This window comes from Lepus europaeus, chromosome 1 (genome assembly GCF_033115175.1).
Source record: "Lepus europaeus isolate LE1 chromosome 1, mLepTim1.pri, whole genome shotgun sequence".
In the NCBI taxonomy this organism is placed as follows: Eukaryota; Metazoa; Chordata; class Mammalia; order Lagomorpha; family Leporidae; genus Lepus; species Lepus europaeus.
The window spans coordinates 93,637,716-93,861,225 of NC_084827.1; the positions used below are offsets into that span (position 1 = coordinate 93,637,716).

Below are 223,510 nucleotides of genomic sequence, written 5' to 3' on the forward strand. Positions count from 1 at the left end.
TTTACCTGGTTCTACGGATTTGTAAATCTATACTTGTAAGAAAAGGAAATAAAGAATGATACTGAAAGGTATGTGCTAGTTGGCTGGGGCTGCTGTAATAAAGTGCCACAGTGACTAGGTGCTAGAACTCGGAATGCTGGCAAGGTTGTTTGCTTGTAGCCATAGAAAGCATGTGTTTGTGCTTTTCTTTCTTGTTTTATGGCTGTTCATTGGTAACTTTTGGCATTTGTGGCATGTAGAAGCTCTGTCCCAGTCTTTGCCTCCATCTTCATTTGGTTTTCTCCCTGTGCACATGTGTGTCTGATTATAAGGATACCATATGCGCCTTGGATTAGGGCACATCCTAATGTCCTTAATCTTGACATTTGTAATGACCCTATTTCCAAAGGAGATCACCTTCTGAAACACTGGGGCAAGATATAACCTGTAACAGAATTTTGTGTGAGTTTTGGCTTGCGTCTAAGCTACAGACATTTTAACCCTTCATAATTAAAGATTGTATGTCAGGTTATTGATCTTTGGGGCCTTAAGGTCCTGTGAGTCTCTGGCAGTGGAGATGCATACTGTTTGCTACGGTACCACCACCACGATGGCGTGGGTCCAAGCAGGTTGCTACAGAGATAAACAGGAAGATACAACTGCCATGTTTATTGACAGTGTTTAAGGTATGTTAAAGCTAATGTATTAAGAGCTCTTTGAGGTGCACACTGAGAGGAAGGAGGTCCTTGCAGTGGGGAGCATACAAGATGAACAATTTGTTCATTTTTGAGGCAGGTTGGTGAGTATAGGAGGATCCTCTACTTTGGTATACAGAAGGAAAGATTTCCATGCTTTTTTCAAAAATCTAGAATTAAAGTGTTTTCCTTCATGATAGCAACTGCAAAATGTGCTTTGGTAGATCTATAAAAACAAATTTTAGAGCTAAACCAATCCATTGAACTCATCAGCATAAGTGTTAGGGTGTTCCCGAAGTTCGGTTGGGTGAGATTGTTGCCTGGCTGAATTTGAATTTCTATCCAGTTTAAAAATTGAAGATTTGGGAATGGTGAAGCAGCCATCTCTCCCACCACTAGAATGCTTGGGCATAGTGTTCAAAGAAAAACCAGACTAAGTTCTGTAAAAACATTGTTTCTCTTGTTCATCACTTAGGCTTAGCATTTATCACAGAGCTGTGCATATTAGGTGTAGCCCTTTGCTAGAGCAGTCGCTCCCTGTGAGTCTCAAACATGTTGAGAAACTTGGATATAGCAGCGCCAACACTATTACAGCTTTAAAATTACTGAGACAGATCTGTAGCTTTTTAGGAAGGGTAGTCTTCAAACAAGCAGAAAACCATTACTGGTTGTCTTTACCCCTTGCCCTTTTAATGCTGTCACCACATACTACCAGCCTACTGGATATAAACGGAGGAAATCAGGTTAGAACTGGGTCCCATGGCTGTTTCTTAAACTTCAGGCTAGCTAGGTGAACAAAACTATGGATGGAGTTTCTAAAATTTTTACTGCATTTTTAAAAATGCATTTTAAAGATTTCACAATGTAGTGAGAAATTTGCTAAAGTCATTGAAAACATTCAACCATGTTTATTGCAGAATTAAAGATTTTTATTAGTTGCCAGCTTATTACAAGTTTTTTCTATTGGCTCTATAACTTTAGAACTGGATTACAAATAAAAGCAGTAGCATTCAGTAAGCAAAGAGTGTGCCATTTTTCGTTAGCGTGTCTGACATGTTCAGTATCCTTATTTTAGAACATTAAACATTTTTATATAAAGACTCTTGAGTTGATGTCATCATGATACAATATTGTAGAAGCTTTCAAAAGGTCTGTTCTGAAATTAGACATTAAAACCCAAAGGAGATATTGATAATGGCAGCTTTTAAATATTATATAGGTTTAATGTCTCAGATTTCATATGCAGTTTCAGAAAGTGAAGTGATTTAGTTTAACTGATAATGACATTTGTTTTACAGGAGAATTACTGAAACCCATATAGTCATAAATTAAGGGATGGTACAATTGTTAAGTAGGTTGACACAAAAAATTTGGGCAATAGTGGAAAGTCTAAACTGAAGTACTGACTACGGAATCTTAAGTCCTACAGACAGGTGTAATACTTGTAAGTGCTAAATAGCTTCAACGTAGTTGGCTGGGAGCATGCCGGTCCTGCCAGTCCTCTGTACTGTGCCGTACATCCAGCCTTCGTCGATAGCTTGAACATTGACGATAGCGTCTCCATCTTTGAAGGACACCTCATCTGCGTCAGCAGCCATGTAATCATACATGGCACGGAAGATTTTCTGTTCGTGAGGATGGAGAAGAGAGAAGACACTAGATAATGGTTTTATAACAAGCGAAACGACTAAGGTCTCTTGTACAATCTAAGTTTATATATTAAATAAAAGAATATACAACCAATCGCCAAGGAAGTAAAAACCCACAGAATAGAAAATACTTGATGATATGTGATAGGGGATTAATAGCCAGAATATGTAAGAAACTACAACTCAAGGAAAGAGCTTTAGAGAAGCTTTATTCTTGAGATAAACTGCCAATAAACATAAAAATATGCTGTACATCAGGGAAATGCAAATGAAAACCAAAAAAACAGCACACACCAGAATGGTAATAGCTGTTGAGACAAGTGTTGGAATGCAAAAAGGCATTGTCACCTTGGAAAACGCCTTGACAATGATTACATTAAATAGTATTGAACAGGCAGTTCTGCTTGCTAGACATGTATTTAAAGACGGCACCCCTCTTATTGTGAATCCTTGGAGCCACACATTAATATTGAAAAGATTTTATGTAATAATCATGCCTTTAAAAACTTCGGTCTGCATCTTACTATAACCAGTTGACTATGGCATGCATATTCCCAAATACTACTGGCATATCATTCTTTGGAAATTTTCGATCATACCAATAAAAGCTATTCAGCACAATGTTAAAAATTGTAAAGGCTGCAATTAAGCCTTATGATTGTGACACCTATATCACATGTAAGTGTCTATGTGTGGCATAGGTTTCTGATGCCAGCTTCCTGCCACTGTGGACCCTGGGAAACAGTGAAAATGGTTCAAGTGATTGGGTTTGGCCACCCTTGTAGGAAACCTGAATTGAGTTCCTGGCTCCTGGCTTAAGCCCCAACCAAGACATTTTCTGGCAGTTGGGGAGTGAACCAGCAGATAGGAGTGCTTTGTCTTCTCTCTGCCTTTCCAAAACAAAACTACTTTGATTCCATATAAAGGTAAATCTCATTCTCTTTGTTGGAAAGAATTTGACATCTTAGTAATACCACAGGATGAAAAATGGAAACGGCCAAGTAATTTTTTTTTTCTTAGATTCTAGTGAATAGGATAGTGTTGGCCTTTGGGCAAACACTTTGAACTGACACTTCACCTTTAAAACTTTCTTCGAACAATAAACATTAATGTACATATAATTTTCCATAAATTATTCATACTCTTCTAAGCCTTTCTTATTTTAAGGGGAGAGGAATGAGTGATTTGTATTTTAGAATGCTCTATACTTTTGAGGTACTGACACTATTATGTATACTGTAAATATTCTAGTCAGATGTTTTGGTTATAGAAGCATTAAAATTTTATGGTCAGATCTATTAAGGTTTATTTGACTCCTCTAACTCTCAAAAGTCTTTTTAAGAAAAAGGGCCATCGCTATGGCACAGTGGGTTAAATCCTTGGCCTGCAGCACCAGCATCCCTTAGGAGTGCCGCTTCAAGTCCCAGCTGCTCCAGTTCTCAACCAGCTCCCTGCTAAAGACCTGGGAAAGCAGTGGAAGATTGCCCAAGTCCTTGGGCCCCTGCACTCCTATGGGAAACCCAGAAGAAGCTCCTGGCTTTGATAGGCCCAGCTCTGGCCATTTGGGGAGATGGAAGCAGCAGATGGAAGTCTCTACCTCTCTTTGTGACTGTCTTTGAAATCAATAAATCTTTAAAAGATTTTTATTTAAGGGTAGAGTTCCAGAGAGAGAGAGAGAGATCGATCTTCCACAGCTTAACCTGCTGTGCCACTGGGCACAGTCTTTCTTGAAAAGAAAAAAAAGATGTATTTGAAAGAGTTAGGATAGGCAGAGAGAGGTCTTCCATCTGCTGGTTCACTCTCCAGCTGGCCACACCAGCAAGAGCTGCACCAATCCGAACCAAGGAGCCAGGAGCTTTCTACTACTTCCCCAGGCTACAGCAGAGAGCTAGATTGGAAGTGGAGCATCTGTGACTTGGAACTGGCGCCCATAAAGGATGCTGGCACTGCAGGTGGCAGCTTTACCTGTTATGCCACAGCGCTGGCCCCTAGTCTTTTTCTTTACACTTAAAAACTTTCCCCAGGGCCAGTAAAATAAAACTAGTGTCCCCTTCTGAGTACCTTAACAGATGTGCCTCTTAGATTGAGATCTTTGGGACTGTTTTTTTTTTCCTGAAGAAATAACTAGTTATCCCAGATTCACAGAAGTATAATTCATTCATTCACTCCTTCCTTTCTGACTTGTTCTTTTGGGCACGTTTCATTACTTCATCTACTTTTATATCTGATGCCATGCCAAATCTATACTTAATTATAATATAGTATTTCATGATTAAGAAGTTTCCTCTTAATAAAAAAAAACTTTAAAAAAAGGGGTTTTTGTTTTTTGACAGGCAGAGTAGACAGAGAAAGGTCTTCCTTTTTCCATTGGTTCACCCCCCAATGGCTGCTGATCTGAAGCCAGGAGCCAGGTGCTTCTGGTCTCCCACGTGGGTACAGGGGCCCAAGGACTTGGGCCATCCTCCACTGCACTCCCGGGCCACAGCAGAGAGCTGGACTGGAAGAGGAGTGACCGGGACTAGAACCCGGGGTGCTGGCACCGCAGGTGGAGGATTAGCCTATTGAGCCACGGTGCCGGCCTTAACCATTTTTTTAAATATATATTTTGAGAGAGCTATAGACAGAGAAAGGTCTTGCTGATTCACTTCCCAAATGGCCACCCGTGCTTCCCCAGGCCACAAGCAGAGAGCTGAATCAGAAGAAGAGCAGCTGGACATGAACCAGTGCCCATATGGGATGCTGGCACCACAGGTGGAGTGTTAGGTTACTACTACATACAACCAGTCCCTCCTCTTAACATTTTTTAACACTTGGTTCTTGCATCTGTTCTTTCAAATAAGTTTAGGATTAGCTTACTAATTTTTTAAAAATAAGTTTATTTGAAAGGCAGAATTAGCTAGAGGGATAGATAGCTCCTTCATCTGCTGGTTTACTCCCCAAATGGCCAGGGCTGGTCCAGGTAGAAACCTGGAACTCCATCCCATCCAGGGACCCAAGCATGTTAGCAGAGAGCCAGGATACAAATTCAGCAGCGGGGACACAAACCAGCACTTACATGGGATACAAGCAACGGCTTAACCTGCTATGCCACAACATGGGCCCAACAAACACATTTTTAAAAATACATATTTTATTTGTAAAGGCAGAGCCACACCAAGAGCTCTATCTGTAGGTTCATTCCCCTAAGTTCCTGAAACAGTACTGGACCAGTCCAAAAGTCAGAAACTCCATGATCTCCCACCTGGATGGCAGAGATTTAAGTACTTGGGCTATCATCTGCTGCCTTCTAGGTGTATTTGCAAGAAGCTCCATCAGAAGCAGAACTTGATTCCAAGCACTCCAGTATGAGCTAGCTGTGGACACCGTAAGTAGCAGCTTAACCTGCTGCACCGCAACGCCTGTCTTGACATATGAGGATTTTTTTTTTTTTTTTTTTTTTTTTTCCATCAGGATTTTGGTGCCTTGGATTTACTGACTTCAGGGAAAAAAATGACTATCATCTTCCTTTCATAAGAAACAGTGGGTCTCAGAAGATAGTTGTAGTCCTACAAAAACATTTTAATCCTATTGTTTCATGACATGAATAAGGATTTTTTAAGAGTTTTTAAGGGGCCTGTGCCATGGTGCAGTAGGTTAATCCTCCGCCTGCGGCACCAGCATTCCATATAGGCGCCGGTTCTAGTCCCGGCTGCTCCGCTTCCAATCCAGCTCTCTGCTGTGACCTGGGAAAGCAGAAGATGGCCCAAGTCCTTGGGCCCCTGCACCCCTGTGGGAGACTGTGTGGCGCAGCTCTGGCCGTTGCCGCCAACTTGGGAGTGAACCAATGGAAGGAAGACCTTTCTCTCTGTTTCTCCCTGTCTGTAACTCTACCTCTCAAATAAATAAATCTTTAAAAATAAAAAGGGGGGGGGGTTAAAAAGCCTGGTGAATGATTAACATGATTTGATTACCTTTTCAGTATATATTAGTAGGGGAGATCTAAGTGATAGCATGTATATACGTGTGTGCATGTATATGTACATACTTGAAAGATTCCAAGAAGCAAATACTTTGCCTTTATTTAAAAAAAATAATTGTATAGGGGCTGGCACTATGGCATAGCAGGTAGAGATACAAACTGCATTGCCAGCATCCCATATGGGCACTAGTTCCGATCCAGCTCTCTGCTATGGCCTGGGAAAGCAATGGGAGTTGGCCTGACTCCTTGAGCCCCTGCACCCACATGGAACAAACTCCAGGCTCCTGGCTTGAGATTAGCCCAGTTGCGGCCATTTGGGGAGTGAACCAGTGGATGGAGACCTCTCTCTGCCTGATTTCAAATCTTTAAAAAACAAATTGTGTAGTACTTTTTATTAACTTGGGTTTGATAATGAAGATTTAACCATTAACATGTAAAAGCATTAATTACTTAAAGTAGAAAAATTCATTAAATAATAAAGACTGAAATACCTATAATCATTTTTACACACATTAGAAAACAAGAATGCATTGAGTAAGTTCTTCATTATTTACTTACCCCAGCAGTAGATGGATGGGATGGGATAGAGGATAATGTCGTCTGTTGGGTTGCAACTGAAGATGATCGCTGTTGTGGGAGCTCTGTGGTTTTTACATGTTTGTAAGCTGAAAAGAAGGAAAAAGCAGTTTGCAAGCAGAAAACAAGGCTAGATGTTATTTAATCTGGGCACTGTTGTCTTTTTCCCCAACTTAAATCATTTCTAGGGGCTGTGAGTTAAATTGCCTCCTGAGATGCCCCATCCCATATGAGCACAGGCTCTAGTCCTGGCTGCTCCATTTCCAATCCAGCTCCCTACTAATGTGCCTAGGAAAGCCAGAGAAGATGGCCCAAGGACTTGGGCAGTTGCCACCCATGTGGGAGACCAGATGGAGTTCCAAACTCTCAGCTTTGGCTTGGCCAATGTGGCCATTTATGGTGCAAATCAGGGGATGGAAGATTCTCCTTAACTCTGCCTTTCAAATAAATAAAAATAATCTTAAATCCCAAAAAGAATCTACTATGATGGGAAATAATCCCAAAGATTTTTATCTTCCAGTTTTTGAAAGTTCTGAATATTAGATATTTTTTTTCCTATGGTGTCAAATGGTACCTAAGTAAATAATTTCAAGTGGAAAAATGGGGGGACAGAAATCAGGTATTGGTGGGCCAGCACTGCCATACATCACATTAAGCTGCTACGTGCGATACAGGCATCCCTTATCTCAACACCAGTTCCTGTGTTGGCTGTTCCTCTTCCGATCTAGCTTCCTGCTAATACACTTGGAAAAGCAGATGGCACAAGTGCTTGGGTCCCTGCCACCCAAATGGGAAACACAGATGGAGTTCCAGGCTCCTGGCTTGGCCTGGCTCAGCCTTGGCTGATGCAGCTATTTGGGGAGTGAACCAGTGGATGGAAGTCTGCTCTCTCTGTAAGTCTACTTTTTAAATAAACTCTTTAATAAATCAAGTATTGGCAATTTTTTTCATTTTCATTTGTGTGTGGATTTGTAATAAATGCTGGCATGTGAAGCATTAATGCAAGTTAAAATGTTACAGTGGACAAGTTTTAGCAGTGCAACTTTATATAAATTATATAAATATAAATTAACCTGTTAACTCTTTTCTGAACCATGCCAGAATTTGAGGATTTTTCTTTTTTAATACAGCAACTAAATGGTGTTACATTTTTATCATATAGTAGATTCCAGCCATTTACTATACTTTTATGAGTTGTGCTGCATGGAAGTACATGTTTTTAATGTGTATCTTTTGTGCTATTCCTATAAGTATGCTATTATAATATGTCAAACTATAATGATTCCAAGAAGGGAGATTCTAATAAAATTAATGACAATGAAACATGTAACTTCATGTAACTCTCCACAATTATAGTCTTTGCTCATTTGAAGAAAGTATCCATTTTTTTTTTCTATGCAGAGAATATCCCTTACAGTACTATCTGTTAGCTGCCTAGCCATGCCTTTACGGTCAGCACCATCCACTTGTACCTGCTGAGGTTGTGGACAAGAAGATGCCCCCGTCGCTGTAGGTGGAGAGGCGATGGTCTACACCTTCTGAATGCTCAGACTTCTCTTCACCCCCACTGATGCTCAGTGCACTGGCAGATCGCGACTGTTCCCGGCTCCGGCGCTGAGCTTGGACTGCGAGAGATGATTAAAAGAGGTGTGTAGCAAAAATGAAATGTCTATGGTAATAATGCTTCACAGTTAGTGAATCTCAGGTGTTAATTTGCAAGCCAGGGTTTTTTTTTTTTTAATTTTTTTTTTTTTTTTTTTGACAGGCAGAGTGGACAGTGAAAGAGAGAGAGACAGAGAGAAAGGTCTTCCTTTTGCCGTTGGTTTACCCTCCAATGGCTGCCGTGGCCGGTGCGCTGCGGCCGGCACACCGCGCTGATCCAATGGCAGGAGCCAGGTGCTAATCCTGGTCTCCCATGGGGTGCAGGGCCCAAGCACTTGGGCCATCCTCCACTGCACTCCCTGGCCACAGCAGAGAGCTGGCCTGGAAGAGGGGCAACCAGGACAGAATCCGGCTCCCCGACCGGGACTAGAACCTGGTGTGCCGGCGCCGCTAGGCGGAGGATTAGCCTATTGAGCCACGGCGCCGGCCACAAGCCAGGGTTTTTAAGTAGCTTTCCAGGGATAATGCCCTCAGAACTCTTGTGATACAAATTGGGAGCTCAAGTAAATGGCCAAGGGTCATATGACAGGAAGTGGTGCAGCCAGATTTCATATCCAATAGTCTGTCCTTAACTACTATTTCTACCCTGCCCATTTTCCTGGTTCACCAAAAAGAACAGACAAGTAACAGTTATATCAAACTCTGTCTTCAGTTTTTCTACAAAGTCCTCCCTAACTACCAAATTAAGTTAGATGCTCTTTTTGGTGTGTTCCCTGTGTGTTCCATGTCAGGGAGTATATTACAGGGTATAACTACAGACTGACTCTCTTCATCTGTAGGCTAGAATTAACTTGTTTGAGAACTGGCACTATGCAGGTACTTCAGAAGTTATGGGAAATTGAATTAAAAAATCAGTTTGGAGGTCAGGTGTTTGGCATAGTGGTTAAATCACTGCTTGAGATGCCTGCCTGCATCCCCTAACAGAATACCCGTGTTCATGTCCTGGCTCCAGATTCCTACAAATGCAATACTCTGGAAGACAGTAGTGACAGCTCAAGTACTTGTGTCCTAACACCTATATAGCAGACTGCATAGAATTCTGGGCTTATCACTTTGGCCTGGCGCACCCCTGGTTGTTGTGGATATTTGAGGTGTAAATCAGCAGATGGAAGATCTTTGTGTCTTTCTTCATTTTAAGTAATTTTTAAAAAGATAATTTTTAGTCTCTCTGTGTAACTATTTCAAATAAATAAATCTTAAAAAAATAAGTTTTAGTATAAAAAATTGAAATCTACGTATAGTTCTTCATCATATGTGTTTTTGTACCGAATGCACATGATAAATTGAAAACCCTGGGAGCTTCAGAGCCTAAGGGTCAATTGCTGGGCCACTATATGGTGCTGCTGACACTGTATACCTTTGCAGCATAACATACCATTAATCATGTGTAAACTGCGGGATTGAATGTTGTCCTCTGCTGGATCATAGTCAAAAACTGAGCCAGGATTAGTACGCCAGACACGTAAACCTGAAAGGAAAACCAGTGATCAGGGAAGATAAGGTATTCTTGGGTACTTCCAAAAACTTGAAAAGCAAGGCATGAATTTAGACAACCTCAGGAGGATGGAATTACTGTTATTCAGTAGAGGTTCCAGTCATGCCTTGACGGAGCACAAAGACAAGGTAGAACAGAAGTCAGCTTTACAAACTGAGATCATGGGGATTTTTTTTTTCTTTTTCTTTTTTTTTTTTTGACAGGCAGAGTGGATAGTGAGAGAGAGAGAGAGAGACAGAGAGAAAGGTCTTCCTTTGCCGTTGGTTCATCCTCCAATGGCCGCTGCAGCCAGCGCACTGAGTCCGGTTCACCGTGCTGATCCAAAGGCAGGAGCCAGGTGCTTCTCCTGGTCTCCCATGGGGTGCAGGGCCCAAGGACTTGGGCCATCCTCCACTGCACTCCCGGACCATAGCAGAGAGCTGGCCTGGAAGAGGGGCAACCGGGACAGAATCTGGTGCCCCGACCAGGGCTAGAACCCGGTGTGCCGGCGCTGCAAGGCGGAGGATTAGCCTAGTGAGCCACGGCACCAGCCGGGATTTTCTTTTAAACATACTCAAAACGGATTGAAATCCTTTATACTTTGACTTGATGTAGGTAATGTCATTTTTGTTCTCGGTTACCTGTAACAGTCTCCTGGTCCTGGTCATTTCGTTTTTGTTCCATTTCTACCACTTTCCTCTGAATACCTCGGTAGTTGATGTCACTGAAGTCCTGCATATTCTTTTTTACTCTCTCAGTGATAGGATCAGTCACAACTGGTGTGAAGCAACCCTTGTGTTTCTCAAAGTCTTCATGATATTTCACCTGAAATGTCACAAATTACCTTTATGAAAATACAATGGTGTCCCCATTTTTCCTTTTTTACGTTTTCCAACAGGCCAGCCACCCAAGGCAAAGAATTTCTGACTCACGGTTGAGATGTGCCGTTGGGTTTCCCTCACCCGTCTCATCTCCGGAGTATCCAACACGTAGGCTGCTTTACCTTGTATTTGTTTCCGGAAGCTATCAGAATAAAGAACCTATCGAAGAGAGACCAGGAATGAGTAAAGATCTTGGTGCTGTCCTAATTCTGAAGCCTCAAAGACTCTAGCAGATGGAGATGAAAGGAGTTGATGAGGAAGAGCTCACCAGCTGAGTCAGCTGGCGACCAACAGTGGGACAGGCTAGGATGAGGATGGGTGGGACTGGCTTCAGCAGAGAAAGGATTTGTTTGGCTTTGAAAATGAAAACTTCATTTTCAAAGGAGAGAGGGGCACAGTATAATTTTAAAGGGAAAAGGAAGAAAGTGGCCTCTTGAATATGCTTGGAATTGTAATACCAGCAGCAGCATATCTGATGGTATTTGGCACCAAATCTGATACTAAGGAAATGGAAAGAACTATCCTTTAAAAGAAATGATAATTTTGCTTAGGCTATGTCCAGGTTGTGTAATCCAACATACTAATACAGAAATCAAAGTTCTCCAGGCACTAAAAACTCAAAATACCAAAGCCAAAAAAGGCATCCATTTCAGAGTGTTACCTGTTTCACAGAATACCCTAAAAATAAAGGAAAGCAGAAGATTGAGAATGTTAGGAAATCAGTTTGTTATAATTGGTTATAGAAAACTACCTCAGAGTATGGTGAAAGGGGAAAGAAAACACTGGGAATTAAATTGTTATGTTTAGTATGATCACTTGGAATTTAAAAGCACAAATATGTTAATTATAATGTCAATTTTCAGTTGAATGAGAAAGTACGCATTTTATGGTGTTAAAACATTACTTTCCAAGATGTTGCATTTCTCTTTTTAAAATATTTTAGTGTGTTTTTCAGTGGAATGAGAAAGGCATGGTTTCATGATGTTAAAGTGTTATTTTCCAACTTGTTGCACTACTGCTTTTTAATCCTAGAAAATACCGAGCTAATATTTTCTTGGTTGCGCTTAGCTCTCTCCATCTCGGGAGTAACAGGTGTCGGAGTTGCTTTTCTCATATTCTCTTTGTACAATACCTAGGGGAGCCAAGAGAGCATCCAGACATCAGAGACCAGAAAACTAGTTCTGAAAAATCATCATTTAGCTGGTGTTATGGCTCAATTATATCACACTGCTATATGAAATGCCTCAGGAAGATAAAGCCATTAAGATGTTATGGTAGGAAGCAAAAGATGAAGAAAGAAGTGAAATCAATATGAGTTGGTGGGGTTGGTTTGTTTTTTTAAGTGGGCAAGGAATTTTAAAAGCTACACAAAGATTTTGGAAACACTGTGAGACAAATTAGTGGCTTGTTAACTTTCAGTGATACATTTTTCCTTGAAATACCGAGCTAAAGTTTTCTTGGTTGCGTTTGACTCTTTCCATCTCAGGAGTAAAGGGTGTGGGGGTTGCCTTCCCCAGGTTTTCTTTGTATAACACCTGTGAGATACAGTCATACCCAAAAGTCACTAGGAGGCAATACTCACTATTACATATGGTACAACTTGGGCAGAGAAGGCAAATGCTAGGATTAATCTACTAATAGAACAGCTCTCATAAAGAAAGCTTAAAAGTAGTTAATGGCAACAGCAAACGTACTATGATATTTAGAGGAGATTCAGGTGTATTTGGCAATTTTGTTTTTAACCTGGGATGGGGTTAGGAGCAGGCCAAACTGCAGAGGTTACTTTGCAAAATTAAAAGCACTTTCGTTTCTCAAGACAATACCGAGCTAATGTTTTCTTGATTGCGTTTGACTCTCTGCATCTCTGGAGTGACAGGGGTTGGGGTGCCTTTCCCCACATTTTCTTTGTACAAGACCTATTTGAGTCCAAAGGATCCACAAAGCCAAAAAGAAAAGAAAAAGAATTACAGTTATCAAAAGAGGAAATGGAATGGATCATTTTTGATGGGACTTAGGGTGCCAAACTATTAAGGCAATAAGGTTAGACGGAAAGCAGTGTATTTTCAAAGGAAGTTGAGTGTAGTTACAGCAACACACATGTTCCAGAGTAGGACCCAGCCCTGAAATCACAGGAGTGCACTGCAGTGCTCCCAGAGGGGATGCAGGACCACCATCATTTTAATGTTAGTCTGAGTGCCAAGCCCCCAACAGATCATATGAAAGGAGCAGTGGACTCAACTCAGCTAGATAAGGTTGAAGTTGTTCCAGTAAAGCAGCTGGTGCCTGAACCTTTTTGTGGCACTTCAACTGTCACAGACCTATCAGTGTCAGTTTTGCAGGCCTTCAGATATGGCCAAGGCTTTCTCTTACTTCTTTCCCTGTGGTGCCCTCTGCCCCTTGTCTTAGTTTAGGACAACATCAATCATATCAGTAAGGAGAAGTGTGTTTTTAGCTGTTATATCACCATCTTGGTAAACCAGTAGGAGACAAAGTGACACATCAAGACAAATCCTCAACCCTGTCATTCTTGGGCACATGGAATAGTGAGTGGTTCTCAAAGTGGAGCCTCTGGACAGCAGGGTCAGTATCACCTGAGAACTTGTTAGAAATGCAAATTCTCTGGTCCCATATTCACACTAGTGGACTAAGCAACTGGGGACACAACCCAGCGATCTGGTTTAACAAACCTCCGAGAGTTTCTGGTGCATATCAGCATTTCATAAACACTGCAGTAAAGGATCGGAGAAAGCTAAGATGGCGTCAGCGCTGAGGGCCATAAGGCAGTTCACTACTGAAAGCTGAGGTTCCCAAGCAAACTGCAATCCCCAGTTTATCAACATACACAATGTCACCAAGAACAAGTTTACTGGGAAGGATTTACTGAAATTATCACTTAAGACAATAAAGACAAAGCAACAAAAACACAAAATCCCTAAAACTGGTCAAATAACCATTCTAGTGACATTTTCCTTTTTAGGTAAACTGATGGTTACTAAACTATGCCTGGATCATAATTAACATCATTATCTTTGAAGGAGGATCAGGGGTTATTTTCCCCAAGGTCTCTTTGTCCACATCTGACAGGAAAAAGTCATCGCCACAACAAGCCAATGAAGCCATTACAGCCATATTCAAGAGAGAGCCCCGTCACACCTACTCTACCCCCTCAAGCCGCCCCCCCCCCCAGACTTCACAGGTGCATAAAACAAAAAGACCTTAGAGGTAGTGGATAGATAATGAGTTTGGGGAGAGGTAAGCAAAGGGATATTTTATATGAAAATCAGTTATTAGAACTTTAAATTGCAGATGACAGCAATCTTGTTATTATGGGGTTAAGGCTAGGAATAGCCTTCTAGGAAAGGATAAATGTGGTCAGGAATTCACAAATTTTTTAAAAAGGATTAATACGTATTATTTTAAACTATAAAAGTAGTTTAATTCATTAAACAAGTAGTTTTATCTTTTCTCGCCAGAGTACCGAGCTAATGTTTTCTTGATTGTGTTTGACTCTCTCCATCTCAGGAGTGACAGGTAAAGGGGTCCCCTTGCCCATGTTTTCTCTGTATAGCACCTGTGCAATGAGAAGGCAACAGAGAAACAGCCGTAAGTGACATTCCGTTTGTTGTGGGGGCATTGTGGGTAAGGCTAGTAGCTTCCTTGTTACAAAATGACACAGGAGTGCAAGGAGCCAGGAGTTAGGCTGACAGATGCCCTGTATGGCTTCTGTACAGCTTTCACAGAAGCTGTTACTGGGATGGGGAACCCACACCCTGCAGGGAGCACACCCCTCAGCTGCTGGGAGAAAGCTGTTGGAGTTATCCGGGTTATTCTCTTCACTTGGATGAGCACGCTGCCTCCTGAACAATCACACCAGGATTTGAAATGGTTAACAAACTTGGTTTTGTTGTTATCCACACCAACTACAGGTTCATTTTAAATGTTTAAAAGCATCAGATGAAGTAAAAATGAAAGGGAACTGTATTAACGAAATGAACCAGTATGTTGTTTTGCAAAATAGGATCCATTAGAAGCAAAGGAAGGGAAGTGGGTATACTTTTAAAAAGGAGTAAGTGTTAAGGTTCAGTTTAATTCTGAGGTTAAGGGGCATCTTCTTCCCCCTGGTTTGCAGAGTACCGAGCTAATGTTTTCTTGATTGTGTTTGACTCTCTCCATCTCAGGAGTGACAGGTAAAGGGGTCCCCTTGCCCATGTTTTCTCTGTATAGCACCTGTGCAATGAGAAGGCAACAGAGGAACAGCTGTAAGTGACATTTCGTTTGTTGTGGGCATTATGGGTAAGGCTCGTAGCTTCCTTGTTACAAAATGACACAGGAGTGCAAGGAGCCAGGAGTTAGGCTGACAGATGCCCTGTATGGCTTCTGTACAGCTTTCACAGAAGCTGTTACTGGGATGGGGAACCCACACCCTGCAGGGAGCAAACCCCTCAGCTGCTGGGAGAAAGCTGTTGGAGTTATCCGGGTTATTCTCTTCACTTGCATCAGCACGCTGCCTCCTAAGTAATCACATGGGAGTTTAAAGTGGTTAACTCTCAGTTTTGTTGTTATCCACGCCAACTAAGGGTCATTATTATTTTAATGTTTAAAAAATATCAGCTGAACTAAAAATCAAAGTAAACTATTTTGAAATTGCAATGTAGGATACAATAGAAGCAAAGGAAAGGAAGACATTTTTTAAAAGGAGTAAGTGTTAAGGTTCAGTTTAATTCTGAGGTTAAGGGGCATCTTCTTCCCCCTGGTTTGCAGAGTACCGAGCTAACGTTTTCTTGATTGTGTTTGACTCTCTCCATCTCAGGAGTGACAGGTAAAGGGGTCCCCTTGCCCATGTTTTCTTTGTATAGCACCTGTGCAATGAGAGGGCATGAAAGAAACAGCTGTAAGTGACATTCCGTTTGTTGTGGGCATTATGGGTAAGGTCAGCGTCCTTGCTGCAAAATGACACAGGAGTGAAAGGAACCAGGAGTTAGTTTGACAGGATGCCATGTACAGCTTTCAGAGAAGCCGTTACTGGGATGGGGAACCCACACCCTGCAGGGAGCACACCCCTCAGCTGCTGGGAGAAAGCTGTTGGAGTTATCCGGGTTATTCTCTTCACTTGGATGAGCACGCTGCCTCCTGAACAATCACACCAGGATTTGAAATGGTTAACAAACTTGGTTTCGTTGTTATCCACACCAACTACAGGTTCATTTTAAATGTTTAAAAGCATCAGATGAAGTAAAAATGAAAGGGAACTGTATTAACGAAATGAGCCAGTATGTTGTTTTGCAAAATAGGATCCATTAGAAGCAAAGGAAGGGAAGTGGGTATACTTTTAAAAAGGAGTAAGTGTTAAGGTTCAGTTTAATTCTGAGGTTAAGGGGCATCTTCTTCCCCCTGGTTTGCAGAGTACCGAGCTAATGTTTTCTTGATTGTGTTTGACTCTCTCCATCTCAGGAGTGACAGGTAAAGGGGTCCCCTTGCCCATGTTTTCTCTGTATAGCACCTGTGCAATGAGAGGGCATCAGAGGAACAGCTGTAAGTGACATTTCGTTTGTTGTGGGTAAGGCTCGTAGCTTCCTTGTTACAAAATGACACAGGAGTGCAAGGAGCCAGGAGTTAGGCTGACAGATGCCCTGTATGGCTTCTGTACAGCTTTCACAGAAGCTGTTACTGGGATGGGGAACCCACACCCTGCAGGGAGCACACCCCTCAGCTGCTGGGAGAAAGCTGTTGGAGTTATCCGGGTTATTCTCTTCACTTGCATCAGCACGCTGCCTCCTAAGTAATCACATGGGAGTTTAAAGTGGTTAACTCTCAGTTTTGTTGTTATCCACGCCAACTAAGGGTCGTTATTGTTTTAAATATGTAAAGATAGAAGATGAAGTAAAAACTAAAATGTACTGTGTTAACAAAATGAGACAGTGTGTCGTTTTGCAGAGTAGGATACATTTAGAAGCAAAGGAAGGGAAGAGGGTTTTAAAAAAAGAGTAAATGTTAAGGGTCAGTTGAAAATTGAGGTTAAGTAGCATCTTCTTCCTCATTTGCAGAGTACCGAGCTAATGTTTTCTTGATTGTGTTTGACTCTCTCCATCTCTGGAGTGATGGGCACTGGAATTCCTGTCCCCAGGTTTTCCTTGTATAGCACCTGTGTGGTAAGAAAGCATCCAGAAGAACAGGAGCAGTCAGGCACTTTCCCCCTCTGGAGACTTGGGAGGAGGGGATTTAGAGGAAAGGGACTAGCAGATCCTAAAGGCAAAGGAATGCAGGAAATAGCAGCAAAAACTAAGAATAGGAAAAGAAAATTTTGTTATTTTTGTTGCTTGAACTAATCTCGGCAGCACCATGGAAAGGCGCAATTAGCCTTCCCCAGCTTGTTATAAGAAGGGAAAAAAAAATAGAAACAGACAAGAGACAAAGAAAATCAAGGAAGTTATTTTTGATTTGGAAATGCTATTAATAAACCACATTGGGATATTTGAGTTTTATAAACGTATATATGAAGATAGATACACACATCTTCTTTTGCTGTCTTTCAAAAGAAGTAAAAAGTATTTAATTTTTAGTTGGACATACCAGGAAGAATTATTTTTAAGGTCAATGGGGGGCAATTGCAAGATGCTAAAAAAAGAAACTTGAAAATATCTGCCATACCAGTAAAGACAGAGAAGGTTAGATAGGAAATAAGGCCAACAGTCAGACCTTTGCAGAATCATGTTTTAAAGCTTTACGTTCAAATAAAACTTGCCAAAGCAGGACACTTAGTCACTGAGAATGTTACGGTTTTACAAACTGGAATAGAATACCAAACACCTTTTAAAAAAAATTTGTTTAAGCCAACTGATTATGTTAATGTTTAACCAAAATGGGGAAACTGATTCACAGGAAGTGGCAGTATTAAATTGGGAAAAAGACGGGTCAGATTTTAATTGGGATAAGTTGATTAGACTTTTAAAAATCTGGTTATTGGTCTCTCTTTAATGTTTTAAAAATAGTTAGGGTTTTTTTTTTTTTTTAAATACCGAGCTAAAGTTTTCTTGATTGTGTTTGACTCTCTCCATCTCTGGAGTGATGGGGATTGGAATTCCTTTTCCAAGGTTTTCTTTATACAACACCTGTGTGACACAAGAAAGCATCCAGAAAAAACAAGAGCAGTCAAAATGGCCCTTCTCATCTACATCCTGGGGAACCTACTTTGAGACTATAGACATCAACCAGGAAGGGCAGATTCACCTAGTGCACCTCTTTGTTCAAGCACAGATTTAGGTGAGAGCATGTTTTGTATTTCCTTAGCTGAACTGCTAGGAATTTTTGATGCTCATTTTTATTGGATCCCATATATAAAAATTGTTTCCTGTTCTAGAATTAAAGAATACAAATAATTTTATCAGAGCCCTGAACTGCTCAATGCACAATAGAAAAATTATTTTTTAAAATAGATTAACATTTATTTGCCCTATGCAGGTTTGTCTTACAGTATAATAGATACTTAAACCAAGACAAAAATCTATGCAATATGGCAAAACTGGTCTTCACTGAGTAAGTTCAAATTGTAGAGATGGTCAGTTATAAAGTCAGTGTTTAATATATTGTATTGTTTATTTCCCACAGAATCTAAAAGGCTTATGCACCACTGGAGAAATCTGCATAAATGTAACTTGTATGAAAATGAGCACAAAAGGTTACCCAAGTTACCCTAGTTGGCTATGACCAAATATAAATAATAGTGTACTTTAATATAGAATGAAATAACTTTAAGATAATTTTGAAAATTGGTGCAAACCTTCCATAAACAGTAATAATAATGAATCCAGAGAAAATAACATTCCAAAAGACACATTAACTTACATTGAAATTTAACACAATTGAAAGGTTGTTAGTAGGTAGTAATTAAAAACAAAAAGAAGGTGGGACCAAAGTTACTGAAAGTTATGTTAAAGAATCAAACTTTTTGAAAATATTTCAGCTGACAATGAAAAACATTTAGATTAATTCCCCTACCTTCAAAAGTAAATTTAGTCATTTTCCTACTGACATTTGTTTCTCCATCTCAAGGACATGAGAATTTACGATCTTTGTGTAGAAGCATCAGACTATTTGGGAATTAGATTTTTTACAGGAAGAACAATAATGATATAAGAGACAATAACGCTGACCATACATTAATGATCTGATCTGTGTGTTTTACAAGAAATCAGAAGGCCTGAATTTTTACTCATGAAATGGCATGTTTAGAGTAAGTCTCAAAATAAGATTCTTTTGTTTCTAATACTGTGAAAAGAGTGATTTTTTTTGGGTGCTAATCTTTATATATATGTGAATAGTATCTAAGTTAAGGTGGCTCCTGTTCTCAAGAGCCACGAATTCTATATGTGGCCTCCAGCCTGGTATCCTTTCTTGCAATGCTAACCCAGAAACATTAGATAAAAAGAGTTACAGGTTCAGCTTTTGTCTGGAAAAAAATTAACTTCAAAAGTCCCAGCATAACATACAGATGAAAGGAGAAGGAATCAAAAGTTTTAATGGACTAGTGTAGAAAATATAAAATACTAGAATCAGATGGTGAGTAACAGATCCAGAAAAGGGAAGGACTCAGTGAGATTTTTAAGAAAGAATTTGTTAAATTGATTATTATAAAGGGACAAACAGAAGTTTGTTTTATAGAAATTATTTTGTTTAATATGGAGTTAAAGGAGCTTTCTTCCAAATACCGAGCTAAAGTTTTCTTGATTGCGTTTGACTCGCTCCATCTCAGGAGTCACAGGTAGGGGTGTCCCTTTGCTCAAGTTCTCTTTGTACAATATCTGTGTGTACAAAACCAACAGTCACATCAGCCTGAAGCCAGCTTTTAGGTAGATTTGAACTTTAAAAAGTTTCAATGTATTTTTTTGTTTTTTATGATAGCATAAAATAAACCTTTAAGAAATGGAGCCACTCTAGGCTGCCCTGGATATTGAGCCATTCACAGCCTGCTCTCTGTCCCTGACTGGCCAGGTCAAAGTGGCTTGATTTATATCTCCTCAAAGACTACAGGATTAAGTCTCAGCAAATAGTATTCAAGTTAACTAAAATTAATATCTATAAGGAAATGTTGGTAGCATTTAATTAGGGAAAGGAAGGAAGGATGAAAAGAAAAAAAGACAGGTAGGCAGATAGTGTTGGGGGAACAAAACAAACATTAATATTAGAAGCTAAATTACTGCTTTCATTGATCTTGAATATATTCCAAAGGAAAGCTCATTTATATCTTGTACAAAAAAATGAGAAAAGTAAATTTGTATTTCTCAGTAACTGAACTGCTGTGTTATCGCTGAATAAAAATGCTTAAGAATCACATTATAAAGAAAAGCTACAAATACAATGCATCAAACAAAAACACAACAAACAAAGAAAATTCCAATTAACATCTTTTTGAAGAGGTGTTAGGTTTTACTTTTGATTTGTGCCATACCAGTTAGAAACACCTATTGTTATTAAAAGAGGACTGGAAAAAGGAAATAATGAGTATGACAGGATTTTAAGGGAAGTGATGAATAGCTATGTTTTAGAGAAATGCAGTTAAAATTTCACACCAGAGCTAAAGTAAATACTACATTAGATTTGTATTGAAAACTGAGATAATATTTTACTTTTCATTATATGAATTTAGTAATTTTACATTTGTAATGTGTTAAAAATATTAAGGTATTTTTTTTTTCATCCCCTAAGAAATACCGAGCTAAAGTTCTCTTGATTGCGTTTGACTCTCTCCATCTCTGGAGTGATAGCTGTTGGGGTTCCTTTCCCCAGATTTTCTTTGTACAAAACCTGTGAGATACAAGAAAGTATCCAGAAGACATTCAAAACAAGCACAAAGGCTAAGGAAAGGAGAAGAACATCGGGTGTGGTAAGGAGCTAATCTTTCATTAGTAAATGGTATTTAGTACGGACAACGCTTTTACTTTTTTAACTTCACAATTTTGAGTAAGAACTCTACAGTGCTAATTCTAAGGCTGGAAAGGGGTAACAGAAAGCATTGAGTTATGAGAAATGAGTATAATGATGAGGAATCCTATGTTAATTCTTCTTATGGTGTTTCAGGTCTAACTACTCACACTGGTCAGTTGGTGAAAATGTTAAAGGAAATCAGAAAAGTGGGTCATTTTGTATTAAGTTGAGATGATTTGGTCAGGTAATACACACAAACACACACAGAATTTGTTAAGATGTTATTTTTTTTTTAAAAAGGGTGATGGTTATTCTGGTAAATTTTTTAAATGGGCAGTAGTTTTTTATTTGATATATTTGTAAATACCGAGCTAAAGTTCTCTTGATTGCGTTTGACTCTCTCAATCTCTGGAGTGACAGTGGTTGGAATGCCTGTTCCCAAGTTTTCTTTGTACATAACCTGTAGAAAATAATTAGAATACCCCAAAAGGTAAAATAACCATAAATCCTTCAGGTTACCGCTACATGGGGGCTATTTGGTGGGAACTCATAAAAACAACCTTTCACATATGACACTCAAGGAATAAGGAAAAGAAATTCCATAAATTTTTATGTTCTTCTAAGTATTTAGTTTACTGTTATAAACACTAAGTACTAAATAATGCATTTTTTGCAGCCAACACATAATGCATTCCTAAAATGCATTAAATAATGACAATACATTTAATAATGAGAAAAATCTAAACATCATTACACTCAGTATTTGTGTCTTGAATAAAGTAGGACTGAGATAGACTTGAACTTAATAAATAGGGTGCTTGGTTTAAAATTTTCCAAAATATAACAATATGTAATCTATAATACTGTTGCTAAGAATTTTCTGCTTTTTATTTTCTAATCATGATTGCTAATTTTTCCTAATAATTCCTAGTTATTCCTATTTTCTAATCATAATTCCTAGCTGGTTCTTAGTCTGCAGGTATCTTTTATAAGAGGAGACTTAGTTTGTCAGGAAAAATCTTTCCCTGAAGTCTGTACTGATGATTGCTTGATCACATATAATGGTGTTTTTTGAATGGGTATTCAAAACAATAGAATAGTATTTTTTGGAGTTAGTTTCAAAGTACTGTAAATTTTAAAAGAGTAAGATACATCTACTTTCTCAGCCTCTTGTCTCCTTCCTTCCACTTCCTTTTTTTTTTTTTTTAAATAAAGATTTATGTATTTGAAAGGCAGATTGACAGAGAGAGAGATCAATCTTCCATCCACTGGTTCACTCTTCAGATGCCTCCAACAGCTGGGGCTGGGCCAGGCCAAAGTCAGGAGCTAGGAGCTCCATCCAGGTCTTTAATGTGGGAAGCAGGAACTCAAGTCCTTAGGCCATCACCTTTCTGGCAGGAAACAAGATGGAAAGTGAAGTAGCCAGAACTTGAACCAGGCACTCTGATAAAAAGTGGCAGCCTATCCTGTGCCACAGTGCCAGGCCCTCCTTCCTTCTTAATGTTCAGAATTTTCAGTCTGTGAACTGAACGCATCAATTCTTTTTAAATGATTTGATTCTATTATGTACTAGTACATGGGGTGGGAAGCAAGACAAAAAACTTAGGAGTTTGTGTCACAGATTATTTCCTAAAATCACTAACAAGCTAGTGGTATCTTTGTTTTGCTCAGAAACTTTTCAGCATCTTTGATAATCTGCTGTCTTGATAACAAGGTTGTGTTTCTTTATCCTTTACCCAAGAAAGCAGCAGGACTGATCACAGACAACAGAAAAAACAAAATTAGGGAAAAGCACGATACTACAAATCAGAGAAACAAACAGGCCATGGCCCCAAAACTCTAATGAAGTTCGTACCACAAGGAATTCAGAACATGTAACCTGCAGAATAAATGATCAAGTATCTTTCAGTGGAAATCAATGAGTGCTCAGTCCTCCAACGACCAGGGGGCTCTCTAAGACCAAGGTGCTCATCTATGTTGGCCAGGAGCTATTCCCTAGAGTTCACATAGTCTTGTAAGTAGCTAGCTACTACTTAGAATCTGGGAAAGAGGAGGAGGGGGTGCAGAGTTAGGGCTCACTTGACAGGTCAGGAGAAGCTTAAGCTACCCTGATGGTTCAGGTCTAGGGGATCCCCCAACCCAATACACACTATGCACAGGTGCCTGATGTTTCTTTTAGAGAGCTGGCTTCCTGTATAAGGTGGATGACAGCCAGTGCCTGAAACAGGTACCGTGCTTACAAGACGCAGAGAGCAGAGAACACAAGGCAAGAAAGCTGGAAAGGGAAAGATGGCTGCACAGACTTCACAAGACTACCTGGAGTACTCCTGGGCACTGAGGAATCCTCTCATTCATAAATATATACAAAACAATCATTTTATAGGATTCTTATGTGTATTATGAGAATATTCAAAAAGTCCGTGGAAAAAGAATGTTAAAAAAGTTTGGTGCAAAAAATTTGAAATCCAGGCATACTTTTCTCATAATGCATATTTTCTATGAAATTTTTAAAGACAACTCACATGTATAGGCTTGGGTTAAGGTCATCTCTGTAACCTTATTACTATCGTTTGCACATTTTACTTTAGAAATGGAAGCATAATGATCAGTAATTCAAGTCCGTTCTGCTCTGTGATTATGCAAAGGCAGGCTTCTGATCTACTTTCTCAGCCTGTACTGCCCCTGCAGGACCAAGGGAGGATTCACAACACCCCCAAGGCGGGAGAGGGTCTTCGTAGAAGGGAACAAGGCCTGAGAGGGAGCTAGGGGAAGAAACCGGGACGCGCCCAGTCACACAAACCGGTGCTGAGGGCGTGGGCCTTTACCGTGCTAATGTGCTTCTGAGTCTCCTTGACCCGTTTCACTTCAGGCAGGTCAGGGATTGGAGTTCCTTGTCCAATTGCTTCCTTATACTTCACCTGCAGATGTGAAAATGGGAAAAGGTATTATTTACACGCATACTAGTTATTCTCCCCAACACATGCATACTTGATTAGCAGACCCACAGTTTTTTTAAGGTGGCAATTTAAATAGCCCAAGCTCTGCACTTAGTATGAATGGGACACATTCTGATCCTGGGTTAGAGGAGAGCACTTCTGAGGGCAGGGATGCTTGGTCTCTGTCTTGACTCTTTGAAAGCAAAGCTAGGGATCTCCACTCAGACTGGTAGCCACTTGGCTTCCTTGTACACAGCAGCCCCTCCCTTATCTTATACATTGTAGGACCCCTGGTGTGTGCCCCAAACTCGGGATATATTATGTTATTTTTCCTGTACATACATACATATATAAGTTGAATGCCTTTTCCATCTTAACTCTTATGCACTGTGGCCATGTTGTATGCAGTCTGAGGTGTGACAACAAAACTAGAGTGGATTTTTCTTTCTTCATAATTTCCTAAATGTATTATAGATCTCAGCAATCTTAACATCTGGTTTTTTTCTTATTGAGAACTTTCACATTTCCACTTAAAGGAAGTACTTTATGGCTTCTCTTTGGTCTATCTGAACTGCCAACATCACTAGTCTGCACTTTGGGGCTACTATTAAGTAAAATAAAGTGACTAATAGGGGATTAGTTTATACAGCATGGATACTCTGGACAAAGGAATGATTCAAGTCTCGAGTGGGACATTGCAAGGTATTGTAATATCTCATCACACTACACAGAATGGCTTGCAATTCAAAACTTATGTATTTTCAGACCCCAATTGATTGTGTAACTAAAATCATGGAAAGTGAAAACACAGATAAGAAGGGACCAGTGAATGCTAGGGTTTTTATACCCAGCAGTTCATTTAACTAGGACAGCTAAATTCATATGCATGTCTCTAGGAAGGTTAATGCCTTGTCTCTAACACTGTCTACTTTCTTAAAACCTCCTTCAATTTCCATCTCTAACCTGACCCTCATGAAATCTACCATGGCATTGCACAGAGTTTGAGATGCCTATGATTGCTATGTGGTGATGGGCCACAAGCACCTATTTAGCCAAATCAGCTATTTCTGTTGACAAAGTTTTTGAATACAGTTAATAATCATTGTAAGTATTCAAAGGGAAGCAGAGATTGTGCCATTACCGAGCTAATGTGGTCCTGGGTTTGCTTCACTCTCATCATCTCCGGTGTCTTTCCAATTGCTGTTCCAGGTGAGACATCCTCTTTATATAAAACCTGGGCATTCAGAACCAAGAGAGTGTTACACAGAAGAAAGGAAAACCCCACGATTCCTGGAGAAAGACTAGGACACTTGGCTTCTGTGAAAACAAAGCACACTAGACAATGTTCTCGGGCAAGTGCCCGAGCACTGCCTGTGATGCCTCCCTGGTCAGCACCAGTGACTCAGTCATGTGTCAACACAAACCACTTTCCAGGTCTTGAGGTTTCTTTTAAGATTATTGCAGGTATTAATACAGGATAAGAAAAAACAGAAAATGTTGATTAACCACGAAAACAAAAACCACTCCCAAGTAACACACAAATGCCATTAAAGAAATGCAGTCAGTCAATTATTTTGGGAAGGGATAAGAAAAGAAATCACAATGTAAAAAAATAAAAAATAAAAAACATCTTCTGGAGCAAGACAACACATGTTACTGTGCTGGGATTAAAAATGTAAAAAGAAAAGTCACTTTGTTAGCAGATTTAAGTTGTTATTTCAAATAGTTTCTGGGGTGATGATTCTGGAGCAAAGTATGGAGAATTTTAACAAACCATTGCTAATATTAACTAGGTGTGTTAGATGTTAATTGTCTGTATCAGTGTGATACAGGCTAGTATTTTTTCTTTTATAGAAGAGAATGGAATTATTAGGTTAGCTTCAATGGAAAATAAATAGTAAATATACCGAGCTGAAATTCTTTTGATTTTCTTTAACACGCAGTATTTCTGGCGTGTCTTGAACAACTGTAATTTTTCCTTTACTGTTTTTAAGGTCACACTGGTATTGCAGCTATGAAGAAAGAGTAAATATCTTGTTAAGATTTCAATATTGTTTTAAATATTTTAACTGTCTTACATTACTTCAAGGCAGTTAAAATCATATATATGTGTGTGCATATATATATATATATATATATATATATATACACACATGTTGAAGCATATGCCACAACAATCATAGCCTGATAGCCATTGGAAGAATTTTGGGGAGACACTCATTTTGTTTTGTTTGTTTGTTTGTTCTTGACAGGCAGAGTGGACAGTGAGAGAGAGAGACAGAGAGAGAGACAGAGAGAAAGGTCTTCCTTTGCCATTGGTTCACCCCCCAATGGCCACTGCGGCCAGCGCGCTGCGGCCGGCGCACCACGCTGATCCGAAGCCAGGAGCCAGGTGCTTCCTCCTGGTCTCCCATGCGGGTGCAGGGCCCAAGCACTTGGGCCATCCTCCACTGCACTCCCGGGCCACAGCAGGGAGCTGGACAGAAAGAGGAGCTACCAGGACAGAATCCGGTGCCCCGACCGGGACTAGAACCTGGTGTGCTGGCACCGCAGGCGGAGGATTAGCCTAGTGAGCCGCGGCGCCAGCTGAGACACTCATTTTTAAAACATTAAAATGTACAAGATTAGGTTTTCAACTGAAAAAAGAGGATGTCACTGCTAATGGAAGATGGTGGTAGTTCATGTTGAGAGACAGGAAGCCACCAATAAACTAAGAGATGGGTCTTTCCTGCTGTGATTTCAGATTGAAATTTAAGGTGAGCTCAGAGAAGAGTCGAGTACATATTTCCTGGAGCATGGATGGAGCTGTTGAGGGCTCCTCATCAGCATCACGGTAGGGGTGGGCTACGCCTTGCATCAAAACAACTTACAAGGCTGAAGTTCTTCTGGTTCTCCCGGACTCTTTGCATTTCCGGAGTGTCCAACACAGTCTCATAATATGACATGCACTTCTCAGCATCTTCCTTGTACTTTTTCTGGAATAGATTCCAAGAAATAAGGAGATGAACGCTATAGGGATTCCAGCTAATGGGACTCCAAATGGCCTCTGGCTTGGCAGAGGAAAAGTGCTTTGCGTCTTCTTGACTGTCACAGATGTTGGGAGGGTGCCAAGCAGCATGCTGTCAGAGAATTCCCTGGCTTTTCTTTCCAGAAAGGCATTTAGGAGGACCCACTGCCAGGTGGTCCACGGGAGGGAGGTTCCAGGCATGGAGGCTCAGGGAGAGCCATACCTTGAGAGGCCGTCCTCCTTGCTGAGCTACAGAGTCAGTTGGCCAGGAACCAGAAACAGAAGTGATAAGAGGCTATCAAAATCCAGTCTTTGCTGGTGATGAGTTTTTGCTAACCTTAAGCAGGTGTGATCAGGGCTTCCGGCTGCAGGACTGAGCCTCCTGGCAAGCCCTGAGGGTGTTTCCAGAACACAATTCTAATGCTGTAGAAAACTGTGGGACTGGCAACTCTGCAAGACAGACAGACCTAGGCAGCTGCCATGGACTCTTCCTTGGGCTTCCTTGACTTGCACCAGCCTTAGGCTCTTTTTGTGGGAAGATGAAAATTATCCATCATGGGAGGAATCGGGGTTAGATTGTGTGGCTAGAGTTGATGGCACAATCTCAATTTTGTTAGCGATGATTGGTCATATGGTCATATGGGCTGTTTTTCAGATTTGCACACAAATTTTACATGCTTGTTATAAGAAACTTTACATATAAAATAGTGATTCATTATGAGTTATTCCATGTCAGAGTCCTTTAGTACCTTAAAATTCTTTTCTATAATCTATTATAAATTTGATAGAGAGATCTCAACTCTGACTCAATACCACATCCTAGACAAACCCCTTTTGCCTTATTGGGAAGAAACTATAATTTGAAGAAACTTCTGCACACGTAAACGTGAAACGGGGAGGCAGTCTGTGGGATTCTGATGTATATCCTTACCTGGCTTGAAAGGTTCTTGACTTGCTGGGCGTGAATAATCTCAGGAGTGTCAACCACAGAAGTGAAATTGGCTTTTTCCATTTCTGCTGATTGCTTGTACTTAATCTGTAAAAGGACATTCAGCATTTGGGTAAATGTCTACAATGTGCAAACATTTGTTGGCTTGGTTTGATTGAGAGGGGATCAGTATTTCTTTTTCCAGAGAGACTAATTCATTTGCCATTCAACAGACATTTCTTCCTATCATGGACATAGCTATACTAAAGTTAGAAACACAAAGAAGGTTCCAGCTAATGGAAGACTTATTATCTAGATGGGTGCAAGGTGGGACATGGGCAAGAGACAGATAAACAACACATATTTAAGCATGGATTGTTTACTTGAGAGCCAGGAGAATGACCCACACCAATTAACATTAGACAATGTAGGATGCCCAAAGACCTTCGAATTTAGGCCTTGAAAGGAAGGGAAACAAAGAATTCCTAAAATACTCTAAGCAAGGAATTCTTGATGCCGAATGTGAAATAGGTGGACTAATAAACAAGGCCAGGATGTCAGAGCCTGCCTCAGCTCAAAGCAGCAGTTAAATTTTCCCAACTTCTGCTCTTTGCTCTGAACATCCCTGTTGTTCATAGACTCAGAGAAGCAGAAAGCTGGGAAAGGCAAGGGGATTGCGGTCTATGATTTAGTCTCATGGGTTTTTGCTTTTTAAAAAATTTTTAAAATTTATTTGAAAGGCAGAGTTATAGAGAGAAGGGGAAAGATACACAGAGATCTTCCATCTGCTGGTTTACTCCCCAAATGACTGCAATGGCTAGGGTTGTGCTAGGCTGAAGCCAGGAGCCTGGAGTTTCTTCTGGGTCTCCCATGCAGGTATAGGGCCATCTTTTGCTGCTTTCCCAGGCTCATTAGCAGGAAGCTGGATTGGAAGTGTAGCAACTGAGTCTCAAACCGGCATCCATGTGGGACGCTGGCATCTCAGGCAATGGTTTAACCTACTATGCCACAACACCAGCCCCAGAGTGTCATGATTAAGATGCTAGTTATGGGGCAGCGCTGTGGCGTAGTGGGTAAAGTCGCTGCCTACAGTGCCAACATCCCATATGGACACTGGTTCGCTGGCTATGGATTGGCCCAGCTCTGGTGGTTGCAGCAGTCTGGGGAGTGAATCAGTGGATGGAAGACGTTCTCTCTCTCTGCCTCTGCCTCTCTGTAACTCTGCCTTTCAAATAACTAAATAAATCTTTAAAAAAAAAAAAAAGATGCTGATTAAGATGCCTGCATACCGCATTGGAGTGCCTGAGTGCAGTTCCTGACTCCTATCCCTGACCCCAACTTCCTGCTAATGCAGACCCTGGGAGAACCGTGTTCCTGCCACACATAGAGGGAATCTAGATTGAGTTCTGGGCTCCTGGCTTAAATTTTGGCTCGCACTCCTGGCTGCTGTGGGCATTTGGGGAATAAACCAGTAGATGGGAGTGCTCTGATAGAGGGCAGTTTTTTATTTTTATTTATTTATTTATTTATTTATTTTGTACTTTAAGAAAAGTAGTGGAGGGGAGGCAAGGAGATGAAAGGAAGACAGACAGATGGAGGGAGCTTGGCAAAGGTTCCCTCATCATTTCGCTGGGATGGATTCTACCAGGCAGATGTTCAAGAATGCCATTATGAAAGCCAAGACTCTGTGGCGAAAAATATCCTACACGAAGGATCTCTGAGACCTCAGTGGAAAGAAGGGGCCATCAAGAAGGATGTACTTTTCTCTGAAGGGAGGAGAGAACTTCCTCTTTGCTTATGGCTGTGTCCAAATACTGATGGAGTCTGTGGTCACGAAAGGCTTCCATAGCCTTGGCAGCCCAGGCAAGAGCCTCGGGAGATCACCGACATCATACATAAGAGTGGTAGTTGTTAAAGGAACAACAGAAGTCACTGTGCACTTACTCCCCATGTAGGACCTCCATTCTTAATGAGTTGTACTATGAGAATTAACTGCAAAACTTGTTTTCAAACTGTACTCTATATGTCGTATGTGTGGGTGCAAACTGTTGAAATCTGTACCTAACATTGATTTTATATACAGAGGACCAACTCTAACTAAAAATGAACCATAATGAAGAAGGGCATGAGAAAGGGAATAGGAGGTAGGGTGGGTATGAGGGAAAGAACGACTATATTCCTAAAGTTGTACCTATGAAAAATGCTTTCCTTAAATAAAAGCGTTAAAAAAAGAATGCCATTGCATGTTTTTGACTGTCCCTGACCAACAGGTAAGGTAACAGAGACACTCTGCTTTCCTGCCTGTGCTACGCTGCCTGTGGCTGCTCCTAAGTGCATGCTTTATTCCACGTGGCTCCCAGCCTGCTCTCTGCCTGTTATGGGTCCAGCCTACTTCTAGACTTCTTTCTCCCCTAAATAAAGCCCCTACTTTCCTGTATATGTCTTTCACTGAATAAATGCTAAAAAAGAAAACAAAAGATAACCGAGAAAATACTACCTCCTCATCATCGCAGCTAGTTTCTGGGGAGATTGACTCAGAATGGAAACCCTCACCTGGCTGGCAATATCAGTAGCATTCCTGGCCCTCATAAAATCTGGAGTTTCATTGGCCATGGCATTCAGGCCTCTTCCTTTGACTTCCAGCTCCAGGTCTCTCTTATATTCTTTCTGTAGTAGCATTTTAAAAAATGAAAAAAGGTTAGCTAATTTCAACTAGTATATAATAAATGCATAGAGTGAATATAAAAGGTCTCCTTTTGAATATTTTCAGCCTTTTCTACTTAAAAAGTTAACATTTAAAGCAAATTTTTAATCTGGTTTGGTGCACAACTAGGATGAAATTTATGTACTTACCACTCCAGTGTAGTGTTTAAATTTAAATGAACACCCCAAATGTATCAAGGTTAAATAAGAATAATAGAGTAATAAGAGGTTATGATAACCACTGTAAAGATAGTACTATAATATGTACTCACCAGAAGTTGGGATATATTTTTGATGGTTAAATATTGTGCTAACTATGGAACTTGAAATTTAAAAACTCTCTCCTCTCTCTTTCTGGCATCACTTGGCAAGGAAGGGATGAAGATGCTGTATGAATTAGACACATGCAGTTGGCTGTGGGCCTACCTCATTGAGGATCTGCGTGGCGTTCTTTGCTCTCAACATGTCAGGTGTATCTTCCATTTCAGTGAGCCCCTTCCCACGGATGCTCTCCTCTAGATCTCTCCTGTATTCTTTCTATGTCACAAAATAAAAGCAACAACACTGACAAGACAGCCTGGGTTGTTCCTCTTAAGTGAAAAGCCAAAAATGTAAAAAGTAAACTCTTCCAATTTTTAAACTCAAGGTTGGGTAAGTAAAGATATGAATAAAGTAAGGGTATAAGATTCATAGGTTAATATTAAATATCAAATAAACAACTAGAAATTAATAGAATGCTAAGGTAAGCATATTTTATTAGGTATTCAATTTAAAAATTAGAAGAATTAACATGGGTAATGGATTAGGTGGTAGTACCAAACAACTTGTGAGCCCAACTTGAAACCCACAGTTAGGTGGGGATGGAGGTGGTAGAAGGAGCACATTGATGGGTGTCATTAGTGCAATTATTTGGGTCAAGAGGGAAAGAAAAGACCAAGTGGGCACTACCTCGCTGGCTATTTTGGTTGCGTATTTGACATGTAATAGAGCAGGTGTGACCTCCAGGCCCGTCAGGTTTCTGCCTTTAATGGACTCTTCATACTCTTTCCTATATTCTTTCTAATATGAGTAGGAAGGAAAGGCAAGTTAAAAAAGAATCTGTTATAATTTATTTCACAATCCTAGGAAGAAAAACTTATATAACATTTATTTCTTTACATGTCTTCTTATGCATAGTTCTAGCAATGATTACACATTTGAAACATGTCTGATTGTTCTAGAAAGATTTTGTCGGGAGCAAATGGCCCCCAGAAAGCTCAGAGGTTGAGAAACTATGATGGGACCCTCCCTCCTCTGTCTAACGTGCCTGGGCTGGCTCTCTGCCACAAGAGTAGCCATTTGCTATGGGCACTGAATCCATGGTCATCTCTCTTGAAATAGTCCACATTTCTCTTAAGGTGACAAAAGACTTTATTTCAAAATTAAAGGTTACTCATGGGAAGAAAATAAACCAAAGTCTAGAGGAAAGGGCCTGAGACACTGTCTACAAACAGCCTTTTTCATAATCATGACCTTCTTAAAAACATCACTGAATAGATCAGGCAGACAACAAGGCATAGTTGAGACAAAGAGCTACTCTCCCAACCCCAACTCTTTCTCTTTTCTAATCCCTGGATAGGTGTTCTCACGGAGAGGCTTGGGTAGATGTTGGAACTCAATTTTTGCATTCTTTCATTTTAACAGAATTTTAAGTTTATAGAAAAACTGTAAGAATAGTGTAAGGAACTCCCACAGATTCTTTACTCCACTAATTGTTTCGAACTATTTTAAACTTTGGGTTGCCTGGCATTATACACCAGAATGTTCCACAAACTTATACCTAGCTTTTATTGAAATCATTTATCTTTATAGTTGGAGATATAACTCATGGAGGACAGGCAAACAGAAATTCCAAATAAATCTGTTTCCCAATAAAAACAGACTAAGATTCAAAATAAGATTTCATTTCTCTCTATTCTTGGTTAAAAATGAAAAACATGTTTTTAAAATGCTTGTGTTGCAATTTTAGAATGGGAAATATGACACCTTGACTTGAGGTTTTCTAGATTCTTGATAAACATCTTGACCATGATCCCTTTGTTTGTTTTGGTTTGAGACATCCTACTGAGAGCAGAGCATCCCAAAGCCAATGGCATGTCTGTGTAGAAGGAGCTTTTCATTCATTAAAAAATTCAATTATATTCAGTATAATTTGTTCCACAGATAGGGATAGTTGGCTTTGTTCTAATTTTATGAAAATGGTTGTTGAAATAAAACATATGATCAATATGTACTACTTGGATTTTTTTTAAATAACTAAACTGTATGGTTTCTAGGATGGAAATGATTTTAGGGACCACATGTTAAGAACTTACACCATATACCCCTTTTGGATGACAGGAGACTGGGTATGTGTGGCTGTGCAAGTCCGTGTGCATTGTTGGCTTGACGATATCGCTGTTGTGCGGTATGTTTTGTAGGACTTACCCCACTCTGCATCTGCTGAGACTCCTTGGCAGTGATGTATGTTGGTGTTTCAAAGTCCAGCATGGGCTTTCCCCGTTCCTTTTCATACTTTTCTTTGTATTTCACCTAGTGATGAAAAGCCTTGTTAGATACACTTCCTCCAGGCAATTCCTAGAGCTAGCCAGAGACCAGTGTAAGGACAGTACTTTATAACTGACCCATTATGTCATCTCCTTGCCACTCAAAACAGATTCCTGTTGTGTTTCAGATCCGGTACCTTTTCGTCATTGCCGCTGGGGGGTGGGGTGGGTAAATACCATTACCATTGGGAAGGTGTAATCAGGATTTGGATTCAGTTCAAGGAGACAAAAGATTCACTGCCAAAAGTCAAAGAAATGCCAGTGCGTGGAAATGCATGGGGGGAACTGTCCATATGTAATGTTGGCCAAGGTTTGATGTATTGACGTGAACGCTTTAACAGCATTAATCATTATTTCTGGTAAAAGTTTTCAGTTTCTCTTTCATAAGAACTCTTATCAGACTCAGGGTCTTGATTGAATAGATAACTCATACAACTTTATTTGTGAGTAGAAAACTCTGGGTCATAACTGGTCATATATTTTTTAAAGGTTTATTTATTTATTTGAAAGTCAGAGTTAAACAGAGAAAGAAGGAGAGGCAAAGAGAAAGAGGTCTTTCATCCAGTGGTTCACTTCCCAGATGGCCACAACAGCCAGAGCTGTGCTGATCCAAAGCCAGGATCCAGGAGCTTCCTCTGAGTCTCCCACGCAGGTGCAGGAGTCCAAGGACTTGGACCATCTTGTACCGCTTTCCTAGGCCATAGCAGAGAACTGAATTGGAAGTAGAGCAGCCAGGACTTGAACTGGCGCCCATGTGGGATGCCAGCACTGCAGATGGCAGCTTTGCCTGCTCTGCCACAGCGCTGGCCATTCATATATTTAATACAAACAATATAAATTGATATAAAAACCAAAAAAATCTAGTTTATATGTTGATTTGGCATTCTCAAAAGATCCCCAAGTCTGTTTAGAAAGATAGTTCCTGGGGCCGGCACTGTGGTACAGTGGATTAAGCCACAACCTGCAGTGCAGGCATCCCAAATGGGTGCCAATTTGAGTCCCGGCTGCTCCACTTCCGATCTAGCTCTGTGCTAATGTGCCTGGGAAAGCAGCAGAAGATGGCCCAGGTCCTTGGGCCCTTGCACCCATCTGGGAGACCTGGAAGAAGCTCCGGGCTCCTGGCTTCAGCCTGGCCCAGCTCAGGTCGTTGTGGCCATTTGGGGAGTTAACCAGCAATGGAAGATCAGTGTCTCCTTCTCTCACTCTGTAACTCTGCTTCCAAATACAAAAATTCATCCTTTGTAAAAAAATAAATAAATAAAGACAATTCTGTCATCTACATAATATGATTAGGAATGGGGAGCCATAAAGCCATTCAGAGACCACAGTGAATAAAGTGAAAGAAAGGTGAAGGACCTGTTTCACACAGGGTTCTATCTGCAGTGTTCCATCTCAGCTGTCGTGAGACACCAGAATAGAGGCCGGGGGACACAGGCTACTTTACAGATGATTTGAGGACATTTCTAGTGAGTTAGCCCTCTTGGTTAATGCCCAAATGGGGTAGTACATAATGCTGAATTTTTTAAACAAAAGATCACATGATAGCAAGTTCTTTCCTCAGAAAATCTTCAGTTATTTCACAAATTCAGCAATTTCTTAAATACCTAGAGACTCTATCAGTGGTAGATCTGATCATGTCACTGTCTATGTAAAATCCTCCTCAGACCGCCTATCATGGTCTGTAGTGTTTCTTGACCTGGGAAGCACCTGTGGGGAACATTGGGATCACTGAGAGGCGTCTGTTCCCCTTGTAAAACAATCTATGCTTCTAGTCCCTGTCAGTACCTGGAATAGCACATAGTGCATGTATAGAATACAATATGCTCTCCATAAAATGTAGTTATATGGGTTATAATTTATAACAGACAAATGTGTTTCAAAATATTACTCAATTCAAATCTCCTTCTATCTTTGTGTATTTTCTCAAGCAATGATAATTAAAAGGATAAGTCCTGGGATTGGCATTGTGGCGTAGCAGATAAAACCACCACCTGCAACACAAACATCCGATTGGGGCACCAGTTCATGTCCCAGTTGCTCCACTTCTAATTCAGCTTCCTGCCTAGGAAAAGCAATGTCAGACGGCAAGGTGGGAGCCCTGGATAAAGGCCCTTGGCTTCGGCCTAGCTCAGTGCTGGGCACTACAGCCATCCAGGGGAATGAACCAGCACATGGGAGATCTGTCTGTCTCTCCTACTAACTCTTTCAAAATAAATAAATCTTAAAAAAAAAAAAAAAAAAAGGATAAGTCCTATCCTGGAGGGAGGGCATGAGGTCTCTTGGCATTGTAGATGAATGTGCTTAGGGGGAAGAAATCAGTCTGGATCAACTTACGATACTCTGTAATTCTGTAGCCTCTTTCAGGTGAAGCTGCTCCAGATTGTCAGGGATTGTGTGGTAGTGGCCTTTACTCTTCTCATAGTTCTTCTTGTACTGGTACTGAGGGGAGGGGCAAACAAGGGACATTGGTGGGAAAGCTGCTCAGCACTCCTGTTTTCCTCTTCAGGGTTAGACAGCATCGTGAAGACCACACTGAGATTAGCAAGGGTTAAGTGGGGGTTAAGGAAAAGTTTCACAAGGTGGAGATCTAATTCCAGTATTGTCAGTTAACAGCAGATGGCTTATTCAGAGTAGGTGCTGTAGGTGAAGGTAGCTCTATGTCCTCAGAAGAAGGGAAAGGAATGGTTAGTGGAAACAAAAGCTTAACATCCTAAAAATGAAAGCATTTTCATATACCAAGAGGTGTTATATCCATAGAGGACTGGGAGATTAATGTAGTGCACAAGACTACGCTGAGACAAGAGAACAGCTTTCCACTGAGTTCAGTGTTATCAGTCGCAGAGGGGTGCGTGTGAGCTCAGAGGAAGAACCGAGATGCGGACGGGAGACACAACTGTCTCTAGAGCAAACGATGCAGCTTACAGAGCTGGCGAGCTGGCTTGTGTTCAGCACGTGATGCATTATCAGAGACTCCTTCATGTCAGTCACAGGCTTGTGCAGTTTCTTCAGGTCAGCCTTGTACTTAACCTGTGTTAACGAAGACAAACAGGAAATCATGCAAACAGAAAATAGAAAGCAGCACTGATGGAACCCATAATCCCATGGCCCTCCAGTGCTCGAGACGGTAACAGGAAACCATACCTCATTCACAGGGACCAAAGATGCAAACAACCTAAGAGGCCATGAGCTGATGAATGGATTAAGACATGTGGTGTATACACGTGATGGAATCTTACTCAGCCACACAATGGAAAAAGGTTTACTACACACTACAATATGGACGAACACAAAAGGACAGATATGGCATGATTTCATTTATGTAAAATCCCTAAAAGAAGCAAATTCATGGAGTCACAAAATAGATTACAAATTATCGGGATGGTGAGAGTAAGGGATGGAGGAGTTATTGCTGAATGGTTATAGATGTTATGTGTCGGTGATGAAAAAGTTTCAGAAATAAGAGTTAAATTAGTTAAATAACATTTGAGTGTAATTAATACTAGTGAATTGTACACTTAAAAATGTTTAAAATGACAAGCATCATGATTATATATATGTTTCCACAGATTTTATTTTTTTAAAAAAGAAAGCATACCTCACTTGCAAGATTATTAGCATCTTTCATGATTTTGTAGAGCTGGCTGTCTTTTGGATTGTATTTTGGCGTCTTTCCCTTCTCTTTGTCGAAATTTTCCCGATATTTAACCTAACAGCAAATGCAAACATTTTGATTATTCTTGAACACCAGTCAATTTGAGAACATAAATACCAAAGAATAGTCATGATTTATAAATTTATTACCCAAATGGGGACATTTTAAGAATTAAAGGGAGCATTATTGATAATAACTATGTGAGGACAACAATTAAGTATATGATCAAGTGACATAGTATAAGTCTTGCTCATTTTTGTATTATCCAGGGTATGAAAATAATCATCTCTTCCTAATGCAAAAAAAAAAAAAAAAAAAAAAAAAGGAGAAAATGCTTCAGGCTGAATTCAGAGAAGTGATCCAATGTATTAATTTAGAGAACAGTGGCCCTTCTAACTAGCAAACCCCAAAACATTGTATGTCTACTGTAACGAATTCAGAGAGGGGTTGTCAGTGATCAAGGCTGAGAAGTTAAGAATCTGTTAAAATTGGGAGAATTCACGGTCACTTAAAAATAGGATTTCTGTGAAACATTTAAAAATTTTTTGGACAAAAATTGATCTTGAATAAAAAAACAGAATATAGTATGAAGATTATTGGCTCTAAGTAGAATTCTAGATTAGAAGAAAAAAATGAGATACTTTAGAATTATGAGGAAAATAAGATTAAAGGTACTTAGGATATGAAAAGGACTAAACTTTGGTCTTAAAATAAGCACAGTGCTTGTCAGTACTAGTTACTTAATAAATGTGTTTTGCTGCAATGAAAGGAAGAGACAGTCATTATGATGAGTTAATATGTAAAGATGATTTACATATATGTAAATATGATTTACGTATATGAGAATCTAACCAATTAACAGACAGTGGCAGAAACATCTTACTGAAAAACTGACTCATGCCTTTATCAGAGTATAGTCCAGAAGTGAATCCTACTAACTAGTCACTCTAGGAAGAATGAGAAATGAGCTATGTCTGAATGTTGACCAATTATACAAGGGCACTATTCGGTTCTAAGGAAGCCTGCAGTTTCTGTCACAGGTGAGAGAGAAGACGCAGTCATCCAAAGTGAGTACTCTGAATCCAGAGAGCTTTACTCTACTGACGTTTAAACCAGGACCCCTCACGCTTTGTGACTGTACTCCACTTTCCCGAACTGGACAAACCCAGCAGCACAGACAACACAAGACCACTCAAATCTGAAAAACAACGAAGTCTGTCACATCAGAGAAAATGCATTCACGGTGCTGAGACATGCCAACCTTGGATACATCCATGGTGGAAATGCAGAGGGGAAAAGAAGCATGCAGAACCGTACGGAGGAAGGCAGGTGCACCGAGACCGATACAGAGGTGGGATCAGAACCAGCACATACTAGGACAGCACAGTGCAGACATCCTACGATGGCTCTTTCCCCAAGGAAATTCACTTTGAAAATAAAGAAATGGAATGGCTGCTAAGGAGAGCCGGAGCCGGAGCCGGAGCTGTGAGCTGCTGTTGGGACTCAAAGACAGCTTTTCCTAAGGGAGGCAGAAACCCCTAAGTCTGGGGATGTTCCCAAGAGCTGTGAAGCACAGAAGAGACAAGTGAGCCAGTTGTGCATTTGGGGTGGGAAGGAAAGCAGCAAAGATCCATCCAGGGTGGGAGAGGAGCAGCTTCCTTTCCAAGTGTGCTCAAAGTCCTCTTTTTTCATTTAGAAAACAACTCGCTTCGGGAGAAGTATTTATTCAAAGAACAGCACGTTCACTGGTTCCATTTCAGTTTCTTTTTCTTCAATTTTGAGTTCACTTAAATTTCCGATGTTAATATTTTTTTAAAACTGTTATGCCTCCCCTCTCCACAGGAAGGCCTCCAGGCCTGTGCAACCCACACAAGTGCTAGAATGAGTGGTGTCAGTGCTTCGGGCCTCCTTTTATCACTGGGTCTTCCTAAAAACTACCAGAGTTTGAAAAATGAGGGCCAGATCAGACTTGGGACTTCAGGAACTCCTAGAGTGGCGTTGGACGAGGAGTGATGTTCTGAGACTACGTGCACGTGGCATTGTGGGATGGTGAAGTCTTTTTCTTGTGAACCGCAGGAGCCTGTGCTGTAGCAACGCCCTCCATCATCAAGTGGCCACAGCAGCAGTCACTGGTTCCAGCCGGCTCAGACGTTGGGCCTGTTATGGATGTCGTGTAGGGAAGTGGATATGAATTAATTCCCCTCTCCAAAGCTTAACTGCATTGAAGGCTCTAACATCTAACTGTTCGGCTCCTTTTTAGGGAATTGAACTGTATACTGGTGCTCCTATAAATGGAAGAACAGGCGTATGGATTAGACAGTTTCCTGCTATGAAGACTGTAAGACAAAGGACGAAGTAAACATTGTAAGAAGCTTATTCTGTTGATTCACGCTGTGATTAACCCAAGAAACTATATTAAACACCGGTCTTAAACGTATTAAATAGCAGCGTGGTAAGTAACTTCAGGAGATGCAGGGTTTGTGTGTGGGTGGTGAGGAGATTCTCCACTGGTCTTCATTTCATCTTTCAATTCCATCCGTGTCAGCAGCCTCAGGAACAAGGGATACCATCTCCACCTGGAATCTGTTTTCCTGTTCCAAGTGGTGTCTCCCAGAGGGAAAGTGTCATGCAGGAAAAGAGGGACAAGTGCAAAAGAATAGCCTTTGACAAACGTCCACAGCAACCTACACGTTCTAACACAAAACAGAAAGACAGCTGCTCAGTCCTCTGACCAAGACCAAGAACGTAGACGAGAAAAAGAGAGAAAGACGGAGATGGGCTTGCTGTGGCCTTACATCGCTGATGAGTACATTAATTTTCTTAAGGTGCCTCATCATAGGGGTGTCATAAGACGCGGCGCCGTGCCTGTGCCCTCTGCTTTGTCCCTTGAGGTATTCTGCCTGGAGTACGTAGCAAGAGAGCAAAGTCAGATGGGGAGAGCCCACACATTGCTGAAGGCCCCCTTGGCCAGGGCCACATCATGAAGTGGTCAATCCTGCGACAAGCCATTCACAAAAATGTGGACTCAGGAAGTCAAGCTCATAAGAGGATCTGGCTGAATCCGCTTCTCCAGATCATAGGAATCTCTGAGGATTAGAAACATGGTCCTCTTGGCCGGCGCTGTGACACAGGGGGTTAAAGCCCTGGCCTGCAGCACCGGCATCCCATACAGGTGCCGGTTCAAGTCCCAGCTGCTCCTCTTCTGATCCATCTCTCTGCCATGGCCTAAGAAAGCAGTGGAAGGTGGCCCAAATCTTTAGGCCCCTGCACCTGTGTAAGAGACCCGGAAGAAACTCCTGGCACCAGACTTCGGTTTGGCTCAGCTCCAGCTGTTACAGCCATTTGGGGAGTGAACCAGCAGATGGAAGACCTCTCTCTCTCTCTCTCTTTGTCTCTACCTCTCTCTGTAACTCTGCTTTTCAAATAGATAAAAATCTTTAAAAAAAAAAAAAGAAAGAAACATGACCCTCTTGATTTCCAAAAGCAATAGTTTTCAAATTTTAAACATCAAAATCATTTATCTGCTTTTAACTTGATATTGGTATGGCTTTGGAAATAAAAAACATAGTAAGCATTTTTATATTAGGAAGTTCTTGCTACATTTCATTACTCAGTCTTTTTTGTGAGTGACTTTTGTAGCTTGGTTCCAAATGTTATATGATTCCGTTAATTTATAATAAAACTACTGTATTGAAATTTTAACTCTAAAATTCATATTTAATTGTCATCTGTCATCTGATCCTTTTCTCTTTCTATAATTCTAACCTGTTTCATCACCTGGAATTATTACTTTATATCTTCTAAAAATATTGGAATTCTAAGTCTGGTATTGCTAAAAGTCAATGCCTACAACAACCAAATATATCCCCAAACTAGTTCTTAAAATAAATATTTGAACAGAACAGGTGAATAAGAAGAAGATGGGATCTCTAAATTGGAGTAGAAAAAAGATAATATTTAGTTCATGTCCTATGGGACCAAAAACTTTCTGTTTCTGGTGGTAGATCATGGAATCTCTAACCCAAGTCTGAAAACCTGTCATAACTGGGGGCATTCTACATAACTGGTCTAACAAGGGAAATTAGGTAATGTGGGACTCTGGTTTGGGCAACACGTTTCCAAATCCATCTTCTCAATACCACTCCTATGACATCAGTTAGCACAGGGCATTTTCACCCCAGCAACCTGTGCATATCTTGATGGAACTTTGTTTTACCAATTGTAATCATTCCTCCACAGGCAAGGGGTCTGAAGACATCTGGTCATCCACAGTTCCTAGCCCAGGCATTCAATATTTATATGTTGAATGAAAGACTAAGATTTCATCTGGTTGGTTCTAGAAGTTAGAATTTCATGACTCTCATATGTTAGCAAGTCTCCCACAGGTGACTCCAGTATGAATCAGACTCTCAGAATGTAACTCTTACTGCCTGGCGAGAGCTTCCAGAGGACCTGAGAAGCAGGTGTTTTTGTCACATAATGATAGTTAAGCAGACAGATGTGTAAATGCATACTCACAGTGGACAAATGGAGACTGAGAAAGACCTAGGAGGATAGTGACAAGGTCCTCAGCACACTTTTCCATGATGTAACTTTTGAAATCTCTACAATGCTACGAAAGACCCAGAGTCTCTTTGATTGATAATATTGTACTTTCATTCTAGGTGTTGCTCCTTCATGCACAGCTGTTTGCTACTTGCCCATCTACATTACCTGGCTGCTCAGCCTGGCTGCCTTCTTGGCCATTTCAATGTCTGGGCGCCCAAGCATGCTTAGCCCATGGCTGCCTTCCTTGCGGTGCTTGGCTCTGTACTCCACCTGAATCACAGGAAACCAAAGTGGGTGACACATTCTTGGTGATGAGTGCCTTGACTACTTATTGGGAGTGACCTTTGGAGACCAGAGATATTGTAGCCACACCCCTACCTCACTGGCCTGTTTGGCTGCCTGTGTGGCCTTCTTGATGTCTGGCCGATCGGCCACTGTGGTGTAATGCAGGTTCTCTTTGGCGTCCTTCTTGTAAGCAACCTTTATTTGGAGAAGAAAACACTTACATGAGATTCATCATCTTTCCAGAAGTTTTCATTAAGCATAAACCATCTTTTTACTTAAAATTAGGGGCCAGTTCCCACCACTATATTTTTTAAACTACCAGCTATAGAATTAGGATGAACACACACTGGAGCAAGAGCATGCGCCAGCCTGGGGTCCATCCTCAAATGGGCCCCTGGGAACGTTGGGAGGGAAACGTACGTCACTCTGTTTCTTGGCCACTTCCATAGCGTGTTTCACTTCTGGTGGCTCCTGCATGATGGAGTAGTTGGATTTCCCTTTCTCCTTGACAAACTTCTTTTTGTAATTGGTCTAAAACAGAGGAGTACGTATGTGAGCAGAGGCAGTTGGAAACAGAGTTGATTCACTTGAACTGTGAGGTGATCCCCAAGGAAATAAGGCTCCCCCTTTAGCATCAGTTTGGGGTTGAGCTCTGTGGCCCATATTCTAGTTCTTGCCCATCATTCTTTCCTGGAACCCAACAGTAGAACCACCTGGTCTTCTTTAGAGAACTGTAAATTTTTTCTACCTTTTTGAAACGTGTGGAACCAAATAAGACTCATAATATAGACTGAGCAGCCCTAATGTGAAAATCTCAAATGCTTCGAAACCTACTGTTTTTGAGCACCAACATGACACCACAGTTAACAAATTCCACACCCAGCTTCCTACGACAAGTTGTAGTCAAAATGCAGTCAGACTCAAAATATTGTATCAAAACAGCCTTCATGATATATGTATAAGGTGTATACGAATTGCATGCTTAGACTTGGGTGCCATCCCCAAGATATCTCATGTGTATATGCAAATGTTCCAAAATTTGGAGAAGCCTGAAATCTCCAATGCTTCTGGTCCCAAGCATTTTGGATAAGGGATACTCTGCCTGTGCCACAATTATTATATTACTGATAAGGATATGGTGGGCAGAGGATACTGAGGCCTCTCTAAAACTGTTTATCAGTTTAATGATAGGAGAGACCAGGCCAGTGCTGTGGCATAGTGGTAAAGCCGCCACCTACTGTGCTGGCATCCCATAGGGGTGCCAGTTCAAGTCCCAGCTGCTCCCCTTCCAATCCAGCTCTCTGCTGTGGCCTGGGAAAGCAGCAGAAGATGGTCTAAGTCCTTGGGCCCCTGAACCTGCATGGAAGACCCGAAGGAAGCTCCTGGCTCCTGGCTTTGGATCGGCACAGCTCTGGCCGTTGCAGCCAACTGGGGTGTGAACCAGCGGAAGACCTCTCTCTTTGCCTCTCCTTCTCTGTGTAACTCTGACTTTCAAGTAAATAAACAAATCTTTAAAAAAAAAAAAAAAAACAAAAAAAACGGAGGGCCACCTTAAGCAAAATGCTTCCTTCCATTAACAGGTTGGTAACAAGTCCTATGGTAGAACCTACGTCAGCTGTAAGGGGAAAGTTGATAAATATTGGATTCTCTTTTGAACCAGAGTTCAAGAGTCACTTGTAGGTTTTCATTCTATCAGGGAAACTACATAAAGGAAAGCATTTGAAAGCAAAAAGGCAGCTTGCAGTCTTTCACCTGCTACTAAGGTTAAATGGTGTTGTTGCTGCCAAGAGTCCCATGAACAGTCACTTACATCACTGACATGCTTGGTCACTTTCTTGACATGAACGGTATCCCGGGTCTCTGGAAGTGTTGTGTACGAGCCCTGGGCCAAATGCTTCTTGACATAGTCCTTGTACTTGTTCTGCAGGAGTCCACAGAGAGCTGGTTAAGGCACCTGCCTGGAGTGCGAGCCAGGACGGGAGCAGAGCGAATAGGCTGCTGGGGGTTACCTCAGACACCAGGTTGCTGACGGTCTTTGCCAGAAGGATCTGAGGGGTGTCAGGCACAGCGTGACAGCTTCCTCTTTCCTTGACATGTTTCTCTTTGTATTTCAACTATAAGAGTGAACAAAATTCTGGCTTTAGCTCCTCTGGTATGCTGCGTATTTTTAGTAAGCTGGGAGAATGGCATCACTGACAAACTAGGATCACTAAGCTCAGTAAAAGGTTTGACTCTTGGAATCTTGCAAACATTCATGGGTTCCCCACCCCTTACTTCTTGAAAGTTGAGGTTTTAACATAAAAATGGCCTTATGATGAGTCTTTTACAGGTAGATTTTAGTTCAGAACTTTCTCAGTTACATCATTGTAAATCCTGGAAGTCACTGTTATTTTTCCTTTACAAACAAGGAAACCACAGTATAAGGCTCACTCAAAAAATTGATGGAAAAATGGAATTAAAAGATTCCAACATCCCTGTTTTTTTCCATAATATGTGTTTTCCATAAGCTTTGATGACCTCTCATATCAGAAGGGTATGAGCCCATGGAAAATGAATGATTAAGTTTCCCAATAGATTCTAGGCAGACTTTCAGATTCCTGGGTGCGGCTGTGTGAACTGTCTGGTGCTGTACATCTCAAGGCCCACCACCTGGATTTAGCGGCCACTGCACAGCTGCTGCCCTGCTGGACCAGGCCACTGGGGTCCCTTGAGGGAGGGCCAGATTTCAGGCCCCACTCCTGAGAACCTGTGGAAGCAGCTCGCCTCTGTCCCTTCCTGGGTGTCCCCGGGGACACAGTCACAGACGGTGGCCCTGAGTAAGGTTAGGCATCATGGAGGGGACCGGATACTTACGTCACTTTCTATTAAAGAATTCTTGAGAGCCAGCACCATGTCTTTGTCATCAGTGACAGAAAGCTTGCAGCCCCTGAGGAACTCTCGGTCGAGCTTATATTCAAACTACAACAGAAGAAAGGAAAGGAAGAGGGACAGTGTCGCAGGCCTAGGAGGAAGCTGGATGCTTGATTATATCAACTTTCTTAAAGGGCCATGAAGGAGAAGAGGGGCTTCCTGGCCCTCACTGCGTGCTGGGCTCCTCCTTTGCAGCCTTGCCTAGCTCCCCAGCCTCAGCCAGAACTCCCGGCCTTTGGGGCCTGGGCCCAGGACGAAGAGAACAGGCTCCAAGGCCAGCATTGCTTCCCGAGCTTGCCTTTCATTCCCCCGCCCCCCTTCTCCTCCTTGGCTCTTCAAGGAGCTGGGGTTAATGCCCACAAAAGGGGCTGTCATGCAGACCCTTGCAGCAGCCTGAGTGTCTCCCACCGTACATCGCTTTGCTGCAGGGATGACTTGGCAGCCTGGATGAAGTCCGGTCGGTCAGGGGTCCACCTCCAGTGGGCTTTGTTGGCTTCATACTGCTTTTTGTAGTCCAGCTGTTTTTAACAACATGGAAAAAAAACGACTTCAATCAGTAGGCTGGATTCATAAACACATACGGCACAGGTCTACTGCATTTTAACACGTCACAAATCAGGGTTCTTAATGCAAAACAGAGGCTCAGTTAAAATTTCTGTACAATTTATGCAGCTAGTCAGTCATTCTGAGGTCATCACTTGGGACCTTTTGGTCCCAAAGTAAGGATTACAATTTTGAAAGCCTCTACATGAAATGATTCTACAATTTCTCCAACTTTTCTGATCTAGCCCAATCACCTTCAGAATCAAGTATTTTTAATTCCTAACTAAATTCAGGAATGCATTAAAAAAAAAAAAAAGAAACCCTGAGGCTATTTTGTGCCAGGTACTTTTCTAAGTGCTTTATAAATTAGACAATTAAATAGATTAAAAAATTTCATGGGCCAGCATTGTGGCCCAGTAGGTAGAGCTGCGACTCAGTGCTGGCATCACATATGGGCACTGGTTTGAGCCCTGGATGCTCTAATTCCAATCCAGCTCTTTGCTATGACCTGGGAAAGCAGTAGAAGATGGCCCAAGTCCTTGGACCCCTGCATCCACGTGGGAGACCCGGAAGAAGCCCTGGCTCCTGGCTTTGGATTGCCACAGCTCTGGCCGTTGTGGCCAATTGGGGAGTGAAGCAGCAGATGGAAGACCGCCCACCCCCCACCCCCACCTCTCTGTAGCTCTGCCTTTCAAATAAATGAATAAATCTTTAAAAAATTGAGGTATAATTTATAACTGATAAGAAACACTCTCAGGGGCATTCTGTAGGAGGTCTTTTCTCACTTTATTGCCAGAATGTTCAAATGTACAAAACAGCTGCAAACATCTTGAAGTGAACATCTACAGAGCCACTGCCTACCTGGATTCCACAATGTACGCTTTCCTGTAGTTGAATGATCTCACATCTATTCTGTCCGTCAACCCATCTCTCAGTCTATCCTCAGGACTCCTGCAAGCTACTTCCCAGCTCCTCCAGGCATCTGTCTCAGTTGGCTGGCTCTAATAAACTTATGTTCTCTCTGCTATTTGTGGGCACCAGTTGGGTTATCATGGTTTCATTATACAACCATTTACATATTTTTAAAAAGATGGAGTTTCTCTAAATTCACAAAACTGTTTCTCCAGCTGAGGCTGTAAGATGTCCCACCCAAAGGAATGAGTCAGTGCAAGGAGTATCTGAGTGGAGGAAGATCTAGGCCAACTCCTGAAGATAACAAGTAGCTCAAACGTGCTCTCGTTCAGAAGAAGCTGGCTCTAGAGTTTGGTGCAAGAGGGGGACACAGAGACACAGAGGAAGAGAATGACAGGCTAAAGCCTTTTTCAAAATGCACCCTTCTTTTCACAATTGACCGTCTGTTTCTCAGCTACCCACCATGGAGGCTGTAGCACCAACAGTGTGGTGGTGAGGCCACCCTTGCTCTACCTCAGGCCCCTCTGTGAGGGCAAAGGCAGTATTTAATTGTAGCCTTATCACTCCTGCTCCTGGGGCCTGACTCACTAGATCTGGGCTACCAAGAGCTCCGTCACCCGAGGGGATGTGCGGAGAGGCCACGTATGCCACAGAAGCTGACAAATCCCCTCTCAGGCTTGCAGAAGTTCCTGAAACTTACATTGGTGTTGACTTTGTAGGCGTCCTTGGCTGCCTTGATATGAACAGCATCTGGCTTAATCGTGCAGTTAGATTTATTTCTTTGGTAAACTTCCTTGTATTTCAGCTGTGGGAGGGAACAGTGACAGGTTAATTTTTTATAGCAGCCTACTAAGTGTCTTCCAAGCCAAGATATTAAAACTACGATTAGAGTGCACAACGCCCTTGAAGATAGAGTTTTAAAAAACCTGTTGTGAATTAAGGATGTAGCTATACAGAGAAGCACGGTCCCATTTCTGATCTTAAGACCTACTCCGGGAAGGCAGTGGAGGATGGCCCAAGTCCTTGGGCCCTGCACCCCATGGGAGACCAGAAGTACCTGGCTCCTGGCTTCGGATCAGCGCGGTACGCAGCGCACCAGCTGCGGCGGCCATTGGAGGGTGAACCAATGGCAAAAAGGAAGACCTTTCTCTCTGTCTCTCTCTCTCTCACTATCCACTCTGTCAAAAAAAAAAAAAAAAAAAACCTACTCCCCCAGGACACACTGACCATGGTCATCAGTGTCACCTTAGAATTTATGTCCCTGAGCCTAAGCATGGAACACTGGACAAATACCCACATAGGTTTTCCAATCAGCAGTGAAGCATTTCCCCAGCAGCTCACTTGGGCACAGTCTTGCCCTCCTTCTATGCTGCACAGTTCTAGCTGTTATGATATCATATTGTAATTATTTGTTTGGCTGCCTTCTTTCCATTAAGCTAAGCCCCCTAAAGGGTCAATGTTGTGTGCCATTCATCATTTCATTCCTAGTGTCAGGTGCATAGAAGCTGAATAAGGATTTGATGAGTGAATGAATGAATGGTTGCAGTCATCACTGTTGTCACTGCTAGAGCCATACCTCACAGGCTGTGGTGTATGTGGGTTTGGGCAGGCAGGAGGGGCACAGGGAAGGCTTAGCCTCTGAAGGTAACTTCCTCATCTGGGCTTCTAGCTCCATCCATTTTCACTCTTCTTAAACTTCAGGGATCTAGGGCCCAATCTGAGCCTTACTCAGCATTATCTTTAGGGGAAAGGCCTTGACCTTCATATTTTTTCATCAATAGCCCATGGTATTCCTATCATCAAAAAGTTTGGGGAAATGGATGTCAAAATGCTTCGTTTTTCTGCAGTGTTGGGAATAGACTGTCCCACAGGAGGGATAAACCTGATGGTAGACAATTGATGCACACAGTGTGTAGTGTCAAACTTATTAAAATTTTTATTTCTAAGATGTTTCATACATTTCTGTCTTCCTAATATAGATACCAGAGAACTGAATATATGCAATTTTTTTTTCATGGAGTCTGAAGGTCAACAGTATGAACATATTCATCTACCAAAGGGTTTCTGACCTCTTGCTATAGTCAAGGCTTTGGGATGGGTTTGGGTCATTCCATAGTTGCCTTGACTATTCCCTTCTGGTACCCAGAAGTTCATGTACCCATGATATATTTTTTTAAACACTGAACTTTGTTGTTGTTGTTAACCACAATGCTGATTGTTTTCAACCACAGAATCAAGCTAGGGGCCAGCTCTGTGGTGTAGCGGGTAAAGCCGCTGCCTGCAGTGCCAGCACCCCATATGGGCGCTGGTTTGAGTCCTGGCTGCTCCACTTCCAATCCACCTCTCTGGTATGGTCTGGGAAAGCAGTATAAGATGGCTCAAGTCTTTGGGCTCCTGCACCCACGTGGGAGACCCAGAAGAAGCTCCTGGCTCTTGGCTTCAGATCGGCCCAGATCCGTTGGTTGTAGCCATCTGGGGAGTGAACCAGTGGATGGAAGATCTCTCTCTCTGCCTCTGCTTCTGCCTATCTGTAACTCTGCCTTTCAAATAAATAAATAAATAAATAAATCTTTTTAAAAAAAGAACAGAGCTAGATATATGAAAATTTATGAGTATAATTTGTAATAGAATACAGCAGCTAGTTTGTGCCTCTTAGTCAAGATAGAAAGTTCATCAGCTCATAACAGGGAAAAGAACATGCAGAATGGAAGAAGCAGAGAGAGGGGTTATATGGAAATTCGTGTACTTTCTGCCAAGTTTTCCTGTAAATCTAAAACTTCTACAGGGAAAACTTACAAGGAATTTCCACAGTATAAGAAGAAATCACGAATGTTAATAAGCAGAAATGATTAGAAGAGATGCAGAAGAGAAGATGATTCATAGAAATTAAGACAAGAGAAGGGGCCAGCGCTGTGGCGCAGTGATTTAACACCCTGGCCTGAAGCGCCAGCATTCCATACAGGTGCCAGTTGTAGTCCTGGCTGCTTCACTTCCGATCCAGCTCTCTGCTATGGCCTGGAAAAACAGTAGAAGATCGCCCACATCCTAGGGCTCCTGCACCCGCATGGGAGACTCGGAGGAAGCTCCTGACTCCTGGCTTCGGATCGGCGCAACTCCAGCTGTTGCGGCCAATTGGGGAGTGAACCATCAGATGTAAGATCTATCTCTCTGCCTCTCCTCTCTCTGTGTAACTCTGACTTTCAAATAAAAGTAAATAAATCTTAAAAAAAAAAAGACAAGAGAAAGCTAAAAAAAAAAGATAGAGAGTTATCAAATATTAATAGCATGTGTGGCACATGGCATTTTTCAGAAGGGCCTCAATAATACCCCCATCTCACATGGTTTTCTGCAACATGCTCTTACTATTTGTTCATCCAGAGGGGATGTATATCTCTTTACCCCTTGAATCAGGATGTGTAAAATATGGTAGACATGATATCAAACCAGTTCTAGAAGTAGCCCTTAATTGATCTGGAAACTTCTACTTTTTCACTTTTGAATCTAGTCACAGTACTGTAAAATGTCCAAGTCAAATGGCATGACTTGTAATTTGAATATGGTTTGTCCCCACCAAACCTCATGTTGAGATTTAACTCTCCAACCTAACAGTATTGAAAGGTGGTGGGACCTTTAAGAGGTGGGCCTAGTGGGAGCTCACTGGGTAAGGACTGCTCTGGTGCAGGGACTGTTGCTGGTCTTGCAGAGTGGGTAGGTTCCAGTGGGAGTGTGTTGTCGTAAAAGAGCAAGCCTGGCCCCTCTGTGGTCTCTTGTTTCCTTTCTTGCCATATGCCATACCTCTTTTTCTCTCTCACCTTCACACTCACTCTCATACACAGAGCACTCTCCTACCATGTGGCACCATGTGCCGTGTTGTGATACATCTGGCCCCCTCACCAGAAGCCATGCTGTTTGGATTTGCCAACCCACAGAATCTTAGGAGCTAAATCAATCTCTTTTCTTTACAGATGCCAACCTACAGGTATGTTGTTATAGCAACACAAAGCAGACTAAGACAGAGGGATTTCTGTTTGTACAGCAGCTGAACCCCCAAGTCCACTGCTGTCATCAACTGCCAGCCTTGTGAGTGAGCCACCTCAGCTTTCTTGGTCCTGCTCAGCCCCAGATGTCCGCCAACAGCATGTGGAGTTGAACTCAGCTGTGCTAAGTCAGCCCACAGAATCCCGACCAAAACAGCTGGTTGTCACTGTAAGCCACGAAGTGTTAAGGTGGCTGTTACACAGGAAGAGGAGGCCAGACCAGGGTTTGCTGTATCTCACTAGGAAGAGGCCACGATGAGAGGCGCTGAGAAACCATGCTGGCACTTACGTCGCTGACTTCATCTTTGACTTTGCGCACGTGCAGCAGCATGGGCGTGTCGTGGATTGTGGTGTAGCCTCGGGGTTTGGCCTTGTTGTATTCCAGCTTATAAAGTATCTGAAGGACATTAAAAAGCAGAAAGACACAGTTATACTTCTCAACTTACAATGCAAAAATATGAACACAAAGGTTGCTTTTGGGTGAATGTAGAGGAGACAGAGTTCTATAAATTCAACAGGTGCTTGCATGCGCCCAGCCGAGGCCTCAATGTTTCCCAACCAGCATATCTGCCAGTTTGGCTGGAACAATTCTTTACTGTGAAAGAAGAGTCCTGTGCATCGGACTTTAAATGTCCCCGGTGCCCTTCCACTTAGTGGCAGCAGTCTTCAGACATTTTCATGATCTAGAATGTCCCCCAGGTTGGAGACTCTGTTCAGTGTTTCTTGTACTTACATCACTGATCTGTTTGTTGACTTTTGTGGTACGCAGGTGTTCTGGAGTATCCACAATTGAGGTGAATTTGTCCTTTGATTTTTCATATTGTTTCCTGTACTTGATCTAAATTTGGGGAGAAAAGAACCAGTTAACTCAAAGGAGAATACAGGCAGTTTAGAAACCTAATTTTGCTCTGGAAACACCAGAATTAAAGTGTCATGGGGCTTTTTATCTAACTGGAAATGTTTAATTTAAGTGTGTACATGACAGCAATAATGTAATGGAGTGAGCAGATAATAAAAATCTTCCAATACATTTTATATATATGGAAACAAACTGAGGCCTCAAGGGCTTACAGGACAGAGCCAGGGGTACAAGTAGAGTGAATCTCAGAGCGACTAGGGCCTTGTTCTCTGGACTCTGATAAGTTTTGTTTCACTCCCAACATATTTCATTGAATATGTATGATCATTTTAGGTATTTTTACATCTCAAAGATGAAAGAGAGATGTAAAATAATAGTGAATATATATAGTTTTGAAGTATTTATCCTTTTAAAAAGTGCATTTACTTTTGTAATTTCCAAGTCACAATTTTTTTTTTCATGCACATAAGCTGTTTCCAGCAGAACGGACACAGAAAGCACAGCAGAATTTCATGCACAACTAGGATGATCACATCAGGACGAAGGAGAAAGTTCAGGCAAACAGGAAGTTTATCGCAAGGGTGCATTCTCTTCATTTCACACGTGTTGCCTTGATGGTAAATTATGAAACAAGTTGCTAGTTTAAAAGACCGATTTAAAAATCAGGCAAAGGGTCTGGGATAATGGTATTTTACTGACATTGAATGCAGTAGTTAACTAATCATTACTGTCATTGCTTCTTCAAATTTGCTATTCATCATGGGGTGGAAAGGTAGTAACATGTGCTACACTTGGCCTTGTAGGAAGGCAGTGTTAACAGCATTTCTGTAAACAAATATGGGTGAGAACAGATAGGCTGGAAGTAACCTAACAATTTAGCCTCAAACTTGAGATGTAGTATAAGAAGGACAATATTCAAAGAGCAGCATGATAGTCCTCATCTCATCTCTTCCAAATTGTACAGCTGCAGTGATAACTGAACAATGAAAAGCTTCAATGAAAACATTACACATTCAGACCTTTTCATGATGTTGAGTCTACTTGGTGTCCTCAATTTCTAAGGAATCTATTTATGAGAGGAAATACTAAAAAGTACAGATGAATGTTACAGCAGTTTGGAAATTGTGTTTGAAGGAGTCTCAGTCACAGCAGAAGTTCCAGAAGTGTCAGAATACATAAGGATGACATCTGTCCCATGGTGACACTTAGCTGCATTCAGAGTTCACTCACAAGGGAAGGAGGATTCGTGAGCTTTATGTGAAATCAGCATGTGCATGGAGCAGGGAGAGGAAATCGATGACGGCACGGAAGGCAATGCCCCAAGACTTCTAAACCTCCTTCATGCCCCACCAGACATTACCTGACTCCACATGTGAGTATTGTAGAGAGCAGTCAACATATCTGGACGCAGAATTTCATTACATCCTTGTTTCAGAAGCATCTTGGCACTAGATTTATATTTTCTCTGTCCATGCAAAGAGCAGTGAAGCACAAAAGAGACTTATGAAGACAGAAAAGAACATGGCTCTATATCCCCATCACCTCTGAGTGAAGAGATGTAGGCAGACACACTTTATGTACTCACACGGATGTGTGGGTGAAGGAAGACACCAAATATGTGATTGTGCCACACAGAGTGACTGTAGCACTTGCAATGGACCACCCAGCAGTCCTTGGGAAAGGGGAATGAGCTAGGCTCACTTATGTTACCACCAAAATGGTTTATAGAGAAAAAGACATCATTCAAATAGAAAAGTATAGTAAGGAGTTCCCTCTTGTCTCCTTTCATTCATTGTTTGCTTCTTTAGCTTTTGCAACTCATTTTGCCATTTACAGGTTCTCCGGGAGAATAAATGGTGGGAAGACCCAGCTTTTCTTTTTTCCCTTCACCACAGCACCAGTGAGTACACAGAGCATGGACTGGCACACTCAAATAGCTCACCGGCTCTTTGGGTGGCTAGACAGATACTTGGAAACAGGACAGCCCAATATCATAGGCAGGACCTATGACATCCTTGCAGCAGACGGGACGACACCTCATGAGAAAAACAGTTCTGCCTGGGCCATGGGCTAGCCCCAGCACAGTACCTGACTGATCTGGTCGCCTGCAGTCTTAGCCAACAGATGTCTAGGCTCATCGACTACCAGCTGGTATTTATCTTTCCGCTGCTCATAGTCAGCTCTGTATTTTTTCTGCTCAAACATCATATCAGATTATAGCAAGAGTACAACTTCAAGACTACACAGAAATGTCCCAAAGTAAATACTCCGGAGTCAAAAGCATATCATTTTCCAGAAGTGGATTCTCCAAGCACCCAGGGCAATCAAACAGGGAGGCAAACAGAGTCAACAGAAGCAAGATGACCCGGAAGAAGCTGGAGCTTGGGATAGATCTGAGTTATGACCCTGAGCATTTTCTATTTGTACATAGGATACTGTTGCCATTGTTAGGTTTGATGGCATCTGCACTGCATTTAAAATGAGGTACTGACAAGTTACAAGATTACTGCTAAGGCTGGGAGAATCCAAAAGCATACCTGATGCTAAAATATTCATAGAAAACTTATAGTCATCTTCTAAAACTCATGAATTTATTTGGTTACACAAGAGAACTGAAAATCCTTTGTGAAATAGAAGCAAAACATATCAAGACTGCCTTCCTAGGAAGCTACTGACAATAATTCTTCAGAGGTGTTCAGCCTAGAAACCTACTGAAAAAGTAAAATCAAATACAAAAATTTTTAAAAGTCATATTTAGTATACCACTGACATTTTCATTTTTATCTAAGTTTTACAAATTTACTACCATTATGTTAGAACTTATAGAAATCCATGGAAAGCCTGAGAATTCAAAATTAAATACAGGTTTAATTATAGAAACATTCAAACAAATAAATTCATAGCTTGTTTATTTCAGTCATCTTGAGATAAATTTAACTGAAATTATTGCAAAGATGGCTACAAGAATGACTAGGTAGAATATAAAGGGAAATTTTGGGTACAAATGATTATTTCTGTGCACTAATATGTGGAAGTAATCCTCGCAATACATGTGAGTACATGAATCACTACTATCTGCAGAGGGGTGGCTCCCCTAACCACTGTCCTTTTGGTATCTTTGTGGGAAAAACTAAATTAACCTTGAACTTCAGGGTCCCCCACCAGCACACAGTATTTTGTTTAAGGGAGGTCACCTGACAGTCAACAAAATCTTTTACCTTCTTGCTCTCAACACTTATGGGGCTGTGCTGCCCTGTGTCAGTGCAAATAGAGCTGCATTTGGCTTTTGGGCCCTCTCACCACTCTTAATACTCCCTTCATTTCTTATTCATAGTTTTGCCAGAGCCTATCTGTTGGTGACATTAGAATCTTTTCAAATCTTCTATTTATTTTGGGTGAACCCTCAGGATGGCTTTCTTGTCCTCTATGCACTGGATTTTAAACAAATAACTCTATGGAATTCCTATGGGAACTAAATAGGTATAAGTGGATTGGTTCATACATACCTCATTCATCAACTGAGTTGCGTACTTGAAATGTCTATTGATTGGACAGTCGGCGACATACTTGAAATCTGACTTTGTCCTTTCAAATACCTCTTTATATTTATACTAGAGAAAATACAACAGATTAGTTGATAACAGGTTGTGATTAAGAATGACACATGCTATTTATCTTATATAATTGTGATTCTTCATTCATAGAGCTAACAAATATTTACTGAGTGTTTACTCTGTTTCCAAGGCAATGAAAGGTAGACTTGCTAGGATACCTTACAAACTAGCCAAAAACATATACTAGAAGACAGCTTCATTGAATATATGTCAAACAGAACTATTTTCCATATTGGACCAAAATCTAAGCAAATTCTCTTTGTTGTTTGCATACTTTATGATTAGTTTACTTGCAAGGTTTTTTTTTTTTTTCTGTAAGTACTTGATGATCAGTTTTAGCCCACTAATTTGAATATAGCTTTCCAGTAATTAATCATGCAATAATCTTTCCAGCAGGCGTGAGCTATGACCCATGCAGCCTACCACCTGTTTTCAAACAGTCCTGTGAATTACAAAGAGCTTTTATAATTTTAAGAGGTTGTAATGAAAAAAAAATAAGAGTATGTTCTAGAATGAATATGCACTAGTGGGCTATAAAGTCTAAAACATGTACTATCTAGGGGCCAGTGCTATGGTGCAGAATAAAGCCCTAGCATGCAGAACTAGCATCCCTTATGGGCGCTGGTTCAAGTCCCGGCTGCTCCACTTCCAATCAAGCTCCCTGCTAATACTCTTGGGAAAGCAGTGGAGGAAGTCCCAAGTTCTTGGGCCCCTGCACCCACATGGGAGACCTGGAAGAAGCTCCTGGCTCCCGGTTTCAGATCAGCTCAGCCACAGCCATTTGAGGAGTGAACCAGCGGATGGAAGACCTCCCTCTCTCTCTGTCTCTACCTCTTGCTGTGACTCTTTCAAATAAATAAAATAAATCTTTTTTAAAAAAGTACTATCTGGCACTTTCCAGAAAAAAGCTGACTAACTCCAGTTTTATAGTTCAAAGGGAAGTGAATTCAACTGCTTTGTTTTGTAAATAGGAAAATGAAGCCATAAAGCTAAGTGGTTTGCCTCAAGTCACACATCATCTGTGCAGTAAAACCACCCCATGTTATATTTGCTACTGTATCAGCTCTAAGAGGGCAAATCACCCAGAGGGACCTAATAGGGAAAGAATTCTAGGAGAGCCATGAGTTGTACTGAGATGACTTATCAAATTCAAATAAGCGACTATAGTCAAGGAGGTGAGTACCAAAGAAATTCCTACAGAATGTGAATAATTCAGTGTGCCTTCCAACTAGACAGTCTAGAGGAAGAATAGGGGGTAAGGAAGGCTATTTCTTCAGTGCTAATTCTCTGTAGGTATGTATTGAATAGATGTAGCCATTCTCCTCAAGCAGATACCTTGCTGTACAGAGTCTTGTTCTTTTCAGCCAGAGTGAAGTCAGGTGTATCATAAGCATAGCAACCAATACCTTTCAGCCAGGTCAAGTCTTCTTTATATTTTATCTAAGGAAGAACATCAAAGAGTTTTAAGAACCTATCTCCAAACAACATTGTGTTAGCATCCATACACATGGGACAAATAGAGACTCTGACCCCAGAGATATGTGGAGAAGTATTAAAACCATTATTTAAACAAGTTTTCAGTAATACTGATTTCTGCTCATTTTATGGTGAATTACGCCATGGTATATGAGAATTTTCATTTTTCATACTAATTGAAAGCAATTCAAATTAACAGGCATAGTTTCCTAGAAAGTATATCATGAACTTGGCAGCTATATTTTCATTTAGAGAGCTGTAATGTCTTTCTAAATGAGCATTGTTATGGGTCTTAATTGCTTCATGATATTGTCTCTCCGATGGATCAAATATAGGCTATTTCCTAGGTGAAAAATAGCACTTCCAGTTATGTATTATGATACCATACATTTAGAAGAAAAATTAGGCTTATAAATTTGAATATATTTTCCCTCTCTTAAATTGCAGTTCACTCACTTAGCAATTGACTTTTATGATTTAAATAGCCCGACTCAAGATCTAGAATCTAGTCAGGGATTTCATCGGCTTAATGCAGTGCTCGACTTCCTAACTACCACGGGAACAGGAATTGGTGAAAATGGAAGATTTCAACACTCACATCGCTGACGGCATCCGTGACTGCCCGGTGGTGGAAATGTTCTGGGCGATCGGGAATGGACCTCCAGATTCCCAAATGTCTCATGTAGTTCTCCTTGTATTTCACCTGTTGTAAAAACACAGAGAGCCATGGAGTCTTACCCAAAAGCAAAATAAAAAGGTCTGTTTCTGTCATTTAGAAAACGGAGAATGATTAAAAATGGGGGCAAGGAGGGAGTGGGCATTTGGCTTAGTGGTTAGGAGCCTGGTAAGCACACTCGCATCTCACGTCAGACTGCCTGAGTTTGCTACCTGGCTCTGGCTCCTGACTGCAGCTTCTTGCTAAAGCAGACCCCGGGGAACAGCAATGACAGCCCAAGTAGTTGATTCTTGCAACCCATGTGGGAGTTCCTAGCTCCTGGCTTCAGCCCGGCCCTGCCTTGGCTGCTATGATGAGCATTTGGGGGAACGAACTCAAGGATGGGAAATCTCTATGTCTGTGTCCCTCTCAAATATATTCATTAATTTTTTAAAATATCTTTTTAATGATGGGGTGTTACAGAGCCCAGCACAAGTAGGATTAATTTATGACATACTTTGCTGATGTCGTCTGTGACTTTGCGATGATAAACAATGTCCAGAGCATCCTTCACAGTGTGGTACTTCCCTTTGGTCTTTTGAAATGTTTCTTTGTAGCGTAGCTGGAAAGAGAAAAAGCCCATTACAGATCACAGGGACTACTCAATGAAATAACTGAGCTCTTTTATGCTTGACTTCTCTTACGTTTTCCCAAGAATAAGTTTAGGAAAATTTAAAAACCTTAAATAAGACAATTAGGGAAAATGAATGAAATCCAAACAAAGTATGCAGATGATTTAGTTCATTTGTAGTGACAAGTATACCATGGTAATGTAAGGTGTTAACATCAGAGAGAGGTGAGTGCGGGATTTATGGAAGCCTCCTCTATTATCTTTGCCAGTTTTATATAAATCTAAGACTGCTTAAAATAACAAGCTCATTTAAATGTAAAAATAAGCCAAAAGTTCGTTTTGGGGGAGGAAGAAGACCAATCTTAGCCCAATATATGAATATGTTTATATGGATGGCAAGGGGAGAAAGATTTTTCTTCTAAATGCTGGTACTGGAATGTCTTCTGCACGAAGCAGTCCTCAAATTTTCTTTCATTATAATCTTTACTTTTGTGATAATTTAAGAGAAATCAGTTCTTGTTCTAACCCAAGAATATCCTAGAAGATTAATTTCATCTACACAAGGTGGGTACTTCTCTGAGCAGCCTTTCAACCTCAAGCAGTTTTCTTTTATGGGCATCTGATTAAATACATAACGGAAGGTGTCTTTTCTTTGACTTTGTAGCTTTCCTTTTTTAGATGGATAATCTCAGAAAATCACTTGGCTCAATATAGGGGGACAACCACTGAATTTAATGCCAGATACCACCGTTGCTATATGGGACTAGTTTAAGATTAGAGTTATCAGAATTAGTACTGCTGAGGCCTTAGGGATGGGGCTGACCAGTGGGGCACCATGAACCCCAGGAGCCAATTTCACTGGGTTGCTACTCCTATAAGATGCAAATTACGCTTGGTTCAAATTGATATTCAACAACAACCTTGAAGTGACAAAGATGGGGAAATGTCACAAGAAGGTGAAAATATTCTAAAGCACAGAATTTGAGGGGAATGTGACTTCCTTAGCTTCTGTTCTAAGCACTAACCGGTATTATCTCTTTGCAACTAGGTCTTAGCTCCAAATGAATACTTATGACATAGATCATCACAACTACCTTAAGATGCCTTGAAATCCTAGGGCTAGATTGTGAACTTGAAGAATTATGAAGCTAGCTTAAGCTTCTAGCTTACATACCAATATTTCAAGTCTACTAGGAGATTCTGATCCTGGTAGTGAGCACAAGGACTTGCAGTTGGCCTCTTAAGACACAAAACTGGTAGATTATGGCTATCTACTCTGGGTTGATTAACTTTGTATCATCATTACTGTGAATAGGCAATCTTGTCCTTGATCACATGATATGGAAAATGAGAGCTGTCCCTCCCATTTCTAACCAATGTGTCATGTGTCATTGGCAAGGTCTAAATATTGGCAACTAAAAGAAGATGGGGGATATTTAGAGTCTCAACTAAAGGTCCAGAAATGTGCCAGAAAATATACATTATCTTGTTTCAACTTATCCCCATTCCATTGTCATCCCCATTCCACTTATAGGATGAGAGATTCTAAAAAATCTGACAAATTATCTAAGAGTCAAACATCAGGCAAACTGCAGCATCCAGAATTGAATCCATATTTAGGTGACACCAAGACTATGATTTTATGGAAAAGTAAATTAATTGTTGAGTATTCCTAGGACATGCTACCGAAGAATTACAAGAAAGAGTCATCTTTTTGCCCTGGAGAGAACTGAGAAGACAAGGGTTCTAGCATCTCTCCACATTATTCTTTGCTACTTTGTATTGTTTTAGTGTTTATGGTTTTTTCCTGGTCTATACTGTGGCCATGATCCTGAACCACAAATGTGACTGAATTATCTTGTTTCTGACATACTTCTACCTCAGCTGTCCCTATCACAACAGAAGAAGGGAGGGGAGGGATACATACATCACTGGCATTCCAATAGGCATTCTTGGCTCTGATGAGGATTGGTGTATCTGGAATTGGGGTGTACTTGTCCTTCATCTTTTCATATTGAATCTTGTACTTTTTCTAAGAAATAAAAGTAGAAGAGAAAGGTAAACTTCAGTTCCGGTGTCTTCCATCCCTACAAATTCACAAGCAAGTCACAACTCCAGCAGAGGGACACAATACATCACACTCTTGAAGAGAACAGCTTTATCCTCTGTGTGTTGATGATGCTGAACACAATCTGTAGTAATGAGCCTCTGATCACAGACAGCAGGTGAAGGGTTTAACAAAGGGTTTTTTCTTTAGCCCGGTGCTTCAAGTGCTGAATCCCCATCTTACCTCGCTCACCATGTCCTTTACATCTCTAGCATGCTTTAAGGCTGTGGTCTGATTTCCAGCATGATGATGGGGTCTTTCTTTGGTGGCAAGTTCAACATACAGATACTGAATAGTAAGAGAATAGGGTAAGATGTTACAGACAAACCACTTAGTATGTAGTATTCAACCCTCTTCATTCACTTCTAAACCTTAAATGGGAAGGCAGCGTACTACTTGTCTGGGTTTGCTTGTTTTTTTACTATATCTATTTCTGTTAATTTGTTTATGGCCCACTTTTGAAAACAAATATATGCTCCAGTTAGGTCCAATCGAAAGCCAGGTGATAAAGAATGCCAGTAGAAGAGTGAGAGGATTCTCATAGACATTTTCCCCCCATTTTTATCTGACTGCATAAAATGTGGTTTCATTTGACTGTGGACAATAGGCAGATCTTGTGGGATGATCAAGCAATCATTTTTATTGCTTGAAGTCCACAGATCACTCATACAATGACAAACGTTACAAAGGAAGACATGGTATCCCTTGCTTACATAAAACATAATTATGATGGTGCAAAAGAAATTTGCTAGGGCTGGTGTTGAGGCAAAGTGGATTAAGCTGCTACCTGTGATGTCAGCATCCCATATTAGAATGGCAGTTCAAGTCCTAGCTACAGTGCTTCTGATCCAATGCTCTCTGTTCATGTGCCCAGGAAAGCACTGGATAATGGCCCAAGTATCTGGGCTACTACCACCCATGTGGGAGACGCAGATGGAGTTCCTGATCCCTGGCTTCAGCCTGGCTTAGCCATGGCCATTTGGGGAGTGAACCAGCTGATGGAAGACTCTTTCTGTCTCTCCATCACTCTGCCTTTCAAATAAATGCAGTGAGTCTTTTAAAAAAGAAAGTTGCTGTTTGAATGGCTATATTAACGAGCATTCAGCTGAAGCAAAGGGCAAAATAACCAAAGGAGAGAATCTGTGACCAGGGAGGAGAGGTCAGGTTCACATAAGTGTCCGTGTGATGTCAGTAGGGCAGATTTAGGAACCTTCACTCTTACCTGACTCTGAAGCTTCTGTCCTCGCTTGGCTCTTAAAAGATCAGGAGTATCAGGAACGGAAGTGAAGATGGACTTCTGCTTCCGGCCGGAAGCTCTGTACACGAGCTGGGCAGAAAACACATCAGCTTTGTTGACATGGTGTGTTCTCTGCATATGGCCTTGGGGCTTCCTCACAGGAGAGGCAGGGGCCCTCCCACCACCACAATCTCAGTTTATTTCTAATAAACCAGCCACTTAGTTTCTTCCTGAGCTCTTTTTCTTTTCCCTTTTGCATCAAAAAATGAGACGTTGAATAGTCTGTTCAAGAGCTGCTGGGTTTGTGGTCCTGTTCTCTCTCGTCCTTTCTTGAACCTGTTCTAACCATTACTCCTGAAGCATGTCATAAGCCGCCCTGCCCTGATTTTCCAGCTCTCCTCCTCCATCTGCAGACTCCACGGCCCCCTTCATTCAGGCTTTTCTGGCCAGAAGCCCATGTCCTTCTCCTCTCCCTTCTCAGCCAAGACGATCGTATGTTTCTTCTTTTCTTCTCTTTTGGTTAATTTCTCAAGTCTGCTTCTGCTCCTATTTTCTTCACTTTGCTAAAGGATTCCTTTATCTGCCAGCCAGGGCAGAAACTTGAAGAGTCTCTTCATTCCCACATCAAAATGGTCCTGAATCCTGGGCTCCCAGCTTTGCAGTAGTCCTGACACCTGGTCCTTCTACTGCTTTCTTACCACCACTGCCCTGATTTGGTTTCTACACAATCTTAACAGCTTCCTAAACCACCTTCCCAACTCCTCTGGCAGCTCCACACGGCCCACCTGTATTTCACAAGACTGAGAGACAGATTTTCATGAGGCTCAGATCTACCATGCTTAGAGATAACTCTCAGTTTTTCAAAAATCTCAAGATCATTAATATAACACCTATGCATCTTTATGATATGGTTTCAACCCATGCTTCTAACCTCATTTCTCCAAATTCTTCCATACTCCTCTTGTGCTATTTGAAATCATGGCCATTTTCACATACTGTCCATCCTGCCTAGAATGTCCTTCTCACTCTTAACTGCGTGGAAAACTCCTAGAATCCATGCTGTCTTGATCATTCCTGTTAAACATCATTTACCACATTGGTATCTGTTTCTTTTCCCATACCAGGGGCCCATGGAATGCAGTAACTCGGTAATATGATCTTTTTGCAACCTAGTGCTTAGGCAAAGGAAAACAGTAGTACCCGAATAAATTCTGAGAGAATTTAATATAATAAGGCAAACTATACAGAATAAATGGGGCACCAGCCCTGTGGCATAGTGGGTTAAGCTGCCGTCTGTGACACCAATCTCATACAGGCACCGATCTGAAACCTGCTGCTCCACTTCAGATATAACTCCCTGCTAATGTGCCTGGGAAAGCAGTGGAGGATGGCCCAGGTGCTTGGGCCACTGTAGCCATGCAGGAGACCTAGAAGAAGTTCCTGGCTCCTGGCTTTGGCCTGATCCAGCCTTGGCTGTTGCGGGCATTGGGTAGTGAATCAGCAGATGGAAGATGACTTTCTCTCTCTCTCTCTCTCTGCACACTCTGCCTTTCAAATAAATCTTTAAAAAAAAGAATACTAAAAAAATTCCAATAAAGGATTAAATACCAGTTGAACATACAAAATATAATGTATATAAAAATCAGTTTTTTAAAATTAAATTGTATACTTCTGCAAATTAAAATGCAGCTCCTATGTTTGGGGCTGTTTTTAATGTTACTATTAAAAGGGAGATAAACTAAATGAAAATTTAGTTTTTTCCAGGTTAAATTTTGAGTAAACCAAATCGATAAACTCAGAATTATGTGGTTAAAAGGAGCCCAAATCATTTAATCCAATTCTTTAGCTGAGGAAGTTGTGGGACTGAAGCTCTGAATTATATAAGGTCATATAACTAATTGGAAATAAAACTGGGACTAAAATCCAATTCTCTCATACCGTTTCTGTAATTCTCTGACTTATGTTTCCCATGTACTTAGATAGACTTTACTTATACTTCTTGGGACAACATCCATGCTTCCAAATGCACATACATATGTTCAGGATCTATACAATTCAAAGAGAACTTAAAAATCAGTTACTTGTATTCTCTTTAGCCATCAAACTTTTAACTAAGTCAGTATATCCCCAAATTTCCTGTTGCAAAAACTTCCCAGGTTCTTTATCAAGAGCAAACTTGTAGGTTGCATCCCTGACCTCCTGAATTCAGGGGGAGAGGCATGGATCAGTATTTTATAGAGCCCAGGTCATTCTTATGGAGAGGCAAATGTGGTGGAAACCACACTACTGGAAAAGATCCATTCTTCCTCTCCAGCATGGATACACTGTACGCACAAAAGACTAACAGGAATTGGGAAGAGGAGAAACTAAAATTTCTGAACCCAGATATCCAGGAGAAGTAAAGATATTGAGGTACCTGTATTCTAAAGCACTTTAAGTTCCCAAACAACATTTTATTATTTGGTGGCTGGACGAGAGATGTGATGCAGTGGTTTGCAGTAAAGGATGCCTACTGGGATTACCTAAGGAGCATCTACAAGCACACCAGTGCCCAGACACAGAGAACCAGTGTGGTGTGGAACCAGGCTCAGAGCCCACTCAGGGATAGTTTTCAAATACTCCAAAGCTGATTCCTGTACTCAGCCAGAGTAGAAAAGCCAAAGTGAAACTTTACTGCGATAAAAGGAACATGAAAGTTCCTGACTGTGTGGGCTCCGGGTGAAATACAAAGAGAAGCTGGTAAGAAAGCAAATGGGTTCAATGCAGTACTTGTGACAGCTGAAGAATGAATCACCTTGTGACTCTGGCTCCCTGAACGTATAGAAGTTGCCTATCTGAGGGCAACATTTGGAGTGCCAGGGCTCTAAATTTAAGAGCATGAAATTCCTAAGCAGCCATCAGTACTATTGAGAATGATGAAGCCACATTTCAGACATGGAAAGCCAAGACTCTGTGGCAAAAAAAAAAAAACATCCTACATGAAGGCTGTCTGTGAGACCTCAGTGGAAAGAAGGGTGTACTTTTCTCTGAAGGGAGGAGAGAACTTCCACTTTGCTTATGGCTGTGTCCAAATACTGATGGAGTCTGTGGTCATGAAAGGCTTCCACAGCCTTGACAGCCCAAGGCAAGAGCCTCGAGTGATCACCGATGTCATACATAAGAGTGTTAATTCTTAAATCAACAACTGAAGTCACTGTGCACTTACTCCCCATGTAGAATCTCCATCCTTAATGAGTAATACTATGAAAATTGACTGAAAATCTTGTTATCAAACTGTAGTCTACATGTTGTGTGTGTGTGGGGGGGTTGAAATCTGTGCTTAACATGGAGTTGGTCCTCTGTATATAAAATCAAACTAAAAATGATGCAAAATGAAGAAGGGGATGGGAGAGGGTGAGAGAGGTGGAATGGGAGTTGGGGAGGGTTCCTGAAGTTGTACCTATTAAAATGCATTCATTAAATAAAAACTTTAGAAAAAAGAGAGAGAATGATGAAGTCACAACACAGACTAATGGAAGAATGAGAATCGCCCACTGACCTATAAAAGGAGCAATCATTTACATTTGTGGAGTGCCCATAACTGTTGCAAAGCACAGTCACTCACTGGCAAACAGGGGCATCTATTATGGCCAGGGCCTTTTGGGAGACATGGATAAATAAGGTGGGGTTCAGTCCTCAAAGACTTGACAAGTAGTCTGTGAGAAAGCCAGAGACAGGTAACTGCAATAATTCCAGAGCCTCACTGTTAGGCAGGCCAATGAAATGAAACTGAATAGTTTGAATGTTACTGAGTGGGCGAAGAGCAGGGAGCTGTCAAAGACCAAACAGCACTGCCATGAACAGTGTTGCTGAGAGAGAAAAAAATATGAAATAAGTCTGATTTGGAGACTATAACAATATCATAAGAAAGAAGGACTTTCTAACCTATAAAATCAAGTAAAACCTCTCATCAGTCCTACTCACAGGAAGGACAAGAATGGATACCCTCATCTTACCTTAAGGGATAAAATAAACAAACTAAAATACTGTGAAGTCAATTGACTTGCTTAGACATGGCGGTCACTCCTCAGTTGAGGGCACAGGGGAAGTGTTCTCGCTGCTGCTGCTGCCTGAAAACGGATCACTAGAGGAACTGAGGACCACTGTGAGTAATTCAGTTCATATCTAGCAATGTGGTTCACCCATAGGGACAGGCAAAGCACACTTACCTCACTCAGGTGGGTCTTCAGCTCCTGCACTTTTCTGTATTCTGGAGTGTCAAGTACCACTTTGTATTTGTCCCGCATCTTCCTGGCATTGTCAGTGTACAGGTAGTTAGACTGAAAAAATAAGAGAAATGCAAGTTGATTAATCATTTAAGGATTTGTGTGTCAACATTGCTTTTTAAATGGCCAGTGTCTGCAAGCTGAGCAGGCCCTTCAGGTATCCTGGGTGTCTTCTCAGGTAAACAAGAAAATAACTGTCATGTAACTAAGCTCATCCTTTTTCCTAGGAGGTATAGGTCATCTTAATCAGGTCATGACCTGGACAAAGGGGGCGAGTAGTAAATTTCCCCTTAAAAATAGCTGAAAGCTAGGATTCCTTGTGCCCAGCTGCTGGATGCTGGGGACAGGGAGTCTGGAAGCTGTGCCAAGGCATCTGTGAAGATGTGCACTCACCCAGAGCTTCCGCAGGTGCCGGGAGCGGACCATGTCAGGAGTGTCATACAAGAAGCAGCCAAGTCCCTTCAGGATCTGCAAGTCCTCTTTGTATTTAATCTGTGGGGCAAACGCAGAATTTAAGTGGTCATGAGCAATTAAAAATAAGGAAAAAAGAAGAGTAGTTGTACTTCTTTACTGATAATAGAGTGGTCCCCCTTTATCTACAATTTCACTTTCCCAGGTTTCCGTTCTATCCATGGTCAACCATAGTCTGAAAATATTAAGTGGAACATTCCAGAAATAAATAATTCATAAGTTTTAAGTACCTTTTATTACACTGTTAAAACTGTTCTTATTATTTTTTAAAATGTCTTACTATACCTAATTATAAATTTAACTTTATCTTAGATATGCATGTATAGGAAAAAACATAGCATATACACAGGGTTTGATCCTATGCAGTTTCAGGCAGCTCCCAAGTCCAAGTCTTGCAAAGTATCCTCTGAAGATAAAGGGTCTCTACTCTTTCATTTTGGTTCAACACATCTACCTTGTGTTATCTGTTACCTGCTTGTACTCAAATAAGTCGAGTTTTCTCATTTAAGTATCTAACTCTGAGCTTAGGGGAAAACATTAACATCATTTTATTATTATACTATCAATGGGAGAAAAGCAGAGATTGAATGGATTGGCCTTTAAAGAGATGGAAACATCCAAGGGGAATTTTAAAAAGTAGTATCAGGAAGTTGCTCAGAGAGGTAGGAATGGGTATGTGCGGAAGAAAGTCATTAACATGATCCAGGACACGGCCACTTAGAGTGGATGGGTGGTAATGACTCAGCATAGAATGTAGAATGGTGGTCACTGGGTGATGGAGAATGGTGGCAACTCTTCTATTTTCCAAATGGTGCTCTTACTACTACTGCCATAGCTGGAGAATTGTGGAGATTTGTGGAGTTCTACCTTCCCACTATTTCATCTCCAACTTGTACAAACAGTTTAGAAATTCTCAGTGGGGAAGGGCATTCAAAAACCACTGGATGTCTGAAATGCTGAAAACAACCCTGCCCTTTGGTAAGACTTCTCCAGAAAGAGCCCCATGAGATGCTTACATCACTGGTGATGTCTCCCACGTAGCGGCAATGGAGCACATGCGGTGTGTACGGCAGGGAGATCATGTGGCCTTGCATCTTGAAGAAGTCCGATTTGTAGATCAGCTAAAGGAAAACAACAGCAACAAGCAGAAACACACAATCAGAGAGTGCAGATGGCTGACATTCATCCCTGGGTTCCGTGGCCTGTCTCTCTCCTAATACTCACCTCACTGACAGCTTCCTGTGTCTTTTTGACTTGGCGAATTTCAGGAGTGTCAGGCGTTGTGTGAATCTTGTCTTTGAGTTTGTGGTACAATTCTCGGTACAGTCTCTACATTAGAGGAAAAGCCATGGCGATGGTTAGGGTAGGATTAATGAGAGCATCAACTGACTAATCAACAATCAAATACTTCACACAAAGAGCCTGGAGAGGCTATGGGAAATGACTGAGATTAAAGAAAAAAGCAGAAGTGATACTAATTCAATGTAGGTGAAGGATCCCAAGTCTTCCACTTTCCATCAGAGGGTTATATAGAAGGATAAGATACACAAATAACTGATGTAGAAAACTGGGGTCATGAGTCAGACTAAAAGGCAATCTTTTTTAAAGATTTCTGAATACAATTGTCAGAAGAAAGAATCTTCTTTAGGAAGATTTTGCATCACAATCTACAGAACTGGATCCCTGTGATGACATTACAAATACAGAATAACACTGCAAAGAGATACTAGTATTAAAACAGTGACACAGGGGCCAGCGCTGTGGCACAACAGGTTAATGCCCTGGCCTGAAGCACCCGCAATCCATATGGGTGCCAGTTCTAGTCCCGGCTATTCCTCTTCTGATCCAGCTTTCTGCTATGGCCTGGGAAAGCAGTAGAAGATGGCTCAAGTCCTTGGGCCCCTACACCTATGTGGGAGACCTGGAAGAAACTCCTGGCTCCTGGCTTCGGATCAGCGCAGCTCCGGCTGTTGTGGCCATCTGGGGAGTGAACCAGCAGATGGAATACCTATCTCTCTCTATCTCTGCCTCTCTCTGTAACTCTGTCTTTCAAATAAATAAAATAGATCTTTTATTTATTTATTTATTTATTTGACAGGCAGAGTGGATAGTGAGAGAGAGAGAGAGAGAGAGAGAAAGGTCTTCCTTTTTGCCGTTGGTTTACCCTCCAATGGCCGCTGCAGCCGGCGCATCTCGCTGATCCAAAGCCAGCAGCCAGGTGCTTCTCCTGCTCTCCCATGTGGGTGCAGGGCCCAAGGACTTGGGCCATCCTCCACTGCCTTCCCGGCCCATAGCAGAGAGCTGGCCTGGAAGAGGGGCAACTGGGATAGAATCCGGTGCCCCGACTGAGACTAGAACCTGGTGTGCCGGCGCCGCAAGGTGGAGGATTAGCCTGTTGAGCCACGGTGCCGGCCAAAATAAATCTTTTAAAATAAAAACCAATAAATGGTGACACAAAGGATTCTGTTACTCCCTGTTGACATGCACATTTACAGCTGAAATACAATTAATTCTTACTGCTTTTCAAACAAAGTCATGGTCTTTGAAACTCAGCGTTTCCCCCAGTGAATCCGTATTCACAGTACCTCACTGGTGACTTTGTTGACTCTTCGGACGTTGACAAATGGAACATCATTGGGGCCCAGAGTGTACCCGTTCGCCTTGATGTGCTCATAAACTTCTTTGTACTTAAACTACAAAAGCAAAGTCAGAATGAGAGTGATGATGGGTAAAGAGAGCAGCATTATATTTCTCAAATAGAAAAGAGATGTCATCTTTATTTGAAAATTGTTCTCTAAGCATTAAGAAAAGCCAGGGACAAAGCCTCAATATTTATTTTAGTCTTGAAAATTGTTTGTTAGAAAATAAAGCCTTGTCCAGAAAGGAATAAATTCCAACCTTCCTTAGGTGAAATCCATTTTGTAGGGTGGTTACACAAAATGCAAGAAAAACGTAATATGACTAGGAAATTAGGAAATACAAAGAAGGAACAGGAGAATATTTTTAAGAATGATGAATGGCTTTCTGGAGTAATTCTTTAAATGACACATTACATTGTTAAGATCTCTGACTGACTGCTTTAGAAACACTATTGGGCCACAGGCTATGGACCCTCTTTGACTAGCACAGGTGATTCCCAGGACCTTGAAGGGTAGTGTGGAAGCAAGAGCTTATTCTTCAAACAATGGCTGGTTCGTGAGCATGGTCAGCAGACCAGAGTCACCAGGGTAGTCAAACTTCTCTAGGCCTTACCCACGGGGTAAATGCATCAAGTTCCAATCCAATCTTTTAAGATGTGGGGAAGGGTAATATCAGAGCCAATACCTGAGCAAGCTGCAGGCAGTGGGAGTTTATGAAGCTTCATTTCCAGTCAGTGATCTGGGATAGTTCAGGATGCTTCTGTACCAAGACCGTGGGCCACAGGCCCTGAGCCAGATCTCCCATGAACATCCTATCCTACCCCATTGGCCAAAGAAGTACCCCGTGGGTACTAGAATAGGGAGATTAAAATACACAGGTAAGGTCCAGGGTCTTTTTCTTCTGAATTCCAACAGAAATTTTCAGCATTAACTCTTACTGTTAGTAGCCTTTTATGATTAAATGCCTTGCTTCTGCCATCCTGATTTTAGGCTTTTTGAAAGAAGAGAGAGTATATTGGCCCTCTTCTTTGTAACTTGTAAATACTACTCCATTGGTCTGCACCACAGTACCGCTGGCTTGTAAAAGCAGCCAACTTTATAGCACTCCTTGAAAGCATGTGAGTGGAAGATGAAATGAAGCTACTGATTAACACTAGTTCCTTCCCTTCCCAACCTCAGACCCCAATCTAACGAGGAGGAGACCACTCACATAACTGCTCATGTATCGGATGTCCTTGTTGTGCTTGAAGTGAGGAGTATCTCCGGGAAGCCGATATCCAGTGGGCAGGGTGCGAAGGCTGGTTTTGTATAGATTCTGCCGGAATGAGGAAGAGTAAGTACAATGGCATCTGGCATCAATAACATCTGAGGTAAACAAATCATACACAGCTCACATTGGGATTTTGATCAGATACCTAACGTACTTGTGCTCAATGAACTGATTCCAAGAAGAAATTAAATAAGTTCCAAGAGTCATGAAAGACTCAGGTAACTCTTACCCTATTGTTTTAGAAAAAGTGAACCATGGTTGAAATGCCATTCTTTTATGCACGGTTGATTGCATGGCATCTACAAGAACTGAAGAAATGCAGCCAAGTAGCATCTGTTGTGAGCCCCACTCAGGCCAACAGCAATCCCTGAGATGTCTTCGTGTGTTGACATCAGGCTATGAAGTGTCTGGGAGGTGCATATTCATTGCGAGGGGGAGGTAGGAGGAGTTTCTGTCTGTCACCTCACTTAGTGTGGCTCTCAGGGGAGCCATGGAATCAAAAACAGTGCTATGCTAACATATTAAAAACCAAATTATTTTTAATATTCAAGAAGGGAAGTAGCATTTAAAGTTGAGATCAAAGCAGTACCTCCTGGGTACTAGAATAGGGAGATTAAAATACACAGGGTGGGGCCCAGGGTCTTTCTCTTCTGAATTCCAACAGAAATTTTCAGCACTAACTCTTACTGTTAGTAGCCTTTTATGATTAAATGCCTTGCTTCTGCCATCCTGATTTTAGGCATTTTAAAGGAGAGAGAGTATATTGGCCCTCTTTGTAACTTGTAAATACTACTCCAAAAATGTCTGTTTACTATTTATTGGATTAGTTGATAAAGAAGATCCTGCCTGCCAGGAGAGAAGTCAGTTGGTTCTCTACTTTTCTTCCTGCTCCTCCATTTCATGTGGCAAGGTCATTTACATTCTAGAAGGTCAGGCCACAGGGTGCCCAAGCTGAGGCTGCTTCACAGCGGCCAGGCTCTGGATTTCTGCTGGGTCCTCCGAGTTCCCAGTGCTCACCTCACTCTGGAGCTTGTACGCATGAAGGGCCCGCTCCAGGTCCACGGTCTTGGTGGTTGGTGCCACTTTGCCTCTGACACTGTGCACGTAATCGTAGTGGTAGACAGCCTGTGTGCAGAGAGAAAGTGAATCTACTTGAACTGCAGCGGCATTGTTAGAAAGAAGCAAGGGAAATGAAAAGCCAGGTTTCCCTTTTTTTTTTTTTTTTAAAAAAGGTAACCTTCTTCCTTCTGTTGAGAGGACTCTATCTGATCTATTACTATGTCTTATCCAATAGGAACAGAGCCAGGGTGTGGCTACCCACACTGAGAAATAAGTGGAAGAAATGGCTCAGGCATAAGAAGAGGTGGCACCAGCATTTCGCCACTAGAAGTTCCAAAATAACAGGTCTCAACATTCCAACTCTGTGTGGGGATCTAATACTGTGGACTTATGGAGCTCATTTTTTCAAAAAGAACAGCTTGGGGTAGGCATTGGGGCACATCCAGTGTCTGGGATAGAGTCCCACCACTGCTTCCAATCAAGCTCCCTGCTAATGGACCTGGAAGGCAACAGGTGATGGCTCAAGTGCTTGGGCCCCTGCTACCTGCATGGAGAACCAGGAGGGAGTTTCAGGCTCCTGGCTCTGCCCTGGCCCACTGCCAGCTGCTGAAGGCATTTGAGGAATAAACACGTGGATGGAGGATCTCTTTGTCTTCCCCTCTCTATCCTTCACTCAGCATTTCAAACAATTTTTTAAAGATTTATTTATTTTTATTTGAAATGCAGAGTTAGAGAGAAAGAAATCTTCCACCAGGGGTTCACTCCCCAAATGGCTGTAAAGGCCAGAGCTGGGCCTATCTGAACCTAGGAGCTTCTTGTGGGTCTCTCATGTGGGTGCAGGGGCCCAAGCACTTGGGCCATCTTCTGCTGCTTCCCCTGGAGCATTAGCAAGGAGCTGGATTGGAAGTGGAGCAACTGGGATTCAAACTGGTGCCCATATGGGATGCCAACACTGCAGGCATGGCTTTTACCCACTATGTCACAGTGCCGGCCCCTCAAACAAATTCTTAAAAACTTTTTTTAAAAATAAGAGCAGCATTATGCCTGCTGCTTCTGTTCTGTGTCAGGCATTGGAGTAGGTCTTTACATAAAGACACTTTCCATTTTACACAGAAGAATGCTGAGGCTTGGAAGGTTAAGTGCTTTTCACAGGCCTCATAGATGGTTTCCGGGAGAGATGGAACTCCAGTGCCTGGATGTAGCTCCTGCCTGCTTCTGATTCTACCACAATTGGCCCTAATTTATGAGAAGGCCTAGACAGTGGAACATAGACCACAGCATGCAACATAGACCACAGTGGAAGCTCTAACACACAAAGTATCCCTAGACACAGACCACTTACAACCTCCCCCAGGAAGCCACTTGAACGCTTCAGGTTTTAGGGCTATAGGCAGCACCTTTAGTGCCTTTTCTATGGTACCTACTCTGGCTTCCCAGTTACAAAAGGCCTGGTAGTGCCCAGCCCTTGGCTGGGGGGCAGCCCCATCTCTATCACTGCTCACAGGAAATTTCCCAGGGAGCACTCACATCACTTAGCTGCTTCCCACTCTTGACGGCCTGCACGTAGACCGGTGTATCTGTGACCAGCTTGTAGTCATTCCTTGTTTTCATCATGTGAGCTTTGTACTTGATCTGCCAGAGGGAAGAAAGCGAGGCTGCATTGGATCTCTCCGTATACTGGACACTGCTGAATTTCATGGAGGCTTGCATTTATCAGCACTTATGTGGAAGACCAGGATACTCTTAACAATCAGCACTACCTTATATTCACATGGGGCTTCTAGAGTCTTCTAGAAGTCTTGATGATTGCTCTTCTGGGAAAGTTAAGCTTTCTTACTGATATGTTCACTATGATATTTATTTGCCTGGCAAGTTCTCTCCTTCCAAAGAGATCCTGTCTTTAGTATCATAAACTCCTAACAAATGAATTTTTTCCTATCATAAGAATTATGTGTTTGTTAATACATCCAGAATAGTCCAGACAGTAGAAAGAGAAGCCAAGGGTCCCTTCTCCATCAAGAACAATGACACAGCTGGAATGCATTGTTTTACAGGACAGTCACATGCCTCCCGAGAAATGGCTGCTCTAATCCCAGCATCTTCATCCAGGTCAGCCATCCTCAACATGAGTTAATCCACAGCTGGTCTGTGACAACATCCCTATGTTACAATCTTGCTCTTGACTCCAGGCTATGTAATAGATGGAAATATGTCAGAAACAAAGCAGAACAAGGCCAACTCACATCATTGCGTAGGTCATAAGCATGTTTGGCATGGAGAATTTCAGGAGTATCCCAGACATAGCAACCAATGCCTTTCAGCCAGTTGAGGTCATCCTTGTACACGATCTAGAGGGTTTCAGCAGATGGAGGGGATGAGCAAAAAAAGTGGCCATGACTTTAACACCAAGAACATAGGCACACTCTGAACCCAGATGACATTGTAGAATAAAAGCAGAAGACATCATGCAAAATGAGGTTGTGGTTGCAACAGAATCAGTCACATGTGCAGCAAGCACCCAGGGACTGCTCCAGAATCAAGACAGACTCACAGATAAACCCAAAGCAGGAGAGAAAGGTAGAGGCAAAGAAGCAGCTGAGTCTGGGATGGGGCAGCAGAGGGACAACCGCATCACAACGGCTTACATCGCTGATCTGGTCTGTGACCTTCCTGACGTGACTGTTGACTTGCAGGTCGGGGTGGCAGATCCACTCGTGGAGGTGCAGACGGTAATCAATCTCACTGACTTTCTTCTGAGTATCCTTGGCAGTCACCATCTCTACCATGTCAGGCACAATGTGGATTTTCATCTTGTTCTTTTCATAAACTGATCTGTAGAGGCGCTGTGAAGTTCAAATTACACACCAGTTATGCAGGAAATTGTGCGAAGGTGTCTACATGTCTTCTGACACACCAGAGAAGTCAGGGTGACCAACCGACAGCTAGCAGTTGGGGGCAGGGTGGGGACAACACTTTCTATACAATAGTATCAGGGACATTTTTTTTTTTTTAAATCAACATGAACTGAAATGATGCTTAGTTTTTTTCACACATCCACAATCAGTGTCATTATCATTGTTTAATGGAGCACTGTTCTGAGTTACAAAGCATGGCTATTTTGCTTGTCCTCAGTTTGAAGCACAGCCTTTGAGATGACTTACATCAATGTTAAGTTTGCCAACTCGGAGGCACCGAGCTGTGTTTGGATCATCTTCAACACTTTTTGGTAAAGTATAAAGAGCTTTGAACTTTTCGTATTCCTCCCGATATTTGATCTGTAGAGGAAAGAAGAAAGAAGAAACATAGTGTGAGAGAGAAAGCTGTTCCTCAGGATCTGCAGAGGACTGGCTCCAGAATCTGTGCCCCAATACCAAAATCCATGGATGCTCAAGTCTCTCATATAAATTGGCACAGCATTTGCACAGTCCTCCTGTACACTTCGAATCATTTCTAGATCACTTATAATACCTAATATGAGTACAGTGTAGATGCTAACTAAATAGTTGTTATACTGTACAACAGTGACACTTTCAGTTATTGTGTTAAAATGCCTATACCAACACCAGTACTGTGACAGCTACCACAATCAACTCAATTTCAAGACTTTGCAATTTTAAAATAATCCACTTTGTGACAATAGCTACTATCATAAGGGAAGAAAATAAAATGTACTCAGGAATCTCTTTGCTTTTGATAACTTGAAAAGCCTGCTGTTTCAGAAATGTCTTTCTTGAATTACAGTTTCTATGAGGCTTTAAAAATATTATGACCAACTTTCTGGAGGAATTTTTTTGTTTTTTGTTTTTAAAAGATTGATTTATTTGAAAGGCAGAGTTACAGAGAGAGAGAGGGAGAGAGAGAGAGAGAGAGACAGACAGACAGACAAACACTCTCCCCAAATGGCCACAATGGCCAGGCTGAAGCCAGGAGCCTCATCCAAGTATCCCATGTGGGTAGCAGGGGCCCAAGCACTTGGGGCATCTTCTGCTGCTTTTAAAACAGGAGCATTAGCAGGGAGCTGGATTGGAAGTGGAGCAGCTGGGACTTGAACAAGCTCCCATATGGGGTGTCAGTATCGTAGGCAATGACTCAATCCACTATGCCACAATGCTGACTCCCCGGGGGCAGGGGGAGGAATTTTTAGTTCTTCAGCTATGTTGCCTTTTAACTAATGGCCTGTGATCATATGAGCCAGGGGATAAGGCAGAGATGGAAAGTCTCTAAACCCAGCACATGAAGGAACAATAACAATCCCCTCGCAGTCAGAGACCCATACTCAGTGAAAAAATGGGAGCTAGGAGAGTTTGGATCAGTATTCCAGCCAAGCTCTTCAATGCATGGAGACCAACCAAAATTTCCACCAGAATCTTCTAGAAAGAAAATTCCAGCTTCTTACATCTAACATATTCTTCAACTACAAAGACAACATTCAGAAAAACTCATTTGTTTTAAGAAAGTATAAGTTTGGAATTCTTGGTCTATGCTTGACCTTGTTCCAAAAACAGCTTGCTGAGAATCTGCCTCTACAACTTTTTTTATGACCAAGGGATAGAGCCTCTGCCGGCCTTTGTAACTCCCATCCACTAAACTCCTCTTTCCAAATGAAAAGTTGGCTCTTCTGGACTACTGCGTTTGCAGTCCTCCAAACAGAATTGTGTCTAGGTAAAGTCATATACCTTAATTTTTCCTTTAAGTCAAAATTAAACTAATTACATTATCTAATGAAGTCTTTTTCTAAACTGGGCACCTCTACATCCATTAGAGATGTGTGAAATTGGTTTACTGGGACACTGGCACTTCAATGAGTAGAACAGATCAGGATTATCAGAGTGCATTGTCCAGCGTAGCAGCAAGCATTCTTTAGTAGGACAGAAGAAACCCACATAATCTCAGGGGTTGTGTGTGTGGACTTGGGATGTAAAATGAACTTCTCACCGTGGGACATGATCAAAACACATTTGAGAAATAATACGTACAGTGTTATATAAACTGTTCACAATTACGAACAAGGATATATCTAATGTTTCTGAAGAGAACTGGGCTCATCAGAGCTGTAACGAAGATAACAGGAAATTTTACAGTAAAAGGTTTACTTGAGAGCTTCGGGGTTAGAGATCACAAGACTTCATCCTGTATTTAAACAACTCATGTGATTTGGGATTTTTAAAAGTAATCATGGCTATACCAGTGAAAACACCGCCTTGTTTAGGTAGGATTTTAGGAGTAGGCGTTTAGCCTCGAGGTTAAGATGCCTGCATCCCAGATCAGAGAGCCTGGGTTTGATTTCTGGCTCTGGCTCCTGACTCCAACTTCCCACCAGTGCAGCCCCTGGAGGCAGCGGGTGATGACTCATGTCACTGGGTTCCTGCCACCCATGTGGGAGACCCAGATAGCATTTGCGCTTCCTGACTCTGGCCTCAGCCTAGGCTGCTGTGGCAGGCATTCAGGGTGTGATCTAACAGGTAAGCTTGCACTCATTCTCATTCTCTTTCTCTCTCTCCTCTCAAAGCCCCCCCCCCCTCCAAATTTAATAAAAGGCAGATTTTCAAATGATTTTGAAAGTTTCATATAATCTGCTGCAAAAATAATTTAATCATTTTTGCAGTTTGAGTCATAATTAGTTATCATATCCGTTGGTTTATTTTTGCCCCAAACCCACATAATTCTGCAGACCAAGAGTCTATTTTGTGTGGAATGTTAGGACTCCTGCCTCTCCTGACTTCTGATGAACACAGACACTCCCGATCCATGGCATCTGCACACAGGCAGCCTCAGAGGTCACAGCTGCATTGCTCACAAGCCCTTCCGATTCTCTCTGGCCTACTGGGCCCTGAGAGGAGGCACTGAGCACGCAGACTCCATGACCACCAAGCATCTGGAATGATTGCATGGCACCCCGAGGTAGTGCTAGGGGTGCCTCTGGCAACAGAGGAACCAGCCTGGAAAGTTCTGGGAGTGGGGAGCAGGCGAGGCAGAGAGGGGAGCCTGTTGTGTTTGTATGTGACTTACATGGCTGGCCAGGTGCTTCTGGTTCTTGGCATGCGTCAGGGACAAGGTGCTGGTTGGCAGGATGTAGCTGGTGGCTTTCACTTTATTCCAGGCCTCCTTGTACAGGTTCTGGAGGGTCAGGAGGTTTTGTGTGAGTAGGGGAGAATGCATTCTGGTTAGCTCCAAGTGCCAAGTTCTTCCTCCCAATCTGTCTTTCCCAGACACTCCCTACCACCCCCAAGTCTTCTCTTGAGCTTGGGACTTAATTAACTGTACACACAATGAGTTCACGCAAGAAAGAAAGAACTTGAAGGTCTGGGGAAAAAAACGGAAAGCCCTACAGGAACAGGGCGCCTTTTATGGTCTCTAAAGGGGAAAAGGTGGCTCAAACACAAGAGGGAAAAAAACTCCACTCACGCTGCTATACAGATCTTTCAGGTTCCTGGTTCTGTCGTAGTCCACTGTTTCAAGAACTGTTGTATATTTGTCCTTGATCTGATGATAATTTTCTTTATATTTCACCTACCGACCAAAAAAAAAAAAAAAAAAGAATAAGTTCTTCACTTCTGCTGTTTGAAACCATGTGAAGATAAAAAAGCTTGTCCCCAAAAAAGCAGCACAGGAAGACGCACCTCACTGGCATTAATGCCGCTTTGGAGAGCAGTCACGTAAAGCGGCGTATCTGTGACCAGATTGTAGTTCTGCAGATTCTCTTTGCCTGCTGCTGTGTATTGTAGCTGTGCAGAGAAACAAGAGTCACTGACAATGGCAAAATTCAGGTCTGTTACCACCTCTGTGCCAACTGAGAAGGGTCTGTATTTCTGGGTTTCTGCTCCAGTCCTAACCAAGAGGTTCTCATTCTGTAGTTCTGACACTTTGTATGGTTGCCAAAACGAACAGTTTGTCTTGACTAAGAGGCTGTGGTGGTGGTGGTGGGGGGGGAGGGAGGTGGCATAGTGGGTTAGGCTGCCCTCTGCAGTGTCAGCATTCCATATGGGTGCCAGTTAAGTCCCAGCTGTTCCCACTTCCAATCCAGCTCCCTGCTAATGCACCCAGGGAAACAGTGGAGGATGCTCCAAGTGCTTGGGCCCCTGCACCCACGTGGGAGACTGGGAGGAAGCTCCTGGCTCCTGGCTTTGGCCTGCCCCAGTATCAGCCATTGCAGCCATTTGGGGAATGAACCAGCAGATGGAAGACCTCTGTCTCTCCCTCCCTCTCTCTCTGTAGCTCTGCCTTTCAATTAAACCAAATAAATCTTAAAAGCAAAAACCAAGAGAAGGATGTGGATCTTTGCCAGGTGCCCTTCTTCCCTGTGCTGCCTTCCCATATCCACCCATCACCCACCCCTGACAACAGCTCCTGAATGTGTCCCATTAGGTCTGCCCTATCAGAGTGGAACCATCTCGTGGGCCATTTTCGAGAGGTCTGTTTTGTGCTTCAAAACACATCTATTTGTGTTCAAATATTATTCCCTGTGAGTTAACCTGATGAGCTAAGGTAACGATGCTGAGAATAGTTTGCTATGAAATACTTGTGGGATGGCTTTCTGTAACAAAAGCGCATGGCCTTATACCACAGGGGACTCCCACTGAGAAGGCCCAGCATCAGAGCAGGCCACCAGGAGAGGTCTGCCTGGGGATAGCAGACTTTTTTTTTTCCTGAGCATCAGACAGCCTGGCAATCAGCACACTGACACCATCATGGGTTCCAATAGCCCAGGAGGAACCAGTCCTTCTGGCCAGATCAGCTCACCTGACTCTGGAGGTCATACGATTTCTTGGCATGGAGGATCTGGGGTGTGTCCCATACGTAGCAACCAATGCCTTTCAACCAATTCAAGTCATCTTTATATACATTCTGCAAGAAAGAAAGAGCAATGAAACGTGACAGGCATTCTGAATTTATAGTCGGCATTTCACTAATTTCCTCTTATCTCTTGGTGGTACTTAGTGCTCAGAGGACATGGGGCGGGCCTCTCACCAGCTAGAAGGTCTTGCACTCCCTGGCCTAAGGAAGATGAGAAGGACAATCTCTGAATCTTTGTCTAGTCCTAAACAGATGAAATGTTTTGCAACTGTGTCAGAGGGGACTCATTCCACGAGGTGGTTATTCATGCCATGTGGTGTTAAAAGCAGCAGAGTTTGGGAACACAGAGCCAACTGGAGCCTGGGGGACCCAGACAGGGCTGGGTAAGCCTATAACTAGATCGAGCTGCAGTCAGGACATCATACATCACTTAAGATCTCCTGGGCGTTTCGGGCAAGTAGCACTTTGGGTTCATCGGGAAGAGAAGTCCACTGGTGAAAGTAGTGTCGATACTCCAGGTCACTGAGGATGTACTGGCACTTTTTAGCCAACACGTGATTCATCATATCGTTGGGGATGTGAACATTTGCTTTGGTGTTTTCATAATCTCTTCTGTAGTTCAACTAAAAAATAACATTTTTTAAAAATTTGAATATTAGAAAGGAATGAAAACAAATTATTCAGATCAAACTCGTTTTGAGCCTTCTTTCCAATATAGGTCAGTATTTCTAGAATAGACTAAGGTTAAAAAATGATACTTTAGTACATTTTTATTCTGCTGAAATTTCCCATCCTTTTCTCCAAAGAGAGCCCTTAGTGTGTTAATAGAGGACAGAGAGAGTGGGAGAAAGCACACATCCTTCAAGGGCCCCCAGAGTGGCAGACAGGAGTGTGGAAAACCTCAAGGATGAGTCTTTCCATACCAATCCATCTCTCAGCTAGTTCTGAACCAAAGAGCAGGTTATAAATAGGCAGACACACTTGTACAACTGAAGGTGCACGAATCCTGTGTTAAAGCAAACAGTGACTTACCACGCTCCTCATTTTTTGGAAATCCAGGCAATGAACCACGCCAGGGAACTCACTGATCACTTTTCCAGCCAGGTAGTGACCTTTCTGCTTCTCATATGTCTCTTTGTATTTAAGCTGTGGAGTGGGTCCAACATTGAGAATTAATGGGGTTTTCTAACAGTCCCTTGTCCCCCAAACCTGGGAGGACTCCCAAACCTGGGAGAAGAAAAGATCATACTAACCTCACTGTTCACAAAATCAGCATGCTTAGCTCCAACGATGGGAATATAGCGCTCATCCAGGGTGTAGCCATAGGCCTTGGTTCCCTCCCATGCCCCTTTATACAGTATCTAGAACCAAGAAACACATGTCAACAAAAGTTTGTACTCAACTTCTTTCAGATATCACTCAAGTGAGAAAAATCAAAGTAAAACATTTATGTTCAAGGCAAGGTTGAAATCTTTATAGCCCTTAGTGTGATGACCTAAAACAGGGGAGTGCCTTGGCTGAACAGAGTTAACTATATTTACAGTTCTATTGAAAACACAATAAATTTGGACATAGGGAGAGAACCATCTGTGATTGCTCCCTATTGGCCATACACATAAATATCTTCTTCACCTTCATCTTCTCCTCCTCATTCTCCTCCTCTTTCCCTTTCTCCCTTTGAATTGGCTGAACTAAATTTTGGAGGACAAGTCTTCTACTTGTTAGCTGGAGATACTTGAATGTGGTTGCTAAAGAGAAAGCATCTTTCATCCATTTGCTCTGTGCTCTGTGCACCCAGGGCCTTTCTAGCACTTGTTACATTATCATCTAGCTCTTTACTTACATGCCTGTCCCTCTGCTTGTGTGGGCTCTTGGAGCCCTGGTCTCATTGAACTTTGTCCCTCAGTGCCTCTTACAGTGCCTGGGATATCAAGAGAGCTCAACTGAATAAACACTATGTACCTTGAATAATATGCTACTTCTAATAAACTAAGTGCAATAAAAATTATTGTTGCTGTTCACAAAATTAGTCAAGAATATGAACACTGACAAAGGCTTAAATTAGGAATTGAGTTATTACATAAAATAGGACTTACAGTGCTGTAGAGTTTTCCCATGTCTTTGGAGTGGGTGATATGTGGCATATCTGGAGAAAATGTATACTTGCCCTTGGCTTTATTAAATGTTTCTTTGTATTTTACCTAAGGAGTCAGAACAAAACAAAACCTTTTGATTACATTTTCTTAGGATCTACCTATAGATCTATCTAACACAATGATTAGTCTACATTTAAAGATCTAGCCAACTTGTTGGATTTTAGTCAATTTATCTAATAGAATAATTTGGAGACACACACACACACACACAAAAAAAAACATATACTTAAAAGTAGGTACAGTATATCACCTGCTAGTGACTCTTAAGAACTTTCCCCTCAAAGATTACTTTATAATATCCCAACTCTGCCTCCCCATTTCTAACATGCAATTATCTATTCGATGACAGACATGAACTCCCCAGCATATACAACACAAACTTACATCACTCTGGTTAACGGCATTAATCTTGGCCAGAACAATCGCAGGAGGATCCACCACACTTGTAAAGTTAGGGTAGTTGTCAAGAGCATCTTTCTTATATTTTATCTGCAAATAAACAGAGATGATTGTGCTGGATCTATCCCCACAGTGTACCTATTCCTGCAGGGGCAGGTTAGAAGAGGAATCAGCTTTGCCTACCTGATTCACCATTTCCTGATTCTTAGTAACCCGTACATGGTCCACAGAATCCAGGGGGATCCACCCAATGCCTCGGAGCCACTCCAGGTCAGCTTTGTAGACATTCTGGAGCAGGAAGAGAAACACGATGGAGAAGTAAATGACACAGGGTTCCAGACAGCAGATTCCAAACATTTTTTTCAGAAGTTTTTAAAGGATTTTGGTGTGGCTCCTGTCTCAATCACTCAATCGTGATTTCAACAGTCTTCAGCCTGTGATTTGGCAGAAGTCACTGTACTTGGTGCTTTGAGGAACTAGTCAAAAGCAGAATAGGAGTAGAGAGAAGTCATTCACGGAGTGGAAAGTGGTTAAGTGCTGTGAGGGCAAGACCACTCAAGTGCTGTGGGAGTCAAGGCCCTAAGAAAAGCTTTGCCAAGGAGGCTGCAGTTTTAGATGGACTTCGTACATTTAGTTATGTACAACGAGGTGGAGGCATCTGGATTAGGAAAAAAAAATTGCGCAAGCAATTGCTTGTGCATCTGTAAGGAAGCCGGAGGCAATTCCTCTGGTCTGGCCAAGTCTATCTCTGCCCACTTCTTCCTAGCTCCTGCAGAGGGGCTGCTAATCTGATTAGTTCCACACCAATCACTCTGCTGCAGCAGCTGGTGAGGTGGGATGTTCAAGCCCAGCATCTACGCTGCAGCTGCCTTTGACTTCCTGTTTCCATTTTGCTAATGAGGAGAAGCCAGGTAAGGTTACCAGCTCTGAGCACCTGAATAACTAAATCAAATGCATCGTGTTTCTGTTCTGCTCCTACAGATGGCTGGAAGCAGGCAGGGATCTTGACTCAGACTTCTGTGGGAGGTGGCCTATGTCATGCTCTGTCCTAGCTTTACCCAGGTTTTGCATGAGGGAGGCTGGGCCCTTGTTGCAGCTTAATCAGTATTTTCCTGTTTTTTCTTTGACTCCTTGCAAGCAATGCCTTCCTAACTGCCTTGAGCAATGAGATGTTTGGCAAAGCATGCATGAGGCATTCCTAAGTCCTTGACTTCTGTCATCTAATAATAAAAACCACAGCTCAATTTTGGTTCCCACTCAAGCCAACTTAAAAGCAGATGTTATTTTCCCATCTGAGGGAGACTGAGGAGATGCTGATAGCAGGAATAGCGTATTTTTTCTAATTAAAAAAACTGACTTTGAAAGTTATTCAGCATTGCAGTCAGTAGGCAAAGCCATCTGTCAACAACGCCCTTGATCTTTCTGTACTTCATATCCAGTCTCAGTTCCCCTTTGGGAGCAAACTAAGTATGTATGGCCCAAAGTTTCAAAGGCTGGTGCTTCGGGAATGCGGCTTACCAGCCTCAGAATGCACCAGCGACTGCTGCATAACGAAGAAAAAAAAAAACCACTTACGTCACTCTGTAGGTCATAGGCCTTCCTTGCCTGAATCACATCATTTTGGTCGGGATGACACGTCCACTGGTGCAGGTAATTACGGTAATCAATATCGCTGACAAGGTTCTGCCCCTCCTTGGCAGCCACAACTGACACCATATCAGCAGGTATGTTGATTTTGGCCTTGGTTTTGTGATAATCCTCTTTGTAAAGCCTGTCGTTCTGAATCTGGCCCGCATGCTCAAACCACACCAGCTTGGGATCATCTCTCATCGTGGGAACACCAACATAGTGACCCCTCTGCTTCACATGTTCAGCTTTGTATTTCAGCTGGTGGAAAGAAGAAAATAGATTCCATCAGCTTTGACAAGCACACAAGGCAAGAGAGGCCCAACCACCTGCTAAAGAACACCAGGAAACTCAACACCTGCTCCCCCAAACTTTCTGTGTGTTCCCCACCCTGGAACCAATAACAAAAAGCATTGAAATAAATAAATATGTGGAGAAACCACCTTGAAATAGAAAAAAAATATATATAGTGTATTTTTCATTCTGGCAATAGTTTTATTTGAAGGCCTACAGATTTTAGGGGAGGGCAGAGAATTTAAGAGATAATAAAAAACTCAAACAACAGCTGTTAAAGAAGCCAAGAAATACGAAGGAAACCCACAGTCCACAGGAAAAGGACTGAAAGAACAGGTATTCCCACCACCACCAAGCCCAGCTCAGTCTGCCAAACTGCAAAGGAACACCCTGTGATGCTATCCATGCCTTAGGATCACTGGAAGGTTTCACGCACAAGGCCTTTGTGAAGTTACACTCATAACCAGGATAGATTACCTCACTCTGAACGTCGCTGGAGTGATGGGCATGAACAAATGGCACAGCGTCTGGAGGCAAGATGTAACCTGTGGCTTTCTGTTTCTCCCAGCTTTCCTTGTAGAGGTACTAAAAGACAGAGAGCCACAGCAAGGGGTTAAAATGAGGAGTCAGAAGGGAGGGATAGGTGGAGCACCTACATCTCCTTCAGGTCTCTGTGGCTCTCCATCATCACCCAAAGCGCCAGCATCCAGGTAAAAATCCATACCTGGTCCAGTATCCGCGCAGCCTCCTGGACAGTGTGCAGCAGTGGGGTTTCTGTGAGGGTGTACTTGGATTTGATGCTATTCCAGTCTTTCCGGTATTTAATCTAAAAGTAAGAGGCAAGGGGGCAAGAGGATGGCTATTAAGAAAACATCATATGGTCCAGGCAATGGCTAGCATTAGCAATTTCAGTGATTAAAATCTCTCAGACTGCGACTGTGTGCTGAGTCTACGTCGTTGGAAAAGCTCTGGAAATGACAAGAACCATATACTCACATCATCAAGGATCTCACCACTTTGTTTCGCTGTCACATAATCAACTCTGTCATCCACCGGGGTAAAGTTGAGCGTTTCTATTTTTGTGCGATACTTTTTCTATGGGAAAGAAAGTATCTTTTAGGTAACTGTCATTCTTGATCCTGATGAGCAAGAAAACTACACTAAACTTAAGGGTCCCTCTGTACTACAAGCACAGAGTGACATATCGAATGGCATTCTCTTGGTAATTTTGCTTTCTTCTTAGCATTGTATTTTTTAAACATGTGTGTTGGTTTCTTGTACCTCCCACAGATTTTAAAGTAGCACATTTTCTTAGCTCCCAAAGCTGCATAATTTATTCTTGTGTGTATTACAACACAGTATGTTTTTTTCAACTGGACAACTTTCTCCCAAGTGTATGACTTTTGCAGATAGAAGATTTTCTCCATTTGTGTGACTCCCCGTACCATTTGGTGTGCTGGATATTATAGGATGGATGTGCTCTCTTAATGTGATGGGGAAAATACAGGATTATTTTGGAAAAATGTCTGGCTTAAATTACAGCAACTAAAATGATTAAAATTGCTGACATGATAGGACTCCATTTTGGTTTATGTGTTTTTGTTCCATTTCTTGGGAAAGTTCCCTGAATGGCAGGTCAAAACCTTGGCATACCTCACTGAAGATATCCGCAGCATGTTTGGCATGATTGACAGACACAGAATCATTGGGCATCCACCCAATTCCACGTAACCATTCCAAGTCAGCCTTGTAGACAGCCTGTGAAAACAAGGCCAGAATGAATCCAGCAACCTTGTTCACCTCATCCTATTTAGCTCATCCACTGGTCTAATGAGGAAAGAAAAATAATGCAAACCCTATGTGAGAGAAGGGTGACATATTCTAGCAGCCTGGAAGATAACTTAAGAAAATTAATTAGGAGGCCACATCATTTAATAAACCGAAGGAAATGAGGGATCTTCGAAAAGTTCCTGGAAAATATATGTCATTAAAAAACCCACAAAAACCACGTGGATTTCAAAAGCTTTTCTACACCAAAGTAAACATTTCATTCTACTTTTTCACTAACTTTGTGAAGTACCTGCATATTTTTTTCTGTTGAAAGAGGGTCAGCCTGAATTCAGTTCAGTTATTATCAGCAAAGGATAAGGCATATTCAGCATTGCACCCTCTGAATCTTCAAGAGAAATAGAAAAATCCTAGATTCATCTACAAAATTTTTCTGATTTAGAAATTGTGGCAACTTACTTAAAAATTTATAAACTCTGTGTCAACAACAACAAAAAATGTCTATGCCTACATCTCCTCCATGGGCTGCCAACATTTTGCTAGACAGAATCCTCAGTTGCCACCTACATTCTACAGCAATCGCATTTTCACAGTTGTCTCTGTCACCCAGATAGACTTCAGATCTGTATTCACACTACCAGTTATGTCTTGATACAAAGCCTAGCTCCTCCTGGCTTTTGTGATTTCGATGCCGTACTAGAAGGTATAACTAGTATCAAATTCCTGGCTGTAGAAGGACGTGACATGGTGACTCAAGGGTGTAATGTCATGAACTTTGTGGGACTCATGGCAAGTGACAGGGAAGTCTACTCACATCACTTTGCAGTTCGTAGGCTTTCTTGGCCTGGATCACGTCATTCTGGTCGGGCATGCAGGTCCACTGGTGCAGGTAATTGCGGTAATCAACGTCGCTGACCAGGGTCTGGCTTTGTTTAGAATGCAAGATGGAGAGCATGTCCGCAGGACTTTGGAACTTGGTCTTCCACTTGGCCCAGTGCATCTTGTACTCTCTCTCATTCTGAAGCTTGCCAGCTATGAGGGCCCACCGGATCTTGTTGTCATCCCTGGCTGTGGCGGTGCCCACGTAGTGTCCCTTCTGCTTCTCGTGGTCAAGCTTGTACTTATACTGGACATGAAGAAACAAAGCAGATGAATCACAGCACGTCCTCTTGATGCACCCCAGGCATTTGCTTAACAAGCTGAGAAGTTAAAAAAAAGGCCACACTCACGTCACTGGCAATCTCCCTGGAGGCCTTGGCAGCCTGGATAGGGATGGCGTCCAGGCGCACATCACAGCTCATCTTCATTTCATCCCAATCCTCACGGTAAATTTTCTGGACGAGAGAAAAAACAAACAAAGTATAATCCCAGATTCAACTTTACCAATAACTCTAAGATCTCAAGTAGAATCAACACCACAGGGCTACCGTTCTGAAATCCCAAAACTTAAGACCAGTTAGAGAAAAGAGAATAGGTTAAAACAATCACTCTGCCCTTTGTACAGGAATAGGAAGTGGTATCTGGAATCCAAAGACCTGGGCTTGCCAAGACTTCTTTCTTTTCCCTTTGAATCATAGCCCGAATGCCTTCCTGATTTCCAAGCTCATGCAGGACGTAAAAGGGTTTTTTTGCCTTTTCCCCCTTGTGTTGACATAATGGTAACGTAGGGATAAGCTCAGACATTAAGAAGTTCCTATTGCAGTTCTTCAATTTTGTGATCTTTAGAATTCTAAGCTTTTCACATTTGTGTGTTTTTTTTTTTCTAATATGGCTTGTTAGCACTTCTTAGATGACTGATGGTGTTCATTGTTTGGGAATATTAGATCTTCTGCTGAAGAAAAGTGGGATGTAACAACTGCCATTTCATTTTTAATGGAAGTTAACTGAAATGGTGATTGAATCCCAGACATTTTAAAATATGGTATATTTTAGTGATACCGTCTATATTGACAATATCAGAAAAAGTCTGAAATGATAATTTAAATGTATGATTCAGAAGTTACAGCATTCAACATAGGGGCTTCTACAGTATAGAAAGAGGTAAAATTCTACTTAATGACAGTTTCATTGCTTTTACATAGCTGAAAAATTAGTGCTTAGATAAATTTTGTCCTTGCAAGGATGGGTCAATTTTTGCATGAATTTTGAATGCGCTTCCCCCTCCCCAAAGATACGTTTTATTTACGGAGTATAAATTTCATAAGTGCAACTTCAGGAATACAGTGATTCTTCCAACCATACCCACCCTCCCACCCCCACCCCCAGCCCACCTCCTCCTGCCTCTCCCATTCTCAGTCCCATTCTCCATTAGAATTAATTTTCAATTAACTTTACACACAGAAGACCAATTCTATACTAAGTAAAGATTTCAACAATTTGCAAACACAAAAAACTGAAAACTAGTTCTACAGTTAACTCTCATAATACAACTCATTGAGGACAGAGGTCCTGCACAGTGACTCCTGTTGTTAATTTAACAATTAACAGTCTTATGTATGACATCAGTGATCACCTAAGGCTCTCAACATGAGCTGCCTAGGCTAGGGAAGCCTTTTGAATCCATCAGTACTTAGACAAGGCTACAAGCAAAGCGGAAGTCCTCTCCTCCCTTCAGAGAAAAGTACATCCTTCTTTGATGGCCACTTCTTTGCACTGGGGTCGAGTGAGCTTATTTTAACTGACTTATTTTCTAAATAAAAGAAAAAGTATTCCTCATATTTAAATATATTATACTAGAGGAAATTTAATGTTGACATATTATGTTACTTTTTAAAATGATTTATTTATTTATTAGAAAGTCAAAAGGGGCCGGGACTGTGGCACAGCAGGTAAAGCCTCCACCTGCAGTGCTGGCATCCCATATGGGTGGCAGCTTGAGTCCCTCCTGCTCCATTTTTTTTCCTAAAGATTTATTTATTCATTTGAAAGGCAGAGTTACAAAGAGAGAGAAAGGCAGAGAGAGCGAGCGAGCGAGATCTCCCATCTGATGGTTCACTGCCCAGATGGCTGCAACGGCAGGAGCTGCCCCGCTGCTCCACTTTTGATCCAGCTCTCTGCTATGCTCTGGGAAAGCAGTGGAAGAGGGCCCAAGTGCTTGGGGCTGCACCCATGAGAGAGACCTGGAAGAAGCTCCTGGCTGTGGCCTGGCCCAGCCCCAGTTGTTGGCAGTCATTTGGGGAGTGAACCAGTAGATGAAGACCTCTCTCTCTACCTCTATCTGTAACTCTACCTTTCAAATAAAAAAAAATTAAAAATAAAAAAAAGAAAGTCAAAGTTAGAGAGAGAGAGGGCGATCGAGATCCTCCAATATCTTATATCTGCTGGTTCACTCCCCAGATGCCTGCAATGGCTAGGGCTGGGCCAGGCTGAAGCCAGGAGTCAGGAGCTTCATCCAGATCTTCCATGTGGGTGCAGGGGCCCAAGTACTTGGGCCATCTTTTGCTGCTTTTCCCAAGCCATTAGCATGGAGCTGGATTGGAAGTGGAACGGCCACGACTCAAACCGGCACCCACACAGGAAGCCATCATTGCAGGTGGCGGTTTAGCCTGCTACACCACAGTGCCAGCCCCTTGCCTTTTCTTTTTACCTGATTTTATTATGTATGTTGTTAGACTGTTTTTTTCTCACATAACAAATCTTTGTTTATGTGGCCAAATATATTTTTCCTTTGTAAAAAAAAGAAAGAAAGTTCCAGGCTTGAAAACAAACTTCTTCACACATTGAGAATGCAGGCAGATTCCTTAAGTTTCTAAAAGTCTCCACTTTCCTATCTGATAAGGCAAAACATCAGTATCTGATTCATGAAGCTAGAGTGAAGATTAAATAAATCAATTTAATGTGAATTTGCTTTCCTGTCCATGAAAACACATAAAGATACTCTGTGAAAGTTATACTTTCCAAACGATGGAAGCAGGGGCCAGCGTTGTGGCACAAGCTAACCTATCGCCTGCGATGCTGGCATCCCACACAAGTGGGATGTGCTCCATTTCCAGTCCAGTTCCCTGCTGATTTGCCTGGGAAAGCAGGGGAAGATGGTCCAAGTGTTAGGCTCCTGCCACTCTCGTAAGAGACCCTGATAAAGTTCCAGGCTCCAGGCTTCAGCATGGCCCAGTCCCAGCCATTGTGGCCATTTGGGGAGTGAACAAGCAGATGGAAGATCTCTCTCTCTCCCTTTCTATCTCTGCCTTTTAAATAAATATGTTTAAAAAATGATGGAATGATGGAAGCAGTTTCAAATACTGTGTTTTCAAGATTATAATAATGGTGATACCATGTGTGTAAAGAAAACGTCTGCAAATTTTGGTTAGCATTCATTTGAGATGTTTGGTCTCTTCGAAAATGCAAGCTATTCTCATGAAAACCTAAACATTTGAAGGTAGCTACTCTTGGCATAGTCTGGAATAGTAGCCTTGCTCACCTCATGACATCAATAGTAGGATTCTTTTCAGCTGAGAAATTTATCAGACAAAGAGAGCGTATAAGGTTTTCCAGAATTCTCCTGCCAACAATGTGTGGATTAAATGGAAGAGAAGTCTATGCTGTAATGGAGAACTGACTGCCTTTCAATTCAGCTACTTAAGAATGCACTACACCATGACACTAATCCTAGTCCCTCCACCACCACCAAAAAAAAAAAAAAATCTATATGTTCTATAGTTGTATTTTCTTCCCAAACACTGAAGGAACTTATTTCCCAAGTGGCTCATTACAGTAGAAAAGTTTGGCCCACGATAAGACTTGTTTGCCCACAAAGATTCATTATTCTGCTGAGAGGATGCTAAGTTGGAGACTCGCACTGAGGCAGAACCATTCCTCAGAGGCCCTGCTTATTCCACACACAAGCAGTCTTGGTGATCCATGACGATGGTGCCTTCCTTGAGCTTTCTTAACATGTGTAGACAGCCACATCACTGAATTCTCTTTATTAACCAACTGATTTTTTTTGGTTGATTCACTTGCTTTGTCCAGGGTTAAAATTATTTCTTTTGCCAAACAAGGCCAGTTGTGTCTCTTTCTTTCCAATATTTATCTCTCCTTGTTAATCTTCTGCAGTCCCAGCATTACCAGCGAGAACTTTCCTCTATCAGCACCTCCCGCAAAGGTTTCCTGGGCACCCTTCTCTCAACCCTGGATCGAATGAGCAGCTTACTGACCAAGGATGAGTGGCCGTTTGAGATGTATGTTTCTGTCATGCCCAGAAAATTTTTATTTTTTTATTGTTTATTATTATTATTATTTTTGACAGGCAGAGTGGATAGTGAGAGAGAGAGAGAGAGAGAGAGAGAAAGGGCTTCCTTTTTGCCGTTGGTTCACCCTCCAGTGGCCACTGCAGCCGGCGCATCTCGCTGATCCGAAGCCAGGAGCCAGGTGCTTCTCCTGGTCTCCCATGTGGGTGCAGGGCCCAAGCACTTGGGCCATCCTCCACTGCCTTCCTGGGCCACAGCAGAGAGCTGGCCTGGAAGAGGGGCAACCGGGACAGGATCGGTGCCCCGACTGAGACTAGAACCTGGTGTGCCGGCGCCGCAAGGCGGAGGATTAGCCTGTTAAGCCATGGTGCCGGCCAATTATTTTTATTAATATTATACTTTACAATAAAATATAAGTATCAGTATGGGACCAGTGCTGTGGCACAGTGGGTAAAGCCACTGCCTGCAGTGCCAGCATCCCATATAGGTTCGGGTTCAAGTCCTGGCTGCACCACTTCCCATCCAGCTCCCTGCTAATGGCTTGGAAAAAACAGAAGATGGTCCAAGTGCTTGAGACCCTGCACCTACATGGGAGACCCAGAAGCAGCTCCTGGCTCCTGGCTTAGTCCTGGCTCAGCCCTGGCCATTGCAGTCATTTGGGGGAGTGAACCAGTGGATAGAAGATCTCCCTCCCTCTCTCTGTAACCCTGCCTTTCAAATAAATAAATAAATCTTTTTAAAAAGGATAAGAATGGGTATTGGGTAAGGTGACACACTTTCTAAATCTGACAAAATGAGCACATGATTTTCCCCTTCTGTCCTATTACATTATTAAGTTTTTGACTGTGGAACCCTTTGCGACTCTGTGTGAGCCCCAGCTGTGTGTGTCATGTTATTTGAATGTACTGCTGAATTCAATTTGTTAATACTTCCAATTTCCCATTATGAGCCTACTGCTTTCATTTATGGCACTATCTTTGACAGGTTTTGGTTACGGCGGTGACTTTCCATCTTTCATTAGTCTCCACAGAGACTTAGCTACTTCTTGAACTTTAAAAAGAATTTTCCCGTGAAATCATCAGGGAGACTTGCATTGGAGTGGAGAAATGAGAGTGTTCAATAACCTTCTTGACTTCCCGCTGTGTGCTTTCAATGTTCTTCTGTGGTCAAATTTGGTAACATAATTTCCTAGAAAATCTGTGAGTACAAGAAACCCCGAGTTCATCTGAATCTTCCACGAATACTCCTGTCTTCTTTTTGCATCTCTTCATTTCTCTTTCATCTTGTTTTTGCTTATGCCCCTTTCCCTGTCATCATTGCTGACTTTGGTTCACTGTAACTGGCCCAGTTCAAGGACACAAGCCAGGGACCTGCTGCTCTTCTCACTCCTGCTCACAGACTAATGACACACCCTCCCCACCCACACTCGGCCAATTTTCTCACGCTTGGCTATGAAAAGTTCCAGGATCATATGAGGCTGGAATTACAGCACCGATCAGATGATTTTTCCAACAAATCAGAGTCTACTGTGATACTTACATTGCTCACATTAAGAGCATTTGCTCTGGCGAGATTAATTTCGGGAGTATCTGGCATTATGTGGATTGAAGTTTTATCTTTGTCCCAAACTTCTCTGTACTTTGGCTGTGGGAAGAACAAATAACAAAATGACTTCACAATTTGTAATTCTGCAAGTCGAGGAGTACAACTTTTAATTTTTCTTTCAGCTCTCACCCAGAATCTTTTCACATGAAGGCAAAGATTTCTAAATTCTTTTCATATAAATTACTCACATTTGTATTAACACTTTTACTAATCCTTTGAGCTTTTGTTTAAACTTCATTAGCAAAAGCAAAACCATGCTGTCTTCAAGATTCATTAAAATTTTTATTATCAATATTATTATCCTAGAAATGGTTGACCAGGTTAATTATTATTTACTTACAGCACTACTTCAAATTTACTAGAGAGGAAAAGTGACTTACAATGCTAATGTTTTCAGCATTGGATTTAGCAAGGACAACTTCAGGTGTGTCGACGATGCTGGTGTACTTGAGATTCACCACAGGTGTCCGGTACACGTTGTCGCTCAGGATCTCCTGGGCGTTTTTGACTCTCAGCACTTCAGGGGAGCCTTCAGGCATCCAGCCAATGCCACGCAACCACTCCAAGTCAGCCTTATAGATGGCCTGGGATGACAGACAAAGCAAGGCAGAATATGGTTGGTGTGTGAGACGAGATGTACGTGAGGAACCAGGTTGTGTGTTCCATACATTATCTTCCTCAGATAATCATTAACAACAGAGCCCTGGCCACACACTCATGCTCGCCCTGGGCCCAGCAGTGTGCTGCTTGGCTTCTTTTTTGGTGGCAGTGGGTCTGTGTTGGGTGCTTACGTCCATCCTGAAAAGCACAGTGATACAGAAGCAGCTCTCCCTCTGGGAGTAGGTATGCTTCGAAGAACTTTTTAAAATAATATTTAGGCAATCATCATATCAGCTGATGTACTTTTAAAGCAGTAACAATGGGCTCCCAAGTAAGTTTGCTACACAACAGGCAGAAGGATATTTCCAAAATTCATAATTCAAATTTGATGTTACAACATTTCCCCTGTCCTATGGCTTCTCATTGTTCTTGAGACAAAGATCAAAATCCTTAACATAGACTAGGGGGGCAGAGGGTTGGCACCAGTCTCCACTGATTGTCCCAGTCTTGTGGCACGTGTGCTTCCTTGGCCTTGCATTCTCTGCTCATGCTGGCTGCCAGTCTGTGGGTCATATCAGACCCTTTGCATATGTTGTTCATCCTGCAAGAACCTCTCTGCTCCCCTCCCCCTTCACATCTCCAAGAAATCCACACTTTTTCTGAAGAATTTTCTTGATCTCTGTTTTCATAGCATCACGAACCACTCTTTTTCAGCCGCTAAAATTGCTCTATATTAAATACTAGTGATTAATTTTATAAAAGTCGTAATGGGAGTGGGCAGTGGGTTCAGGCATAAATCGGGTTGCCTGAACACAATACACGAGTGCTGGTTCAGGACAAGTTCCCCTGCTTCCAATCTAGCTTCCTGTTAATACATCCTGGGAAGCAACAGGAGATGGCTCAAGTGCTTGGCCTCTGCCACTCATGTGGGAGACCTAGATGGAATTCCAGAATCTCAGCTTCAGGCTGGCCCAGCCCTGATGTGGGCATTCGGGGAGGCATTGGGGGAAACTGAGATGGAAAATCTTTGTCTCTCTTCTAATTCTACCTTTCCAATAAATGAAAACAAACACTTTTAAAAAGTTGTCATGTTGCTGAAAAATGGAATTTTAGTATATAGTTTATAGCATACAAATATAAGCATAAAATGGTAGTAGAGTATGAAAAATGTTGGAAAATGTCTACTTTATGAAGAATGACATTATCTGCTTTTGTGTTTAAACTTTGATGGGTACCCAAAATTCAGAGGAAGGTATTCTCAAAGAATATTATATACATACAGATTCCAAAGTTTTCCTTCTTTGTTCTTTAGGATTTTGGTTGGTATGCATGTATGAATGTGGTTCATGTTAACGGACTCCAGTTCTCTAGAAACTGGCCTAAATCCACCATGTGGCAACTTCATTTTAAGTGATGAGTGTACTTTGCTCCAACAAACCCATTCATCATGAAAAAGTGTAAGGAAAGTGTAAGGAAACTAATTCATGTAATTAAAAGAAAGTTTCCATTCTACACAAGAAATAAATAACCTTATGGAGTTCATTATTTCCAAAAGATTGAATGTGCATAAAATATGAATAAATCTAAAAATGCCTTAGATAAATTAATGAAACATCATGTTGTTAGAATCATCTTGAGTGTCTTGTTGTGAAGAACACCAAATTAAGGAGAACAAAGGAATTGGCCATATACTGCTAACCTTTGAGAATAACTCCAATAAAGACAGCCCTGTCTTTCTTCCATACAAACATTCGTATGTTTAATAAAATACAAACCCTGCACATATCAATAAATCTACATAAAAATTCTAGTCGTGTATTTAACAATGAAAATAAACCTTTCTGAACAAATCTGGCAGTAAGGTAGGTGGCTTCATACATTCTGGAAAATGCTGAAATGAAAGGCCTATGTAAGGAGGCGTTGTGCTCTCCAGAGCAGTGAAGTCAAATAGGCCAAGCAATGGCAGACTTCCTTCCCAAGGGGGGGCACTTACATCGCTCTGCAGGTCATAGGCCTTCCTTGCTTGGATAATGTCATTCTGATCAGGGAAGCAGGACCAGTGGTGCAGGTACTGGCGATAGTCCACATTGCTTGCTAATGCCTGGCCTTCTTTGGCAGCATTGATGGACACCATGTCTGCTGGGATGGTGATCTTGGCCTTGTGGTCATTGTAGGTCTTTTTGTACAGCCTGTCGTTCTGCATCTTCAACACATTTGCAGCCCAAACCAGTTTGGGGTCTTCCTTGGCACTGCGACATCCGATGTAGTGGCCTTTCTGTTTCTCATAAGTAGTTTTGTACAGATACTGGTAGAGGTGAAAAGGAGAAAGAAGAGTAGTTTTTCTAAACGTGCTTTTTCCAGAGAGCCTACTCAAGATGATTCTAACTTAGATTTTTTATCCCATTTTCCTTTAAATTTCACACTCTAACTTTTATACTCCTTTACATTTCTGTTTGTCTTCTACATCCCTGTTTATGAAAACATTGTGAGAACTCCCAAGGCCACAACTATGCTTCTGTAGTTTCTCCGGATTTAACCTTGTCCAATGTTTCCCAAACTTTAGTCACTGTGTATCATCCTGAGATGTTTTGGCACAAACAAGTCCTGCCTGTGTTTCATATTACTTTAAATAAAATTAATTCTTTGTTTATATAAATGTATTTTAAGTTGTAAACTTATTTAGCATTTTTAGTTTAAAAATTATAGCCTACCTAAGTAAAGAACTAGTATTTTTTTCTAGCACACATTTAATCCAACCATGTAACTATTTAAAAAAAAAGTTGTCCTTTGTTGCATAAAGTTATCACAAGAACCACCAGCAGCATGCATGCCATGCTTTGAGTAAGAATAGAATTCTCTGTACACATTAAATTTCTCTAAGTACTTGTATATTAACTGGCTTGAGAAGATACTGAGAAGTAAATGAAAAATATGTGCTTATACATAAGAATTGCAGAGAGAAACATAGGTGTATCTTCAAGTTGTAAGAATTGCTTTTGAATCTGGGATCATAAAACACCATACTAAAAACAGTGATCTGCCTTCTATTTGAATATAATTTTGTGGGAATGAAGTTAAACCCAGAGTGTCTACCAGATAGTGGTTATTAAGGCTAGGTAAGGAGGAGCTCTTACATCACTGGCAATATCCCTCGAGGCCTTGGCATGCTGGATCCCAATGGCATCTGCTCGCAAGTCATAACCAGTCATCTTCATGTCTTCCCAAGCTTGCTGGTAGTGTTTCTGCAAAAGGAGGTTGCAATGCCACAGTCACTCTGAAGAGGGAGCTATCAGGTCAGCATTACTAATGTGCTCAAGACTAGATCAGTTACACTAACTACTAATTTTGCTGTAAGATTTATAAAGTAAGCTGAATTCTTGTTGAACTCAGATCCAAATAGATCCTTAACAAATTTTAGCAAAGCCCTCTCCTAATACTTTTTTTTGAAGAAGGAAATTTAGAAGAGAGTAAATCATGTACAAACCAGATTAAAAAACAAACAGATGTTTGGTTTTGAAAGGGAAAAGGCAACACGATATTCACACTAAAAAGGAGAACTAAATATCAACCTCATCCATAAGTTTTTTGCTGTGTTCTTAGAGAAACCATTGCATTTTTCCTTCCAACAAAGATAGAAATACACATCTCAGTATTATAAATACACACACATTTTATGTTTCCCATTAGCTTTAAGATTAGAAATAAAAGGAATGATAGGAAAAGGCTGTCTGCCAGACTCTTTATGGAGTATATTGATAAAAGGTTTGGTTAGGCCCAGAGCACTCTGCAAAGAAAATCAGTGTGTAGTGTCTTACATTGCTGATCTGTATAGCATTGAGTTTGGACTGCAGCATCAGCGGAGTGTCAGCTGGCACATTCACATTAGCCTTCTCTTTGTCCCAGGCATCGCGGTACAATGGCTGGAAAAGTGAAAAACAACGGGATGTGTGATTAGTAGAGAAATCTACTATTATATGAACACAATCATAAGTAAAGTGAAAAGTTCTCCAAGCATGTTCTCTAATATAGATAACATTTGGTCTTCATTGTGTTTCTTTTAAAATGCCAATAATGACTTTAAAGAATACATTCACATGTGATACCATATAAATTTTAAATGTGTCAGAAGCATGGGGATAAGATTAATTCTTTTTTATTCTTTCACAACTAATTATCTGGCAGGTAAATTCACCTTGCAAATAACCTAGTTTTCTTGGACCAAATAATGTCAAAATGTCTAATGTTGGGGTTGCCCTATTTCATGATTGAATAAATGGCAATTTTGTGATTCATGATATGAAGTGTTGGGCCTGAATGACAGTCTGTGTTTCAAAATGAGATCAAAGAGGGTATCCAAATCTGTGGTACATGAAGGTGCCCACCACACCAGTACTGACCAAAGCTGTATCAAAGCAAGTAGTATGCATAGACTACTAACTGACGGACTCAGTGAAGATCGCTGGATACACACATGTTCAGGATCCTGACGCTGATACTACAGTTCACATTGAAAGTTCTTGACTGAGATTTCTTCCACTGGTCTGAAAACACCATCCACTCAGCTTACCTCACTGATCTGTACAGCATTGATTTTTGCCTGGATCACTTCCGGGGTATCAACAATGCTGGTGAATTTGAGAGCCTCAGGCTTTGTACGGTACAGCCTTTCATTCAAGAGATTCTGGGCATTCTTCACTCTCATCACATCCACAGAACCCTCTGCCAACCATCCAATGCCCTTCATCCACTCCAGGTCCGATTTGTATATGTTCTACACGAATGAGAGACACAGTGGGAGAAACTCAAATTTGCCTGCAAGAATGTGATCCCTGCAAACCACACAGCACCCTTATTTAAATCAGCTGGGTAGCCAATCCCACAAAACTCAAGGACAAAATTAAGTGTTAATGTTTGGGTGCTATGTCTCCGGCACACATCTGTGGGAGAAGGTCATGGTATCCTACAGAAATTGGAACAGGGCTCATCGGTGGCACCTGTTGGATCAGCAGAGACTTAGCACATAATTTTGTTTTTTATACTGAGTTGAGCTTCTATGCTCACCACTTGAAGTCTGCCTTCTATGTATCCTTGGGAATAACATCTGTAGGAATTCAGGAGAAAAAGATCCTTAGATGTATATGTAATGAGGGAAAAAATGTGTACCTATACCTCTTTCTTTTTCTGAGTCAGACAGCTTTGAAGTCCAACATTTCCTTATGCTTACAACTATTCCTGAAACTTACATATCTAACCCAAGGTAATGAGTCAGAACATCTGGGGCTGAAGTTTTCTCCCTAATTACACAGAATAACAGACCTGTTTTCATCTTAGTAAGGTTTACTACCATAAGAAGGATGCCTCTGTAAGACAGAAAATGTCTGAGAAAAGCTCTTCTACCACAAATTGTACAGAATATGTTAGGTTCTATTGAGATTACCATTTAAATTATGCCTCCAGGGAACACACTGTGATTAAACATACAACCGCACATCCCCCCAGAGAGACTATACGCACATCGCTCTGTAGTTCGTAGGCTTTCTTAGCCTGGATCACATCATTCTGATCTGGCAGACACGTCCACTGGTGCAGGTAATTGCGATAATCAACGTCGCTAACCAGGACCTGGCATTTCTTGGCTTGAACAATTGACATCATGTCCAATGGTGTATTGTAAATTGACTTAGACTTCTCATAGGCCTTCTTGTATTCTCTGTCACTCTGGATCTTGGCAGCATGTATAGACCACACCAGCTTGGGGTCATCTTGCAGGCTGCGGAAACCCACGTGGTGTCCCAGCTGCTTACGGTAGCCTTCTTTGTATTTGTACTGAGGTTGAGAAAAATCAGATAAAAAGACACATGAAAACAATGCATTAGGAGGTATATTTTTGGAGACAGACAAAAGAGATGCATGTTTCAGGGAGAGAAAGGTTGTAGGCTTGAATCACAAGATGACAACAACACAGTCATCACCTGTGGATGAGAATTTCTCTGTGATAAGTGTCTTATGACCAGAGAAAGACGGTCTGTTTCTTATGTTTGGACAACATAGGAAAGTTAGGTCTGAAGGGAGAGAGACAAAATCGGGTACAAGGTGATACTGTGGGATAAACCATGGTTATTAGATGTAAAACTGGCAACAAAAAGGAAAAATACAGGTGGATACTTGAGATAGAAAATAGAGAAGTACCGGAGAAAGGCAATAAGACAGCTTAAAAGCTGATAGCGGGGCTTGAGGGTGGGCTTGGTAGGATAATTATTTTGGGTGTTTGTATGCTTTAAATTAGTATTACATGAATTTTAAAGGTTTTATAACAGTATTACACATCAGTCTTTGGTATAAAATCTCTTATAGAATGTATGGTTTCAATCTTAAAACTTACATGAAACCATCATCTGACTTACATTTGTAGAGCTTATAAAAATATTTTGGAGACAAAGGACATTGTGTTGGTCCCTGAATTTTTCTCAAGAATTTTGTATTGAATGTTATTGATGTTTGTTTCCACTTAGAACCACTACAAGAGTTATTCACATACATATTTCATCCATGGTAACCTTAATGTTTTTCATCCTATTTTAATATTTTTAAATAAATTCTTTAGCACAAAATATTTGTATACATAGATTTGAAAAAAAATCAAAGTTCTTGAAAAATAGTCCCCCCTCTTTGTGTTATAGAAGAGAAAAATCACAAGAATAAAGAAGGATGTATATACCTCACTGGCAATTTCTCTGGAGGCTTTGGCATGTTTGATTTCAATGGCATCCGCTCGTATGTCGTAGCCTTTCTGCTTGGCCTCATCCCAATCTTTCTGGTAGAGTTTCTATTGAGGGAAAACACATTTGTTTACTAGTGTTGAAAATAAGCAAAACAGTCATAAATAATAGGGCATACTGTAATGAACACAGAATAATTAAAAAGAATTCATTTCTGAGTTCTTTTGATTGTGGGCTGTTTAGAGTACAAGATATTTCTGATAAAAAATTTAAAGTGAAGCATTTAACTGTATCAATGTATAAATACTTACATTCAGCCCAATATATATTTGAAAGTATTCTATCACATAATTCTGGAATTTAAGAGTCGATGGTGAAGCCAGATAAACCTCATCAACATTCAGATAAGACCTGATAAGAATTTTTCCTAATTTTGCCCTTTGACTTTCAGGAGATTTCTGATAAAGAAATGTGACACAGAAATCATACATTTTAGGGCTGGCATTGTGGTATAGTAGGTAAAACTGCCTCCTGCCATGCTGGCATCCCTCATGGGCACTGGTTTGAGTCCCAGTTGCTCCACTTCCAATCCAGTTCTCTGCAAATGTGCCTGGGAAAGCTGTAGATGTCCCACAGTGCTTGGGCCCCTGCCACCCATGTGGGAGACCTGGAAGAAACTCCTGGCTCTTGGCTTTAGCCCAGCCCAACCCTGGCCATTGTGGCCATCTGGGGAGTGAAGATGGAAAATCTGTATATCACCCTCACTCTCCATAAGTTTGATTTTCAAATAAACAAATAAATCTTTTTTTAAAAAAATCATACATTCGGGACCGGCACTGTGGCATGGTGGGCAAAGCCACTACCTGCAGTACCGGCATTCCACATGGGTGCCAGTTTGAATCCTAGCTGCTCCACTTCTGATCCAGCTCTCTGCTGTGGCCTGGAAAGCAGAAGATGGCCCAAGTCCTTAGGCCCCTGCACCATATGGGAGACCCAGAAGAGACTCCTGGCTTTGGATCAGCTCAGCTCCAGCTGTTACAGCCATTTGGGGAGTGAACCAGTGGATAGAAGACCTTTCTCTCTCTCTTTCTGACTCTGCCTTTTTAAAAAATACATTTCTTGTCCTTTGAATGTAATTAAAAATTTTCTTTTGGCTTTTTTATGGCCTTGAAATGTCAATCAAGAGAGTCCTAAGATCAATCAAAAGACCTAAGAAGACAACAGATAACGAACTAGGGCTTCAATGATTTCAAGATTGAAGGAATACCAATAGAATTCAGGTATCCTAACTCCTGCAGTATAGGCACTCAGCATGTATCTGAACTGAAGTTTAAAAGAGAGAATTTGAGTTTATTTACTTTGGGAATGGTAGCTAAATAGAAAATATGTAAAACCAAAAGCTATGAACATTTCAACGGTAGGTGATTTGTCCATGATAACCCATTCCACAAACTGACAGATATTGTCCTATAAAAGCTTTTATATTCCATATTTACGCCTCTTACATTGCTGATTTGCATAGCATTGATTTGGGCCTGCAGCATGACTGGCGTATCTGAAGGAATGCTGATGTTGGTTTTGTCTTTGTTCCAGGCCTCTTGATACAGCCTCTGTGGAAGGAAGGGAAACACTATTTTAATTCAGGGTTGAAGGGGTATCTGAAATAGTAAGCCTCTATTATCTGGACAAATGCTTCTATATATGTTTATGATGGCTAAATTTTGTGTGTCACCTTGGCTAGGCCATGGCACTTAAATCTATGGTCAAACATTGTTCTGAATGTTTCTGTGAATGAATTTTTCAGATGAGATTAACATTTATGTTCCTAAATTTTGAGTAAAGCAAAGTATCCTTGTAATGTGGGTAGGCCTCTCCCAATCAATGGATAGATTGACTTTCTAAGCAAGAAGGAATTCTGCCAGCTCCCTGCCTTTGGGCTGGAACCACAACTGTTTCGTGGCTCTTCAGCCTGCTGGCCTACCCTGCAAATTTTAGGCTTGTCAGCCTGCACACTGACATGAGCCACTTTCTCACTCTCTCTCTCACTCTCACACATGCCCCCCCCCCCAACGAGGGTACTTTAGAAGCTCACATAAAATGTGTGTTATGAAAATATGCCTAGATTGCAGAATTCTTTACACCAAAATATACATCTTTTAATGCCATTTCCCGCAAACTTCTTAAAGTATTTTTGCATGTACATACGTGTGCATTTCTATTTGTATGCATATATGTATCTTGGTTCTGTTTGTCTAGAGAATCCTAATATTTTATGGTCCATTTATCATGAAGCATGATGCTACATGTCTTAGTATCAATAGGAATCAAATATTGATTCTCTGAATTGCCATGGAGGAACACTTTTTACTTTAGGGCTTCCAAGTGAGTGGCACATTGACTGCCGTGGGAGTCCCACTCGCACGCACTTTCACTAAGCCGGGCAAGGGTCCGAGAGTCGCTGCCATCTCTAGAATCCTTTGAAGAGAACAGTCTACCTGCTCAGGCTGAGTGGCACTATCTGAAAAGAGAATCTAGAAAAATGAAAGCTTAGTTGTAAGAGGGTTCTTGCCTCACTCATTTGCAGAGAATTGGCTTTCGCCAGGACAACTTCTGGAGTGTCAACGATGCTAGTGAATTTCAAAGCCTCCGGTCGCGTTCTGTAGCGTCTCTCATTCAGGAGGTCCTGAGCTCCCTTCACTCGGCTCATTTCCACGGAGCCTTCCGGCATCCACCCAATGCCACGCAGCCACTCCAGGTCAGCTTTATACACATTCTACAAAGATATGAGACACAGATATTGTTCCAGATGTTAACCATCCCACCCACTAGCTGACAGATAAAGTACATGGGAGATGGTGCTTCCACAAGAGTTAAGACCTGCAATCTTACACAATTCAGGATCTTTAACATTCATGACAAAAGTGCTTTGTAACAGCATAATTATTAATACTGCCCATGAGTAATAATAGTAATAATGCTGTATTCCATGATAAATTATTTGATATTCCAAAAAAGTTTGTCATGGAAACTGTTTAAGGGAAATTTTATTGAATCTTAACCAGTTTGAATCCTGTCATAAGTGACCCAAAGAAATATTATTGCAGCTTTGGATCTAGCATAACAGTGGGAATGATTTTAAAAATACTCAGATGATAGGGGCCAGCACTGTGGTGCAGCAGGTTAAAGCCCCAGCTCGCAGCACTGGCATCCCATATGGGCTCCAGTTTGAGTCTCAGCTGCTCCACTTCTGATCCAGCTCCCTGCTAATGCTACTGGGAAAGCAGTGGAGGATGGTCAAGTAGGGGATATTGGGAAGAAACTCCTGCCACTTGGCTTCAGATTGGCTCAGCTCTGGCAGTTGCAGCCATTTGGGGAGTGAACCAGCAGATGAAAGACCTCTCTGTCTCAATCTCTTTCAAAGATAGCATTATTACTCTTTCCAATAAATGAATCTTTTAAAAATATTTAGATGATATACATTTATCTGAAATATATTTTCATTGTCAGAAGTTTCAATGAAGAAAATAGTTTGTGGGGCTGGCACTGTGGCATAGCGGGTGAAGCCACCACCTGCAGTGCCCACAACCCATATGGGTGCTGATTTGAGTCCCTGCTGCTCCATTTTCCATCCAGCTCTCTGCTATGGCCTGGGAACACAGTAGAAGATGCCCCAAGTCCCTGGGTCCCTGCACCCTCATGGGAGACCCAGAAGAAGCTCCTGGCTCCTGGATCAGCACAATTCTGCCTGTTGCAGCCATCTGGGGAGTGAACAAGCGGATGGAGGACCTCCTTCCTTCCCTCCCTCTCTCTCTTTGCATCTGCCTCTGCCTCTCTGTAACTCTGCTTTTCAAATGAATAAATAAATAAATCTTTAAAAAAAAAACAGTTTGGAATCTAGTCTTAGGGAACAAAGGATGTGACCTCTATTTTCTGTGTCCGGTGACTTAACTCCTAAATATAGGGTTTGTGTTAAACAATGTGAATGTCCTGCCCCCTTCTAGGGTTGTATAGCATACAACCTGTGGTCTGTCCACAAAGGCACTGACTGAACTCTTAACAGACCTTTGTCTTCCCAACCTCCCCTCCCGAGTTCATGTGACTTACATCGCTTTGCAGTTCGTAGGCCTTCTTTGCTTGGATAATGTCATTCTGATCCGGCAAGCATGTCCAGTTATGCAGGTAGTTGCGGTAATCAACATCACTGACCAGAGTCTGACACGTTTTGGCCAGCACGATGCCTAGCATGTCCACTGGACTAGTGAATTTGGTCTTCCACTTCTGGAATTCCTTCTTGTACTCCCTTTCACTTTGAATCTTCCCCGCATGGATGGCGCACATGATCTTGGGATCATCCTCAATGCTCTGAGCTCCAATGTGGTGGCCCTTCTGTTTCTCGTATGCTTCTTTGTATTTGTACTAAAATGCCATAAATACAGTGTTAGAAATCCAGTTCTAGGACCATGCTTATGCTGATAATTACAGACAACTAGAAGTGAGAAGTTCACACTTTAAACATGACATCTCTGAATACTTTTATATTAGCATTTTATACCATAAAAATAACTGTCATGTAATCATGTATCTACCTTAGAGACACCTTTCCCTGCAGAAATTCTAATTCTAAAGTGTATTTTACTTTTCTGTGACAATCAAGGGGAAGGACTTGGAAGGCAAGAAGCGAGAGTAGGGACATATACATGGAAGCAATCAAAGTGTGGTCTACCAACCACACCACACATTGTTCAGCACGGTGGAGACCAAGAGGCGTTCCATGGAGGGCACTCACATCACTGGCGATGTCCCTGGAGGCCTTGGCACTTTTGATGGGAATAGCATCTGCTTTTAGGTCGTAGTCCTTCATCTTTGACTCATCCCATCCCTTGGTGTAAAGTTTCTAGGTGGATGACAATACACAACAGAAAATAAATGTGTTTTAGAAAGCCAATAGGTCAGTTTCAAAACAGAAATGTTAAGCTGGGAAAAAGCATTTGAACTGTTTCTAAAAAGACTTAAAATGACAATCAGGTAATCTCTTACTTGGCTGATATTGGCAGAATTGCTCTTGGCCAACAAGATTTCCGGGGTGTCTGGCATCACATGGATAGAGGTTTTGTCAGCATCCCAAGCTTCTGTGTATAAATGCTGTGGGAGGAGGGAAGGAGAGGCAGGTATAAAACCTTTTGTTAAGGCCACTAACATTGTGGTTATTATCAAATGTAACTCACATTTAACTATAAAGCAGATCCTCTTTAAGGCTTTTTGGAGGTGAGGGGAGCAAAAAGGTAGAATAAACTATGACAACATCTAAACAGGTGTATGATGGTTTCCTAGCTAATATGAAGCAATAGAAGGATCTCAGTTACTATTTTCTTCCAGTGAATCCCAAGCTTACTTGTAGGACCTCCCAAGACAGAGATTGTTTACAGACTGTAATACTGTAGAAATCCCCAGACTTCAGAATCAATCCCAAGGTCAAACCCAGCTACATTTTTTTCAAAGCTGTATGATCATGAGAAAAGTATACAACTCCTCCCACACCTCATTTCTTAGGGATAATCCTATCTTTTTATTGAGTATTTTTGGAAGATTAACCACAATATATGTACAATGGCTGAGTCATAGTAAGTACTCAAGAATTTCTATACTATACTATTTTCTATTGTTATTAATGTGTTGCTGTGACATGCATGGTATAAAATACAGTTTCTAGAGCTTTCTACTCCATACTCTGGAGTTTTCTGAGAGCCAATTTCATATTCTGAGCTGAACACTTGCTCTCATGACGAATAATTTGAAGGTGTCCAGGTAGGTGCAGGAGAACCCAGTTAAGTTCAATTCAACCTAAAATATGAGGATTTAGGGTGTACCTGCTAGATGAGGCATAAACAGACTGTTAGAACTCTCCAGGAAAGAAGCGATCATCTAATAAAACTGAAAATGGAGATAGCAGCTCACATTTAGAAGTGGATTTCCACAGCCTATGGTGGAAGAGCAAACCAAGCAGCTAATCTGAGCTTGTCCTGGCACTGTATCAAACACTGCATGTTTCCCAGTCTTCAGAATGAAGTAGTAAATGGCTTATGTTCCTTAATGGTTGGACAAAGAAACAGAAGGCGTCTCAGTCTGCTCTGCCAGGGAGAAGGTGCAGGTAACACACTTGTGATGTATTCAGGTCGTAGCTCAGGAGGGTGTGTGCACTACTCCAAGGAAATCAGCCCAGGCTTCCACGTGCATGCAGGAATGGGGGAGCATGTGTGGGGAAGAGCGCAGAGGACACCCGATCCAAGCAGATGTCCTGTTGGATGCCCGCAGGCAGATCAGGTCTTTCTCAGAGCACGTTCCGCTTTATGAGTCAGGCTGTGGAAGGTACTACTGTGGCAACAGGAAACGGCTGGAGACTCACCTTGCTCATTGTCAGGGCATTACTCTTGGCCAGAACAATTTCTGGGGTGTCTGTAATGCTTGTGAATTTGAGCTTGTCTGCAGGCTGGCGGTACTTCCTGTCACTCAGGATTTCTCCGGCTCGTTTCACCTTCTCAACCTCTACAGAGCCAATGGGAACCCAGCCAATGCCTCTGAGCCACTCAAGATCAGCCTTGTAAACAGCCTGAAAATGAGATAATGCCAAATATTTATAGACATTACCTAGACAGCCTGGTACCTAAAGTATACAGATGCCATATAATTCTGAATTTTATCTGTGTAAATTTCTAGGAAGACACACAGGAGTGCCTTATGTTGTCCATAATGGCTACTCAAATGCTTTGCCTTAGAAGGTAGTCAATAGGTGTTGTCTGAAAGACTATAATGTCTTTTTAATAATAAGCAATTTCAATGACATAAAACCACTTTAAGGAATGTCTGTCTCCTGAAACAGTGTTTATTCTCTGATGTGACTGCTTACACCTCCTTGTATGGGAATACCAGCCAGTTGTCCGATGTAAAGAAAGCATAAACACTACTGGCTGACCACTTCTTGAGTTCCTATTTTCTGAAGACAACAAAAATGGTATCTTTGTTTTCCCAATTCTCTGTGACTAGAAGGTACATGTATTTTAATCTTAATTATCTCATCCTCAGTCCCTTTTCTTGTGTTCAAATTCCAGTTTAAAAAAAACATTTTATCCTTTTTTTTGCTTTGAATTAAAAATAATTGGCTATAGGAAAATTTTTCTCATAAGTAAGAATAATAATATTTGTTTTCATGGCTTCTCGGAATTTTTTTTAACAATGCTACTACTTTTATCATTCTTTCTTAAGGGACAATTTAGCCAGAACCTGATCAAAACAAGGAGTTACTATACAAGAAAGGTAGTATTTGAGTCTACAAAAGACAATCAACTGGCTGACAACAAAAATGTCTAACATATTTTTAGGAAGTTATTGTTTTCAGTTTCTTAGAAAAACTTCCAAAATATGTATAGTTAATTCTTAACCTTTCATCTCAAGTTATAATCAATACTTCTGTAAGTTAACTAGCAAAAGGATAATGTAATAATTTATCAGGAAATTTAGGTTGTCTTAAACCAAGTATACTTAACATGGTATCAATGAAGTTGTGTAGAAAAACATCCTTATTTTCATTAACTTCTAACTGAAATACAGTATACACAATAGATTATAGCAGTATTAACACACATGATTTTTTCAGCAATAGAAATTACAAATATCTTCATCTACTATGAGAGTTGTTGCTGATATCTTGAAATATTTATGCTAATCACTCTTGGAAATTAAAGTAGATATTATACCCATAGCAAGTTACTACACTCACATTAAGTATTTTTATCTAATGTGTTGATGAAAAAGCAAAAGCATCACATCACATATTTGGCTTCATATTTTCATCACCATATTTTGACATGGTTAATTTCTTTCTTTCTTTCTTTCTTTCTTTCTTTCTTTCTTTTTTTTTTTTTGACAGGCAGAGTGGACAGTGAGATAGAGAGACAGAGAGAAAGGTCTTCCTTTTCCGTTGGTTCACCTCCCAGTGGCCACTGTGGCCGGTGCGCTGCTGCCGGCGCACTGTGTGGATCCGAAGCCCGGAGCCAGGTGCTTCTCCTGGTCTCCCATGTGGGTGCAGGGCCCAAGCACTTGGGCCATCCTCCACTGCCTTCCCGGGCCACAGCAGAGAGCTGGACTGGAAGAGGAGCGACCGGGACAGAATCCGGTGCCCCGACTAGGACTAGAACCTGGTGTGCCGGCGCCGCAGGCGGAGGATTAGCCTATTGAACCGCGGCGCTGGCCCATGGTTAATTTCTTTAAAACCAATATATTTATTCTATGCATTTCATAACATTGTCTGAGAAGGTATATCTATGAATTCTACTGGCCTGCCAAAAGTTTCAGAGCACAAAAAACTTCGAACTTCCTTTTTTAAGCCTTTAAGAATGTGCCTGAATATTAATAGAGCCACTCACATCGCTCTGCAGGTCGTAGGCCTTCCGGGCATGAATCACGTCATTCTGGTCAGGCAGGCAGATCCATTCGTGAAGGGGATGCTTGTAGTCTATGTCGCTTACAAGGATCTGGCACTTCTTGGCCAGCACCACCCCCAGCATGTCCACTGGGCTGCTGAACTTGGTCTTCCACTTCTCAAAGTCCTTCTTGTACTCCCTGTCACTCTGGATCTTGGCCACGTGCATGGACCACATCATCTTGGGGTCATCCTTGATGTTCCGGGCTCCAATGTGGTGGCCAAGCTGCTTGCGGTAGCCTTCCTTGTACTTATACTAAAGAAAGAAAAGGGAGGTGAGTGTAACGAGAACACACGTTATTTCTCTTTATTTTCCTCACTACTATCATGAGGAAGAAAGGTGAATATTATCAACTCCATTTTATACAGTAGGAACCTGAAGCCTAGAAGGCTAAGTGATTTGTCCGAGGTCACGTCAACAAGAGGTGGCAGTGCTGGGCCTGGAATGGAAGGCTTCTCATTCCCAATATTTTTCCCCTTCTCCAAACTACATCACCTGGTTTACATTTGATTGCTTAATAAGTAAAAAGTAAAACATCTTGTACAGTCTAATGAAGCATCCACTTAAAGACATGATTGTTTTTCTAAAAATTCTGGACATTAAGACTAGACTATTGTTCTTTTTATCAGAACCTACAGCAGATATCTTAGTTGAGGGTACATGTCACATTGAAGTTCATGCATCATCAACGAATATTTCACTCACTGGTGTGTCAAAATCATTGAGCTTCCACCATGAGACAGCCATGCCTTGGGGTTAAGGCTCATTCTACTTTTAATATTCAAGGACAGATCATGGGTTCATTTTACCATAAGATAATCATGGTGTGGGCTCTATGGCTTAACCACTGGAAAAAGTTGTGCTATTTAAGGGATGAAGCCTAAGTCTAAGGTCTTTTGGCCTTTCCAAAAGAAGGAAAGCCTGGATTTGGTGTTAAGGAGATGTGGTACAAGATGAGGGATGCGGACACCCTCAGGTGTTTCTGCTGTAAGAAAAGCAGTGGAAGGAGAGAAGCAAGTGGGTACTGAGAAGCAGCTTTGCTTACTCTGCAATCTGTCACTGTGTCCAGTTATGGGCACCTTGGTGAGATGATGGTAAAAAGGATCAAACAAAACTCTGAAATGCATCTGACACCTAATCTTCTTTTAGAAAGGAGGAGGAAGAGGAAAGCACTCACATTTATCTTGGCCAATTTACATGTATTGTCAGTCTCTTTGATTTCACAAATATCTGCATCAACTGCCTCTCAATTGCTGAAGCTCAAAAATATGAACCCATTTTTAGTGTCCACAGAATACTTATTTTTAAAAACAGTTAAGTTCTGTTTGATGACAGGGATAACAGACACAGTATTTTGTGCTTTTTCTTCAACTTGCAACACTGTATATGGGGAAATCTCTAAACAGAATTGAGACTCGTAGGGACTAAATTTCTGGCAAGAAAAACTATGAAAACTGCTATTCGTCAATATCTTTGAATAAGAAACATCTCTTTTAACAACATCTACTCACATCACTGGCTATGTCTCTCGATGCCTTGGCTGCTTGGATGGGAATGGCATCCACACGCAAGTCATAGCCTTCCTTCTTAGACTCTTCCAAAGCCAGTTTATAGAGTTTCTGTGGAAACAAGAATCACAATCCATTTTTTTTTTCATTAAAAATGGTGTCGTCTATTATTCTATTTTAACTGTCCTCATCTAAACTGCCGAAACAACCAACAAAGTACTAGGATGGGGTGATAGATTGTTTTGATTCACAGATGCTAAAGAATTTTAAGGGATCTGTTCTAAACATTGGGATTTTATTTTACAAAAAATTTTATTTTAAAAAAATAGTGGGGGAAAAAAAATCAACATTTGGTTGCCAAAGATTTGCTAAATAAGCATAGGTTAAAAAAACACATCTATTTACTATTGCCATCATAATATAAAAGAAAGAGCACCCTAATACTAAAGCAAGAGAAAGAATTAGGAGAAGCTTAAAAACGGAATAGATCTGGTTTTGTGGAAAAACTCAGTGCATTATCCGTATGTTTTTCTCATTTTGCAGTGGACTGTCTATCATCATGGCCCATGGTCAAATTGTGGATCTGAGTTTCAGGATCAAAATAAAGGTGCCTAGAAAAATGCTTGAAAGTGACACTAAATGATAACTGAGCACTTGAAGTAGCAGAACAACACAGGGCATGGTAACTTATTGGGTTCCAACCCAGTGACTGTCTACTAAACGTCTGATGAGTAAAATGACTTGATCCCCCACCAACTTCTACATAAAGGCTTTAAAAGTATAATTTGTGTTGGCGATTTCTCCCTGAGCATTACAAATTACCTAATGTCCCATTAATAAAGGCTGAACTACTTTGTGGACCTACCACATAGCCAAAAATTCAATCAAAAAGAACTAACTCCTCCTTTGACTATGTTAGTTGGAGCATGTGTGGTAAATTAATCAAAGCAAGTCATTAAAGAGGCAGTTACAGTAGTTGATTGTTGCCCGTTTACTCCAAGAGCAGTTCACTCACATCACTGTAGTTTATTTTGTTGAGCTTGGCTAACATTATTTCTGGTGTATCAGGCATGACATGGATTGTTTTCTTGTCATTTTCCCAGGCTTCAGTATATAAGCGCTGTTTAAAAAAAGAGTGAGGAAATTATTTTAGTAATCACAGAATTTTTCTTTTGATTACATGCCAGTCACTTCTTCTGTATGAAATGTATGATTAAATTTTTAAATGTAGAAATAAAATTACTAAAGATGCATTAAATTCCTACTTTTGTTGCTTGTTAAAAATTCTTATAAATTGAAGAAAATTCTTTGTTAAAGAATTTAACAGTTCTGAAAAGTCTAACTGGGTTGCAACACTTAATATCTGCCTAGGAGGCACTGGCATTGTGGCACAGTGGGTTAAGCCACTATGCACAATGGTGCCATTCCATATCTGAGTGCCGGTTCAAGTTTACGCTGCTCTGTTTTCAATCTAGCTTCCTGCTAATGTACCTGCCTCCTGAATTTTTACAGAAACATCTGTCTAGGAAAGAATTATGAAATGATTATAGCACCTGTTATTTTAACATTAGCTTAATATTTTGATGTGTCACTAAATAATTATAGTAGTAGAGTAGAAAAGTCATTTTAAAAAGTATAATTCTTATAGCAATTTTTAAAATGTAACAAAGTGTCAAAATTTTTTCTATAGTAACTTCTGATATCCAATGGTGAGGATTTAAGACTCACCTTATTCATGTTTATGGCATTGTTCTTGGCTAGCACCTGCTCCAGAGAGTCCGTTACGCTGGTAAATTTCAACGTGTCTGGTCGTGTCCGGTAGATATTATCACTCAGTATCTCTGTGGCCCTCTTGGCTTTGACAACTTCCAAAGAACCAATGGGAACCCAGCCAATGCCTCTCAACCATTCCAGGTCTGACTTATACAGATTCTATAGGTCAACAGACAAGAAACAATTTATTAGTGTTTCAGATTCATGGTTGCCAAATGGGTCATACTAGAGAAATATAAAAGTACTGATAAACAGTTAAAATTCCCAAAATAGTAAATTACTCACTTATAGCATTACTAAACCATAAGCATATTATTTTCTGGCATTTTTTTTTTTTGAATGGAGGATGGTACCAAGAATGATGAAAGCTTTTTTACTTAAGCAAAAACGTGGTCTTAACCCTTGAGAGTATTACATGGTTTTTACATGAGAGCAGTGCTTCACTAGCCTTGGGAAATGTGCTCGGACCAACGCTGTGTGAGTGCTGCAATAACAAAACCTTTGCCTGTGTGGCCATCCTCAAAAATCACAACCTACCAAATGTATAAAGGAAATGTGTTTGGGGAAGATATATAGGTATTTCCTTAATTATTCATTTTATTTTTCTCTCAATAGGACATGCTAAATGTTAATCAGATTTGGGGTTTACAAGACTCTCAGTATTTTCCGGTCTGTAGATATAACATGTAAGCATTTATTCATATAAGGTAGCATAATATATTTTTCTTCTCATTCCCTCTGCACCACATTCCGTTGACACACACACACATTTCTATGTTTTTAGTCAAAAATTTTCTATGTATTTCTGGAGGCTAAGTTGCATCTGATTAAGACAAAGAAGCCCAAGTCTTCAAGGAAGAGATCTACCTGTTTAGAATTCATAATATTTATTTTCTTTTACATATAAACTCTGAGGGAGAGCAAAAATTGTCAAAAAAAATTATAGTGCTCCCCATTGAAAATGCCTTTTAGACAGTCTGTTGTACATTACTTGAAATATACAAACAAGGTCCAGGCCATTGGCCCTAGGAAGAACACGTTGCAACCTGCTATTGACAGGGATACTCACGTCACTCTGGAGGTCATAAGCTTTCCGGGCCTGAATGACATCATTCTGATCAGGCAGGCAGGTCCACTCATGCAGAAGATTTTTGTAGTCCACATCACTGACCAAGGTCTGACATTTCTTGGCCAAAACAATACCGAGCATGTCCACTGGGCTGCTGTACCTTGTCTTGTACTTCTCAAAATCTTTCTTGTACTCACGATCACTCTGCACTTTGGCAATATGGAGGGACCACATCATCTTGGGGTCATCATGTATAGCTCGGGCACCAATGTGGTGGCCCAACTGCTTACGATAAGCTTCTTTGTATTTGTACTGAAAGAGAGAAGCCAGTAAATAAGAGGCACGAGGGTGGCTCCCTGTTCTTACTGCAGTGATGTTTGTGTTATAAATTCTTGAGATAACAGGCAGTTTTCTGTTATCTGTTGGTGTGGTGCTGCACACTGGGGCAAGCTGACTCCCCAAGAAGAGGGTGCTATACTCTTTGGCCCATCTCTACAGAACTTCACAAATGACTCCTTTATATATGGTAAGGTATCCCATGTTGACAACAACTGATAAAAAGTGAACACGGAAAGGGCAAGCCCATCACAGTGGAAATTATGGCAGTATCTCTGAAGTCCTTCACAATAAGCCTGAGAACACATCTGGAACATGTGTTTAGATAACCTGTTAGACTTTTCTTTCTAGGGCAGCCTAAGAACTAATTTCTTCTCCACAAATCATCTAGCAGTTGTGGTTTCAAAATGGACAATCTCTTTGTTTAATGGGTAGATAGTTTTGGTTTTGCAAGAAGAAAAGGTTCTGGAGAGCTGTTGTACAGCAAGGTGATTAAACTCAACATTGCTTAACTACATAGTTAAAAATGGTGAAGATGGTACAATTTATAGTAGGTGAATTTTTTTCACAATTATGAAAAGTAAAGGCCTATAAAAATAGGCAATTTTACTATGTGGGTTAATTTGAAAGATGGCCAGAAATTTGATGTTTTCATTTGTAGGATAAAGAGATACTGATTGTGAGGCCACTACAGGGAGAAGACTTTCAACTTTTGTGCTATCCATTCTTCAAGTAATGAGGGAGAACACAGTTAAATTTGCTTATTTTCTGGCACCTTTGCTTTGAGTGTATCCTAAGGAGAGTTTGTGAGGTTTTATGAGTAGCTAAACATAAGTTCATCTAATCAGAGTCAAGGTTCCTAGTATAGAAAGACCAAAAGAATCCAAGGAACCACAGTGAGTTTAGGTTTTGCCAACAGGATGCTTGTGATCCTTGGGCAAGTTAGCTACTGCCTCAGGCCTCAATTTATTGGTCTATGCAATGAAGGCAGTTAGGGTGGATGATGGCTAAAGGGATTTCCAGCTGTATTCCAAGAACATGATTCCCCTGCAGGTGAATGGCCTGATGGTACCAAATGTTAGGACTTGATCAGTTCTTACGTCACTGGCAATATCCCGGGAGGCCTTGGCAGCCACAATGGGGATGGCGTCACTTCTCAAGTCATAGCCTTCTTTCTTAGCTTCTTCCATGGCCTGACGATAGAAATTCTGAGGAAAGAAACAGCAGTGTTTAGATTTCAAGCTCTCATTCTCTCTAAACATTTTTTAATTTTGTCAAAGGAAGACAACTTTTAGATACAGAATTACACTAGTGTGTTTAGCCTTAAATACATTTAAAAATTTTTTGCTTTCTATTTATCCAAGCTATTTGGTTAAATGTAAATTTCTTATTCAGAAAACTTTTTTTTTTTTTTTTGACAGGCAGAGTGGACAGTGAGAGAGAGAGACGGAGAGAAAGGTCTTCCTTTGCCATTGGTTCACCCTCCAATGGCCGCCGCGGCCGGCGCGCTGCGGCTGGCGCACCGCGCTGATCCGATGGCAGGAGCCAGGTGCTTCTCCTGGTCTCCCATGGGGTGCAGGGCCCAAGCACTTGGGCCATCCTCCACTGCACTCCCTGGCCATAGCAGAGAGCTGGCCTGGAAGAGGGGCAACTGGGACAGAATCCGGCGCCCCGACCGGGACTAGAACCTGGTGTGCTGGCGCTGCTAGGCCTAGGATTAGCCTGTTGAGGCACAGCGCCGGCCTTTATTCAGAAAACTTTAACATCACAACTTCTCTTTATGAAAATTCTTGCCAATTTTATACACTAAATCAATAGTTTTCAAATGTATTAGATTGTGGGCTGGCACTGTGGTAAAGCTGCTGCCTGCAGTGCCAGAATCTCATATAGATGCTGCTCTGAGTCCCAGCTGCTCCGCTTCCAATCCAGCTCTCTGCTATGGGCTGGGAAAGCAGTAGAAGATGACCCAAGTCCTTGGGCCCCTGCATCCATGATGGGGATCCACAAGAAGCTCCTGGCTCCTGGCTTCAGATCAGTGCAGCTCTGGCCATTGAGGCCATCTGGGGAATGAACCAGTGTTTGAGAGACCCCCCCTCCTCTCTCTTTCTCCCTTCCCCTCTCTACCTCTGCTTCTCTGCCTTTCAAATAAAAAAATCAATCTTAGAAAAAATAAACATTCTGAAATAGCTTAAAAAATGTACTAGATTATTCAACACATGCTCTTTTCATGAGACAGCCATAAAATATTGATTTATTTAACTACAGATTTGAATTCAGAACAATTTTACTAGTAGAGAATGTGATTATAAGATTATATAATAAAACTAACAATACTATCACTATAAGCCTGTGTCTATATCAAAATAGGGCTGAACTAGGATGATCCACTGTTTTGAATCTCTCTGTGTTAATATTGATTTGCCCTCTATGCATTTATTTTGTCAACTCCTGGAAATTACAAGACACGAGGAGAAGTAGGAACCAATGGCTTACAAGCCAAAGAGGGAGAACTGACAAAATTCTATTTATTACTTATTTTTTCTGAGAATTCACAGATACTACTATAGTTGAGTTTCTGTAGCAGGACAGATACACACAAGATAACACACAGGTGTTTCATAAGAGTATAGTTTGAGAATCATGCATTGAACAAACTGTATACAAATAGTCTGTAGCTTTTTGTATTTGTGAACCACCTGCAAGAATTTTGACTGATTCCATATCCTCTTACCACAATATAAGTATTTAAATTTACATTTTTATAAATTTTTAAACATAAAAAGTAAAAATTTACTAAGTGTCTCAGTGAGATCTCTGTGACTTATGGGAGTTCATGATGCCTGCCACCTTCATTTGTGTTGTATGTCATCATTTATCAACATTGCAAGAGGTCATTGAAAAAGATTTTGGTAGACACTCATGAAGTCAATTGTCTGGGAGAGTTCTGTGTTTTAATAATCTTAGACTTGCAGCACAGTAACCATAGGGGCAAGTGTGCTTTTTTTCTTCTTTTAAAAATAAAATCTTTATATAATTAGTCAAATATTTTACCATGTTTTGATATTTTAAAATTTATTTTTGTTATTTTGAAAAATTTCAAACCTACAGAAAAGTTAGAAGAATGATACCAGGAACCCCAAACTATCCAATTTATTAATATATTTTCTACATCTGCCTTGTGTCTTCTTTTCTGTTTTCCCCTTATTTTCAATATTTCAACCAACTAAGAGTAAACTGGAGTTATCATTTTCTTTACCCTTACATGCTTCACCACATGTCTCCTAAGAATAAAGACAGTTTTGTGTAACTGCAATATATTTAGCAAATTTAGGATATTTAATATTGATATAATATTACTGTTTAATCCTATCTTTTATTATCTAATAAATAGTGGTTATTCAATTCTTGCCAATTGCATCAATCATGTCCTTTATAGTAATGTTTTTCTTCCCAGGATTCAAGAGCACAAATGGCATTGAGTTGTCTGGTTTCTTTCCTCACCTTTAAACCGGGCTTTTCTTGTTTTAGAGTAAAATGAAAGTGGCTATGAAAGAGGAAGTGTGGTTGTGTTCTTAGCAGCTAAGCTGGAAGAGAGTATTCATGGCAGTCGAAGCTATGTTAACTGAATTCCTCAAACCTACCTATAACCGCATTCCCCCTGGAAACCCTGAGTTACCTCGAGTGAAGCTGAGGTTTGACGGTGGCTTGTCTCTACACCCTGCTACAGAGACGTAGCGCTTAAGTCACTCCACACCTGAATAATTTTATCTCTAGTTTCAGGTTCTCCCTTTCCTCCATTAAGGGACTCTTAGGGTCTGTTAAAGTAGACGCAAAACCAGTGGTAGATAGGCCTGGATAAGGGTTTAGAAATCACTTGTGGTCTTAAGGGGAAAGCAACGAGGATCTACAGATTTGGAGGGCATTACTGGTCAGAGTACTTGTTAAAGCTACAACTTCAATGAAAGGAAGTTTCTTTAGAAGTGTGACAGAAATAGTAAAGACCTCATCAGTTTGTGCCCACACAGAAACGCAAAGTATAAAAATACTGTTTCAGTACTGTATTTTTATACTTTGCGTTTCTGTGTGGGCACAAACTGATGAGGTCTTTACTAATTATATACTGAAGTGATCTTCTGTATATAAAGAGAATTGGAAATGAAAAAAAAAAAAACAACCTGGTGTTAAAATGGAAATGGCATAGAAAATTAATTAATTTGAAAAAAAAATTATGTAGGATCTCTGTCTTTAATGTGCTGTACATTGCTATTTAATGCTATAATTAGTAATCCAATTTTTTAAAAATATCATCCCATGTGGAATCTGTCCTTAATGTGTTTTCTAATGTGCAGTGATGCTATAACTAGTACTGAAACAGTATATTTACACTTTGTGTTTCTTCGTGGGTACAAATTGATGTGATCTTTACTAATTATATACTGAATCGACCTTCTGTATATAAAGATAATTGGAAATGAAAAAAAAAAACCTGGTGTTAAACTGGAAATGGCATAGAAAATTAATTAATTTTTTTAAAGAAATATTATGTAGGATCTCTGTCTTTAATGTGCTGTACACTCTTATTTAATGCTATAGCTAGTACTCCAACAGTATTTTTTTTCACTTCGTGTTGCTATATGGGGGCAAACTGTTGAAATCATTACTTAATATATACTAAACTGATCTTCTGTATATAAAGAGAATTGAAAATGAATCATGATGTGATTGGAAGGGGGGAGGGAGCGGGAAAGGGGAGGGTTGCGGGTGGGAGGGAAGTTTTGGGAGGGGGAAGCCATTGTAACCCATGAGCTGTACTTTGGAAATTTATATTCATTAAATAAAAGTTTAATTAAAAAAAAATAAAATAAAAGCACAACAGCACGCTAAAAGGAAAAAAAAAAAAGAAGTGTGACAGAAATAATTAAAACTAATTTTCTCATTCTTATGTCCCATTCTCTAATGAGATTAAGGAAGAGTATCTGAAGTATAAATATGACTCACAGACATTACTATTTAAATGACTTAGAAGACCTAGAGCGATGCTATTGTGTGTTTATGGTGAGCAATACTGAGGTGTGGAAGTCTATGTCCTTTTCAAGTTGACATTTACAGGAAAAGCTGAAAAAATGAGGGCAGGAGCAGGCATGTAGACCAGTGGTTAAGATGCCTACATCCCATATTGGAGTGCTGGGTTCATTTCCCAGCTCTTCCCCCGACTCCAGCTTCCTGCCTTTGTGCAACCCTAGGAGCCCGTGGTGACGACTCAAGCAGCTGGGTCCCTGCTACCCATGGGTGAGACTGGATTAAATTCCCAACTCCTGGCTTAAGCCCTAGCCCAGCACCAGCCATTGCAGGCATTTGGAGCGTGAACCAGTATGTGGGAGCTTGCCCTCTCTCTCTCTCTCTTCTCTCTGCCTTTCTCTCTGTCTCTACCCTTCTGATTATCAAACAGAAATTTAAAATGTGAATAAATGTAGTATTTTGAGATAAAACTGAAAGGGTACATTTTTTTCTTAAAAATATCTAGAAATGTTTCTTTTGTAACTGGAGAGTCAAATACTTCATCTGTTGTATTTTTCCTTTGAAGAGAAATGCTCAGAAATATCTTTGTTATATCAATGGAAAAAACTGTATTTCAAGTAAAAAGCTTCCTTTTTTCCCCAACATTTGAAAAAGATTGAGTGCTTCAAAGAAGAGAACACACTTAGTTATCATCAAGGCTACATCTTAAAGCTTGTTGGGTAAGTCACTTATCCCAAAGGACTTGAATAAATGAGAAGCTAAGAGACAAAAATCAGATATATTTGTTGTGCTTTGTTTTTACATTTATGGAATGCACCCACGTGGGAGACCCGGAAGAAGCTCCTGGCTTCGGATTGGTGCAGCTTCAGTCGTTGAGGCTATCTGGGGAGTGAACCAGTGGATGGAAGACCTTTCTCTCTGCCTCTGCTTCTCTGTAACTCTGCCTTTCAAATACATAAATAAATCTTTAAAAAAAAAAAAAAACCACTTTCCTCTCGGCAGTCTGGGAAAAAAAGAAATTGCCTTCACTCACCTCAACTCACCTTGACTCTGCTACAAGGAGAGGTTTAGGAGCTTTCCTACAGTCAGGTAGAAACTACTGCTGCCATAGGAAACATTAGTTTCTTGGAAGAAGTTCCATGGCCAAGAAAAAAACTGCTCATTCAATAAGGACAGAAGCCAAGGCCAGTCAAATAGTCATGATCAGACTTACCCTTGACTTACCCTTGATATATTGATTATCAGAGAAAATCAATATATCAAAATCATATCCACTCCATCATGCTTGTCCTGATTATTTGATATAAGCATGTCTGCTCTTTAGGGCTACATTATTATAGGCAAAAGGAATTAATATAGGTAAAATGATAAATTTGGACAAGTCTTAAAGATCAGTTAAATTTTTCAGTAATCTCAAATTGAAGAAAAATCTTCCCTCCTTTATTTTTAAATGAAGACACATGAATGTGTAAGAAATTAATATTCTTCTTGAATCAACCAGTTAAATTCTTGACTTGGGCAAGAGCAATTGTACAAGAAGCTATTTATACAGCACTATTTCTAGACTGCCAAGATTTATGATGACAAGTTTAAGAAGACTGGAGACAGTTCATAAAAGGATGAGTTTTATTGTCCTCAGGCAATTTTGAAATGAGTGAATTTAGGAACTCTCATTTCAGTTCTCATAAATAAACCCCAAGTTATTTTGGGCATATTAAACAAACTTAGTATTCATGGTGAATTATTAGAGTATAAAGGGAAGAAATTAAAGTGTGTTAAGCAACTATTTTGCATCAGATTCCACATTAGGCAATGTTATATATTTTATCTCATTTATTTATCAAAAACATTATTCAAAAAAGGCATTTTTATCTCGTTTTATACATGAGATAACTGAAGAAAAACTCATTGGAGACATTGAATAAGGATTTGAGAAACCCAATCATTTTTAACTACAATTATATAACTCAGTTATTAGTAGTTGACTTTGAGGGATTTTTTCCCTTCTGATGTGGAGACAATTTTATTTATTTATTTACCTTTCTATCTACCTTTTAGATATATATTAATATGTATACTCAAGCTAAGATAAAAAAAGAAAACTCAGCTAGTTGGCATAATGAGGCTTAAAGTTATAACTCTGACATTTCTGCATCAATAAAAATCAATGTGGCCAGAGAGGAAATAAATGGCCTCACCTCACTGTAATTCATTTTATTTTGTCTTGCCAACGTAATTTCAGGTGTATCAGGCATCATATGGATCTGAGTCTTGTCTTTGTCCCAGGCTTCTGTGTATAAGCGCTATGAAAAATAAAAACATTAATGAATTTAGAAAGCAAAGTTTGTTGTAAACAGGAGTTTGCAATCAAGAGATGATAACAGAGCTGAAAGCCAGTTCCCCTGCTATTTGTGTTATGTGCTCTCTGTTAACACTCTTTTTAGCCACTTTGATTTTATAGGATGTTTGTCATAACTAAATATAAATGTATGGTAATATATAAAAATAAATAATATACAGACAAGCAGAATGTGTCTCTGTGTAAGTAACCAGTCACCTTCAAATTAAATGAAAAGCAAGTATTTCTCAATCATACACACATCCATATCTGTATGTGGCTATGTTAACAAATCCTCCCCATGGTTTTCCTTCTTGGATGTTTGTTGTCTAACTACAAACATACTGGATGTGCCATCTCTAGATTTCTTTTGAATAAAAGTTATAGAGATTTGCATCTTGTTATTTCTATGCTTACCTAGATATGTACCCAACATGAAAGATGCCAAATAATATATAATATACTTTCATAAGTTTTAAACAATTTAAACCCCAAATATAGGTGGCCTATTATAAGACACAAAGCAAAAATTCTGCCATAGATTTTTGTAATTCTCAAGTAACTGAATAAGAACTCAACCAATCACTATTATTTTAGATAGCAATTTAATTGCATAAAGAAAAAAGATTACGTTAATCATAGGCATTTTATCTCCTCCTACATAGGGACTCACCTTGTTCATATTGATGGCATTGTTCTTGGCCAGCACCTGTTCCAGAGAATCAGGCACGCTGGTAAACTTGAGCTTGTCTGGAGGCTGGCGGTAGATGTTGTCACTCAGGATCTCTGCTGCTCTCTTGCACTTGACCAAATCCACAGACCCAATGGGGACCCAACCAATGCCTCTCAACCACTGGAGGTCAGATTTATAAATGTTCTGGTGAAAGCAAACAAAATCAAGTATGACTGAAGACCTTATGACACTGGATTTCAAAAATAATAACAAAAAAAAAAAGACTGGAAAATGTTGCATAAACTTCATAGCCATGTCTTTTGAAATATGAAGGCAAAATTGGATATAGTCTCTTGATGTCACGCTGTCTCTCAAAAAAAAGAGGCTTTAAAAATGGGGAGCAAAGAAAGGAAACATCATCCCTCTGAGGGCTGAGGGGTCTATCTAACCCTAGGCCACTGTCTATGTTTTACCAGAATAAGCATGGACACTGCGGATGTTAGGTACTCACATCGCTCTGCAGGTCGTAGGCCTTCCGGGCATGAATCACGTCATTCTGGTCAGGCAGGCAGATCCATTCGTGAAGGGGATGCTTGTAGTCTATGTCGCTTACAAGGATCTGGCACTTCTTGGCCAGCACCACCCCCAGCATGTCCACTGGGCTGCTGAACTTGGTCTTCCACTTCTCAAAGTCCTTCTTGTACTCCCTGTCACTCTGGATCTTGGCCACGTGCATGGACCACATCATCTTGGGGTCATCCTTGATGTTCCGGGCTCCAATGTGGTGGCCGAGCTGCTTGCGGTAACCATCTTTGTATTTGTACTGAAATGAAAGTGGCCATTTCAAAAATAAAAAGTGGGTAAAAAGAGATCAAAATCTCACTGACTTAAACTGCATGATTTTTAAATTAGTAATGCTTGCAGAGAAATAGAATTATCCAATTATCAGTTCATCTTCTCATCCTAAACTCTGATTAGACTTCACAGCAATAGCCTAACGGGAAGACAGGCCAAACTACAAAGTCCTATGGTTTGCAGACACTCAGTGCCTGGAAAGAAAGGCAGTAATATTTTTCACATCAATCAGTCTGTGTATTGCCTTTTCTTTTGCTTGGACCAGTGAAATCAATCAACCCAGAAATCTTACATACAATATTGAGAATGCTACCCCTGAGTCTGTAGATATCCAATCCCCCACCTAACACACCCATCATCCCTCCCACAACTAGCCCTTCTGACTTTTACTGGGTCACTTGACTCCAAAACGGACAGGATCGTGTTTCCCCCCAGCATGTCCTATCTGTCAGAGATAGGTGCATGGGATTCCTGAAGGGAGAAAATGGGCTGAACACTGATCAGAAAGCATTTTGCAGTTGGTAGCAACAAGAACCAATTCTGGATATTTTCTAATTCAGGCAAGCCACTAATATAAATTTACAGAACTCTGAATTCTCCAAAGGACCCACTTCCTCCAGAGATACCCATTCACCATTTTTCTGAGTTTTTTCCCCCACTTTTTCTTTCTTTTGGCTTAAAAACAATTCAAAAGGAAGCTCTTAAAGTAACTTTTCAGTTAGAAACGTGCCAGGGGATTCCAATTCAATCCCATCAAGATGGCATGTAACAATGCCATCTCCCTAGTCAAAGTGATCAATTTCAATTCACAATTGATCATAATGATAGGTCTAAGAGTCAAAGGGATCACATAAACAAGACTAGTGTCTGCTAATACTAACTGATAGAATAAAAAGGGCGAGAACGATCCAACATGGGAAGCAGGATACACAGCAGACTCATAGAATGGCAGATGTCCTAAACAGCACTCTGGCCTCAGAATCAGCCCTTAAGGCATTTGGATCTGGCTAAAAAGCCCATGAGAGTATTTCAGGCATGGAAAGCCAAGACACAAGACACTCTGGCAAAAAAAAAAAACCAACAACAACCTAAATGAAAGATCTCTGCAAGTGAGATCCCAGTGGAAAGAACAGGTCATCAAAAAAGGAGGCACCATTCTCTAAAGGGAGGAGAGAACTTCCACTTTGACTATGACCTTGTCTAAATATGATCAGAGTCGGTGAACTCAAAAGGCTTCCATAGCCTTGGCAACTCATGACTAGAGCCTAGGGAGATTACTGACGCCATAAACAGGAGTGTCAATTTGTTAAGTCAACAACAGGAGTCACTGTGCACTTACTCCTCATGTAGGATCTCTGTCTTTAATATGCTATACATTGTGATTTAATGCTATAACTAGTACTCACACAGTATTTTACACTTTGTGTTTCTATGTAGGTGCAAACTGTTGAAATCTTTACTTAATCTATACTAAATCGATCTTTGGTGTATAAAAATAATTGAAAATGAATCTTGATGTGAATGGAATGGGAGAGGGAGTGGGGAAGGGGAGGGTTGCAGGTGGGAGGGAGTTATGGGGGGGGTCATTGTAATCCACATGCTGTACTTTGGAAAGTTATGTTCATTAAATAAAAGTTAAAAAAATAACTGTACTCTGACTCAATCTTATCAAAATTTAGGGTACCACTTTACCATAGTACCTTGATATTAAAGTCTTTGGAGTTAAATATATGAGTTTTTTCAAATAAAACACATATCTTTGATTTAGGAAAACTGATCAATAAATGTGCCCTAACTGGCAAGCAGATGGATCTTCCTGTTGCAATAATGATCCTGCCTCCCTGGCTTCTCTACCTACATAAATATCCAGGTTTGTACTCACGTCACTGGCGATATCTCTGGAGGCCTTGGCCGCCACAATGGGGATGGCGTCACTCCTCAAGTCATAGCCTTTCTTCTTTGATTCTTCATTGGCCAGTTTATACAGACTCTACAGAAAGAGAGGCAGAGTTAAAGGAAAAGACCAGGCAGCAACAATCTGAAGATATCAAGTGACACACCATATAATTTTAGAAAGGATAAGAACTAGAAACAGTCTAAATTTCTCACAATAATGGAAACTAAATAAATGCTATTCCTACAAAGAATACTATGCAGCAACAGAACTAAATAGCATATAGCAATGAATATTAATATCGATTGGCATGTTAGTCTATTATGTCATTATGGATTAATATCACTTGCATATTAAGTGAAATACATATCAACACAGACTAATATAATCTAGTAAAACATATCAATAGACAAAACACCAATCTGTATTATGCCACTAAGCAAAAAATGAATGGCAGGACAATATTTAATATAATGTGCACAAATAAAAATATTTTGATTTCATTACCAAAATTTTATGACCACCAGGTAACATGTTCAAAAGCAAAAAAAAAAAAAAATAATAATGAAGTACAACTTAAAACACAATTAACTTGACTATAATCTCCACTTTAAGATTGTAAATTTGAAAGGGACAATGCTGTGGTGCAGGAGGCTAAGCTGCTGTCTGCAGCGCAGGCATCCAGTATCAGTGCCGACTCAATTCCTGGCTGCTCCACTTCCAATCCAGCTCCCTGCTAATGCACCTCAGCAAGCGGCAGCAAATGGCCCAAGTCCTTGGGCCCCTGCACCCATGTGGGAGACCTGGAAGAAGCTCCTGCCTCCTGGCTTTAGGTCAGTCCAACTCTAGTCATTGTGGCTATTTGGAGAGTAAACCAGCAGATGGAAGCTCTTTCTGTCTCTCCCTCTTTCTGTAACTCTGCTTTTCAAGTAAGTAAAAAATAAACCTTTAAAAAAATTCTAAGTTTGAGAGAGCAGGAGTTGTGGTTCAGTAAGTTAAGCCACCAGCTGGGACTCTCAAAGCCATATTGGAGTGCCTGGTTCAAGTCCTACCTTCTATGTACCTCCCATTCAGTTGCCTGCTAATGGGCCTGAGAGGCAACAGATGATGGCCCAGGTATTTGAGTTCCTGTCACCCACATTGGAGACCCAGATGGAGTTCCTGGATCCTAGCTTTGGCCCTTGCCTAACCCTGGCTCTCTCAGGCCTTTGGGAAATGAACCAGTAGATGGAAGATCTCTCTTACTCTCCGCCCTCCCACCCTCTCTGTCAAGTAAACAGATCTTTCAAATAAATCTTTTAAAAATACTCTAAATATTGATTATACCATATTAGTAAAGCACGCATCTGTAAAATTTCATTTTACTATTAAAAAAATCATGATGAGAGAGAACACTTCATCCCTAAGCTCGAGGTTTTCTTTGTATAAAAGAAAGAAGCTTGATTACGTTCCTGGCCTTCCTCTGTCCCTTCAGTCTCTGTGCCCTGGAGAGGTGCACTGATTTACTGATCATCTAATTAGCAGGGATAGAATTAGGGTCGGCCTCTGCTCACCTCCCCATTCTCCCTTTAGGATCAGGCCTGGTGTCCTCTGCCCCTCTGGACTCCAGGAAGCCCCCTCCCTGCCTCGGCTCCAGTCCAGCTCAGCCTGTGCTGGGTGGGGAAACCTAATCCTGAGGTTCGGTTACAGACCCATTTGGCTCTCTTATAATTGCACCCTTTAATCTAACTTTAGTATTAGAAAACACCTGAGATCTTGACTTCTCTTTCTATTCCTTTATTTCCTAATTTTATTCCAGACCCAGGTGGGGAAGAGACACACATGATTTGAGGCCCCTCAGGAAAGGTTGCCAGCTTTTGTGAATACAAATATAGTATATCAAGTTGAACATGAATTTCAGGTAAACAGCAAATACTGTTTTAGTGCAAAGAATGGGCCAGTATTTTATCTGGCAATCCTACCCCTTGAAAATGCCCAAACACTATCCAGTCTCCCTGACCCACACTGGGGTTGGTCACAAACTGGAAAGACAATAGGACTTCAACTTGCCTGAGGAACCCTCTAAAACTAACATTCAACCAGTGCAGAAAGTTTCGATGGACTGCATGCTCATATGAAACAGCCACATGTGCCCTGCGAGGTGAGGCTCGAGGATCTCCATAAAACCAAGTGTAGGAAAACAAACAACATAAGCATAGCACCACAGATTTTCCTCATACCTCACTGTAGTTGATCTTGTTCTGCCTTGCTAGCATGATTTCTGGTGTATCGGGCATTATATGGATTTGAGTTTTATCTTTGTCCCAGGCTTCTGTGTATAAACGCTGTAAAAGAAATAAGTTGATTTAAAACCCTTTGAAATAGGGATTACAAAAAATCTGGAGTTATAATCATAGGGAGTACAAAACTGTGTAGAGATCATATCATCTGGTACAGTTACAAATGCTGCATCACAGAATTATACCACGTACATGACAATATACCCTTCTTTCTCCATGTTATGATCATTGCCATGAATCCCTCTCTTTATGATATTAATATTTCTGTTTAAAAAAATAGCATATATGCATATTTAAATAAAATATTTATTTTATTAATATATGTGAATTAATATAAGTGAATGTGACAAAATGTTAAAATTTTTAAATTTTAAAACTGATAAACAAATGTTAAAAGATAAAAAGGTGAAATAAATTTTAACACTGTATTTTACCCAAAAAAAAAAAAAAGTCATCAGCCACCTAGTTGGAAAAAACAGGCCAGATTTGCATATATATAAGGTATTTCATTGGAAGTTTTAGTCATGTTGTTAGTTATCAAAGTTGAAAGAGCAAATTGCCAATATTATTTAGAAGGTTTCAAGTGTTTGATTTTAAGGTCAACATGACCCCCCGTTGTCATGGATAACTCTGATTCCTGCAAGCATCAATGTGTAATGCCATCTTTGAGCATCTTGGAAAAGCTTGAGGCAGCTGGGGCTCACCTTGTTCATGTTGATGGCATTGTTCTTGGCCAGCACCTGTTCCAGAGAATCAGGCACGCTGGTAAACTTGAACTTGTCTGGAGGCTGGCGATAGATGTTGTCACTCAGGATCTCTGCCGCTCTCTTGCACTTGGCCACCTCCAGAGATCCAATGGGGACCCAACCAATGCCTCTCAGCCACTGGAGGTCGGACTTATAAATATTCTAAGCAGAGAAAAAAGAAACTCTTCATCAAGACCAAGAGATGTAGGTTAAAAATGCAAATAGAATTAAAGTGCAATTCTGTTTTCACAGCAATACAGTTTACTATATTAGGCAGACGGACAGAGGAACAGTGTTCAGAGATGACCCAGAAATGTCTCCTAACCAAATAAAGAATTATCAAACATTTTGGCTTGTTAGGAAAGAAGCGATCCTAGCTAATATCTTATGATTGTTTCAATGATCATTTCCATGTGCACAGGGAAAGAATGCCACTCCAGAGTGGGAGAAACCACACATGGGCCCATACCTGGTCCAACAGTGACCACCAGGAATCAATTTCAGGCCTACACAAATGAAACACTGTGCAGGCATCACAAGCCTCACTTTCTGAAAGCATTGATGCTATGTAGAAATGCCATTAACATCATACTAAATGGAAAAATGGCACACGAAACAATGTGGGTTAATACGTTGGGAGGAGTGGGATTTTCCAGTGATTTGGGTTCTTACTGCAATCTATGTATTTTTTCCTTATATTTCTAAATATTTCTCATGCTCTTTTTAAGGGAACAAAACGAAGCTGACATACACGAATGATGTAGGGCCCCTGTGTCCCCAGGATAGACCTTGGGCAGCTATAACATTGTCCAGGATTCATGGCAATAAGCGACCAAGTCATTGGTCCAGGATCCCAGGCCCTTCCCTACAATTCTCTGGATGGAGGCACAAACTCCTTTCTCGAATCATCCTGCCATGTCTTCATTTCTCACTTTATTTTTAAACATGCTTTTCTGCTAAAGATTTTTATGTGCCCTCAAATATTCACAACTTCCGCAGCAACAGTATTAGACCTCTGCTCAGTTCATTGGTAGAATTTCACCTGTAACAGCTACTAACTGAGAACATCAACTGGCACGTTTCAATCTACATGAAAAGTCTTTTTGGAACTGTCCTGTGTTGACTACTTATTGCCCTCGAAGTCAGAGCAGCAAGAATGAAAGCAATTAACACTTTCCATCTCTGGAATGCTTTTCAACTTTCCAATGCTTCCTACATTATTAAAATCATGTCAGAGTAGAAGGAAGGCAACCAGGAATAGCACCTGACAGACAGATGGCCAGCAGCCCATCAACGTTCTCACTGTTTTTGGGCAGGCCTTTCCTTTTGCAAAACAGAGTCCTGTATGTTGAGAGCAGCTGCTCAGTTTCTAGGAACAGCCACTATTTTATTCTTCAAAGCCCTCTGATACTTAAGAATTCCTTTTAATGTTTACAATATGCATGTTGCAGGAATCATGCTTCTCACTCTCAGATTTCAGATAGAGCATCTGCTCCTGAGTAGCATCAAGCTCTGTCCTTGCCCTACTGCCCCTCCACAAAGAGGACTACATTGCTAAGAGCAAGAAGCATCAACCAAATAGCCAAGTTGCCTGCAGGTACAGCAACATCTTTTGTGTCATAAGAATAACACTTAGTGTTGTGGCAGGCATTAGCATTCAAATAAGTATAACCTTGTTTGTTTGACAAGTAAGTGGAGAAAAAAAAACACACTTCAGAGTAAATTTATTTCAAATAAAATTTGTTGTTTCATTCCTCCTTACAAGGATAAAAGATAATGTCTTTCTCAGGTGGGCCCTGAATTCTAGCATCACTTATTCCAGTTTTTTTTTGTAAGACTAAGTCCAGGTTGTAAACTCCACTTCCTCATAAGGACTCCTAATATATTCAAACTAAAGCAAGAATAGTTCCAATCTCATTTACTGAGCAATAGATCCCAGCATGAATTAGCCAACACGTTGTATATAAAGATTCACTTTTCCTGCTGACGGAGTTTGTAGACTCAAAAGGCTTCCATAGCCTTGGTAGCTCATGACAAGTGCCTCTAGTGATTACTGACACCATAAATCAAAGTGTTAATTAAATCAACGGGAGTCCCTGTGCACTTGCTCCCCATGTAGGACCTCTATCCTTAATGAGTTGTACTATGAGAATTAATGGTAAAACTAGTCTTCAAAGAGTACTTTATACTTTGTGTGTCTTTGTGGGTGCAAACTGTTGAAACCTTTACTTAGTACAGAGTTGATATTCTGTATATAAATATAATTAAAAGTGAATCTGAATGAAGAATGGGGTGGGAGAGGGAGTAGGAGGTGGGATGGGAGCGGGGGTGAGAGGGTGGGTATTGGGGGAAGAACCACTATATTCCTAAAGCTGTACCTATGAAATTGATATTTATTAAATAAAAGCTTTCTAAAAATAAAAAAAAGGAGTTGGCCCATGTTGCTGGCTGAAGGCAGTTGAAGGGGGTTGCGAGCCAAGGAATGCAGCCAGTCTCTAGCGGATATCCCCCGAGGTCTCTCGGAATGTAACTGCTGATATTGTAACTTCAACCTGGTGAGACCTATTTCAGATTCTGACCTCCAGAATTGTAAAACAGTAAAACTGTATGAAGTGATTAAAAAAAAAAAAAAGGAATCACTTTTCCATAGTTAAATGATTTCTGCACACAGCTCCTGTACATTTGCTGTACTCACATCACTCTGCAGGTCGTAGGCCTGCCGGGCGTGTATGACGTCACTCTGGTCAGGCAGGCACGTCCACTGGTGCAGGTAGTTCTTGTAGTCTATGTCACTGACCAACGTCTGGCACTTCTTGGCCAGCACCACCCCCAGCATGTCCACTGGGCTGCTGAACTTGGTCTTCCACTTCTCGAAGTCCTTCTTGTACTCCCTGTCACTCTGGATCTTGGCCACATGCATGGACCACATCATCTTGGGATCATCCTTGATGTCCCGCGCTCCAATGTGGTGGCCGAGCTGCTTGCGGTAACCATCTTTGTATTTGTACTGAAATGAAAATGCACAAATCAGGTTTATATTATAGATCTCTCGGGGCTATAAGTCTGTAAGAATTCTCTCACTTTCATCAAAATTTAATTGGCTTAAGTCCAACTTAAGCCCATATCCTGGCCTTTATCCTAGATGCTTCTAGAGGTGGTAAAATAGATGAAACTAATTTAATTGTGGTATTTATCCCGAATCACCCTTGGCATGATAATAAGGAAGAGTTTGGGAGGTAAGAAGCGCACACAATGGGGAGAGAGATGTCTCCTGTGGCAGTCAGGGAGAGGTCACTTGAACCAAGGAACCTGGTGAATTGGATCTTATAATAAAATCATAAAAGGAAAGGAACATACTTGGTTGTGTGGGTATTTTATAAGCAATACAAGGAGTGACTGGTCCCTACAAGCATGAAGTGCTCTACGGCAAGGACCACTTGTAGCAGCAACAGAGGAGAATTTATTATTTTTATTGGATTAATGCAGTTCAGTGGCAATAGCAAATTTTTTGCATCATTTTGAAAAAGATCATACTAGTAAAGCTTATATAGCAACTCAGATCGTAAGAGCATCCTCCTACTACAGTTATGAGTTCTAGTTTCCCATGGGCCAACAATGCTTTTATTATTCCATGTCCATTGACTTTATCCTGGAATCTGAGCCAAATATGTAAAATCTGTGTTTCCAGTCTCAAAGACTGGAAGTTTATTACCCCTGACCTAAAAAATCTGAAATCTAAAATGCTCCAAAACCTGAAAATTTCTGTGTGCAGACATGGTGCTGCAAGTGGAAACTTCCACACATGACCTCACGAGACAGGTCACAGTCAAACTGCAGGCATGTTAGAAAGGTTATATGTAAAACACCACCGGGCTGTGTGTACAGGGTACATATATGAATTTTATATTTAGACTTGGGTTCCATCACCAAGATATTTCATTATGTACAAGGGATCTTCAAAAAGTTAATGGAAGCAATGGGTGTCGTAGTGCAGCAGGTTAAGTTGCCGCTTGGAATGCCCATATCCCATAATGCAGTGCTGGGTTAAATCTTGGCTCCTCCACTTTCAATCCAGCTTCCTGGTAATGCATCCTGGGAGACAGCAGATAATGGCAGCCCCTGTCACCCATGCGGGAGATCTGAATGGAGTTCTAGGTTCCTGGCTTCTGCCTGCTCCAGCCCTGGTTGCTGGGGGGACATCTGGGGAGTGAGTCAGCTGATGAAAGATCTTACTCTCCCTATTTCAGTCTTTCTCTGTCACCCTTTCATAATGTTTAAAAGACATTTTCATAATGTTTTTTTAAAAGTTCATGGAAAATATGTATTATGAAGAAACTATGAGTGGATTTCAAAACTTTTTTTACATAGAAATAATCTTATCTTTCAATTCCATTTTTCACAAACTATTTGAAGTCCCTTTGTATATGAAAATATTCCAAAATCTGAAAAAATCCAAAGCACTTCTGTGTCCAGCGTTTCAGATATGGGACACTCAACGTGAACAGATGAATCAGCAGGATTCAGTAGGGTACAGAGGAAAGCAATTAGGTCTTCCGGAGTCTCCACTTCCACTATCTGCTGAGTTTAGTTTTGGGCAAATTGCTTAAACAATCCACAACATTTGGGTAATGATGATATGTATATCCAGGGTTATTACAAAGACTAAATGAAATACTGCAATAAACTTTGTAGCACAGAGTTCTCAATGCTGGTTAATATTACTTCATTATATTATTGGCACAAATCTATCTTCTGGAAGAGTCCAAAATATGAGAGTTTTCAAAAACTTTATGGAAATGCATATTTTGCAAAAATTAGGCCATGATTTCAAAAATTTTTGTCCTTAAATTAGTTTATATTTTAATTCCTTTTCTCATGAACTTTCTGAAGTGCCCTCAGACATAATCTAAATCACTACCTTGATAACTAATGTAAGAGAATATATCACCATATTCCGTAAGAGTGGGACTTGATTTTTAAAGCAATAGTCTGTTCCTTAAGACTCCTGGGTCACTAGGAAAAATGATGGTTTAACTCTGAGTGGCATACCCCACACATCCAGGAAATTTGTTAAGGGTGCAGCTTGGGCAGTAGCCATCTCTGGTACTGATCATTGTCTTCATAATCTTACAAGTGAATTGTAATAGCTAATGTCATGTGCACTTTTAATATTGTACATTAAAATGTTCCTAAAAGTCAAGCCATGATTTTCACTGGGAGAACTTTAGTCTATGAGTCACACTTTCTATTAACTTTTCTAACCGCATAGTGATTACTTTTAACATAAGCATCTTCAAAACCTGAGCCCTTCACATAAATGGATCTTTCTCTGTCCTTGATGGACTTTCACTGAAGATGTTCTGTCTTGCAGGTTACAAATCCCTTTTGTAAACACCAAATTTTTCATCTCCCTAAAAACTAGGTTTCTGAAGACTTCCAGACCCGTATATCAGGATAACTTCCACACCAATGCATCAGGTCCCTGAAAGTTCTTTTTAAAGATTTAGTTCAGTGAAAATGTTATATCCCAAGGATCTTGTACAGGGAACAGAACTTACATCACTGGCGATATCTCTGGAGGCCTTGGCCGCGACAATGGGGATGGCGTCACTCCTCAAATCATAGCCTTTCTTCTTTGCTTCTTCATTGGCCAGTTTATACAGACTCTAAATTTGGACCACAAAAATAGTCATATGTTGAAATTAACATCCAAACTAGCAGAATATTGAAATAATTCACTAAATTCCCCACATATAAAGCTGTCTGTGAGAGTCTAACCTCTGAGAATTCTAAGCCTTCTGCATTTTGAGTAAAATGACACTTATGAACAACATTACATCTTTGATTTTTATTTTAGAACTTATGTTGAATTAACTACATATAATATATAGCTATTATATGCTGTTTTTAAATGTTTAGTTAAAATAGTGAATCAAGTTTGAAAAGCACTGGAAAAATTAAGCTGAAACTTATAGACCTATGGTGGGAAAATCCAGAGGAACAGCTGGTCATAGCAATTGATTCAATTCACATTTATTTAGCACTGTATCTGGCACTGTTCTGGGTACTTTGAATCATAGATGAAGATGAGGGGATGGACATTTAGAGCAGTGGTTAAGATGTCACTTGAGATACCTAATCCCATGTCAGGGTGCCTGGATGGGCATACCAGCTCCACTTCCAATTCCAGCCTCCTAATAATGGGTACCCTAGGAGGCAGCAGGCAATTGCTTAAGTACTTAGGTCCCTTCTACCCACATAGGAAATCCCAACTGAGTTCCGGGCTTCCAACTTTAGCCTGATTGAGTTCTACTGTTCCAGATATTTGGGGAGTGAACCATCAGATGGGACATTCTCTCTCTCTCTCTCTCTCTGTCTCTCTGTCTCTCTCTCTGGTCTGTGTGTTTATCTTTCAAATAAATAAAAATAAAAAAAATAAAAGATGAGGATGAGGCCTTTCCCATTTTCAAGGTTTCTAAGAGAACTGATGGAAAAGTTGATAAGCTATGAAATTAACTGCTTAAAAGTCAAACCACAAGAGGTGATTTAAGCCGATTACTAACAAATAGCTCCAGGAAGGAGTAATTTACTCTGAACTGAGAACAAGAGAAGTTCCCGTAGACCGGTGACCTTCTGAGTTGGATTTTCAATGAGGAGTCAGGTTTCCAGAGACTAAGATGGCAGTCAAGGGCAAAGGGAACCACATGGATCAAGGCACCAGGGAGCAAATTCACAGTGGGGAGGCCCAGGGAGAAGCTGGTGCTTAATTTTACAGAAAATGGGGAAACGGCAAAAATCTTTGAAGAAAATAATGACACAGTAAATTTGCACTTTACCTTCCTGTCCTAAATGAGAAGAAAACACAAAATTATTGAACTAAACTGATGGTGAAAAGACAGATAAAGGAGGTCAGGCAGGCTAAATACTCAGGATTTTTCCCAGGGAGTTGAGGAACTAGTAGCTATACAATAGCATCTCTGACCTTTTTCAGCAGACTAAGCTGAGAATTCCAGAAATACTGAGAGGAGGCTTATAGGGGCTCTTTATGTCCTAAAATTCCTGCATATACAGTACATGCTTTTCTGTAATAACTAAGAACCTACAATATGGGTCAAGCTACAAATTTAATCTTTTCTGATTTGAAAGCAGGATTTGATGTTTTTAGTCTGTGGTGACAATTAAGAGCTATATATACAAACATTAAAATTAGAGTCTGCATCTCCAAAATTACTTAAGATAGTGGTTATTCTAACTAAATTCTCTAGGTTATATTCTGCAAAAGACAGATTATAATGCTTACCTAACCGGTGAAATAGTATTTTATGGTTGGCTGGCACAAAGCTGGGAGAAATAACTAATACATCAGCTGAGATAATCTTAGATTTACAAAAATTCCCATAAGCTTAAACCCATAGCTTTAATTGAAAAAGAAACTACATAAACACCCATGTTGGAACTGAGATTTAAATTACCATTTGCATACATTCAGGACAGAGAGAACCTAGCATTAGTCCATGTGCAATGTCTTTAGGTTGACCCCAGTTCCATGTGCACAAGCATTGGCATCACTGCCAGTGAGCCCCGGCAGCACAAGGTATGGAATGTTGGCCAAATGTCCAGAGGAGCAAATATGATAGTCAATGATATTCTATATGGTTTTATAAATACACACACACACACACACACTCTATACCAGTCATTCCTCATGCACAATGTTTTGTTCATTTCTGAGTGTCCTGTTTTCCTGGGGATGGCCAGGAATTGGGGATGTTTGGGCAATCAGAGGAGCTGGCTCTGTCCCTGTAGGTAGGCATAGATATGGACTGCACAACTTCAGAAGTCTATGGATTTGCAGAAAGCATGTCCTGGGTTGGTCCATCTGAAAAGCACTTTCTGATGGAATTCTCCAGAACAAAGGAACTGACTTACGAGATTAGCTCCTTGTCACTGGGAATCCCTAAGCAAAAGCAGTTTAGCAATTTATTGGGTGGACACTCCTGCACTGGAAGGGAGGCTGACTTCCCTAAGCAACTGATTGTGAAATGGGTCGGTGGCCCTTTGTACACTGAAAGGGAAATCGCCTTGCTCACACACACATTGGCAGGCACGTTCATTCTGTCCCTCTTCCTTTCCTTCCTCTCTTTTTCCTTTTTTCTCCCCCTCTCCCTCTGTCATTTTGTGGTACTGTGGTTTCAGTCCTTTACTTTGACCCACTAAATCTCAAGTTTTCAATTCTGCAAATATTTCAACAGCATAATATTTATTTCAATGTCGCCATAAATGGTGTATTTATTGCTCAATTTAAATCCTCATAGGTGGCCTACATATATGATGAAGGGACTAATGAGTAATCTTATATATTAAAAATCTTAAGCCGGCACCGTGGCTCACTTTGCTAATCCTCCACCTGCGTTGCCAGTACCCCGGGGGTTCTAGTCCCGGTTGGGGCTCCGGGTACTAGTCCCGGTTGCTTCTCTTCCAGTCCAGCTCTCTGCTGTGGCCTGGGAAGGCAGTGGAGGATGGCCCAAGTGCTTGGGTCCCTGCACCCACATAGGAGACCGGGAGGAAGTACCCGGCTCCTGGCTTCAGATCGGCGCAGCGCCGGCCATAGCGTCCATTAGAGGAGTGAACCAACGGAAGGAAGAGCTTTCTCTCTGTCTCTCTCTCACTGTCTATAACTCTCTCTCTGTCTCTCTCTCACTGTCTAACTCTGCCTGGAAAAAAAAAATCTTAAATGTTGACCCTACAGTTTGGGAACAATATATCATGTGTGGAAAATGTATTTACCACAGTTAAGCTATAGCATCAAGTGGAGGTACATGTAAAATGCATATTATGGAAAAACTATGCATGAATTTAAAAAATAACTAAGCTTTTAATCCAATTTTTTCATGAATTTTTTGAACTCATTTATTTGGTCTATTGCTAATTTCCTAACTTCAAAAATTAATTTAAAAATGGTATACTTAATTTATGGTTACTGCTTAAATTATTAGTTCTTGTGATTTGTGCTATCTAAACAATAATTCTTACTACTCAAAAGTTTGACATTTATGATGGTGATTGAAATGCAAGAGTTTTTCACATTAGAAAAAACAAAGAACATTCTTTATAAAGCCATTGTTTAAGAGTACATCAGCGGGGCCAGTGCTATGGCATAGTAGGCTAAGCCTTCACCTGCAGCGCCAGCATCCCATAAGGGTACATGCTGGTGCTCTGGATGCTCCTCTTCTGATCTAGCTCTCTGCTGTGCCCTGGGAAAGCAGTAGAGAATGGCCCAAGTGCTTGGGCCACTGCACTCATGTGGGAGACCGAAGAAGCTTCTGGCTCCGGATTGGCCCAGCTCTGGCTGTTGTGGCCATTTGGGAAGTGAACCAGTGGATGAAAGATCTTTCTCTCTGTCTCTCCCTTTCTCTGTCTTTAACTCTACCTCTCAAATAAATAAAAAAATCTTTTACAAAAGTACATCTGTGTGGAATAGATCCTTTGAAATAAGAGAATAATGCAAATGTCAGAGAATTAGCATCTGCTCACCTCACTGTAGTTGATTTTATTCATTTTTGCCAACATAATTTCTGGTGTGTCTGGCATTATATGGATCTGGGTCTTGTCCTTGTCCCATGCTTCTGTATACAAACGCTATCAAAGAAAATATATAAACATTCATCAGGAGAAAGTTTCAGCAAATAAATTAGTAGGCATTTCAGGACCACAAGAATTTGAGAAACAAAGGAAAAGGTTACACATTTTATACACAATAAGTAAAATTTTACACACATCTTTAAGTAATGACTTCACAGTGGAACAGATATGTTCAAGTGCCTACTGATAATCTGAAATGTTAGCAATGTAGAGTAAGAAAAAGCATCTTTTATGCAAAGATAATTTCCCAGTAAACTATGAAACCATGAAACAATACATGAAGTAAATGCTGAAATATGAGTGATACACACACACACACACATCAGATGGAAAGATAGATAGTAACCTTTTTTTTCCTGCCAAGGGCCATTCGGATAACTGTAACATCACTCGTAGGCCATACAAAATTGTCAACTTAAAAATTAACCTGCTATAGATTTAATGAATTGAGTCCCACCTGCAGTTGCCTTGGCAGGGCCAGACCAAATGATTTTGCAGGCCTTCTACGGCCCACAGGCCAGAGTTACCAAGCTGAATGTAAATTGACAATAGACAGAAAGATATGAGGGGTCTTCAAAAACCTCATGGAAAATACACATTATGACAACACTGTGCATGCACAACACTGTGCATGTGTTTAGCTGTCCTCCTATAGGTTCCTATGGACTTTTTCCAGCCACTTCTATTGTATTCAGTACTTTGGGATGGCTCTGTAAACAGATGAAGCCAATAATGTATTAACAGTACCAACTGAGAGAAAGTATGGTTAACTGAGGTTACTAAAAACAAAAAGCAATTCAAATCAATTGGCAATCTACAAAAAGAGTTAAAGATTTTAAAAGCTATTATTAAAATTGCTATATTGGTCTACTATGCTATGTTATATGTGTGTACATATTGTATGTCCACATGGGGAAATTTTATTAAGAGTTTTATTTTAAATGGATTATAGATAAGATTGTCCATAAATTTAAGCTGCTAAAATCAATCAAAGATACATTTTAATTAGTGTGACCTGAATCTGTGTATCATATGTTTTAAACTTGTTGGTAGAAAGAAACTAAAAACATTTTATATGGTTGTGCTTTAGTTTACTGGTTAAACAAACTACACCATGTTAGATATTTAAGAGGTGTTTCCAAATACATGATTCTTAAAATTTATAGAAGGCATTGGACCTTCTGGTAAATGTTTTCTTAAGTTGTTATCTAATGGTTGAAACTGTTTGCTAAGTATTCATGTGATATTGCTATTGTCAGCAAGCGATCTAGGACTTGCTCCCTCATTTCTCTATTCTAAGCCCAACTTGTTCTTTCATTTCTCTATTCTCTTCAAGGTAGGAAACTAATTCTATTATGAAGGAATCTGTAGGATGCACAATTTAATCTTTAGACCTTAAAAAAGAGATGGCTAACATTTTTCTGTAATAGCATAGCCAAAATAAGAACTTAAATAATAATCTCATAGCTAGATTCTCTTTGCCATCAGCAAAGTATACAGTAAGTAGAAAAAAACCTCCCTTTCAGACCAAAGGGAAAGAAAGTTTTAAAGTGAGAATATAATTTTCCTCATGGGCATTGTCTACCTTAGAAAAAAGTACTACAGAACATGCCGGTGACTATAGACTTGTACACTGAAGATTAGAGATGGGACTTGGGCACTCCCTTGACTTGCATCCTCTGGTCTGCTTTAACAAAAACCAGGAGGAAAAGAAAGCTCGGCATCAGAAGCAATGGGTGGCAGGCCTATTAAAGGCTGATCTGTACAGTGATCTGCCCTCAAGGAGACCCAACAGGCCAGTCCACTGCAGTGGCTTTCAATGTGGTAAGCCTGGGCTTCAGCAGAAGTCAGCTTGTGAAGAGCCCTGGCAGCTCTGCCAAGAGGTGGATCACTGGAAATGGACCTGCCCTGGAGTCGAAGGATGCCCAGGTCAGAGCCACAGATCTTATTGGCTCTAAGCTGAAAAGCCCTTCACGCAGCCCAACTTCCAAAGTGACCACTGCAGCTGAGGGGATGGTCAAGTAGGGTCAGCAACATTGCAGGCAGAACTGTAAATTTCTTGTTAGAGATGCCACCTGCCTTTACCTGGCCAGCTCTCCTCCCAGGCCAGCCAAGTAATGAAAGTCAACAGAGTGCCTTCCCCTAGGAGGTTCACACCTCCCTTCGGATATACCCCATGTGAAGAGATAGATAGGTCTGGGCCTCTTAACTTACAAGGCCTAAAGCCCACCAGATTATTATCAAGCCCCTTCTGTCAGGTTCTATTTGCCTCTCAATCAGAAAACTTAATTGTAGCTTAGACAGCACCTTTCTAAGCTCCTCTAATAATGACTCTGTCCTTTGTTCTAGACCCTGTCTAGTGCACTTGGGCCTCATTCCTTTGTAATCATAACCTCTACTCTACCACCAATGGCTCTACTCCAACCTGTGTGTACTGATGGTCCTCTTCCCCACTTAATGCTGTATAATTGTTCAGACCTGGTTAATGCCACTCTTAGGATCACTGGTTACTATCCTCACTCTGTCTTTTAGGACCTTGTCTAAATATGATCAGAGTCGGCAAACTTGGAAGGCTTCCATAGCCTTGGCAACTCATGACGACAGCCTAGGGTGGTTACTGGCGCCATAAACTAGAGTGTCAATTTGTTGGGTCAACAACAGGAGCCACTGTGCACTTGCTCCTCATGTGGGATCTCTGTCCTTAATGTCCTGTACATTTTGATTTAATGCTATAACTAGTACTCAAACAGTATGTTTCACTTTGTGTTTCTATGTGGGTGCAATCTTTATACTAAATTGATCTTCTGTATATAAAGAGAATTGAAAATGAATCTTGATGCAAATGGAAGGGGAGAGGGAGCGGGAGAGGGGAGGGTTGCAGGTGGGAGGGAAGTTATGGGAGGGGGAAGCCATCGTAATCCATAAGCTGTACACTGGAAATTTATATTCATTAAATAAAAGTTAAAAAAAAACCTCATCGAAAATACACATTATGACAACACTGTGCATGAATTTCAAAGCTTTTTGCACCAAAGTGAACTTATTTTTTAGCTGTATTTCTTCATGACTTTTTGAAGTACCCTTGTAGGTAGGTAAATTCTTTTGTTGCTCAATGTCCTATATTTCTCCTCCTAAGGGTAATTCTTGTTTGATTTGATATTAGAAGCCACACACTTCCTTGAATTTTAAAGTCTCACCTTGTTCATGTTGATGGCATTATTCTTAGCCAACACTTGCTCCAGAGAATCAGTCACACTGGTAAATTTGAATTTGTCTGGAGGCTGGCGATAGATTTTATCACTCAAGATTTCAGTTGCCTTTTTGCATTTTTCCACATCTAAAGAGCCAATGGGCACCCAGCCGATGCCTCTCAACCATTGGAGATCTGATTTGTACAAATTCTGTGGACATAAAGAGTCAATACATATTTATTCCCACATTAGAAATGCATTTTCATTTAAAGGATATGAAATCAGGTAAAAGTACTAAAAGTACTCTTGAAAATACAGTTTGGTGAACAGAAAGGGTATCAGACAAGAGTCCAGTTTGGTCTAGAGAGCTAAAGGAACAACATTCACAATGAACGCAGGTACGCTATTTCCATTTGCAACAGTTGTTGAGCTAGTGTTGCCTGTTGTTACCTTCCCCCAGAGGTATTAATTCATTTATTCCCCATCTTTGCATGTCATTATGATCCTCAGTACTCACGTCGCTCTGCAGGTCGTAGGCCTGCCGGGCGTGTATGACGTCACTCTGGTCAGGCAGGCACGTCCACTGGTGCAGGTAGTTCTTGTAGTCTATATCGCTGACCAAGGCCTGGCACTTCTTGGCCAGCACCACTCCCAGCATGTCCACTGGGCTGCTGAACTTGGTCTTCCACTTCTCGAAGTCCTTCTTGTACTCCCTGTCACTCTGGATCTTGGCCACGTGCATGGACCACATCATCTTGGGGTCATCATGTATAGCTCTGGCACCAATGTGATGGCCGAGTTGCTTACGATAGCCTTCTTTGTACTTGAACTAAAAGAAGAAAGAGATTTAGAGTACTAATAACTGAGAATAGAAATTACATATAACTGTAATATGTGTATGTTATTTAGAAAATAAATGAAATATATAATGAAAATAAAATTAGACAATTTTAGCACTCAGAGATGACTTTGTGGCATGTGTCTGAGAAAGAATAAAAATTAAAACAGGAGTTACACTACCAGTGGTTTGCACGTGATCTTTTCCCTTATTATGTATCTCCAGGTCATTAAATATTCTTTATAAACCTGATTTTGATGATACAAGTACTTTAATATATTAGCATAAATTAATACATTTACTCTTTCTCTGATTTTGAATATTTATTTTGATATTATGATGATTACTATCCATATTTTGGAAATATAAGGGAAATATATTTTTTACTTCATCAAAAAGGCAATAAACAATAAAAAGTACTAGGAATATGAGCAAATCCCTTCTTGTGAGGAGAGCAAAGATCTGTAACCAATAACTGAATGCAGAGATAAACATATGGCTCACATAGATGGCTTGAATTTGAATGATGTGCCCTTTTTACTCAGCCCTTGTAGATTCACTGGTTGGGTTTTGAAGGAATCTTACAATGAATATAAAAGAAGTACATCATGTGGAAAGGCCAAAAATGTTATCTGAACAAGGGTCAAGTATCCAGTGCTTTTGTTTAGCAAGAAATGGACCTATTCTGAAATAAATGTTCCTATGGACTCAACCATTACTAGAACTTAGCCTTTGTACTGAAAATTTCATTATCATTATTTTAAACTATTTGCTGAAAAAAACAAACTATTAGGAACAGTTTAAACCTCATAGCTTACCTGCTCTACTACAGATGCAGGGGGAAGAAAAATCTTTGAGCCAAAGCTAAGGCAAAGAGCTTCTCAGGTATACTTACCTCACTTGCAATATCTCTGGAGGCCTTGGCAGCCTTGATAGGAATGGCATCTACACGCATATCATAACCTCTCCTCTTGGTTTCTTCTAGGCCAAGTTTATATAATTTCTGAAATAGACATCAATAATCATGTTTGATTTATAAAGAGCATCATAGGGAAAATCTATCATGCATCACAGACATAATGCTTACCTCACTGCAATTTACTTGGTTTTGTTTAGCTAGTAAAACTTCAGGTGTGTCTGGCATAATGTGGACTGTGGTTTTATCTTTATCCCAAGCTTCTGTATACAGGCGCTAAAATAAATCGGAAGACATTACAATTATAGGCCAATAATGAATACATACAAGAAAATAGTCGGATTCTTAATGAGGAAGATTCTTTCTTGTGAGTTGGTATTTGTGACACTTCTGTTCTAGAAACCTTGTGTCAGTAACACGAGACACAACACTTACTTTAAAAGCACTTTAATAGCAAGCAAAAAAAACTGAAGTTTCTTTTATTAGAATAGATATTAGTTTTCCATAAACAGAAGAAAAATGAATACCTCCTCAAGCAAAGAAAGGACTTACATGGTTCATATTGGTAGCATTGTTTTTTGCCAAAACCATTGGTATGGAGTCCATGAGACTGGAAAACTTGAATTTATCAGGGTGCTGCCGGTAGACATGGTCACTCAAAATCTGGGCTGCTCTTTTGTTCTTCTCATCCTCAACAGAACCAGTAGGTATCCAGCCAATGCCTTTTAGCCAGTGAAGATCAGACTTGTACAAATTCTGAAATTGGAAGTGACAGATCACTGAATGTAAAGAAATAAAAGCTTATATTATATAGATATTATACCTCTTAATGCCTGAATTCTTGGGAAATTTTAAATTTTTGATATGAATTTTAATCAATAAAATATTCAGATTAGAAATATAGAAAACATTTTAAACAGGAGTATACAAAGAACAATTCTTAAACCACCCAGATCAAGAGAGACTTCCACCAAGACAATGGGGGCTTTGCTGGCTCTTTCTTGGTGGGATGATGGTGGCTCCAGATGTCTGGGTAATTGCATAGAGCTTGGGCATTATTCCAGGGGAGAGAAACTCAGTTGTTTAAATTCAGCTCCTCTCACATTAGAGAATTTTATACTAAGGAAAACAGATGCAATCTTTTACTGAGCAAAGAAAAACTTGAGACTGACATCACTCTGAAGATCATAGGCATGTCGAGCATGGGTGACGTCATTCTGGTCAGGCAGGCACGTCCACCGGTGCAGGTAGTTCTTGTAGTCTATATCACTGACCAATGTCTGGCACTTCTTGGCCAGCACCACCCCCAGCATGTCCACTGGGCTGCTGAACTTGGTCTTCCACTTCTCAAAGTCCTTCTTGTACTCCCTGTCACTCTGGATCTTGGCCACGTGCATGGACCACATCATCTTGGGGTCATCCTTGATGTTCCGGGCTCCAATGTGGTGGCCAAGCTGTTTGCGAAAGCCTTCTTTGTACTTGTACTAAAGGGAAAAAAAAGTGTCTTATTTATTCCTTTCAAAAATCAGCTTAGTTTCCCATCTTTGTGGCAAATTACAAACACATTAACTCTAAATATTTTTCTAAGCCTACTGAGAGACATGGATTGATTTTTTGATAAGAAAGATTAAAGGCTAAGGTCAGGTACAAATTCCATACATAACAAATGCATCCTTGATCTTATCCTCATACCATACTGCATGTCTAGGATCACTTCACTCTGTTTTAACTTGCTACCCCTTAGAAGGCTTTATTCAGTTTTAAATGAAATTGAGACTGCTTGGCTGGGATAAATTGCAATCAAATCAATAGCCACAGGGGACAAAGTCTTACTTCACTGGCAATTTCCCGGGATGCTTTGGCTGCTTTAATTGGTATGGCGTCAACTGGAAGATCATAACCTTTTTTCTTCAGCTCCTCATAACCCATTCGGTAGAGTTTCTGTTAAGAGATGAAGAAAATCACTTTGGGGAAACAGTTCTACACAAATAACTGCAGAATAATGAATCCAATGCACTACATATTTTAAGCGTCCATGAGAACAGTAACTGTACTGTACACCACTCAAACATGATTGGAAGTTATGCTCATTGATTGCTAATGGTCCTGTTTTAAATTTTAAGGCTCTTCAATTACCTAGATCTACAAAATTAAATGTCAATGCTTCCCAAATACCTGTGAGAATGAGGCAGAAACATATTGATAGAGAAATGGAATGTCATTTGAGTGCTGTTTTCCAGTTAATGTTATTTCATTAGAAGTTTTGATTAGAAAAAATAATGTCTTCCCATCTAACTCCTCTAGTGGGGACAAATCATGTCTAAGGGGCTGTCTCTGAAATGGAGCTAATACACTGTGAGATAGTGTCTGTCTTATAATATAGGATCATGCAAAGCAGGATCCACATCTTACAGGGAAAATACAGAGTCTTTCATAATTTTTAAAATTTGAAGTTTTTTGAAGAAAGTCCAAATATTAAGAAAGTATAAGTGCAATAATTTATTTCATCACATTTGTTAACATAATAACTGGGAATACTTTTTAAGTGCTTTAAGAGCTGATGTTTTATTATTTTCTAGGTTATTTATTTGAAAGGCAGAGTGACAAAGTGACAGAGAGAGAGAATTAGAGAGAGAGAATGAGAGAGCAAGAGATCTTCCATCCTCTCATTCACTTCCAAAATGACCACTAAAGTTGGGGCTGGGCCAGGCCAAAGCCAGGAGCCTAGAACTCCATCAATGTTTCCCACATTGGTGGCAGGGACTCGGGTACTTGAGCCATCATCTTCTGCTTCCCAGGCATAATGTCAAGCAGCTGGATTAGAAGTGGAGGAGCCAGGAGTCAAACTAGGGCTCCTATCTGGGATGTAGTGTCACCAACAGGGGCTTATCCCACTGTAGCACACCTCCAACCCCAATTGGGAAATATAAGTTACACATATTTTTATGCAGAAATCAGATTATTTAAAATGCCCATTAATCTTGAACTTATATTTTAGTCTTTGTGGCAGTACTCTAATATATTCTTGAATGCTAAGGTCATTCTATTAGTTTACAGTTTGCTTTAAAGATTTAATTTTTACATCTATAAATTTAAGGAGATGTTATTATGATAATAAAAATGAAAATGAAAATTTCCTGTGTGGTTTTATGTGCTCATTCATTCAAAATTTCACTGGGTATCTACTAGAGTCAGGTACAAAACACTGCAGATCCAACAAAAATGGTCTTTTCCTACAAGGTGTACCTATTCACATAGGGGACAGTGCTATAAACCATTGCTTTATGACCATGGGTAGAACAATGATATGCAACAGATGGAGAATACAGAACCTCAACTAACCTGAGGTAAAGAGTACCAACATTCTGATGTTCAATCTAAAAGCCACTAAATAAAGAGTCTAAGCCACATGTATTTTATTATTGAAAATAATTCAGGGATTCAAAAGAACTTCCAAACAACTTTACCAACCTAAAGTAATAAAAATGAATTTTCTTTTCTTTTCTTTCCTTTCCTTTCCTTTTTTTTTTTTTTTTTTTTTTGATAGGTAGAGTTACAGACAGTGAGAAAGACAGAGAGAAAAGTCTCCCTTCCATTGGTTCACTCCCCAAATAGCCACCATGGCCAGCGCTGTGCCAATCTGAAACCAGGAGCCAGGTGCTTCCTCCTGGTCTCCCATGTGGGTGCAGGGCCCAAGCACTTGGGCCATCCTCCACTGCCTTCCCGGGCCACAGCAGAGAGCTGGACTGGAAGAGGAGCAACTGAGACTAGAACCCAGTGCCCATATGGAATGCCTGCGCTGCAGGTGGAGGATTAACCAAGTGAGCCACGGTGCCGGCAGATAAAAATGAATTTTCTAATAACACATGCAGAATTTAGAAACTTACATCACTTGTATTGATTAAGTTTGCTTTAGCCAAAATAATGTCAGGTGTATCAGGCATGATGTGGACTTGAGTCTTGTCCTTGTCCCATGCTTCTCTATAAAGTCTCTAAAAGGAGAAATAAGAATTTTTCAGTGGTGTTGCTAGATGAGTGAATGACATAATTGACTTCAAACAAGATTACTGAATTTATCTGAATTACTCTGAATGAAATACTACAACTGGTAACAGAAGCAGACGACATCATCAGAAAGTAGATGCAGTGTTTGTTGACTTATCTGGGGCATAATTACCTTTTAAGAAAGATTATGGATAACTTTTTCAGAGTTACAGATAATCCTGCCTATATGAAATAAACAAAGGTGATAAGTGCCTTTGCCAATATTTTCAAATGGAAAAGATGCCTTTCCATCTTTGGTGTGGTAAAATTCCCCTTCAATGTTTAATTAGGAGATGGCCCTCAGCTTATCAAAAGATGACATTCAAAGTATGCTTAGAAATCTGGGAGTTTCATTTCCTTTGTATCTTATTTATAGTTGTATCTCATAACTATTTGAAACATTAGGATTTTCAGAAGATTTATGTTTGAGAATTTATAAAAAAATACTTCAAATATCTCCAAATCATCCTTATGTCTGTCAACAAAAGAGACCCCAAACAAAAGAAATCACATTAATTAATAAAATTAAGGGGTGAAAATTCAATGAAAAACAGGATGTTTACAACGAGTCAGATAATCTTCCTGCAAAATATTTATCCATTACAGGAGAGAATATGGTAACTTGACAGTGGAGAATAACAGTTTTTCAGCCTCATAACTATGGGTTGTGCTGGATGGTTTTTTGTTGCGACAGACTACCTTGTGCACTGTGGTATATGTAGCAACATCCCTGGCTTCCATCCACTAGATGCCAGTAGCATGCCACCCTCAAGTTGTGATGACCAAACTGTTTCTAGATGTGACCAAATGTCCCCTCTGGGGGCAGAATTTTCCCTGTCTGAGAATTATAAAGCTAAGTCATTTATTCAATGGCATGTGCCACTTTCATCCAGGGAATGCAGAGAAAATGGAAATATTATTTGTGCTAGGTTAGATGTATTGGTCTAATCAAAAGTAGAGACAGGCTCAAGGCTCCAGATGGCCCAGGTTCTGCCTGGATTCTTGATTTAGGGTTTTTCTTCTGGTCACCTTTTTAAGTCCAAGCTTTTGCTCTTGTTTTATGGAGACAAAAGAAACTCAGATTCCCAAAAGGGTAAGGTATTTTGCATAAATTTGTTGCTTTATTAGGCAGCATATTGAATTCAAACTTTCATAGCAAAACCAAAACAAAATAAACATTTATGATGAAGCTGACAGCCCAGCATTCACTATAAACTTTGGAAAACAGCACTGCAAAAAGTATCTGAGGGTTGATTAGGAAAATAAGCGATCTAATTTATCAATGCTTAGTATAAGTCAATTATGGACTTATTTATTAAAAACTCCCAATATATATGATGTATATAAAAATATAGCATTTTATAAGCAACATACATGTTGAGGTGCTCCAAAGAACCTCATGGCTATTATTACATATATCCATTTAAATTTTCTTACCAGTTTCAGAATCTCAGTGCACATAATTATACTTTGTTTAATATTCAGGAAGTAGGATTAGTCATCCTTCCATTCTTTGCACAGAATCACTCTACATTACCATCTTTTATTTATTTCATTCAATAAATATGTATTGAGTGCCTATTTTATGCCAGGTATTAGAGTCAGTGTTAGAGAAGAACTTAAGTTGAAGATGGAATATTACTTCTTTACTGTGAAATAGTATTATCATGTTATCTTTATTCTGATAAGCTGAATGATTTATCATCATTCAGCAGTAAATACCTTCTTCCTAATATTTCCACTGTGCCTATGTAAAGCATTCGCTATCTCTCCTTCTTACACACTCTACCACAACAAAAAATCTGGGTCTTTAATGTACTCAAATTTTTAAGGAAAAAACTATGCTCCTCAATTTTCTCATCACCCTCTGGCTAAGTAAATGACTAAGTGTTGGGTGACAAAAATGGACACTCATTTTCATATCATTTAGTGTCGGGTAGTTGAAATCCAGATGGAGGAACTCAATGTAAAATATTCTGCTGTGTTGATACAATGCTTTGCCATTCTATCCCTTTATTAAGCACATGTGATTGAGAAGCTACCAGGTAGGTAGCAGGCACTACATGGTTTTTATTAATCTCTAAAGAGTTACTTACATCACTCCTATTTTTGGCATTTGTCTTTGCGAGAACTATGTCCATGGCATCAGGAATGCTGGTGAACTTGTTTGTGTCTGGAGGCTGACGATATTTCTTCTCACTGAGGATTTCTGAAGCCCTCTTGTTCTTTTCTGCTTCCAAAGAACCCAAGGGACTCCATCCTATGCCTCTCAGCCACTCAAGGTCAGACTTATACATATTCTGAGAAAGGACAAAGTAAGCCATCAAAATTCCATTGTAACTTGGACCCTTGACTCTTGATTCTGTGCATTTCAAGAGAGATGTATTTTAAATTTTCAATATAACTTTTTTTAGTTTCTGCTTCTGTGACTAAATGGCTACTCATAGGAAATAAGAAATAATACACAACTATGTAACTTAATAGAAACTGACCTCACTTTGTAGTTCATAAGCTTTTTTAGCATGAATAACGTCACTCTGGTCAGGCAGGCACGTCCACTGGTGCAGGTAGTTCTTGTAGTCTATATCGCTGACCAAGGCCTGGCACTTCTTGGCCAGCACCACTCCCAGCATGTCCACTGGGCTGCTGAACTTGGTCTTCCACTTCTCAAAGTCCTTTTTGTATTCTCTCTCACTCTGCATTTTGGCAACATTCATGGACAACACAAGCTTTGGGTCATCTTGCAAACTCCGGAATCCAACATGGTGGCCAAGTTGCTTCCGGTAGCCTTGTTTATATTTAAACTGAAGTCAGAGGAAACAGAGTTCTTTTATTAACATGAAAAAGTTCAAGTTAAGTTTTCTGTTTGTTTTCCAAAATTGAAATGAGAGAAGGGGTTGTTGATGCTAACTTAGTAAGAAATGTTTACTTTCTTAAACCAGCTAGTCTTGTGGAAATAGAGGCTTCCAATGGAACCTTGAGTCTCAAGAGAGGTTTTGAAGAAAAATTAATTCCTACTAGAGGCAGATATATGTATTTGGATGTGCTATACTTTGTATATGTTGACTTTAGCTTATTTTTAATAAATTTCTTATGCTATCCTTATGAGAGTAATATTTTATGGGAAAAATATGGGCTAAATTAAAAGTTATGAAGACATGATTTGGTGAACAGGCTAATAGTGTAGATTAATTTATTAAACAGCAAAATATTTAGTAGGTTGCCAAAAGGCTATATCAAATGAGGAATCCTCAACAAGTTGGTGGAAAATAAAAAGTTTATTTTTGTCCAAAAAATTTGTAGTCCATGCACCATTTTTTCATAGTATGCCATTTCAATGAATTTTTTGAAGAGCCCTTCAAATTTGTCCTATTAAAATCCTTTTCTTGTACCTCAACATGAATAAAAACAGCTAAGTATTTTAGGTCAGAAAAAGAATTGCACAAGATGACAACGTATTAACAACATGGGTCAAAATGAACTATATTATTTTAAGAGAATAAAATTAAGTTCCAGTATTTAGATTTAATTGGGAAAGGTTATATTATTATATCAAAATCACAAAAGTGATCATAATAATGATAGTAATTAGATGAGAGGTATAGAACACATTATAGCTCATATAAACACACAATATTTAATATTTTTATAATATAATAGCATCTTAGTATAATGGATCTAAGAGGTCTTTTGACCCAACCCATATCCAGGAAGCCTCTTTGTTGACATTTGAACAGTAAGAAAGAGTGAATTCTGGGTCAACTAAGGGGATATGAGAAGAAAGGTAAAATGTACCTATAAAAATAGTTACTAATATTAAGTTATTTGATCCAATAAAAACACATCATTATAGAAGTCAGACTAGTACTTACATCACTAGCAATGTCTCTTGAAGCTTTGGCTAGCTGGACGGAAATTGCATCAACTGGGAGATCATAGCCTTTCTTCAAAGCTTCTTCCCATCCAAGTTTATAGAATTTCTGAGAATTAAAGAAATTCCTTAAATTATTCTGTTTATATTAAAGTTTCTAACAGATTATAAACAAAGGTGTATGTAGAGTAGATATCAGATTCTGACATCATCTACCCTCTCTCCAAAGATATGGGTAAACAAAACTAAACTAAACAACAAAGAAAGGTGTTTAATAGAGTAGAAGAAGCGCTGTTTTAGTATCATATGTCTCAATTTATTTTTCTGACTCACCCTGGATATCTATTTGAGCACAAACTCTATTACTCAGAAAATATACGGTCATATCATGTTTACTGGGCCCCCTTCTTCCTGCTCTTAAGTAGTCTGGGGTTCACTGCTTCAAACACAGGTAATCACATAATTGAGAAAAAAAATCAGGCCACAGAATTTTAACCATCTATGTGTCAAAAGTAGTAGATGATGATATGCCTTTTTCAAATTGCAATAAATGGGCTAAATTTTCAGAGTCAAACTCACTGAATGAATGTAGATGTGTTAAAATTGGGTAATAATAACAGCTAATAGTTGTTCAGTAATTTCTATGTACCAGGCATTGTGCTGAGAACTTTACATAAAATTTCTCATTTGGTCCTCATAGTAATCCAGTGTCTTAGGCAATGTTATAGATAATTCTATAGTCCTACTTTTAAGGATGAAGAAACTGGGGTAAGTGATTTTCCAAATAGCATACAACTAAATGCCAAAGCCATAACTCAGATCAGGTTTGTTTGACATAATTCTTTTCTTTCAACAATTACTGATTGATTTGCTAACTTGTGCCAAGCACAATAAACACAGAGATAAACAAAACAGAGACAGTATCTGCCTCTATTGAGCATACAGAATAGCAGAAACCCTTGCTCTTAACCGATGTATTTTGCAACATCTCTAGGCTGACCAGTCTCAGTCATTCACTTCTATTGCTTCAGCATTTATGTCACTTAATTACTATTACACCATTTTATAAGCTCAATAAATTTCAAGACAAAACATTGGAAATTTTTATACATCCTTACCTGACTAAATAGGGTTTGATTCTGCTTAGCTTGTAAAATATCTGGTGTATCAGGCATCACATGAATCTTTGTTTTATCTTTATTCCAGTCAATGGTGTATAAATGCTAGGAAGTGGGAGAAAAGAGATTTGAAATTTTAATAACTGTTTAGGACAAATAGGAGAGAAGAGGTAATGAGAGACTACTTGAATGCTTTTAATTTGAAGTAGTAAAGAGTGACAAAGTCAGCATATGATTCAGAAAAGATGCTAAAATAAACTCAGATTTTAAAAGATAATCTCTTAAAAGTTTTTAATCACCTAAAATGGATTGAAAGTGCCTAGTATATAGTCATTTAAAATGTAGGTAATTTCTAACACAGAAGAACAAGGGAAATAAAAACATGAAGAAAATATAGTAGGGGAATGTTCTGGAATTGTTTGCCACTGCCAAGGAGTGGTGGAGCTGGATTAAATTTCTCAAACAAGAGCCAGAGCCTGCTAGCCTTTCCTCACTTGGGAGCTGTGTAGGACAACTGTTCTCTCTACCTTGTTCATAGTGTGTGCATTCTGCTTGGCAAGCACCATGTCCATGGAGTCAGTCAACTTCTTAAACTGGAAGTTGCTAGGGTGCTGGCGGTATTTCTGATCACTGGCATATTCAGTTGCTTTCTTGGCCTTCTCCACGTCTAGGGAACCAGCTGGACTCCAGCCAAGTCCTTTGTACCATTCATTATAGTCCTGTTTATATTCATTCTATAAAGAAAAGAGGCAAATTCACCTGATCAATTTAGACACAAAATTATGGAATATAAAGCTGTGCTATCTCTTCCCTTGCAAAGGATCCAATCATCATCCAAACAGAAAACAGCCTTACATCACTCTGGATGCGATTCATATTCCTGCTCAGTTCAAGGCTCATTGCATCTGGGAGAAGGATGTACTTGTGGATCAGGTGCTTGTAGTTAGTGTTTGTGATGTTGGCTTGGGCATCCTTGGCGGCTGTGACACTGAGCATGTCTGCAGGGGTGTGGTAGCTGGTCTTGGTCTTCTCATAGTTTTTCTTGTACTCCCGATCAGATTGCATCTTAGCCACTTGCATGGAATGGACTAATTTGGGATCATCTTCAAGACTGCGGAAGCCAACCATTTTTCCCTTCTGCTTTTCATAATTGTACTTGTATTTATACTGTGCAGAAAAGATGAATGTGAATGAGGAGCAATTCTCTTGGCTCAAAATCATTCTAGTATCAATATTCTACAGTTCAAAAAAACTGTGTAGCACGCTACATTCATAAAACACATTTCCACACTTATCTATGTCACTTGCTACTCACAACTCTATTTTGTGATGAAGATAGCAAAGTTCTTTTTTATGCCCCATTTTTTTCTTTTTGACATGCAGAGTTAGACAGTGAGAGAAAGAGAGAGACAGGGAGAAAGGTCTTCCTTCCATTGGTTCACCCCCCAAATGGCTGCTACAGCCGGCGCGCTGCACCGATCCGGAGCCAGGAGCCAGGTGCTTCCTCCTGGTCTCCAATACGAGTGCAGGGCCCAAGGACTTGGGCCATCCTCCACTGCCTTCCCAGGCCACAGCAGAGAGCTGGACTGGAAGAGGAGCAACGGGGACAGAATCTGGTGCTCCAACTGGGGCTAGAACCCGGGGTGCCTGCACCGCAGGCGAAGGATTAGCCTAGTGAGCCGTACACGCTGGCCTTTTTGCCCAATTTTTATAGATGAGTAGGCTCAGACTTGGAGAAGTGAATGACTTGCTAGAGCCATAAGGATTAGGACCCTGACCTTGTCATGATGCACCACAGTAACTTATACACATATTCTGGTGTTGACATATTAATAAATAATACAGAAAATGAGAAAGAAGCAGAATATTCCAAGCAGTTTATTGCTGCCTTAAGAAATCATCCATCCAGCCATTCACCAATAAGAATTGGTTCGATTATGAAGCACAGAGTATAATGTTTGAGTAGTTTTGTATTTATGGAGCTCTTTTTGAGACTTTCTAAACCAGTCGAATGGGAAAAATGTTTACTATTTATCACCTCAATTTCCATATGGGGAGACCCTGATATGTGTAGAAAGCTTTTTATTCTGTGCATCTCCTTGTGGAGTTCAGTGTATAAGTTAAAGAGCAGGAGCCAGGAGAGCCAAATTACTGCATTATGAAAGAGGGAGACGAATTTGGCATTTTCAGGACAACAGAAGGTGTGAGATGGGGTAGATATGTAGGGAAAATGAAAAACAGAAGAGGAAAGAGAAAGTGCAACTGGGGCTAGCCAAGGAAAGAGTGCTCTAAAATGCGTTCCTCCTCCTACTCTCATTCAATGCTCCTCGCAAATGGATTTCTCGTGAAAATAACTAAATGAAAGAACTGAGTTTCACAGAGGTGAAACGCTTTGACAGTGCTGTGCCGGTACAACAGCTGTGGAGAGGGAGGAAGCCCTAATTTGTAGGGTGTGCCAGTTTCTGTGGTGTAAATACTACTACCATGGCTGATGTCAAGCTACCAATGGTTTAACAACTGCTTTGCAAAACTCTTGATTATTTAGTAATCATCTGTCATCAGCCCAAACGATTGGCCCTTGCAACACACCGATGCTTGGGACAGCCTGTTGGGAAGTCAGGCCCTAAGAGGCAGAAGGCCTGAACACAGCCTTTCACAAGGAAAACTTGATGAAGGGCTTTGGATTTCTGCAAGGCATTATTTTGGTGACAGAGTTCAAAGCACAATCACCCACTCTCCTAACTTGGAGAGCTGACATCTATGAGGATCATAATATGGGTGGCATTCTTCTTTTTTCAGAAATATCAAAGGAAACACACAAATAAGGCTTTAAAAATCCACAGAACAAAGTGAGGCTACTGTTTGCAGATATGCTCCTTCCCACCCCCCATTTTATCCACTACTGTTTCCAGCCTTTTTTATTTCGGTTACATAGAAACCCCAACAGGTGACCTCTCCCCTTTGGACTTACATCACTTGCAATGTCTCTTGAAGCCTTGGCCGCTTTGATGGGAATTGCATCAGTTCGGAGGTCATAGCCTTTCTTTTTCGCCTCTTCCATGGAAAGTTTGTAGAGTTTCTGTAAACAGAAGCAAAGGAAATGATTTGCTTCTAAATAGGAAAACCTAGATTTGTTGTATAGTTTCTCAAAAAAATTATTTGAGAAGGGACTTGAAAGAGGTAAGGAGGGGAAGGGAGAGGGGAGGAGAGACAAGCTCCTAGCCACTGATTCACTCCCCAGAGGTCCACAGGTGATGAAGCCTGGTACTTATACAGGTCTCCCATGCGGATGGCAGCCATTCACCCGAGCTATCTATCTGACCATCAGCACTGACTCCCAGGGTCTGCATTAGCAGGAAGCTAGAATCAAGAGCCTGAACTAGTAGGAAACTCAGGTACTCTGATGTAGGATGCAGGAATCCTAAACAGTGTTCCAATCTACACTGTGACATCATTTTTATCTTTAAGCAAAATGTTGTCTTGGTAGTTCAACAGCTGAATGTTCTCACAAGCAATCTGTGTTTGAAAAAAAAAACTGTTACAAACTCAAACATATTTTCAAGTAATCACCAGAAAAAAAATTATTGATCTTTATTAAGTTGCAAATATGTGTTAAAGATGTGAAAATTCAGCAGGTCCTTATCTGATGCATTTTATCAAATAGGAGTTAAAAGAAGACTACAAAACAGTTACATTGTTACATCAAAAAATACTGTTTTATAATCAACTTTTACTTATATAAGGATTTTACAATTTTTAAGAAATGCCAGCAAATCAAAAAACCTATGGAATTCAAACAATGGAAAGAAGAAACAACTGGTAGGATTAAAGGATTTCCTGCAAGTGTGGTTAGGATGAGAAAGGAAATGAAAAAAAGCATCAGTGTGTTTTCTAACAAGTGTTGCACATTCCTGTGATGGAGCTCACTCCAAATTCTTCAAAATGTTCCTCTTTCCTTTCCACTTAACCCTTCCCTTAGCTTCCCTTAGCTCACAAACATGGTGAAGGGCTCTCTAAGAATGAGGTCCCGGAACTCTCTTCTTCCCTTTTCTCCCTCCCTGGCTCCTAAGCCCTCTCCTCCTGCCACATCTCTTAGTTTGATAAGGAGTACTCATCCCTAGAACAAGATCCAATTACCTTTCAAATTCCCAACTGCTTCACCCAATCCGCGTTAGCAGGCCTGTCCAACTCTTAGCAAAGCAAGATTAGAGAAAGAAAATTCTTGGGGCTGGCGCTGTGGCACACTAGGTTAAGCCTCTGCCTGCAGTTCCAGCATCCCATATGGGCGCTGATTAGAGTCCCAGCTGCTCCACTTCTGATTCGGCTTCCTGCTAATTAATGCACCCATGTGGGAGACACGAAAGAAGCTTCTGCCTCCAGATTGGCCCAGCTGAGGCTGTTGTGGCCTTTTAGAGCATGAACCAATGGACGGAAGATCTCTCCCTCCCTCTCTGTCTATAGCTCTACCTCTCAAATAAATGAATAAATCTTAAAAGAGAAAAAAAGAAAATTCTCTTTTGTAGATTTTTACTATCACTTAAAAAATATTCACTCTCATAATTGAGAGAAACAATTAGTTTACTGGTTTAGATAAGCTGGAAAGAGAGGTAACAGGGCAGCGATACTCACATCACTCATGTTAATTGCATTTGCCTTTGCCAGGACAATCTGGGGGATATCCGGCATGATGTGGACTTTAGTCTTGTCAGCCTCCCATGCTTGTTTGTAGAGGTGCTAGGGAAAAAGTACATGAATTATGTCTAAAAAATCTTAAAATGAGCTCACTGAACACACACAAACATATAAATATAAATATGACTATTACGGGTATTTTAATTAGCTAGACTTTTAAAAATATGAATAGAGAAAGTGTTCATTCAAACAACACAGTGGAGAGGATGTGAGTGAGCTATAAAGATGTTCTCTCCCTCCTATAACTTGGGGAGAGCATCTCCTTCCTCAGTTTTCCCTGCATCTTAAAACACACATAGAAATGATGCCAAATAATGCATCTTGCTTTGTTACTAAATATTTTGGACACTTTTGAACCTTCTCAAAATAATTTACTTTATTCATTTAAAGAGCTGCATTCCATTAGGAGGTATAATCTAAAAGATTTAACCGATTCTACATTGATGGACATTTAATTTGTGGTTTGCAGTCTTTTCCCACTATAGGTAACAATGCTGGGATTTTTATGGGAATGTGGAGATGCCCCACCCACATCCCCATTTAAGGAAGAACTTCTGTCTATCCCAGCTTTTCATAGACAGCTTCTAGCTGTCAACTCCAGGGTTTGCTGTCTCACTCAGGAGGATGCCCTTCCTGGATGGCCACAATCAAAGACTCACCAGCGTGGCGGTACAAAGTTTTGCCCATTTAAGTCCAATGCAGGACACCTCCAACAGGTGACACTCAGGAACCCTCCGTGGGATTGTTCAAGGCTTTGTTGGACCTACATCACAGTACGACCTCTCCCTCTGCCCGGCCCTCCTTCCCATAGGTACTGGTCCCTACAAATGCCCTGATCCCCAAATTCTGTCTAGCATCTCCTTTCAGAGAGTCTAACCTACAAGAGTGCTTTACTCTCGCCAGGTGAAGTAGACCTCAACCATGTTCTATAACTGTGTTAGCAAAACCTGGACATTAAATATTAAGAGACAGCTGGATTCTCTCTGATGCACATGAAACACTACATTGCTGAGACTCACTTCATTCATAATTTTTGCATTATTCTGGGCCAAAACCATGTTCATTGAATCCATCAGTGTGGAATACTTCAAAGTGTCTGGATGCTGGCGGTACTTCTTTTCACTGATAATCTCCATGGCTTTCTTATTTTTCTCAGCTTCCAGAGAGCCCAGAGGGAGCCACCCAATGCCCTTCATGAAGTCAGCATAGTCAGCTTTGTACTGATTCTGCAAAAGAGGAAAACTTCAATAAGAAGAAATCAAGCCTTTCCCAAAAATTACAAGCGTGTGTTTAATATTCCCTAACCCTCACTCTAGGCTTCAACCAATGGCATCTTCAACTTTAACCATTTTTATTCTCCAATTTCTATCTTTTCCACATTTCCTTGCATGAGAAATTAAAAGTATACAAAATATTGTTGTGATTGTGCTTCCTTGATATCTTCATAACAAAAAAGTGCTAAGACATAGATTCATCTGCCATGTGACTATAGCTCCTTGATTATGATGACTTTTCTTACCAAAATTCTCAAATTTCCTTTATTAATAGATGACTTATGGGAATCTCATTTCTCTTTTTCCACTGTCTTTGATCACTCCTCACTGTTAAAACTTCCTCTGACATGCCAGAAACCTCACTAATGCTTTGTGCAAATTTCATTTTTCCCCTTCAGCTTTGGCATCACCACTGTAACTGTGCCATGGCTGTTTTCACTTGGGAACTTGTGTTCTCCTTCGCAGTTAATAGCTGGGCTTCTATGTTCACAAAGAGAATATGATGTAGTTTGCTTTGGGTTTGTAATTTAAATTCAGTTCCTCGGGCCACCAAATTGTTCCTTAGCTGAATTCTTGACTATATCTCTGCCTTCATCTTCCCTATATTCATTCCAAAAGATTCCCCAGCCGTGCCATTCTCAATATCTTCATCCAGACTACAGGGAATTGCAAAGTTGGAAGTAGAGGAAGGAAAGTTGGTTGGGAGTGAGGGAATAGAGCTATCACATCATCTAATTTCCTTTCTTTCTTTTTCATTCCTCTGTCTGGAGCCTTTTATCCTTTTGATCCTCTTTGTCAGATATGTTTCCTTCAACAAATTCTTTCTGCAACCAAATTTCATTTAGTATTGCTGAATTCAGACTTTAATAATGTTCACAGCAACCATCCTGGAATATAAGACTTTAGTGTGTAGAACTGACCTCTTTTAGTTAAAAGAAATGGATTCAATCTAAGTTAAAACATTTCACTGGAAAAATGCACATGAATTTCTTTCAAGATTTGCAAAATGGCATTACTTATTACAATTCGCTCATTCTCCAGAATAAAAGCTCTGTAAAGGGTGTGGCTTTTACATACATCACTTTGAATCTGCATCATATTTTTGGCCAACTCAAAGCCCATGGCATCAGGAAGCATGTTGTAGGTATGGATCACATTCCTGTAGTTGGCGTTGGTGGCCACCTCCTGGGACTTCTTGGCTGCTACCACACTGAGCATGTCCACGGGGGTGTGGAAGGATGTCTTGGATTTCTCATAGGCCTTCTTGTATTCCCGGTCTGACTGCATCTTGGCCACCTGCATGAAGTGCACCAACTTGGGGTCGTCTTCCAGGCTACGGAATCCAATATGCTTTCCTTTGGCTTGCTCATACGCTTGCTTGTATTTGTACTGTGGGCAGAAGAGAAAGCATTGTGATGAAACAGTGAAGGAGAGAGGACAAAGTGTCATCCCCAGGGTGCCCTTAGCTTTGTCACAGGTGAAGGATTTTTAAACTACTCTAGAATTACATAGAAGGGAGCTCATGGGGGGCCCAGAGCAAAGTTGTTTTACTTCAAATTTCTTCCCAGACTGAGACCACGGAAAGAAAGGGACTCAGAGTTCATCAAAGTGATGTGTAGATAAGTTGGTTTGGGATTGTTTAGAAAGCATAGTTTCTCATTCAGCTGTCTAATAAACAGAAAAGGCTGCTGCATGATTTCTCACATGTATTATTATTATTATTATTATTATTTTTTTGACAGGCAAGAGAGAGACAGAGAGAAAGGTCTTCCTTTGCCATTGGTTCACCCTCCAATGGCCACTGTGGCCGGAGCACCGCGCTGATCCGAAGCCAGGAGCCAGGTGCTTATCCTGGTCTCCCATGGGGTTCAGGACCCAAGCACTTGGGCCATCCTCCACTGCCTTCCCAGGCCACAGCAGAGAGCTGGCCTGGAAGAGGGGCAACCGGGACAGAATCCGGCGCCCCAACCGGGACTAGAATCCGGTGTGCCGGCGCCGCTAGGCGGAGGATTAGCCTGTTGAGCCAAGGCGCCGGCCTATCTCACATGTATTTTTAAAGTCAGGAAAGAGCCTGGCCATGGTTTCCTGGGTAAAACATGTAGGTTGCATCCTTATGTCTGCTTAGAATTATCTATAAATGAGTCAGATACTCCAGGAGCTACTTATTTATAACAAGACTCTTTAAAATTTTTAATTTATTTATTTGAGATAGAGAGACCCATCTGCTGGTTCACTCCCCAAATGCCTGTAGTGGTCAAAACTGGGAGCCAGGAACTCAATCCAGATCTCTCATGGGGGTGGTAGGAGCCCAATTGTTTGAGACATCATGACTGCCTTCCAGGGACTACATTAAGCTGCAATCAAGCTTATTGGAGCTAGGAATGCAACTCGGGCACTCTGAAAAAGGACACAGGCATCTTAACCTCTTAGCCAAATGCCTGCCCCATTTTTTATGTTAAATAATGAACAAAAGGGAGGTATCTTGTATGTTACGTGGGATGGTGTTCCCACTGACACTCAATGGAGCTGACTGCAGCTCCTCAGAACACACAAGCTTGGCTCATTCGTTCTCACTTCTTCAGCCTGAAGAAGGCCCCGTGGAAGCACTTACATCACTGGCAATGTCTCTAGAAGCTTTGGCAGCCTTTATGGAGATGGCATCAGGCCTCAGATCGTAGCCCTTCTTCTTCTCCTCTTCCCATCCAGCTCTGTACAGTTTCTAAACGATGAGATACAAACACAACCAACTTGTTGTTATTTGGGTGAGAATGCAGATCCTGATTTCAAAGTGGTTGACAAGCAAATGAATGTTCCCCGAGTCCTACAGAAGCTTCCAGCTTCTCTCTCCACACTTATGGCTGTTATTCTATACTTACATCACTCATGGTGATTTGGTTTACTCTGGAGAGCAGGATATCTGGAGTATCGGGCATGACGTGTATGGTGGTCTTGTCTTTGTTCCATTTCTCAGTGTACAGCCTCTGCAATGAGAAGGTGAGGTACATGATCTTACAGCAGGATAAGAGGGCAAGAAGTGGGCCGGAGTGACCTGAATACACAATGGAAAAAAGTCATCAAAGGAACCCTCATCTACTGAAGCAACAGATGACATCTTGCCCCAGCCTTGTTGGATCCTTAATACGACACTGAGAGATAGCCTAAGGAGCAAAATGACAGTGAGAGAAAGAAAGAGAGGAAGACAGGCAGAGAGGAACAGAGAGAATGGGAGACAGCAACACAGATGGAAGCCTAGACAGAGTTGCTCTCCCACCACCACTACAACCATTAGAAAGAAAACAACTCCTGAATATTGTAGAGGTCCTGCCAGGCTCCATGGCCCGAGGACCATGTGAGTTCTCGGAGGCCAACAGCCAAGCTCTCACCTTGTCCATATTCAGTTTGTTAGTCTTGTTAAGCGCCTGCTCCATGGTGTCCATGGCGTATGTGAACTTCAGCTTCTCAGGGTGCTGGCGGTACCTCTTCTCACTGAGAATCTCTCCTGCTTTCTTTGCCTTCTCCACCTCCAGGGACTGTATTGGGATCCAGCCAATCCCTTTCATCCAGCTGGTGAAGTCAGATTTATAGAGGTTCTTTACAACAAAAAGGAGACATTGTTATTTCAGAAAGAGTCCCTAGCATCGAGAAGCCAAAAGGGGAGGGGGGATAACCTGCTATTTACTCCCACCATCTTTTAGGGAATAAAAGAATTATAAAAATCATTGCATTCATTGTGATTTTTAAGAGGAAATCCCGACTCAACAATTCCTTTAAAAATTTAACTTTCCTGAGGAAAAGAAAGGAAAAGTTTACAGATTTTGCACTGGAAATTATATATCATCTATTTAAGCCTCTTAATTTTTCATAGGTATATCATGTGTTGGGCCTAATATCCAAGGTTTTAAATATAATTATAGGGGCTGGCACCGTGGCTCAGTAGGTTAATCCTCCACCTGCGGCTCTGGAATCCCATATGGGCGCTGGTTCTAGTCCTGGCTGCTCTTCTTCCAATCTGGCTCTCTGCTATGGCCTGGGAGGGCAGTGGAAGATGGCCCAAGTCCTAGGGCCCCTGCACTCACATGGGAGACCCAGAGGAGGCATCTGGTTTCTCGCTCAGATCGGCACAGCTCTGGCCACTACAGCCATTAGGGGAGTGAACCAGTGGATGGAAGACCTTTCTCTCTGTCTCTCCCTCTCACTGTAACTCTACCACTCAAATAAATAAATAAAATCCTTAAAAAAATAAATGTAGTTATAAAAGCATCAGCAAAGCTACCTATATAGTTCAGATGAGTGAACCCTAGAACTCCAGGTTCTGGAGGAGAGCTGTAATTACAGTGAGCCCAGCTAGGGGTAGGATGGAGTGTTTCCTGCTCTTCCTTCCCACCCACAAGAAAGGGATCCCTCACGGTGCTGCCAGCTGCTGCCTGGGACCTACATCGCTCTGGATCTGCATGGCGTTCCTGGAGTGCTCCACAGGCAAGGCATCCGGCAGGAGAGTGTAGTTGTGGAAGGGCTGTTTGTAGTTGGCGTTGGTTGCAACCTCCTGAGACTTCTTGGCAGCGGTCACACTGAGCATATCCAAAGGTGTGTGGTACCTGGTCTTGCTGGCTTCATAGCCCTTTTTGTACTCGCGATCTGACTGTATTTTGGCCACATTCATGTAGTGAACCAGTTTAGGATCATCCTGAAGACTGAGAAATCCAATTTGCTTGCCTTTGGCTTTTTCATAGGCCTCCTTATATTTGTACTATTGGAAAGAAAAGGGTAGATAGACTTTTTAGGGTAGAAGTTTGAGATAGATAATTTATATAACAGAGTGAGCAAAATAAAAAAATTCAGTGTGTGTCTATGCAACATCTAGGCTTTTAAAAACACTTTAAAATAAACAACTAGCAAAATACTTCTGGTGAATGGTCTTTATATCTGCTCTGGTGATAATTAAGAATAGAATAATTTGTAGTTTAAATCTAGATTGTTCATAAGTAGATTCTTTGAATATATTCAAAGGTTACTGAAAAGTTTATTTATTGAGCACCTGATATATTAGCTTTTTTCTATTTTTTATTTACATTATCTAATAAACTTTGCATAATCATGAGTAAATTTTTAACACACTTTAATATAAATTGGTGTATAAGATTTGAAATGAATGAGTTTTTAGTCTGTCAGGTTATTACATCAATTCGGATAGAAAATATATAACTTAATTCATAGAAAAGTAATTAATTATCTACATCCTCTTTTTCAGGGACTGGCATGTTGTGGTAAAAAAGGATAAAGCTACTGCTTATGATGCCCATATTAGAGTGCCAGTTTGAGTCCTGGCTGCTCCACTTCTGATCCAGCTTCCTGTTAATGCACCTGGGAAGGCAGTGGATGATGGCCCCTGCTACCCATGTGGAGACCCAGATGGAATTTCTGGCCTCTGGGTTCAGCCTGGGCCAGCCCTGGCCATTGTGGCCATTTGGGGAGTGAACCAGCAGATAGAAGTGCTCTCTTTCTCTTGGTCTCACTCTCTGTCTCTGTGACTCTGTGCCTTTCAAATAAATAAATCTTTTTTAAAAATTCTCTTCTATGGGGCCAGCATAGTGCTGCAGCAGGTTGAGCTGCCACTTGGGATGCTGCTCTGCTTCTAGTCCAACTCCCTACTAATGTGCCTGAGAAGGCAGCAGAACACAGCCCAAGCATGTGGACTTCTACCACCCACATGAGAGACCTGGTTGGAGCTCCTGACTCCTGGATTCAGCCTGGGCCAGCACTGGCCATTGTGGCCATTTGGGAAGTGAACTAGTGGACAGATGAGCTTATGCTCTCTCCCTCTCTGCCTTTCAAATAAATAAATCTTTAAAGAAAATGTAATGTAAAATTCTTTAATGTAAAATTAATGTAAATTCTTTAATGTAAAATTCTCCCTAGTTTTCCATATTTTACCAGAGCTTTTCTTTGTAGAAGTTATAAAATTTAAACTCTATATATTTTAAAAATACTTGGAGACTTTTGTTTGTTTTTTTATTTTGTTTATTTTTAATTTTTTTTTGTTTTGGAGACTTTTTAATTTAGTGATATTTTTGTATGCCAATACTTTTTTTTGATAAAATCCAAATCAAAAGTAGTTTTTAAGTTCATAGCAATTATACTGAGAGTTCCAAATATTATAGTTTTTAAATGATTTTTTGTACACTGTATTGAGTTTTAAAGGCTTTAAGTGAACTTACATTCAAAAAATCCAGTCTTTTCCTATTATAGTTTATTTTTCTGCTTATGTGGATCATATGGTCCTATGCACCATATACATATTTTAAAAGTATACACAGATGTAGTTCACTGCTTTCAAATTAGACTTACGTCACTAGCAATATTCCTTGAACTCTTCGCAGCAACAATGGGAATGGCATCTGGTCTCAAATCATAGCCCTTAGCAAGGGTTTTCTTCCAGTCTGCTTTATAGTGAGCCTTCAAAAACAGGAAATGTTCTTTTATTATTTGACATCATTAAAAAAGAAGGGGCTGGCATTGTGGCACAGTGGGTAAGGCTGCTGCCTGCAATGCTGGCATCCCATATGGGTGCCGGTACAATTCCCAGTTGTTCCACTTCCAAACCAGCTCCCTGCTAACGTGCCTGGGAAAGCAGTGGAAGATGGCCCAAGTCCTTGGGCCCCCGTACCCACATGGGAGACTCAGAAGACACTCCTGGTTCCTGGCTTCAGTCTGGTCCAGCCCAGACCTTTATGACCATTTTGGGAATGAACCAGTGGCTGGGTGGAAGATCTCTTTCCCACTCTGTCTCCCCCTCTCTAACTCTGCCTTTCAAACAAGTAAAAAATAAATCTTTAAAAAAGAGAAAGGAAAAATGATACAAAAAATGTTTCTTATAGAACATGTCATAACATATCCCTCTCTATTAAAACAATGCATAAAATCAGAACTACTGGCTCATCCCTTTGGTATCTATCAGATTCTTTTTAAAAAATATCAGAAAATTGTATATGCAGTATAATATAAACTGAGTGAAAAATGTATATGATTGCATAACAAAGAAACAGAGAGGTAAAGCTTCAAAAGTGAAATAATAAATTTCATTCTTCATAATTTCCTCATTTTTAACTTTTCTATAATACACATTTCTCTAATACACAATTTTTGAAATTTTTTTGTAATGAACATATCAAACCTATAGAAAGATATGAACACCACAATAAAAAAATTTGGATGTGGTATTTACCACCCAGCTTTATTTATCATAATTCTTAAACATTACTTATAAAATTTTTAAAGTGAAACTAATAGCATAAAAATGAGTACCCAAAAATGTATATGTGGGGTCAAAATAGGACCTAAAAATGTTGGGAAGAATGACTAAGTCATCTTTTAAGAATAAACAATTTGATCCAGATTTGATAATGTTTCAAAATTACAATTTAGTACTTTTTAAGGGAATCAATTCACAATCTTGGATTTAAAAATCATCACCAATCGGGTGTCTACACTACCAAAGAGAGATCATTTATACTTAAAAAAACAAGTTTCTGAAGAAAATTATGCTTTTTTGAGAAGTGTTAAAAAACAACAGAAACAAAAAGTTGTGTAAAGCAATAGTTATCCTTACTACTGACAATATTCTCCTGGATTTTCTGATCTTGTTTATCTCATTTTGTTCCACTTTTTACAAAATATGACACAACCTACTGTGACTACAACCCACTAAAAAGTCAGAGCCCACCAGCTGTTCAAGTTTGCATTAAGCAGAATTTTATGGTGGCCGCTCATTTCACGTTGCATCATGAGGGTCTAACAGGGAGACTCACGGGAGCCATCCTCAGTTTGCTCCACTCACACGGGAAGCTGACAGGTGCATGTACACCGCTACAGGCTGGCACTGGCCGGATACTCACATCACTTATGTTGAGGGCGTTGACTCTGGCTTGAATGAATTGAGGCACTTCAGGGTCCATGGTGTACTTGTGTTTCACTTTCTCCCCCTCCACCTTGTAGTTCAACTGTAAACAAAAGAGGCAGCACACCAGTACCGTTAGCTGGCCTAGTGTGAGCTTCATCAAACACCCAGTCCTAGAATAAGGAGGTAATCACTTGAGTTTTCCATATCCCAGTGACACAGGAGGGGCTTCTAGTAAACACAGCCATGTCCTCACTCCACCAGAGTTTGCTGGGCAGCACTGGGGGCCAGGCAGGCTGCTACATTCTGTGAGTGACAGTGAAAAGGGCAGCTCTACCCTCTTGGAGCTTATAGTCAAGGAGAAAGACAAGAAATGTATATGCTACCCACTATTTGTGATGACATTCACGATGTGTTATAAACAGAATAATTGCAGCAGTGAAATAAGTTTGATCACTAGAGGCTCTCTCGAGGGTAACATTTATGTTCAACCTTGGAGAAGTGGGAGAGGTCCAGGCGGGGGTAGAGCCTTCAGGTCCCTGAGGCTGAAAATGATGAGGCTGCCTTGAGGGACTGGAGAGGTGGGAGGGAGGGGGAGGAGAAGGGAGGCAAAATCACTTCCCAATCCCACCACTGGCTGAGCAGAAGGAAAGCAACCCCCACAGCACAGGAGTCTCACAAGTCATGGCCATCAGAGCGCTCCCCCTGACCTGCTCCAAGCACCCGCATCTCCTGCAGCCCCAGCATGGACGCTGCTGCCAGCACACACCAGCGTCCGCCACCGATTCTGTTTGGAGACCACCTCTATGCCCATCACACATGTGCACACAGCGACCCCTGGGGCACTCCGCCAGTTGGTGCTGAGACACCCTGGTTGCCAGATTAACTTCGAGGATGCCTAGATTACAATTGAAACGTTAATTACACTTTTTAAAGTGAAACCCACAGGTTCTAGGATGTCAACGCTGGGCTTCGGGGGAAGATCAGTTCACAAACTTGTGCCTTCTACATGGGGTCAGACTGTGTATTTAGAGGAGGCTGAGGAGAATACTCCCCAAAACAGATCCTCAGACAGGCACCAGGGTGGGGTGCATGATAGTATTCGCTGAACAAACGAATTGATTAGCCAATCCTAAATGGTTGAACATGTAAGCTGTTGGCAATATTTTGGTCTCATAAAGTACTTGGTAATAAGAAAAAATGGGCCACCAGTCATCCATATGAACACAGAAGCCAGGAGGAACTAGGATTGGCAACAGCTGAAAGAAGCATGCCAACATAGTGACAGAGAGCCAGCTAGCAAGTTGACTCAGCAACGCGCTGCATTTGGGATACACGCAGGGAGGGGTCGCTGCTGGCCGCCAAGTTTGCGACTGGAGAAACTGGGTAGATAACTGGTGGCATTCACCGGGATGAGGAGCACTTAATACAGTGAGCGGGCAGTTTTCCTAGCTAACTGAAAAAATGCCATGAGAAGTAACTCCTACCTCAGCATAAAATAAAAGAATTTTGACCGCTTACTACCACTACAATAGAATTAATCTTTAAGCAGGAGAGAAAGAAACTATCCTGAAAAATAAAATCCAGACAATTCTCAAATCTGAGACTAGCAAAGTGCTCCCGTTCTTCTACAATCGGAGGTGAAAAACAGAGGAAGCCTGCCTTCCTTTGCTGTTCTGCTTATTTCTCTCTCTCTGGCAGAGGCATTTCAGCAGAACTCTGAAGCTACCAAATGAGACGAGGCGCTGAGCATCGTCATCAGCCTCTGACTGCGGAAGAAGGGTCTTGTTCTCAGAAATGAGACCTCAGATGGTTGCAAATAAACCACTCCTCTCCTCCCCAGAGACCTTATTCAAAGAGCGCCTCTCAGAACAGGGGTTAGGGACATTCTGCCCATTCCCTGTATCGCCAGGGAGAACTAATGAAATGCAGAGCACTAAATAGCTTGTTTTGCAGTTCAGACAGATGATAACAGTAATAATGTCATTTCACTTGAACAATGGGTAGAGTGTGCTTACAACTCACATTCAGAAAATACAGCAAATTTGAAACCACCTCTCCCTGTTTTCCCTATGTTCAAGTTCCAAGTTGCTTTGAAAGCACAATTTTCTTATACTGGTGAAAGCAGTTCATTTTCTAACATTGATGCATCCTCACGTATTGAATTAGGAAGGTGAGTGGCGTGATCACAAGGGAGTTCTCATGGACAAATCCATTGGAAGGGAAACCACTTACATCACTCAGTTGCTTTGTGTTATGCTGCGCCAAAACCATGCCCATGGAATCAGGCACACTTGTGAACTTGATGGTGTCTGGATGCTGTCGATATTTCTTCTCATTTAATGCATCGCCTGCCTTCTTGACCTTCTCAACCTCCAGAGAACCAATGGGGATCCATCCAATGCCCTTGAAGAAGTTGTTATACTCATCCTTATACACATTCTGTAAAAGAGTAAACTCAATTGAAGAGGTGTGCAAGAGAATATTCAAGGGCTGTTTCTGAGATCAGCAATTCTGTCCAAGGGAAACAATGGGCAACTCTTTTCAGCATGCTTGCACCTGACTGTCTGCCAGAGTTCATTACCTGGACTTTGGGAATAAGAAAAAGGCAGTTCTGTTGTCAGGTGCATTACACAACACAGAAGGGAATTTAGCTCACACATTTCCACAGGTACTGCTTAAAAAAAAAGTGGACTCTTTTGACAATAAATTGGACTTTCCTTTTGATTTCATTGAAGACTCCAAAACTCTGAATTTCACCCATATTGTTCACTTAAAGCTACTCCTGATCTCAGGGGGAGCGATTTTCATTTAGCACCAAATGAATACCATGTCCTCCCTTCAGAGAGGACAATTCTTAGAGAAACCCAGCTCCTGCAGAAGGAAGTGCCCTGAATGCTAAACATCTCCCAGTGCAGTTCCCCATCAATCAGGCTGTGAGCACCAAACCTTTCCTGAACGTTTTAGACGACACATTACTTAGATTTATATGGGTGACAGTGTGACTTGAAGTCACACTGCAAAAGAAAAAAATAAATAAAAACTTCCTGAATTCAGAAAAAAAGGAGTTCTCCTATTTTGCATATATGTTCACATAACTGTCACCATTAAAGCAGCCCCACAAGCAGCACTTATTTCTCCTTGTTGAGAATCAAGGTAGCTTACACAGTTAGTGGAACACGGTTTAATCTTTCATCCATAAATTAATAAAGACAATGTCAGTGATTATGATAAGTACAGCGAGCTTGCCTACCATGCCTTTTGGCCATCTTTCAATAGTGGATGTTTATTCTAATGCACGTTTTTCAACCATCTCACTGCATTCAGAATTCTCATAACACAGAGAGATGATCATCTTTTAAGGACCAACACCTCGGTGCGTTGTGTTATGTGTACTTACATCACTCTGAATTTGATTCACATTCTTCGCGTGCTCGAGACTCACGGCATCAGGAAGGTATGTGTAGTGATGGATTGGCTGTTTGTAGTTGACATTGGTGGCCACATCCTGGGCCATCTTTGCAGCTGTAATGCTAACCATGTCTCTGGGGGTATGGTAGCTGGTTTTGGTGTTCTCATAGTTCTTTTTGTATTCACGATCGGACTGCATCTTTGCCACATTCATGTAATGGACCAGCTTGGGATCATCCTGGAGGCTTCTGAAACCCACGTGCTTTCCTTTTGCCTTCTCATAAGCTTCCTTGTATTTATACTGCAGAGACAGAATCCTGTGAGCAAAGCCCTCGCCACTGCTAACATTGAGAGCAACAATTCTATTAACGCAGAAAGGTTCTCAGAACTACTGTGACTTTCTAAAAGAGTATACCAGAAATGCAAACCATGTCCCCTTCCAGAAAGCATGGAGTGAAAATATTTATTTCAAACACTGCTGGGTTTCATTGAAGTATCCTAATAAATACTAGGCCAGTTTCTTTTCTTTGCTGAGTCCTACAGATGATTTATTTGTGCAACTTAAAATCAACTAAATTTTACCACTTAATATGAACATAGCACACACCAAATATAAGATCTGTTTTTCTTGGTGTCATAAGGATATGACTTTTCCTAATCCCATGTGTAATTTCCTATCAACTAACTAGCTGAGCCTTCACCCATCCCAGGTTTCAGCAGCTGCTCTCCAAGCTTCCTGCTGGAGCACCTGCAACCAAGTTAAGAAGCAAGAGCAAGGGCAGGGACTGCTCTGGGCTTTCTTGTCAGTAAAAACAGAACCACAAAAGCTCTGCTGTCCAATATCTTGCAGTGCTGGATCAGGAATGAAAAGACTGAGCTACCCTGCAGTAGGCCAATACTTCAGTTTTTATGCAAGAAAATTTAAGTGTACTTAAACCCTGCAAGACACTCAGCTTGCGTAGTTGAAGCATCAATTCATGAACAGGGATTTAACAATTGAAAGGATTATCAATCAATTTCTAGGCACGATAGAAAGAACACTGTGTAAGCGCTTTAAAAAAGGGATTAACTATTCTTTCACTTTCTCCTTAAATGAGTGTTTTGCATAGTAACATACATTACATGCAAACCTCTGAGGAAGACTTCAGTACTATCCCGAGAAGGAAAACTGTAGAATTCTTAACACGCTTATCTCCAATGTGGTCTGAAGACATGGTTAGTTGATTTTTCACTTTTCTCAAACCAAGATTGTAGCCCCCTGGAGTAGTATGTAACTAAGAACTCTGCAAAGCATGCATGCTTTTTCAAATTTTTTTTTCAAAGATAAGAAGTGTAAGTGCACCTTTTTTTTTTTTTAAATCACAGATGAAATGGGCATCAATTTACAGGAATCAAAATTCTATTTTTAACATAGATTTTTCCCACTTGGTTTATAATAATTTGCACACTTTGTAGAACATCTTTCCAATTGTCTTAATATAATTATAACAGAGGCAGTCATTTGAATCTAATGTGTTAGTGTCAGGGTGTTGGCACTGCAAATAAATGTGGGCTGTCAGGGAAATGTGTCAGTGAAGGTAATTTGGGCTATGAATCAAGAGAGAAAGCCGCTGTCAGATTTATGACAGCTCTACCAAGTGGGGTCAACTGAAAAGAATCACAGAAATTTGAAAGAGTGACAGGTTTTCAAAACAATAATGCATGGAGAATTGGAATGCCATTAATTCAATCAGGCATCAATTTGAACAAGCACATATTTGATTACTTTTTAAAAAGGCAATCACCCAGATTTCACCTAAAATGTTTACTCACGTCGCTGGCAATGTTTCTTGATGACTTGGCCGCAGTGATGGGAATAGCATCGCCCAGCACATTGTTGCCCTTGGCTATTAAATCATGCCAGTCCCGTTTGTAGCAGACCTGGGATGGAAAAACCAAAACTGTGTCAGCATGTTGGGTACTGATCAGAAAAAGTGATTCCTCGACTGCTGGGATTAATTCCTTCTTTTCCAGATATAAGCTGAAGAAATCCCCTCTGGCACATGCTATTCTAGGAAATCACATTAGCAAACTCGTACTATGTACATCACATGCAATGACTGGACTCTGCACTGACTGTTCACCCAAATCTGGTTCGGGTACATACTGAAGGTAGATACTGAAGAGGGCCAACTAGAGAAAATAAAGTTATTCAGTCTTGTGAAAGGAAAGTCAGGAGAGAACCTGGTGGTCACCTTTAAATTTTTAGGTCTGTTTAAAAAAGGAAAAATGAAGAGAATTTCATTTATTTTTACTTTTCTGGAGGATAATAACCACCCCCATGTGCAAAACTAGGAAAACTTAGTATAAGTATTAGCAGAAGAGATGGTGAGCTCAACATAAAGAATACTGTTCCTTTTAGAGCTGTCCTATGCTTCAAAGGGCCGAAGAGGTGAAGAACCATCCTCATGGGATACTGGCGATGGGGGGCTATGCAAGAAGTTGAGCACAATAATTGTGAAGGCACCATCCTACTCTAGGCATCCATTCTGTTATGTCACGTCTGGATTCCCCACAGCATCAGAAGACTTACATCACTTAAATTGTAAGCATTGCACTTGGCCTGGAGGAACTGAGGAAGATCAGGACTCATGGTATATTTGTGTTTTACATCTTCTCCTTTAGCTTTGTACAAGATCTGCAACACACAGTCACAAACATAAAGCTCATTACAAAGAGTACAAACAGAAAAATTCATTGATTGCCCGCTTATAGGAATTACTCCTAGCATAATGCCCCACTGTCTCAATTGCTAAAAACCATCAAAGGCATCCCTCCTCTTTTTTTTTTTTTTTTTTAATTAAAGAGCATTTTTCTTATCTTCACTAAGACCTGAGAACTTTGTGTGTTAAAAAAAGAGAGTAAACATCCTTAAGAAAATAGAAATCTTTGACTCCTGGAGATGAACAGAAAGTACCTTCAAAGGTGAAATCCCAATATGAGTAACAGGAGTCACTGAAGCCAGACCAATTCAAGCCTAGAGTTGACCCTGCTAAAAGTTTTAGGCATTTTTGTTTATTTGGTTGGTTGGTTGTACTCCTTTTGTTTTGCTTTTCATTTATTTATTTAGATTATGTGTATAATCTAGTCAGAAATTTCATAGTCAGAAAATAGAATGAGTTTTTAATTTCTACTAAAAACTGCCCAATTATAATTGTATCAGTAAAAGCCTACAATATTTTTATGCCTTATCCATACATTAACCAAGTATATTTAAAACGTTTACCATTTTATGTTGACTTTATTTTCTTATTTTTGACAATTACATTTACTTTTCATTGAACATCAAAGTATATGACATAGAAATCTTATCTTCCTCTTGGTAATGGAAAAATTGCTTAATTTAAAAACTAAGATAGAGGGCCGGCACCGTGGCACAGTGGGTTAAAGTCCTGTTCTGAGGCGCCGGCATCCCATATGGACACCGATTCTAGTCCCAGCTGCTTCTTTTCCAATCCAGCTCTCTGCTGTGGCCTGGGAAAGCAGTAAAAATGGCCCAAGTCCTTAGGCCCCTGCACCAATGTGGGAGACCAGGAAGAAGATCCTGGCTCCTGCCTTTGGATTGGCGCAGCTCTGGCTGTTCCAGCAGATGGAAGACCTCTCTCTCTCTCTCTCTCTCTCTCTCTCTCTCTCTCTACCTCTCTGTAACTCTCTCTTTCAAATAAATAAAATAAATCTTTAAAAAAAATAAAATGGAACCAGAATCACAGACTTTCAATCTGTTAATTATCCATCACATGTATTCTGATTTCCTAAGCATGTCCATGTAGAATATTCTATGTAAAATGTTGTATAGGTTTCACAAGCACAGTATAAAGATCTAGTAACTAATTAATATTTGAATACTAAATAATTTCTGGTAGGAATCCAAGAGTTCTCTTTCATTCCTCAATGACTTTAGAAACCATATCTAAGCATTCACAGAATTTCATGGGTTCTACTTTCTAAATATCTCTTTGTTTTTCATTGCTATTGCTTTAGTTTAAGTTCAGTGGAGCCTTCCTTGGGGTATCTACAACAGTTTTCTGGTTCACTTTCTCGTCTCTTGTCCCTCGCCTCCATACATGGTCTTCATGCTTTTTACCAGAGCTATATTTTACAACACAGACCTGATAATGTGACTCCATGGATTAAAAACCTTCAACATCTCCATTACTTAACCCATAGTGTCCAGACTCTACAAGTTAGCATACAAGACCCTCAACAACTAGGCAAAAACAAAAACAAAAACACTCCTGAACTCATTCTTCTCTGTTGTCACATTGTTCCTTTCGCCAGGAATGTGCCACTCCCTTATTGGCCAGGCAGCTCTCACTCCCTGTGCTCCCTTTCAAATGGCGCATTCTTCTCTCTGGAGAGCAACAGTCTGTCTACATTACATCTTGGTCTTAAGCGCGTGTCCTACACTGTTAATTCTTAGGCCCCTTTATCCTTGTCTATTTCATGTTTATACCACCAACACACCATGTAGTGCCGGGCACATGGGAGCTCTTCAAAAACATCAGTAACTAAATTAATCAGTGCTTTGGATGTTCCTTATACACCCAACTTTCCTTTAGAAACTTTGACTTCAGACAAAGCACAAATGCTGCTCATGGACATGCAGGCAAACAATACTAATTCCCACTAGTCTAAAAGTCTCCTTGTCTGTGCTGAACTCTGTGAGGAAAAACCATATATTCACTTGTATTATTTCTCTGTGTTACTGCTTTACATGTGAAAAATAAATGACAATTTAATATAGAATTTAATATGATTAATTAGCCACAAAAAGTGTCTGAAATTTAAGCTGAAGTTCTGTGGGTATGTTTATGTAATACTAGAATAGAAATTCTTAGACTGTGTCAAATTTATCCAATATCACAGTATATTACAGGCAATTAAAAAAGTTTTAAAAATTAAAAAGCAAGATAAAAGGAAAAGACAATGTTAGTGCTCAAACTAAAAATAACTATAATTTTAAAATTAAATATTCAAACTAATAAAGGTAAAATGAAAAGATATGGGCTCAGAAGAATAAAAATGCTGAGCTGATATTTACTTTAAAAAATTAAAAAAAGCTGCCCTCGCCACCCCCACCCCTTGGGTCGCACTCACATCACTGATTTGCTGTGTGTTCTGTTTTGCCTGGACCATAACTGGGGAGTCCACAATGCTGGTAAATTTGAGGGTGTCCGGATGCTGTCTGTACTTCTTTTCATTCAGGGCATCGCCCGCCTTTTTAACTTTCTCCACATCGAGGCTGCCAATAGGTATCCAGCCGATGCCTTTCATCCAGGTGTTGTAGTCTTCCTTATAGACATTCTACAGCAAGAGCAGAACAGAGGAGTGAGGGCCCCAGGCAGTGCTTTCTTTCATGACAGGCTGAGAACTTACAGGGGGATTTGCTGGGAGGTGACTGGCACTCACATCACTCTGTATATGCATCATGTTTTTGGACAGCTCCAGGTCCATGGCATCAGGCAGGTAGGTGTAATGATGGAGAGAATGCTTATAGTTGACATTGCTGGCAACATCTTGAGCTTTCTTCGCTGCCACGATGTTGAACATATCATGGGGTGTATTGTATTTGGTCTTTGTCTTCTCGTAATCTTTTTTGTACTCCCGGTCTGATTGTATCTTGGCCACATTCATATAATGAACCAGTTTAGGATCATCCTGGAGGCTTTGGAAGCCAACCATTTTCCCCTTAGCTTTCTCATAATCTTTTTTGTATTGAACCTATTGGAAACAAAGGTGGACATCTTTTTAAATGTACTTTTGAAGATTTTACTGAACAAGGGGCCACATTTGAAGTACTTGAATATAGCAGATATTTCTTGACTTCAATAACCAAACAATTAGTTATTCACCTGTAAATACAGTTGCCCCTCAGTATTCATGGGAAATTAATTCCAGGACCTTCCCAGGACACCAAAATCTGTGGATGCTCATGTCTCTTATATAAAATGGCACAGTATTTACAAACAACCTATGTGATCCTCCCACATACTTTACTTCTAGATTCCTTATAATACCTAATACAGTGTAAAAAGCTATTTTAGTTGTGATGCTATACTGTTTAGGGAATAATGACAAAAAAATTTCTGTACATGTTTAGTATAGAGGCAATTTTTAAAAAATGTTTTTTATATTCAGGTGAATTTTCAGAGGCAGAACCAGCAGAAACAAAAGCCAACTGTACATTTAAATATAATCTGGTAAGATAAAATGCTATGTAGAATTCATTTGGATTGTCTGTAGCTGCTTCTGCCCACCCAAGCAAGGTTGAGATGGAGACATTAGCATAGCTCCTAACAGTGACAATATAAAACTCTCTTTTGTTTATTTTCACCTAGACACTGGTGGAAAACGTGGAAATAGAAATGTTTCATAATCTCTGGAAGAGCTCTAAGTAACTGGCTATTTGATTAGTTACAGGATTTTACTACTAGAACTGGGTATTCAAGGGACACTCGGAGCCAGAAATGGGAAAACCTTAATTTGAACTGCATAATAAAATGGGGGTGGGTGGGTGTTGAGCTTCCTTGGTGAGAACAAGAGAGGACCTTGGGAATCAGAAACTGATGTGAAGAAAAGTTTGTGGAGTGTCGGGTGGTAGGTAGCTAGAAGAGAGCACTGAGAAAGGGAGTCCATGAGAAATTCTGGATGGGGGGGCTCTTCAGGACGAGGACATGTGGTATTCAATTGCAGTGTATTTACATTTGTGCAATGTAAACTTCATTTCAGACAACCAGCAAAGTGTTGCTTGGGATTTTCTGGGAGATCAAAAGAAAGGGCTGTGTTTTATATCAGGGTCAGGCAGAGCAGAAAGAAGTAGATCCATAGGAGGAGGGCCCAGGAGAACACAAGGAAAACTACAGTATGCAAACCAGAAACCAGAGGTGGTCAGAGGAAACAAAAAGTTCAGGTACTGGCAGAGGTGGTGGTGGGATTTCACTTCCTACAGGCCAACAAGTGGGAGCTTGAGCCATTGTATTTGAATCTCACAGAGCAAAGTGATTTCAGTGCACATTTAGGTTAATGTGAAATAGAATAAGAAAGAAAATCGTTAACTTGAAAGGAAGCTACTGTCTACTAGTGGCTGTGAAACTTGTGCCAATTCACCAGTCTGTAAAAGTAATCAAGGAAAGTGAAGAAAGGGAAAGGGGAAATTCTCACAGATTCAGGAAGTTCTGAGATGCAATTTCACCATCAGGAGCCGACCGTGACTTTAGTAGGTCATTTCTTTATTTTCACAAGTAATGTGGATTTGTGAGGCCACATAGATGAGAATTTTAAATTAAGGGATATAGTTCGAACTCATCAATGAAAGGTTATAAGAGGGATCTTCACAAGTATATGCAAAAATGCATAATTTGAAAAAACTCTACATGGTCTTAGATTTTTTTTTTTTCACCAAAAATAAACTTCTCTTTTAATTCTGTTTTTCACATACTATCTGAAGTACACTTGCACAAATTCTTTTCCCTGAGGAAAATTCAGATCTGTTTAGGGATCTTTCATTCCTGAATAGTTCTCAACCAGACTTGCTTCCAGTAGGGGACCGCAGTAGATACGGCAACTTTGGAGCAATCCATCAGTCCCCAAGGCCACTCGCCCATGCTTCCTAATCCCCTGGGTGTGATGCCATGGGAGGACTTACATCACTCGCAGCCTGCCTGGCAGCTTTGGCAGCTTTGATGGGAATTGCATCGGTTCTCAGGTCATATCCCTTCTTGCTTAAATCCTTTAAGTCTGCCTTGTATATATTCTGGAAGAAAAACATCATGTAACTGAGAGGCCCGGGGTGGTAAAGGCTGAACATGTACACCAGGGTCGGAGTCTACACACGCACCTCACTGATATTGTAGGCATTGACTTTTGCCTGAATGAATTGTGGCAGGTCCGCTGGCAGATTGTACTTGTGAAGGATTTCCTCCCCTTTGGCTTTGTAAGCGATCTGGAAGAGGGGGGAATACATACATAAAACATTTAATGTCACAGGAACAATATTGGGGTGAGTCATATTGCACACAGGTGGCTTTGGAGAAGACATTGTCGGTACCATCCCCACTCATCTGCAAATATCCACAGCCTTCAAGGCAGTTACATAGGGTCTTGTTGTAGTGCTGGTTCAGTCTCAGTAAAGATCCCTGGGTATGTGGAGTAGGAAGTGCTTGGCCTAAATGAGGGCACCTGGTGGAAACTAACTCAAGGAGGTAAGTCAACCAACATGTTAGCCTGCACACACTTTCCTGAGTACAGGAAAGGCTAAATCAGGTGGAATCCACCAACCACTTTTGCTATATTTTATGGACAATTAAAGGGACTTTGGGTGGTTTTGACTATATATGACTTTTGTCTTAGCTCTGACTTAAACGGTAAATTTTTCATTTGATGTAGTATTTCTATGTATGCATTCTTCCTGGTCTCTCCAAGAAATAGGCTTGTAGCTTTTCTTCTCACTTGGAGAAGTCTCTCTCACATTTTCCATGGAACGTAGTGTCAAATGGCCCAAAGAACAGACAAGTACAATATATGTGACACTCTGAAGACACAAACAAGGTGTGCTGTGTTAATAAACAGCCCAGAAGGATGCAGCTACTCCCGTAATCGAGGCTCTTCAGCTGCACAACAGCTGCAGGTGATCTGTCATTTGAAATACAAATGTATTGGCATGAGTAAGCATTAATCACAATATCACTAGGATTAACACTTACATCACTCCTCTGGGCCTGGTTAATCTTAGACTGCACTATGATCGGGGCGTCTTCGATTGAGGTGAACTTTAGCGTGTCTGGATGTTGGCGGTATTTTTTCTGTTTGGTGAATCAAAAAGAGAAAACACATCAGTTTTTGCTAAAGGCTAGTACGTCAAAATCCTTGCTCTTAATTGAGAAAGATGGATTTTTTTTTCTGATACTAAGATATAAAAATACTAGATTCTTTGCTGGTTTTGGGAAAAATGAATACAAGACATTTTTTTTTAAGGCACTGTTTTAAAAATCAGTTTAACTTTGGATGGTCTGGGGTACAGGGCAATACAACCCAGGAGCCAGACTTCTACTACTCCCTTCAATCTGAGGTTCCAGAGTGCACTAGTGATTGACAAAAGCCGGTAGGGAGATTGGGCTGTCTTTCACGACACCAGCAAGTTCTCAGGAATCTCTTTCTTCCTGTCACTCTGTCAGCGATTGAAGCCTCTAAGACAACAGTTATTGGTTATTATCAAGAGTCAGAGGACATCTGTGTTGTAAGCTGTGAGGTGGGAGTTACACAGACTGCCACTGAAGTGCTGAAGAGGCACAGGAGGGGAGGCACACTGGGGAGGTGTCCCAACATGGAGCCGGCAACTTCTAGCTACTCTTATTCTTACATTCTTCCCTTTCAATTTTCCCTATCCCCTTCCTTTGTGAAATTACACATGCCACTTTTGCAGGTTTTCAACTTCAGACTTCTGAAAACCACCAACCCACAAGAACTTTCCATAAAAGATCTGAATGAATAAGACGGATTTTGTCAAAAATGAGCAGAAGCACCACATAACAACAGAAGCTCGAGGGTGGAAGACAACCTCCACTGACACCTCTGCCCTGGATGGTGTTCACCTAACAACAGGGGCAAATGTCAGCTGTGGGCAGGGGCAGGGCAGACGAACCTGGGGTTTCAGAACCTCAAGACCATCACTGCTTTTTCTTAGATTGAATAATAATGTATACAATACTTTAAAACCGTTAGAATTTGACATAGGATAAAGTTCTCCAAAGAAGATTCTTCTAACTGTTGCATTATTATAACCACTCAAAATTGGAACTAATTTACATTTCCACTAACCAGTAAAGAGATAATCAAAATATGGTCTATCCATATAAAGGAATAATAAAAAGGAATGAACTATAAGCACATGAAGAAAAAACATAGGAAGAAAAAACATGCAAAGTGAAAACAAGTCAGATACAAAAGGAATTTCTAGAAAAGGTAAAAATTTAGAGACAGAAAGCAGATCACTGGTTGCCTGGGGTTCAAGATGGGGACAGGAAATTTGGAAGGAAATTTTGAGTTTTTAGCAGCATTTAAAAATTTAGTTGTGATGATGACTGCAAAATTACATGGATTGATTAAAATGTATCAAGGTATACATTTCATATTTTATGAAATGTGAATTATACCTCCAGAGTGTTTCATGAATGACCAACATAAAGGATTTTGATGAGGGACAAGGGCGTGTTGTTCTACATGGCTCATCCATGCATGTAGTAAGCGTTTTCCCTCAGCAACAGTGATCACAACATGAAGCAGTAAGAGAGGCACTTTGCATGGCACAGGGGTTCTTAGCATGACCCCCATGTGACTCTCTGACACACCCAGCAGCTTTACCTCATTAAGGATGTCTGAAGCTCGCTTTGCCTTTTCCATTTCTAAGGACCCAAAAGGCACCCAGCCACAGCCTTTCATCCAGCTGTTGTAGTCAGCTTTGTATTCAACCTAAAACACCAGGAGAAAGATTACATTGGTCTGCTTGCTGTCATCCTTATTACATGATATCATTAACCTTCTACCCAAAATGATGCATGTTTTTGTATTTTTCTCACCAGCTTTCCTCCTCAATACATGAAGTTTTTAAACATTTCTTTGGTAAGAGTTTAACAGTTTTTGTTTTCTTCTAACTGGCATATGTTCCATTTCATCCTTATTGCCAATTTAATGGAAATATGTGGAAGCCTAATTTCAGTTTGGAAAATATTCAGTTAGATTCCAAATAAAGTGAAATTGTTATGTTTAAATAATTAAATGTGAGATGATTGCTCCCTGGTACCCTAAGTATTATGTTTCTATGGTCAAATTAGGACTTATGGCCACACTGAAGGCTTTGTTCATTTTCTAATGAGACTTCATAGTAGTTATTTGTGCTAAGTGTTCACACACATTGCCCTTTCTGTGTACTGGTCAACTTAAGAGTGTTTCTCTATTGGCTAATGTACAACTTTTAATAGTTTTAACTACTAAATTACTTAAGGGAGCAGTTATTATTTGGAACTAGTCTTATTTGGGAGACAGATCTGTAACACTACTAAGATAATGAGCTACTCTTACTGTCTGGCCATAGGTAGTACCTGACATGTATACTCTAGATAGAAGAAAGCATTTGTCATCATTTTGTGAAGCTTACAATCCCTTTGGGATAAGAAATATAAAAAAATTAAATCAATCACAAATAAGCTAACAATGCATAAAATAGAATTATTAGTGGGGAGATGTAAAACTGTGCAGCTGGGATGTAAAACAGTAGGGTGGTATCTCAAAAAATTAAACTAGAATGGCCATATAATCCAACAATTCAACTTCTGGGATAAAAGAACTGAAAACTAGATCTTGAAGAGGCATTCATAGACCTACGTTCACAGCAGCATTATTTCGCATAGCTAAAATGTAGAAGCAATCCAAATGCCTCCCAGCAGATGGATAAGCAAAATGTAGTATATACACACAATGGAATATTATCCAGCATTGAAAAGGAAGACAATTTTGACACATGCAACAACATGGATAAATCTTGAGGAGATTATGCTAAGTGAAATAAGACAGTCATAAAAGGACAAAAATCATGCATGGTTCCATATATGTGAGCTATCTAAGTAGTTAAAATCAAAGACAGCAGAATAGCAGTCACCATGCTAGGGTAAGGAGGAAATGAGGGATTATTGTTTAATGAATATAGAGAATCAGTTTTGCAAGATGAAAAGGTTTTGGGGATTGGTTGTAGAGCAATGTGAATATATTTAATACTACTAAACTATACCATTAAAAATGATCAAGATGGTAAATTTACGATATGTGTATTTTACTACACTGAAAACACCAGACTTTTTAGTATAAAGTATTCAACAGCGCAGCTCAGCCCGTTTTTCTAAAGTTTAGGTCAGCAGAAGAAGCCATTATAAAGATCTTTGCTTTCGATGATATTTTCCTTTTCATGCAAAATAGAAGTTTTGGTATAAAGCTATTGATAATGATGGCAGTGATAACAACAGTGAAGGTTTATTGAGAATTCAGCAGGGCCTGGTGCCAAATTAAGTATTTTACATGCATTTAAATCCTTGCAATAATTCTTTTTGTTTTCTCCCAGTTGTACAGAGGAGGATTCTAGACTGAGCAGTGCTGGTAACGTTCCCAGAGCGAAACAGTGGTGAGTGCAGGCCAGTCCCGAGTCTTGTAACCTTGAAGGGCATGCTTCTCTAGGACCGCGGGCTTAATATTCCCAACACAGAGGACAAGGCAGAGACCCCCCAGAAGCACTAAAAATATCACCCAGTTGAGGAGTCCTTTTCTGTTGTCACCTTCCAAAGAGGGAAAACCTAGTTACTCACATCACTCTGCAGTGCATAGGCCTTCTTGGCCAGGTCCACATTGACGCTGTCGGGAGGGTAGCTGTAATTGTGTAAGATATGCTTATAGTCCACATCACTGGCAATCTCCTGAGATTTCTTGGCTTGAGTGACTTGGAGCATATCAAGAGGCGCTGTGTAGATGGTTTTTGATTTTTCATAGTCTTTACGATATTCACGCTGTGAATAAGAATGATCACTTATTACCATAAATCCTCAATACATTTCTAGAATCACAGATATCTCTTATAAGCAGCACATACTGGTTAGAGAAACATCTGAATTACAGTTATTCTGCTCCTAAATTTATTCACATGTCATGCCTTGTTGAAATTCCCTGGAAAATTGTATAGGGGCAAATCTCTTTTTAGATCAAAGAGCAACTCTTGAGAGTCACAGCTGACACCTGGAATGGGCCCAGCTTCAGCTTCAGGCAGGAATTATTTTATTCTAAAACAGGATTTCTCAGGGACCACTAACAAGCATTACTCCTATTAATGTAGCCCAAACTTTGAAGAGTTTGCCAGTAAAGAAACATTTTTTTTTAACTAATGAAAAAAAGTCACATGGTAGTCATTTCACTTCATAGCTAGGATTTTATAAAATGATGGCTCTCTAGAGTCAGTTTTAAAGGGAAAGTTGTTGGTTTTCCAACCTATTACATTCCTAACATTTGAGAAACCCCACTGAGAATTGCAAAGGTTTTCTTGTACCAAGTTTAATTTTAGTAACAATTTAAAAGAAGCTTCAGATTGTAGCAGTTAAAAGACCTCAAAGGAGAAAAGGTTGTGAAATTGAGCCATTAAAGTAACCTTGGCCCTTACGGGCAGTGTTCTCTTAAAGCAAATGGCTGCCCAGCCTCAGGAGGCAACTTCATCGGCAGATTTTCTGCATGGTTGGGAGGGCTGCTAATTAGGTCAAATTCCCAGCTTCATCACATCCACTCACCAGTTACCTTAACAGAAAGAAAAATTCTGACCCACTGTCTTAGAATAATTCTACACCCATCCTGTCACTGTACAATCACACATGCACCAAAGACAATGACCCATCTAGCAAGTACTGATGTGATTTACACACCTTCTGTAGCGATTTTCTTAGGGAACTTGATCTTCCTTCTCCTATTTTATAGGCAATTACTTCCACTGAATAAATTTATCACTTCATTGTAAAATCTAGACCTTGGCTTTATGACAATAAAATATGAAAGCTTTCTAAGGATATACAAGACAATTTAAAAACAGTTTGTCTTTATGAGAGAGAAATTGATGAAACAGAACAGTCATTGGTGTGCAGAAATGTTTTTGACTAAATTGGTTCAACTCCTTTGTTCATGTTCATGCCAACTCATGCATACCAGCCCATATAAAATATTGTGGATGATTCAAACAGCTTTAAAAACCATTTTTAAAGTCTATGCATGGGGTTATAACTGTGGTGTAGTGGGATAAGCCTCTGCCTGTGGCATATGGGCACCAATTCATGTCCTGGCTGCTCCACTTCCCATCCAGCTCTCTGCTATGGCCTAGGAAAGCAATTGAAGATGGCCCAAGTGCGTGGGCCCCTGCACCTGTGTGGGAGACCTGGAAGAAACTCCAGCTCCTGGCTCTGGATGTTGCAGCCATCTGGGAAGTGAAGCAGGAGATGGAAGACCTGTTTCTCTGTCTCTCCCTCTCTCTGTAACTCTGCCTTTCAAATAAATAAATAAAATCTTTTTAAAAAAGGTCTATGAATGTTCTATACCTGCAGTTTAGCACTTAGCTTTCATTTGGCTTCTAAAAATCAATCAGCAGAGATTTTTTATTTATTATGTGCCTAGTGTTCTAATGGATTAAGTGATAGGATGAAAAAAATAAAATGACCAAGGCCAAAAAAAGTAAAATGATCTTTACCCACTGTGGCATAGTGGGTAAAGACACCACCTGCAGTGCAAGTATCCCATATGGGCGCTGGTTTGAGTCCCAGCTGCTCCATTTCTCTACTATGGCCTGGGAAAGCAGTAGAGGATGGCCCAAGTCCTTGGGCCCCTGCACCCACGTAGGAGACCAGAAGAAGCTTGTGGCTCCTGGCTTCTAATCTGCGCACTCTGGCCATTGTAGCCATCTGGGCAGTGAACCAGCAAATTGAAGACCTCTCTCTCCCTACCTCTGCCTCTCTGTAACTCTGCCTTTCAAATAATTAAATGAAATTTTTTTTAAAAAGTGGAAACCTAAATTTAAAAAATAAAATAATAAAATGATTAAGATATAGGTATTGTCCATAGGGAGTATAACTTTCTTGAGTTGACAAGGGAAAAGCAAACAAGATAGTATTAAGCATGTGACCACTATTTACTGACATAATTTAATGTGAAGTGATTAAAGAAAAGTACTGAATTGGATGTTTTAAAGTGCTGCAAAACAACATAGTAAATGCAAAATGAGTTTTTAAAAGGCATTACAAATCATATGAACACAGTTAAAAAAAAATTTTTTTTTGGACAGGCAGAGTTAGAGAGAGAGAGAGAGAAAGGTCTTCCTTTGCCGTTGGTTCACCCCCCCAGATGGCCGCTAAGGCCAGCGCGCTGCACCGATCCAAAGCCAGGAGCCAGGTGCTTCCTCCTGGTCTCCCATGCGGGTGCAGGGCCCAAGCACTTGGGCCATCCTCCACTGCACTCCCTGGCCACAGCAGAGAGCTGGACTGGAAGAGGAGCAACTGGGACAGAATCTGGCGCCCCGACCGGACTAGAACCCAGTGTGCCGGCGCTGCAAGGCGGAGGATTAGCCTAGTGAGCCACGGCGCTGGCCCACAGTTAAAATTAAATGATCCAAAAACCCTTCCTCTTTCATCATGAACAATGAATACAAGAGATCTTCAAAAAGTTTTTGGAAGTGCTTATTATGAAAATCTATGCATTGATTTCAAAATGTTCTGCACTAAAATGAACTTAACTCCACTTTTCCAAGGACTTTTTGAAGTAGTCCCATATTTGTACGCTATGTTGAACATTATTACCACTTTTAAGAGATTCTCTAAACATTTTTAAACACAACATATGCTATAATATGCAAAAATAGATGTTGATCTTTCCACAGTGAGAACTGTAACTGGAAGATGATAGATGGCCCGAAGGGAATCCATGAATTCCCTGAAGTTCAGGCAAAAAGCATGTTCACTTTTTAAGATAGATGGTCAGAGGGGCTCATGATCAATGGAATATTTTTCTTGGACTGAGATCAAAATTAAGAAAGTCAATACAGAGCAACAATAAATACACTTTTTTTTTTAATCTGTGACTTGTGATTTTCTTCTAAAATATACAGTTTTAAAATTATTTTAAGTCATTTTTCAATTAGAAGAAAATATGAAAACATCTGGTACAATCTTCCAAGAGGTTTTGAGAACTACAATCAATATTCTATTAAATATTAACTGATATATTTTTCAAGTAAAATGACTGTTAAGTACAAATCAGTTCTTTGTCTCCCCAAGTGTGAGAGGTACAAGAATCTGGGGACTCATTCTGCTTCTAAAGTTCTCCCTAGCAGTCTGCTGTACACATGAGAGAAATGAAAATATGAAATATGAAATTCTGTTGCAGATGGCTACTCTTGGCAATCTCCTGATAACAAGACAGCTTCACCAAGACACTCACGTCACTCTGGTTTTTGGCCGTCTTCAAGGAGTGCAGCATCTTGGGGTCATCATTAATGCTGAGGGCTCCGATCATTTTCCCTTTGCTCTTTTCATAGTCCTTCTTATACAACACCTGCAGGGACAGCACAGTGTAAGACTGCCAGGCACCCCTCACCAGGACACACCCCTGAGGCTGCCCTGCCCAGACCCAGAGGCCACACTCACATCACTGATGTTCCTGCTGTTGGCTTTGGCTGCCAGCAGGGGGATGGCGTCCACTTTAATGTCAAACTTCTTAGCTTTGCTCTTCTCCCAGTCGTGCTTATAGATATTCTGCAGAGGAAAATTTTAACCAAAGAGTCATGGAAACATCAAACACAGATTAATTCAGTATAAACTTTAAAATGGATTAAAAATTTTTAAGTATAGACTTAATTCATCCATAAATATCATAATTACCAAATGCTAGTATAACTACTATTATCATCCAGCTTCTTTCTCCTTACCACTAAGTATAAAATATTCTTTTCGAAGTTCTGTGACACTTGTCAAGCCTACGCTATCCTGATGTATAAAGGATAAGATAAAGCGACAACCACTTCAAGGTGAAACATGACCTTTCCATGGAGAGGTTTTGTAAAACTCTAGACCTTAGCAGAGGGGTAATAGACAGAATGCTTCCCATGGCCTAGACACAGGGAAAAGGAAATCTAGTAGCTAAATAAGAGTAAGAAGAGCATTTGGGTCTTAGAGGCTCTAACTTTCACTCTGGTCACAATCTCAGTAGATGTTCATTTGCACAATTCCCAAGTCAATCTTTTCAAATGCTCTAACATCTGCTCTGTATATGCCCACCAAACAAAGGTTTCTTGCCTTTGGTACTTACATCACTCAGGTTATAGGCATTCACTCTATGTTGGATAAACTCTGGAGCATCTGCCGGGACATGGCACTTGAACTTCTCATCTTTGTGCTTTGCTTTGTAATTCAGCTGAAAAACAAAATAGAGAACATTTAAAAAGTCAGGGCAGGAACTTCCTTGAGCTTATGTAGGGAGAGTTTATATAGCTAAGTGATTGGTACCCTTCTCAGAAAAATTCCTCAAGGAGATATTCAAGTCTCCCATAGGATCTGAACTCTTGCTCCCTCTTCTAGGGACTGTAGTATAATCCATATAATTGTCATTTTGTGAATGCTGGTTTGGTAAATGAGGGCATTTCAAAAAGTTCATGGAAAAATGGAATTAAAGATAATGCTCATTGTCCATGAAATTTTGAAATTCACAGATCTGATTCACACTGCTGTGTCTGGAGGGCAAGAAAACCCAAAAAACTTTATATGAATTCTATGATCAGAGCACTAAAAAAAAAATAATTACAAATGTTAGTACAGCTGAAAAGTTATATAAAATTTTATTAAACATAAGACTTGGAATTTTTAAAAAGGTAACGTCAAATGAAAGGAAGGGAGTGAAAGAATGAACAAGGCTATTGAATTTTCGACCTCCAGGCAAAATGCATAAGATTGAGAAGAACTGTGCAATAAGCACTTCCGAGACAGAGCCTACATGTAGCCTAGCCAGTCCAAAAAGAATGTTGGTGACTGGGTATCACCTATGGCACTGTTTTGGCAGCTTGCTAATGCAGCTGAGTCAGTATTGTTGGTATTTAGCTGTTTTTTTTAAACATTTATTAATTATTTTATTTGAAAGGCAGAGTGACAGAAAAATCTTCCATCTGCTGGTTCACTCCCCAAATGACTGCAACAGCTGTGGCTGGACCAGGCCAAAGAGAGAAACCAGGAACTCCATCCAAATCTCCCACATGGCTGGTAAGAACCCAAGTATTTAAGTCATCAAATGCTGCCTTCCAAATGCATTAGCAGGAAGCTAGATAGAAATTAGAGTCAGAACTTCATCCCAGGCACTCTGATATGGAATGCAGATGTTCCAAGTGATAGGCTAACAATCTGCTGTGCCACAACTCTCTCCCCTGTTTACCTATTCTTTGTTGGTACACACAATATGAACATGCTAAGAAAAGTTGCCTATGAATTGATATCACTTCTAGGTTACAGGGCCACCATTCTCTTCTTTATCAATTTCTTATCAGCTAATTTGTGCTACCAAAACACATTTTATAGGGGCACCAACTATGTCTTTCATTTTGCTATCATGAGAAGGGTATGCTACTCTTCAGGACTTACTTGTGTTAGCTATTCAAAACGTCTATCGATCACAGCATCAGTACCACCTAGCCACTTATTAGAAAATCAGAATGTTGGGTTCCCCCAGATCTACTGAATCAGAATCTGCATTTTAGCAGAGTCACCAGACAATTGCATGAATGGGAATGCTTGAGAAGCACAGCTGCTCTTCCCCTGATCTCCCTGTGGTTGGATCATTCCTGCTCTAGGCTGTCCATGATCATCCATCTCTCTCTGATGTCATCATGTTTTAATTCTGTGGCATCATGCTATATTAGTGTCCTTCTTATTGCCTGATGTATTTCTTTTTACTTTGCTTTATCTTTTTGCAAGATCTTTGTTAGCAAACTTAAGGGTAGGAAATGCTTGACTTGTTACCTAATGATTTTGGTGTCACTGTTAAATTGGCATGAATTTTTAGTGTGTATGTGACAGATTTTAATGAGTAAGGTATTATCATTAATGATTGTGAGTTGTTACTTTTATTGTTTTCTATCCCTACTTTCCTCAGCTCACAATTCAATCTAGCATCTTTATTGCACTTTATTAAACATATCTAGAAAAATGACATCATTGACATGAGATGAGTCCATGAAGAGTAAGAATGCATATGCTCATATTTTAAACAAGCCAAGTACTCTGGGTCACCCACACTTGCACAAATCAGGTCACTTACATCACTAAGTTGTTTTGTGTTGAGCTGGGCTTGCAATAGTACAGGAGTATCCGTGACCGCTGTGAATTTGGTCTTATCTGGATGAACTTTGTAGGTGTGCTGGAAAAGAAGATGTTCTTTAGTGAAGTTTCATAATGTATCTTTATATTCTTGTTCAAATAAACCATAACATATAAAAAGGTTTCAGCATAAAATAGTTTATTTTGTTCTTGAAAGCTTGGTTGGTATGTTTTTACTTCCTGTTTCTCTTTCCTGCCCTCCTCCCTCCTCTTCCTCTGTCTTCTGAGGTTATCTCTGGTCTCCTGTAGCAACTAAGCATCCAGATTCTTCTTCTCCTACTCAGGTCCTGTGCTTGGTATTCAATCTAAACTGTGCTTAGGCTTATGAGCCCTACAGAATCTATCCCTTCCTTTATGTCCTAATATTTCCCCTCTTATGAATATTCCCTTCCCCTATATGGTTCATTCATTTCATCCTTTCAATTCCTTAAACATCAAAGCTTATTCTTTTCTGAGACTCTTCTTCCTGATGCTCTTGCCATCATCTTGGCATGGCTGGACCCTCCTATTTCAGGCCTTCCTTGATCATTCATTCTAAGGTGCCATCTAATCACTCTCTTGCATGTCACTTTTTGTTTATTCTGTATTATCATCCTATAATACTTTTCTTTTTTAAAATCTTTTTAATTTATTTGACAGGTAGAGTTATAGACAGTGAGAGAGAGAGACAGAGAGAAAGGTCTTCCTTCCATTGGTTCACTCCCCAAATGGCCACTACAGCCAGCGCTGTGCTGATCTGAAGCCAGGAGCTTCCTTCTGGTCTCCCATGTGGGTTCAGGGACCTAAGCACTTGGGCCATCCTCCACTGCCCTCCCGGGCCACAGCAGAGAACTGGACTGGAAGAGGAGCAACCAGGAATAGAACCCGGCGCCTATATGGGATGCTGGCACCACAGGTGGAGGATTAACCAAGTGAACCACGGCACCAGCCCCCCTATAGTACTTTTCTTATCATTGCCTCATATATTCTCTGTTTATGTGCTCCCCTTCTTTGCTCTAATGGAGACTCCAGAAGAGACTGTTTACCTCCTCCCTCCACTTTTTCAGCACCAAGGACAGTGCTTGGCACATGCTACCTTCCATATCAATTTGTTGAATGATGATCACCCATCTTTCACAAACCTGTGTTGTCTTCCTTTTGCCCTGAATTCAGGTATATATAAATCAATAAAGATTTATAAAACTTGAAATTATATAATAATGAATAGGCTTCTTCATAGTAATGTCAGTGTCCCCAAAATGCAAAGTCTTAAAATTTAATATCTCCTGCTAACCACTAGACATTAGCTTTTAAATTACTGTGAAATTTACCACTAGATGTCACAAGAATCTCAAACCCAATTTCAAGAATGCAAGGCAGCTGACTTACATCTTTACATTGGTCTAGCTTCTTGATTGCTTCATATTCTTGTGTTATTGTCTGAGGGAAATAGCACTTCCCTTTATCTTCTTCATATTCTGCTTTGTAACTTTTCTATAATGTGGAAGAACAAAGATCATGAAGTTAGTGGTCCCAAGCAATGTCACTGAAAGGCATGAATAATTATCTTCAAACTTACGTCACTGTTTTGAGCTGCAACTTTCATGCAGTGTGTATGATATGGGTCCTCAAAGCTGCCTACATAATGTCCCAAAATATTCTTTACATATAAGTCTTTATATTTAGCCTGAAAAAGAAAATACACATAATTCAAGTTAGCAGTTATGTGTCACACAGAAGGAAGGCTCTCCAATCCCCAAGATAACCCTAGCCTTTCGAACCTCACTGAAGTTCTTCAGCTGAGTGTCCAGTTGGTATTTAGGGGTCTCACAATAGTTCATGCTCTTTGCCTTTGTCTTCTCATAGTTTTCTTTGTACAATCTCTGCCAAAGGAAAGAGAAAATGAAACAAAGAAAATGAGAGAAAAATAAATCTCATGGGATAAAAGCATTTTGTCTATATGAGAAGTTCCTCAAAAAGTTCATAGAAAATGCATAATGTAAAAGCCTATGCATGAATTTCAAAAATTTTTACACTGAAATAAATATTTTTTAATTCAATTTTCCATGAATTTTTTGGCAGTGCCACCATATGTTAACCAAAGGGGCACAATTCATATTTTCCCTATACCTATTTTCTACCCTGCAGAAAAACAGCAGGGATGTGGTTGAGGCTCCTGTCTTATATAATCTTGGCTGCTGACAGTCATAAATATGTTTATGTTATTTGTGCTCATATTTCTCAGAGCAAATTAGAACACACCAGTGTTGTTGTTTAAGAAGTTCCTGTCTTAAAATAATTCTTTCACTTGAATGTATTTGAAGGAAAATGAATTTCTTCAGTACTTGGTGGAAAATCAGGTATAAGGTGGACCTTAGATATCTAGGCACCACTCTAGAGAAGTGGTTATTTCAGTACGAGGTAAAGACATATTTTACAATACCTTTGTACGCTGGCTTTTACCATCAAAGCATACACATTTTCTTAATATATGAAAGATGCTTTTTCTGTTTTATTATACATATATCTAATACCCTCTTTAATTTTGTGAATAGAAAAAAATACACTCAAACACAGGTATACTTCTAACTGATACAGAGCTGATACAGTGATGGGCAATATTTCCTTTCATAAAGGAATTAAAAAAGCAAGTTTGGTAAAGAGTTTTATTGTATCTTTAGTAAGTACTTTATAGTTTTTAAAATGAGTTCAGTATTTTATAAGATTTTTAAACAAAATTCTTTGCTTTTGATCTTAGACTTTATCTAATTTTACCTACTTTATTTCTGTTTAATCTGATTTTTCTCACTTCTTGCTTTTTATTTGCAAACCATCTTAATCAGTTCAGGCATGAATGAATGAATAAATATATTGTATATTGTACATATTATAATATTGAACCCATTTCTAGGGAAAGCAGTAAAGAAAGTCATATTGCAAGTTTGTTTCTCTTCCTAATGAAACAAGGAACATTAAGGAGATGAAGTAACTTCACTGTTGTCCCTGGTAAGAACGAGAGAGCTCATCTTCCTGTACTACCTTTGGTACTACCTGGGCTTTCACAATGGATTTGCCACCTGAACTCTCGGAGTTCAGTCAGGTTTACAGCCATCCAAGATTATATTACACAGCATGCATGGCCACATCTGAAGATAAGGATGGTTCACTAAGACACTCACGTCACTCTGGTTTTTGGCCGTCTTCAAGGAGTGCAGCATCTTGGGGTCATCGTTAATGCTGAGGGCTCCGATCATTTTCCCTTTGCTCTTTTCATAGTCCTTCTTGTACATCACCTGCAGGGACAGCACAGTGTAAGACTGCCAGGCACCCCTCACCAGGACACACCCCTGAGGCTGCCCTGCCCAGACCCAGAGGCCACACTCACATCACTGACGTTCCTGCTGTTGGCTTTGGCTGCCAGCAGGGGGATGGCGTCCACTTTAATGTCAAACTTCTTAGCTTTGCTCTTCTCCCAGTCGTGCTTATAGGCATTCTGGACAGGAAAATTCAATAAAGAAATTGGCAAAGGCGATACACATGTCATCACATTTCAAGACTGAAGAGTAACCAACTACCTTGCCTTGATACAAAATAAATGCATCTTTTCCATTGTCTTGGAAATTATGTGCACTTTAGGTACTTCTCAAATTGGAACTTGTAGTTTTCCAAGATCAGACTTCTCTATTCTCTTTTAGAATTTTTCATCAAATTAACTAACTTCCTAATATCTGATTCCTAACAGAATATTTTTGGAGTTGTAAAAATATTCTGCGGTTAAAAGTAGCTCATTTTTTATGATAGAAAGGCATCATTTTATTTGATCTCTAAGTCCTCTGCAAAGGTTATCTTATGCATCATTACAATACTCAGTGATGCTAGATCAACTGATTAGTCATTTCTAAAGCTTATGAAGAAATTGAGACACCTATTCTCCAGGGTAATTTGACTTTTCTATAAAATTATGTTCAGAAAATGAAAGATAGCAACAAGTGAGTGCTTGGTCTTCTGCCCTTTAAATATGCTATAGATTCATTAGTTCACTTTCTCCTTTGTGTAGAAATAACTATTTGTGAGAAATTGGGATACTACAGGTCTGGAGGATAAATAAAACTAAACTTTAACAAAAGGTCCTGAAAGAAAATTAATTATTGTATGGCATAAATGAATGTATGACTAAAAAACCTAACATTAAGATTTTCAGTTAATCCTATACGACTGGTGGCATTTTGAGTGTTGGTTAACAAGTGTTTAGTTTGTGAAACTATTTAGAAGATGGCTACACACATTTTATAAGGTGAATTCAGAGACATAGGAACTTGATACAAAGGTTAACTGTTCTTCCCATCTTTAACATTGAAATATTCATTGAAATGCAATGACACTATTTCAAGATAAAAGCCAAGTTTGCCAGTGTATGACATGGCCCATTGCAGAAGGCACTTACATCACTCAGATTATAGGCGTTGACTCTGTGCTGGATAAAGGCAGGAGTATCTGGTGGTATATGGCACTTGAACTTTTCACTTTCATGTTTTGCTTTATAATTTAGCTGAGAGAGAGAAACACACACAACAATTAATATAGCAGATGAAGTGCTCCAGAATATACACACTCTTGTGTGGTACATTTTCCAGAAATTTATTTGGGAGAGAGAAATTCCATGTACTACACACTTGCTCTGGGCCAGGGTATATTCTGTGCACATAGCTCCTGTCACTTAATCTTCAAAATAGTTACTAATTAAAAAAGAGAAATGTGAGGCAAACGTAGATAAGCTAATTTGGCTACCAGGTCAAGATTAATTTGAATTCAATGGCTGGAATTTGAACCCAGTTTTGTCTGATACTAGAATTGATGTTCTTCCCAGGACTTTCAGCCACATTTGCTTCCTTCACAGAATCATTTTATTGTTAAGTGTTGTCTACCCAAGAAGATTCAAGGCCACCAAATGGGAAAATACTTTAGATAATTACAAATATATACAAGTCAAACTTGTTAAAGGCTACATGATCTTATTCATAAGTGAGACAAGTCATTGGATGCTGTTTGTAGAGTTATGAAACGTTGTCACTCATAACTGGATTTCCCAAATATTTAGAGAGACTTACATCACTCAGTTGTTTGGAATTGACTTGGGCTTGCAGCATAACAGGAGAGTCCGTAACTTGAGTGAATTTTGTCTTATCTGGGTGGACTTTGTAGGTGTGCTGTGGGGGAGCAAAAAAATTTTTTTTGGTTGTCAATTCCAAGCAAGAGTAAAATCCCATCTCCTTACAAAGAAAAGAAACTCATGGTTAATGAAGCATTCACTGTTTTTTTTTTTTTCCTGACTGCAATTTCTCTGACTGATGTTCTTACATCTGCCTGCGAAACATTCCTGTATCTCCAGAATCCCAATAACTCTTCTTAGGAAAGATGAGCTAGAATTGGCTCTTGAAACATGGGGATGCCAACAGAAACAAACAGCTTATCTACTGCAAAATAGATTCTGTTTCTTGCTATTTCCTAGCATACATTTATTTCTGAAAGAGTCAGAATGTCAAAGCCATCCTGACCACAGGGTGCTCCAGCAGGCAGTTACATTCAAAGTTCATCTTACAGACTCACATCTTTACACTGATCCAGTTTCTTGATTGCTTCGTATTCCTGAGTTATGGTCTGGGGGAAGAAGCCTTTGCCTCTGTCCTCTTCATACTCCGCCTTGTAGTTTTTCTTTGAGGAGAAGGAATCAGACATAAGGACACAATCATTGGATTCATGTTCCCAAAATGTGTTATTGGGAAAGTCCAGCAATTGTCTTAGAACTTACATCACTGTTTTGAGCTGTGACTTTCATGCAGTGTGAATGATAGGGATCCTCAAAGCTGCCTACATAATGTCCCAAAATGTTCTTTAAGTAGGAATCTTTATATTTAGTCTGAAAGACAAAACATTTTCCACTTATTAACTGGTACAATGATGGGTATTTTTTTCTTTCTTTAAAAGCAGTGATGGTAGAATTGCTTACATCACTACTGAAGTTCTGAAGAACTGTATCAAGTTTAAATTTGGGGGTTTCACAGTAATTTATGCTCTTCGCTTTTGTCTTTTCATAGTTTTCCTTGTATAGTTTCTGCCAAAGGAAAAAAAAATCAGTTAAAGTAGATTCCTGTCACTCCCACACTGATTATAACACTCGTATTTTCCGACACTAAACAAAAGAAGAAGAAAAGATATCACCTGTCAACTGTCTGAAAAACCCACAATCAACGTTAGGGCACCATGAGTCATAAGCCTTTTCTGTTAGCAGTTATTGTAAAGCCTAAGTTTTTGACATTCTCAAAAAATTAAAAAACCAATATGCCACCCTTGAGCAAGCCCATTGTTGTGAATTTCTGTATTGTGGCCTCTTCTCTCTCTCAGCGATGGTTTTACAACAAACATGGAGCTTCGGCAACAGCAGGTTGCTTTATTAATAAACCTTCATGAAAAAGTTATCATAACATGAGGGATACATCACATTTCTTCTTCCCTGTACCAAGGGAAGAATCTTTTATGATACAAACAATTAGCATTTAAAAATACAGTGTATGTGAGAACTTGAACTGTAAGTTACCACAAACGTCTCTGTGAGGGTTTATCTTTAGAACAGCCACAGTTGTTTGTTGGTTTTAATCATGGAGGTTTTCAAAACATCAGTGATGCTATTTATTTTTAATATATCTATATTCCTGTTTTCATTAACAAAGTGCACTTGAACCTGAGCTTTGGTAGTTTTGGTAAGGATATCCTTCATTTAGAAGGCAGATGGCAGATCTATCTATTTGGATAGATCCATTTACACCCTCTCACTTGCCACATCACCCCACCCACTCCTTAATCCATGCATTCATTTCCTACAAGACTGCCTGAATTCAAGGGACAAAGAGAAGACAGCTAACCCACACAGAGAGCTACCTACCATCTCTGAGTACTGGGAAGGGTTAACACAAGCCTAAACATAAGGAACAAACTCAAATGATCACATTTCTCGTTATGTGATCTGTCTCATTCTCATAGTCTCACACGTATGTATGTGTAGGTGTGTATATATACATATATACACACACATGGTCTTGGACTATTAGTTTTTCCTTTTTGATCGACATGTAATAATTGTATATATTTATGGGGTAAAATGTGTTGTTTTAAGTCACATATACATTGTATAGTGATGAACTCAAAATAATTAGTACATCTGGGCTGTAAGTCTTTTCATGCCAGGCCAATCTCCTTTTTCTAATCTACTTTAAATTTCATAGCTTGGTCAGGCTTGTAACAATCCCACAAGTATCTTTCAGAGTCTGTCTTTGTCAAGATCACATGGAGGCCCAGGTACCCCAGTCTCCCAAGTAAATGAGGAATCCCTTGTTCAGCAACGAAATCCACAAGCCTGCAGAAATTGAGGCAGATGATGCTCACAGGCACTCATGCCTTCCTGTGTTTAAGTAATTCCACCAAACAGCTCTCCAGAGCTTCCGTGTATTTGCAAAGTTATATGCACATTTAGTCATTGCAAAAGGAAAAAAAATTCATGTTTTGTAGCTGAGACTCAGAAAACACTTTTTGACAGGAAGCTACTTACATCACTTAGGGCATCTCCTGCTGCCTTCAGCTGCCTGAGCAGTGGATTCTCTGAAGCAGGAAGTACATTATAGTCTGCTTTTCCTTTATTCTTTTCATAGTCTTCTTTGTATTTCACCTTTTGGAGAGAAATAAAAGAAGAAAGTAACTCTACGAGTTATTTTTGCCCTTGTCTCAATTGTGGCTATTATGACATAGTTCTACAAACCAATTTTCTCTTTAGGATAGTGGCAGCGTGACATTTTATAAACAAAATATTCATAGTAACTCATAACAGCAGCAGAGAAACTGCATGCATTTCTAGGATCCTTTTACTTCCCATTCATTTATGCACTCAAAAATATTCATAGGGCCTTGGTTATGTGCCTGGCTCTCAGACAGAAACAAGAAAGAACACATGATCCTTGGCCTCAGGGAGAGAGTGTCACATAAATCATGGGAGAGAGAAGGATACATGAACAGTGACAGCAGCTCGCATCCCAGGTGCCCGCTGCTCTGAACCTTCACTCCACTCTTAACCTGCGGCTGCCTGTCTGTCAACACATTTCTGAAATAAGCCAAAAGCATCACAGCTCTACCCTTGGGAGTCTCACCTGCGACACTGTGCAGCACACACAGCTTTAACGCACGAGCAGGAGGAAGGGGGGGAGGAGGCAAAGGAGCTGGGGTGGGATGAAGAGAGGCACACTTACCTTCTCCTTCCACAGTTCCCACTTTGCCCTTTAATGTCAGCTGTGGCAGAAGCGGTACGTTGTGGGGAGGTAGAGTCCAAAACCCATTAGGAGTGTACCATGGGACAGGAACAAGAAACTAATCCTGAATCTGACCAGGAGCCCCAGTGTAGGCCACTTATTCAGGATGTACAACCACAGACGTTCAAGGAACTCCTAAGTAATTTACCAACATTAAAGGACCTCAGAAAACAGTCAGTTTGGTCTCCCACGGCAGGAGACACACAACTGAAACACACATGCACCAAGCCCAAAGCCTTCACAGAGCAGCACGTGGGCTACTTTGCGGGAAGGGAAGACTTGGGTTTCCTTTCTGCCTAAGAAAAGTAGAAATTCCTTCAAAAAATGGAAACAACCAGAGACTTTTCAAACCCTACTCTCTTCCTACCTGCCTCTGAGATGCCCAGCCTGCCCCCCAGGTGTAGGGAGGAGCTGTTGGGGCTTGTGGCAAAGCCAGCCTCTCCTCTTACGCGTGGGATCCCTTCCCCTTCTCCCACTCAAGGACAGCACCCCAGCCTCCCTGTCAAGCATCACTCAATTTTCCCTCTCTACTGGATTTTTTTCCTCATCGGTATAGACACATGGTAGCTTTGTCTCCTATCTTTAAAAATCCCTCTTCAGCCAATCCATCAGCAAATCAGGTAGACTCTTCTTTCAAAATACTGCTGTGCTACCTCTACTGCTCCAAGACATTGCTGAATTGCACCTGGGATGTAATCACCTTGTTTTTCTGGCAGAGCCAAGGCCAGTATTAGAAGCCAGTGTGTTTGGTTTCGAAGTTTATGCTTTCTCTAGTCCCCATCCCCCTTTAGAATGTCAAGAAGTCCGAGTATTTACTGAAGATACTCTATATATCCAAAGATTATGTGTCTCACTTCTGATCATGTCTTGCACTGCTCAGTGAGAAAATAATACAAATAATGACAGCTTTGAGTGTGGGAGAGCCATAAGCATTACGTTAGGCTGCCAATTGTCTTTCTGCTGGGGGAAGTCCTACTAGCTAAGATTATAGCCTTTTTTACTTCTGGATACAAAAATGCATTTAACTCTATGAAATGTTGAAGATGATAATCGGGTGTTTAATGTTCATACATGACAAAGCTTCTTAAAAAACTGAGTGGCCATAATTCCAAAGCCCTTTGTCATTGTTCATATTGTTGTTTTTATCTTATCTTTCTTCAAATGCCTGAGATCCAGTGGTCCCTACCTTGGTGGGTCTGTACAAACAAGTGCCAGAATTTTAAGAGATTTATCTCGATGGCGTCAGTGTAGACAAACGGGAAAATGTCCTCATACCTTGCTAGCTGCCACCCCAGCTTGCTTATTCACTTTATACTCTGGTGTTTCAGTCTGCATGAAGTAAATCTGGTCTTTCATGCTCTCAAAATCTTCCTGGTATTTTCTCTGTAAGACATTAAACAGGTTAGAGAAGTGTGATAGAAACAAACTGTGCACAGGCTTACAAGGGAGGACACTGGGCATTTGGAGAAAATACCAGAAGCCACCATCTCCCCTGATGTAGGCAGGTCAGCTTATATTACAGAATATAATATATATAACTATGTATTAGAATCTAATATATTTTCACATTTATAATCTATTATATAATTAAGTATAATCATATAATACACAAATAATTATATAATTATATATCAATTATATAATAATTAATATAATTATATTATGTATAATTATATTTTAATTATATATTCAGTTTAATATTATTATATATTATATAATATATTCTGTAATATAATATATAATAATATATAAATATATATAAACTTTGGTGGTTGGGGCCGGTGCTGTAGAATAACAGGCAAAGCTGCCACCTGTAGTCCTGGCACCCCATATAGGTGCCGGTTCGAGTCCTGGCTGCTCCACTTCTGATCCAGCTCTGCTATCATCTGGAAAAGCAGCAGAAGATGGCCCAAGTACTTGGGCCCCTTCACCCACGTGGGAGACCCAGAAGCAGCTCCAGGCTTCTGGCTTCAGATCGGCCCAGCTCTGGCCATTGCGGCCATCTGGGGAGTGAACCAGTGGATAGAAGACCTCTCTGTCTCTCTCTGCCTCTGCTTCTGTAATTCTGCCTTTCAAATAAATAAATAAATCCTTTAAAAAAAAAAGGTTGGTGGTGCCTGCACAAACATGATTAATCACAGGGATTTGGAACAATTAGAATGGACTGACAGAATAATTAAAATGGTCTTTCTTGGTTACCAAGAAGAGCTCTTATAGGTGAGGAACAGAGAACTTAGGAGAAAAGAAGTAATTATACTATGTCTTCTAGTGAGGAGAAACTCAATCAATCACTTCCACAAATGTGCATTTTAGTTCCCCAGCAAACAGTAGATTAAAAAGAGCTCCTTTAATTTTGCAGCCCATACGAGGGTCTACTTGCAATGTTATTCCCATACAAATTGAGGTCAAAATGATGGAAATCTGTCAAAATAATATTTCTCGAAAGGAAGAGAGTTTGTGGGATTCCTAATAGGAACTCTAGCCCAGGTGCCACCCATGAGAGGAGGAGTCCCACGTGTTCAGTTCCACTGCAGATGTCGGCAGCAGCAAGAAGTCACAAGAAAAGGGGCTCCATCCCCAACCTCCGCTGTCTGCTCCTACTCACAGTGCTGATGTTATCAGCGTTCATTCTGGCAGTTGCAATTTCAAAGCAAGGTGTCTCACTCCATTTGCCTTTGATTTTATTTTCATAGTCTTCTTTGTATTTTTGCTAGGGAAAAAAAAATAAGAAGATGATAAGCAAAACCAGGTATTAACAAATAAGACAGAAAAATAAGAAATGGTGATGAACTTTTCAAAATATCCTGACTTGGTTGTTCTTGGGTCCTTAATAGATGTCTTCAATAAATATTCCAGGGTAGGGTGGATTTAACCAACAAGAAATGTTGGCGAGTGGGTATAAATAGAAAATGGGAAAGAAAGTCCTACTTTTCCCCTTACTGAGTTTAGGGACTTAATTCATTTAGAAATTTAGGTATTTGTTTATTTAATATTTATTTGAGAAGTAGTTGTGAGGGGCAAAGACAGGTGGTTTTACAGAAGTTCCCTCATGTTTGAGTAAAACTCAGAAGTCATCCTGTATTTATATTTTGGTTACAAGAAAACTTATCAACCTGAGATTTCCATATCAAATGAACTCCATTTCTAAGCCTTTCCAAAAGCCCTAGTTATGCAGAAAACAACCATCACCATAAAATCCACTTGGTGGGCCAATGAATAAGACTTTTTCATTCATATTTTTACAAATGTAAGAACTCTTGTTTATGGCGTCAGTAATGGCGTCATAAACAAGAGTGTCAAATTGTTAAATCAACAACAGGAGTCACTGTGTACTTATGTCTCATATGGGATCTGTCCTTAATGTGTTGTCCAATGTGAAGTGATGCTATAACTAGTACTAAAACAGTATTTTTACACTTTGTGTTTCTGTGTGGGTGCAAACTGATGAAATCTTTACTTAGTATACACTGAATCGATCTTCTGTATATAAAGATAATTGAAAATGAAAAAAAAAACTGGTGTTAAATTGGAAATTGCATAGAAAATTAATCAATTTTTAAAAATATCATGTAGGATATCTGTCTTTAATGTGCTGTACACTGTTATTTAATGCTATAACTAGTACTCCAACAGTATTTTTTCAGTTTGTGTTGCTATGTGGGGGCAAGCTGTTGAAATCTTTACTTTATATATACTAAACTGATCTTCTGTATATAAAGAGAATTGAAAATGAATCTTGATGTGAATGGAAGGGGAGAGGGAGCAGGAAAGGGGAGGGTTGCGGGTGGGAGGGAAGTTATGGGAGGGGGGAAGCCATTGTAATCCATAAGCTGTACTTTGGAAATTTATATTCATTAAATAAATGTTAAAAAAAATGTAAGAACTCAAAAGTAGAACTGCCCCATCTTACTCCCAGTACTACCCCACTTAAATCCCAGGCTGTGAGTTCCTGGAGGACAGGTGTTACATCTTCAGTTTCATATCCTCTGAATCTAACACAAAATACAGCATGTGGTAGTTACCTCATGAATGTTTGTTCAACTATACTAACCTAAAGTGAGACCAAGACAAGTGGCTTTGAACTACCTTGGCCTAAATGTTCTTGGAGTAGAAATAGCCTAACCCAACCTCAAACCTGGGCCTGTTAGTGACATCCAGAGCTGAGTTAGAGTCAAGTCCCCTCCACGACTCAGTGAAATGTTAGCAGACTTTAATGACATACACCCTTCCAGAAAAAAAGAAGCTGCTTTCTGGCATTCTTTTAATAGAAAAGTACCAACGATGAATGATGCGCAGAATCAACGAACCCGAGTTAAAAGAAGCTCAGTCCTCTTGAAGACCTATTTATATTCTTCTCAGAGGGTAAATACAGCAATTAATAGCCAACTGGTTTCCATAGCTAAACATTTTAGAGCCTTGGGTTTGGAAGCTCTGGGCCTAAGACTTCACTCCTAAAGGTATGACTTGGCCTCTCCAAGTTTCAGTTTTCTCAATCACAAGTGCTGGCAATAATATTTATGGAAGACTGATGGAAAAATTAAATAAGATCATACACTAAAGAGTGTTTTATTACTTGTACAATGCTAGACAAATGCTAGACAACTATAATAAACATTGTTATAATGAAAAGAACTCTGAAGAAAAGAAACTTGTGTGTGTACAAGAAAGACAATTCTTCAAAGGAAATATTTGCTAAGATTTGTATTAATATACCTACCCTCCTCTTTTGAAGCTTTAAAGAACTGAAGTCAATAAAATTGATTTTGTATTTGCTGAGAGCATCTATAGAAGTGTCTCTAATCTTGTTGTGATGCAGGCAACTCTTCAATAATCTGAGAAAACTATGAAATGCCCATAAACACAACTTCAAAGGTTGTTGATGTACACATACTTGGAGTTAAGATCTAACCTACAATTTTTGGAGAGTTACTATCCTTCCCCCTGCTTGTTGCCAAAAGAGGAGCAGTTGGGCCCAGGCATATCAAACCTGACATGCAGAGAAGTTTGTCATGCATTTTAGATTTGAGAAGTAGCAGTTACAAGGGGGCCTCATGGAAATATATTTTATGAAAGCACTATGTTTGAATCTCAAAATTTTTTCACAAAAGTAAGTTCACCTTTTAATTTTACCTTTCTATGAACTTTTCAAAGTACCCTTGATTTTTTTAAAGATTTATTTTATTTATTTGAAAGATGGAGTTACAGAAAGAGGTAGAGACAGAGAGAGAGAGAAGTCTTCCATCCACTGGTTCACTCCCCAATTGGCCGCAATGGCTAGAGCTGCGCTGATCCAAAGCCAGGAGCCAGGAGCTTCTTCCGGGTCTCCCACATGGGTGCAGGGTCCCAAGGACTTGGGCCATGTCCTACTGCTTTCCCAAGCCATAGCAGAAAGCTGGATCAGAAGAAGAGCAGCCGGGACTAGAACCAGCGCACATATGGGATGCTGGTGCTTCAGGCCAGGGTGCTAACCCGCTAGGCCACAGCGCCGACTCCTGAACTATTATTTTAAAAATAGGTATTGTGTATAAAGATCTGTTAGGGGAAACTGAATAATAGATTCTCACAATGAGGAATAAATGTCTAATTTTTAAAAAAGTTTTTACAATGAAACACAAGGGGTGGGCATTTGGCATAGCAGTTAAGATGCTTTGGAACACCTGCAACCCATATCAAAGCCCACAGGTTCAAGTCCTAACTCCATTTCTGATTCTAGGTTCCTGCTAATGTGCACCATTGTAGGCAGCAGGTGATGGCTCAAGTACTTGGGTTCCTGTCCCCCATGTGGAAGAACCAGAGGGAGTTCTGGGCTCCTGGTTTCAGCCTGGCTGTTGGGCATTTGGTAAGTAAACCAATGGAAGGGAGAGCTCTGTCTCTTTCTCTTAAAGAAAATAAATTAAAAACAAGAGGCAAAGCAAGAATTTAGGACCAGTCAGCCCCCTTAACCAACATCTTTCCTCTTTTTTCACCTGTCATGAACCCTAAGTTGTTATTTCCTCCTTCTGACCGCCAGCTGCAGTAAATCAGGTAGAGACAGATCTCTCCATCTCAGTGATCCCTCCTGGGGCTATGCCCAAATCTGGGAAGATGTGCACTACACAGGAGGGCCTGCAGTGTGTTAACTGTTGAGGAAACATTATGACCTTTCCCTTCATTTTCAGGTAGGAGAGAAGCTGAGTAAAGTCGTGGTTGGAGTAGTCTGTGAGGGGCCCTCTCTGCCAGCCAAAGGGGCCTCACTCTGCATGTTTGGCATGTTGTGTGACACAAGGAGATGAGACCCTCCTATCCAAAACCCAACCTCCCCCAACCCCCAACTCCAAGGATTGTCCCTAACACTTCTCTCTCATCCCGTTGCATTTTGAGTTGGCAAAACAGTCCTGGAGAAAAGAATCAATTTTACTTTCTCCAGGTTTTTTTTTTTTAATCTGTTAGTTTAATAGAAGAAAGCACATTGGGTCCATGACAAGTTCTGGGACACCCTCTGTGGTAAGAGGCTGACCACATGTTCACAGAAAAAGATTGCTCTCCCAAACCATAGCCCCTCCTCCCCAGAAGACAGATCCACAAATGAGGCACCCTTATATCCTGTCTTAATATATGGCTTCCTTTTCTACTTTCCACATTTGCAGCTGCCATTTTTATGAGGTCATCAAATGGAAAGGAATAAGAAGTTAGTTACGCACACTTTTTTCTTTATTTTTGAGTGGCTCAACAATGGCTGTATTCATAGAGCTATCCTTTCAAGGGTGGAAGGCGTCCCAACTGGTATTTTTATTGCCCATAGTGGGCCCAGGGCTGCCTTTCTGAATTAATCAGATCTCTTCTGGTGAACTCAATGGGAGTCTTCCTAATTCTGTGTGGTAGAAGAGTTTCCATGGTTTCAGAGAACCAGAGCCCAGCATCTTCATGCTGTAGAAAAATGTGTCACTGAAGGACTTTTTTGAAAAAAAAAAAAAAAAACACACAATTCTAGAATCCAGCTGGGTATCAACCAGAAATTCCAACATCAATCTTGTGTTTTTCTGATTATGAATCTAGAGGGAACTAAAGAGGCAGGCATAGAGAAATGAAAGGGACTTCCCAGTGCTGTACACAGAACTGATCAGAGCAAAGGGACTTCCCAGTGCTGCACACAGAACTGATCAGAGCATGCAGTTTCCTCGCCTAGTTTCCTTGCCTGCTTATAGGAACACCTCTGCTTGCATATCAGTCTCTGATAGAGCTACGGAATGCAGCAGAGCCAGTAGAAGATGCTGCCATATAGCTGGTGACTTTGGCCAAAGACAAAGCTGAGAGACTCGATTCTGACACGTGGAATAAGGAAGGCTGGTGAACAGAACACAGCATTAATATAATCATGGCAAAGATGTGGTTGTTACCATCTGAATTGGAAGGGAGACATAATTCAACAAAGAAATACCATGAGTATAAATGCATAAGGGTGAGTGGATAAAGCACATTTTTACCTATTTTGGAAGGAAAGAGGATATGATGATACTGAAATAAGGATCAAAGTATCTTGACAGAGGGAAAGATATCAGAAGGAAAGAGGCCTACAGATAAGTCACTCTTGGCAGCCCATGCCTCCCTTGTTGGATGGATGCTATTAATCACAAGCATTTCTCCTCAACTTGACTATTATTTTGAATGTACAATGATCTTTAAGAACTTGAAAATCTGGACAAGACTAGGATGTAAAATGTCAACATGGCCAAATCTGGTAATCTTCATCTATAGCCATCTATCTCTTAGCCCATGATTATTCTACTAGGGCAAATCCAAGTCTAGCAATGCTTTCAAAGTACTGACATGGCCATTTCTTCCAAGGAGCATGGGGCAGTCCAACAGACATAAAATGCAAGTCAGTTTAGTAAGACATTTTTAAATGTAAAAATAGTGCAAAATTACCTTAAAAATATTTTCTACTTAACCCAGTGCATCCAAAATGTTATCATTCCAACATGTAATCAATATAAAACTAATGAGCTCGGCCGGCGCCGCGGCTCACTAGGCTAATCCTCCGCCTTGCGGCGCCGGCACACCGGGTTCTAGTCCCGGTCGGGGCACCGATCCTGTCCCGGTTGCCCCTCTTCCAGGCCAGCTCTCTGCTGTGGCCAGGGAGTGCAGTGGAGGATGGCCCAAGTCCTTGGGCCCTGCACCCCATGGGAGACCAGGAGAAGCACCTGGCTCCTGCCATCGGATCAGCGCGGTGCGCCGGCCGCAGCGCGCCTACCGCGGCGGCCATTGGAGGGTGAACCAACGGCAAAGGAAGACCTTTCTCTCTGTCTCTCTCTCTCACTGTCCACTCTGCCTGTCAAAAAGTAAAAAAAAAAAAAAAAAAAAAAAAAAAAACTAATGAGCTCTTTCATATTCTTTTTTCATAGCAAAGGTTCAAGATCCAGTCTATTTCTCATTTATAGGACTCCGTGTAATAGAATGGGTGTGTCTCCTCAGACTTCATGTGTTGAAGCCCTAACACCCAAAGTGATGGTGTTTGGAGGTGGTGCCTTTCAGAAGTAATTGGGTTTCAGCGAGGTCATGAGGGTGGCACGCTTGTGCTGTGGTCAGTGCTCTTATCAAAGAAGAAGAAGAGTTGAAACTTGCTCTCTGCCGCTACCATGCAAGGACACAAGAAGGCAGCTGTCTGCAAGCCTGGAAGGGGTCCTTCAGAAGAACTGACTCCTTCATCTTGGACTTCCAGGCTCCAGAACTTTGAAAAATAAATGCTATTACTTAAATCACCCCGTGTATTTTGTTGTAGGTGCCCAAACTGACTACTACTCACCTTGTCATAGTCACATTACACACACTCAATCATCACACTTAGCTAGTGGTTACCATATTGAAATGTACAGCTCTAAACTAACTTGCAAACCTGAATTAGTGGAGAGAATGACTATAGAGGGGCTTGAAATAGATTTTTAAAAATCAGTTTCATCTACAGAAAGAGTTAAAGATTTTTTTTTTTTTTTTGACAGGCAGAGTGGACAGTGAGAGAGAGAGACAGAGAGAAAGGTCTTCCTTTTGCCGTTGGTTCACCCTCCAATGGCCGCCGCGGTAGGCGCGCTGCGGCCGGCGCACCGCGCTGTTCCGATGGCAGGAGCCAGGTGCTTCTCCTGGTCTCCCATGGGGTGCAGGGCCCAAGGACTTGGGCCATCCTCCACTGCACTCCCTAGCCACAGCAGAGAGCTGGCCTGGAAGAGGGGCAACCGGGACAGGATCGGTGCCCCGACCGGGACTAGAACCCGGTGTGCCGGCGCCGCAAAGCGAGAGTTAAAGATTTTAAAAGCTATTATAAAAATTGCTACATTGGTCTATTATGTTATGTTATATGTGTGTACATATTATATGTCCACATGGGAAAATTTTATTAAGAATTTTATTTTAATTGGCTTATAGATAAGATTGTCCATAAATTTATTTTTTTTGACAGGCAGAGTGGACAGTAGAGGGAGACGAGAGAAAGGTCTTCCTTTTTGCCGTTGGTTCACCCTCCAATGGCTGCCGCGGTAGGCGCGCTGCAGCCGGCGCACCGCGCTGTTCCGATGGCAGGAGCCAGGTGCTTATCCTGGTCTCCCATGCGGGTGCAGGGCCCAAGCACTTGGGCCATCCTCCACTGCACTCCCTGGCCACAGCAGAGAGCTGGCCTGGAAGAGGGGCAACCGGGATTGTCCATAAATTTAAGCTGCTAAAATTAATCAAAGATACATTTTAATTCGTGTGACCTGAATCTCTGTATCATACGTTTTATAATTGCTGGTAGAAAGAAACTAAAAACATTTTATATGGTTGTGCTTAAGTTTACTGGTTAAACAAACTACACCATGTTAGATATTTAAGCGGTGTTTCCAAATACATGATTCTTAAAATTTATAGAAGGCATTGGACCTTCTTGTAAATGTTTTCATAAGTTGTTATCTAATGGTTGAAACTGTTTGCTAAGTATTCATGTAATATTGCTATTGTCAGCAAGTGATCTAGGACTTGCTCCCTCATTTCTCTATTCTAAGCCCAACTTGTTCTTTCATTTCTCTATTCTCTTCAAGGTAGGAAACTAATTCTATTATGAAGGAATCTGTAGGATGCACAATTTAATCTCTAGACCTTACAAAAGAGATGGCTAACATTTATCTGTAATAGCATAGCCAAAATAAGAGCTTAAATTATAATCTCATAGCTAGATTTACTTCGCCATCAGCGAAGTAAACAGTAAGTAGAAAAAACCTCCCTTTCAGACCAAAGGGAAAGAAAGTTTTAAAGTGAGAATATAATTTTCCTCATGGGCATTGTCTACCTTAGAAAAAGTACTACAGAACATGCCGGTGACTATAGACTTGTAGTTCAGGCCACTGAAGATTAGAGATGGGACATGGGCACTCCCTTGACTTGCATCTTCTGGTCTGCTTTAACACAAACCAGGAGGAAAAGAAAGCTAGGCATCAAAAGCAATGTACAGTGATCTGCCCTCAAGGAGACCCAACAGGCCAGTCCACTGCAGTGGCTTTCAATGTGGTAAGCCTGGGCTTCAGCAGAAGTCAACTTGTGAAGAGCCCTGGCAGCTCTGCCAAGAGTTGGATCACTGGAAATGGACCTGCCCTGGAGTCGAAGGATGCCCAGGTCAGAGCCACAGATCTTATTGGCTCTAAGCTGAAAAGCCCTTCACTCAGCCCAACTTCCAAAGTGACCACTGCAGCCGAGGGGATGGCCAAGTAGGGTCAGCAACATTGCAGGCAGAACTGTAAATTTCTTGTTAGAGATGCCACCTGCCTTTACCTGGCCAGCTCTCCTCCCAGGCCAGCTAAGTAATGAAAGTCAACAGAGTGCCTTCCCCTAGGAGGTTCACACCTCCCTTAGGATGTGCCCCATGTGCAAAGATAGATAGGTCTGGGCCTCTTAACTTACAAGGCCTAAAGCCCAACAGATTATTGTCAAGCCCCTTCTGTCAGGTTCTATTTGCCTCTCAATCAGAAAACTTAATTGTAGCTTAGACAGCACCTTTATTAGCTCCTCTAATAATGACTCTGTCCTTTGTTCTAGACCCTGTCTAGCGCACTTGGGCCTCATTCCTTTATAATCATAACCTCTACTCTACCACCAATGGCTCTACTCCCAACCTGTGTGTACTGATGGTCCTCTTCCCCACTTAATGCTGTATAATTGTTCAGACCTGGTTAATGCCACTCTTAGGATCATTGGTTACTATCCTCACTCTGTCTTTTAGGACCTTGTCTAAATATGATCAGAGCTGGCGAACTTGGAAGGCTTCCATAGCCTTGGCAACTCATGACGAGAGCCTAGGGTGGTTATTGGCACCATAAACTAGAGTGTCGAGTGTCAATTTGTTGGGTCAACAGGAGCCACTGTACACTTGCTCCTCATGTGGGATCTCTGTCCTTAATGTGTTGTTCATTGTGATTTAATGCTATAACTAGTACTCAAACAGTATGTTTCACTTTGTGTTTCTATGTGGGTGCAAACTGTTGAAATCTTGACTTAATATATACTAAATTGATTCTGTATATAAAGATAATTGAAAATGTATCTTGATATGAATGGGATAGGAGAGGGAGCGGGAGATGGGAGGGTTGTGGGTGGAAGGGAAGTTATGGGGTGGGGGGGCCACTGTAATCCAAAAGCTGGACTTTGGAAATTTATATTCATTAAATAAAAGTTTAAAAAAAACTTTTAAAAATCAGTTTCAAGCACCCACACTGCATACTCAGCTGAGATGAAAGATTGTTTCCTTAGTGTAGATATCTTTTATAATATGCTTCAAATGAAAACTAAAAATAGACTTGTTTCTTTTTAAGTGACTACTTGAAAATATCTTTTTCTTTTTATTCCAAAAACACAAATTGTCTTTTTCCTGAATCTTTTTTAAAATATCCATACTTTCACTAGACTATCTTTTTCTGCACAGTTCTAAAGTTAATTTCTGCTTCACCCCAGGCAACATTTCAGGTTGGTGGTATTCCTGCTAGTGAAGTTTTATCATATTTACTAGCTATTTTATCCAAAAAGCCCCTAGTTACACAGTTAGGCAATCTGCAATACTGGACAAATGCATCCCTAAATAGACTTCATGATTCATATTTTTTTCTTCTCTGTCCTCTACTAGACAAATCATTTCCTTCAAAATATTTAGACAAGACAGAAATATTGAAGTTCCATCAAAATTGAAGCAGTTGAGACTGAACTCCAAGAGAGTGCAAAGGAAGGTTTAAAAGCAGCACTAGCCCAAGAGAAAGTGGCCTGTTCTGGAGCCATTTAAAACAGGAATTTTTCATAGGCCTATTCATCTGTTGCACATTTGTCTCTCTGCATTCCTTGTCAGGGCTGCATTCCTCGGAGTTAGTTTGCCAACCTAAATATAGGCAAACCAAGCTCTTGGCTGGGGCCTTAAAAGTTATGAGGTGCACTGCCCACTGTTGTCAACTAGGCCGTGTTCAGGAGCCCACTCATGCATTCTTACTTTTGAGCACATGAAACTCTATGGGATCTTCACACTGAATTAAACCAGATCCCTGTGGGAGCATGTGGTTGCATGATTACTCTATTACTGCATATTATTTCCATAAGGAGAAATGTCAAGTGGCATTATAAAATGGGTCTGTTTTCAAAACGTGACTTTATAAAATGGGTCTGTTTTCAAGATGTGACTTTCACGTTTGTCAATTACTGATTCATCAAGTTAGCTAAACATTTGTTAGTTCATCATGATCATCCATTTAGCTTTTTTGGGGGGAGGTGGTCACATGTAAAAATTCTGAGTGTGCTTCATTTCTAGGTTTACCTTTATGAAACAGAGTTTTGAAAGGAGACGGTGTCCTGGCTCTACTTACCTTGCTCACTTGATTGGTTACTTTCTTGGCAAATTCTATATCTGGAGGATCGGCTAGAGATGTGAACTGAGCCTGCTGTTCAGCGTGACCCTTTTTGTAGGCAATCTGACAAAACAAAAGAAAAGGGTGTCTGTGAGTCATAGACAATTACTCTATTTCTCATGTTCCATTGGTTTGCATTTTAATAAATATATATATTCATCTTCATTTGAAGTCTTAAATTTTAGTGTACTATGTTGTCATGATTTGTCCTTAGAGATGTTACATGTCCTTGCTCTCAGTATTGCTGGTCATTTTTATTTCTTTGAATCTTCCCCTTTCTCTAGGGCTCCATGGCCTGGTTCTGTTTCCTTCCATTTGTTTCCATACTGTGACTTGTGATTCTTTGGCCCCTATCACTTTAAAGTAATCATGAATATTGAATCATGAATAATCATGCAATTATTCTGTCTTAACCAGTATGTTCAACTCAAAACTCTTGTCTTTTTATCACATTTCCTTAACAAATCCCCATCTTTGGATGAACTCAACCACCTACTTCCTCTGTTCTTATTCCTGGGATGCTGAGTGCTACTAAAGAAATTCACACAACTCTTTGAATTGGGCTATGATAACGTGACTAACAGGGTAAAGAGGAAGAGGGTACAAGAGAGTGAATCTCTGAACCAAGCATTTAGCCTGGGGCTAGGGGGCTAGCATTGTGGTGCAGTGAGCTACACTGCTGCTTGAAATGCTGGCATCCTATATCACAGTGCCAGTTTGAGTCCTGGCTGTTCTACTTCTGATCCACTAACTAGCTCTCCACTAACACATTTGATAAGGCCATGGAAGATGGTCCAAGTACCTGTGTCACCTAGGCGGAAGACCCAGATGGAGCTCTGGGCTCCTGGCTTCGGACTGCACCAGCCTGTCATTGTAGCCATTTGGAGAATGGACTAGGATGAGGAAGACATTCTCTCTCTCCATTCTCTCTTTCTCTCTCTTTCTATCACTCAGCCTTTCAGGTCAATAAATAAATGTTTTTTAAAAAAGAAAAGAATCTGTGTGCCTACTCAGTGGTATGTTTTGTGAGCAACTTGCTTGGGACTATGTACTCAACACTCTGACATTATGGTACCCAATTGCCACTTGTTTTCAATGAAGCTTGAACATTCTATTATATGTCTCTGTTCAGTCTCTACTCTCAGGGCTACTCTAAGGCCCCCACACTGTTCTTCAGTCTCCCAAACAACTCTCAGGTTCCATTTTTATAGAGTAAAGAAAGACCAGATGCTTATCTTTCCCCATACTCATCCCTGCCTCTCCCACCCCTGTCCTAATCCAGAGGGAGACAGGGCATGACTCCTGTGCCCCGAATGCTACTCCCTCCAGGCTCCCTTTGTACCTGGCTCTATTAGTCACTCCCTTTTTTTCCCTCACATCTTCAATCTGCTTTATTTTTTTCCCTTCCTTTGGCCTCTATCACTTTAAAGTAATCATGAATCATACAATCCCTTCATTCTTGCTCTCCTTTTTTCTTCATTACTGACTCCTCATTTTCATCCAAAAATCTTGACCTCTACCTCAAGTAATGCAGGATAATTTAGAGATTCCCCAGGCACACAAAGCCCTCAGGTGCTTCAGGAACTCATCCATGCCCTTCCTTCTCCATGGAGTACCCCAACTCTACATTTTCCCCATCTCTCTGCAAACTTCTACTCCTTCTTCATGTCTTGGGATGAGTGACACTAAGCCATCCCTGACTTTGAGGCAGACAAAGTGTCAAACTCAATTTGATCATGATTTCTTTTTAAGAAGTTACCAGGGGCTAGTGCTGTGATGTAGGAGGCTAAGCCTCTCTCTACCTGTGGTGCCAGCATCCCATATTGGCACTGGCTTGTATTCTGGATGCTTTTTTTTTTTTGACAGGCAGAGTGGACAGTGAGAGAGACAGACAGACAGAAAGGTCTTCCTTTTGCCGTTGGTTTACCCTCCAATGGCTGCCGCGGTTGGCGTGCTGCGGCCGGCACACCCCGCTGATCCGAAGCCAGGAGCCAGGTGCTTATCCTGGTCTCCCATGCAGGTGCAGGGCCCAAGGGCTTGGGCCATCCTCCACTGAATTCCTGGGCCACAGCAGAGAGCAGGACTGGAAGAGGGGCAACCGGGACAGAATCCGGCGCCCCGACCGGGACTAGAACCTGGTGTGCCGGCGCAGCAGGCGGAGGAATTAGCCTAGTGAGCCGCGGTGCCAGCCTGTTTTTCTTCTGATCTAGCTCTCTGTTTATGGCCTGGGAAAGCAGTGGAAGATGGTCCAGATGTTTGGACCCCTGTACCTATGTGGGAGACAGAAGAAATTCCTGGCTTCAGATTGGCCCAGCTCTAGCCATTGCAGACATTTGAGAGGAGTGAACCAGAGGATGGAACATCTTTCTCTCTGTCTTTTCCTCTGTCTGTAACTCTACCTCTCAAATAAGCAAATAATTTTTTTTTAAAGTTACCAGATGACATTGTAACTGGTTGCTTACATGTCTGTACCTCCTTGGACTGTAGGCCCTGAGATGGCAGAGGACATGGACTCTCTTTGGGAACCTTTGTAATCTATATAGTTCCTTATTATAATGAGGAGTCAATGACTGATTTCTGGATGTGTGTCTTCCCAGTAAGGCCATAGGGAAAACTGAAGAGAATTATCCTCCCAACTCTTCCACTATGCAACTGGAAGAGTTCTATGACTGGATTTCCTTCCACATGGCAGCATTCTTATTTATAAAATAAAGGAATTGGATAGTTTCAGGATCCCAACCATCTTCAACCAAGTACAGCAATATCTTATCCTAATAATTGCTACCTAAACCCTATAACAAAAGATTTCTGAACTTTAAATCAATCAGGATTTAAAAAAAAACTTTAAAATCTATTTATGGAAATCCCACTGCTTACTTTCTTTTAAATAAGTGAAGACTTTACTTTAGGTGTAAGGCATTGGGATTTTCCATGGTTGGTTAAGTCTATAGAGAGAAAGCAACATTCAAGCAGGAGAAGTGCTTATTAAATATGACACCCTGTCAAGAAATTTCAGAGAAATCAAATCTAGGAAATCCTCCTTTCTCAAGAACCTTGTTCAGAATTCTGTCTAGCTAGAATTCTGGACTCTGGATCAGCTTACAGTATTTAGTCTCTACTTAGATAATGAGGAAGACATGATGGCCAGAGTTGAGAGGTTCCAGAAAAATGGTACAGGAAAGAAGAGGGAACCTCTAAACTCAAGCTCTTCACTTGAAATCTCAGGGTCTACCCAGTAATGTGCTGTGGGAACAACAGCTTGCTTAGGCACTGGAGAAATTCAACAGTATTAATAGGCATGCTGGTAATGTGACACTTTGTGCTGACTCAGTCTATATTAAAAATAAAAGCTGTATCTTAATTGCCAAATCTTTGAAAGGAAAGAAGGAGAAGATTTTACTTCTTTATGTTTATTCTCCTTCATTACATTTTCATTTGTGAGATCTCAAAAAAGATGTGGCCAACTTTAATCATTCAAAGTCCCTAGCACTGGAGTTGCATAGAGATAATCCTTCATCTCTCCATTTTATGGGCAAAGGGAGGTATCAAGAGATTAAGTGTCTTCTTGGAAGCTTCTCCCTGGACTCATATGACAGCATTTTCTGGTTCCCTTTCAACTTCTCTGTGTTCCCTTATCCTTTTCCTGGATCCTCTCCAGATGTCCTCAGTGTGGTGCCCTCCAGCTCCCTGCCCTTGATCCTTCTGCCTCCCCTGAACACTCTCCTATCTTCAGCTATCACTTTTGTTCTGATCTCACAACTATGTAATGGTGCTAAATTTCCAAACTAGCCATAGAAAGCCTTGATCTGAATATTCCTTTTATTATCTCAAGTTTACTTCTCTCTCCACTAACACATCTCTACCCTTATTCACCCAAACCATCAGTCTGTGGACAGAAGCTCATCCATGGATCCTTTCTCTCCTTCATCTCTCAAATCTGATGTCATTAACGCTTGTTGATACTTGTTACCTTCAGATTCTTTTCTGCCACTCCTTTGCCCATCATCTCTCAGATCCATGTATCACTAAAATACACTTCTACAAATTATCACAATTCCCAGTTTTTCCTAGTCCCAATCTATCATCTTTCCCCAAATTTCTTCAGGGTCTATATTGTCATGTTGTTTTCTTCTCCAGAGTCTTAGGACACCTTTTATTGCCTGCCATATCATGTCAAAGCTATTATGTCCAGTTCAAGGTCCTGCTGCTCCCAAGCTAGACACTCATCTCAATCATTTTCTTTTCCCCTACAAGTTCAGACTCATTTCACCTCTTTTCCTTTGCTTCCATGCTCCCTCAACTTAAAATGCCTTTCTTCTTCACCACCATCCATCCCCTCCTTGTTTCCTTCTCTGATTACTCACGTGTTCTTTCTCCTGGCAAATATTAGACTGTGTTTAGTTGTGTTTCATTTCCAATTTTTTCCTTGTTGTTAAACACATAATATTTTCAAGTTATCAGCCTGATTACATACTTTCAGGAGAAAGGATGAAAACTTCTTGTAGTGCTTTTATATCCTTTAAGATATGCGTTTATAATGGACTTGCAATAAGTTATCACTCACTGATAAAGGTTATATGCCAGTACAATGAATTCATGAAATAAGGACCCAAAAAGCTAATATTGAAAGAAAACCATAAGGTATCTGCACAGCAAAGTTGGCACCATGTACCAGACAACTTCATAATCTTGCTATATCTTCTTTATTTCCTAACTTAACCCATAGAAGATAGGATGCTATACTTTTAATCAATTACATGGAAAGTGGAATGGAAAATGTGTCCATTAAATTTCTAAGTGATAACAAGTGAAAGGTAATAAAAGTTAGCCTCAAAATTTGGAGACATCATCAAATAAGTGTATATAATTTCAGTTCAAGACTAGCTGAGACCCTAGGATCCTATGGAAGTAAATCTCAGTAAGTCTTAATTGGCTTGTCAAGTCTATATTAATCATCAAGAGGTTCCAGGGATCTAGCTACAACAGAATGCCAAATAACATGTTGCTTCATACTACAGTGTTCTGATAAAAACTATAGTGGTAGCCTTCGCATTTTCGGCATGGCATCCAACAAATCCAGCAATTGAGACATAAAATACCTCAAAATTACAGGAAGTTTGAGGCCCAACCTGCTGCTGTTGTGGCTGCTTTCCACCCAAGCATTCTATTGGGCCTTTTAAGTTCCCCTAATGTACAGTTTTCAGGGTTTGGGATACCAAAATTCTAGCAAAGGGGACTACTGTTGTTTTTTTTTTTGCAAACTCTGAAATCTCCTCTCTGTACCCTGACACTAAGAGCTTTTTTGTAATAATTGCACAAACACTTTTTGACAGTATTCTAGTCAGCTATCCTGAACACAAAAGGGATACATCACAATTCAGACTTGGTGATCCGGAGAGCAAAGCAAGATTCTTTAATAATGTTGTATGAATAGTAGATTTGGAAAGGTAGCTGTGATTCCAGTAGGTACTTTTAAAAATTGCCACTCCATTGTCAAAGAACTTCATCCAGAGCCAAGGGCAAAGGAGAACACAGGCTCCATTGGGAACACTGGCCTTGGGACCATAATTCTGGACTCTGCCACTCACTCTCTGCATGACCTTAGACTCAGGGTCATCACCTGAGGAGAGGGGGTGGAGCTAAGTTGTATCTAATATAAAGCATAAATTATATGTAACTTAAATTAGACATCATCATTATAATATTTCTAGGTACTCTCCTCTGCATTTTGAAATCTGGTCTCTTTAAAAGTAGAGTTGCAATGAACATGTGGTCAGAATACTGAATTCTAGCTTTCCTGACTCCACCTTCCTAAAAGCTACTGATTGCACTTACATCACTGAGCGCTTTCTGGGCTTGGGCGACCCTCCTCAGTTCCGGGCTGTCATTGTACGGGTAAAACAAACTTTTGTCTGCTTCCCAGTCTTCAGTGTAAAGTTTCTAAATTGGAAAAGAAGGAAAAGGTATGAGAAGGTGAGATCACGTTTACATGAGATACAGAGCTTTTATCTCATGCATTCACAGCAAAACGAACCAAGGGCAAGGTTTCAGAAAAGGTAAATAAAATTCACAGATTAACTTCCCCTTGCTCTCCATCCAAGTCATTTTATTAATAACTTCTCTGGCTTCTCCTAATAAATCTCATTCTGGGTGGGGAAGATGTGTTTTATGTCCTCTCTGTTACTTAACCTGCCTCCTACAACAAGTGCTAACATGGCTTGAGGAGCCAGGAGGCAGCTCACACAGTTTCTGTCACAAAAATAAACCTGTCGTAAGAGTGACAACACGGTCTACAGAGGTACTATGTGGCTCTCTTGGCTGTTTCCCAGGTGTATCTTCATCATCCCCATTCACTTCCCACTGGGTTGCTCAAGTTCCCAAAGGACTGTCTCCAGTCCACTGTCCCAGAGTTCTCTCAGCCCCTCTTTGCCAAGCTCCTTTTTCCTACATTCCCTCATATCTAAAGATTACGCACAAAAAAGATTGGGGGACTGTATTCTGGATTACCATGCATTTACTAGGTACTGCTCTAGTGTATTTGGTAGGATGACACAGGAAGACTCAAGTGGAGATGGAGGGGCTGGTAGGGCAGGGCTGGTTAGGCTGCCTCTTGTGACACCAACATCCCATGTAGTGACCTTTCAGGTTCTGGCTATTCCACTTCTGATCCAGCTTCCTGCTAACGCACCCGGGAAGACAGCAGAAAATGGCCTGCGTACTTGGGCACCTGCCACCCATGAGGGAGATCTGGAGGGAATTCTTGGCTCCTAGTTTTGGTCTAGCCCAGAGTTGGCTGTTGTGGCCATTTGAGGAGTAAACCAGTAGATGAAAGATATTTCTCTTTCTGTCACTCTTCCTTTCAAATAAATATAAAAAACAAAAATAAGACCAAGCACTGGTGATGGAGCAGGGGCCCTTACCTTACTGAACATGGCTGTGTTCTTAATGGCCTGGACAAGTTCAGGGGCATCAGGGGGAAGCAGGTACTTATCCTTGGTGTCTTCCCAGTTCTGCTTGTATAAAACCTAGATAGAAACAGCAGAGTGTCAATGGCTTGATGCTTCACCCAAGGGCATGAGGATTTAAAGAAAAAAGGTAGAGTCACAGAGGTGTCCTCACATGAAGGCTGCTGACATGTTACCGGAACACTGACCATGTCAACATCCTGTAACACTTTTCCTGCCTTAGTGTTGACTTGAAAATTCTCATGTTTTGAACTAAATCATGATTCTGATTCTCCATAGATCCCTTCCACAGATTGCAACCAGTCATTGGCTCAATTTGGCTGGCAGACATGTTTCTCTTGACTTGCATGGTATTTAAATTTATTTGGTTGCCTACACTTGAAATTTGAAAATTTCTTATAAAAATCCAGCTCCTGGGGCCAGCACTGTGGCGCAGTGGGTTAAAGCCCTGGCCTGCAGTGCTGGCATCCCATATGGGCACCGGTTCTAGTCCCAGCTGCTCCTCTTCCCATCCAGCTCTCTGCTATGGCCTGGGATGGCAGTAGAAGATGGCCCAAGTCCTTGGGCCCCTGCACCCACATGGGAGACCCAGAAGAAGCTCCTGGCTCCTGGCTTCAGATCGGTGCAGCTCCAGCTGTTGTGGCCATCTGGGGAGTGAACCATCAGATAGAAGATCCCTCTCTCTCTCTCTCTCTCTCTACCTCTTTCTCTACCTCTCTACCTCTCTCTGTAATTCTGTCTTTCAAATAAATAAAATAAATCTTTAAAAAAAAAAAACTAGCTTCTGACTGCTTTTAAAAAGAAATAAGAGACTCCAGTGACATGAGACTGTTCTCTGCAGCGACTACCTGGTGCTGAGTCCCAGCTGCATCTTTGGGCAGGGCATGGACTCTCTAATCCACCCATAGCTTCTGTGGGCACCACCTTGGTCGTCTGTGTAGCCTTCCTGGTGCATGTGGGCATTGCATTCACACTGCCTATAGGACTTCTGAGCAGGATCAGGCCTGCCTGGTTTTTTTGCCTCTTAGACAAGGCAGAAGCAATGCATATACTGTTTCATATTCCAGTCATCCCCACCTTGTCCTTACCTTACTGACTTGCTGCGACACTTTCTTTGCATGTTCAATATCTTTTGCTTTTTCATCTACGTGACAAATAGTTTTAGCAACATCGCCATCCATTCGATACTTAACCTACAAAAGAAATGCATAATCGGAGTTCATGACAGGCATAAATATGTAGTATTAAAGAGCATTAAATCCAATGACTAAAAATTTGCATCATAAAGCAAACTCTCTTCATTTTAGCTAGAAAATGGCAATCTTCAAAGATCCTTGGAGCACCCATATCTACAGCTCATCTGCTTTCCTGGCTAAGCATCTAGCTGGTGGCTGCTTCTTGGCCTCACCATCCTCCAATATGGAGGACCACACTGACTGAGTTGGAGCATCCATCTCACAGTTTCCACTCAAAGTAAATTGTTAAGCCACACCTTTAGAAGTCTCTCTGGGTTCACATTTACAGCAATATAACTGTGACCAGAGCTTGCTCTGCATTTCTGGAATAACTCACAATAATTTCATTCCTTTCTCCCTACAAATACTTAGAGCTCTCCTCCCGCCGTGACCACATATTCTTGAAACGTCTTTCTCCTTTTCCTGTGATGCAGCCCTGTGATGCAGCCCACCTCACTGAGTTGATCTTGTACTTTCTTGATTCTGCGAAGTTCCGGGGTATCGGATGTGCTGGCATATGGCTGTCCTTTTGCTTTCTCATAATTCTCCTTGTATTTATTCTGAAAAGGATATCAGATGTTAGCCTAAAACCTGACAAATAGCAGCAGGAATTTCAGGCAACACACTCATCCCTATCTAATTAAAAATAAAGAAACTCCAAGTTACAATTGTCAGCTATGACAGCTTTCTTTTTGTTCCCTTCCCTGACTCTTAAGAACACTGGAACAGATTTGTTAATTGCTCTTCCTAAACAATTGGATCCTGGAGACAGCAGAAACTCTTCACAGCTTATTTTATTGAAAGTGTCCTAGAATGATTCTCTTCAGGGTTTTTTTTGTCTAAATTCATATATGTGTCTGTGTGTGTATCACCTGAGTTTCAATTGTTTTATAAAACATAGAACTTGAGTCTGTAAAGATCTGATTGCTAATATAATACAAAAATACTCATTCAGAAGTTGCAGCTAACCCTCAGTGGTTTAAGTAGCTGGGACACTGGCTGAATTAATGGAAACTCTGAATTAGGGACTATTGTGTAACAGAATTCAATATTATTATTTCTGGTAAATATACAAGAAATTCTTGCTTTAACAATAATGTGCATAACTTATCATCATTAAAACTTCAAAGGCAGTGGAGTGGTTAACAATTTAAATTACACTACTTGTTACCAACCACTTTGAAACTATCAGAGACCTTTGCCAGTATTTTGTTCAGAATATCCAAAATTCTAGGATCATAGGGTCTGAATTAATGAGATTTTTGGCAATAAATTGGCAAAAAATTTCTTTGTGGAATATTGCAGTGGTAAAGGAGGAATTAAAATCTTGTTTTAGAAACCTAAGTCTTAGATCATTCAAGAATCTACAAAAGAAATTAACCTAAGAATGTGAAGCAGTTAACACTTAACCAAAAGTGAGTATTCATCAGCCAATCACAACAGGATGCCTTTGATATAAACTTCAGTCCTAGATAATCCAGCATTCTTCTATATTTCATTTCTTAAACCTCCAGAGGAAGTGCAGTCAAGCCACCAAGTCAGACCTCAGCCCACCACGGACAGTTAACAAATTAGATCCATCTCTCTGGGCAGCTTTTCCAACTCCTTCTGCACAGGCTCCAGCCCCAGAACAATTTAACCAGAATGACCTGAGCAGGCTGTTTCAAAGGTCCCAAAGGAGTCGCTGTGTGGTCCCAGTTAAAAACTCTTGTGCTAGGACACAAACATTCTGGTCCTTAATTCCAAAGAGTTTAGTCTGCCCTTAGTTTTCTAAGCTACATGTTCCTCACTATTCTAACCTCTTAAAGTTCTTCTTATACACATTTAGCTTGTCTATTTAAGAGGCTCTGAGTAGACATTGTAGCACAGTGGGTTAAGCCACCACTTGGGATGCCCACATCTCATATCAGAGTGCTGATTCAAGTCCTGGCTCCTCTGCTTCCCACCTAGCTTCCTGCCCATGAGCCTGGGAAGGCAGCAGAAGGTGGTCCAAGTACTGGGGTTCCTAACACCCACATGGGGTTTCAGGCTACCGGCTTCAGCCTGGTTTTAGCCCTGGCTGCCGCAGGCATTCGGGAAATGAGCCAGCAAGTGGAGGAGCTTGCATTTGTGTTCTTTCTCTCTCCCTCTTCCCCTCTCCCTGCCCTCCCCCTTTCAAATAAGTAATAAGAGCCAGCATTGTGTCATAACAGGTAAAGCCGCCATCTGTGACACTAGTATCCCATATAAGCACCGATTCATGTCCTGGCTGCTTTGCTTGCAATCCAGCTCCTTGCTAACGGCCTGGAAAAAGCAGAAGATGGCCCAAGTGCTGTACCCCTGCTACCTACATGGGAGACCTGGAAGATGCTCCTGGCTCAGCCCTGGTGTTTGAGGCAATCTGGGGTGTGAAACAACAAATGGAAGATCTCCTTCTGTCTCTCCCTTTCTCTCTCTGTAACTCCGACTTTCTAATAAATAAATCTTTAAAAAGGTAAAAAGAGGCTCTTCTGCTCAGAAATAGTGTAAAAAGTTGTTTCGATGAGCTAACATCAAATCTATATTTATGATTTCATCATTCTAGATTGGCTAACTCAGAGTGATTAAATACTAATAAATGTTTTATAACTGACCATTTTGCAGGAATAATTTCAATAAGGAAGCTTTCCCTGATGCTGCAATGGTACAGATGAATTACATGAAAGGAAAATCCAAGAGTCATAATAAAGAGCTTATATTACTGCAAAGTACACTCTGTTTTCATACAAAGCTAAAAAAAAACCAGAATCTAGCCATCATCCCAAACAGACTAATAATTTCTCAATAATAAACCCAGGTTGTCAGAAGTTGTTTTGAACTTACTGAGCTAAAAAGATCCTGCATTTTCTGACTGTGTGCAATGTAGGGGGTCATGAACTTTGAAGAATCCACTTTCCTCCGGATGACCTTCTTCCTTTCCACCGGCTTTGCCGGTGCTGGCTCCGCCAGCGCTGGTTTGGAAGTTTCCGATTGCCCATAGTCAGATGTGGTCCTTGTTGTCGTAGTTTCATAGATTTCTGTTATCGTCTGAAATTTTCACACACAGTTAATATTGTAATGCAAGAAAAAAAAAACTGTGGGACCATGATCCTAATATACATTATTCTAGTTCTGAGTCAGATTTACATTCCTGGTGTTACTTCTCCATATCCCAAACAGGCCAAAGCAAGAAACCACACACCATCTCCACATAAAGGTCATCAGGTTACATAAATCTGAACATTGATTCTCAGAGATAGTATAGAGTGAAATGGTTACTTCTGTTAATTTGCAACACAGCCTAAACATTACATTTACAAAAAGCCACTCAAACACTTCAAGGTAGTACAAAAATCAGAAATAATATATTCTCCAACATTTGAAAATCTTCTTAAGTTGTCTGGGTGAAGTAAAAGCAAATTTGGAATTTGGGGTTGAAAGATTAAGAGAAAGCAATAAAGCTCAAATTGATGACTTTAATATTAACTTTTAAATAATCAAGAAAAAATGAGTTGCTTGTTCTGTAGGCATTCTCCACTGTAGTATGAGACAAAGAATAACAGACTGAAAAAACAAAAATCACTACAATATTATAAGTGACTACCATTCTCTAGACTTAGTTAAAAACTAATGTAAAATTAATGCCCTTAACACTAATAAATGGTTGAGTGGACAAGACTAATGATGACAACGTAATGGGGAATTATTCTCACAACAGTCTTGTGTATGTAGTAGGTGGAAAATTCCCATTTCTGACAATAGCTATTCCAGAAGAAAAGAAGACTTAATATTTGAGTCTAGACCAAGGTTAAAAATACCGCATGCTGGGGTGGGCATTTGGTGCTGCAGTGCAGACACCACTGGGAGACCCACATTCTATATTAGAGCACCTGACTTTGAGTTCTGATTCTGCTCAAGACTCCAGCTTCCTACTACCACACATCCTGGGAGGCAGCAAGTGATGGCTCAAGTAGTTGGGTCTTTGCCAGACACATGGGAGACCCAGATTGAACTTCCAGCTCCTGGCTTTGGCCTGGCAGAGCCCTAGCTGTTGCAGGTGTCTAGGGAGTGAACCAGCAGATGGGAGCTTGTTCTTTCTCTGCCTTTCAAATAAATAACTTGTAAATGGAAATAAAAAGCACTGCATGTAAGAAAAGAAGATAATGGGGGCCAGCGTCGTGGTGCGAGTAAAGCCACCACCATGCTGGCATTCCATGTGAGTACTGGTTTGTGTCCCAGCTGCTCCATTTCTAATCCGGCTCCCTGCTAGTAGCCTGGGAAAGGCAGTGGAAGGTAGTTCAGGTCTCTGAGAGAATTGTATACTTATCAAAGTGCCTGTTCAAGTGCTGGTTACTCTGCTTCCAATTCAGCTTCCTGCTAATGCACCTGGGAAGCATCACATGATAGCTTATGTGCCTAGGCTGCTGGTGCCCATGTAGAAGATTGAATGGATTTCTGGGCTCCTGGCCTCAGCCTGGTCCAGCCCTGGTTGTTCTGGGCATTTGAGGAGTGAAGCAGTGGATGGAAATCTGTGTGTGTGTGTGTTGCTCTGCCTCTCAAGTAAATGAAAATAGTATTTTTAATTTTGAAAATGAAAGATAGGCAGCCAAGTCTTCAACTCCTCTCACAATATCATTTCATTCACAGCTAATATCATCTGTATTAAAGGGGGAGTTCTAATGTCAATAATGAAAAAAAAATTTAACAAGGAAATTGTACATCCATGAAAACTCCCCTTAGTGTTGCTGTCTGCCGATTACTGTTAATGCATGGATTACTGTGAGAAACTAACCAATTGAGAGCAAATACAGATGTTAGCTTCATGCAGTTGCAGGCTGTGGGTGCAGGCTTCAGAATTAGCTGTCTATATCCCAATTCATCACACTCCAAGAGAAGCCACTCCATGCAGAAAATGAAGCATTAGTGATGGATTTCACCTAGGGAGACAGGGCTTGTGGGAGTTCCAACTTGGAATATTTATGGACATGGCTTTCTCAGAATTCTCAAGTGTTAAAATCTGAGTAGCAATTCATTGTGTCATCAGGGCCAAAGCCTGAGAGCCACCATGCTAGGGGCAAAGACAGGACTCCACAATGAAACAGCTGGTCCCTAAGCCAATCAGAAGGCCTAGGCCATCCCTCCTGCTGCAGTGGGAGAATAAGAACAGCCACTGATGTTACTCTTATTAGCATTGTCTACACAGAAAATGACACGTGATCAACAGGAGAGACCACGCCCTGCCATCTTGGATATATCAACAGTGAGACCGCCCATCGACAGGTAATATTTGTTCTTTTATCACCAGTGTCTGGGCATAGATAGGTGAGTGACTCTCACTCAGAAAATGCTTTTTTTGCCATCTCTGTGGCCCCAGGAAGTCTGAGAGAGGAGAAGTTCCCTTGAGCTTCAATGAGAACACAGTTCATGCAGGTGTGGCTGGGCCTTACCTCTCCTGGCACCTCTTCATAAACTGTCTCCTCCGTGTAGTACTGTGAATAGAGCAGAGGCAGCGGCCTGAGAACCAGAGAAAAACCAGCTCCCTCTGCCTCTGCTGCACCACTGAGGTCCCTTCTCTAGCTCTGCTGGCTTGGAATAGCTACAGGAAAGGCGGAAGTGAGGGAGCCTGCACTTTCACCACGTGGAGCTTAAGAAAGCTAAAATGAGCATTATTAGACTGGGCAAAGAGATGCAGAGAGACGAGCAAGGTGTCGCGGGCTGCTATCCAATCAGGGGAAGCCATTTTACTGGGTCAAGAACAGTGTTCCGAGTGTGTGGTTGGACAAGGAGGAGCTTCAATAAGACTCACTGTTTGCTAACAGCAAAACAGAAACCCCAGTGTAAACAAAATGTTTCAATGGATTTTATCATGGAAATCATAAGATCCAAAAGCATACACACATCTCAATTATTTCTCTACTCCTCTGCATATTAAAGAACAAGAATTTCTTCCATAGTCCTGGATGAGTCCTTTTCAAGTGTAATGGCCCCAAACGGGTGCTAAGATGAAACTCGGTAGACACCAAGGGAAGAAGGAAGCCGGTGAGAAGACTCCACCATGTAACATGGAGAAGCAAGGCTGCTACTTACTGCTGAAGGCTCCAAGATGCCTGCAGCCAGGATCTGAGACAGAGTCTACTTTTGTTCTACGTCTGACATCACCAGCAATAAATAGATGCACACAGAAACTGGCTGACATTTTGTTTCAGATGCGTAAGGGGAGTGGAATTCTGCCCCAACCATATCTCGCTCTGCAGGGCACAGAGAAGGAAAGGCTCCTGCAGGCCAAGGCACACAACAAAAGGGATAAAAACGAAACGCTCAGCTCATTTTCTCAGTCCACAAAATGCATCTCATTGCATGTTTTGTTTTTTCTTATCTGTGCCAACAGAACATTTTCTAAAAGGAAGGAAAATGCTGAGAGTCAAGATGTCCCTCAATGGCCTTCCTTCTGCCCTCGGTGCAGCAGACCACGGCCCAGTTGTGTCACTGCTGACAATAGGCCACCTGTTCTATTCCCCTGTTAAAGTTGTCTAGTGTCCCTCATTTGTGTCTTCGTGTTCTTGTGCTACTTTAAAGTCTCTTTTTTTTCCTGCATGTCCTTACACATAACAACAGAAATCATGAGTTCTTCAGGATAGAGAATTGTTCTTTTATATTTGTCATTTCAGCACGGAGGATATTAGGAAACTGTTTGATACTAACACTACTTGGAGTCATTCCTCTCGTCACACGAAACATCAGTGACCAAAATGAATGATTCGTAACTATTTTGGATTTTCTTAGCACCCAAGTAAAAGCTGTATTTCAGGAGCCATTCAATTTCACCATTGCTGGGCTCTCACAACTGGTAAATATGTCTTAGAAATAAGCTTACAAAACCAGCAACATTATCCAAATGGTTGGCATTCACTTGTATGCCAAATCTCACTTCTTTTTTTTCAGAGCTGTGCCACTAATTAGATCCTTGCTTCTTTCTCTTTCTTTCCAAGTTTAAGTTTGAGTAAAGAGTGACAGAATACATTTCAGATGGCCAAGCTCCCTATGAAATATATTTTTAAAGCTAGATTCTTTCTGTGTTCTAAACTCTTCCCCAACCATTTTCTCGTCTGCCTCATCTCACTGTCATGATCTTTTTTAAGGTCAAAAAGATCTCGGTTCAGCACTGTCTGGTAGGTAGCCTATTAGTTTAGCACCTGCTGGCCAGAAGCAGAAACAATAATGAGAGTAAAATGGCAAGGATAGGATGCCCAAAAAAGCACCTTCCGTTTTTATGACACCTAGTTAAATCCATCAAGTCTAGCACTAAGGATAATATCCAGGGAAAACGAACACAACTATTTTAAGGAAGACAAAGGACATTTAAGTTGGAAGCTTAGATTGTTCCTGGTATTATCGTCATTGGGAAGACAATTTAATTTACAATTGTGTGTTAGAACCTATTAGTCTGACCTTTTGGAACGGAAGTAAAATGCTCACTAGTGGTAATATTGAAGATGGAGGATCTCACCATCTACATTTAAACCAGAGAGATTGATTGTTATATTGTATGAAACTCATTCTTTATGACGAGTGCATGTTATCCATACCCTTCACTAACAACAGCAATTTTATTTGTAGAATAAAATAGAATTTTATTCATCTAGATGTAAATTGATCAATAATATAATTTTCCTGAGACTAATCTTGATACTTTCATCTGGAATTTATTCCGAGTAGCTCTAGTCATTAATTTCCGTCTTTTGAAAAAGCACAGATTTTCAACCACTTCCAAGAGTCCCAGGTTTTCATGTTTATATATTCATAATTAATTGGTCCTTTTTAAGTACTCTCAGATTCATGGCAATGTATCTATGCAGATTGTAGTCCCAAGTGATTAGATTTTATTTCTACAATGTGAAGTGAAGGAAAAATTGCAATATGATAAAAACAAAATGATATAAACTAAATATAAAATAAGTAACAAGGTTGTAAAATGTGTCAGATATCTACTAATAATCTGGAGGAACTATTTCAAGCTAAAGTGGTCTTTGTTCTTATTTAAAATCCAAAAGCAAACACTAGTCTTGCTCTCTCGGGTGAATGTAATGGCGTAGCTGGGAGAGTGTGGTCCCAACTGTCACGTATGACCTTCATGAGTTTATTTATGCATGAGTGTTTGTCTGTGTACATGCATGCACATATACATGTATAATGCCTCATATATGTAGATAACCTCCTATGTGTGATTATTCTGAATAACGAACCCACATTGCCCTATGGATAATCAACAAGTTGAAGCCGAGAGTAAGCAGTAGCTTTTTCTTGTTACTATGCTGAGAAACAGCCCGCTGTTCAGACTGTTCCCTTCATCACCTCTGTCCCTTTGATCAGTGAGATTGCAAAGTGGGGAGTAAAGCAGTTTTAGATCACAAAACCCACCTATACTTTGTGGGGTTTTCTCTTTCGAGAGTTTAAAGAAAAGCAAAAGTAGGAAACAATGATATTTCCTCTCAGTTCTAGATCTCACATAATTATAGTGAAACTGAACGTAAAATATGCCTTTCTTAGGCTTTCCTGATGACTCTTTGTGGAATAGATGATGTATTTTGCGAATGATTACTTCACCTACATGACTTTGATTGTCACTACATAAAACACTTAGCTGTCAACTGTTTTATTTAAATCTTACCTCCACCACCTCCTCATATTCTTCATCATCTGCCATTTTCCCAGAGTAGTAGTGGCACCTACAAACTTCTCATATGCCATACAAATGAAAATACATTAGAATCTATCCCCAATACAGAAATTGTCTTATAGCATTATAAAAACAAATAAAAACTAGTCTATTCTAAATATTTATATATTTTTGCAGGCCTAGGAAGATTTTTAAAATATAGGTCCATACAATGAAGCCTCATAACTCTTTCTCCTTATTGCATCAATAATGGGTTAAGTAAAGCTACTTCTATGTGAACAATTTAGTTAAAGCTGTAAAAGCAAATTGAG

At 40.6% G+C, this 223,510-nt stretch overlaps 1 protein-coding gene and 1 long non-coding RNA gene across 2 annotated transcripts; one reads left to right on the plus strand and one right to left on the minus strand.

Moving 5' to 3' along the window:
* Positions 1–1,619: 1,619 nt before the first annotated feature.
* On the minus strand, positions 1,620–223,226 carry NEB (nebulin). Its single transcript, XM_062186689.1, has 147 exons — positions 223,191–223,226; positions 219,970–220,011; positions 217,367–217,570; positions 214,978–215,085; positions 214,379–214,483; positions 213,246–213,350; positions 212,161–212,265; positions 206,284–206,388; positions 196,050–196,154; positions 194,720–194,827; positions 192,694–192,810; positions 191,098–191,202; positions 190,900–191,007; positions 190,698–190,802; positions 190,199–190,297; positions 189,535–189,639; positions 188,476–188,583; positions 188,270–188,383; positions 186,872–186,973; positions 186,670–186,777; positions 186,480–186,584; positions 185,053–185,151; positions 183,058–183,162; positions 182,397–182,504; positions 182,191–182,304; positions 178,539–178,736; positions 176,548–176,655; positions 174,891–174,989; positions 174,026–174,130; positions 173,834–173,941; positions 171,598–171,909; positions 171,286–171,492; positions 168,722–168,826; positions 167,962–168,069; positions 166,139–166,450; positions 164,974–165,180; positions 162,737–162,841; positions 161,190–161,297; positions 159,280–159,591; positions 158,228–158,434; positions 157,721–157,825; positions 157,456–157,563; positions 155,922–156,233; positions 154,590–154,796; positions 153,508–153,612; positions 151,850–151,957; positions 149,734–150,045; positions 149,406–149,612; positions 148,879–148,983; positions 147,762–147,869; positions 146,382–146,693; positions 145,986–146,189; positions 143,733–143,837; positions 141,679–141,786; positions 141,018–141,329; positions 140,398–140,601; positions 140,017–140,121; positions 139,825–139,932; positions 138,609–138,920; positions 138,098–138,301; positions 134,793–134,897; positions 130,817–130,924; positions 127,954–128,265; positions 125,217–125,420; positions 124,453–124,557; positions 112,555–112,662; positions 111,119–111,430; positions 110,005–110,208; positions 109,292–109,396; positions 108,280–108,387; positions 106,712–107,023; positions 104,695–104,898; positions 103,329–103,433; positions 103,078–103,185; positions 102,396–102,707; positions 91,353–91,556; positions 90,907–91,011; positions 85,411–85,515; positions 84,996–85,307; positions 84,047–84,151; positions 83,390–83,488; positions 83,118–83,219; positions 82,871–82,978; positions 82,049–82,360; positions 80,657–80,761; positions 80,459–80,563; positions 80,015–80,119; positions 79,172–79,279; positions 78,951–79,064; positions 78,344–78,541; positions 77,865–77,969; positions 76,745–76,849; positions 76,530–76,634; positions 76,134–76,241; positions 73,286–73,399; positions 72,770–72,967; positions 72,368–72,472; positions 71,652–71,756; positions 70,083–70,190; positions 69,006–69,110; positions 67,742–67,849; positions 66,381–66,485; positions 66,173–66,277; positions 65,079–65,177; positions 64,629–64,739; positions 60,406–60,510; positions 59,367–59,471; positions 59,004–59,108; positions 56,963–57,067; positions 56,389–56,493; positions 55,650–55,754; positions 54,207–54,311; positions 52,789–52,893; positions 50,575–50,679; positions 50,131–50,238; positions 46,505–46,609; positions 44,763–44,867; positions 44,293–44,397; positions 43,449–43,553; positions 43,250–43,360; positions 41,860–41,970; positions 41,533–41,634; positions 41,320–41,424; positions 36,550–36,660; positions 35,877–35,981; positions 35,289–35,393; positions 32,836–32,940; positions 31,318–31,428; positions 30,796–30,906; positions 30,220–30,333; positions 27,670–27,774; positions 26,602–26,706; positions 25,639–25,743; positions 24,873–24,965; positions 23,621–23,713; positions 21,163–21,255; positions 17,891–17,983; positions 15,641–15,733; positions 12,698–12,790; positions 12,317–12,409; positions 11,914–12,006; positions 10,926–11,033; positions 10,635–10,818; positions 9,895–9,987; positions 8,330–8,482; positions 6,840–6,946; positions 1,620–2,299 (listed from the first exon to the last, which is right to left on the minus strand). The coding sequence occupies exons 1-147, from the start codon at positions 223,224–223,226 to the stop codon at positions 2,126–2,128; spliced, it is 20,004 nt and encodes a 6,667-aa protein (XP_062042673.1). The 3' UTR covers positions 1,620–2,125.
* Positions 7,574–11,695, plus strand: LOC133756162 (uncharacterized). Its single transcript, XR_009865517.1, has 3 exons — positions 7,574–7,750; positions 8,259–8,504; positions 10,892–11,695. It is a non-coding gene; the product is annotated as an uncharacterized LOC133756162 (long non-coding RNA).
* Positions 223,227–223,510: the final 284 nt, after the last annotated feature.

Bases quoted from the DNA above. Each gene is read 5' to 3' on its own strand.
- NEB (XM_062186689.1), bottom strand. From the start codon at position 223,226: ATGGCAGATGATGAAGAATATGAGGAGGTGGTGGAG. The intron at 83,220-83,389 runs GTGAGTATATGG...TCTTACTTTTAG, and splicing joins GTGGTGAGATCCTTGATGAT to ATTAAATACCGGAAAGACTG. The intron at 43,361-43,448 runs GTAACCCCCAGC...GGACTCCTGCAG, and splicing joins TCAGCAACCTGGTGTCTGAG to AACAAGTACAAGGACTATGT.